Here is a 243793-nt window from a genome sequence, read left to right as displayed (position 1 = left end):
TTCCATATGCCTTCTTAACTACCTTATCAGCCTGTCCTGCTACCTTCAGGGATCTGTGGACATTCACTCCAAGGTCCCTTACTTCCTCTACACTTCTCAGTATTTTCCCATTTATCATGTATTCCTTTGCCTTGTTTGACCTCCCCAAATGCATCGCCTCACATTTCTCCGAGTTGAATTCCATTTGCCACTTTTCTGCCCATCTGACCAGACCATCAATATCTTTCTGCAGCCTACAGCTATCCTCCTCGCTATCTACCACACGGACAATCTTTGTGTCAGCTGCAAATTTCTTGACTACATTTACGTCCAAATCGTTAATATATACCACAAAAAGCATGGGACCCAGTACTGAGCCCTACGGAATGCCACTGGAAACAACCCTCCAATTGCAAAAACACCCGTGAACAATTACCCTTTGCTTCCTGCCACTGAGCCACTTTTGTATCCACCTTGCTGCATTTCCCAGGATCCCATGGGATTTTATTTCTTTAACCAGTCTGCCATGTGGGACTTTGTCAAAAGCCTTGCTAAAATTATACCATTTCATTTCTATTGCCTCTCTTCACTTTTCTTCTGAATATATCACTTCACACTTCTCTGCATTAAATTTCATGTCTTTTATCTTCACATTTCACCAGTCTGCTACTGGCCTCCTCACTGTTTACTACATTTCTAAGCTATGTATCATCTACAAACTTTGAAATTATGTCCCCTATACCTATTCCCATATCATTTATATATGTAAAAAAATAGCAGTAGTCCAATACTGTCTCTGGGGGACATGACTCTATACATCCCTCCAGTCTGAGAAACAACCGTTTACTGCTACTCTATTTTCTGTCAACCAATTTCGTATCCACACTGCCACTGCCCCTTTCATGCCATCCACTTCAGTTTTGCTAACAGATTCGAACATGGCTACCCGACCAGAACCCGACAGTACCCGATGTGTTGGGTCCGGGTCAGGTCACACTTCTGGGTCTGACATTCGGGCTCTGATCTGGTCAGACACCTCCAGTACGTGGCTCCAATGTTAATGTACTTTTTGGACTTGAAAGGTAGTTTATTTACAGTTTTTTTTTAAGTTTGTACAGATAAGCAACAAAGTGAAAAACGGAAGCTAGGTTAACTGATGGTTGGGTTGGGTTGGGTTGGGTGCAGGAAAAAAATCAAAGGACTTTGGCCAAGTCGGGCTCAGATCAGATGTGGTTCTGTCGGGCTTGGGTGGGGTTTCATTTGCTGACCTGAGATGGCCTTTATAACAGGTGCAGTGAAATGATTTCCTATGATCAGGGAATCAAAAACAAGGAGATATAATCACGAAATTAGAACTTGGCCATTTAGGAGAGAGGATAGGAAACACTTTTTCCACAGTAGTAGAAACCTGGAATTTTCTGCCCCAAATGCTGTCGATGCTGGGACTTTCATGACTGACAAGAGTTAGATTTTTGTTAAGATAGCGGTATCAAGGCATATGAATCAAAGGTGGGTGAATGGAATTGAGGTACAGATCTAATTTAATGGTTGTGCAGACTCTGGGGATGAATAGCCTACTCCTGTTCCTATGAATAACATGACTACAGCATTGCTATTCATTGCCAACACATGTTCTTGACACACATGACTGTAACTATGAAATCATTCAAATTCGGTGAAACATTGGAATATCAAAGGAAATTTGGTGCCTTAGGTGGTTAAAAGTGCAATCATTAATTTCCCAAATTAACTCAGTTTTAAAAAAAATGAATTTATGTGCCTGCATCACACATTCCTACCGGAATAAATCAAATCTCCAGAAATGGCTGCAACCCTAAATCGCGCAGCATCAATACGCACTTATTCAATGAAACGAAATTTTACAACAGCCTTGCACACTCAGCCCTCAGCGGAGCGCCCAGTCCTCCCAAACACAGGAGGCGCCACTAACACCGCTCCAGACGGGTGCGCGTGCGCTGAAGGACGGCTGATTTCGCCTTGCAATCACTCCATTCCATTTTGGTACAAAATGGGGGGGGGGGGGAACAGGTAATACCCAAATCACTTAAAACACATAAGTAAATTCTTTAAAGACTCCTTATCGAAGAACACCTCAGAAAATTGAATAATTATTAAATTTCACTCCTAACTAATGCTTTAACTTTGCTTTACTGACATTCCCGCCTCTCCTGGGTTTTCAGCGCCCCCTCCCTCGCTTCATGGTCCGGTCCGGATTGCGCCGACCGTTTGTTTTTTCCGCGGGAGAGGACGTGGCTGTATTCGGGTTGAGAGGTGGCTGAAGCTCATAGTGGATGGTAATATGGTGCAACTTTATGTAGTAACCTGCCAGAGAGCGAGGTTAGGTGCTGATGGGTAGCGTGGGGTGATAACTGGGACATACAGGTCTCCCAGAACAGCCTTTCTGTGGCTAGAAACTGCCTCGGTTTTGCTGTATTGAATGTGTTTGCTGTCTGTTTACGCGCATGCATGGATTTTTACATTTGTATTAGGAAAAGGAGGGTGTTAAGGATTTGTGGGCCCCTTAAAATGATATTGTCACTGAAAATAAGGAATTGGATTTGATGAATAATTGCTCAGAATGGTCGTGTCCGTGTTGACTCGGGGAAGAGGAACTCACCTACACCCCATCCCCTCACACACACAATCGTTACAGTGCAGGAATAATGGGCCTTTATGTCTGCTGGCTCTCTGAAAGAGCAATTCACCTAGTGCCATTCCCCCTTCTCTCTGTAACCCTGCACATTCTTCCTTTTCATATAACTATCTAGTTCCCTTTTGAATGTTTCAATTGAACCTGCCTCCACCACACTCCCAGACAGTGCATTAAGCACTCGCTGTGTGAAGAAGTTTTTCTGCATGTCACTTTTTGTTTCTCTTACTTTAAATCTGTGCCCTCCTGTTCTCGATCCTTTCATTCCAGGTATCTAGTAAACATCCTCTGAACTGCCTCCAATTCATTTACATCCTTCCTTAAATAAGGAGACCAAAACTGCACACACTATTCAAGATGTGTTCTCACCAATGCCCTGTATAACTGAAGCATAACATCCTTACTTTTATTTTCAATTCCCCTCGTAATAAAGGATAGCATTCCATTAGCTGCCTTTAATACTTGCTGTACCTGCACACTAATTTTTTGTGACTCATGCACTAGAGCACTTCGATTCCTTTGCACCGCAGAGTTCTGCACTTGTTCTCTGTTTAAGTAATACTCTGCTTTTTTATTCTTCCTGCCAAGGTGATCAACTTCACATTTTCTCACATTATACTCCATTTGTCAGATTTTTACCCACTCGCTCAACTTCTCTATATTGGACTGCTACCTCCTTATGTGCTCTTCACAACATACTTTCCTACTTATCTTTGTGTCACCTGCAAATTTAGCTACCATGCCATCGCTCCCCTCATCTAAATCATTGATATAAATTGTAAAAAGTTGAGGCCCCAGCACAGACCCCTGTGGGACTCCACTCATCACATCCTGCCAAACAGAAAAGGACCTATTTTTGTATACTCTGTTTTCTGCCAGCCAGTCAATTTTCCATCCATGCTAATATGTTACCCCTATACCATGAGCACCTATTTTATGCAGTAATTTTTACGTGGCACCTTGTCGAATGCCTACTGGAAATCCAGTACTGGATAAGCAGAAATTTCCTCCAATTAAATATTGGGAAGAGTCAAGCCATTGTTTTTGGTTCCTAGCTACTGACTCCATTCCTCTCCCTGACAACAATCTGAGACTAAATAGGTCAGTTTGCCATCTTGGTGTCATATTTGACCCGGAGATGAGCTTCCGACCACTTATTTGTGCCATCACTAAGACCGCCTATTTCCACCTCCATAACATTGCCCGACTTCACTGCTGTCCCAGCTCATCTGCTGCTGAAACACTTATTTGTGCCTTTGTTACCTCTAGGCTTGACTATTCCAATGCACTCCTGACTGGTGTCTCATATTCTACCATCCGTAAACTTAAGGTCATCCAAAACGCTGCACCAGGGCTCGGGGCAAGTCCTGTTCACCTATCATCCCTGTGCTCGCACTGGCTGCTGGTCAAGCAATGTCTTGATTTTAAAATTCTCATTTTTGTTTTCAAATTCCTTCAAGGCTTCTCCGCTCCTTATCTCTGTAATCTCCACCAGCCCCACAACCCTCAGACATCTGAGTTCATCTAATTCTGGCCTCTTGAGCATCCATGATTTTTAATCCCTCCACCATATGTGCCTTCAGTTGCCTAGGTGCTAAGCTTTGGAATATTCTCCCTACACCTCTCTGTCTCTCCACCTTGCTCTCCTCCTTCAAGATGCTCCTTAAAACCTAGCTCTTTGACCCAGCTTTTGGTCATCAGACCCAATATCTCCTTATGTGGCTCGATGTCATATTTTGATTTATAATGCTCCTATGAAGTGCCTTTAAAGGAGCTATATAAATATAAGTTGTTAAATTTTGACATTGATAGACATTTATTTGTTGACCAAAGCTATTAATGGACATGCTGGGGGTAAATAGAATTGGGTTGTAATCAGCCATAATCTTATTGAATGGCGGAACAGGCTCAAGGAGTTAAATGACTTCTGCTCCAGTGTACCTGTGAATGTCTGTGTGAATGAATGCTTTTTTTTTCTAGAGTAATTTGATTTAGGATATTAATTCTCATTTCTTATCAGACCTCATGTGACGTGCACTGTTTTAATTTTGGTGATCAGCCAAGCTGCATCAAGGATGTTATAGAATGACTTCACTTTACCTCATCTTTGCTGTTTATTTTTTTTATTTATAGATTTTGACCTGATGCAAAATATCATCTGGGAAAAGCAATAATGACAAAAAGAAAACATGCTTCCACTTTAAAAGGATCTAATTTGCCGGTACAGAAAAATAAAAGACTTGAGGTGCTTTAGACTTGCAGTTTACTTATTTTTTGTAATTTCTTAAATTTTATATACTATAATGTGATATCAGATCCCTGACTTATTTTCTGGTGCCATTTAGAGCAGTGCAAATCCATCAACTATAAATTAGTCCATTTTAATCATTTTAAATATGAATAAGACTATGGCTATGGTAACTGACTGTGTGTATGCTCACCTAACTATTCATTGCTACTTACATACATGATTGACTCTGTACATTATCTGTTCTGACGAAAGGTCACAGACCTGAAACATTAACTCTGCCTCTCTCTCCACAGATGCTGCCTGACCTGAGTATTTCCAGCACTTTCTGTTTTTATTTCAGATTTCCAGCATCTGCATTATTTTGTTCTTATTAGCCATACAGTTATCATTCTGTTAAGCCTCAGGAAATCAAGGGTCTGGTGAATAGATAATTTCAGGCTGAAAGTTTTTTTTTATACCAAAATTGGAATTTGTTTGGGAAATGATAGATTTCTGTACATCTTGAAGTGGGAAAGATCTGTGCCTGGAGTGAAACCAAGCATTCTCTGTGGTTAGTGGTGAATTGACCTTTCTTAAACCCATCCTTGTGGATGGTTGGGCGGGAAATGTGGCTGCGCTCTGTTAATACACTCCCTTAATAACTGAGATTGAGATCTTATGCAATAATAATCTGAGTCCAAGGCATAGTATGCTGGACCTCCTGTTATCAATTGCATGTGTAACTAGCAATGAATATTTTGAATAAGCTGAGCGTACAGTCAGATACTGTATTTTCCTGCATTACAACAGTGACTACACTTCAAAAAGTACTTAATTGGCTGTAAAGCGCTTTGAGATGTCTGGTGGATGTGAAAGATGCTATATAATTGCAAGACTTTATTTATTTTCTTTCATTCTTAGTTCTAGTATTTTCATTTTTAAGTTTCATATGTGTTTGAAAGCTAATTCAACCCAGCATTGTTACAGTCGAGGTTTCCCTCTCTCGCCAGTGGTTTCAGTAAAAGAACCTTTTTGCTATATGAACTGGAAACCATTCCCTTCCCATGTTCTGTCCTTGCATCGATGTATTCCTGAGAGGTGGTAACCACCCCACATTTGGTAATCTGCTTCCTGGATTTAACAGTCTTACTTTAAGCTACCCATTTCTCTTCAAAAATGCAGCCGATTTCTTGCCTGAACGTTGGGCGACTGACAGTGAAAAATGTGGTGAGGACCTTGTGCACCCATTTGCCTCTCTAAATCAATTTTCTGATTGGCCTTTAAATGGATACTTCACCTAAAACAGGAGAGAGGTTGTTCAAGCAAATCAGGGGTCAACTCAGATTGCAGTTTTCATGGAGAAATGGGCAGAGTATGCACAGTGCATATTTTATCCAGGCCTATTTAGCAGCTCTTTAAAAGTGTTACGACCAGGTGTGAAAGGTGTTTAGAGGTTCCCTTTCAACCTTTACCTGGTCCTACTGTAACAGGGTTTAATTTTAAACACACCATGTTTAAAGCTCCCCCTTCGGGATTCCTTGTTCACCGCTTTCCAATTATAAGGCAAAGAAATGAGGACAAACAGGCTTTCTTAGGTTTAAAGAAGAAAGGTGAAATGTTATTAAACTTAAACTCTAATTCGATTGACACCTACGGATACATGACACACCCACACTAGCATGTATACGCGATACACAAGCAAATAGAGACAGGAGAGAGCAGAAGAAAAGTAAAAGTAAAGTGGAAAGGTTTGAGGCAATATCTGAAGAGATTTTATTACAGTTTTTTGAGCACACTGTAGAGTCCTTGTTTGCAGGTGGATCTTGCTTTTCATTGGGGCTCAGTATTCTTCTTCAACCTTGTTACTGTAGGAGACTTTTCTCTCTTGGGGTTCATGTGTTTTCAGTGGGTTTCAGTTCTGTGAGAAAGAGATGGAAGCAGGCAGGAAGTCTTCAGACCAAGAGCAAACAGCTTTCTGCCAGTTCAAACCCTGTCTCTCCAATTTAAAACTCTTAGTTCAAACTCTATAACAGTCAGTTAGCCATATGACTAACTGGTCTGACCACATCTGTTTTTGGATTGAATTGGAGCAGGGAGTAGCTCCTTAATGTCCAAGCACTGTTGGTTAATATGCAAAAATGTCTTTCCAGCCAGGGGACTGGCAACCCCTTGTAACAGGCCTTCTCTTCTTCCCAGCAACAATTGAAATTTAATGTCCATGTGGCGAAATTAATGTGCCTCATTCTTGCCAGGTGGGGGCCTGCATGATAAAAGGGACTGAACACGTGAACACAAGCAATAGGAGCAGAAGTAGACCATATCGAGCTTGCTCTGCCATTCAACACGATCATGGCTGATCTTGGGCTTCAATTCCACTTTCCTGCCCACTCCCCATATTCCTTGTTTCCCTGTGAGACCAAAAATCTGTTTATCCCAGCCTTTAATGTATTCAATGATAGAGCATCCACAACCCTCTGGGGTAGAGAATTCCAAAGATTCACAACTCTTTGAGTGAAGTAATTTCTCCTCATTTCAGTTCTGAATAATTGACCCCTTATCCTGAGACTGTGTCCCCGTGTTCTAGATTCCCCGACCAGTGGGAACAATCTCTCAGCTTCTACCCTATCAAGCCCTTTCAGAATCTTGTGTCTCAATTAGATCGCCTCTCATTCTTCTAAACTCCAGAGAATATAGGCCCAGTTTAGTTTTAGTTTTAGTTTTTAGAGATACAGCACTGAAACAGGCCCTTTGGCCCACCGAGTCTGTGCCGACCATCAACCACCCATTTATACTAATCTTACACTAATTCCATATTCCTACCACATCCCCACCTGTCCCTATATTTCCCTACCACGTACCTATACTAGGGGCAATTGCTAATGGCCAATTTACCTATCAACCTGCAAGTCTTTGGCATGTGGGAGGAAACCGGAGCACCCGGAGGAAACCCACGCAGACACAGGGAGAACTTGCAAACTCCACACAGGCAGTACCCAGAATTGAACCCGGGTCACTGGAGCTGTGAGGCTGCATTGCTAACCACTGTGCCACTGTGCCGCCCACTGTGCCACTCAGCCTCTCATCAAAGGACAACCCCCTCATCCCAGGGACCAATTTAGTAAATCTTCGCTGCACTGCCTTCAGTGAAAGTACATCCTTTCTAAAATGTGGAGACCAAAACTGCACACAGTATTCCAGATGCGGTCTGACCAAAGCCCTGTATAATTTTAGTAAGACGACTTTATTCCTGTACTCCAATCCCCTTGCAATAAAGGTTAACGTGCCATTTGCCTTCCCAATAGCCTGCTACACTTGCATGCTAACTTTGTGCGTTCCTTGTATGAGTCGCTCCCAAGTGTCTCTGAACATCAACACTAAGCAGTTTCACACCTTTTAACAAATATTCTGCTTTTCTATCTTTACGACCAAAGTGAACAACTTCGCACTTCCCTACATTGTACTCCATTTTCCATCTTGTTACCCACTCACTTAATCTGTCTACATCTCTTTGCAGCCTCTCTACATCCTCCCGCAGCTTACCTTTCCACTGAGCTTTGTATCATCAAACTTAGATACATTACTCTCTGTCTCTTCATCCAAGTCATTAATATAGTGTGTAAATAGCTGAGGCCCCAGCATTGATCCTTGCGGCACCCTACTAATCAATGCCCGCCAACTTGAAAATGCCCCATTTATGCTCACTCTCTGCTTCCTGTCTGTTAACCAATCCTCTAACCGTGCTAATATATTACCCCTAGCCCCATGAGCCCTTACCTTGCCTATTAACCTTTTATGTGGCACATTATCGAATGCCTGTTGGAAATCCAGGTATACTACATCTACTGGTTCCCCTGTATCTACCCTACTAGTCACATCCTCAAAAAAACTCTAATAACTTTGTCAAACAGGATCTCCCTTTAGTAAAACCATGCTTACTTGTTCTAATCATCCTATGCTTTTCCAAGTTCTTTGTTAGGACTTCTTTAATAATAGTTTCCAGCATCTTCCCAACGACTGATGTTCGGCTAACTGGCCTGTAGTTCCCTGTTTTCTCTCTACCTCCTTTCTTGAAAAGCAGTTTTACATTTGCCAACTTCCAATCTGACGGGACCATTCCTGAATCTAAGGAATTCTGGAAAATCATAGCCAACGAATCCTCTATCTCTGCAGCTATCTCTTTTAGAACCCTAGGATGTAGGCCATCTGGTCCTGGGGTCTTGTCAGATTTTAGTCCCTCAAGTTTCTCAAATACTTTTTCTCGATTGATATCAATATTCTTAATTTCCTCACTCTTTTTAGCCCTTCGGTTACTGTCTATTTCTGCTATGGAACTTGTGTCTTCTAATGTGAAAACAGACACAAAATATTTGTTCGATGCCTCTGTCGTTTCCTCATTCCCCATGATGATTTCTCCTATCTCTGCCTCTAAGGGACCAACGTCTACTTTAGCTACTCTCTTCCTTTTTATGTTCTTATAAAAGCTCTTACAATCTGTTTTTATATTGCTGGCTAATTTACTCTCATGTTCTATTTTTTCCCTTTTTATCAACTTTTGGTCCTTTGGTGATTTCTAAAACATTCCCAATCCTCAGATTTACTACTATTTTTTGCAACATTGTAAGCCTCTTTTAGTCTCATATTCTCATTAACTTCCTAAATGAGCCACGGATGGATCTTTCTGGACGAGTTTTTGTTGGTTTTGTTTTTGTTGACTGCTGGAGGACTCCACAAAAATAAATCAAAACAAGTTTTTTTTAAAAGAGTTTTGCAGGGCCAGGAGTAGCAGGACATCCACACAGAATTTCTCTGTCCTGCTTTACTTGACTCCTTCCCTTCCACAGGCTTTGCATGCCTTCTTGCTGTGACTGGCCAATTTTTTTCTCTCTGCCACAGGAAACCAGAGAGCAGCGTGGCACTAGTTCGGCGTCTAGCTGGCAAGAGAGATGTTAATGAGGCCTGAACCTGAAAACTGTTTTGACCTTTGACTGGCGTATTGGGTTGATACATTCCCAAAAGATTTGCTGCCTAAGTATAAAATCCCCTACTTTGCTTTCATCCTGGCTGTTCTCTTTTCCCATTTACTTTCTTGCTTTTTGGTTCCCTGTGTGCAAATTGGATACCACGTTTCCTACATTGCAACCGTGACTATGTTTCAAAAGTACTTCATTGGCTGTAAAGCAGTTTGGGGCATACTGAGGTCATGCAAGTCACTAAATAAATCCTTTTGTTTCCTCCTCACTTCCAGCTTGTGTCTCAGGATCTTTGTTAGCCCTTCTCTCTTACTCCCTGTCCTCCCCTACCTCTCCCCACTTGAGAGCTCACCCATCATAGTGGTCTATGTAAATACAAACTGAAACTGCCCTTCTTCAGTCATCTCGGCCTCCTCCTGAGATCCCGGCATCTCAGCTGCCAGTCTTCAGACAATTCGATTCACTTCATGTGGTATCAAGGAATGGCTGAAGGCACTGGATCAGCAAAAGCTATGGGCCTTGATAACATTCCAAAAGTAGTACTGAAGACTTGTGCTCCAGAACTAGCTGCCCCCCTAGCCAAGCTGTTCCTGTACAGCTACAACACTGGCATCTACCTGACGATGTGGAAAATTACTCAGGTGTGTCCTGTCCACAAAAAGGACAAATCCAATCTGGCCAGTTACCGCTCCATCAGTCTACTCTTGATCAGCAGCAAAGAGAGAATCATTGACAGCGCTATCAAGCGGTACTTGCGCAATAACCTTCTCACCAGTGCTCATTTTGGGTTCTGCCAGGGCCACTCGGCTCCAGAACTCATTGTAGCCTTAGTCCAAACTTTTGGACGAAAGAGCTGAGTTCAAGAGGTAAGTTGAGAGTGACTGTCCTTAACATCAAAGCAGCATTTAACTGAGTATGGGATCAAGGAGCCCTAGCAAAACTGGAGTCAATGGGAATCAGGGGTAAACTCTCCATTGGCTGGAGTCATACCTAGTACAAAGGAGGCCAAACGTTCATGCCTCAGGACAATGCTGCAGGAGTTCCTCAGGGTAGTGTCCAAGGCCCAACCATCTTCAGCTGCTTCATCAGTGACCTTCCCTCCATCATGATGTTCACTGATGCTTGTAGTGTTCAGTACTATTAGTGACTCGTCAGATACTGATGCAATCCATGTCCACATGCAGTAAGACTCAAACAACATTCAGGCTTCGGATGATAAGTGGCAGGTAACATTGATGCCAAGCAATAACCATCTCCAGCAAGAAAGAATCCAACCATCTCCCCTTGACATTCAATGGCATTACCATTGCTGAATCCCCCACCATCAACATTGTGGGCTTTACCATTGACCAGAAACTTAACTGGATCAGCAATATAAATACTGTGGCTACAATAGCAGGTCAGAGGCTGTGAATTCTGTGGCGATTAACTCCCCTCCTGACTCACAAAAGCCTGTCCACCATCTACAAAGGTCAAGTCGGGAGTGTGATGGAATACCCTCCACTTGCCTGGATGTGTGCAGGTCCAACGACACTCAGGAAGCTCGACGTCATCTAGGAAGAAGCAGCCCGCTTGATTGGCACCCCATCTACTACCTTCAACATTCAATCTCTCCAACGCTGGCGCACAGTGGTAGCGCTGTGTACTATATACAAGATGCACTGCAATAACTCGCCAAGGTTCCTTTTACAGCACCTTCCAAACCCGCGACCTCTCCCACCTAGAAGAACAAGGGCAGCAGACGCATGAGGACGCCCCCACCTGCAACTTCCCCTCTAAGCTACACACTATCCTGACTTGGAAATATATTGCTGTTCCTTCACTGTCACTAGGTCAAAAATCTGGAACTCCCTAACAGCACTGTGTGTCGCTGCACCAGATGGACTGCAGTGGTTCAAGAAGGCAGCTCAAGGGCAGATAGGGATGGCTTAACCAGCGATGCTCACATCCCATGAAAGAATTCAGAAAAAAATCTTTGAACGACCCCATTATACAGATAAGCTGTTGTCTATTCTACATGCATGTGCAACAAAATTGAAAATGCATTTTTAAGCTGCAATTCCAAAAAGAGGCACTGATGATGAATAAACCGAGAGCAAAGTGATTCATACTCATTGTTTGAAAGCTGGGATGAAATCGCTACTTGCCAATATCTTCACACCGAAGGATTAACAATTATGAGAATATCACTGCAGGTGTATTGAGGGGCACTCTCGGTTGGTTTTGTATTTCCTGTGATCAATGTGCAAGAAAACCGAGATAAATCATAAAATATCCGGTGTGATGCCACTACGAAATGCATCTTCCCCTCCCTTCCCCATCAGCATTCGGAAGGGATCGTTCCTTCCACGACACCCTCGTCCACTCCTCCATTACCCCCACCACCTTGTATCCTTGCCACGGCACCTTCCCCTGCAATCGCAGGAGCTGTAATACCTGCTCATTTACCTCCTCTCCTCACTATCCAAGGCCCCAAACACTCCTTTCAGGTGAAGCAGCGATTTATTTTTATGCAGTATTCGCTGCGCACAATTCTCTACATTGGGGAGACCAAACGCAGATTGGGTGACCGCTTTGTGGAACACCTCCGTTCAGTCTGTAAGCATGACCCTGAACTTCTGGTTGCTGGCCATTTCAAACCACTCACTCCCGCCCCCCCCCCCCCCCCACCCCATGCTCCCATCTCTGCGGTGTTCCAGTGAACATCAACGCAAGCTCGAGGAACAGCATCTCATTTACCAATTAGGCACACTACAGCTTGCCAGACTGAATATTGAGTTCAGTCATTTCAGAGCATGACTGGCCCCCCTTTTTAGTTTAGTTTTTTTTCTTTTTTATTTGGTTATTTTATTTTAGCTTTTTTTTTTAGTTTGTTTCTACTGTGCCTACCCACTGTTTCTGTTTTTTTTTTAAATGTTTTTGCTTGGAGTGCCTTGTGCTTTACAGTCTATTCACACCATCTCTCTACTAACGCTTTGTCTTTCAACACACCATTAACATACTGTTTGCCTTTATTCCATGACCACCTGGTCAGGTATTCTCTGTGACCCTCTGTCCTATCAACGCCTTCTCTTTTGTTATCTCTTGCCCTCCCCCCCCCCGTTTTACTTGCTTAAAACCTTTTACATTTATAATATCTGCCAGTTCTGATGAAGGATCACTGGCCTGAAACATTAACTCTGCTTCTCTCTCCACAGATGCTGCCAAACCTGCTGAGTATTTCCAGCATTTCTTGTCTTTAAATCGTAAAGCATGCTCTGCTTGTGGTGATTTAGTTTCAATAATTGATTCCCTCTTGCCATTTTAACAGTGAGAACTGTGGGAATTTATTTGACTTTTCTTTTATTCAGGTTCCTAAAGGCGTGAGATCTAAAAAAGGTAATGGAAATCCAACAAAGAAAAGACAGACTCCTGCCCTGAGAAATAGAGCCAAATTGCCAGGTCAAAAGCATCCAGAGCCTTCTCCAAACCTCTCTTGCATTTTAAGAAATCCAGACAGTCAAGGAGATGATGAATATTATGGTAAGGCTGTAATGTTTGGGAGTTGGGCAGTCTTCAAGCGTGTCTTGTGTAAAATCATATTCTCTTCACAGGGTGCGTACTCTTAGATTTTGTGTTCTCACCTGCAAGACCGTTTGGTGTCCCAGAAATATGTATATGGTGCTATGCATGGAGTACAACTGACTCCATAAACTTTGATTAAAAAAGGAAATTCTAATCCAGTTGTTGGGTTTTGTCAAATGATTTGATTTGACTCTACGGTGTAAGCTTTAACTTTTGGATGGCTGCTCAATAGTATTAGTAAGGTTCAGTCCATTTTGAATGCTAGGCCTTATTACTATTGTTACGACCAGGTGAGAAGCGTGTCTAGAGGTCCTTTCAGCCTTCACCTGGTCTGATTGTTACAGGGTTTAATTTTAAACACACTGTGTTTTGAGCTGCCCCTTGGTGAATCCTTGCCCACAGCTTTCCACTTAAAAGAGAAAGAAAAGAGCGCACCAGGTGTTCTTCAGTTTAAAGGAGAAAGAGTGAAATTTATTAAACCTTAAACTTAAGCTGTAATACGATTAATGTTTACGGATATACGATGCGCCCACGCTAGCATGCACACGCGATGCACATATGCAAATGAGAAAAGAAAAGAGCAAGAAAAATAAAATGGAGAGGTTTGAGGCAGTCTAAAGGGGGTTTCTTGTTACTGTTCCTGTGTTTTCAGCTCGCCGTAGAGTCCTTGATTGTAGACAGCTCTTGCTTCTCATTGGGGCCCAGTATTCTTAAACCTTGTTCACTGTAGGAGACTTTTCTCTCTTGGGGTTCATATGTCTTCTGCGGTTTCCAAAGCTTGAGAGCGAGATGAGAGCAGCCAGGAGAGATGTCTTTTCAGTCCAGGAGAAAAGTGCTTTCTGATTTCTTTCCCTGTTGGAAGTTCAAATTAAAAAAAACTCCATCAGTCATGTGACTAAAACTGGTTTGACCACTTCTGTGTATTGGGGAAGCAATGACTGGGTCCCCTTGTTCCAACACTGTCTGTTACTATGCAAATGTCTTTCCTGTCGGGCTTGCAATTTTAAGTTTTATTCATGTGGCGAAATAATGTGTGCCTCGGTCTTGGCAGTTGGGGGGTTTGCCTGACACTATTATTATGGCATGACCACTCAAGACAAAGCCCCCAATCAAAATATATTATTCTGATTGCGGTGGGAGCAATGCACTGCCAGTTCAGTCCCGTTGCTGCACAAGTCGCCTCATGCATATCTTTAAGGTTTCCCAAATCAAAGAAAGCAGCAGCTGAATTGAACAATCTAGTAACCCCCGAATGAGGTGAACCAAACCAGGTATCTTTATTAAAAAAGACTAAAATCTTAAACACTACTAACATAAACCAATATCTAAAGACCTTATTATGATCCTGTAGTTTTTTTTTTGGGAAGAATGCGGTGTGCCTTTAAGGCTGGGAAAAGGAGCCATACTGCTTTAAGGCAGCAGGCTGCAGAAGCTGAGTCAAAGAATGTCATTCGGAGACTTCGATTCAAAGGGTGCATTCTCGTTGCCTTGGATACAGCCACTCGGACTGAGTATTGAGAGCTACATTTGTTACCATTTAATTTTGAACTGGCTTATTGTGGAACAACAAGCTGTTCTAACTGAGGAAACAGACAGACAGCTGTGTGTTAGCACCTGAAAGGAGAGCTGTCAGACCATTTAAACTGAAGGAAGAGAATTTTGTCTATTTATTATTCTCTCTCAAAATTCTAAAAAGTCAAGCCAAAACAGAGATCTCTGATAATTTAAACTGAAGGAAGGGAAGTTCGAGTGTGACGATCTTTTATCCCTCAAAAATTCTAAAGCCAAATTGATTAATTAAAAATTGTTTGCAAGTTGTTAATTGTTGAAATTCATCGCTGGAGAAGGAAAGCAATAGATTCGACTATGGACTGTTCTACTGTTGAAGAACCTTTTTTTCCCCCATCAGATGGCTGTGAGGGCTTCAAGCAACCTTGGACTGTTACACATCCGGCAGGAGCGTAAATCTGCAAGGACTCTAATTTTTCTATTTTAAATTTTAATCTTAGTCGTATTTAAGAATTTAGTTTTTCTAATTAAACAGTTGTTTTGTTGATTTAAAGACACCTGGTTTGGTTAGCCTCATTCAGGGGTTAATGGATGGTACAATTTGGCTGGGTCTTTCTTTAATTTGGAAAGCTTAAAATGATATGTTAGGCGATCTGTGGAGGGATGGAATTGAATTAACAGTGCCTTTCTCCCACCACAGTCAGAATTGTATATTTTGATTGGGGGCTTTGACTGGGCCGGTCGGTTGTAAAATATTATAACTTATTTAAAGAATCTAACTCCTGCATTCACATACATATACCCAAACTATTGGTAGTCTGGTGTTTAATTAGCTGCCTAAAACATAGAAATAACAAAGTCTTTGCTGATTTATGCTCCTGACGAAGTGGAATCTTCGAATGTGGAACTGTCCAAGGTTACTTGAAGTCTTCCAAGGCCTGATGAATCCGACAATAGGAGTTCAGTAATTACAGTTCAGTAGTTGAAGCATCAAACTCTTCTTTCCAACAATGAACACAATAGATCGAAAAATAGCTTTTTTTAAAAAAAAAAGAATTAATCTGGCTTAACTTTTCAGAATTCTGAGAGAGAATAATAAATAGGGTTTAAATAGACTGAGGGAGAGCTCTCCCCTTTCCTTCACGTGCCAGAACAGTCTCTGTCAACTGTCGCTGCAAAGCCAGTTTTTCAAAGTTAAACAGCAACATTGTATGTCCTGTTCTTCCTCTCTGGCTGTATCCAGGGCATCCAAGATGCACTTTGGGGTAACTTCTGAAGCTGGCTGCCTTAAAGAAGTACTGCTGTCTTACAGCCTTAAAGGCACACTGCATATTTGCTGGAAAAAAAGGATCATGACACTGTCACCAGTGGGTGGCTAGGTCACCTTACTGCAGCTTGCCAGCTCTGGCATAATGCAGGCTTCGCCCAGTTGTTTCCTAAAATGTAAGCCATAGGATCTGCTTTGCATAGTAAAAAGGCATACTGCCAGATTCAGGTGTGTGTTCCAGCTACACTGCTGTGGGCCCCTTTTCAGAATGGTGTCATCTAGAATGAGTATGGGCAGGTAAGTTTTTATCTCATGATTTACAGGCACTGTAACCCCGTCTCTGCCCAGTGAAGCCAGTGAAAATCTTGTCTTATTAATTTGAAGTTCAGACCAGAAGAAATTCCTAGTATTTGACATTGGCAATCTAAAACTGAAGTCCTGATGCCTCCCATGACGATGATAGGTTTTTCTGATAGGTTCGTTTTGTTAGACAGAAAGTGATCTCTGTTAGGTTTGCGTGCACGATTATGGTTCCATAATTAGTTTAACTTTGTCGATTTCCCAAAGAAAAAATGTGGACGTTCTTGACTTCCTACAAGTGGCAATTAATTTGCAAGTGCTGCAACTCCGCCTTTAGTGCTGTTGTAAAGTAAGCATTTTATTGCATTTGCTGAATGCTTTCTATGGAGTTTGGTTGCCATTTTAGACACCCTTTTTAACCCTTTCAGTCCCTTTGCCTCCAATGCTAACTTCCTTACAAGAAGGTGGGATAGTTTGGACCGTAAACTTCCTCTGGGCCATCATCAGCACTTGTTGATATTGATAGGTTTACAGTTTGTGAAATATGATTGGGTTCTTTTGGTTGTCTTTCCTAACTAGAGGTAAAATTGATCCATTGAAGCAGCCCAACCCAGTGCCAGGAAAACCTATTTGTAGAGGGTTGTTTAGTCATTGCTGGTATTTGAACTCTGAATGGAATCTAGTACTGTACTAGCAATGAATTGATTTATTTGAAGCAACTAGAACAAAATATTGGACATCTTTAAATCGTGCCCAGTAGTGACTTTTTTAAAAAGTGAGATTGGAGTGCTTGAATCCAGAACTGAATCCAAAACAGTCTCTCTCAACCTAATGACGATTACCCGGTGTGGTAAACTTCTGACAAGATGTCATCAGAGGTTCTTTTTATCTGCGGGGCCAATAACATTCCCATTGCTGGGTTTTTGTTTTTAAAAATCTCAATATGACTGTATAGAAGCAACTGAGGCTTTTTAGAACTTATGCCAGGAGAGTTTCCCTTGATTGGCATAAAAACCATGAGTGCTTGAAATTCTATTCAGTTATATGTTTTTACGCCTTTTAAGTGCTTCTGTTTTAGGCTGGAGCTTCTCAACTGTACACACAGAAGTAAAGCTTCGTGATTTAACACCAACAAATTAGTCCAAAAGCTCAGACCAAGTGCCAACTGGGTGGAAATTGGATGATGATGCACTGTTGGAGAGTTTCTATTGGCAGGATACTATTGAATGTTAAGGAAGTCTGCATAATGCCTCCGAAATAACTATATAACCTCCATGGAAAGTGTGGATAATTAACCTGCAGAATATTTATGGATTTCTACAAGTGTAAGTTTTGAAGCAGTACTCTGTTTTTGAAATATGGAAACTTGGATCCAATTCTGACATGCTGTTCAAACCTTTAGCAATAATATAGTGTATATTTTTCAGGTAAGCCCTGCTTCTAGGTATTATCCTAGTGTATAATATTTCTAGATTATGGGATGTTATAAGGAGTACTATCAGTGTAAAGAATGACAGGTTTGGGACATTTTCTTATAAGGCCCTTTTGATATTGAAAGAGTGCCACCAACAGCAGAGCTGTCAGGTTTCCCAAGATTCCCAAGTCAAATATAAAAGTGCCTACAGTCAAGGCCACTGGTAATGGTCGTCACAGGGAAAAGGGCAGAATTCCTGTAGAATGCTATTCAATAAAAACAAAATGTAACTTATTCAGTCGCGAAACAATAGCCCCAATTGTAACTCGACAGAATTGTACAATATGAACCTCAAAACATCAGCAACGTTCCTGACTTATTCTGTATAACCATGTCCATATAAATGCAATGTAAATTAATACAACAGAGGCAGTGTTCATTTTAATATTTACAGTAGCAATTGTTACTGGAATTTATAGGGCTGTTTTTCAGTCTGCATCAGGCTTTTTGAGGGGATTGGGCAGGAAATTTCTGTTTGTTAGTCCAAAGACAAAACAGAGCCTGATAATTTGATTGATTCACCGTTTTTTCAGTCTGACCAATTGAATGGAGAGAGAAGAGAAGAAAGGAGAGTTCATAATCAGGAATTAAACTACAATTTAGAAATTACTTCTCACGCTTTATAGTGGCTACAGCTGTGCAACACAAACTCTGCTCTGTGACAGAGCTCATTACTAATGAGGCAGAAAATGAGTGATCATAGCATAATTAGTGGAAGTTAATTGAGAAATCATCTACAATTGATTAAAATTCCCTCTTGCATGCAACATATTGGGTTGGCAGGGGTGGCTTATGAGATGGTGATCAGAGTATGTCATATGATAAAAATTGAGGCTGGACCTTGAGCAGTTCATAAATAGTCTTATTTCACTGTTGAAATGATAGTTATTTAACACTGATGTACATTGTGGAATTGATGGAAGTAGCTCTGTTCCCAATTTCCAACACACTGCGATTTATGCTTGATGTCTATTTTGAGGAATTTAAACTGATAGAATCATTACAGTTTTTTCAAATGATTATTAAGCCTATTACAGTTAACTACAGCTGATGTATCTTTAATGAGCCATATTTTAATATGAAGCTTGAAGCCCTCCATTCTGATGTTTGCATAAAGACTGCTTTAATTAAAGTCAACAATGAGATTGTGTGACTGTGATTGTGGAATGTTATCGCTTGGCTCTCCCCTAATTCTCCCCTTTCTTGATACCATTGATCACTCAACTCCATTTTCCTCAGCCATCTCTTCTCTTTGGTCCACTTCAGACAACTGTTCGTGCTTGGCTTCACTCCTACTTGTCCCACATATTCAGCTTGCCAGCACATTTTCAGCAATAATTTCTCCTCTTGTGCACAGTCACTTCCTGAATACCCTAAGATTGCACCTTGGGCATCCTCTTTCATACTTGTTTATGTGCTACCCTTTGGATACATTATCTGCAGATATGGGATTAGTTTCCAACTATATATTGACAGCACCTAGCTCGACCTCTGCGGCACAGCCCTTGATTTCAGAGCTACCTCTGTTGTCAGCCTGTTAATCTGACATCAAGTCTTGGGTAAGACAGAGCTTCATGCTGAATTCTGGGAAAACTCATGCTATTGTATTTGGATCCTGCTTTAAAAAAATGTTGATCCTTTGCTGCAGTTCCATTCTCCCTGGGTGCTTGCTCAAGTTGAACCAGACAGGAGGACAAAGGGTGAAGGGGGGATAACTTTCCAAGAGCGAGACTGTGCTGGATTCCGGATTTTCCCAGATTTTGGACAATAAAATCAGTAGCCTATCCTAGGCCAAAATCAGTAAGCGATACCTGTACATGAAATAAAGTATGAAACGAATAAATAATGTATTGATGAATGAATTAATGCGAAAAATAGTATTCTTGACCCAAGGGATTTCAAAGGTTCAGAATTTTTATTCAGAAACCTTAAACTGTTGTTAAAAAACTCTGTCTTGCTGCAACTGTATCGAAAAACATCATCTGCAAGTAGTTAAAACATTTAAGTAACGTTCTTAGGGTAAGTTCAGTGAATCCGGTTCACTGATGAACTGGCTTGATCAGCTTAGTTGTTATTTCGTCTTGCCTCTAGAGGGCCCTGTTCTACAAGATTTTCAAAAATGTCCAGCTTTTGGATATTGGACCTGTAGTCTAAAAGTCTAGATTTAGAATGTGAGAATGAGCCTAATCTCTAGTTTTTCTTTATTGATAATCCCATAGAAGATTAATCTTGCTATATGTTTCTGTGCCCATTTCTAGTGCACTGATGACCATTTTTGATTCACAGGCACAATGGGCCAAGGGCTGTCTTCTGTGATGTATCATGCTATGATATTTGTGAAAATGGAACGTATATTGTCAGTGTGGGTGCTCGAGTGCATCATGACTGAGCAGAACTTTTGTACATTATCTGGACATTATAAATGCGTGGCTACCATTAGTCCCATGCACTTGTCTAAGTCTCTTAATTAAGTTCCATTGATTTTCTAGTTATGCTCATTTTTAAACTATAATGCATATCACTGATGCATTTTGTCTGCCATGTGCTGTCAAATACATAATTGATCTAAATCCTTAAGTTTTTACTGCTTCCTATGCCCCTATTGCTGTCTCTTGTGTCATCAGTATATTTGACCATCTTTCACTTAGATTCCCCGTGCAGGTTATTTATATATGTTGATTTGTAAGCAGGGTTCAACTGGGCACTGATATTCATTGTACCCACCCCAGTACCATTGACATTACACCTTCTATGGAGACACACATCATTTTTTAAAACCAGTTTCTTATTTGCTCTATGAAGAGAGACTGAAAAGGCTAGTGTTGTTTTCCTTAGAGCAGAGAAGGCTGAGGGGGGACCTGATTGAGGTATACAAAATTATGAGGGACATTGATAGGTTAGATAGGAAGAAACTTTTTCCCTTAGCGGAGGGGTCAATAACCAGGGGGCATAGATTTAAGGTAAGGGGCAGGAGGTTTAGAGGGGATTTGAGGAAAAAAAATTTCACCCAGTGGATGGTTGGAATCTGGAACGCACTGCCTGAAGACGTGGTAGAGACAGGAAGCCTCGCAACATTTAAGGAAGTATTTAGATGAGCACTTGAAACGCCATAGCATACAAGGCTACGGGCCATGTGCTGGAAGATGGGATTAGAATAGCTAGGTGTTTGATGGCCGGCACAGACACGATGGGCCGAAGGGCCTGTTTCTGTGCTGTATAACTGTTCTACCTAGGATTCATGTAGCTTTTAATCTAGCTTTCTCAAAAGCTTCTTAAAGTTTGAACTATATTGTGGGAAGTATCACTTATCTGTAAAATGATTGAGCAAAATCTTTCCCTTGTAAATTCTTGCTATGTTATTATTATACAAGTACTCCCACAACTTGCATTTCAGAACAGATTCCATTATTTGCCTATCAGAGTCCCCACCACGTAAACTATCCATGTTTAAATTGGGTAATCATTTAAATTGGCTTAAAACCCCATTGTCAGTTACAAAGTTGTTACTGAAAGCATGTCAAGTGCGCTGGGTATTCTCTGTAGAAACAGGTGTTCACTTTATGATTTACATCTTATTAAGGTGCAAATGTTCGTGTATACTTTTATCACTGATAACTGGTACCAGGTTACACCTTGCACTGCTCAGCACTGAGTGCAATAGCATTAAATTGTACCTTAAGGTCCAAAAGTACAAAGTAGCTGGCAGATAATCTTGCACCTCTGCTGTAGCACAGCTGTCATTGCCTGTCCTTACAACGGTACTTGACTTATCACTTTTTCAGCTTTCTGACCGCACCTATTCAAGGAATATTCTAAAATATTCAATGATTGTGTACTTCTACAGAGGAATAGCTGAATCTTGATAACTTTTTTATATGCAAAGCTTTCGATATTTTTGTATTAAATATATCTTAAACTCCTCTCTCCTCACTATCCCAGGCCCCAAAACACTCCTTTCAGGTGAAGCAGCGATTTACTTGTACTTCTTTCAATGTAGTATACTGTATTAGCTGCTCACGATGTGGTCTCCTCTACACTGGGGAGACCAAACGCCGACTGGGTGACCGCTTTGCAGAACACCTCCGCTCAGTCTGCAAGTAGGACCCTGAGCTTCCAGTGGCTTGCCATTTCAACACTCCCCCCTGCTCTCATGCTTTCAACTCTATCCTGGGCTTGCTGCAGTGTTCCACTGAACATCAACGCAAGCTCGAGGAACAGCATCTCATTTTCCGATTAGGCACACTGCGGCCTGCCGGACTGAACATTGAGTTCAATAATTTCAGAGCATGACAGGGCCCCCCATTTTACTTTTATTTTTAGTTATTTTTTCTTTTTCCTTTTTACATTTTTTGCAATTTTTTTTCTTTTGTTTATTTCATTTCATTGTAGTTTGTTCAGTTTGCTTACCCACTGTTTTTTTTCATGTTTGTACTTGCTGCTTAATCTTCAGTTCGTTAACACCCTATCTGTACTAATACTTTGTCTTTCAACACACCATTAACATATTGTTTGCCTTTGCTCCATGACCTCTTGGTCAGCTATGTGGCCTTGTCCAATCTACACCTTCTCCTTTGTTATCTCTTGCCCCACCCCCGGCTCACTTGCTTATAACCTTTGACATTTCTAATATTTGCCAGTTCTGAAGAAGGGTCACTGACCCGAAACATTAACTCTGCTTCTCTTTCCACAGATGCTGCCAGACCTGCTGAGTGCTTCCAGCATTTCTTGTTTTTATTTCAGATTTCCAGCATCCGCAGTATTTTGCTTCTATATCTTAAATAGTCATTTGGTAGTACGGAACTTAAGTATTTCTGAAAATAGAGAAATTTTGTTGAAGCTTTTCATCTTGCACTCATCAGGACAATTCACAAGAATGCCAATGTAAGGGAAAGTAACAGATTTGTACTGTATGAGAAGAGAGTGCTGATTGGTTGGTAAGTGGACTCTGGTAGTCGTTGCTGTGGAGGATGCACTAGTTTATGGTGACTGACTGTTAACTGCCAAGCTTTGTTTGAAATTTAAACCAGGCAGCTTGATTCTGATTGGTCAAGGCATTGCCCTGAGGAATGAACCAGTGAATGGCTGTCATTTATTTTGTTTAGCTGAAAACAGGTGCAATTGTGTACATGTTCTTTCTGTTTGCAAAGAACAGGGCCCTGTGTATTAATATATGTAGCTTCCAGTACGCGCAAATGTGCCACACTGCGAGCCCTACTGACAATCTTAAATTGGTTGTCAGTGTAATTCTTAGCACACTGAGGATTATTTAGCAAATGTTGGTATTCTTGCAAATTGTCCTTATGAGTGCAATACGAAAAGCTTTTACAAAATATCTCTATTTTCAGCAATAAATATTTTATTGATATTTTAGCACAGCATTTTGAACAGCGTGAATGTTGCAGGAGGGGGGAAATTGTCCAACGTCTATAGTAGGCAAATAATGTTGGCACCAATGTGCCTGCCATAAGCAGTGGGGACTGTATTGATGTTGAGCTAATCTTAGTTGACTAAGATTTGTATTTCTTTTTTAACTATAGATATTGCATTTGCTGCTTCCTGCAAATGTCTATGTTCGACGATTACTCTATGCCAATAGCTGCTGCTTGACAAATTTCCTTTTTGATCTTGTTTAGCGTTCAAGCAGATTGCAGTAGTAAACTGTACTGTTATAGCTATGTTTTCTTTTTATGAGATCACCTACCTTTTTAGAGTATTTCATCTTGTCTTGGCTTGAAAGTTAGATCAGGGCTAATTTTCAGTTGTGATACTTGAAAACTGTTTCATTACTCACAGCAGCCATTAAACTGGCTTTCCCACAAATACGTTTCCAAATGTTTCTCCTTTGCTTATTTGATTTAACTTTTTTTTTATAGATAATCCATTGCATAGCACGCCAATGTTTGATGGTGAATCGGAGTTGAATGATGAAGGAAATGATGTACAGGCAGAATGTCCTGCACAGAGTAGTAAAGAAGGGAAGCCTACTCAGCAGTCTGTGCCTCTGGTTGAAAAAATTAGGACTGAAAAATGGTAAAAAGAAAACTGGATTAATATTTTTATTTATTATTACAGCTACAGAAGAGAAGACTTTCTTAAGTGTAAATATTTTGAATGTTTCAATGATAAAATAGCTAAACTGGCTGCTTTGTATCATAGATTAAAAAGTTCAAAACTTAAAAGTAAAGACCATCCATCAATATTTCAGTTGCTCACTTAACTTCCCTGTCAGGAACTGAGCTCTTCAGCCCAGGCTTGATCTCAGGTCTTTGTTGAGCAGAGGTCAGAGCAGTGAAAGCTTGCTTGCTGGTACAGCAAGCAATTAAGAAGGCAAATGGTATGTTGGCCTTCATTACAAGAGGATTTGAGTATAAGAGTAAAGATGTCTTACTGCAATTAGATAGAGCCTTGGTGAGACCGCACCTAGAGTATTGTGCGCAGTTCTAGTCTCCTTACCCAAGGAAGGATATACTTGTCATAGAGAGAGTGCAACAAAGGTTCATCAAACTAATTCCTTGGATGGAGGGATTGTCCCATGAGGAAAGATTAAATAGACTGGGCCTTTATTCTCTGGAGTTTAGAAGAATGAGAGGTGATCTCATTCAAGCATACAAAATTCTTATAGGGCTCTACAGGGTTGATGCAGGAAGGATGTTTCCCCTGGCTGGGGAGTCCAGAACCAGTGGACACAGTCACAGAATAAGGGGCAGGCCAGTTAGGACTGAGATGAGAAGGAAATTCTTCACTGAGGGTGGTGAATCTTTGGAATTCTCTGCCCCAGAGGGCTTTGGAGGCTCAGTCGTTGAGTATGTTCAAGACTAAGATCGATAGATTTCTACATATTAAAAACAGCAAGGTTTACGGGGATAGTGCAGAAAAACGTTGCTGAAGTGGAAGATCAGCCATGATCTCATTGAATGGCGGAGCAAGCTCGAAGGGCTGAATGGCCTACTCCGACTCCTATTTCTTATGTTCTTATCATCTTAGTGCACTGGGCTAAGGATAACAAATCAACAGTGCTCCTGCGTGCTATTCAGTCACCCTCGCTGAAAGATTTGCTTGTATGGATGTTGAATGAGGGCAAGATTTGCGCAGCTAAATAGCCCCCACCGTCTAAAAAACCTGCCAATACTTGCTGTCTACACAAGAAGAATGACATCTTGGGCAAGTTAATCGAAATAGGTTTCTTGACTCCCTAACTTCAACAACAACAACTTGTATTTATAAAATCTTCAGTTTGTCAGACTCCTTGTCTGCCAGCAAGTCCTAGCTGATTCATGATTTCTTGCAAGACTGAAGCCATTGATTTTTGTACTGGCTACAAGCTCCATTCCATAGCCACTGTCAGCCTGAAGCAGACTGCTTACAACATCTGCACCCTGTTTGATTTTGAGGATCATTTCCATCATCTATGCAATGTTGTCAGCCTCCACATCTACTTCAGACCTTCTGCTGCTAAAACACACATACCCGCCTTCGTCACCTCCAGATTCATCTAATCCATTGCTCTCCTTCCTGCTGTAAGATTAGATAAGATAGTTAATGCCCCCTTCTAAGGCAGGAACAGACTTGGCAGCAAAAGCTTTTTTGTGAATTTCCTTTGTTGAGACAAAGTTAAGAACAAGTTTATTAAGTTTTCAGATAAATGGTAGTCATGAACTCAGGCAGTGATTAGCAGTCTAACACATACTACTGTATTGGAGACTGGATGGCAGAGTGCACAACTTTTTTTTCTCTTGCGGCTTCTGGTCTTCAAGTTTTTTTTGGTGTCTCTTTTTTCTCGCTTGAAAATTCTCTGCCATACAGGGACAAAGTCGACGCTTCTTTTATCTTTGCTGCTTTCCAATTAACTTTCCCTTCCCCCAATCATCTTTAGCTTTGTATTTAAAGGATGCCTTTCTTAACCAATCAAGGTTCATTCTTTGGCTGTTGCTAGCCTTTTGGTAGGTACTTGCTTCCCATACCTTTTGACACTTCACCTTTAACACAACCCCTTTGTGTTGACTATTGTATTCCATGCTTTTACATTCCGAACTTCCTTATCTCATTGAGATAAATCTACATTTTGTTCTCATTGAAGCTGTTTTTACTGTCCTCTCTCGGGTCTATTTTTGCTGCCAGTAAGCATTTTAAAACTTGACAATCTCCCAGAATCCCTCCACCTTGACATCTTACATAGAAACATAGAAAATAGATGCAGGAGTAGACCATTCGGCCCTTCAAGCCTGCTCCGCCATTTATTATGATCATGGCTGATCATCCAACTCAGTAACCTGTTCGTGCTTTCCCCCCATATCCTTTGATCCCTTCCATCCCAAGAGCTATATCTAACTCCTTCTTGAAAACATACAATGTTTTGGCCTCAACTGCTTTCCGTGGTAGCGGATTCCACAGGCTCACCACTCTCTGGGTGAAGTAATTTCTCCTCATCTCAGTCCTGAAAGGTTTACCCCGTATCCTTAGACTATGACCCCTGGTTCTGGACTCCCCCACCATCTAACTAACTTGATCGAGTATTTTGAGGAAGTGACGAAGATGATTGATGAAGAAAGGGCAATGGATGTTGTCGATATGGACTTCAGTAAAACCTTTGACAAGGTCCCTCATGGCAGACTGGTACAAAAGGTGAAGGCACACGGGATCACAGGTGAGCTGGCAAGATGGATACAGAACTGGCTTGGTCATAGAAGACAGAGGGTAGCAATGGAAGGGTGCTTTTCTGAATGGAGGGCTGTGACTAGTGGTGTTCTGCAGGGATCGGTGCTGGGACCTTTGCTGTTTGTATTATATATAAATGATTTGGAGGAAAATGTAGCTGGTCTGATTAGTAAGTTTGCGGACGACAAAGGTTGGTGGAGTTGCGGATAGTGATGAGGATTGTCAGAGGATACAGCAGGATATAGATCGGTTGGAGGCTTGGGCGGAGAAATGCCAGACGGAGCTTAATCCGGACAAATGTGAGGTAATGCATTTTGGAAGATCTAATGCAGGTGGGAAGTATACAGTAAATGGCAGAACCCTTAGGAGTATTGACAGGCAGAGAGATCTGGGCGTACAGGTCCACAGGTCACTGAAAGTGGCAACGCAGGTGGATAAGGTCATCAAGAAGGTATATGGCATGCTTGCCTTCATCGGTCGGGGCATAGAGTATAAAAATTGGTAAGTCATGCTGCAGCTGTACAGAACCTTAGTTAGGCCACACTTAGAATATTGTGTACAATTCTGGTTGCCCCACTACAGAAGGATGTGGAGGCTTTGGAGAGGGTACAGAAGAGGTTTACCAGGATGTTGCCTGGTCTGGAGGGCATTAGCTATGAGGAGAGGTTGGATAAACTCGGATTGTTTTCACTGGAACGATGGAGGTGGAGGGCCGACATGATAGAGGTTTACAAAGTTATGAGTGGCATGGACAGAGTGGATAGTCAGAAGCTTTTTCCCAGGGTGGAAGAGTCAGTTACTAGGGTACATAGGTTTAAGGTGTGAGGTGCAAAGTTTAGAGGGGATGTGCGAGGCAAGTTCTTTACACAGAGGGTGGAGTGCCTGGAACTTGCTGCCGGGGGAGGTGGAAGCAGGTACGATAGCGACGTTTAAGAGGCATCTTGACAAATTCATGAATAGGATGGGAATAGAGGGATACGGTCCCCGGAAGTGCTGAAGGTTTTAGTTTAGACAGGCATCAAGATCAGCGCAGGCTTGGAGGGCTGAATGGCCTGTTCCTGTGCTGTACTGTTCTTTGCTCTTTGTATCAGGACCATCCTTCCTGCATCTATCCTGCATCTACCCTGTCAAGTCCTGTTAGAATTTTATAGGTTTCTATGAGATCCACCCCCCCCCACTCTTCTGATCGCCAGCGAATATAATTCTAACCGACTCAATCTCTCATGCATCAGTCCCGCCATCCCAGGAATCAGTCTGGTGAACCTTCGCTGCACTCCCTCTATAGCAAGAACATCCTTCCTCACATAAGGAGAGCAAAACTGCACACAATATTCCAGGTGTGGTCTCATAAAGGCCCTGTATAATTGCAACAAGACATCCCTGCGCCTGTACTCGAATCCTCTTGTCTATACTGTGCCCTATTTCCTAAGTTTTCGTACTTTGCCATACTACAAAGAAAGGTTCTAATAAAGCTAATTGTTAGTTTATGATAAGTCAGTTGTTAATTTCTAGTAGTTAGATTTTAACAATTAGTATTCTGGTTAGTAACTTTTTAGTAACCTAATCTTACGCTGGCCTCTCATCTTCCATTCTCCAGAAGCTCTACTTGTCCAAAATTCTGTCACAGGTATCCTGTCCCTTGCAAAGCTTTGGTTGCCTAATACCCCTCGTCATGTTGGTCTGCTGTAGTCCCATGTGCCTCATTATATCTCCGTTTACAATTCTTGTCTCCAATAATCAATCCATCAATAGTCTTTCCTTATTTTACCTCTACAGTCTTTTCCACCTCAGTGTTCCCTCTTAAATGTTCCATTTCTGACTTCCTTTTGTGTATCTTCCATTGCCTCACCTTTGGTGGCATAGCCTTCAGTCGCCTCAGTGACAAACTTGCTTCGCATACCTTTTGACACTTCACCTTTAAAATACTTTCTCAAAACCTTTCTCTTCAATCAAACTTTTGATGTTCTGGACCTAATCTCCCTTCTTGCTTGATCGTTTTCCATAGACTTATTTATAAAGCATGTTGGGACTTTTTGGGCAAGATGTTAATACAAATTATTTGCTATTTACTTTTCCTTATTGCTGTTTCCCTTTTTTGATCTTTCTGCAGTTGTCTGGTAAAAAGAACTAGCTGGCAATACATTTAACACAACCAGCATGAAGCAGAGGAAGAGAGAATCTTTTATTTAAGAAATAATGCTTGCCTTCCAGTTTTCTTTCATCTTGGATCAATTGCCAATTACCTCACCCCAATAATGTGCTTGAGATTGGGAACTGTAATATTAGGAGTATGAATCCGATTAGTGCAGTGTACTAATGGATGAGTTTGCAACAAATCTTGCTGCCACGAGATTGCTATTTTGAAAATCTGTTGTCCCTCGCCATATTTGATTCTCTTTTCTTGTATATGTATATTCCAGTGCGCTGACTCGCATATCCGAAGGTGTGGAAGCAGAAGAAAGTGAAGTGAATACAGAAAGTGCTAATGATGAGGTATCAAGTGAGAATGCAATGGAGCCTGTTCAAAAGATGCTTTCTAGTATTACTTTAGGTCTGGTGGAACTTTTCACATTTAATTTAACCAGTTTGCTACCACAAGCCATCTTATGGTGTCACAGCAAAACATTTTTTTTTAGTAAAGAAAGGTTTTTACCTGCACCTTTCCACTCCACTGGTGAGAAACACAAAGAAGGCTATGTTTGGGTTGCTAACTGACTGATATCGGCTGGACAATACTTGGAAAAATACAGATAAAAATGTCTTTATTGCAAAGTTTGATCAGATAATTTACAAGGTGACTTTCATTGGCACTTTGATTTTCTTAGACCACAAGAAATAGGATCTGGAGTAGACCATTTGCCCCTTTAGGCCTGCACTGCCATTCAACAAGACAATGGCTGATCATCTACCTCAGCTCCGTCCTGCCATACTGTCCCCATATCCATTAATTCCCTTAGTACCCAAAAATCTATCAACCTCTGTCTTGAATTTACTCAACAACAGAGCATCCACAGCTCTCTTGGGTAGAAAATTCCAAAGATTCACAATCCATTGAGTAAAGAAATTTCTCATTTCAGCCTTAAATGGCTGACACCTTATTCTGAAACTGACTCCATGTTCTGGATTAAAAGCAAAATACTGCGGATGCTGGAAATCTGAAACACAAACAAGAAATGCTGGAAATACTCAGGTCTGGCAGCATCTGTGGAGAGAGAAGCAGAGTTAACATTTCAGGTCAGTGACCCTTCATCAGAACTGGCAGATATTAGAAATGTAAAAGGTTTGAAGCAAGTAAAGTGGGGGTGGGGCGAGAGATAACAAAAGAGAAGGTGTTGATAGGAAAAGGTCAAAGAGAATAACTGACTAGAAGGTCATGGAGCAAAGGCAAACAGTATGTTAATGAGGTGGTGAAAGACAAAGCATTAGTACAGAGAGGGTGTTAATGGACAGCAAACTGAGCAGCCTGGCCCCAAGCACAAACATGAAAAAAACAATGGGTAGGCACAGTTGAAACACACTAAAATAAAATAAACACAAAAAAGAAAAAAAAAATAACTAAAATAAAAAGGGCCAGTCATGCTCTGAAATTATTGAACTCCATGTTCAGTACGGCAGGCTGTGGCGTGTCTAATTGGTAAATGAGATGCTGTTCCTCGAGCATGTGTTGATGCTCACTGGAACACTGCAGCAATCCCAGGACAGAGTTGTGAGCAGGGGGGGTGTGTTGAAATGGTCAGCAACCGGAAGCTCGGGGTCATGCTTTCGGACTGAGTAGAGGTGTTCAGCAAAGTGGTTACCCAGTCTGCGTTTGATCTCCCCAATGTAGAGGAGACCACATTGTGAGCAGCGAATACAGTATACTACATTGAAAGAAGTACAGGTAAATTGCTGCTTCACCTGAAAGGGCCTTGGATAGTGAGGAGAGAGGAGGTAAATGGGCAGGTATTACACCACCTGCGATTGCAGGGGAAGGTGCTGTGGGAAGGGGCAAGGTGATGGGGGTAATGGAGGAGTGGACCAGGGTATCGTGGAGGGAATGATCCCTTCAGAATGCTGAAGGGGGAAGGGAGGGGAAGATGCATTTGGTAGTGGCATCATGCTGGAGGTAGCGGAAATGGCGGAGGATGATCCTTTGGATGTGGAGGCTGACGGTGAGGACAAGGGGAACCCTGTTGGGGTCCTGGGAGGGAGGGGAAGGGGTGAGGGTAGAAGTGTGGAAAATGGGCCGGACACGGTTGAGGGCCCTGTCAACAACAGTGGTGTGGGGGGGAAATCCTCGGTTGAGGAAAATGGAAGACATATCAGAAGCGCTGTCATGGAAGGTAGCATCATCAGAGCAGATACGTTGGAGACGGAGAAACTGGGAGAATGGAATGGAGTCCCTACAGGAGGCAGGGTGTGAAGAAGTGTAGTCGGGGTAGGTGTGGGCTTATAGTGAATATTTGTAGACAGCCTATGCCCAGAGATGGAGACACAGAAGTCGAGGAAGGGAAGTATCAGAGATAGACCATGTAAAGGTGAGAGTAGGGTGGAAATTAGAAGCAAAGTTGATAAAGTTTTCCAGTTCAGGGCGCGAGCAGGAAACGGCACCGAAACAGTCATCAGTGTACTGGAAAAAGAGTTGGAGGAGTGGGGCTGAGTCGGGCTGGAACAAGGAATGTTCGACATATCCCACAAAAAGGCAGGCATAACTGGGACCCATGCGGGTACCCATAGCAACATTTTTTACTTGAAGGAAGTGAGTGGAGGAGTTGTTCAATGTGAGAGCAAATTCAGCCAGGCACAGGAGGGTGGTGGTGGATGGGGACTCGTTGGGCCCCTGTTCAAGGAAGAAGCGGAGAGCCCTCAAACCGTCCTGGTGGGGGATGGAGGTGTAGAGAGATTGGACGTCCATAGTGAAGAGGAGGCGGTTGGGGCCAGGAAACTGGAAATTGTCAAAATGACGTAGGGCATCAGAAGAGTCACGATGTAGGTGAGAAGAGACTGGACCGGGGAAAAAAGATAGTTAAGACAGGAAGAAATAAGTTCAGTGGGGCAGATACAGGCTGAAACAATGGGTCTGCTGGGACAGTCTTGTTTGTGGATTTTGGGAAAGGGGTAGAAGCGGGCTGTCTAGGGCTACGGGACTATGAGGTTGGAAGCTGTAGAAGGAAGATCTCCTGAGGAGATGTAGAACACTCTCCATGTTCTAGATTCCCTAGCCGGGGGAAACATTTTCTCAACATCAGCCCTGTCAAACCCTGTAAGAATTTTGTTTCAATTAGATTGTCTCTCATTCTTCTAAAGTCCAGGGAACGTCAGTCTAGCCTACTCAGGGACAATTCCCTCATCCCAGGAACCAGTCTAGCAAACCTTTTGTTGCACTCACTCTAGAGCAAGTATGTCCCTCCTTAGGTAAGGAGACCAAAACTTTATACACTACTCCCGGTGTGGCCTCACCAAAGCCCTGTGCCAATGTTAACTCTGGAAAATGTCCATTTGTTGTGTAACCACTTGGAACACAGCAACTACATGGACTGGGTGGAAGAAAAAGCAACTAAATCTGGCATCAGGATTATAGAGCAGCCCAGCACCAAGGGAATCTCCTTTGTTCATATTGCCTGAGTTAACACTTTAGTGTTTGCATTATTAAGATTGGTGTTAGATTAGATTAGAGATACAGCACTGAAACAGGCCCTTCGGCCCACCGAATCTGTGCCGACCATCAACCACCCATTTATACTAATCCTACACTAATCCCATATTCCTACCAAACATCCCCACCTGTCCCTATATTTCCCTACCACCTACCTATACTAGTGACAATTTATAATGGTCAATTTATCTACCAACCTGCAAGTCTTTTGGCTTGTGGGAGGAAACCGGAGCACCCGGAGAAAACCCACGCAGACACAGGGAGAACTTGCAAACTCCACACAGGCAGTACCCAGAATCGAACCCGGGTCCCTGGAGCTGTGAGGCTGCAGTGCTAACCACTGTGCCGTCTGTGGTGTACAGAGGTGCTGGCTATAACAGTTGTTTGACATAAACTGGAGTAGTTATTCATAGTATCTAATTTTAAAAAACCATGTTGCTATGGTAGGAACAATATTTCTGAAAGCAATACCTGGCTGAATCCATTTTGCCACACTTTTAAACAATTATAGATGATTGTGTGTGGAGGAAAAGAGCAAGTGTGCACATTAATTTTCTTCTCTCTTTCAGTAAAGAAAATTAAATGTTGGAAATTTGCACATAGGCAGTTGTGGGCCAAAACCATTAAAAAAAATACATTTGAATAAAGGGCAGCAAGGTGGGCAAGATACATATTTTAACCATTGACATTTTTATATACACAAACATTTTGCCTCTGTGTGTGTCTCATCAATTTAGTTGTCAGGAGAAATGTAACTGCAGGAATGGAGAGAAAATGTTGGATCAAGTAATTCAGAGCCATTGCTGCCTAAAGTGTCAATTTAATTTTGATTGCTTTGCCTAACTTAAAAAATGTTCCACAGGCAGAAAACAAGAGAGTGAAGTTGAAAACAGTATCCAGTTCTCAGTCAAGTAAAGTCACCAAGCAATCGAAGGACACTCGGTCAAAGACAGGTGCAGTAAAGAATCCTAGTGATGGGAATTCTGGAATTAAGCAGAGAGCCGTTTTGGCTGGTGCCACAAAGAAGTCGTTGGGTGAAACTCAGCCATCCATTTCAAAACAGAAAAAGCAAAGTAGCAAGAGAGCAGGTGCATCAGCAGCTCACAGCAGAGACTCCTCCTTTCATGCAGAGCCTTGCACGGTAAGGAACATGTTATTTGATTCACTTATGATTCCTTTTGTTTGGCCAGACCACAGAAAATGGAGGCGGAGCAAACACACCTAATGGCATGTAAAGTTCAAAAGCATTTTACACTTAACCTGAAGTTTAATCTGTGTGCTTTGAGATAATACAATAAAAGTGGTTTTCAAGACATTTATAAATGCAGGTCTCCCTTAATTATAGAAACATTCAGATTTTGGTTTCATTGTTATGAGTTCTCTGTTTAACCTACACTACTAGTCTGGCCTAATATTACATGTTAATAGTTCACATTTCTGAAATTAGGCAATGTTGAATAGCACTCAATTTTGCTCAAGTTCAAAGCTACTAGCATTTACTAAGCGATTTATTTTAAAAGGCTTATCCACAGCTATAACAGGAAAGCTAAAATATTTGACAATAGTTTGCTTTTCGTGTGATTTTTATATTTCAGCATGGCTTTTCATATACAATTGACATAGCAAGTGCTGTTCCATCTATTTGCAAACATTTCTCTGTTTATATAAAATTCTATTTATAACTACATTTGGAGGAAAAAAACAGAAAATCAGCAGGTCAGGCAGCATCTGTGGAAAGAGAAGTAGAGTTGACGTTTCAGGTCGATGACCTTTTTTCAGAACTTGAAAGGTCATCGACTTGAAACATTAACTCTGTTTTTCTCTCCACAGATGATGCCTGACCTGAACATTTCCAGCACTTTGTTTTTATTTTGGATTTCCAACATTCACAGTATTTTGCTTTTGGAACCAAACACCAAATATATTCCTTTATAAAATTGGCTTTTTCCTGCTGCCTTTTGAAGTCTCTGTTTATGCAGTATTGTATAAAGAGGTGTGAGTAGATGACTCATTTTTAAGGCCACTGACAGTGTTGTTTCTTTGTTTGTCAGGTGATGCCTACATGTGGCTGCTCTGAAAAAACAGCTACAATTAGGAAATCAGTGTGTACTCCTGTGCCCCTATTTGTAAAAACGCTTTCGATGGCTTTAATTACCTGCACTTGGACCTTCAGGAACTTGTGTATGTGAACTCCTAGGTTTTTCTGTTCATCCACACTTGTGAGTCTCTTTCCATTAAGTGCATTCTCTCATTCCTTGTTTTTCCAACTAAAATGTATTGACTCACACCTGTGTTAAATTGCACCTGTCTGTCATTCCAGCTCACTGGATTGTGTCTTCCTGAAGTCATTTACAGTCCTCCTACTTTTGTCAGCACACTTTGACATTATGTTCCTCATACTCCAGTCCAAATCTATATATTGTATGCTGCTACATTTCTTCTCATACCATATGTGGATTCTCTCTTGTTGGAGATGGTCGTTGCCTGGCACTTGTGTGGCGCGAATGTTGCTTGCCACTTCTCGGCCCGCTTTTGGCTGCATTTCTGCACGGACTGCTTCAGTGTCTGGGGAGTCGCGGGTGGTGCTGGGCATTGTGTGGTCATCGGCGAGCATCCCCACTTCTGGCCTTGTGATTGAGGGAGGGTCATTGATGAAGCAGCTGAAGATGGTTGGGCCTAGGACACTACCCTGAGGAACTCCTGCAGTGATGTCCTGGAGCTCAGACAAGGCTACGGGCCAAGTGCGGGGAAATGGGATTAGTTAGGACGGATGCTTGATGGTCGCGCAGGCGCGTTGGGCCGAAGGGCCTGTTTCTGTGCTGTAAACTCTCTATGTGTCTACATTTTTTTAACAGATCTTTTTGAGATACTTTTGCGAATGCCTTCTGAAATTCTATATGCAATAGATCTTCTGCATTATCTTATTTCCATACAGTCACTACTTCAATAAACTTCATTCAGTTTATCAAATGGCATTTGATTCAGACTGGCTGTCCTCTGTTAACCCTTGAATTTATAAATACTCACTAATAGGTGGTAGGGAAATATAGGAACAGGTGGGGATGTGGTGGGAATATAGGATTAGTGTAGGATTAGTATAAATGGGTGGTTGATGGTCGGCACAGACTCGGTGGGCCGAAGGGCCTGTTTCATTGCTGTATCTCTAAAAAAAAAATTATATCTTGTATTATAGATTCTAAGGGGGGAATGTTTTTACTTGTCAATGCGCTGAGAGTAGGGGGGTTCCAGTAGCATGTGGGAACCCCAGAAGTCTGTGTTTTCCCGCATGAAGCACCACAGTGTACGACTTTTGGCCTTTCGTAGGTTTTCAGCTGGAAGTCAGCCTGATTGACAGGCTTGGCTTCCAGTTGGGCAGGGAACACTCTGGAGGAGGCCATGGAACCAGATAGGTCCAATTCCTTGATCTCGGGGGCAGGGAGCCTGATAGCTGATGGAGGGGGAGCTTGGGGGCTGTGAGGAAGCACTTCTGGCCCACAAGGAATATTGTTGAAGGCACTTGCCTTCTCCTTGAGGCTGTCCTTGGTTTGCTGTAGCTGCCGGGTTTCCCCAGGCGACCATGGTTAAAGCTGCAAAGCAGGTTAAATCTGAGGCTTCCAGCCTTGTTAACATTTAAAATGCCAGCTCGCCTCCTATGAGTGGGTTGTCTGCCTGCCTCACTAAAACCCAGAAGTCAGCAGGTTGGAGCTGGCTTCCCAACATTTGGAATTTTTGCCCATTTAAGCCCCCTTCCCACAACCCATACATAACCCTACCTGTTTACCCATGTTAAAACATCCCCCCCCCCACCAGAGTTTGCTCTCAATCGAGTGCGATTAATTGATCAAAGGTTACCAGTTTATCATGAGTTCCGATGAAGGGTCACTGACCCGAAACGTTAACTCTGCTTCTCTTTTCACAGATACTGCCAGACCTGCTGAGTGGTTCCAGCATTTCTTGTTTTTATTTCAGATTTCCAGCATCCGCAGTATTTTGCTTTTATTATTATACCAGTTTATCTTTCTCTCCCTTCTGAAACAGAGGTGTTGGCGTTGGCTACTCTCCTGTCCCACACCATAATTTGCATATTGTAAGGAGGTCTGGCGATGTATTTAATCATAATTGGTTTAGTGGTGCATTAGAATAAAAAGGAAGCTTTACAAAGCTGCTGAATTAAAAGTATTGCTACTTTTTTTTTTAGATTAGATTAGAGATACAGCACTGAAACAGGCCCTTCGGCCCACCGAGTCTGTGCCGAACATCAACCACCCATTTATACTAATCCTACACTAATCCCATATTCCTACCAAACATCCCCACCTGTCCCTATATTTCCCTACCACCTACCTACACTAGTGACAATTTATAATGGCCAATTTACCTATCAACCTGCAAGTCTTTTGGCTTGTGGGAGGAAACCGGAGCACCCGGAGAAAACCCACGCAGACACAGGGAGAACTTGCAAACTCCACACAGGCAGTACCCAGAATTGAACCCGGGTCCCTGGAGCTGTGAGGCTGCGGTGCTAACCACTGCGCCACTGTGCCGCCCAAGCTTGAAATCCTACATGTGTCAACAAAGTTAAGTATTTTACAACAAGGTGACCAGAAACAATCATGAACGTGGATTAGATCTAACCATGTAAATTTTTCCACAAAATTATTGTAACATTTGGAAATCCCTTCTAAAATTGTTTTTCAAAGAGACCTCAGACTCTTTAGTGCAGAGCCTATCACTAATATTTAATCACTTTGTTTTACAGTAAAACAAAACTAAAAGTGAATGATTTCCATTTACTGGGTATCAATTATTAACCAATTTGGCAAAATTCCAGGCAACCTTTAGCCCCCCCAGTGCTTATTACTGGTTGACGTACCAAATGTGCGGTAATCAAAGCCACAAAGTTCCAATCTGCTATCCCGAAGATGCTGACTCATGCTTGGGTGCGGTTTCATAGTTGCCAGCTTCCCTCCTGTCCAACTGGTGGTTTTCACATGCGAGCTTAATTATTGAGGGCAGACTGTCTAACTGTGAAAGGGTATCAAGGCTGAGTTCACTAGGTTTTCCTGTGTGCCATGTTCATTGGGGGTTACTGGATAGGGAGTAGACCTTGGCTGTATTTGTTCACTCTCCTTTTCCTTCTGTAGCACAAAGATGGAGGTCAGTTCAACCTGGAGCCTGCATTTTGTGGGACTTAATAATCCTGCATTGTGCTAAAAGAACAGATAGGAAATAAGCATAAATTTAAAACAAACTGCAAACGTGCATTTCCAAATATTTCAGCCAGGAATAAGTGTGTGAAAATATATGGGGGAAGGTAGCATAGTGGTAATATTACTATATTAGTAATCCAGAGGCCTGAACTAATGCTCCGGAGGCATGAGTTCAAATCTCACCATGATATCTGGGGAAATTTAAATTCAATTAATAAATCTGGAATAAAAATGCTAGTCTCAATCATGAAACTACCAGATTGTCATAAAACCCATCTGGTTCACTGATATCCTTTAGGGAAGGAAATCTGCCATCCATACCTGATCTGGCCTTCACGTGACTCCAGACCCACAGTAATGTGGTTGACTCATAACTATCCTTTAAAATGGCATAGCAAGCTACTCAGTTGTGCCAGACTGCTACTGCAAAGAGCACTGTGGGTGTACCTACAACCACATGTTCTGCAGAGTTCAAGGCGGCGGCTCATCATCACCTTCTCAAAGGCAGTTAGGGATAAAAAAAAATGTATTTGTTCGTGGGATGTGGGCTTCGCTGGGCAGGCCAACATTTATTGCCCATCCCTAATTGCCTTTGAGAAGGTGGTGGTGAGCTGCCTTCTTGAACCGCTGCAGTCCTTGGGGTGTAGGTACACCCACAGTGCTGTTAGGAAGGGAGATCCAGGATTTTGACCCAGCAACAGTGAAGGAACAGCGATTATAGTTCCAGGTCAGGATGGTGTGTGGCTTGCAGGTAGTGGTGTTCCCATGCATCTGCTGCCCTTGTTCTTCTAGGTGGTAGAGGTTGTGGATTTGGATGGTGCTGTTGAATAAATGCTGGCCTTGCTACCAACACCTATATCCCAAGAACAATAATAAATTGGTTGGTTAAACTAGTGCAGACAATCTCTCCAAACCATTTAACACTGACCTGTCCCTTAACTTGTGGAATGTCAACTTGACGATTGAATTCAAAAACAGAATTGTATTGAATATAAGCTAGAGCTTCTTTTCATTGGCTACCATAGTCCTTTCATTTAACAAACTGTACCCACCGTATTGTCATTGAGAACAGTTCACACTGATGTATACCTGTGTAGCAAATGTATGGTAAAGCTCAGTTTGAATGACTTTATGCATCAAGAAGGTTGAAGAAGTTTGATAGTGGTGCTATGTCGGCAGGGAAATGGATGCATTTGGAAAGATTATTTGCTGTAGTTTTGGGTGCAGTGCTGCTGTCTGGTCTAGTTGTGCCCTCTGGAGATTTTTCTTCAGGCTTGTCCATAAAATGGAACTCCAGTGCAGCTGAGTTTTCAATGATTTTAAATAAGATTGCAATTTAGTTTTACTTGTATTTGTAAGTGACAGTGTAGTTGGAAAACTTGTTCAAAATACTTAAAATATACTTGGTGCTCTCCTGACTGTCCAATGAGTTTAGACAGTGAGCAGCTGAACCACATAGATCAAGATCCCCAGAGAGCTATTAGTTGAGTTGATCTGAGTTGGGAGCTGACCTGAGCTGGGAATTGGTAGAAACAATATTCTGCTTTTCCATGGGTTACGAAGTGACAAAGTCAGCCACTGTTGATTACTGTTCAGCGACACCTGCCAGCAGCGTGCACTAGTGGGTATTGGCTCCCAAGTTAAGTAGCATCAACAGTAAGTGTCTGTAGGTAACGTGATAGATGATTGGATGTTTGGGTGTATTAAAGTGCCTGTGACGTTGTACCCCATCAAGAAATCAACATCTTCAAGGCAGATCAGAAGAAATTTTGGAAGGAAAAGAAGAACGTTAAAAAAAAAAAATTGGCAATGGTTTAAGTTCAATTTTAACTTTCATGCACACTATCAAGGAGTGCAGTCATGAGGAATAGGAGTTTTGGAAAAGTTACTGAAAAATCTAATTTTTTACGTAACAGGAAACTTCTCTACAAAATAGTGTTCAATCCTGTGGACGGAAAAGAAAGAAAAGTTTGGGCAGGCGAACAACTGGATCTAATGCCTCTCCCAATTCATCTGCATCAAGACTTCCTACTCCAGGTTAGGATATGAATAATGCTAAATGGAATGCTCAGTTAAAGAGAACAATGATTGTATAAAATTCTTTCCTGTTGTAATGGGGTTTTGGGGGTGTGAAAGAGAGGGGGAGACAATAAATGTTCCTCTGTAAGAATAGGTTTTGTTTATGGGCACGATTTGGAAGTATTGCTTCAAATGTGAGAACTTCAGGAATATTTTTAAAATGCTATCCAAGAGATTAAGCAACCTGGCTGGTGCTAGATAGATCCTATAACTACCACAAATTGTATTTATATAGCACCTTTAACATAATAAAATGTCCAATAAAAGGCACTTCACAGAAACATTGTTTTATAATGTATGACACTGAACCACAAAAGGAGGTATTAGATCAGGCCACCTAAAGCTTGGTCAAAGAGGTAGGTTTTAAGGAGTGTCTAAAGAAGGAAAGCGAGATGTAGATGCATAGGGAGGGCATTCCAGAGTTTGGGGCCTAGGCAGCTGACCACCACATTGATTAAAAATCAAGGATGCACAAGAGGCCAGAATAAGATGAGTGCAGATATCTTGTAGTTGGAGGAGATTACAGGGATGGATGGGGCAGAGGGATTTAAAAATGAGGCTGATAACTTTAAAATAAAGTTGTTGATTCTCTGGAAGCCAATATAGGTCAGCAAGCACAGCAGTGATAGGCAAACAAGACTTGGTGCAAGTTAAGACACAGGCAGCAAAGTTTTGGATGATCTCAGGTTTACAGAGAGTCAAATATGGGAAACCAGCCAGAGGTGCATTGGAATAGTCAAGTCTAGAGGTAACAAAGGTATAAATGAGGGTGAAAGCAGCAGATGAGCTAAGACAGGGGTGACGTTATGGAGGTGGAAATAGGCAGTCTTAGTGATGGCATGAACGGCTTATCTCGAGGTCAAATGTGACAATAATGTCGCAATCAGACCAGCTTCATCTCAGACTGTTGCCAGGGTGAGGGATGGAGTCAGAAGCTAGAGAACGGAGTTTGGAGCGGGGTCCAGAAACACTGGCTTCAGTCTTCCCAATATTTCAGTGGAGGAAATTTCTGCTCCTCCAGTACTGGATGTCGGATAAGTAGTCTGATAACCTAGCAACGGTGGAAGAGCCTAGAGAGGCGGTGGTGAAGTAGAGCTGTGTCATCAGCATGCATGTGAGGGCAGCATGTAGATGAGGAATAGGAAGGGGCCCCCAAGGATAGATCCTTGGGGGACATCAGAGGTAATGGTGTGCGAGCAGAAAGAGGGGCTATTGCAAGTGATTTTCTGGCTGCGACTGGATAGATAAGAATGGAACCAGGTGAGAGCAGTGTTATGAAAATGCTTCTATATTTTTTAAGTATATGTTTTTGAGGACTTGTATTTAAATTGTGGAGATGGATTCATTGGAAAGCTGAAGATTTCATAGAAGCTGGACTTTGCTTTGTTGTTAGTTCATTGAACAGACACTGAGATGTTTAAAAACAGCCTTGCTAGAAGTCATGTGCTTTAAGCAATGAACAACAGGTGACCTGGGGAAGATGTTAACAGAGAAGTGACAGGTCAAGATTTATAGGGGTCAGGAGGCTTGACTCTTGAGATACTGTTTTTGGTTTCACTTTGGACAGTGTGTTGAGGTGTGAACTGTTTTAAAGAGAGTTGAAGAAAACCAGCCAAGAGAGCAGCCACCTTCACCCTCTTCCATCTGAGAACTTGCTGAGAATCAAGTGTATAAAATAGAGAAACTGATGCTGCATTTCACCTGAAAAGCCTGCCAGAAACCCCTGATGCCGCATTTCTCCCAGAAAGCCTGTCAAACTGACCCTCAATGTTGCCTGAAAAGAACTGCTCTAGAAAGATCCCACTGACAGCCGTCTACACGTATTTGGAACGCCAGATCAAAATGGGACAACTGATGTCTGTCCATATCTTTTTTTCTTCAAGAATTAGTAATTATTTGGCCAAAGTATTCTTTTGTCTTTTTTTTATATAGTAGACCTCTACAGAGAGAATTTCTGTATTTTTTCCAGTGTGTGTGTGAATTTGTGTATGGGGAATTTAAAAAGGGGAACTTTCATTTTTCAATCTGTGTATTAATGCTTTGCTTGTTACTGGTTAAGCCTTGTTTTATAATCAGCTGATAATTTTGTTCTTTATGAAAGAAACCTGGTTGGTGTATTTTATTCTGGGATAAAGAGTAGAGTATACGACTGCATCAGTAACTGGGTAAACATTTAAAAAAAAATGTGTTGTGACCTGTGGAGAATTGGAACTAGAAAAGATAGTGCACTCCTCCTGCCTTGCACGTTAACAGCAGTCCCACCCAGCTGGACGACAGTTGTTACGAAAGTGCCTCTGTTTTGTTAAATATATTTTTTGAAGATTTATTTTTGAAAGATTGAAGAAATGTTAAACATTGGGGTTTTCAAAGGGCGTCATATGGTCTATGCCCATGTTTATGCTCCATGCGCGCCTCGTTCCATCTTTCTTCATCTCACCCTATCAACTTCTATATCCTTCTATCGCACTCCTGACAATCAGTCCTCCTTATTGTAGCTCTAGTTAGAACCATAGAAAAATTTGGGACGACAAAGGGTAGGAAGTTATGCTACAGTTGTATAAAGTTCTGGTTATAATGCACTTGTCCAACAGTTTGTGAGGATGAGCAAACTGATCACGACACTCTAGTGCAGGGAGATGTTGAAGAGGGCGGAGTAAAAAGGAATATAGTAGTCGGGGACACCATAGGAGGATAGATTCTCTTGTTTGCAGCTGAGAGTGAGTCCCGAAGGCTGTGTTGCCTTCCTGGTGCCAGAGTTAAGGACATCTCTTTGGGGTTGGAGAGGGACTTGGAAAGGGAGGGGAAGGATCCAATTGTCGTCCACGTGGATACTAATGACATAGGTAGGACAAAGAAAGAGGCTCTGCTGAGGAAATATAAGCAGCTAGGGGCTAAATTAAAAAGCAGAACCACAAAGGTCTTAATCTCTGGGTTACTACCTGAGCCACGAGAAAATTGGCATAGGGTCAATAAGATCAAAGAATTTAATGTGTGGCACACAGATTAGTGTTGGATTCATTGGGCACTGGCACCAGTACTGGGGAAAGAGGGAGCTGCACAGTTGGGTCAACCTTTAACTGAACTGCGCTTGGACCAGTGTCTTGGCAAATTGAATAACTAGGGCTGTAGAGAGGACTTTAAATATCTGGGGTTGGGGACAGTGTTCAGGTGAAGGGAAGGTTAATGAAAAAGGACAAAGCAATGGTGCAGGGTAGCAATATGGGTAATGATAGCCAGAGTGTGACAGGAAGGAACAAAGCATACTAACAACAAATAAGGTTAGAGTAGGGAAAAATGGTAAAAAGACATAATTAAAGACACTTTATCTGAATGCACACACCATTCATAACCAGATGGATGAATTGATAGCACAAATAGAAATAAATGGGTATGATACAGCCATTACAGAAACATGGTTGCAAGCTGGCCAAGACTGGGAGCTAAATATTCAAGAGTATTTGACACTTTGGAAGGTTAGGAAGAAAGGAGAAGGTGGTGGTGTAGCTCCTTTAATAAAGGATGAGATCAGTACAGTCGTAAGAAATGATCTTGGCTCGGATTATCAAGATGCAGAACCAGTTTGGGTGGAGATAAGAAATAGCAAAGGAAAGTCACTGGTAGGAATAGCTTTTAGGCTCCCTAGTAGTAGCTACACTGTAGGACAGAATATAAATAAAGAAATAATGGGGATTTGTAGGGAAGGTACTGCAATAATGGTGGACGATTTTAATCATCTTACAGATTGGACAAAGTTTCTTGTATTCCCTCAGTAGAGCCTCTTTCTTAGTCCTACCTATGTCAGACTTGGCAAAGGAAACCTTGAGGATGAGCTCATAGAGTCTATTAGAGACAATTTCTGAGGACAATACATTCTGGAACTAACCCGGGAGTAGGCTTATTTTAAATGTGGTAGTGCGTAATAAGACAGGATTAATAAATGACATCATAGTAAAGGATCCTGTAAGCAAGAGTGATCATAACCATAGAACCATAAAGTTATGGCACAGAAAGAGGCCATCCAGGCCATCGTGTCTGCGCTGGCTGAAAAAACTAGCCGCCCAATCTAATCCCACCTTCTAGCACCTGGTTCGTAGCCTTGCAGGTTATAGCACATCAGGTGCAGGTCCAGGTACCTTTTAAATGAGTTGAGGGTTTCTGCCTCCACCACTGATCTGGTGTACAGTGCTGCAGAATTCCAGACACCCACCACCCTCTGGGTGAAAAGGATTTTCCTCCTGTTCCCTCTAATCCTTCTACCAATCACCTTAAGTCTGTACCCCCTGGTAATTGACCTCTCCACTAGAGGAAACTGGTCCTTCCTGTCTACTCTATCTAGGCCCCTCATAATTTTGTACATGTCAATTAAGTCACTCCTCAGCCTCCTCTGTTCTAAGGAAAACAACACTACTCTATCCAATCTTTCCTTTATAGCTGCAACTTTCAAACCCTGGCAACATTCTTGTAAATCTCCTCTGTACTTTCTCTAGAACAATAATTATGTCCTTCCTGTAATGTGATGAGCAGAACTGTACGCAGTACACCAGCTGTGGCCTAACCAGCATTTTATACAGTTCCAGCATTACGTCCCTGCTTTTGTATTCTATACCTGGGCCAATAAAGGCTTCTTCACTTTATCTACCTGTCCTACCATCTTCAGGGACCTGTGGACATGTACTGTTAGGTGTCTCACTTCTTCTACCCCTCTCAAAATCCTCCCATTTATTGTGGATTCGATACCATGATAGAATTCCACATTCAGTTTGAAGGTGAGAAGTTTTGGTCTGAAATTAGTGTCTTAAACTTAAACGCAATTACAAGGGTATGAAGGCAGTTGGCTAAATTGGGAAAATAAGTTTAAAGGTAATACAGAAGCAATGGCAGACATTCAAGGAGATATTTCCTAACTCAACAAAGATATCACACTGAGAAAGGAGGACTCAATGAGAAGGATGCACCATCCATGGCTAACGAAGTTAAGGATGGTATGAAATTGAAAGAAAAGGTGTACAATGCTGCAGAGATTAGTGGTAGGCTTGAAGATTGTGAAAATTTTAGAAACCAGCAGAGGATGACTAAAACATAATAGAGGGAAAGTAAACTAGCAGGAAATGTAAAAGCTTTTACAAATATGAGAGCTAAAGTAAGCATTGGTCCCTTTGAGGATGAGACTGGAGAATTAATAATAGGAAACAAGGAAATGGCAGAGACTTGAACAAGTATTTTGTATCTGTCTTCACAGGAGAAGACCTAAAAAGCATCCCAAGAATAGCAGAAAATCAAGAAGCAAAAGGGAGGGAGGAATTTAAAACCATCACTATCACTAGGGTAGAAGTACTAGGAAAACTAATGGGACTAAAGACTGAAGTCCCCTGGACCGAATGGCGTGCATCCTAGGGTGTTGAAAGTGGCTGCAGAGATGGTGGATGTATTGATTGTAATCTTCCAAAGTTCCCTAGTTTCTGAAAGGACCCAGAGATTGTAAAACTACAAATGTCACAGGGGAACCAGTAGATATCGTGTATTTGAATCATTGCTTCTCCATGTTGAACACCAATTGGAAGAAGCACTGAGTAGCTGAGTATCGGTGGGAGTGACCACCGCATAGTCCTTGTGGAGACAAGGTCCCATCTTCACACTGAGGATACCCCCCACTGTCAACATCCTGGGGGTCATCATTGACCAGGAACTGAACTGGACCAGCCACATAAATGCTGTGGCTACAGGAGCAGGTCAGAGGCTGGGTATTTTGTGGCGAGTAACTCACCACCTGACTCCCCAAAGCTTGTCCACCATCTACAAGTCAGGAGTGTGATGGATTTCTCTCCACTTGCCTGTGATGGGTGGAGCTCCAACAAGACTCCAGAAGCTCGACACCATCCAGGACAAAGCAGCCCGCTTGATTGGCACCCCATCCATCACTGGCGCACAGGAGCAGCAGTATCATCTACAAGATGCATTGCAGCAACTCACCAAGGCTCCTTTGACAGCACCTTCCAAACCCGCGACCTCTACCACCTAGAAGGACAGTGGCAGCAGATGCATGGGAAAACCACCACCCGCAAGTGTTACAACTCAGTAACAGCATTGTGGGTATATATAAACCCCAAGGACTGCTGTGGTACAAGAAGGCAGCTCACCACCATCTTCTCAAGGGCAATTAGGGATGGGCAATAAATGCTGGCATAGCCATGGATGCCACATTCCCCTGAACAAATTGGATTTCCAAAAGTCATTCGAGTAGGTGCCACATAAAAGGTTACAGCAGAAGACAAGAGCTCATGGTGTTGTGGGTGATATATTAGCATGGATAGAGGATTGACGAACTAAAAGGAAACTGAGTCAGGATAAATGGGGCATTTTCAGGTTGGCAAAGTAAGTAGTGGGGTGCCACAGGGATCAGTGCTGGGGCCTCAACTACTTACGATCTGTATTAATGACTTGGATGAAGGGAACCGAGTGTATTGCAGCCAAATTTACAGGTGATAGGAAAGCAAGTTGTGAGGAGGACATAAAGTTTGCAAAGGAATATAGTTAAGTGAGTGGGCTAAAATTTGGCAGGTGGAATATAATGTGGGAAAATGTGAAGTTGTCCACATTGGCGGGAAGAATAGAAAAGCAGAACATTATTTACATGGAAAGACACTGCAGAATGCTGCAGTACAGAGGGATCAGGGTGTCCTTGTACATGAATCATAACAAGTTAGCATGCAGGTACAAGCAAGTAGGAAGGCACATGGAATGTTGGCATTTATTGCAAGGGGGATAAAAGGGAAGTCTTACTACAACTGTGTACAGTTTTGGTTTCCTTACCTGAGAGATATACTTGCATTAGAAGCAGTTCAGAGAAGGTTCACTAGGCTGATTGCTGGGATTATGGGGTTGTCTTATTTGGAAAGGTTGAGCAGGTTGGGCCTATACTCATTGGAGTGTAGAAGAATGAGAGGTGATCTGAGGGGGCTTGACAGCATTGATACCGAGAGGATGTTTCCACTTATGAGGGAATCTAGAACTACGGGACACAGTTTTAAAATAAAAGGTCTCCCTTTTAAGATGGTGATGAGGGGGAGTTTCTTCTCCGAGGGTCGTTAACCTTGGAATTCTCTTCCCTAGAGAGCAGTGGAGGCTGGGTCATTGAATATATTCAAGGTTGAGTTCGACAGATTTTTGATCTACAAGGGAGTTGAGTTATGGGGGGCAGGCAGGAAAGTGGAGTTAAGGCCACAGTCAGATCAGTCATGATCTTATTGATTGGTGGAGCAGGCTTGAGAGGCCAAATGGCCTACTCCTGTTCCTATTATGTTATGCAACTGGAGTACTGCATTCAGTTTTGGGTACCATACTTCAGGAAGGATATACTGCCTTGGAATATGTACAGTGCAGATTCACCAGAATGATGCTGGGGCTAAAAAGGCTAAATTATGAGAAAAGGTTGCATAGACTAGGCATGTATTCCCTTGTGTATAAAAGATTAAGGGGTTAAATCATTGAGGTGTTTAAGATAATAAAAGGATTTGATAGAGTAAATAAACAATTTCTTCTGATGGGGCATCACTAGGCTGTTTTGGGGTAATGCCAGGAAACAATTCTTCACACAAAGGGTAGTGAAAACCTGGAACACTCCCAATAGGCTATTGAGGCTAGATTAATTGAAGGTTACAAAACTGAGATTTGATAGATTTTTGTTAGGCAAGAGTATTAATGAATATGGAACCAAGGTGTGTGAATGGAGTTGACATACAGGTCAGCCATGATCTAAATGAATGTCAGAACAGACTTGAGGGGGCTGAATGACCGCTTCCAGTTTCTATTCCTTTCTTACTCATGTACATATCTCGCTTCCCTTTAAATGCATTTATGCTGATAGCCTCACCACTCCATGCTGTAGTGAGTTCCATATTCTCTGCACTCTGAGCGAAGAAAATTAGATGTCCCGCAATCTTTTTACTTCCATTATCCTGTCTATTATTTCAATATAGAAGTTCCTTCTGATATCCATTTTAAACTTCTTTCCTTAATTTCCATTTATGTAATTATACTCTCTTGGCTTATTTTGATGAAATAATTTGGGTTTACCTTTGTTTGTGAAATCTTTCACTGCACTGTCTCCTCTGAGTTCAACGCCTTGTCTCTACCATTTCCAATCCATGTATATCCAAGCGTTATCTTAATGTGTTGTAATGCCGTTGCATAACTTTAGTCGGTTTGTATTCACTACTGTTCTGCCTATATATCTTGCAATCTACTTATTTTTAAAAATTTCTTTGCTACTTTGTCTAGAAATTGAAAATTATATATCTATTACTACCCTCAGTTCCCTTTCTCACTTGTATGCTTATGATATTTTTCAGATCGCTATAGGGAGAAAGTATAACAATTTTCAGATCCTAGGAAAGAATGTGGTACACAGGGGCATTTAGAGAAACTGTGATTTCAAAACAATAGAACAGAAAAACAAATTTATAACAGTGGATAGCGTACTTTTGTCTTTCAGAGCCTGGTCCTTCATCTGTGAAAATCTGGTGTCCTGAGGGTATGAAGAGGTTAACAAAAAATGTCACTGAATTGGATGTAGTTCTCAGTGATTTTGAGGAGATTGTTGCAGAATACAAGTAAGTTCAAGACTGGTGAAATAGTCAATATCCTAGGAATATAAATCATTGTAGAACAAGTGGGGGCGGTGCAGTGGTTAGCACTGCAGCCTCACAGCTCCACGGACCCGAGTTTGATTCTGGGTGCTGCCTGTGCAGAGTTTGCAAGTTCTCCCTGTGACTGCGTGGGTTTTTGCCGGGTGCTCCGGTTTCCTCCCACAGCCAAAGACCTGCAGTGATAGGTAAATTGGCCGTTGTAAATTGCCCCTAGTGTAGGTAGATGGTAGGGAATATGGGATTACTGTCGGGTTAATATAAATGGGTGGCTGTTGGGCGGCACAGACTTGGTGGGCCGAAGGGCCTGTTTCAGTGCTGTATCTCTAAATAAATAAAGAACAACTTGTGTATGAGGGCTTATTGCACCCTGTAATGCCCACCTGCCTATTCATTTGGAGATTAATGGTCCCATTGCATTATCAAAGAATAGCAGGGGTTTCTAGTGTCATCGTCAACATTTCTCCCTCAATGAACAACACCAAAACCAGATTTTAAGATCATTCATTTAACTTGTTTGTAGGATCTTACTGTGTGCCGAATTGGCTGTTGCATTTGCCTACATAACAGCAGTGACTACACTTCAAAAGTAATTAATTTATAGTACTCTGTTTTTGTCTGTCTGGACTGTTTTGCCAGTTTAAGGGTGCATCCGTCGGTGGGCATTGCCTGGTCCTGCAGAGCCACATGAGGTGCAAGGAGGACCGGAGCACATGCGGCTGCCAACGGTTGGTGGCGGTGGGGTTGGGGTAGAACAAAAAAACATCAGAAGGTAACAGGAACCCAACAGCAAAGTTACCCTGGCTGGAGAGAGTGTTTCTGTGAGGGATGGAATAGGATTAATGGGAGGGATGGGGGTGGGAGGGGTGGATAATATGATGGAATTGGTTAAGTGTGGCAAAATGGCAGGGACAATTATTTGACACAACTTATTATACGAAAGCCATTCTTGGTGCTAAAAATGATTCAGTAGATTTGAATGAGGAAGTTTTAGAAAAGCAGTCTGATGAATTAAAAGATTACATCAGCATTGATTCTGTAAATGAAGATTATGATAACAGTCTATACCCTCCATAGTTTCTACAGTGTAACTCCAATGGATATGCCAGCACACAAACAGAGTCAAGGAAGGAACAGTTATAATGCTGCCACAAAACTTGAATCCTAAACAAGGACTTTGTTATGGATCTAGATTGGTAGTTAGGAAATTGTTTTCTTCAATGATAGATGCTGAAATGATAACAGGTAGATTTCAAGGAAGAGTGTTTATTCCTCAAATAATATTGAATCCATCAGATGTAAACCTGCCTCCTCAACTCAGGAGAAAACAATTCCCAATTAGACTTTCACATTCTATGGTTATAAACAAGTCACAAGGCCAGACTCTTGACAAAAATTTGCATTTATATTCTTAGGCGTGTTTTTTTACACCTGGACAGCTTTATGTAGCTTTTTCCAGAGTGAGAAATTTTGATTTTGTTAAAGTCTGATTAACTGGAAATCCTGTATATATTTAAAGAAGTACTGTTGCAATAAACATACTAATTTGATCGCAAATGTTTTGCGGGTCTCTGCTAGTTGGATTTTAAGAGTTTTGGGGAGTCCTGAGAATATGACAAGGAGCCATATATATAAATGAGAAAAGAAAACTGGGGCTTTGCATCTGGGAGCTGATTTATATGGGTCTGCAGGATGGTCAGTGGCACGAAAAAGGTAAATCTGGAAAATTGCTTGAAACTATATTAAGACGACAAAGGGATTCTGGTTAATGCAAATTTAGCAGTGAGATCAGGAAGTTCTTCGAGTATTCAATATGTGGCATTAACTCACTAATAAAATAAGTGGAGGTGAAAACCTTGGAAATTTTTTTTAAAAAAGCATGCAATTGGATGCTGCATTGAAGGGAATTTAGAATCATTTTGGATAGATGAACAAGGATAGGTTGAATGCCCTGTATGTAATTAGCCTGTGCCATAAAACTCCCAATTTTCACCCATCAAGAATAGAAATTTCAGCCGTACTTTGACATATGTACAATGTTACCCCAAAATAGCACAGAAGCAGGCTCTCATGCACTCTAAATAGGCCGGTGAGCTTTACGTCAGTGGTAGGGAAATTTTTTTAGAGAGGATTCTTCGGGACAGGATTTACTCCCATTTGGAAACCAACAAACTTATTAGCGAGAGGCAGCATGGTTTTGTGAAGGGGAGGTCGTGTCTCACTAATTTGATTGAGTTTTTTGAGGAAGTGACAAAGATGATTGATGAAGGAAGGGCAGTGGATGTTATCTATATGCACTTCAGTAAAGCCTTTGACAAGGTCCCTCATGGCAGACTGGTACAAAAGGTGAAGTCACACGGGATCAGAGGTGAGCTGGCAAGATGGATACAGAACTGGCTCTGTCATAGAAGACAGAGGGTAGCAGTGGAAGGGTGCTTTTCTGAATGGAGGGCTGTGACTAGTGGTGTTCCGCAGGAATCAGTGCTGGGACCGTTGCTGTTTGTAGTATATATAAATGATTTGGAGGAAAATGTAGCTGGTCTGATTAGTAAGTTCGCGGACGACACAAAGGTTGGTGGAGTTGCGGATAGTGATGAGGATTGTCAGAGGATACAGCAGGATATAGATCGGTTGGAGACTTGGGCGGAGAAATGGCAGACGGAATTTAATCCAGACAAATGTGAGGTAATGCATTTTGGAAGGTCTAATGCAGGTGGGAAGTATACAGTAAATGGCAGAACCCTTAGGAGTATTGACAGGCAGAGAGATCTGGGCGTACAGGTCCACAGGTCACTGAAAGTGGTAACGCAGGTAGATAAGGTAGTCAAGAAGGCATACGGCATGCTTGCCTTCATCGGTCGGGGCATAGAGTATAAAAATAGGCAAGTCCTGCTGCAGCTGTACAGAACTTTAGTTAGGCCACACTTAGAATATTGCGTGCAATTCTGGTCGCCACACTACCAGAAGGACGTGGAGGCTTTGGAGAGGGTACAGAAGAGGTTTACCAGGATGTTGCCTGGTCTGGAGGGCATTAGCTATGAGGAGAGGTTGGATAAACTTGGATTATTTTCACTGGAACGACGGAGGTGGAGGGGTGACATGATAGAGTTTTACAAAGTTATGAGCGGCATGGACAGAGTGGATAGTCAGAAGCTTTTTCCCAGGGTGTAAGAGTCAGTTACTAGGGGACGTAAGTTTAAGGTGCGAGGGGCAAAGTTTAGAGGGGATGTGCGAGGCAAGTTCTTTACACAGAGGGTGGTGAGTGCCTGGAACTTACTGCTGGGGGAGGTGGTGGAAGCAGGTACAATAGCGACGTCTAAGAGGCATCTTGACAAATACATGAATAGGATGGGAATAGAGGGATACGGTCCCCGGAAGTGCAGAAGGTTTTAGTTTAGGCAGGCATCAAGATCGGCGCAGGCTGGAGGGCCGAATGGCCTGTTAGTGTAATGTACTGTTCTTTGTTCACCCATACCAAACACAGCTATACCAGAACACACCCCATATTATGCAGTCTTTCTGTTGACTACTTGCTCAGTGATCAGGTGTGAGTACAACATCATATTTTGTGAATTCAGTATTGCCACACAGCTTGAGAAGTCTCTCATGACAGCATTTGTTCTCTCTCCCTCTGCTCTTTATTTGCCTCATGGACCAGTAATTACTTGCCTTACAGTCCAGCATGTTCCGCCTATAACATTTGATGGGTCTGAAATCACATCTTCGATCTGCTGGGTTGTATAATCTGTCACCTGGTTCAGTGAGTAGCCTGCTGCTGACTGGTGGAAGACCCTTATTTTTCCATCTGATGTCACTGATGCTGTCCCCATGACAATTAGAATACATATCGTTGTTTGAAGGAGGGAAGAGAATGATTCCTGTATTGATATAAATACTGAGAATGCAAACAAACCATATTGTAGACCATAAAGATTACTTCTGTTTGAACCAGTAGCTTGGATAACAAACATTTGTATCTGCCACTATTGTGATTTTTTTTAAAAATTGAGTTCTACAGTAACTTTGATTTACATATTTTTATTTAAGTATTAAACCATAAATCTGTAGTTTTTGTTCAATTTGATAGGCAGTCTGTGGAACCTGATGTTTGCAGAAAAGTAATTGACCGATTCTTTACTGATTTAAAGGAGGAAGTTACTGAAACTGTAAGTACCACAGGGATACAGCTTTGGACAGCCATTGCAAACCCTTATTTTTTTGGTATGTCTTGGATCGGGGTGTCAAACACAATTTACAAAACACAAACACAAGTCTTATTTTGTGGCCATACGCCCTTCAGAGCATTGACTTTAATTCCTACTGTGGGAAAACATAAGAGGTAAGTATTTGACTGGGAGGATCAAGAAAGTAGGCTCCTACAGCTACATCTTTTAACAGAAGGTTGTGAAGCAGAGATGGAACTTTTCCAGGAAATTAAATCAATAATTAAGTTAAAAACTGATTGTTTGAGTATTAGAGATATGGATCATTATAAGGCTGCATTTAAATAATGTTCAAATAACAATCAAGAATTGTTAGTCAGTGAGATCAGGTCACACAGCAGAATCCAGGAACTGAACCTGGAAATTTCTAATCTCAGTACCTTGCTACTTGATGCGTTTAAGTGTATAAGGCAATAAATATTGCAAAGTATTGTGGCTAATTTTGAGAAATTGAATGCAGAAGCAGCCAGATAATTTATATGGTACCTTGCTTAGACCAAACTTGGAATACTGAGTGTGAAGTTCTGATTGACATACCATAAAAATATTTTCTACTGCAGAAAATATTTGCAAGGATTTTAACCAGAACTGAAATGATTAAGCATCTGGAAAGATAGAGCAGGTTTGGGGTTCTTTAATCTGAAAAAGACTAAAAGGAGACCTGGCAGAGGCCTTTTAAAATTATGAAAGGGTTCAATAGGGTGCATATTGAGTAAATAGAGTAGGAGGAAGCTCATGTAGAGTATAAACACTGGCATAGACCAGTTCAACCAAATGGCATATTTTTGAGGTGTAGAGTCATAGATGGTTATGGCACTGGAGGCATCGTGTCCATAGCAGCTCTCTGCAAGAGCAACTCAGCTAGTCCCGCTCCCCCTTTACCCATAGCCCTGCAAATTTTCTCGCTTTGGTGCTTATCCAATTCCCTTTTGAATGCTATGATTGAATTTGCCTCCACCAAGCTCAGGCAGTGCATTCCAAATCCTAACCACTCCCTGCATAAAAGCGTTTTCCCTTATGGTCGCCATTGGTTCTTTTGCCATTCACCTTAAATCGGTGTCCTCTGGTTCTCGACCTTTCTGCCAATGGGAAAAATTTCTCTTTACTCTGTCCAGACCCCTCTCAAATTATTTTTCTCTAAAGAGAACAACCCCAGCTTCTCCAATCTATCCACATAACTGAAGTCCCTCATCTCTGGAACCATTCTTGTAAATCTTTTCTGCACCCTCTCTAAAGCCTTCACACCCTTCCTAAAGTGCAATGCCCAGAACTGGACACAATACTTCAGTTGAGGCCAAACCCATGTTTTATATCAAGGATCCTGAATGGTGTGAAATAGGGCTGTGTTTTCACACCCACACTGTTTGAGATCTTCTCACTGCTGCTCTCTAATGTGTTCAAGTCTTCAGAAGAAGGAATTTTCCTCCACATAAGATCAGATGGCAGGTTGTTCAACCTTGCCCGTCTTAGAGTGAAGACCAAAGTACGGAAAGTCCTCATCAGGTATTTCCTCTTTGCTGACGATGCTGCATTAACATCCCACATGGAAAAGTGCCTGCAGAGACTCATCGACAGGCTTGTGGCTATTGGCAACATCATGGGACAGGACGTCAGAAATGCTCCATCCATCAATATCGGCAACCACACTCTGGAAGTGGTTCAAGAGTTCACCTACCTGGGCTCAACCATTACCAGCAACCTGTCTCTCCATGCAGAAATCAACAAGCATGGGAAAGGCTCTGCTGCTAGGTCCAGACTGGCCAAGAGGGTGTGGGAAAATGGCGCACTGACATGGAACACAAAAGTCTGAGTGTTTCAAGCCTGTGTCCTCGGTACCTTGCTCTACGGCAGCGAGGCCTGGACGACGTATGTCAGCCAAGAGTGACGTCTCAACCCATTCCATCTTTGCTGCCTCCGGAGAATCCTTGGCATCAGGCGGCAGGACCGTATCTCCAACGCAGAAGTCCTCGAGGCAGCCAACATCCCCAGCACTACGTCCTACTGAGCCAGTGGCGCTTGAGATGGCTTGGCCACGTGAGCCGCATGGAAGATGGCAGGACCACCAAGGACGTTTTGTACAACAAGCTCGTCGCTGGTGTCAGACCCACCAGCTGTCCATGTCTCTGCTTTAAAGACGTTTGCAAATGCGACATGAAGTCTTGTGACATTGACCAACTCGTGGGAGCCTGTTGCCAGTGATCGCCAGAGCTGGCAAACAGCTATAAAGGCAGGGCTAAAGACAGGCGAGTCGAAGAGACTCAGCAGTTGGCAGGAAAAGAGACAGCAGTGTAAGGAGAGAGACAACTGTGCAACAGCCCTGACGACCAACTTTACCTGCAGCACCTGTGGAAGAGTCTGTCACTCTAGAATTGGCCTTTATAGTCACTCCAGGCTCCACAAACCACTGACCACCTCTCGGCGCTTACCCATTGTGTCGCGAGACAAGGAGGTCAAAGAAGTCAACATAACTTCCTTGCTGTTGTACTCTGTCTCAATTTGTAAAGCCCAGGATCCTGTACACCTAACCTGCCATCTTGAATAATTTGGGCACATATACCTCAGGTCTCTGTTCCTGCGCACCCTTTAGTTTATATTCCCACTCCTCGTTATTCTACAAAAATGCATCACTTCACTCTTCCCTGCATTAAATTTCATCTGCCACTTGTCCACCCATTCCACCAGCCTATGTCTCCTTGAAGTCCATCACTATCAAAGAATCATTAGAAAGTTTAAGGTACAGAAAGGGGCCACTTGGCCCATCGTGTCTGTATCCTCCCCACAGTTCACAATAGTTCTATGTTTTGTTTCATCTGCAAATTTTGTAATTGTGCCCAGTACACCCAAGTCTAGGTCATTAATATAGATCAAGAAAAGCTGTGGTTCTAGTACTGACCCTTGGGGAACCCCACTATACCTTCCTCCAGTTTGAAAAGCAACCATTCACCACTGTTCTCTGCTTCCTGTCACTCAGCCAACTACATATTCATGCTGCTGCTGCTGCCACTGCCCTGTTATTCCATGGCCTTCAACTTTGCTGGCAAGCCTATTATGTGGCACTTTATCAAATGCCTTTTGGAAATCTGTCTGCACCACATCAACCATATTACCCTAATCAACCTTCTGTTACCTCAAAGAATTACATGGATTTGTAATTATGTATACATTCAGCTGTCAAGGGAGTTTACCAGTACTTTTAATACAGTATCACACTCAGACTGCTGGTTTGGGAGGTGGGCTCCAATTGAGACTTTATATTCAGCATTGTTTTCCTGTACAATTTCCCATATATCCTAATATTTCCAATAGCACTTTGAGATGACCAAAACAATTTCTCCAAATTGCTGTGAAAATTACTGCTCCAGATCTTGACCAGGGTCAGTTTTTCATATCAAACTATTGCCCATCCAGACTGACAACTTCCTTTCCTTTTTAAAGATCAGTCAAGTGCAAGATCTGAAGAATTTGGAAAGAAAAAATACGAGGGTAAATTTTTATCAATATCAAATGCTTTTGCTTTTCTATAAAATTATCATTGAAAATGTGATAAATTAAGTCGAAATTAACCAATATTCAATGTTTACAGGTGATAACCACCATCAACAAAACCAGAAAGCACTTCCTAGTAGCTCAGAAGGAATTAAATGAGTATTGCTATGTTTAATTCATTTTTATCTTAAATTAGTATCATTGATCCCGTTTGTGTGTCAGACTTAAGTAAATGGCAAAATATATCCTTGTTTCAAGTCTAATGCATGTTACTTTTTCTTTGTAAGCAGTGTACCCATATTGATGATTCTAGGTAACAATTCAAGTATTACTGAGATGAAATATAACTATTTAAATAGTGGAAATATTAAAAATAATTTAAATTATAATCAAGTTACCTCAGACCAGTTGAACTTATTTGTTTCTAATTCTAAATTGGAAAGTAAAATTATGATTATTTACAGACAGGAATTACAACTCAGAAGCCTGCGGAAGGAATATTCTGAACTGAGTCAAAAGAAATCGTATTTGCTGCTAGCGACCCAATTCATGTCTGGTTTTAGACAACTGCAAACACGTCATATTGAACATAGGAATAAAAACCCTCATGAGAAAGAAATGGTAAGACTTCTGTTTGTTGTATCCATTGGTGCTGGTCATCTGTATAATGCTGTTTAATGACTTGGTATTCACAGACAAGTTCACGTTCCCTATAACCTTGCCCACAATCAGGATCAACTATCTATCATTCTATGATGGTTTGGATACACATCAGCAATAACAGCAGCTTACACTTTTATAGTGCCTTTCATGTAGAAAAAAATCCACAGGTGCTCCATGGAGGAAGGAAGGGATGGTTGCCACGGTGATGCACATAAAAAGGCACCAATTGGAGTATTCAGGTTGAGCAGTAAGTTTGGCTGATTTGAGAGTGGGAGAATAATTAAACAATGTTGAAAAAGAAGGCAAATAGAGGCAGAGGTTTGGGAAAAAATGAAGGGGAGAGGGGTGCATGGATGAACTCTGGGGAAGAAGGAAGGCAGTACCAAAGAACGCTTTCGGGTGAGAGGGTTGGCAGCACAGGCTAGTGATCACTCTTACTGGCAGATATATGTGAACACTTACAATCTCAATGGAAAATTAATTTTTTTCTCACAGCAGTTTGGTACATTTTAAAATGGAATGTTGAAACTTATCCAGAAATGTTAATGTACCTATTTGAACCTATTACCTCTTCACATTTCTCTGCGATGACCTGCATTTCTTACATGTTTGCTCAATCTACTAACCTATTAGTTGCCCTAATTTGAAATAATTAATGATGGTTTTGGATAATGAAGTCACGTCTGCAAACACATTTCATTTGGAAGACAACAAGAAGTATTTATAAATTGCACCTTTTAATGTAGTAAAATGTCCCGAGACACTTTCTAACCAAGTTTCACACTGAGCCACAGGAGGAGATGTTGGGGACAAATGACCAAAAGCTTGGTCAAAGTAGTAGATTTTAAGGAGCATCTTAAAAGTATGAGTGAGGTGGAGCGGTTTAGGGAGGGAGTTCCAGAGCATGGGCCTTGGCAGCAGTAGACATCAATGATGGAGTGATTAAAATTGGGAATGCTCGAAAGGCCAGAATTGGAGGAGCACAGGTATCTCGGAAAGTTGCATGTAGGGCTGGAGGAGATTAGAGAAAGGTGAGGCCATGGAGGGACTCGAAAACAAGGATGAGAATTTTTGAATTGAGGCACTGCAGGTTAGCAAGCACAGTGATGGATGAATGGGACTTGGTGTGGGTTAGGGCACAGACAGTAAAGGTTTGGATGAGCTCAAGTTTACGGAGGGTAGAATGTGGGAGGCTGGCCAGGAGTGTGTTGGAATAGTCAAGTCTAGAGGTAACAAAGCATGGATGAGGATTTCACCAGCAGATGAGCTATGTTATGGATGTGTGGCTGGAAGCTCATCTCGAGGTCAAACATGACACCAAGGTTGCAGACCATTTGGTTCAGCCTCAGACAATTGCCAGGGAGAGGGATGGAGTTGTTGCCTAAGGAACGGGGCTTGTGGCAGCCCAGTATTTAGTTGGAGGAAATAACTGCTCACCCAGTACTGGATGTCGAACAAACAGTTTGGCAATTTAGGACAATGGAGGGGTCAAGAGAGGTGGTGAGGAGAAAGAAAGAACTTAATTTGGCCCCATTTCGAGTCAGAGTCTCAGATATGGACAGAAACTAACATTGTATTATACAGTGCCCCTAATGTTTTTTTTTAATAAAAACATGTTATAGACAGAAATTTCTCAGGTGTTCACTTTTTTCAGCATTCTGTAAGTCAAAAGGTAAGAACATCAATTGTTTGTATAACATTATTCTGGTGTTAATGGTTTTAACTTTTTTCTCATCTACAGTATAATATTTCCAGCATTCCTGCTCTGTTGATAGAGGCACGTGGAATTCTGGGAGCAGAAAAACAGCTGCAGATAATAAATACAAAGTTACAGCAATCACTGGACAAGTAAAGCAGATTTACAATGCGAGCAGCCAAGGGGCCTAGGAATTGCTTTGTGGAAGATGAGCAATGTTAACTGGACATTCTAGGGCAGATGTTTTGGGGGCTATTGGATTGACTGGTCACAACAGATAGAGGAAAAACAGGCAGAGAGGAGCCCATGCCTGTAAGAAAGCCATTCCAATTGCTATTAATTTTAATGGAAAATTGTATAGACGCTGAGGTATGTGCTCCTCCCTTCCTGATTTCTATCTGCTACCTATCCAGAAATACCAAAGTTTACCCCATGTTGTTTGTGGGCATGTATCCTTTTTACTGATGTGGTTTGTATTGATTAAACAAACTTTGTAGTTTATCTTCAATGCATTTCAATACAGATGATAGTGGAAGAATATATAGCTGAAAACTTTCCTATTGTTGTGTACTACAGAAAGATACTTTTATTAAACTTTTATGTATCAACAAATAGTGCATCAAAATAAAGGTTCTATACAGGTTTTTATAGCAAAAGAATGTAGTAGTTAATATACATCTTAAGTGGATTTTAACAATTATGTATATAGTTCATAAAATGTCAAACATTCGTTTATCATATACAGCCTCGTGGACAGAAAAATAAAAATCCTGAATGCTGTGTAGATGAGGAGCAAAAGAGCTTTAATGTTCCATTTGAACTAAACACACAAAATCCTGAAAATAGATGCTGGCTAAGCTTCTATGTAAAACACAAAGACGGTAATGTTTCAGGTGAGACAGTTTGAATCAAGAGTCTTACCAAAAACTCAGACTTTGTGTACCTCTATGTATTTACAGCAGTTTCTATTTCATACCTAGATTTGCAGATGCCTCTAGTTCCTTCACAGCTGCAAGTAAGTCACTGTCAGACAGTTCTTCGGGTTCCTCACAGCTCAATTCTGACTGTATATCAGAAGCAACATTAAAGTCAGTGTCTTCAACAGCTTCTAATAACATTGCATCATCAATGTTGTCAATAAATGCTGTATCCAGATTCTTGGGAAAGGTAGAATTTTGTGTTCCAGACTGCAGCCAAATGTCACCAAGCTGCAAGTTAGTCCATGTTTGACATACATTATTTTGACTTGCCACAATGTTCCCTTCGTCATCCATAGTATAAACAAATTCGTTATCCTGAAAGAGTTTCAAAAAAATCTGATGTTACAGTCAGTGTAAGCTCATTTTCATAGGTTATTATAGGGAAATATCTACATAGTGATAAGTTGGTATCCCTTTAACTGCCAGCGAGAGAGCGTGCATTTTGTTTCAGCTATTTGAAATAGAATAGGCATCAGCAATGAAAACATCTTGTCGGTATGAGCTTAATCTGTAAAATACCAGAAGATAACAAACAGCTACTTTTTAAAAAAATGTGTTCGAGGGATGTGAGCGTCACTGGCTCAGCCAAAATTTATTGCCCACCCCTAATTGCCCTTGAGAAGGTGGTGGTGAGACTGCCATCTTGAACCACTGCAGTCCTTGGGGTGTCGGCACACCCACAGTGCTATTAGGAAGGGAGTTCCAGGATTGTGACCCAGCGACAGTGAAGGAACAGCAATATAGTTCCAAATTAGGATGGTCATTGCCTGGCACTTGTGTAGCGCAAATGTTACTTGCCACTTATCAGTGCAAGCCTGGATGTTGTCTAGGTCTTGCTGCATAAAGACTTGGGCTGCTTCAGTATCTGAGGAATCGCGAATGGTGCTGAACATTGTGCAATCAGCAAACATCCCCACTTCTGACCTTATGATGGAGGGAAGGTCATTGAAGCAGCTGAAGATGGTTGGGCCTTGGACACACTACCCTGACACTGAGATGATTGACCTCCAACAACCACAACCATCTTCCTTTGTGCTAGATATAACTCCAACCAGTGGGGCTTTTTCCCCTGATTCCCACTGACTCCAGTTTTGCTCGGGTATGATGCCAAACTATGTCAAATGCTGCCTTGATGTCAAGTGCAGTCACTCTCACCTCACTTCTGAGTTCAGCTCATGTCCATGTTTGGACAGAGGCTGTAATGAGGTCAGGAGCCGAGTGGCCCTGCAGAACCCAAACTGAGCGTCAGTGAGCAGGTTATTGCTGAGCAAGTGCCGCTTGACAGCACTGTCGATGACACCTTCGATCACTTTACTGATGATTGAGAGTAGACTGATGGGACGGGAATTAGTCGAATTGGATTTGTCCTGCTTTTTGTGTACAGGACATACCTGGGCAATTTTCCACATTGCTGGGTAGATGCCAGCGTTGTAGCTGGACTGGAACAGCTTGGCTTGGGGTACGGCTAGTTCTGGAGCACAAGTCTTCAGTACTATTGCTGAAATGTTGTCAGGGCCCGTAGCCTTTGCAGTATCCAGTGCTTTCAGCTGTTTCTTGATATCACGTGGAGTCAATCGGATTGGTTAAAGACTGGCATCTGTGATGCTGTTGACTTCAGAAGGAGGCCGAGATGGATCATCCACTCGCCACGTCTGGATGAAGATGGATATAAATGCTTCATTAGTTGTTTAATTGTCCACCACCATTCACGACTGATGTGGCAGCAAAGGCCTGCTACCCGACCCGAACCCAAGGGGACCCGACAACATGTGTTGGATTTGAGTTGGGTTGGGTCCCTCTTCTGGATCCGGCATTCGCGGTCAGGCCGGACACACACGATAAGTGCTCTGCTATTAAGTATTGAAATTAAAAAACTTACCTGAGCTGGGAGTCCAGGACGAAACTGAGTCTGCGCAGTGAGCGAGTAACGTCACTATGACGTCATCACGCATGCACTGCAGCTTCCTGGTGGTTCCGAGTCTGAAGGTAAGTAAAGGGATGGTCTGTCTTGGGTCTGCTGCAGTTTGGTTGGGTTCTTTTTCCCTGACCTGAGCAGGCCTTTACGTGGCAGGACTGCAGAGCTTAGATCTAATCCGTTGGTTGTGGGATTGCTTAGCCCTGTCTGTTGTGTGCTGCTTATGCAGTTTGGCATGCAAATAGTCCTGTGTTGTAGCTTCACCAGGCTGACACCTCATTTTTAGGTATGCCTGGTGCTGCTCCTGGCATGCCCTCCTGCACTCTTCATTGAACCAGGGTTGGTCCCCCGGGTTGATGGTAATGGTAGAGTGGGGGATATGCTGGGCCATGGGGTGAGATTGTGGTTGAATACAATTCTGCTGCTGCTGATGGCCCACAGCGCCTCATGAATGCCCAGTTTTGAGTTGCTCGATCTGTGAAATCTATCCCATTTAGCACGGTGGTAGTGGCCACACAATACAATGATGGGTATCCTCACTGTGAAGATGGGAGTTTGTCTCCACAAGAACAGAGTAGTTGTCACTCCTACCAATACAGTCACGGACAGATGCATCTGCAACAGGTAGTTTGGTGAGGACAGGGTCAAGTAGGTTTTTCCCTATTGTTGGTTCCCTCACCACTTGCCGCAGACCCAAAGAACAAAGAAAATTACAGCACAGGAACAGGCCCTTCGGCCCTCCAAGCCTGCGCCGATCCAGATCCTCTACCTAAACATGTCGCCTATTTTCTAAGGGTCTGTATCTCTTTGCTTCCTGCCCATTCATGTATCTCTGTCTAGATACATCTTAAAAGATGCTATCGTGTTCGCATCTACCACCTCCGCTGGCAACGCGTTCCAGGCACCCACCACCCTCTGCGTAAAGAACTTTCCACGCATATCCCCCCTAAACTTTTCCTCTCACTTTGAACTCGTGACCCCTAGTATTTGAATCCCCCACTCTGGGAACCAGACCCAGTCTAGCAGCTGTGTCTTTCAGGACTCGGCCAGTAGTGGTGCTACTGAGCCACTCTTGCACATTGAAGTCCCCCACCCAGAGTACATTTTATGCCCTTGCTACCCTTAATGCTTCTTCCAATTGGCATTCAACGTGGAGAAACACTGATTCGGCAGCTGATGGGGAGTGGCAGTAGGTGGTAATCAGACAGTTTCCTTGCCCAAGTTTGACCTGCTGCCATGAAACTTCATGGGATCTGGCATCAATGTTGAGGATTCCCAGGGCAACCGCCTCCTGCCTGTATACCACTATGCCGCCACCTCTGGTGGATCTGTCCTGCTGGTGGGACAGGACATACCCAGGGATCGTGATGGTGGTGTCTGGAACATTGTCTGCAAGGTAGGATTCCGTCAGTATCGCTACGTCAGGCTATTGCTTGACTAGTCTGTGGGACAGCTCTCCTAATTTTGGTACAATCCCCCAGATGTTAGTAAGGTGGACTTTGCAGAGCTGATAAAGCTGGGTTTGCCGTTGTCGTTTCCAGTGCTTAGGTGGATGCCAGGTGGTCCGTCCAGTTTCATTCCTCCTCTTAGACTTTGTAGTGGTATGATACAACTGAGTGGCTTGCTAGGTCATTTCAGAGGATATTTAAGAGTAAACCACATTGCTGTGGGTCTGGAGTCTTATGTAGGCCAGACCAGGTAAGGATGGTATTAGTGAAACAGATGGGTTTTTACAACAGATGACAATGTTTTCATGGTCACCACTAGACTAGCTTTTTAAAAAAAATTCCAGATTAATTAATTAAATTCAAACCCATGTCCCCACAGCGTTAGCCTGGGGCACTGGGTTGCTAGTCTAGTGACATTACCATTGTGCCACTGCCTCCCTCTAGTCAACATATACAGAGCCTAAAGTGATTAAAAAGCAGTTGGTCCATTGACTTCATTACTCCACTGAATTAACTGTCCCATCATGGACTTCAATTGCATTTGGAACAACTCCATTGTTTTGCCTCAAAGTAAATTATTCTAAACATTTATCACTGAAGCTTTTCTAGGTTCACTTTAAATATAGTTTTTATTTATTTCCATTTGTCTTAACCTTGTTGCATTTCACAATGGGTTTCTTATACTATTTAATGTTTTGTATATTTCTTTACCTTTTTAAAGTATTGCATTGAAATAGAAGTAAGCAATTCAGCCTGTTCAGCCATACAATGAAATATTTACCTGCTTTTGTTCTGATTTGCTTGATAGTCTTCTTCAACAAAAATGTCAACCCTAGTCTCAAGTTACAACTGACTCAGTATCTAGTGTCTTTTGGGCAAGAGTTCCAGATTTCTATTGCCCATTACGTGAAATAATAATTTCTGATTTCACTAATTTGAAGGGTATGCCCTCTAGGATTCCCTCATCAGTGGGTAGATGCAGAGTAATTACTTTCTATTAAAATCTGCTATTTTAAATGTCTCAATTGGATCATCCTTAAACTATGAAGTTTGTATAACCTATCTTCACAGTTTAACCCTTTAAGCCCTGGTATAATTTTGGTAAATCTGCACTGTATCTCTTCCATGGCTAATATATCCTTCCTGAGGTTCAGTGTCCAAAACTGAACACAGTACTCCAAATGGGATTTAACCAAAGCTTTATATAACTGGCGCATCACTTTTGAATTCTAATCCCTTTGAAATAAAGACCAACACTCCGTTCACCTTTGATTACCAATGTACCTTTGCACTAACTTTTAATGATTTCATTACATGTACACCGAAATCCCTTAGCTCCACCACAGCTCATATTCTCATCATTCAGAAAAATTGCACTTTATATTTCTCCAATCCAAAGTGGATAACCTCACTTCCACACATTGAATTACATCTTCTATAGTTTTGCCCACCCACTCAGTCTTTGTCCTTTTGAAACTTCCTGCTCCTATCCATACAATATACTATGTCTCTTAACTGAATGTCATCTGCAAATTTGGATATACAACTCTATTCCCTCATCCAAGTCATTAACACATATGGTGAAAAGCTGAGCAACATCACTTGTCAATCAAAAATAAACTTGCATTTATACAACATCTTTCATGACCTCAGGACATCCCATAGCACTTCACAACCAATGAAGAAGTAATTCTGAAGTGTATCACTGTTATGTAGGAAACATGACAGCCAATTTTCATTTAGCAAGCTCCTACAAACAACAATGTGATAGTGATTTGATTGAGGGATAATTATTGGTCTGGACATCATGGGCAACTTTCCTCCTCATCTTCAAAATACTGCCATGGGATCTTTCTATTTCCACCTGAGGGGGCAGTCGGAACCTCAGTTTAACATCTCATTCGAAAGACGGTACTGTCAACAGTGCAGCGTTCCCTCTACTGCTCTTAAGTCTTTGGAATGGGACAGGAACCCAAAAACCTTCTGACTCAAGAGGTGAGTGTTCCTTTTATTCCCACTCTTCTAAACTGCCTACCAAAAAATTGGCAGGTCTACAGTTAGCTTGGTTCTCCTTCTGTCCTTGAATAATGGAGTTACATTTCCAATTTTCGATTCCAAAGAGACAAATCCTAAATCTGCAGAGCTGTGGAAACTTTTGACTTGTGTATTAGTAGCTTCACCTATTTTAATATGCTGAGGTGGAAACTAACAAGTCCTGGAGATTTGTCTATCTTTCTCCAGTAACTGGAGAAACTTCACTTTTTTGCTCATTACAGCACCCTTTCGAAGTCAAGTACTGAGCTCAGTAGTCCAGGTGTGATCTGACAGGAACATCACAAAACTTTTTAGTCCTTTACAGTGTAATGGTCTTTTAAATGGAAATCAATTTTTACAGTTGCATTCCATTTCTCACTGCCACAAAATTCCCAAGATTGTTAACTATAAGCCAGGACTGTTTAAGTTGTGTTAAGAAGAGAGGGGCATTGTAGATTCTTTGGTAAATTTCTCTTGACAAATACATTTTAAATGGGGAATGCCTACTAATCCAGCAACTGTATCCGAAGATGCCTGGAAAAATGGGTCAGCCTGCAGATAAGTGAACACGAATTTACAATATATTCTAAAATAGCAGGAAAACTGGTCCATTTTACATAATTTAAATTTTTATAAGTAGCATGTTAAAGGTAGTAGAAGTGATTATACCTTCAACAATAGCAATGAAATAAGGTGCTTCATTTGTGTTAAATTGCAACTTGATAGGAAATGCATGCGCATTGCACTGGGGACAATGATTATTACCAACTCAAATTATTTGTTTTCACTTTATACAAAGCTACAATAATGATCTTATGCATTGGTTTCATTACATACCATATCAATAAGGAAATCCAAACAGTATTCACGGGGTAATGGGTGACCTTGAATCCAAAAGGAATTCAGAATAAGTTAGTATACAGTAGGACTACCGGCTTAAATAATGAAATGGTAACATTTCAATGGAATAAGATGCATTCTTACTTTCAGACCTGAAATTCTGAGCTCGGCACACAGGATCATAGCATTTCTGGTACCAGATTTCCCTCTTCAAGTCAACCACAATCCTACAAAATAAGAAAATGCTACAGAATACATGATTCCCTACCTGGCATCCCACAAGTAGGTACTGCGATTTTGCTGCTAGCCATTAAAGCAGCAGCAGAACTCAAACTGTATTCCATACCACCACGACCCCCCCCCAAAAGAAATAAATGAAAACTTTTTAAAAAAAAAGTTTTTCATCACAAAATTTCACAAATACTAGGACTGAATGTTAGAGGGAAACCTAACTGGATGTAGGGCTTTAAGTTAAGCCTTTCATATAGTGCAGGAGGTAGAGGTTATCTTATTTAATGACAAAAAAAAGTATTAAAACGAAAGGCTGCTGTGGACTCATTTAAGTAGTTTGTAGAGATTGTGTCCTGTAGGAGAATACAGTCGCTCATACCTTCTCATCCTGGTGTCATCCTACTGAAGGTATGCTGCAACTTTTCCGTGGCTCTTTTAAAACTTCAAAAGGTTGCATACATTTGGAAATGGGTACTTTCTTTCTTTCTTCTTTCTTTTGGGCCTCCTTATCTCGAGAGACAATGGATACGCGCCTGGAGGTGGTCAGTGGAGTGACCTCTCCATGGCGCATGTGAAATCAATGCACTTTAGGAAATATGGAGATTCCAGTTTTTGCTTGGAAACAGTAGTGATCACCAAAATACAGTAGCATTTTGCTACTAGGTGATTAAGAAACTTAGGAGGGGATAGTGTTGGACAAGCACAGGGATTTTTCTTTGCACAAGCCAAACAGGATAGCTTCAGTTTTAGCAATATTAAGTTAAATAGTTGTTTGGTAGTACAGAACTTGAGTATTGCTGAAAATAGAGACATGTTGTCAAAACTTTTTATCTTGCACTCATCAGGACAATATGCAAGAATATCAATGTAAGGGAAAACAACTTTATACTGTATGAGAAGAGAGTGCTGATTGATGGGCAAGTGAATTCTGATTGGTCGACGTGTTGCCATGGAGAATGCACCAGTTTACAGTGGCTGACAGTTAACTGCCAAGCTTTGTTTGAAATTTAAACCAGGCAGCTTGACTGGGCAAGGCATTGCCCTGAGGAATGAACCAGCGAATGGCTGTCACTTATTTTGTTAAGCTGAAATAGCTGCAATGTTTGTCCATGTTTACTGTCATGCAGGCCCCCACCTGCCAAGAATGAGGCACACATTATTTCGCCACATGAACATTATAACTTAAAACTGTTGCGGGGAAGAAAAGGGGGCCTATCGCAAGGAATTGCCAGGCCCCTCGGCGAAAAGACCTTTTTTTGCATACTAGCAGACACTGTTGGAACAAAGGAACCAGTCCCTGCTTTCCCAATACACAGAAGTCCGAGTCAGACTACTTTAGTCACATGACTAACTGGCTGTTGGAATTTTTTGAATTTGAACTTGCCGCAGAGTTTTAAAACTCAGAAAGCTCTTTGCTCCTGGACTGAGAACATCTTTCTCTCTTTCTCATGGAACTGAAGACCCATTGAAGACACGTGAACCCTAAGAGAGAAAGGTCTTCTACAGTGAACAAGGATTAAGAAGAATACTGGGCCCCAACGAAAAGCAAGACGACTACAGTGAGCACGAAGCACAGTAACAAGAAACTTCTGATATTGCCTCAAACCTCTTATTTTTCTTCTCTTTTCTGTCTTTATTTGCATGTGCATATTGCATATGCATGCTAGCGTGGGGCGCGGTGAATATTCGTAGGCGTTAACCGAATTAAAGTTTAAGTTTTGATAAATTATACTTTTCTTTTTTAAACCTAAGAAGGCCTGTTTGTGATCATTTCTTTGCCTTATAATTGGAAAGCAGTGAAAAGGATTCACCAAGGGGCAGCGCAAAACACAGTGTGCTTAAAAACATAAACCCTGTTACAATAAGACCAGGTGAAGGCTAAAAGGGACCCCCTAGACACCTTTCTCACCTGGTCGTAACAGTAGTGACAGCCATTCTGCATTCCCCATGGCAACGCCTCTAAATCAGAGTTCACTTGCCAACCAATCAGCACTCTCTTATACAGTATAAAGTTGTTGTTTCCCCTTATATTGGTAGTCTTGCGGATTGTCCTGATGAGTGCAAGATGAAAAGCTTCAACAACATGTCTCTATTTTCAGCAATACTCAAATATTAAGTTTCTGGAGGTTCTGGCTATCCATATAATGGCAGGATTTGAGGGTGGGAGCAATAAATGTGATAGTATAGCAAATGCAGTTTTACAGTAAATGTATAATTGTTAAATTATGCTAATTTTATTTCATGATAACCTCAGGTTAACTAGTTGTAATTTGATTTTTTTTTTCTTCCCTTCCCTCCTTTCTTGAAAGTGTGAACTCCTTGCTGGAGTGTACTTCCACAAGCAGTGATCATCCTCCTATACCTCATTCATGTGCTACTATTCACGTGAGCATTGCCAATGAGACCGACCCTCATGGTTATCTACGCTGTTACGGCCAGGTAAGAAATGCGTCTAGGGGTCTGTTACTATCTTCACCTGGTCTTATTGAAACAGGGTTTAATTTTAAATGCACTGTGTTTTGAGCTCCCCCTTTGTGAATCCTTTTTCACAACTTTCCAATTATAAGGCAAAGAAATGAGCACAAACAGGCTTTCTGTGGTTTAAAGATTAATTTATTAAAGCTTAAACTTAAACTCTAATATGGTGAACACCTACTGATATACGACGTGCCCACGCTAGCATGCACACACGATACACATGCAAGTAGGGACAAAAAAAGAGCAGAAGAAAAGATAAGTAGAAGAGTTTGAGGCAGTATCTTGTTACTGGTTTCTCAAGCTCACAGTAGTCCTTGACTGAAGGTATGGTCTTGCATCTCGTCGAGGCCCAGTATTCTTCGTAAACCTTGTTCACGTAGGAGATTTTTCTGTCTGAATTTACTTGTCTTCACAAGATTCAGTTCTGTGGGAGGGAGATGGAGGCAGGCACAGGAGAGGAGATGTTCTCAGTCCCTGAGCACACGGCTTTGAGTTCAAATCCTGTTTTCTCCAATTTTAAAACTCTCAGTTCAAACCTCTGCAACAGTCAGTTAGTCATCTAACCACTTCTGTGTAATGGGGAAGCAACTACTGGGTCCCCATTGTTTCAACATTGTCTGGTACTATGCAAATATTTTCCCAGTCAGGGGGCTTGCAGTTTTAAGTTTTAATGTTCATGTGGTGAAATCATATGTTCCTCAGTCTTGGCAGTTGGGGGGTTTGCCTGACAACACATGCAAACCTTTCAGCAGATGTCACTGGACAGTGACCTCGAGTGAGAAGCCCAGCCACTTATACCCCCTCTAAATCCAAAGCTGCTGAGGCAACTTTAAATTCCATACTGCTATCCTGTCAGGATAATTTTGACTAACATAGGACTGTGAATCTAATCCTGAAGCTCTCATGGTCATATGGTTCAACCACTCACTGCATAGTCTATGGAGCTGGGGAGGAATCTGACTTGTTGGATATTGAGTGAAGGTACCTCCAGTGATTGCAGAAAGTGCTGCTTAGATCATGTAACAATTGTGTGAATTGCACTTACATAATATTGTTGCTTTTATGAGATCTACCAATGTTCTCGCACCAGTGGTTTTTGCTAATGTCATAAACAATCAGTTCTTCAGAGGAGAAATAATTCCATCGACGCAAGACTGAGGAAATTAAATTATTTTAAAGCTATTATTAAAGCACAGTATAAGATCAAACTAACGTTCTGCTTTGCGGTAAGGTTTAATAATGCAGTAATATTGATGGTTAATGCGATTAAAAATAACTTACCACCTTGTATTCCTCCTTTGTTTACTTGACCAGTGATAAAACTATCAATCTCTGGGTACGGTGAACAATGGTAACCGACCATTGTATCTGTAAAACAGAATTCAGCTACAGTTCTCTGAAATACACACGCTACAGCAGGAAAGGGTGAACATTTATTACATTTATTTCTAAATAACTCTGTGAAATTTGGTGTGTAAAAAGCCATGTTTATTACTCAAGAGATAACATTAATGAATGGCACCTAAAATCAGACCCGTTAGGAACGTTTTTAATATTCAGGTTGAAATAGGCATGACTATCTTAATCATCGGGTTATTGCTAGATGATGTATTTCTGGATGTTCTTAGCTCAACTATTGTGTTGACACAATTAATCTCCTTAATAACAAAGCCACTCCGATATTATTATAATAATTCTAAAAAACTAAAACACTTGAAGCAGTCAAACTATCTAGTTTTGTGTCCAAGATTGTAGATAAATAGAATTATAGGGTACTTACAATGCATGTTGCCAATTGTTCTGGGTTAACCATGTCGTACCTTAGTCAGGTTCATGGTATGGAGCAACCACAGCCAGAGAATCAATTCCAGGTAGATGCATAATGCAACTATCTTGTCCTTATGTGTCCTATTTTCTTCATAGAATTCCTCTCCTCCATCAGCTCCTCTCTTAGCTTTACCCCTCTCTAATGGGCTTTGAACATTTCCGGTTGCTTGCTCCTCAATTTATTTCTAACCCACCTTCCTGCTTATTCCTAGGTCTCCACTTTTTAGAATGCAGGATATTTTACTTTTAGTTTAAAATATTTTTTTGTCATTTTTGTTCCCCATTTTCTAATTCTATCGATCCTATTTTAATTCTTTCTAGACTTCTTACTAATTTAACCTATCCTATATTTTAACATGTTTTCACTAAATTAGCAGAGACATGTTTCAATCCTCCAGACTTCACTTTGGGGGTGGGACCAAGATTTTTAACCAAAGGCTCAGACTGCAAAGATTAACATGATCATCGTGCTGGTTTACACATTAAAAACTTGGAAGTGATGAATGCACTGGTCAGTGGTTCAGATAACAGCAGTTAGATGGGTATGAGGATATAACTGCTACTGAATGCTTTCTACTTAATTCTGAGAAGTCAAGACCAAAACATAGAGAAAATCCCCACTTGGCTCTTTATTATAGTAAAATATGTATACTACTGGTGTTGAGCAGAAATAACTAATGTCATAATCCTTGTAAGTATACACAGCCAAAAGAAACAGCATATTAAAGGACTACTTTGATGATCCATCTAAGTAATATGCAAACAGATTATTAGCAAACTGAATACCTGATGCAGAGAGATATGGGATATCTTGAGCAAGCCATCCTTTGGATTTCTTTGTATCTGAGCTATCACAAGTCAGAATTGTCAAGCCATCAGAAAATCTGAAATTTTAACAGTATTTTGATCATACAAATTTACAAACCGTACCTAAATTTAATTATATCAGTACCTGACATTTTGTGATAACTATGATCTAGCATTCATCACTTGATTGAACTTGGAATTTCTATAGGCCAATTTAAAATCTTCAACCACTTCATTGACGAGTCAGGATCACAAAAACGTCCAAATCAATAAATGCTAGTTACTGTGCTCTTTGAATATTATTGTTCCCCTCTATTACGACATACAATACAATTATTTGAAGAAATTAAGAAAACAGTAAATTTGTCATCAGGAAAATAGTTTGTTCAAACACAAAAATAGGCATGGTGTGTGTGAAAATATCAATATAATTACTTTTACTTGATTGATCCAATAGAATTTTTTTTTAAAATTTAATCCAAAAGTAGGATTAATTTATGTGCAACAATACAAATTTAAGGAAAACAATGAAAACTAGCTGTCTTGTGAAACTAGGAAAGCAAGTCTGAAGCTAGAATCTTATTACAGCCTTGGTTCAAACATGGACAAAAGAGCTGAACTCAAGAGGTGAGGTGAGAGTGACTGTCCTTGACATCAAGGCAGCATTTAACCGAGTATGGCATCAAGGAGCCCCAGCAAAACTGAAGTCAATGGGAATCGGGGAAAACTCTCTGCTGGTTGGAGTCATACCTAGTGCGAAGGAAGATGGTTGTGGTTGTTGGAGGTCAATCATCTGAACTCCAGGACATCACTGCAGGAGTTCCTCAGGGAAGTGTCCTAGGCCCAACCATCTTCAGCTGCTTCATCAATGACCTTCTTTCAATCATTAGGGTCAGAAGTGGGGATGTTCGCTGATGATTGCACAATGTTCAACACCATTCGCAACTCCTCAGATACTGAAGCAGTCCATGTAGAAATGCAGCAAGACTGGCATCCGTGCCCAATATTAACTGGGATAGTTTTAGTGTGAAAGGAATTAGTGGAGCCGAATTCTTGAGGTGCATTCAGGAGAACCTTTTTGGCCAGTATGTAGCAAGTCCAACAAGAGAGGGGGCAGTTTTCGACTTAGATTTAGGAAATGAAGATAGGCAGGTGGAAGGAGTGGCAGTGGGAGAGCATTTTGGTGGTAGTGATCATTATTCAGTCAGTTTTAACATAATTATGGAAAAGGACAGAGATCGAACAGGAATTAGAGTTCTCAACTGGGGAAAGGCCAATTTTACTAAACGGAGCAGAGAGTTAGCAAAAGTGGACTGGAAACAGCTACTTGCAAGTAAATCAGTGTCAGAGCAGTGGGAGGCATTCTAAGGAGAGATTCAAGGCGTTAGGAGTAAACATGTTCCCACAAAGAAAAAGGGTGACACAGCCAAATATAGAGCCCGCATGGATGTCGAGGAGCTTACTGGGTAAGACAAGGCAGAAAAGGCAAGCTTATGTTCGACATTGAGAACTCAATACTACAAAAAGCCGAAAGGAGTATAGAAAGTGGAGGGGTAAAATCAAAGAGAGGGCATGAAAGAATATTGGCAAGCAAAATCAAGGTGAACCCAAAGATGTTTTATCAATACATTAAGAGTAAGAGGATAACTAAGGAGAGAGTAGGGCCCATAAAAGACCAAAAAGGTAACCTATGTGAAGGGACGGTAGATGTTGGATTGGTTCTTAATGAATACTTTGCGTCTGTCTTCACAAAAGAGGGGGACGATGCAGATATTGTAGTTAAGGAGGAGGAGTGTGAAGTATTGGATGTGATAAAGATAGGGAGAGAGAAAATTTACAGCACAGAAAGAGGCCACCTGTCCCATCGTGTCTGTGCCGGCCGCAAAACGATCCACCCAGTCTGATCCCACCTTTCAGCATTTGGCCCGTAGCCCTGCAGATTACGGCAGTGAGGCGCATATCCAGCCACCTTTTAAATGAGTTGAGGGTTTCTGCCTCTACTACCCTTTCAGGCAGAGTTCCAGACCCTCACCACCCTCCGAGTGAAAAACATTTTCCTCGTCTCCCCTCTAATCTTTGTACTAATCACTTTAAATCTATGGCCCTTAGTCACATCTCTCTGCTGAGATAAATAGGCTCTTCACCTCCACTCTATCCAGGCCCCTCACAATTTTGTACATTTCAATCAGATCTCCCCTCAGCCTTCTCTGTTCCAAGGACAACAACCCCAGCCTATCCAATCTTTCCTCATAGCTGCAATTTTCCAGTCTTGGCAACATCCTTGTAAATCTCCTCTCTAGTGCAATCACATCCTTTCTGTAATGAGGTGACCAGAATTGCACACAGTACTCAAGTTGTGGCCTAACCAATGATTTATACAGTTCCAGCATAATCTCCCCGCTCTTTTATTCTATACCTCGGCTAATAAAGGAAAGGATTCCAAAAAGCCTTCTTAACCACCTTATCAACCTGTCCTGCTACCTTCAGGGATCTGTGGACATTCACTCCAAGATCCCTTACTTCCTCTACACTTCAGTATTTTCCCATTTATCGTGTATTTCTTTGCCTTGTTTTACCTCCCCAAATGCATCACCTCACACTTCTCCAGGATGAATTCCATTTGCCACTTTTCTGCCCATCTGACCAGACCACCAATATCTTCCTGCAGCCTACAGCTATCCTCACTATCTACTACATGGCCAATCTTTGTGTCGTCTGCAAACTTCTTGATCATGTCCCCTAAATTTACATCCAAATTGTTAATATATACCACAAAAAGCAGGGGACCCAGTACTGAGCTCTGCAAAATGCCACTGGAAACAGCCCTCAAGTCACGAAAACACCTGTCAACAACTACCCTTTGTTTCCTGCCACTGAGCCAATTTTGTATTCCAGACCCACAAATGCCCTCTGAAATGGCCTAGCAAGTCACTCAGTTCACAGGAAACTTGTGATAGGCAACAAATGCTAGCCTGCCAGCGATGCCCACATCCCATGAAAGAATGAAAAAACCCATTTATATTGTAAACAATGTCTCCTCCCCCTTCCCCCTACTCTTTCTTAAATCAGTGTTAAACTTCATCAATGCCATACCTGACGTTACTGACCAGAGAGTTTAGAAAAAAGAGCTCCTCCCTAGAAACATTCCTTTTAGGCTTGGGAACAAACTGGTTGTCTTCAGCAACTTCAAAAGAAGTACTCTTTCCCAGTTTGGATGACTTATACAGTCGGAAGTTTCTGTTCTTTGTATACACACCTTCAAAAAAAAATCAAAGCAAAGCACAAATCTGTCACGTTACACTTTACAGCAAGAAAATGGAACAGTTGAGGTAGAATCTTAATTTGGGGAATTGCCTCAAGCGTACAAACTGCAGCTATGCTTAATCAGAGGAAAACAGTCAAATACATCAATGGTCTTTCTCCCAAACTTCTTGTAACAGATGTTTGAGTTATAAACAAAAAATGCTGGAAACTGTCAGCAGACCCGCATTTTCTATTTATATTTCAGGTTTCCAGCATCTGCAGTATTTTGCCTTTTGTATTTCTGTTTCTGAATGTCTATTGTTTTGTGGATTTCACCAATGGGTTAAGATGAATTTGTGAATCCTGAAGCATTATGTATGAAGTCCTATAGATCCGGCCAGACTATATGTACCTGCTGATTTGCCACCCTTCTGTTTCCTTACTTGTAACTTTAATAATGTTTTTAAAAGCTAAATATTGAATTGAGAAACTACATCTTTTTTGTAACAGCTTTCCATGTAATTAAAATGTATTTTCCCATAGTTTCTCTGTGCCACACAATCTGCTCTCAACTTCCACATCACCTGTACTGTATTGGCAAACTGAGGCTAGCTAACTAATTGAGCATCTCCTCCTTCAGTTACTATCTTCAATTCTCAGGCACCTATAGCAGGAATCAGTTATTGCTTGATTATTAACTGCACATAAAGTTGAAATGAAAAAGTAAGCATTTACCTAGATCCACAAAGAGTTGGTTACTTCCATATTTATCTTTAACAATCAGAAATGACAAATCTGTATCTAAATTGCTTTTCTCAGATTTTTCCCACGATGTACATTTAATCCTTTTTGAGGAGGAGTTTTCAGAACCATCCATATTAAAATGCTTCCTCTTGTCCGGAGTGACTGGAATAAATGTATTGGTTGACTGGAAGGCACTGTCACTAGGATCTTGGTCAATTCTCCCAGATCTGTTTTCCAATAATCTAATCACGGGCTGCAAAGTAGTTCTTATAAAATTTCCTTAAACAAAAAACAAATTCCATAGTCACAGTATGGTTATCGAATCACATGTACAATAATTTGTTAGATGCAATTATTTCAATTTCTTTTATAATAAGGCATTTGGAACATTTTGTTTTGAACAGCCAGGTCTCTTTCACATGTGGAAACCCATCACCATTCTTACAAGTCTCTGTATCAAACTACTGAACATTCCATACAAGTAATGGTCTGGATTTTGCCTTAATAACAGTGGGGCTGTTGGCACTCACTGTTATTATGCAGTAAAGTGAACTGCAACCTCTGGAGTCTGCACATGCACAGTTAAACACGGAGATTCACAAGTCGCTGTCCAATTTGCCCTGTCACTCCACAAGCTGCGCTACAACAGTACCTCACCAATTGATTCAGCATTGAGATCAATGTAAGGACATGAAGTTGCCATACTTAACCCACAAAACACACCAGAAAAAGTTAGGGCTGGTGCATTCAGATGCAAGATGAACTTTTGTGTGTGATAAGCCTTAACTACTGTAAAGCAACCTCTCTGGTACTGAAAATTTAATTTTATAAATGTGGAGTCTCATTCCTCAGAATTTATTTATTGTTGGAAATATATATTTTAAAATTTTTTTGTCTCTTATCTCTCTATTCCAATCCCATCTTTCTTCCCCTCTCTATTTTGCTTTCTGTACATAATTTACAATTAAATATTCTAACTTATACTTCCTGGTATAGACTCCGTGTGGCTCAGTGACGATTCTTCAATTTGATTGGTTGAAGACACACACTGCTCCTTGTCCTGCTTACACAGGATCCCCTGTGGAGGGTGCCACACTGGAAATGATCTCTAGGAATCAAAAATTGCCACTCAAACGTTGCGAAAAGTCAGTAGGCAGCTGTAAGTATGGCGAACAGCAAGCGCAATTTCTTCCCCGTTGACTACAAAATCCAGGCCAATGTTTTAATATTCCTGCTACCAAAGGCACAATTTCTCCATAACCCATTTAGGAACAGCTTGGTAATAGCCATGGTTTAGAGACCCTCAAAAGTACAAGGGGAATACTGGAGTTCAACTAGCCAAACTCCTCAGCTGCTTGTTCAGTTAGGTCCTCACTACCCAAAAGGTCACAGATTTGCAGGGTTAGCTGGTGCCAAGTGGGAAAAAGGTCAGGCCCCGGCTGATTTTATGAGCTGGAGTTCGGAAGTGAGAAACTAGTGAGGAAGGGGGAGGAGTAATATTTTCAGGGCGGGAGAGCGTGGAAAACAATTATTGGCTGTGGGGATGGTGGGAAAGGGTTGAAGGGAAAATGTTGGAAGGTTGGAGGTGGTGGGGTGGGGGGGGTGAAGTTCGGGTATGGAATAAAGTAAGTTTAGTTAATATTGTGCAATGAAAAGACCATTGGGGGGGGTTATTGGGGAAGGGCCTCCATCTCCTAAATATTTATTAAAATAAAGCACATCTACTGTACCCTTAAAAATCTACATTTTTGCTAAGGGCTTAAAGGCCTTTAAAATAGCATCCGATGCCTTTGCGGCGTCCGCCCCCTCTTTGTCACTGGGGGCGGCCGCTCCATCCCCTCTATTTAAATCAGCCCCCACTCATAATATCGCAGGGGCTGTGCTGCGGCATTTCCATTTTGGAAGGCTGCCACTCTCACAGTGCGCTGCCGCGGAGTGCGGTGCGCTGATAAAATTCAGCCCGATATTTCAGTGTCCAAATATGGTTGGTGGCATAATGGCTGTTTAGTTCTGTAGTCTGCTGATCTCCCTTGCACATTTTCCTCATTATGTACCTGCTCAATCAAGAAAACCACTAGGAAGTTGGTTAAATTTAACTTGATTTGCCAACTGTTGCAGATCTCTAACTTGAACTCAGATGCTTTGCTGCTTTCATAGCCCTCCTGAAAGCTTGTAACTTTAAAAAAAATAAAAGTCTCCTTTTTCAGCTCATCCTTCTCAACTGAAGTCTTAAAAATGCCTCAATTACAGTCTGTTTTCCAATAAATTAGCAGCCAATATTTGGCAATATCAAGATTACATACTGTTCTAACATAAAAATCCTCCAAAAATCTTTTCAAATATGTGACTTTTCATAATCTAAATATTAATAAAAAAGTACTGAAATGAGCTGTGATGCTGCATATTAAAAATAGGTGGGTAAAATGCCTCCGGCCCTTTAAGGGCTCTCTGGAGCTTTCCTTTGGTCAACCCCAGATAGACAAAGGGAAAGTGCTGTTGCATCCAGTTCTAAACAGATGAAAATTGTCCTGTACTTAATTTAATAAGATATAATATTTAAATAAAACTTTTATAATTTGACTAGGGGACATGGACTGAAAGTTTTGGGCAAGCGATGCAGGGGGAATGTGAGGAAGAAAATTTTTACACAGCAAGTGGTAATGATCTGAAACTCGCTGCCCACGAGGGTGGTGGAAGTGGAGACAATCAATGATTTCAAAAAGAAATTGGATGGGCACTTGAAGGAAATAAACTTACAGAACTACAGGGATTGAGTGGGGGAGTGGGACTGACTGGATTGCTCCATGGAGAGCTGGCATGAACTCGATGGGCTGAATAGCCTCCTTCGCTGTAAATGACTCTGACATTGCCTCTTTTTAATATGGGCTGAATTTTACAGACACCCCGGCATTGGGGGTCATCCGAAAATGCCTATGGGAGAGGCCCACTACGGACCTCGACGCTGGGAAGGCCTGGCCCCATATTGCCAGCGGCGGTGGCGAGGCCCCATAGTGGCCCCCCCCCCCCCCCCCCCCCGGCTGCTTGGTGACGGGAGCCCAATTTAAATATGTTAATAAATGTAAATAAATGGATTGATTAGTGTTGCGCTCTCACCATCCATCCCGGAGCAATATTGCCGGTGGCCGGCACTCCTGTGTCTTCAGATCCCGATCCAAGGCAGAACACTGTTGGGGAGGGGGGAGCAGGTAAGTTTTTCAGTGTGGGGGTGGGTGGTGGAGCGGCATCAGTCATTTCATTGGTGTAGGGAATGGTGGGAAGGGGTAAAGTTTATGAACTTTGAGGGAGGTGGGGAAGATCAGGTGCACAAGATAAGTATTTTGGGCAGGGAAAGGGCAAGGAATTAAATTTATGGTTGTTGGCGGGGTGGTGGGAGAAAAGCAAGATCAATTCATTTAATTTTTTAAAAATCCATTCTCCTTTAAATATTTAAATGCAATGATAGGGCTCAAAACCCTTTAAAAATGGCAGCAATGCCTGCGCAAAGGCAGCTGACGCCATTGCTGGGACAGACAGCCTGCCCTCTCCACTTCATTGGGGGCGGCTTGGGGGGTCCGCCCCGGCCATTTAAATGAGCCACTGCGTTTAATATCGTGGCGGGGCTCCACGGTGTGCAGCCCACAGGGGCAGACCACCATTGTTTATGTCCACTACCGATTACAGCAGTGGAAGTATAAATTTCAGCCTTATGACTCTGACCAAAAACACTTTAAGGCTGACAAAATATTAGAACATAGAACATTACAGCGCAGTACAGGCCCTTCGGCCCTCGATGTTGCGCCGACCTGTGAAACCATCTGACCTACACTATTCCATTTTCATCCATATGTCTATCCAATGACCACTTAAATGCCCTTAAAGTTGGCGAGTCTACTACTGTTGCAGGCAGGGCGTTCCACGCCCCTACTACTCTCTGAGTAAAGAAACTACCTCTAACATCTGTCCTATATCTATCACCCCTCAACTTAAAGCTATGTCCCCTCGTGTTTGCCATCACCATCTGAGGAAAAAGACTCTCACTATCCACCCTATCTAACCCTCTGATTATCTTGTATGTCTCTATTAAGTCACCTCTCCTCCTCCTTCTCTCTAACGAAAACAACCTCAAGTCCCTCAGCCTTTCCTCGTAAGACCTTCCCTCCATACCAGGCAACATCCTAGTAAATCTCCTCTGCACCCTTTCCAAAGCTTCCACATCCTTCCTATAATGCGGTGACCAGAACTGCACGCAATACTCCAGGTGCGGCCGCACCAGAGTTTTGTACAGCTGCAGCATGACCTCGTGGCTCCGAAACTCGATCCCCCTACTAATAAAAGCTAACACACCATATGCCTTCTTAACAGCTCTATTAACCTGAGTTCACTAAGTGGTGTAGATTTGGCTATATGGATCTGTATAGGATTTTCCAATCTCACTATTGCTCATTCTGGCCCTTCCCCATCAGCCACAGTAGCTGGAAAATACTCAATCACATCCCAGTATGCTGGAGGTAAAGTAACATTAGTCAGAGTCTGGATATAGCATGGGTATCACTGTCTACCCCCATTGACAGTGGCCCATTTTGCTTTTGTTGTGACGTGATGACATCAAACCTTGTTAAGAGAAACAGGATCATAGAAGACTTACCAACATGCACATTGTTCTTAAAGACTGCATTAGGAAGATGAAATACTAGATGGCGGCTAAATTTTTGATGAGTACTGGAGTCCAAGTTCAAAATATCTTTCACTGAACAGTTAATGTTGTACATTTCTCCCAATTTTCGACAAACATACTGAATAAAAAGTAAAATTTTACTGTTACTGTTTGATCACAATCACACAAGTCCTTCTAAAGACATAAACTCTATACTTAAAAGTGATTGCAGCCTCACAGCTCCAGCGACCCGGGTTCAATTCTGGGTACTGCCTGTGTGGAGTTTGCAAGTTCTCTCTGTGTCTGCGTGGGTTTCCTCCAGGTGCTCCGGTTTCCTCCCACAAGCCAAAAAGACTTGCAGGTTTGGTCGGTAAATTGGCCATTATAAATTGCCCCTAGTATAGGTAGGTGGTAGGGAAATATAGGGACAGGTAGGGATGTGGTAGGAATATGGGATTAGTATAAATGGGTGGTTGATGGTCGGCACAGACTCGGTGGGCCGAAGGGCCTGTTTCAGTGCTGTATGGTCTCTAAACTAAACTCTCACTGTACTGCATAATTTTAACTGTACCATCTATTTGATTTAAATATGACAGAACTTGTCATGTACCCATAAATCTTTGTTTACAATGTTCTAGCAAAATTAATACAATCGTATTTACTAAAGAATGTGTATAATATTGAAGTGTTCGCGTCTGTAGATCTCATTTATCAGGAAGCTGCCCTTTTCACATTTATCTACAAGCTGGTTGTCACTCAAGGCAGCTGTCGTCGGACATTGCACAATTGGTAATCCATCAACTACAATACAAATTCTACGTAGGGGAATACTTTATTTCAAATGTAAAACTAAATGTGATTCAGGAATATGAGAATAGTGCCTTAGTTGGGGTTACAGTTCCACAGTAACCAGCAGTCCTCTATTACCCAAGACAACTGCTCTTTTTTTACATGTTGGCAAGTCACTAAACTATGAGAGCATCACTGTTCCTCATCCAATATCCATATGTTCCCATTTTCCAGCATTGGTCAACAGACAGTAATCAAACGTACGAAACCTAGCTAACCTTCATTCCACTAGGCCAGGGACACTAAGACCGACTGCAGTTCCATTTCCCCTGCTGAGTGAGATCTGTTAATTCAGGGATTTATGTTGAAACTTTTGTGGTATATGTGGCTAGGAAACATGCAAAACCCACCAAGTTATTATATAATTGTTAAAGTTATATACTTAAAAATGTGTATGAGACGTTAGATTATCTCTCCACATTTTGCAGGAGCGAACATTGAATTTTCGCATAGGAACAGAAATGGGAGGGGTGGGGTGTTGAAAATGAGCCAACAATGTGGAATGGACTGGAAAACTGCACAGTGGAGGCTAAAACCCTGGAATCATTAAACAAACAAGAAATTGTTGCAAAGAGGAAAATGTAGAGTTGTTCTGAACAGATGAACTAAGATGGGCCAAATGCCCTTACTCATTACAAGTACATTGTGATAATCATAGACATTTACGCCACAGAAGGAGGCCATATGGCCCATTGAGTCCATGCTGGCTCTCTGCAGAGCTTATCAAGTCAGTCCCACTCCCCTGCTCGTCCCTGTAGCCCTGCAAGTCTATTTCTCTAGTTAGTAAGTTAGCCCAAAGGACGCATTTTTCTGCAGTGCAAAAAAGGAGAAACAGACTTAAAAAACATCTTCACACTATAGCCGTCCAGGAAGCTTTCCCCAGTGGTAATCTTCGGTATGTGGAGGATACTGGTGATCTTGTAGTTTCTGCTCTGTTTCACATAACCTTATACCCAAGAGAACTTTGAGACAGAATGAAAGGATTACAAGGACCATTTAAAACTTAATTCTTCTCAAAAAATAGTATTTATATTTGTCAAAAATTGATTACTAAATGTTATCAATTTAATTGTATTTATAATCAAAATCAAAATGACATCCTCTGTCACCATCACCCTGGTGCACTATCCTGCCTCATCATTCTCAACTTTTCTGCACCATTTGACATAGTCGGCTACACAACCTTGTCCCAGAACCTCTGCTCCATTGTCAAACTCAATGGGACTGCATTTGTTGAGTTCTATTCTTACCTATCCAATCATACCAGAACATCTCCAGCAATAGCTTCTCTTCCCAACTCCATGCTGTAACAACAACAACTCATATTTATAGAAACATAGGAGCAGTAGGCCGTTCAGCCCATCGAGCCTGCCCTGCCATTCAATATAATCTTGGCTGATCTTCCACTTCAATGCCTTTTTCCCACACTAACCCATATCCCCTTCTGTCATTTGTATTCAGAGATCTGTAAATCTCTGCTTTAAACATACTCAATGACTGAGCTTCCACAGCCTTCTGGGGTAGAAAATTCCAAAGATTCACAACCCTCTGAGTAAAAACATTTCTCCTCATCTCAGTCCTAAGTGGCTTTCCCCTTATTTTGAATTTGTGTCCCCTGGTTCTAGACTCCCCAACCAGGGGAAATGTCTTAGCTGCATCTATCCTGTCTATCCCTTTATAAGTATTTTGCAGGTTTCAAGGAGATCACCTCTCATTCTTCGGAATGCTAGAGAATACAGGCCCAGTTTCCCCAATCTCTCTTCATAGGTCAGTCCCGCCATCCTGGGAATAAGTCTGGTGAACCTTCGTTGCACTCCCTCTGTGGCAATAATATCCTACCTAAGGTAAGGGGACCAAAACTGCACCCACTATTCCAGGTGCGGTTTAACCAAGGTTCTATACAATTGAAGCAAGACTTCACTACTCCTGTACTCAAATCCTCTTGCGATAAAGGCTAAAACATCATTAGCTTCCTAATTGCTTGCTGCACCTGCACATTAGCTTTCAGTGAGTTATTGACAAGGACAGCCAGGTGTCTTTGTACATCTACACTTTCTAATCGCTAACCATTTAAAAAATACTCTGCACATCTGTTCCTCCTACCGAAGTGGATAACCTCACATTTTTCCACATTATATTCCATCTGCCACGTTCTTGCCCACTCACTAAATCTGTCCAAATCCCCTTGAAGCTGCTTTGCATCTTCCTCACAACACACATTCCCACCTATTTTTGTGTCATCTGCGAACTTGGAAATACTACATTTGGTCCCCACATCCAAATCATTGATATATATTGTGAACAGCTGGGCCCCAAGCACTGATCCCTGTGGTATCCCACTAGTCACAGCGGCCAACATGAGAATGACCCGTTTATTCCTAACTGTCTGCTTTCTGCATGTTAACCAATCTTTAATCCGTGTTGTGCCTTTAACATAATAAAACATCTCAAAGAGCTTCACAGGAGCATTATATAAAAAGAAACGCCGAGACATGTAAGGAGATATTAGGTCAGATGACCAAAAGCTTGGCCAAAGAGGTAGGTTTTAAGGAGTGTCTTAAAGGAGGAAAGTGAGTTAGAGAGGTATAGGGAGCATATTCCAGAATTTAGGGTCTTGGCAACTGAAGTCACGGCCACCAATGGTGGAGAAATTAAAATTGGGGATGTTCAAGAGGCCAGAAATGAAGAAGCGCAGATATCGTAGAATTGTTACAGTATAAAAGGAGGTCATTCAGCCCATAGTGTCTGTGCAGGCTCTCCAAATGAGCAATTTATCTAGTGCCACTCCCCCACCTTCTCCCCGTAGCCTTGCCCATTCTACCTTTTCAGATATCAATTCAATTCCCTCTTGAATGCCTCGATTGAGCCTGCCTTCACCACAATCTGAGGTTGTGCACTCCAGATCCTAACCATTTGCTCTGTGAAAAAGTTTTTCCTCATGTCGCCATTGCTTCTTTTGCTATTTACCTTAAATCTGTGCCCTCCTGTTATCGATCCTTCTACCAATGGGGAATAGCTTTTCCCTATTTACACTGTCCAGACCCCTTATGATTTTGAACACCTCTATGAAATCTCCTCTCAACTTTCTCTTCTCCAAAGGATGATTACTTTTCATCTGTGTTCACTGTGGAGAGGGACAATATAGGTGTCGTGATGTACTTGATCAAATCAGCATTGAAAAGGAGGAAATATTAGGTGTATTAGCAGGCTTAAAGGTGAATAAATCCCTAGGCTCAGATGGGATGTATCCCAGGCTGCTATGTGAGGCAAGGGAGGAGATAGCAGGGGCTCTGACACAAACTTTCAAATCCTCTCTGGCCACAGGAGAGCGACCAGAGGACTGGAGGACAGCGAATGTGGTACCATTATTCAAGAAGAGTAGCAGGGATAAACCAGGTAATTATAGGCCTGTGCGTCTAATGTCAGTGGTAGGGAAATTATTGGAAAAAATTCTGAGAGACAGGATTAATCTCCACTTGGAGAGGCAGGGATTAATCAGGGATAGTCAGTATGGCTTTGTCAGGGGGAAGATGGTGTCTAACAAATTTGATTGAATTTTTCAAGGTGGTGACAAGATGTGTGGATGAGCGTAAAGCAGTTGATGTAGTCTACATGGACTTCAGTAAGGCTTTTGATAAGGTCCCGCATGGGAGATTGGTTAAGAAGGTAAGAGCTCATGGGATCCAGTGTAATTTGGCAAATTGGATCCAAAATTGGTTCAGTGGAAGGTCGCAGAGGGTGATGGTCGAGGGTTGTTTTTGCGTGTGGAGGCCTGTGACCAGTGGGGTATACAGGGATCGGTGGTGGAACCCTTACTGTTGTAGTGTACATTAATGATTTAGATGTGAATATAGGATGTATGATCAGTAAGTTCGAAGACGACATGAAAATTGGTGGTGTCGTAGATAGTGAGGAGGAAAGCCTTAGATTACAGGACGATATAGTTGGGCTGCTAAGATAGGCGGAGCAGTGGCAGATGGCATTTAATCCAGAGAAATGTGAGGTGATGCACTTTGGGAGAACTAACAAGGCAAGGGAATATACAATGGATGGTCGGACCCTAGGGAGTACAGAGGGTCAGAGGGACCTTGGGGTGCTTGTCCATAGATCACTGAAGGCAGCAGCACAGTTAGATGAGGTGGTTAGCAAGGCATACGGGATACTTGCCTTTATTAACCAAGGCATACAGTATAACAGCAGGGAGATTATGTTAGTGCTGTATAAAACGCTGGTTAGGCCACAGCTGGAATACTGTGTACAGTTATGGTCACCACACTATAGGAAGGATGTGATTGCACTAGAGAAGGTGCATAGGAGATTCACCAGGATGTTGCCTGGGCTGGAGTATTTCAGTTATGAAGAGAGACGAGATAAGCTGGGGTTGTTTCCTTGGAGCGGAGTAGGCTGAGGGGGGACCTGATTGAGGTATACAACATTATGAGGGGCATTGATAGATTAGATAGGAAGAAACTTTTTCCCTTAGCGGAGGGGTCAACAACCAGGGGGAATAGATTTAAGGTAAGGGGCAGGAGGTTTAGAGGGGATTTGAGGAAAATAAATTTCACTCAAAAGGTGGTTGGAATCTGGAACACACTGCCTGAAGGGGTGGTAGAGGCAGGAACCCTCACAACATTTAAGAAGTATTTAGATGAGCACTTGAAACGCCATAGCATAAGGGCCAGGTGCGGGAAAATGGGATTAGATTGGATGGGTGCTTGACAGTCGGCGCAGGCACTTTGGGCCAAAGGACCTGTTTCTGTTCTGTAAACCTGTATGACTTTAAAACAGTCCCAACTTCTCCAATCTATCCACGTAACTGAAGTTCCTGATCCCTGGAACCATTCTCATGAATCTTTTCTGCACTCTTTCTAATACCTTCACATCTTTCCTGAAGTGCAGCGCCCAAAACTGGACACAGTACTCCAATTGAAGCCAAACCAGTGTTCTGTACAAATTTAACATAACTTCCTTGCTTTAATACTCTATGCCCCTATTAATGAAGCCTAGGATGCTGTTTGCACTATTAACTACTCTCTCAACCTGTCCTGTCACCTTCAATGATTTATGTACATAAACACTCAGGTCTCTCTGCTCCTGCACCTGCTTTAGAATTGTATCCTTTATTTGCTACCAAAATGAATCATTTCATGCTTCTCTGCATTAAATTTCATCTGCCACATGTTTGCCCATTCCACCAACCTGTCTGTGTCCTTTTGAAGTTCTACACTGTCCTCCTCACAGTTCACAATCTTTCCAAGTTTCGTATCATCTGCAAATTTTGAAACTGCACCCTGTACACCAAGGTCCAGGTTATTAAAATAAATCAGGAACAGCAAGGGTACTAACACTGACTCCTGGGGAACTCCACGACAAACCTTCCTCCAGTCCGTAAAACGTCCATCAACCACTACCCTATTTCCTGTCACTAGGCCAATTTCATATACATGTTGTTACTGCCCTTTTATTCCATGAGCTATAACTTTGCACACAAGTCTCGGATGATTGTGGAGCTGGAGGAGATTGCAGAGGTAGGGAGGGGTGGGAGCCAATGAAGCACATCAAGCACAGGAGTGATAGGACAGGGGTGATTATCTCTGAAGTCCCTCAAGGATCTATTCTTAGACCATTCCTCTTTCTCAACTACATGCTGCCCCTAGGCGACATCATCTGAAGATATGTCACCAGCTTCCACATGAACACTCAGGTTGCGCAATTCTACATCCCCCAGCTTCTGTGCTGTCAGATTACTTGTCTGACATCGAGTCCTGGATAAATTAAACACTGGAAATATTTGGCTCTCGCCACAAACTCTATACCCTTGCCATCAATTATCTTTCTGGTTCCCTCTCAGGTTCATCTAAACTGATTAAAACCACGGCATCCTATTTAACCTTGAGCTGAACTACTGACCCCGTTTTCTCTCCGTCTCAAAGACCACTTTCACTCAGTATCATTCACTTCTGACTGCATCAGACCATCTGTTGCCAAAATCCTTATCCATTTGTCAGCCCTTGTTAGTTCCAGACTCAACTACTGCAATGTTCTCCTAGTATGCCTCTCATCTTCCAGCTTCCACAAACTTCAGCTCATCTAAAGTTTTTCTACCCATATGGTAACCTACACCAAGTCCCATTTGCCTATTACACCTGTACTCAGCAACTTACCTTCATGGCCTCACACGTCTTTATTTCCGTAACCTGCTCCAGTCCTATAACCCTCCAAGAACTCTGTGTTGCGTGCAATCCTGGTCGCCACACTACCAGAAGGACGTGGAGGCTTTGGAGAGCGTACAGAGGAGGTTTACCAGGATGTTGCCTGGTCTGGGGGGCATTAGCTATGAGGAGAGGTTGGAAAAACTCGGATTGTTTTCACTCGAACGACGCAGGTGGAGGGGCGACATGATAGAGGTTTACAAAGTTATGAGTGGCATGGACAGAGTGGATAGTCAGAAGCTTTTTCCCAGGGTGGAAGAGTCAGTTACTAGGGGACATAGGTTTAAGGTGCGAGGGGCAAAGTTTAGAGGGGATGTGCGAGGCAGGTTTTTTACACAGAGGGTGGTGAGTGCCTGGAACTTGCTGCCAGGGGAGGTGGTGGAAGCAGATACGATAGCGACGTTTAAGAGACATCTTGATAAATATATGAATAGGAAGGGAATAGAGGGATATGGGCCCCGGAAGTGCAGAAGGTGTTAGTTTAGGCAGGCATCAAGATCGGCGCAGGCTTAGAGGGCCGAATGGCCTGTTCCTGTGCTGTACTGTTCTTTGTTCTCCATCTCATTCACCTTATTTAAGACCCTCTTGAAAAGTTATTGACTCTGTGCTGATTTTCATGTGATTACACTTCTGTGAAGTATCTTGGGATGTTTTTCTGCATTAAAGTCACCATATAAATGCAAAGTTTTTAAATCTACTGAAATTGCTCTAAACTAAATGAAGTATTTCAGGGAGAAAACCAAGATCGAACACAAAAATATACAAATATATCAGCACCTGAATTAACTTTGCTACCATCTGTTTCCCATCACATTCTGGATTTGTTTGTTTAATGAATTCCAAGTCAAAATACAAATGGCAGACAGACCCTTCGGGAATTACTTCATAGCAATGCATTAATGAATTTCGGTATTTCCTGAAAAACAACCATGAAATATTGGAAACTAGGAGTATTATACATATGCACTGAACTATATAACTGGCATGGAGTATCTACAGTAGGTTGGCTTGCATCTACGAGTCTTAATAATTAAGTACGACTTGTTAGACCATTTGAATTAGGTTATAACCTTATTAAAAACAATTTAGTACAAAATTTAGATTTCAGACCGTACAATAAGCCATTCCAATACTAAAAGCCTCTTCGTAAAGCTTTAGTCAAGCGACCTAAACAGATCATATATAAGCGACCTAAACGTATATAACTGACATAAACAGATTATATATAATCGATCTGGGTCATATAAGTAATTTCCCTAGTCTGGGCAATTCTATCTTGCATGCTCAAGAAGCAGCTTAAAGTTTACCCTTTTAAATCTTAAAGGTTGTAAGTTTTCCTGACTACTGGCACAGCTATTCACGACATGATCATACCTAAAGAATTATAAACAATTCCACACAAGGAGAAATTAATAATCAAACGCAAATTTTAGGGTAGAGTTTCCGCTTGGGTGTAACTGGCGCCAAAAAGTGCGACTGCTTTTGAAAGGTTCCCCCCCCCACCCCCAGTGCCCTGAGTTTCTGCTCAAACCCATTTGCATATTGCTGAACACAAAATTTGCCATGAACCAATGCAATTGTGTGGCGTTTTGAAATGTAATTGTTTTTCATTTTGTTTTGCAAATTATTCCTTGATATATTGAAGAGTGAAATTGGTAGTTTCATTAATACAGCTGAAAATGAGTTTATCATTAAAAAATAAGTATATTTAATCACAATGCCAGTTCACCACCCATGAGTAACAAATTTTAAATTACCGAAAATGACATTTTAAAAATATACAAAACTATTTTCCAGTTAGATTGGGGTACAATAATCAGTTTCATAGTAAATTTTTAAAAAATAATTATGTTCAAAACCTTTCCAGACGCACCCATTTATGCTTTTGCACCTAAAAGTTTAATTTTCAGAACCTTCTTGAAGGCCTGCAGACGAGCACAGTCAGCAGAAATTTCCAAAGTTGATTAATTCACCTTGGGGCCATGGACAGTTTTGCGGATGGTGCCAGATTCTATATTCAACGTTTTTAAAATTACAACAAACGTTTGCGGAAACTCAAGTTGCTCTGAACAAAAAGTGTGCTTAAAATTCCACAATCTTTTACACTGATTTCTCGTGAATTGTGCTGAAACAACCAGTGCAATTGAACAGAAACTCCAGGCCCTTAAGTTATTACGCTGAATTCCTAAAATATAAACATAAATATTTCCACAGTTCAGCTAACATGATCAGTACAATGCCTTACTCTTGTTATCTTATCATACAATACCTTCTTCTTGCAGTTGGTAGCTATTCAGTCATGCAAATCTGTTAAGTCTGTTTTTAACTTTTTTTTTTGTACATTAGTCCAGGCAACAATTTACAGACACAAGTCAATTAAAAACCGTGGTATCTATACCACAATGGCACATCCTCAATTGAGTGGTTAGTTCATACAAGAATAACACAATTCAATTGGCCGATGCTGTATAGCTCAGTTTTCATAATACTTTGAAACAGTATTGACAAAGAGAACATTATACTTGTTCAGTTACTAAAATTCACCTCTGCTTACATACTGATATCATCCAATGTTTAAGTAACATTTTTGTAAAATTTACCACGTCCAAGACAGATTGTTAAGGATTGCAAAGCAGCCAAGTTAATTCCATTATTTAAAAAAGGTGAAACCACAGACTGGTAGGTTTAGCATCTGTTGTAGTGAGCACCTTTGAAACTACTGACAAAGCACCTAGAGAAACATACAGGGGGAATTTTATGCTCTGTGCCACAGTGGATTTGGTGGCTTGCGGGGTGATATAATTAGATGGGAAGTGTTTTTTTCAGATTCCTGACAGCGGGAAATGTTAGAAGAATTAAGTCGGTGGTGGGTTTACGGGCATTCCGGGTTCCCCCAGCGCAGTGGCGGATTGCGGCTTTGCATTCAGCCTTGTGGCTCCTGCCTCACCATCTCCACTTGCCCACCCTCCCTTCTCTCTCGCGATTTCTGACGCCTCCTCCTCAACTGTGGTGAGCAGCCTTATGTCAGGACTCCCCCTTCCGTTCTAACACGGTCACACTGGTTGTGGCTTCGTTTATCCTGCAGCAGACAGTGCAGATTTAATGACATGGTAAAAGATGCATCACAACTGATGCATACATGTATCACCATCACTCATTCTGCAGTGGCGTTTGCACGACACAGCCAAGCACATAAACAATGTCAATCTTCATTTTCATGCGAAATCATTTAATGAATGGCACCAAGGCTGCTCACGCATTCTACTGCATTCCTTGTGTACCCTCTGCCTTAAAGACACGGAGCAAGGAAGGAAAACAATGTAGCTGCTTCACCAAGACCACTTACCCTCGCTGATCTGAGCAAGTCATTGATTCACTTGTGGCACTGCACCTATGTTCTATGAGTGACCCCCCCCCACCCCACCCCACCAAAGTTCAAGACCTCCTCTGCTACCTCCATCCAGGCTGCCTTGGTGAGGCTGGAGGGGCTTTTCCCTCTATCTGCAGGGAAGCATCACTGAACCATGGGATGGGAAGCTGCCTGCTGGCTAACCTGTGATTTACTTTGGCTGCAGGGAAAATAAATGATGTGAAGTTGGTGGTGACTTTCACAAAATAAGGGAGGCAACAACATTTTGATTTAAGTAAAAGCTTCAATTTAAGGTAGTCTGAAGATACTTACATGAAAGGAAGACTGCTGATCTTTGAGGCTGCAAGCACAGAATTTATTTAATCTGTGGTGATCATGGTGCTTGGGGCAGCGATGGCAGGTTCCACCAATGAAAGGCTGCCCCCGCCACATGATCCCATGTGTCCCCTGTGCCCGTTGCCGCATGGCTCATTTATATACAAAATCGCATGCAAAATGGGAATTGCGGCAGAAGCAGACATTATGACAACTTCTTGCTGCCGGGAATGCCGGACAAACATAAAACATAAAACCGTTGTGTTAAAAGGTAAGTCAGTATGAAATTAGGAAATAGTGGTCAGGCTAAAATTAACTTGCTAGAGTTTTTTGCAGAAGTTGCAAGCATGATGAGCAGTGAAATATAGTTGATATGGTACACTTGGATTTTCAGAAAGCTTTTGTCAAAGTCTAGAATAGTGACTAATGCTTATGGTAAAGAGTCATGGAATAGAAGATAAAATATAATACTGGAGAGAAAATTAGTTCATTGACAGAAAACGAGAGCAGCCATAAATTGAGACTTTTCATGCTGGAAGTAGGCTATAAGCAGGATACTAGAGGGAGTCTTGAAACATTTGCTATTTATAATGCATTACATCATTGCCTTGGAATGAAATATTGTAAGTGAAATCTCAAAATTTGCAGTACACATCAAAATAGGAGAAAGGACCAATAAGACACAATGCAATCAGGCTGAAAGAACTCAGTTTTTCTTTCCATCAAGGCTGGTGGAGCAGCAGTGCTTCAAAGCCTCACAAGGAAAGCTTAAGCTTCCCCTACCCTTGAAATTCACTTAAAACAACCTCTATTATGCCTTATTAGCATGATATAGTCACTTACTGATAGTAAAACCACAGCTCCGTATATGTTGTGACAAGGTAAATTCGCTGTCCATGCACAGTATCCTTCTTCACATTCTCGTTCTCCAAAGCAAATACGTGAACATCCTTTAATGAAAATGTTGAAAATAAAAAGGATACAATTCAGGCACTAATTCCTTCTTTAGCCCGTGTTGTTTGCTGAAGGTTTTCAACTCTATTATGATTTGGCTCTTGGAAAGTTCTGTTTAATATCAGGACAATTTTTATGGAGATGTATACCCATTTAAGCATTTCCCATTTTCTCCCCTTTCTCAATTCATCCCTTTCCCAGGTACCTAGTTTCTATGTCTAAGAATATGGGATATACAGAATGCTGTCAACTCACAAGAGCAGAAGACTGCCCAAATGATTTTACATCCCCATCTTCAGACAGGAACTTTGACTCCTCTGCTCTACATGCTACTGTTCTTAAGGGTGAAAGTGTGATGTTGGGAGGATGATTTGGGGAAAGAGGGCATTTGAACCTGTGCTCTTCAACTATGTGGTACCATCCACTGACAATTTAAATGCCCCATATAAATTATTCAAAGCAAGACTTAGTTTAAAATAATTTTTGTTGACCTTTTTTATTTCCTGATAGCATTGTACTCTCACTTTAACTCTCTAAAAAGAAAAATGATTATTCCCTGACAAAGATGTTCTCTGATATGAACAATTTTGGTTTTAATCTGTCCTTGAACAGCTGGAGAAGAGCATCACTTCAACTTCTGAAATAAACTACTGACTGTCCTACTGTTGAAGAACCTTTATTTCCCCATTGGACGGCTGTGAAGACTTCAAATAACCTCGTCCTGTTCCACATTGGAAGATTCCACTTCGGCAGGAGGGTAAATCTGCAAGCAGTTTATTTTTTGTTTTAAATGTTGTTTATATCTTTAAGAATTGTTTAAGAATTTAATTTTTCTAGTTAAACAGTTAATTTGTTGATCTAAAGACACCTGGTTTGGTTCGCCTCACTCGGGTTAATAGATGGTTCAATTCGGCTGTGGTTTTCTCTAATTTGGAAAGTTTAAAGTGATATGTTAGGCGATCAGTGGAGTGGTGAGACTGATTTGACAGTGCGTTGTTCCCACCTCAATCAGAATTATATATTTTGACTGGGGGCTTTTTCTTGAGTGGTCAGTCGTAGCAATATTCACTGTGCAACAAATCTCGATTCACATTTCTGAAACATAGCAATATATTTTACTTTACCTCCTTACAGCTCTTGGAAAAATTAAAAGCTTGATGCTGACGATGAAACAACTTCCAAATCGATGGTGGTTGCCAAGGTTTCGAAAGTTTAGGCTTGTAAGTCGGGCTGATGGGGTGTTTTTGATAGCTGCTGGCTAAAGTTTCAATGTCCTTTACCCTCTTCTGCCAGTTCTTCTTCATTCTCCAGAGAAAAGTGAAGACATTAGCTGAAGTTTTCTAAAAATCACAAGAAAATTTAGGAACTGGAAAATCCAACAAACATCCCTTCTTGATCTCATAGCCCAACTATTTACTTTCTCAAGGAACATATCTAATTACCTTTTAAACCCATTTCCCTTTATTAAGTATTCCATAAGTGTTACACTGGTTCCAAAATTTGCCCTCCTTCCCTTCTTATTCCTAATATACTAATTTCTAATCTGTAATTCCTAATATTTACAACATGCATCATAGTGAACAATTTGTGTGGATTATTCTTTAGTGAGAAGCAAAGGAAACTACACATCCCAGAGACGCATGCTGGAATGAGTGAAGTTTAAAAGAAAAGCGGGAGGAAAATAAAAGGAAAAAGGAAGAGTAAAAGGAGGGAAACAAAACAAAATTAGCATGAGAATTGAAAGAAAGCAGAAAAAATAGTTCAATGCACCAAAAGATCACCTGTTAGATATGTGACAAAAGCCATTCAGCATATTTTATTCTATTCATCCAGAAAGATCCTGCAGTCCTTCTCATCACAGAATCCAACAGCTTCTTAAATGATTCCAAAATTTTCACCTCCACTATCCTATACAGAAGTCTTTCCCACATGTTGATCACTGTCTGAAGCAAAATCTTTTCACATTGTTCATTAGTTTGATCCCAAGCCCCATCCTAACTCTGATGTCTAAGTTGCAATATTGTTCTGAATTTACCTTTTCTATACAGTATTTTATCGTATATAGTTCTTTAAGGTGTCCTATCAATCCTCTCCTTCAATTAGTCTTCTGATGCTAGGGATTAAATTTATGAATGTTCTGGACACTGTCGCCAGGGCCTGAAAGTCTCCTTTGTCTCAGTAACCAAAACTGGATACAGTCTGACCAAAGCACTGTACAGTTTAAGCATGATTTCCCCCACTTTGTATACTACTGATTTAGCAAGATAGTTCAGCATTTTATTTGCTTTATTGATTGCTGTTATGGGCAATTGGACATGTTGGACATTGACCCCAAATCTCTTTCAACTTGACCCTTAGTTATTTTACCATTAAAAAAAAACTTGAATTTATACAGAGCCTTTCACAACCACAGAACGCTCAAAGCGCTTCATAGCCAATGAAGTATTTTGAAGCGTGGTCACTGTAGGAAACGTGGCACAATAAGCTGCCACAAGCAGCAATGTGATAATGACCTGGTAATCTGTTTTTGTAATGTTGATTGAGGGATAAATATTGGCCAGGACACCTGGCATAACTCCCCTGATCTACCGCAAAATAGAGTCATGGGATCTCTTAGGTCCACTCAAAAGGATAGACAGGGCTTCAGTTTAATGCCTCACAGAAAGACAGCACCTCTAACAGTGTAGCACTCCCTCAGTGCCGCACTGGTGTGACAGCCTTCATTTTTGTGCTTTGTGATTTTTGTCATTAGTTAGGTCACCCAGTTTTCGTTCTGACATACATTACTTTACTCTTTTTAAGTTTAAGTTTAAGGGATATGAGCATCGCTGGCAAGGCCAGCATTTAATGACCATCACTTGGTCAAGTTCCACCCACTTACATGTTTTGTAGTGGAGAGGAAAGGGTTCAAGGGAGGAACTATATGCTATTATCTCAGGTCTCTCAGAAGCATCCCAGAGCATTGTACAAATAATGAATTCCGAGTTTGGCTATCATGTACAGATTTAACCGGTTTGCATTCAACTCCTGAAACCAAGAAGGAATTTGCATTGATAAAGAACCTTCCATATCTTCAGGAATTCCCGGATCATTTCACAGCCAATGAATTACTTTTGAAGAGTAGTCACTATTATTATTATGTAGACAAACACAGCAAGATCCACAAACTGAAATAAGCAGCCAGTTAATTGGTTCTGGTTGATAAATGTTGGAGGTGCGGCAGTGAGGATGATATGAACCTAGATAGGACATAGATAGGCAAGCACCGTGGGCAGACAGGTGGCAGATGAAATTTAATACTGACAAGTGTGAGGTGATGCATTTGGCTGAAGAAATAGGGAGAGGCAATATATACTTAATGGCACAGCTTTTAAAGAGTGTTCAGGAACAGAGGGACCTGGGGATGCATGTGCATCAATCTTTGAAGGCAGCAGTACATATCGAGAGTGGTTAGTAAAGCGTATGGGAACTTGGACTTCATAAACAGAGGCATTGAGTTAGGCCCCAACTGGAGTATTGTGTCCATTTCTGGTCACCACACTTCAGGAAGGATGTGAGGGTCCTTGAGAAGGTGCAGGGGAGATTTACCAGGATGAGTTCCAGGGATGGAGGATTTTAGTTACAAGGTTAGTTTGGAAAAGCTCGGTTTGTTCTCCTTACAGCAAAGGAGATTGCGGGGAGATTTAATAGAAGTGTACAAGATTATGACAGTTAAACAAGGAAAAACTGTTCCCATTAATAAATAGTACAAGGACTAGGGGACACAGATTGAAAGTTTCGGGCAGGAGGTGCAGGGAAGCACTTTTTTTTTTAAATGCAGCAAGTAGAAATGACCTGGAACACGCTGCCCACAAGGGCAGTGGAAGCAGAGTCAATCAATGACTTCAAGAGGAATTTGGATGACCACTTGAGCGAAATAGACTTGCATGGCTACAGGGATCGGGTGGGAGACTGGGACTGACTACATAGTTCCATGGAGAGCTGGCATGGATTTGATGCCTCTAATACACAAGGTCATGAATGTGATTTAGAAACAGTGGAAAACCACTTGTTGGGTGTCTCCAATAGGGTCCCCTTGTTCTGAACGGAGTTCAGCAGTTCTGATGAAGGGTCACTGACCTGAAACGTTAACTCTGCTTCTCTCTCCACAGATGCTGCCAGACCTGCTGAGTATTTTCCAGCGCTTTTTGTTTTTATTTTGTTCCAATTCAAACTGAAACTTGGCGATGGGAAGAATCACAGGAATGTTGATTCTGTACTCTTCGCTAAATTATAAACGACATACATTTCAGTCAGTAGGGTGTGAGATACTCACTTAGATACTCCCGTTAAAATTAAAAACAATCTCAATTGCGTTTCCAGCCCGCTCACAAATAAAACTTTCAACTGAGCGCGAAAGCGGGGCATGAACACGGTGCCTGTTGGGAGTTGTAGTTCGAGGAGGATGCCTTCCCGCCATGGGCGGCGCCTGGGCCCGGGGGAGAGGAAGGAGGGGGGGCGGAGTAGAGGGGTGTGGGGAGACCGCCGCGCCTGCGCGGGCAGTTGGTGCCGTCACAAAGGAATGATGTCACTGACGAATCTGCTCGAGCAAGAATAGAGACGGAGCGGGTGAAGGCGAGTGTGTCTCAGGTGGTTGTTTCTTTTTAGAAAAGCGGGCTGGGGATGGATGGATGAATGAATGATTGATTGATTTATCTTCTCCCATCAATAAACATTAATTGCTAATTGGTTAGTGCGAACGGACGCAGTCGAGATGTGCGGTGTTTGCCCTGGAGTTTTTAACCCCCCCTCTCTCCTTAGAAATGGGTGTTGGACATTGGCTTTGTAGGAGTCAGGAGCGGCTGATTCCCCACAAACCCGTACCCGATCGGCAGCAGCCTCCTGTCTTCCCAATCCGTTGTTGCCCTATGCGGTTGTCAGTGTGGGTTTAAAAACCCGGGCTGGTTCACCACCTCCGCTGTGAGGTGTTGTATTTGCCAAACTGTATTGCAACAGTGATGTACTTCATTGGCTGTAAAGTACTTTGAGAAGTCCGGTGGCCTTGGAAGGCATTGTATAATGTAAGGCTTTTTCAGTTTCCCAGTGAAAGTTGTTGGGATAGTTACTAAAGTGAGAGGGGAGGATCATCAGTTGCTAGTTAGCGAAAGCAGTATTCATGTTTTACGCTTATTTGTATTTTTTTCAAGTTTCCCAAAATTAAAAGCGGCCCTCGGGGTCGGGGAGCCGGAAGGTTTATGATTGGTTTAACTTTGCAAAATTTGCACCAGAAGTATTGATAAAGGGAAAGGTTCTCAGAGCGAGTTCCGGTCAGGTATTTATTTACCTGTCTGTTCACGCCATCCCTTGTCGAATGCGAAACTAAAACCCTGTACATTCGCCTCGATTATGCTTACAGAGGAAAATGTAATGAAGGGAATCTAACCTATTGGGACTTTGAAATGTGTTTTAAAATATTATAGTTTCAGGACTTTATTGTCGAGTTGTTTTGATTGGTCATACCCACGATTAAAACAAGTGTACCATGCAATCGCTTTGTATTGAGAAGTTGGTAGAATTAGTGAGCATTTTGTGCTTGTCCTGTCTTGGTACTGTTTTGGCTGGGTAAGCATAAGTGACCTCTTCTCTCCCAAAAAGAAGGCACCCCTAATAATGCCAATTGTGTGGCCTGGGCAATCTAGAAGGTGTCTTGTGCCTTGGGGTGTTTGATTCCAGGTGTTGTATAAATATAAATTGTTCTTGCAGACATAATGCATGCAGAGTTCTAAAAATGGTTTTCTGGTACTTAAAGTATTTGTTTCCTACTGCAGGTGAAGGACGTTGTGGAAGTGCCAGTTGATTCAAATATTTGCTAGGAGTAGAAGAGGGTTAGCCTTGTCACAAAAAAAAATCATTAAAGGTTACGCAAGAGAGAAGGAAAGGAGGACAAGTCGTTAAACGGAACTAGCGTATAGGTAAGACAAAACATTGATTTGAAAGGCTTACTATGAGACAGGAGGGATATTGAGAGTATTAGAGCTCATGATGCAACCAGTGCAGCTCTCATAGGTTCATATGCATTCATTAACATCGATACTGATGAAGTCATTTCCCATGTGGCCCTGGAGAAGTGAGGTTACCTCATCTTTATTGATGGATGAGGTAAAGCATAGCTGAATAATGTGAACTAAACAATCCTTAGATGCAAAATTTGATGCAGTCTTTTATTAATCTGGAGAATAAGTTCAATTATTTCATTACATATTATGGAATTTAGGTGCTGAGCGTTCCAGATTACAGTATGTGTTCATGTATGTGTGTGTCTTAAAGAAGGACAGGGAGTTGGAAAAGTTTAGGGAGGGAATTTGAGTATAAGGCCTGTGTTACTAAATGATGCAGCTGTACAAAACTCTGGTGAGGCCGCACCTTGAGTATTGCGTGCAATTCTGGTCACCGCATTATAGGAAGGATGTGGAAGCTTTGGAAAGGGTGCAGAGGAGATTTACTAGGATGTTGCCTGGTATGGAGGGAAGGTCTTACGAGGAAAGGCTGAGGGACTTGGGGTTGTTTTCGTTAGAGAGAAGGAGGAGGAGAGGTGACTTAATAGAGACATACAAGATAATCAGAGGGTTAGATAGGGTGGATAGTGAGAGTCTTTTTCCTCGGATGATGATGGCAAACACGAGGGGACATAGCTTTAAGTTGAGGGGTGAAAGATATAGGACAGATGTCAGAGGTAGTTTCTTTACTTAGAGAGTAGTAGGGGCGTGGAACGCCCTGCCTGCAACAGTAGTAGACTCGCCAACTTTAAGGGCATTTAAGTGGTCATTGGATAGACATATGGATGAAAATGGAATAGTGTAGGTCAGATGGTTTCACAGGTCGGTGCAACATCGAGGGCCGAAGGGCCTGTATTGCGCTGTAATGTTGTAATTCTAAAAAAAAAATTCATGCTGGAGCAAAGTGAGGGGGCATAAGAATATGACCTACGTTCTGATTTATTGATACATGTGTGTGGATAAATCAAGTGTATTTTGAAATTTTGTTACCATATTTTTTATTCACCATATTTTATACATTTTATACACTTCAGTTATATATTTATATACATTATGAATCCTAGTGATCACATGGACGAGGTTTTAGTTTTGAGATTATGTAATGTAACCTCTTACCTTTTGTTATGGCTGAAAACAATATTCACCCTTAATAATTTCACTTATAAGACAATGAAAGATGCAGACCCTTTCCCAGAAACCAAATGATCCCCAGAGTTCAGATTCCTGGAAATCATGTCTCCTCTGTCTGCAGTGATAAAGCAGGATTCCTGGAAATCACGCAACCGTAATTCCTGTAAAACATGTGACCCCTTATCTCTAGAGAACAAAGGGACCGTTTAGTAGATGGTGCTGCCTTAGGTGTCTGTCACTTTAAGAAACCAATAACAGAGTGATCACATGCACCTGAGACCAATCAAAAGAAGTAGGGAGGGTCATTCAGTAAGGGGTGTAAACTTCCAAGAAAGAGTTAAGATACTATGTCGCGTAGCATTTGGCACACAGCTTTACTGAAGAAAGAAAAGTAAGAAGAGACCAGAACTAGTGTTAATCTGTGTCCAAGTGCTACGAGGAGTAAAGGCCGTGTGCGACTCGTAAACTATCGCTTGGTTAAGTATAATTTTGTAACTTCATAAATCATCTTAATTTGTTGCACTGGAATAAATGATGTCTTCAAATAAGGTTCAGAACCTTTACGGGGGGAATGCACAAGAGTTGGAGGAATGGAGAGAGTGTCATTTATTTCTAACATAGAAGGAGGCCATTCGGCCCATTGAGTCCATGCCGGCTCTCCACAGCAATATAGTCAGTCCGGAAATACAACAATACAGTCAGATCGGAACACCTCTGTTCTGTCCGAAAGCATAACCCTGAGCTTCTGGTTGCTTGCCATTTCAACAGTCGCTTCCCCACCCGCACACCCGTCCCCCCGCTCTCATGCTCACATCTCTGTCCTGGGATTGCCGCAGTGTTCCAGTGAACATCGACGCAAGCTCGAGGAACAGCATCTCAGTTACCGATTAGGCACGCTACAGCCTGCCAGACTGAACATTGAGTTCAGTCATTTCAGAGCATGACGGGCCACCCATTTTACTTTTATGTTTAGTTATTTTTTTCCTTTTTTTTGTGTTTATTTTATTTTATCTTAGTTTGTTCAGTTTGCCTACCTGTTTTTTTCATGTTTGTGCTTGTGGCTATTCAGTTTTCAGTCCATTAACACCCTATCTGTACTAATGCTTTGTCTTTCAACATGCCATTAACATATTGTTTGCCTTTTCTCTGTGACCTTCTGGTCGGTTATTCTCTGTGACTTTGTCCTATCTACACCTTCTCCTTTGTTATCTCTTGCCCCATCCCTGCTTTGTTTGCTTAAAACCTTTCACATTTCTAATATCTGCTAGTTCTGAAGAAGGGTCACTGACCTGAAACGTTAACTCTGCTTCTCTCTCCACAGATGCTGCCAGATCTGTTGAGTATTTCCAGCATTTCTTATTTTTGTTAATATAGTCAGTCCCACTCCACTGCTCGATCCCCATGGCCCTGCAAGTCTATTTCCTTCAAGTGCCCATCCAGTTTCCTTTTGAAATCATTGCCTCCGTTTCTACCAGCCTTGTGGGCAGAGTTTCAGGTCATTACAGTTTGCTGTGTAAACCAAAAAATTCTATCCCTCATTCCTCCTGAATCTCTTGCCCAAAACCTTCAATCTGTGTCCTCCGGTCCTTGTACCAATGGTCAATGGGAACAGTTCGTCCTTGTCTGACTTATTTTCGTCTGTCATAATCTTGTACACCTCTATCAAATCTCTCCTCAATCTCCTTTGCTCCAGGGAGAACAATCTGCTTTTCCAACCTAACCTTGTAATTAACTCCCCATTGCTGGAACCATTCTGGTAAATCTCCTCTGCACCCTTTCAAGGACTTTCTCATCCTTCCTGGCGTGTGGTGACTAGAACTCAATCCAATACTCCAGTTGGGGCCAAACCAGAGCTTTGTAAGGATTCAGCACAACTTCCCTGCTTGATTTCTTTGATTAATGAAGGAAGGGCAGTGGATGTTGTCTATATGGACTTCAGTAAAGCCTTTGACAAGGTCCCTCATGGCAGACTGGTACAAAAGGTGAAGTCACACGGGATCAGAGGTGACCTGGCAAGATGGATACAGAACCTGCTCGGTCATAGAAGGCAGAGGGTAGCAGTGGAAGGGTGCTTTTCTGAATGGAGGGCTGTGACTAGTGGTGTTCTGCAGGGATCAATGCTGGAACCTTTGCTGTTTGTAGTATATATAAATGATTTGGAGGAAAATGTAGCTGGTCTGATTAGTAAGTTTGTGGACGACACAAAGGTTGGTGGAGTTGCAGATAATGAGGATTGTCAGAGGATACAGCAGGATATAGATCGGTTGGAGACTTGGGCGGAGAAATGGCAGATGGAGTGTAATCCGGACAATTGTGAGGTAACGCATTTTGGAAGATCAAATACAGGTGGGAAGTATACAGTAAATGGCAGAACCCTTAGGAGTATTGACAGAGAGATCTGGGTGTACAGGCCTGTTCCTGTGCTGTACTGTTCTTTGTTCTTTGTACTCTATGCTTCTATTTATGAAACCCAAGATCCCATATGCTTTGCTAACCACACTCCCAATATGTCCTGCCACCTTCAAAGATGGATGCACATGCACCTCCGGTCCCTCTGTTCCTGCACACTATTTAGAACTGTACTATTAAGTATATATGGTCTATCCTTATTCCTCCAGCCAAAATGCGTCACCTCACACTTGTCAGTATTGAATTCTATCTGCCACCTCTCTTGCCCATTCTGCAAGCCTATCTATATATCCTATTGCAGGAGGTTCGTATCATCCTCACTGTTTCACTCCTTCAAGTTTGACATCATTGACTAATTTTGAAATTCTACTCTGTTCCAAGATCTTGGTCATTTATACATAGGGGGAAAAAAAGGCTGTGGTCCTAGTACTGACCCTTGGGGAACACCATTGTCTGCCCTCTTCCAGTCTGAACAACCATTTACTATGACTTGCTGTTTTCTGTCCTTAAGCCATTTTTTTAACCAATTGAACACTGACTCCTATTCCACGAGCCTCAATTTTGTTAACCAGCCTTTTATGTGGTACTTTATCAAATGCTTTCTTAAAATTCATATAGATAACATTCACTGAATTCCCTTCATCAAACTTCTCTGTGACCTTGAAAAATTCAATTAGATTAGTCCAAGCATGATCTGCCCCTCAAATCCGTGCTGGCTATTATTAGTTAACTCAAACCTCTTTAAGTGCCTGTTGATTTTTTTTCCCCTGATTGTTCTTACAACTTTACCCACCACTGATGTTAAACTAACTAGCCAGTAGTTGCTAGGACTGCCCTTACACCCTTTCTTGAATAAGGGTGTCACATTTGCCACTCTCCAATCCTCTGGCACCTCCCCATATCTAGAGAAAATTGAAAGATTATGGCAAGCTTTTCCACTATCTCTGCCTCCACTTCCTTTAACAACCTAAAATGCAAGCTGTCTGGACAAAGCGATTTATCTGCCCAAAGCATCGACAGCATTTTGGATGGAGAACATACTGATCAAAGAGGTTCTCCTGAATATAATCCTCCTCCTTCAATTTTTACCCTATCCTTTGTTACTCTCCTACTTATGTTTTGTCAGATATCTCTTCCTTAGTAAACACCAACACAAAATACTCATTATGTATTCTAGCCTTGCCCTGTGCCTCTAAGCATATATTACCCTCTTTGTCCCTAATAGACCCCACTCCGTCTCTTACTACCCACTTACTATTTACATGCCAGTAGAATATTTTTGGGTTATGTATGTTGACTGATATTCTATTCACATAATTCTCTCTTCGCCAGTTTTATTTTCCTCTTCACGTTCCCTCTCCACTTGTATTTGGCCTGGTTCGCACTTGGAAGAATTCACCTGACATGCAACATACGCTCTTTTTTTATTTCATCATAAGTTCTATCTCCCTCATCATCCAAGGAGCCCTGTTGTTGGTTTACCTATGGTTAGCCCTTGTTAGACTATACTGAGCCTGAATCTGAAGCATCTCTTCCATTGTTCCGTTACTGTTTTTTCTGTCTGTCTTTGGTTCTATTTTATCCTAGATCCCTTCTCAACGCATTGAAATTGGCCCTCTTCCAATCTAGACATTCTAACTTGTATCGTTCCTTGCTTTTCTGCATTATGCTGTGATCACTGTTACCCAAATGTTCCTCCAGAGTCACTTGGTCCACTTGGCCCATCTCACTTCCCAGCACTAGATCCAGAAATGCCCCCTTTCAAGTTGGGCTGAAAAGATACTGATCAAGGAGGTCTCCTGAACACAATCCAGAAATACCTCAGCCTTCTTTCTCTTTAACATTATCCCAATCGATATTTGGGTAATTAAAGTCTCCCAATTGACCTCCAACAACCTGACAACATTCCAGCAATAGTACTGAAGACCTGTGCTCCAGAACTTGCTTTGCCCCTTGCCAAGCTATTCCAGTACAGCTACAACATTGCCATCTACCTGGCATTATGGAAAATTGCCTAGATATGTCCTGTACATAAAAAGCAGGACAAATCCAACCTGGACAATTACCGCCCCATCAGGCTACTCTTGATCATCAGTAAAATGATGGAAGGTGTCGTAGACAGTGCAATCAAGCAGCACTTGTTTAGCAATAACCTGCTTAGTGATGCTCAATTTGGGTTCCGCCAGGGACACTCAGCTCCTGACATCATTACAGCCTTGGTTCAAACGTACACAAAAGAGCTGAACTCGAGATGAGGTGAGAGTGACTGCCCTTGACATCAAGGCAGCATTTCAGTATGGCATCAAGGAGCCCTAGCAAAACTGAGGTCAATGGGAATCGGGGAAAACACTTCGCTGGTTGGAGTCATACCTAGAGCAAAGGAAGGTGGTTGTTGGAGGTCAATCATCTGAGCTCCAGGACATCCCTGCAAGAGTTCCTCAGGGTTGTATCCTAGGCCCAACCATCTTCAGCTGCTTCATCAATGAGCTTCCTTCAATCATAAGGTCAGAAGTGAGGATAGTCGCTGATGATTGCACAATGTTCAGCACCATTCGCGACTCCTCAGATATTGAAGCAGTCCGTGTAGAAATGCAGCAAGACTTGGACAATATCCAGGCTTGGGCTGATAAATGGCAAGTAGCATTCACGCCACACAAGTGCCAGGCAATGAGTATCTCAAACAAGAGAGAATATAACTGTTGGATCCCATTAGTTACACAAAGAGAGACGAAGTCCGACTGTAGCTTTCAGAAACTTTATTGCAGTACTTCTTGGTTACATTATCAGCAAAGCAAACAACAACAACACCTGGGCTCGTCTCTCCTCTCCCTTCCCCTGCCTGAGCAGGGAAATCAAGCCTTTTCTTATAGTTCTTCATACACATCAATGACACCCCCTTTATGTTCCCAATTGTTTAACAAACTTTGCAGTTTCTTAGTGTCATGGCCTGATTGGGGTACTGCCTTGTCACCTTCCCCTCTAGCAGTTTCTCATCCCCCCCCCCTATCTCCTTGGACCGTTGGGCTGATTGCTATACAATGGGCTACTATTATACAGCCTACAGCTGTCTTGTTAGTTTTTGCTTGTTGGTCTACTTCTACTGATAAGCTGTCTGTGCAGCCCTGAAACTATGAAGTCATTTCTGATAAGCTGTCTCTGCGGCTCTGAGGTTAGTTTGTTAGTAGTACATGATTGATTAATTATTTCACCTTAAATGTCCCCATATAGTACTGAAGACCTGTGCTCCAGAACTTTCCGCGCCCCTAGCCAAGCTGTTCCAGTACAGCTACAACACTGGCATCTACCCTGCAATGTGGAAAATTGCCCAGGTATGTCCTGTACACAAAAAGCAGGACAAATCCAACCCGGCCAACTACCGCCCCATTAGCCTACTCTCAATCATCAGTAAAGTGATGGAAGGTGTCATCAACAGTGCCATCAAGCGGCACTTGCTTAGCAACAACCTGCTCACTAATGCTCAGTTTGGGTTCCGCCAGGGCCACTCAGCTCCTGACCTCATTACAGCCTTGGTTCAAACATGGACAAAAAAGCTGAACTCGAGGTGAGGTGAGAGTGACTGCCTTTGACATCAAGGCAGCATTTGACCGAGTATGGCATCAAGGAGCCCTAGCAAAACTGAGGTCAATGGGAATCAAGGGGAAAACCCTCCGCTGGCTGGAGTCATACCTAGCGCAAAGGAAGATGGTTGTGGTTGGAGGTCAATCCAGGACATCACTGCAGGAGTTCCTCAGGGTAGTGTCCTAGGCCCAACCATTTTCAGCTGCTTCATCAATGACCTTCCTTCAATCATAAGTTCAGAAGTGGGAATGTTTGCTGATGATTGCACAATGTTCATCACCATTCGCAACTCCTCAGATACTGAAGCAGTCCGTGTAGAAATGCAGCAAGACCTGGACAATATCCAGGCTTGGGCTGATAAGTGGCAAGTAACATTCGCGCCACACAAGTGCCAGGCAATGACCATCTCCAACAAAAGAGAATCTAACCATCTCCCCTTGACATTCAATGGCATTACCATCGCTGAATCCCCCATTATCAACATCCTAGGGGCCGCCATTGACCGAAAATTGAACTGGAGTAGCCATATAAATACCGTGGCTACAAGAGCAGGTCAGAGGCTAGGAATCTTGAAGCGAGTAACTCACCTCCTAACTCCCCAAAGCCTGTCCACAATCTGTAAGGCACAAGTCAGGAGTATGATGGAATACTCTCCACTTGCCTGGATGGGTGCAGCTCCAACAACTCTCAACAAGCTCGACACCATCCAGGACAAAGCAGCCCGCTTGAAAGGCACCCCATCTACAAACATTCACTCCCTCCACCACCGACGCACAGTGGCAGCAGTGTGTACCATCTACAAGATACACTGCAGCAATGCACCAAGGCTCCTTTGACAGCACCTTCCAAACTCGCGACCTCTACTAACTAGAAGGACAAGGGCAGCAAATACATGGGAACACCACCACCTGCAAGTTCCCCTCCAAGTCTCACACCATCCTGACTTGGAACTATATCGCCGTTCCTTCACTGTCGCTGGGTCAAACTCCTGGAACTCCCTTCCTAACAGCACAGTGGGTGTACCTACCCCACATGGACTGCAGCGGTTCAAGTAGGCAGCTCACCACCACCTTCTCAAGGGCAATTAGGGATGGGCAATAAATGCTGGCCTGGCCAGCGACGCCCACATCCCGTGAATGAATATTTAAAAAAATTATTCTGTCCCCACAGTCCCCCCTTTGATTCTTCAAACACTTTTAAGAATCATTTAGATTTTAGATTTAGAGATACAGCACTGAAACAGGCCCTTCGGCCCACCGATTCTGTGCCGACCATTAACCACCCATTTATACTAATCCCATATTCCTACCACATCCCCACCTGTCCCTATATTCCCCTACCACCTACCTATACTAGGGGCAATTTATAATGGCCAATTTACCTATCAACCTGCAAGTCTTTTGGCTGTGGGAGGAAACCGGAGCACCCGGAGGAAACCCACGCAGACACAGGGAGAACTTGCAAACTCCACACAGGCAGTACCCAGAATTGAACCCGGGTCGCTGGAGCTGTGAGGCTGCGGTGCTAACCACTGCACCACTGTGCCGCCCCACTGTGATCCCACCAAGGTGCCTTTACTGGTGTCTACTTGTCTAGAAACAGCCTTCAACACCTGGAGGGGGTCACACTCAATACATTGCCTGCTTGTGCCACAGAAGGGGCCCGCGGGACCTCTGTAAAGGCATAAGCATTGCAGGGGCTTCAGTTACTTGTTTACAACAGCACTTAATAAGCAAAAACGTAAAATATAGAATTACAAGTCAAAAGTGAGCAACTACTCAAAATACATGCAAAGAAGATAATACAAATTCTAAACATATCAGCAATTAATAATTCAGCGTTCAATCACGGGTTACTCGTTTTAAATGAGAGGCGTGTATCCAGGCTTTCTTTCCTTCAACTTTAACTGCTGACTGGGTGGTCAGTAGTACTTGGAAAGGTCCCTTCCACTTGGCGCTCAAAGGTTCTTTGTGTATTTTCTTCACGTAGACCCGGACTCCCGGGATGATGTCGTGGCCTCCATCTGGTGGGTCACCCCAAGCTGCCGATACCTGTGGTGCGACGGGTTTCTCGGTGTCCCTTTGCCTCCATATGCCGTCGTCACATATCTTCATTCCTGCTTCTATCCAGGTCAATTTTTTCTCTTTGGAACATTCACTCTGCATCACTTGTAGGTCTTGTGTCAGATGGGACGCATTCAGTTTACATATTTGCGTCCGGGGGATCACCTTGTGAGACGGCTTCCTTGGCTGCCTTGTCGGCTAGGGCATTCCTCTTTGCCTGTATGGTGTTGTCTTTCGTATGGGCTTTACATTTCAATATGGATACCTTTTGTGGCAATTGCATCGCCTCCAGTAAGTCTCGGACCTCTTTCCCATTTCGAATAGGTGTACCAGCAGCAGTGAGAAATCCTCTTTTGCGCCACAACTGACCAAAGTCGTGAGCGACTCCAAAAGCAGACCGTGAGTCTGTGTAAATATTAGCTGTCTTCCCCTCTGCTATTCGACATGCTTCCGACAGGGCTCGCAGTTCGGCTTGTTGGGCCGATGTCCCTGAAGGATGGCATCTCGCTTCCACAACTTCATGTAAGGTTGTAACTGCCCATCCTGCTTTCCGTGTACCGTTGTCAACAAAGGATGAACCGTCTGTGAAAAGGATTAAATCTGGGTTGAGCAATGTTTCCTCTGCCGCTAGGGTTACCTCCTCTGTTTCTTCCATAATCTCCACACAATCATGTTCTTCTTCCTCCCTCTCTTCAGGCCACAGGAGCATAGTCGCCGGATTTACCGGGCTGGCCCGGACGATGTGGAGATTGGGAGCCTCTAGGACTGTTGTCCATCGGGTCCATCTGGCTGCTGTCACTTGGGATACTCTGTTCATAGATAGCAAAGTGTGGACTGTGTGCGGACACTTAATGGTTAACTTTTGATCTAACACCAGACCTGCAGTAGCCATCACCGCTTGGCATGTAGCTTCCATAGCTCTTAAACAACTGCCCCATCCTAGGGCGACGGTATCCAGTCTTTTCGAATAGTATCGGGGATTCCCAGGGCTGGCTCTGAGCACAAAGCCCTCTTTAAGTTTTCAAAAGCTTCTTGTTGTTCTTTGGTTAGGGTAACTGATTCTTTAGAGGCCTGCTTTCCCTTCAAGAGATCGGTTAATGGTTGAGCCAGCTGTGTGTAGGAGTCAATCCAGTTTCTGTTGAAGTTACACAAACCCAAAAAGGACCTAAGCTCCTGGATAGTGGTGGGCAGTTTGGCAGCTCGAATGGCAGCGGTCCTGTCCTGGGTGAGTTCTCTCTTTCCTTTTGAAATCTTTTGTCCCAGATACATGACCTCTCTTTCTGCTATCTGCGCTTTGTCGATACTGGCTTTGTGTCCTCTCTGATGAAGGTGGTCAAGCAGGGTACGCAGATCTTGTTCATGCTGTTCTTCTGTCTCAGAGGCTAACAGGATGTCGTCCACGTACTGGATGACCGTGGAGTACATGGAAGGTAACTCCCTCAAATGGTTTTGTAGGGCCATATGAAATACCGTGGGGCTGTTGTCGAAACCCTGCGGCAGGCGGGTCCAGGTGTACTGTTGTTGTTGTACAGTAAAGGCGAACCACGGTTGGACTTCGGGTGCCAGTGGCACCGACCAAAATCTGTTGGCCATATCGATAACAGAGAACCATTCGTGTTCTGGCTTCAGGGCATTAAATACCGTAGAGGGGTCAGCTACCAGAGGGGCCTTTTGATCAATACACTGGTTAGCATTTCTATAGTCGACAGTAAGCCGCCAGGTCCCGTTTGGCTTCCGTACTGGCCACACAGGGCTGTTTGAGGTACTGTGTGTTTTAACCAGCACGCCTCGCTCCTCTAGCTATCTAATTACAGGTAGGATCCCTGCAAAAGATGTTTGACTGATGGGGTATTGCTTAGTGCAGGGCGGAGCAGATCCCATAAACGTTGCCGGTTCCATCTGAAGTAGCCCACAATCGTTCTTATCCTGGGCCCATATTGGGTGCTCCCTCAGCTGCTCTTTCTTCAAACTTCTGATAGACCAAGTTACCTGACTGCCTTCGAAATGCAATGAGGAGTTCAGCTGAGTGAGCACGTCCATACCGAGGAGTGCTTGGTCCACCGGACCTACCCAGACTGGTGTTATCATTTCGTGCGGACCAAGACCAATGTGTACGGGCTGGGTCCTCTTAATTACCAACCCATGGCCCCCAGCTGCGTGAGCTCTTTTAGTCTTACCGTCCATCAGTAGGGCGTTTCCGTATTGTTGAGGTAGACACGTTAATTTGGCTCCGGTATCCAATAAGAAGTCAATGTCTTGATTGCCCACCCTCGCAGTTACGTACAATCCATCTTTTCTATTTTCTACTAGAGCTAGGAGAGGCGCCGAAAGGGCGAGGGAGGGCTCCTCTAGTTTTTTGTCGCATCGATTAAGGAGGACATCTCCTTCTGTTGCTGGGGCATCAACCGTTTGAACTTCTCAAAGAGGTCGTTGGCATCAGTGGAGGGAGCTGGTTTGGGTGCCGGGTTGCGTCCTTGGAGTCCTCTGCCTCGTCCTCTCGCTCTACACGCCTTAGCCCAATGGCCTTCCTTTCTGCAGTAATAACAGGGGCCGGGTCGCCTAACTTGTTCTTTGTGAGGCTCTTTCGGTACTAGATCGGAGCTTGACTCCCATATCCCTGTCCAGCTGAGCGCATCTGTCTATTAACTCTGAGTATTTCACTCTTACTGCATCCCACTCCGGTAGGGTGGCCTTCAGTACTTTGGATAGTTCTGGCTTTAGTCCATCAACAAAAGCGGTTTTTAAGGGTCCAAAACTGATGTCGTCCAGATCCTCTGGAGTAGGGTTTACTATCCCTGAGTATTCCACCCAGGTGGACCTAAACCTCTCTTCATACTCCTGCACTTCCTCCGAGTTCTTCTGCTGACAGGCTGCAACTTTGCCCTAGTCCGTTTTTGCAGGACAAAACTCTCGCAACCACTTGTTAATTGCAGTCCATCCGGCGTCAAGTAGTTGACCATCTTCACCCAAAGCAATTTGGACCTCTCCTTAGCTTTCGGCTCACCCGCCTGGGCACCATTACGGTCAGAACCTGTACCCCGTCCCATGGATGGAGATCGTAAATTCCCTTCAATCGTTCCAGCTGCTCCCACATTTTCAGACCCCCTTTCTTCGGGTTGGGCAATCTTGTGGACCACTTGTCGATTTTCTCAGGGGAAGCCGGGACGTGTGTCCAGTACGTGATGCACTGCAGCAACGCACCAAGGCTCCTTAGACAGCACCTTCCAAACCCATGACCTCTACCACTTAGAAGGACAAGGGCAGCAAATGCATGGGAACACCACCATCTGCAAGTTGCCCTCCAAGCCACACACCATCCTGACTTGGAACTATATCTCCGCTTCTTCACTGTCGCTGGATCAAAATCCTGGAACTCCCGCACTAACAGTACTGTGGGTGTATCTACCGCACATGGACTGCAGTGGTTCAAGAAGGCGGTTCACCCCCAATTTCTCGAAGGCAGTTAGGGATGGGCAATAACTGCTGACTTAGCCAGCAATGCCCACATCCCAAGAATGAATAAAAAAACCCGCAACCATCTTCCTTTGTGCTAGATTTATGACCAGATGTGAACGGTGTTTAGGGGTCTTTTACTGTCTTCCCCTGGTCTTATTGTAACAGGTTTAATTTTTAAACACTGTGTTTTGAGCTCCCCCTTGGTGAATCCTTGTTCGCCGCCTTCCAATTATATGGCAAAGAAATTAACACAACTAGGTTTTTTCTTAGGTTTAAAGAAGAGATGTTAAATTTATTAAAATATAAACTCAAACTCTGATTCGGTTAACGCCTACGGATACATGCTGCGTCCCATGTTAGCATGCATACGCAATATGCATATGCAAATGGAGACAGACAAAAGCAAAAGAAAAATAAAGTAAAAATGTTTGAGGCAATCTCTGAAGAGGGGTTTTTACTGTGATTCGAGTTCGCTGTAATCTTGCTTTTCGTTGAAGCCCAGTATTCTTCTTAAACCCTGTTCGCTGAAGGAGACTTTTCATGTGTCTTCAGTGGGTCTTAAGTTCCGTGAGGAAGAGATGAGAGCAGACAGAGAGAGGTCTTTTCAGTCCAGAAGCAAAGAACTTTGAGTTCTTTCAGCAAGTTCAAATTCAAAAAACTCCAACAGTCAGTTAGTCATGTGACTAAACTGGTCTGACCCGTTCTTCTGCATATTGGGAAAGCAAGGACTGAGTCCCTTATTCTGCAAGTATGCAAATGCCTTTCCAGTCAGGGGCTTGACAATTCCTTGTGGTAGACCCTTTTTTCTTCCCAGCCACAATTTTAAGTTTTAATAGTCATGTGGCGAAATAATGTGTGCCGCAGGTGGCGGGCCTACATGACAGCTAGGTATGACTCCAACCAGTGAAGATTTTTCCCCCTGATTCCCATTAACTCCAGTTTTGCTAAGGCTCCTTGATGCCATACTCTGTCAAATGCTGCCTTGATGTTAAGGGCAGTCACTCTCACCTCACCTCTTGAATTCAGCTCTTTTGTCCCTTTTATAACCAAGGCTGTAATGAGGTCAGGAGCTGAGTGTCCTGGTGGACCCCAAATTGAGAGTCACTCAATAATTGAGGTTATTGCTAAGCAAGTGCCGCTTGATAGTACCGTTGACGACACCTTCCATCACTTTACTAATGATCGAGCATAGACTGATGGGGTGGTAATTGGCGGGTTGGATTTGTCCTGCATTTTGTGTACAGGACATACTTGGGCAATTTTTCATAGCTGTATTGGAACAGCTTGGCTAGGGGCGCAGCAAGCTCTGGAGCACAGATTTTCAGTACTATTGCCAGAATGTTGTCAGGGCCCATAGCCTTTGCAGTATCCAGTGCCTTCAGTCATTTCTTGATATCACATGGAGTGAATCGAATTGGCTGAAGACTGTCATCTGTGATGTTGGGGACTTCAGGAGGAGGCCAAGTTAGATCATCAACTCTGCACGTCTGGTTGAAGATTGTTGCAAATGCTTCAGCCTTATCTTTCTCACTGATGTGCTAGGCTCTCCCATCATTGAGGATGGGGATATTTGTGGAGACACCTCCTCCAGTTAGTTGTTTAATTGTCCACCACCATTCATCACTGGATGTGGCAGGACTGCAGAGCTTAGATCTGATCCGTTGGTTGTGGGATCACTTAGCTTTGTCTATTGCATGCTGCTTGTGCTGTTTGGCACGCAAGTAGTCCTGGGTTGCAGCTTCTCCAGGTTGACCCCTCATTTTGAGGTATGCCTGGTGGTGCTCCTGGCATGTGCTTCTGCACTCTTCATTGAACCAGGGATGATCCCCTGGCATGATCGCAATGGTAGAGTGGGATGTATGCTGGGGCATGAGGTTGCAGATTGTGGTTGAGTACAGTTCTGCCACTTCTGATGGGCCAGAGTGCCTCACGGATGCCCAGTTTTGCGCTGCAAGATCTGTTCGAAATCTATCCCATTTTAGCACAGTGATAGTGCCACACAACATGATGGAGGGTATCCTCTGTGAGGGCGAGACATTATCTCCACAAGGACTGTGCGGTGGTCACTCCTACCAATTCTGTCATGGACAGATGCATCTGCAGCAGACAGATTGATAAGGACGAGGTCAAGTCGGATTTTCCCTCTTGGTTTCCTCACCACCTGCCACAGACCCAGTCTAGCAGCTATATCCTTTAGGACTCGACCAGCTTGGTCAGTAGTGATGCTACCGTGCCACTCTTGGTGATGAACTTTGAAGTCTGCCACCCTCACTACATGGAGGAGTACTGATTCATCAGCAGAGGGAACAGGGCAGTATGTGGTAATCAGCAGGTCCTTTAACCTGATGCCATGAGACGTTGCGGGGTCCAGAGTCGATGTTGAGGTCTCCCTGGGCAACTCCCTGTCGACTGTGTGCCACTGTTCCACCACCTGTGGTGGGTCTGTCCTGCCAGTGGGACAGGACATACCAGGGGATAGGGATGGTGCTGTCTGGGATATTGTCTGTAAGGTATGCTTCTGTGCGTATGACTGTCAGGCTGTTGCTTGAGTAGTCTGTCGGACAGCTCTCCCAACTTTGGCACAAGCTCCCAGATGTTAGTAAGGATGACTTTGTAGGGTCGACAGGGCTGGGTTTGCCATTGTTGTTTCCGATGCCTAGGTCAATGCCGGGCAGTCCGTCCGGTTCTGCTCACCCTGATTGAGGTTATTAATTTCCTGGCTCCATAGTTGAATGAATGTCCTATTCAAGAGAGAAAAAGAGAAATACTCACCAACCATTCACTTACCTGCTTTCCTGTGATGTCACACTTTGATTTCCCCCCCCCCCCCCAAATGGTTTCCTCACACCGTGCTCTCTCTCTCTCTCTCTCTCTTCCCCCCCGCCCCTGCTGCTTTATCTCTGCTGTGCCTTTGGACCTTCTGCTGTTCTTGCAGTACCCTCTCTCTGTCCGCCACTGCTTTATCCCCGCTGTGGTCTCAGACCTTTTACTCTACTCAGGAAAGGTTAAAAGCTACAGAAAGGGAGGGGGAGAGGCCATGGTGGAATTAAAATGCAAGTGTTAGAAGTTTAAAATTGAGGTGTTAAGAGACTAGGATAAGTAAGGAAGGACAAGGATAGGATGCAGGCAGCAGAGTTTGAATGTTTTGAAGTTGACTGAGGATGGGAGATGTCAAAAGCCAGCAAGAAGAGCATTAGAAAAGTGAAGTCTGAAGCTGGCAGCAGTATGGATGACTGTTTAAACAATAGCAGTTTGTATTTATATAGCGCCTTTAACATTGCAGACATCCTCAGGCGCTTCACAGGAGCACTATCAAACAAAATTTGACATGAGCCGTGTAAGATATGGCAAGTGACCCAAAGCTTGGCCAAAGGGATAAGTTTTAAGGATTTTCATTAGAAAGATGGAGGTTGAGGGGGGACCTGATTGAGGTGTACAAAATCATGAGAGGTATATACAGGTTGGATAGCAAGAAGCTTTTTCCCAGAGTGGGGGATTCAATTACTAGGGGTCACGAGTTCAAAATGAGAGGGGAAAAGTTATGGGGGGATATGCGTGGAAAGTTCTTTACGCAGAGGGTGGTGGGTGCCTGGAACGCGTTGCCAGCGGAGGTGGTAGACGCGGGCACGATAGTGTCTTTTAAGATGTATCTAGACAGATACATGAATGGGCAGGAAGCAAAGAGATACAGACCCTTAGAAAATAGGCGTCATGTTTAGATAGAGGATCTGGATCAGCGCAGTCTTGGAGGGCCGAAGGGCCTGTTCCTGTGCTGTAATTTTCTTTGTTCTTTGTTTGTTCTTTGATTGTCTTAAAGGAGGAAAGAGAGGTTGAGGGAAGGAATTTAGGGCCTTGGCTGCTGAAGGCATAGTCACCAGTGGTGGAATGAATATAATCGGTGGTGCTCGAGGCCAGAAATGAAGGAGCAAAGATATCTGACAGTTTGTAGGGCTGGAGGAAATTAAAGATAGAGAGGGGTAAGGCCATGGAGAGATTTGAAAACAAGGATGAGAATTTAAAATCCAGGTGTTGCTTAACAGAGCCAATGCGGGTCACTGAGTGCAGGGATGATGAGTGAATGGGAGTTAGTGCAAGTTAGGTTATGGGCAGCAGAGGTTTGGATGATTTCATGTTTACAGAGGGTTGAAAATCAGAGGCTGGCTAGGAGTGCTTTGGAATTGTCAAGTCCAGAGATAATAGGCATGGACGAGGGTTTCGGTAGAAGATGAGCTGAGGCCGGGGCTGAGTTGGGTGATGTTACAGAGGTGCAAATAGGCAGCCATAGTGATGTCACGGATATATTGTTGGAAGCTCATCTTGGCCAGATATGACACCATGGTTGTGAACAGTCTTGTTCAGCTTCAGATAGTTGCCAGCAAGGGGGATGGAGTTGCTAGCTAAGGGACAGAGTTTGTAGCAGGGGCTCAAGATAATTGCTTCAGTCTTCCTGATATTTAGTTGGAGGAAATTTCTGCTCTTCCAGTACTGGATGTTGGGCAAGCAGTGTGTTAATTTAAAGTCAGTGGAGGATTCAAGAGAGGAGGTGGCAGGCTAGAGCTGGGTATCTTTGGTATATTTGTGGGACAAAGACACTTGTTAGAAGATCAGCGACAGCCTGTAGATGAGTGTTAGGAGGGGGCAAAAGGTAGCTCCTTGTGACACCAGAGGTGATGGTGCAGGCGCAGGAAGATAAGCCATTGCAGGTGATTCTCTGGCTGCAACTAGATGGATAAGATTGGAACCAGGCGCGTGCAGTCTCGCCCAGCTGGACGACAATGGGGAGGAGTTGGAGCAAGATGGTGTGGTCAATCATGTCAAAAGCTGTAAACGAGTCGAGAAGGACGAGGAGGCGTAGATTGTCACTGTCGCAGTCACATAGGATGTCATATTTGACTTCAGTAAGAGCTGTTTTGGTACTGTGGCAGAGCACAAACCAGATTGGAGGGATTTAAATGTGAAGCTCCAGGAAAGTTGTACACTGATTTAGGAGACAAGTGGCCTCTTGCTATGCTGTAGACGTTCTATGATTCTGTGATTCTAACAGCACAATCAAGCACTTTGAAAAGGAAGGCGAGGGTGTCGCTGACAATATTGGAATTTATTGCCAATTTTTGATTGCCCTGAGAATTGAGTAGCTTGCAATGCCACATCAGAGGGAAATTAAGGGTTGGCCACATTGGTGGATGACTGGAGTCATGCAAAGGCCAGTCTGGGTAAGGTCAGCAAGTTTGTAGTCACTTACTGATACACCAGCTTTATTTTTTATTTCCAGATTTTTATTTTAAACTGAATTCGTATTCTCAAACTGCCATGATGGGTTTACTAGTTCAGTAACATGACCACTGTACTGTACCCTTCTGGAACTTCCTTCAGCCTTGTACATCAGGCTGCACACTCCACTCTTCCAAATATTGCATGCTGATATAGGTAGGGGAATTGAGGGAGGATGTGGTAGGGATATGGGATTAATGTAGGATTAGTATAAATGGGTGGTTGGTGGTCGGCACAGACTTGGTGGGCCGAAGGGCCTGTTTCAGTGCTGTATCTAAATAAATAAATATGTTATGTGTCTCTGCCTCGCCAGTTCCAATGTTTTCAAAGCCTTAAAGCTATCATGATCATGACTTTGGTTACATCCCCTACCTCTGTTCGAGGTCTATTTTTTCAACTCGTGCAATATTTTCTACATACAAGTGCATGCTATTGATGGTTTATTTTATTTTCAAGGAACGCTACTCGTGAGTATGAAATAACAAGTATATTTTTATTTGCTTGCAGTAACAATGGCTGATAAGGGAGCAATGTCTGGAGGTGATACTGTTGATGCAATGTCCAGCACAATCTATGAAGGGTGAGATTTCCTCTTTTCAAAAACAAATCCTTATTCACATTATTAAGAGTATTATAGCATAGGGCTGACAAGATTAGCAGTCCACTTTCACTGTCTACCTGTAATTATAGATGAGTTCAATATACACCATGTTCATTTAGTTTTATGAATGTGTTTTTGTTAACATGTGATGCATTTGAATCTTTCTTATTGCAACAAAATAAAGATCAAGATCTTGACAAAATCTGAATGTGTTCCTCAGTAATTTAAACACTGATTTATTGATAAAGCTATTTTAGATCTCATATTGTGCAATGCGGCAAGGATAATTAATCTCATAGTGATAGAGAAATAGTAATCTGGGAAAAAGTGATTATAATACAGTTGAATTTCATATTAAGTTTGAAAATGACATATATTCCAGTCCCAAGCAAAAATCTTAAAGTTTACGGAGACATGGCTGCAGGGTGACCAAGGATTGGAACTGAACATCCAGGGGTATTCAATATTTAGGAAGGAAAGGCAAAAAGGAAAAGGAGGTGGTGTAACGTTGTTAGTAAAGGAGGAAATCAATGCAATAGTAAGGAAGGATATTGGCTTGGAAAATCACAATGTGGAATCTGTATGGATGGAGCTAAGCAACAGTAAGGGGCAGAAACCGTTGGTGGGGGTTGTCTATAGGCCCCCAAACAGTAGTGTAGATGTAAGGGATGGCATTAAACAATAAATTAGAGATGCATGCAATAAGGGTACATCTGTAATCATGGGTGACTTTAATCTATGTATAGATAGGTCAGACCAAATTAGCAATAATACTGTAGAGGAGGATTTCCTGGAGTGTGTACGTGATGGTTTTTTTTTTAGATCAATACATTGAGGAACCAACTTGAGAACAGGCTATCCTAGACTGGGTATTGTGCAATGAGAAAGGATTAATTAACAATCTTGTTGTGCGGGATCCCTTGGGGAGGAGCGACCATAACATGATAGAATTCTTTATTAAGATGGAGAGTGGAGTAGTTGAAACCGAAACTAGGGTCCTGAATCTAAATAAAGGAAACTGCGCAGGTCTGAGGCATGGGTTGGCTATGGTGGATTGGGGAACTTTACTAAAAGGGTTGACGGTGGATAGGCAATGGATAATATTTAAAGAATGTGTGCTTAAACTAAAGCAATTATTCATTCCTGTCTGGCTCAAAAATAAAACCGGAAAGGTGACTCAGCCATGGCTTACAAAAGAAATTAGGGATAGTATTAGATCCAAAGAGGAGGCATATAAAATTGCTTGAAAAAAGCAGCAATTCTGAGGATTGGGAGCAGTTTAGAATTCAGCAAAGGAGGACATAGAGGTTGATTAAGCGGGGAAAATAGAGTATGAGGGTAAACTTGCGGGGAACATAAAAACTGACTGTAAAAGCTTCGATAAATATGTGAAGAGAAAAAGGTTACTGAAGACAGATGTAGATCACTTACAGTCAGAAACGGGGGAAATTATAATGGGGAACAAAGAAATGACAGAAAAATTAAACACATACTTTGGTTCTGTCTTCACAAAGGAGGACACAAATGACTTCCCAGAAATATTAGCGAACCAAGGGTCTAATGAGAGGAAGGAACTGAAGGAAATCAGTATTAGTAAAAAAAAAATAGTACTAGGGAAATTAATCGGGTTAAAGGTTGACAAATACCCAGGGCCTGATAATCTACATCCCAGAGTACTAAAGGAAGTGGCCCTGAAAATAGTGGATGCATTGGTGGTCATCTTCCAAAATTCTATAGACTCTGGAGCAGTTCCTACAGATTGGAGGATGGCAAATGTAACCCCACTATTTAAAAAAAGGAGGGAGAGAAAAAACGGGGAATTACAGACCAGCTAGCCTTACATCAGTAGTGGGTAAAATGCGAGAGTCATAGAGTCGTACAGCATAGAAACAGGCCCTTCGGCCCACTACGTCCATGCCAACCATAATGCCTATCTATACTAATCCCACCTGCCTGCATTAATTCCATATCCCTCTATGACTTGCTCATTCAAGTACCTGTCCAGATGCCTCTTAAATGTTGACACTGTTCCTGCCTCCACCACCTCCTCAGGAAGCTCATTCCAGATACCCATGATTCTTTGTGTGAAACATTTACCCCTTTGATCCCCTTTAAACCTCCTCCCTCTCACCCTAAATCTATGCCCCCTAGTTTTAGTCACCCCTACCATGGGAAACAGACTCTGGCTATCTACCCTATTGATGCCTCTCATAATTTTATATACCTCTATCATGTCCCCTCTCAGCCTCCTTCGCTTCAGGGAAAACAGACCCAGCCTATCCAATCTCTCTTTATAACTCAAGCCCTCCAAACCAGACAACATCCTTGTGAATCTTTTCTGCACCCTCTCTAGCTTAATCGCATCTTTCCTGTAGTGCGGCGACCAGAACTGCACAAAGTACTCCAAATGCGGCCGAACCAACGTTATGTACAAGTGTAACATGACGTCCCAACTCTTGTACTCAATGCCTCGGCCGATGAAGGCAAACATGCCATACGCCTTCTTGACCACCCTGTCTACATGTGTTGCCACTTTCAGGGAACTATGTACTTGCACCCCAAGGTCTCTCTGCTCAACAGCACTCCCCAGAGCCCTGCCATTCACTGTATATGTCCTGCCCTGGTTTAACTTCCCAAAATGCATCACTTCGCACCTGTCTGCGTTAAATTCCATTTACCAATCCCTTGCCCACTTTCCCAGTTTATCTATATCCTGTTGTAATCTTAGACAACCAATTTTGGTGTTATCTGCAAACTTACTAATCATGCCCCCTACATTCACATCCGTCATTAATATATATGACAAACAACAGAGGGCCCAGCACCGATCCCTGCGGCACACCACTGGTCACCGGCCTCCAATCTGAAAAACAACCCTCCACTACCACCCTCTGCCTCCTATCACCAAGCCAATTTTGTATCCAGTTGGCTAGCTCACCCTGGATCCCATGTGTTCAAACCTTCCGGACCAGCCTACCATGCGGGGCCTTGTTAAAGGCCTTGCTAAAGTCCATGTAGACAACGTCCACTGCTCTGCCCTCGTCAATCCTCTTGGTCACCTCCTCAAAAAACTCAATCAAATTCGTGAGACATGATTTCCCACGCACAAAGCCATGCTGACTATCCCTAATCAGACCTTGCCTTTCCAAATGCATATAAATCCTGTCTCTCAGGATCACTTCCAATAATTTCCCACCACTGATGTAAGGCTCACTGGCCTGTAATTTCCTGGCTTATCCCTGCTGCCCTTCTTAAATAAAGGCACAACATTAGCTATCCTCCAGTCTTCCGGTACCTCACCCGTGGCTAACAATGATACAAAAATCTCTGCCAGGGCCCCAGCAATCTCCTCCCTTGCTTCCCATAGCATCCTAGGATACACCTGATCAGGTCCTGGGGATTTATCCATCTTAATGCACTTCAAAGCCTCCAACACCACCTCCTTTGTAATGTTGATATGCTCTTGGATATCGCTGTTCCCTCCCTTGAACTCACTAGCTTCCATGGCCGCCTCCACGGTAAATACAGACGCGAAGTATTCATTTAAGACCTCGCCCATTTCCCGTGGCTCCACACATAGATTACCACACTGATCTTTAAGGGGACCTACTTTCTCCCTAGATACCCTTTTACTCTTAATATACTTATAGAATCTTTTAGGATTCTCCTTTATCTTATCTGCAGGGAAATCTCATGGCCCCTTTTCGCCCTCCTAATTTCCTTCTTAAGTGTAGTCCTACATCCCCTATACTCCTCAAGGGACTCACTTGATCCCAGCTACCTACACCTGACATATGCCTCCTTCTTTGTCCTGACCAGACCCTCAATATCCCTCGTCAACCAAGGTTCCCTGAACTTGCCAGCCTTGCCCTTCAATCTAACAGGAACATGTCGGCCCTGAACTCTTCCTATCTCATTTTTAAAAGCCTCCCACTTGCCAGACATCCCTTTACCTGTAAGCAGCCTCTCCCGTTCAACTTTTGAGAGTTCCTGTCTGATGCCATCGAAATTAGCCTTCCCCCAATTTAGGACTTCAACTTGAGGACCAGTCCTATCCTTTTCCATAATTATCTTGAAGCTAATGGCGTTATGGTCACTGGTCCCAAAATGCTCCCCCACTGACACATCAACCACCTGCCCAGCCTCATATCCAAACAGGAGGTCGAGTGTAGCCCCTTCTCTAGTAGGGCCAACCACATACTGCTTCAGAAAACTATCCTGGACACACTTAACAATTTCTTCCCCGTCTGATCCCTTAGCGCTAAGGCAGTCCCAGTCAATATTAGGGAAGTTAAAATCACTATTATTACTATCCTATAATTCCGACACTTATCTGTGATTTCCCTACATATATGCTCCTCCAATTCCCTCTGACTATTGGGGGACCTATAGTATAATCCCATCAAAGTGATTACCCCTTTCTTATTTCTAAGTTCTACCCATATGGCCTCGCTGGACATTCCTCCCGGGATATCCTCTCTAAGTACTGCCGTAATGTCCTCCCTAATCAGTAGTGCAACTCCCCCTCCTCTCTTACCTCCACATCTGTCATGCCAGAAGCATCAGTACCCCGGAACATTGAGCTGCCAGTCCTGCCCATCCCTCAACTACGTTTCTGTAATAGCTATAATATCATAATCCCATCTATTATATATCGATTATAAAGGATGTGATAGCAGAACATCTGGAAAGCATAAACGGGATTGAACAAAGTCAGCATGGTTTTACGAAAGGGAAATCATGCTTAACAAATCTACTGGAGTTTTTGAAGGGTCACTGATCTGAAACATTAACTCTGCTTATCTCTACACAGATGCTGCCAGACCTGCTGAGTATTTCCAGCATTTATTGTTTTTATATATAATGGAGAGTAGCTAATGGAGACATTGGTCCGTTAGAGGCAGAGACAGAAGAAATTATTGTGTGGAATGAGGAAATGGCAGACAATTGAAGAAAAAGAGGTAGCTGCAGAGACAGTGGATGCACTGGTTATGATTTTCCAAAATTCCCTGGATTCTAGAACAGTCCCAGCAGACCGGAAGTTAAAATTTAGCTCTGCTACTCAAGAAAGGAGGCAGAGAGAAAATGGAACTGGAGGCCAGTTAGCCTGACAACAGTCATTGGGAACATGCTGAAATCTATTATTAAGTAAGTCTTAACAACACACTTAGAAAATTGTAGTCTGATCAAATTTATTAGTTTTTTTTGAGGATGTGACTCGTAAGGTAAATCATACAGCTCCATCATAACCTCCCTGCTCTTATATTCTATGCCTCGGCTAATAAAGACAAGTCTCCCATATGCTTTCCTAACCACCTTATCTACCTGTGCTGCTGCCTTCAGTGATCTATGGACAAGTACGCCAAGGTCCCTCTGACACTCTGTACTTCCTAGGGTCCTACCATCCACTGTATATTCCCTTGCCTTGTTAGTCCTCCCAAAATGCATCACCTCACACTTCTCAGGATTAAATTCCATTTGCCACAGCTCCACCCATCTTACCAGCCCATCTATATCTCCCTGTAATCTAAGGCTTTCCTCCTCACTATTTACGACACCAACAATTTACACGTCATCTGTGAACTTACTGATCATATCTTCTATATTCACGTCTAAATCATTAATGTACACTACAAACAGCAAGGGTCCCAGCACCGATCCCTGCGGTACACCACTGGTCACAGGCTTCCACTCGCAAAAACAACCTTCGACCATTACCCTCTGCCTCCTGCCACTGAGCCAATTTTGGATCCGATTTGCCAAATTGCCCTGGATCCCTGGGCAATCCCTTCTTAACCAATCTCCCACGCGGGATCTTATCAAAAGCCTTACTGAAGTCCATATCGACTACATCAACTGCTTTACCCTCACCTACACATCTAGTCACCTCCTCAAAAAATTCAATCAAGTTAGTCAGACACTATTTATTTCCCCCTGACAAAGCCATGCTAACTATCCCTAATTAATCCCTGCCTCTCCGAGTGGAGATTAATCCTGTTCCTCAGAATTTTTTCCAATATTTTCCCTACCACTGATGTTAGGCCTGTAATTACCTGGTTTATCTCTGCTACCCTTTTAGAATTAGAATTAGAACATTACAGCGCAGTACAGGCCCTTCGGCCCTCGATGTTGTGCCGACCTGTGAAACCATCTGACCTACACTATTCCATTTTCATCCATATGTCTATCCAATGACCACTTAAATGCCCTTAAAGTTGGCGAGTCTACTACTGCTGTAGGCAGGGCGTTCCACGCCCCTACTACTCTCTGAGTAAAGAAACTACCTCTGACATCTGTCCTATATCTATCACCCCTCAACTTAAAGCTATGTCCCCTCGTGTTTGCCATCACCATCCGAGGAAAAAGACTCTCACTATCCACCCTATCTAACCCTCTGATTATCTTATATGTCTATATTAAGTCACCTCTCCTCCTCCTTCTCTCCAACGAAAACAACCTCAAGTCCCTCAGCCTTTCCTCGTAAGACCTTCCCTCCATACCAGGCAACATCCTAGTAAAGCTTCCACATCTTTCCTATAATGCGGTGACCAGAACTGCACGCAATACTCCAGGTGCGGTCTCACCAGAGTTTTGTACAGCTGCAGCATGACCTCGTGGCTCCGAAACTCGATCCCCCTACTAATAAAAGCTAACACACCATATGCCTTCTTAACAGCCCTATTAACCTGGGTAGCAACCTTCAGGGATTTATGTACCTTGACACCAAGATCTTAGATTAAAGATACAGCACTGAAACAGGCCCTTCGGCCCACCGAGTCTGTGCCGACCATCAACCACCCATTTATACTAATCCTACACTAATCCCATATTCCTACCAAACATCCCCACCTGTCCCTATATTTCCCTACCACCTACCTATACTAGTGACAATTTATAATGGCCAATTTACCTATCAACCTGCAAGTCTTTTGGCTTGTGGGAGGAAACCGGAGCACCCGGAGAAAACCCACGCAGACACAGGGAGAACTTGCAAACTCCACACAGGCAGTACCCAGAATCGAACCAGGGTCCCTGGAGCTGTGAGGCTGCAGTGCTAACCACTGCGCCACTGTTCATCTACACTACCAAGAATCTTCCCATTAGCCCAGTACTCTGCATTCCTGTTACTCCTTCCAAAGTGAATCACCTCACACTTTTCCGCATTAAACTCCATTTGCCATCTCTCAGCCCAGCTCTGCAGCCTATCTATGTCCCTCTGTACCCTACAACATCCTTCGGCACTATCCACAACTCCACCGACCTTAGTGTCATCCGCAAATTTACTAACCCACCCTTCTACACCCTCTTCCAGGTTATTTATAAAAATGACAAACAGCAGTGGCCTCAAAACAGATCCTTGCGGTACACCACTAGTAACTAAACTCCAGGATGAACATTTTCCATCAACCACCACCCTCTGTCTTCTTTCAGCTAGCCAATTTCTGATCCAAAGCTCTAAATCACCTTCAACCCCATACTTCCGTATTTTCTGCAATAGCCTACCGTGGGGAACCTTATCAAATGCCTTACTGAAATCCACATACACCACATCCACTGCTTTACCCTCATCCACCTGTTTGGTCACCTTCTCGAAAAACTCAATAAGGTTTGTGAGGCACGACCTACCCTTCACAAAACCGTGCTGACTATCGCTAATGAACTTATTCTTTTCTAGATGATTATAAATCCTGTCTCTTATAACCTTTTCCAACATTTTACCCACAACCGAAGTACGGCTCACAGGTCTATAATTACCAGGGCTGTCTCTACTCCCCTTCTTAAATAATGGTACCACATTCGCTGTGCTCCATTCCTCTGGTACCTCTCCTGTGGCCAGAGAGGATTTGAAAATTTGTGTCAGAACCCCTGCAATCTCCTCCCTTGCCTCACATAACAGCCTGGGATACATCCCATCTGGGCCTGGGGATTTATCCACTTTTAAGCCTTTCAATGCTAATATGTTCAAGTATATCACAATCCCCCTCCCTGATCTCTATACCTACGTCGTCCTTCTCCATAGTGAACACAGATGAAAGTAATCATTTAAAACCTCACCTACGTCCGCCACACACACATTGCCGTTTTGGTCCCTAATGGGCCCTACTCTTTCCCTGTTTATCCTCTTGCCCTTAATATACTTATAAAACGCCTTAGGATTTTTCTTTATTATTTATTTAGAGATACAGCACTGAAACAGGCCCTTCGGCCCACTGAGTCTGTGCCGACCAACAACCACCCATTTATACTAATCCTACATTAACCCCATATTCCCTACCACATCCCCACCATTCTCCTGCCACCTACCGACACTAAGGTAAATTGGCCATTGTAAATTGCCCCATCAACCTGCAAGTCTTTTGGCTGTGGGAGGAAACCGGAGCACCCGGCAGAAACTCACGCAGTCACATGGAGAGCTTGCAAACTCCACACAGGCAGTACCCAGAACTGAACCCAGGTAGGTCTCTGGAGCTGTGAGGCTGCGGTGCTAACCACTGTGCTGCCAGTGTTTCCTGCCAGTGCTTTTTCATGTCCCCTCTTCACTCTACTAATTACTTTTTTAAGTACCCCCCCCTACACTTTCTATACTCCTTTAGTGCCTCCACTGTTTTCAGCAGTCCAAATCCGCCATATGCCGCCTCTTTTTTTTTTTTACTGATCCATTCCTCTATATCCCTTGACATCCAGGGTTCCCTGGACTTGTTGGTCCTACCCTTCACCTTAATGGGTACATGTTGGCTCCGAACTCTCACTATTTCCTCTTTGAATGACTCCCACTGATCTGATGTCGACTTTCCTACGAGTAGCTGCTCCCAGTTCACTTTGGCCAGATCCTGTTTTATCATAAGATCGGCCTTCCCCCAATTCATTACCTTTATTTTTGGTCCATCTTTGTCCTTTTCCATAACTACCTTAAATCTTAGAGTTATGGTTACTATCCCCGAAATGTTACCCCACTGACACATCTACCACTTGTCCGGCTTCATTCCCTAGGATTAAACATAGAAACATAGAAAATAGGAGCAGCAGTAGGCCATTCGACCCTTTGAGCCTGCACCACCATTCATTATGATCATGGCTGATCATCCAACTCAGTAGCCTGTTCCCGTTTTGCCCCTTTGATCCCTTTAGACCCAGAGCTATAGCTAACTCCTCCTTGAAAACATACAATGTTTTGGCCTCAACTGCTTTCTGTGGTAGTGAATTCCACAAGCTCACCACACTCTGGGTGAAGAAATTTCTCCTCATCTCAGTCCTGAAAGGTTTACCCCGTATCCTTAGACTATGACCCCTGGTTCTGGATTTTTTTTTTGGCCCCCACCTTTTATTTCCCCTCTGAGTCCCCCAGTTAGGTCCAGTACTGCCCCTTCTCTTGCAGGACTGTCTACATACTGGCTCAAAAAGCTCTCCTGTATGCATTTTAAGAATTCTTTTAAGCCTTTTGCACTAAGGCTATCCCAGCTGATATTGGGGAAGTTGAAATTCCCTACTATTATTACCCTATTATTTTTACACTTCTCTTGAGATTTGCCTACATATCTGCTCCTCTATCTCTCCCTGACTGTTTGGCGGCCTGTAGTACACTCCCAGCCAAGTGATTGCCCCCTTTTTGTTTTTAAGTTCTACCCATATGGCCTCATTTGAGGAGCCTTCTAAGATATCATCCTTCCTTACTGCAGTAATTGACTCCTTGATCAACAGTGCAATGCCACCTCTTTTACCCCCTCCCCTGTCACGCTTGAAGATTCTATACCCTGGAATATTGAGCTCCCAGTCCTGCCCCTCCCCCCCCCCCCGCCTGCCAACAGCACTAGCAAACCTCCCAACAAGGATGTTGGTCCCGTTCCGGTTCAGGTGCAACCCGTCCAACTTGTACAGGTCCTACCTTGACCAGAAACAGACCCAGTGATCCAGGAAACTAAAGCCTTCCCTCTTGCACCACCTCCTCAGCCACGCATTCATCTGCTCTATCCTCCTAGTACTATACTCACTAGCACGTGACACTGGGAGTAATCCAGAGATTACAACCCTTTGAGGTCCTGCTTTTTCATCTGCTACCGATCTCCTTAAATGCTTGTTGAAGGACCTCATCCCTCTTTCTACCTATGTCGTTGGTACCAATGTGTAGCACGACCTCTGACTGTTCATCCTCTCCCTTCAGAATGTCCCGCAGCCACTCCGAGACACCCTTGACCAGAGAACCAAGGAGGCAACGTACCATCCTGGAGTCTCATTTGAGGCCACAGAAACGCCTGTCTGTTCCCCTTACGATTGCATTTTTCACTTGTGCCTTATCAATATGGCTGTCCCACTCTTTTTCATCCCCTCTTGGGCAGCAGAGCCATCCGTGGTGCCACGAACTTGTCTGTTGCTGCTTTCCCCTGGGAGGCCATCTCCCCCAACAATATCCAAAGCGGTATATCTGTTTGAGAGAGGGATGGCCACAGGGGACCCTTACACAACCTGCCTGTGCCTACTTCTCCTCCTGGTGCTCCCCCATCCCTTTTCTGCCTCTGAAGCCATTACCTGCGGTGTGATCACCTTGCTAAAAGTGCTATCCACGACGTCCTCAGCATCGTGGATGCTCCACAGTGAGTCCATCCGCAGCTTTAGCTGCGCAATGTGGTCAGCTAGTAGTTGCAGCTGGACACACTTCCTGCACACATGGTCGCCAGTGACACTGGAAGTGTCCCTGATTTCCCACATAGCGCAGGAGGAGCATGCCACGGGGCTGAGCTCTCCTGCCATGACTTAGACTTAGATTAAGCTCCTTGGTTCTCCCTTTAATTTTGAGTACTAATTACGATAGGGATCTTATTCTACTCCAAACACTACCTGCTACACTCTAAATTCCCTACCTTTACTTTTACTTCGGCTTTTGAAAGTAGTAAAAAAGGGGAGAAATACTCACCTATTCCTACTTACCAATCGACTGCCTCCCCTTGCAATGCGTCACTTTCTGAGCTGTGACGTCAGTCCTGAAACACACTCACTGTCCCTGTGAGAGCATGTGAGGCGCTGGAACTTCCGCTAGGTGCCTGTCTGCTCGCAGTTCCGCTCGGTTTCACACAGAAACTGAGAGTAATGTATCTTAAGTTTGCTGATAATGCACAGTTAGGTGGGAATGTGAGGAGGACACAAAGAGGTTGCAAAGATATAAAAAGGTTAATTGAGTCGGCAGCAAAGAGATGGAGTATAATGTTGGGAAGTGTGAGGTTATTCACTTTGTTAGTAAGAATAGAAAAGCAAAATATTTCTTAAAAGGCATGTGCTGATGTCCAGGGAGACTTGGGTGTACTCATAAAAGGAACACCGTTATCATGCAAGTAAGCAAGCAATTAGAAGGCAAATGGCATGTTGGCCTTTACTGCAAGGGGATTGGAGTACAATTGACCTAACAACCACAGTATTTTGTCGGGGGGGGGGTGGAAACTGTTTTCTGATTTCACTCCCATATGACCTGGCTCTTTTTTTTTTTTATTCATTCGTGGGATGTGGGCATTGCTGGCTCGGCCAGCATTTATTGCCCATCCCTAACTGCCGTTGAGAAGGTGGTGAGCTGCCTTCTTGAACCGCTGCAGTCCATGTGAGGTAGGTACACCCACAGTGCTGTTAGGAAGGAAGTTCCAGGGTTTTGCCCCAGCAACAATTTAGGAACGGCGATATAGTTCCAAGTCACGATGGTGTGTGACTTGGAGGGGAACTTGCAGGTGGTGGTGATCCCATGCGTTTGATGCCCTTCTCTTTCTAGTTGGTAGAGATCGCGGATTTGGAAGGTGCTGTCTAAGGAGCCTTGGTGCATTGCTGCAGTGCATCTTGTAGATGGTGCACACTGCTGCCACTGTGCGTCGGTGGTGGAGGGTGTGAATGTTTGAGGATGGGGTGCCAGTCAAGCGGGTTGCTTAGTCCTGGATGGTGTCAAGCTTCTTGAGTGTTGTTGGAGCTGCACCCATCCAGGCAAATGGAGAGTATTTCATCACATTTTTGACTTGTGCCTTGTAGAAGGTGGACAATCTTTGGGGAGTCAGGAGGTGAGTTACTCGCTGCAGGATTCCTAGTCTTCAACCTGCTCTTCTAGCCACAGCATTTATATAGCTACTGCAGTTCACTTTCTGATCCATGGTAACCCCCAGGATGTTGATAGTGGGGGATTCAGCGATGGTAATGCCATTGAATGTCAAGGGGAGAGGGTTAGATTCTCTCTTGTTGGAGATGGTCATTGCCCGCCACGTGTGGCGCGAATGTTACTTGCCACTTATCAGCCCAAGCCTGGATATTGTCTAAGTCTTGCTGCATTTCTAGACGGACTGCTTCAGTTCTGAGGAGTCGCGAATGGTGCTGAACATTGTGTAATCATCAGTGAACCTCCCCCCTTCTGACCTTATGATTGAAGGATGGTCATTGATGAAGCAGCTGAAGATGGTTGGGCCTAGGGCACTACCATGAAGAACTCCTGCAGTGATGTCCTGGAGCTGCGATGATTGACCTCCAACAACTGCAACCATCTTTCTTAGCACTAGGTATGGCTCCCACCAGCAGAGAGTTTTCCCCCTGATTCCCATTGACTTCAGTTTTGCTAGGGCTCCTTGATGCCAAACTCGGTCAAATGCTGCCTTGATGTCAAGGGCAGTCACTCTCACCTCATCATGATTATGATTATGCTATCTTGCTCTGGCTTCCTCCACCAGAGGAAGTAGTTCCTTTGTATTTACCCTTGGAATCATGGGCCTCCCCCTTCTGATCTCTGCATCTCAAACTGCTCATCCAACAGACATCTCTGACAGTGCAGCACTCCATCAGTATTGCATTGGAGTGTTCGTGTAGATTTTTGTCCTCGAGTCTGGAAATTGAACCATAACCTTCTGACAGAGGTGAGAGGGCTACCAGCTGAGCCACGACTGACAAAAAGAATGGAATCTGCTCAGCTTATTCCCTGCGAGAGCGGCGGAACCATTTCAGTTCCGGAACGTGACACTCTGAACAGTGTGCTTGGCAGTGGCTCTTTACCAGAGCAAACCAATTGTCATCCTGACTCTGGACTCCCTGACCAATTAGGGAGGGTAGGTGGGTGGAATGATGTGTATATTCTGTCAAAAGGATTTCTAATTAAAGGGACCAACGTATCTGTCATGAAAGCTCACCAGCACTTGGATTTTCCAGGCTGCAACAACCGCAGGAGTGGAGAGGAAGCCTGGGACGTCTGTCCACCCTCCAAAGCACCTCACTCCCACACCCCATCCCCAAATCCACATCTCTCTTAACTGGAGGTTCTTCTGAGAGGCTGCAATGAGATGAGCTCCCCCAAGGAGGGGAGGAAGAGGGCAACCCCCCCAAACCAAGCAGGCGTGGATAGAAGGAGCCAAGGATGTCAGCAGCAGGGGTGTGCTCCCTTCAACCTGGAGCCTGTGCACCAAGGGGGTTAAGGATCTCAGGCATGACAGGTGCATGGCATTTCACTTGCAGGGCCAAGCCCCACACTCTGACTTGCTCAGCCTTCTGCACAGCAATCTTCAGGTCAACACACCTTGCAGTTCCACTCATTCCTCTCTCTGCAGGCACATCTCATCCCCATCTGAGCAGCTCACACTGCCCCGCCCCCCCCACCCCCCTCCCCAGCCTATTGGCACCTCATACCTATGCTTCTCAGTTGCTCTCCACAAATAGTGTCCTTTGCTCCTCTGCACACATGCCATAATGAGCACTCACACCTCTCTACTTTCCCTTCTTGCAGGAGAAGAAAACACACCACTTGGTGAGAAGCAGAGACTGGAGGTTTTGGGTGGGGCGGGGGTTGCACCTCTGCATGCCCACCTGTTGCACTGGGAAAGAGGTCTTGTTCCAGGAGACTGCAGATGCTAGCACCATCTTGACGTGAAAGCCTAAAGCACTGGTGCTCTTTTTTTAATTCGTTCATGGGATGTGATGTCGCTGGCCAGCGTTTATTGCCCATCCCTAATTTCCCTGGAACTGTGTGGCTTACTAGGCCATTTCAGAGGGCATTTAAGAGTCAGCCACATTGCTGTGGGTCTGGAGTCACATGTAGGCCAGATCAGATAAGGACGGCAGATTTCCTTTCCTAAAGGACATTAGTGAGCCAGATGGGTTTTTACAACAACCAGCAATGGTTTCATGATCACCATTAGACAAGCTTTTTAATGTCGGGAGGTCAGATCCTCTGCCTATAGACCCTGCGTTGGGAGTCTTCCTCCTTCCAGGTGGATCTCTGTATCCATCCCATTTGCCCTCTGAAGGGGCATGTGGCTGAGGCAGCTGGTGCTGCTTCTGGTGTTGCTCCTGCTGCTGCTGGAGCAGTTGGTGGTGGTGTGTCCTCTCTTGACTCTCAGCAGAGGTGGAAGGTGGAGCTGCATAAGCTTCTCCCATACTTTGTTGAAGACAGGCACCAGGGAAGTGCAGCTGAAGGTGAATTCAGTGCTAGACAAGTTAAGTGCCAACGTCTTGGAAGGTAATCACCTGTCCAGCTGTGAAAGCACTCTGAGAAGTGCTTTGAACAGCGTCTCTCAGTGGCCCTGGCTGGAGCTTTTCAGTATAACGAATCAAAGCCTTCCCACCTTGTCATTTTCACTGAAAGCTCTTCCCGCTGTACACCCACCTCAGTGACCTTGGCAAGTTGCTGAGAGGTCGGCAAACAGTTTCCATGGCTGTGAAATCCTGGATTCTGGGCTAAAGCAGCTCATAATTGGCTCTTAACAACCTCAGCAACTTCTCACATTGAATAGAATCTCCTTTTAGTTTAGTTTAGAGATACAGCACTGAAACAGGCCCTTCGGCCCACCGAGTCTGTGCCGACCATCAACCACCCCTTTTATACTAATCCTACACTAATCCCATATTCCTACCACATCCACACCTGTCCCTACCACCTACCTATACTAGGGGCAATTTATAATGGCCAATTTACCTACCAACCTGCAAGTCTTTTGGCTTGTGGGACGAAACCGGAGTACCCAGAGAAAACCCACGCAGACACAGGGAGAACTTGCAAACTCCACACAGACAGTACCCAGAATTGAACCCGGGTCGCTGGAGCTGTGAGGCTGCGGTGCTAACCACTGCGCCACTGTGCCGCCCACAGCGGCACCTGCTCTGGTACCCAAATGGGTCCTAACTATATCTGCCTTTTTGTGGGATACGTGGAACATTCCTTGTTCCTGCCCTCTTGGGGGTGGGGAGGGGGCCTCCCTCAACTCTCCTTTTTGGTACATTGATAACTACATTGGTGTCGTTTCCTATTGTCGCCCTGAACTGAAAAACCTTTTCAACTTTGCTTCCAATTTCCATCTTCTCTCACCTTCATATTTTCCATCTCTAACTCTTCCCTTCCCATCCTTGACTTCTCTGTCTCCATTTCTGGTAATAGGCTATCAACAAATATTCATTATAAGCCCACTCACTCCCACAGCTAGCGTGACTATACTTCCTCAGACCCTGTTTCCTGTAAGGACTCCATTCCTTTCTCTGCCTCCATCGCATCTGTTCTGATGATGCAACCTTCCACACCAGCGCTTCTGAGATATGTCTTTCTTTTTCCTCAACCAAAGATGTCACTGCCCTGTGGTTGTCCGGGCCCTCGACTGCGTCCCATTTCCCTCGCTTCTGCTCTCGCCCATTTCCCTCCTTTCTCTCGGGATAATAGGGTTCCCCTGTCCTAAACTTTGACCCCACCAGCCTCCATATTCAACAGATCATCTTCTGCCACCTCCAGCATGATGCCACCACCAAACACATCTTCCCCTCTCTTTCAGCATTCTGAAGTTACAGTTCATTCCGTGGTATCCTGAGTCACTCCTCTATCATTCCTTCTCCCCCCCCCACCCCCCACCCCCCCAACACCCTGTCTCCTTCCCACAGCACCTTTCCATGCAAGCGCAGGAGCTACAACACCTGCCCTTTTACCTCCTTTCCTCACTGTTCAAAGCCGCAAATATTCCTTCCAGGTGAAACAGCGATTTACATTGTCATGCCCAGTAGAGACCTATCATATTCCTAACTTTTAAGATATGACTTTATTCAAAGTGGACTCCTTGAAAATGGCTTTTCCTTTTTTTTTTAAGAAAAGTGGACAGTGGGCTGCAAAGATGGCTGCCAATGGTCAGATGACCTGGCCTATGTATTCAAAAATTGCCTCACTGTCTTGAAAGGACAAAAGGGTAAATTCCAGTCTAAGAGATATTACCTGCACCCATCCTGAAACTATCAAGAGACATTTCTGAATTGAATGGGTTCTTTGAGACAAAGGAGGAGTGAAGCAGCCACATCATAACAATGGTACCCATCCAGACATCAGTAGATAACCATGGGTTCCACATCCTGGTCCATTGTGTGGTCACACCATGGAAGAAGGCCATGTGTCAACTAACAGAAATGCTAATGTGATGGACTTTGACCTTAAAAGGTAGCCCTCAGGATGAGAGGCGGAAGATCGCAGCAACAACACAGAAAGCGGTCCAGCCAGCAACTGTGGAAAGAAGTCCAACCAGGCAAGGAATACATTCCAATGAGAGAGAAAAATTCCAAGAGGAGGACCCAACATCCATGATTAACTAACAAAGTTAAAGATAGTATCAAACTTAAAGAAATAGCATATAATTGTACAAAGATGGGTGGCAGGTCAGAAGATTGGACAGACTAGCAGCAAAGAACAACTGAGATTAATAAGGGGGTAAACATTGGAGTAAGAGAACGCTGGCGAGAAATATACAGACAGATAATAAGCGTTTCCGTAGATTTTTTAAAAAGAAGAGTTAACAAAGTGAGTGTTGGTCCTATATATGGCCCTCACCCCTTTCTCTCCCTCCCAGAGCTGCGACAGGATTCCCCTTATCTTCACTTTCCACCTCGCCAGCCTCCACATCCAAAGGATCATCCTCTGCGATTTCTGCCACCTCCAGTGTGATGCCACCACCAAACACATCTTCCCCTGTCAGCATTCCGAAGGGACCGTTCCCTCTGCGGTAACCTGGTCGACTTCTCCATCACTCCTGCCGCCTCTTCCCTTTTCCACAGCACCTTCTCATGCAATCACAGGAGGTGTAATACCTGCCCTTTTACCTCCTTCCTCCTCACTCTCCAAGACCCCAAACACTCTTTCCAGGTAAAGCAGAGATTTATTTGTACTACTTTCAATTTAGTTTACTGTATTCGTTGCTCACAGTGCGGTCTCCTCTACACTGGGGAGACCAAATGCAGATTGGGTGACAGCTTTGTAGAACACATCCGTTCATACCCCCACAAGCATGATCTTGAGCCTCTGGTGGCCTGCTATTTTAATTCTCCACCTTGCTGTCACACTGGATACCTCTGTCCTGCCTACTGCTGTGTTCTAATGAAGCTGAATGCAAGCTCAAGGAACAGCACCTCATCTTTCAATTAGGCACTTTATAGCTTTCTGGGCTCAACATCGAGTTCAACAATTTCAGACTGTAATCTCTGCCTCCATTTTGTTTCCTTATGATAACTGTTCATTATTTTGCCGTTCACACTTCCTCTGGACACTTCTTTTGTTTCTTTACTTGTCCCATTACTGCTCCCCACTGGTTCCTTTATCATTTAATGTCTCCCATCTTCCACCCTAGCAGACCTTCCCTTTTGTTCTTTTTCCACCTTCCCCCATTTGACCTACTTTTAAAACCTATTCCATTTCTAACTTTTCCCAGTTCTGATGAAAGGTTGTCCGCCTGAAACATTCACTGTTTCTCTCTCCACACATGCTGCTGAGTATTTCCAGCTTTTCTGTTTTTATTTCAGGTTTTCAGCAGATGCAGTATTTTGTTTTTGTTTCAACAACTTCTTAATTACTTACCCAAAAGCTTGCCTTTAATGCTGCACCAAGGAAAGCTGGAAGAGGGATGCCGACCCGCATCAGTTTCATGGACTTTCCCACTTTGTTCACCCCTGTACCTACCTACAATGGGCTGGAAAACTTATGCCCAAAGTCTTTACAATTGATCAGAAAGTAGCCCCAAAATTTAAAAGCTTTTCCATAGTGAGAAATAGAAGGGTAATCGTTCTAAGATGAACAATTTCCATTGCTGTAGTAGCACAGCTAATATTAGATTGAACATTTACATTGTTAAATTAAAGCCTTTGAATTTGTTCTAAATCGTCCTAGTGATGTTTCCAAATGGCATCTCTAAACTTGTAGTGTTGTATCTAGGTGGTTGAGATCCCCTTTTATTTTGGTTCTCCACACAAAAGGCTATTAGTTAAACCCAGGGTTAGGAATTCAAGGTGAACTGAGAATAGATCAAACATTGGCTGAAGGTTAGAAAGCAATGCATGCTCTTCACAAGAGGAAAGTCTGGGGTTGGGGTGAGGGGTAAGGGTGCCACAAAGCTCTGTATTAGAGCCACTACTGCTGCTCTTCATAAATGGCCTAGATTTAGAAACTTGTAAACTGGTAAATTTGCATATGATACTAAACCTGGTAGGACAGAGGATTCAGAGAGGCAGTTTGAGTTGAACAAAATATCCAACTTGATCAAAAATGATAGGTGAAATGCCAACAAATGTGAAGTATTGCACATGGGGACAGAAATAAGGGTAGAATTTTCTACTTTGGATGCAATCAGTGAAACCTGCATAAATTGCGCCCAAATTTAGCAGGCTACGAGTGTAATTAGACTTTTATTAGTTAATAACCTGGTCTTGTATATAAGGCATAATTTCAAAGTTTGCAGATAACACAAAACTCAAGTGAAGTATACAGTGAGGAGGATAGTAAACTTCAGGAGGACATAGACTGGTGCAATGGTGAGACATATAGCAAATGAAATTTACATTTTGGAAGGAAAAGTGAGGATAGGCAATATAAATGAAATGGTATAATTTTAAAGGAGGTGCAGCATCAGAGACCCGAGGGTTTACACACAGAAATCTTTGAAGATAGCAGGACAGGTTGATACAGCTGTTTTTTTTTTAAAGAAGCACATGGGAATCCTGGTGTTATAAAGAGAGACACAAAAGGAAGGATGTCGTGAAAAACCTTTATAAATCACTGGTTAGCTCTTGGGTGTTGTGTCCAATTCTGGGCACCACACTTTAGGAAGGATGTCAAGGCCTTGGAGAGCTTGCAGAAGAGATTTACGAGAACGGTACCAGGGATGAGGGACTTCAGTTATATGGAGAGGTTAGAGAAGCTGGGATAGTTCCCTGAGAGCAGAGAAGTTTATGGGGAGATTTAACAGAGGTGCTCAAAATTTTGAAGGGTTTTGATCAAGTAAATCGAGCAAAACTGTTTCCACCGGCAGGAGGGTTAGTAACCAGAAGATCAGATTTAAGGTGATGAGCAAAAGAATCAGAGGGGAGATGAGAATTTTCTTGACTCAGCAAGTTATGATCTGGAATGCACTGCCTGAAACGGTGGTGAGAGCAGGTTTAATAATAACTTTCAAAAAAGACAATTGGATAAATACTTGAAAGGGAAACATTTGCAGGGTTATAGAGAAAGAGCAGTAGTGTGGGACTAATTGGATAGCTCTTTCAAAGAGCCAGCAAAGACACAATGGGCTGGTAGGCCTCCTGTGCTTTGTTTCCATGTGCAGCAAATGCAGAGCTGTACTGAGCAAAGCTGATAGAATATTGAACTACACAGCCAAAACAGTTAGAGGAAGTCATGATCAACTGTGTATGCTCTGGTCAGACAGCACCTTGAATTCTACAAACTGCATGCTGACTGAAATGGGGACTTTAGTGCCTTTGAGTGGGTAAACAAATATGGGCTGAATTCCTGTCTTCATCTGTAACAATCTTGTGAAGTGAAAATTTGATTATTTCCTATGATTAATCACTGTATTCCCCAAGCTTTTCTAAGATTGTTAATCTTGTTTTCTTTAAAAATTTCAGCAGTAGTTGTCAGCATAAATATATGTATTCTATGAAATATAGTGCAATAGCTAAGGGTGAAGCTGAAAGATACCCAAGTCTTGGTAAACTTGCTATTAAATCAATGCAGAACAGCAAAGCCAATGAAAGGTTGAACGACCTTTGTGATGTTATGAAAATGCTTCTATTAAAATATTTTTTGAGGATTAGTGTGTTAGAATTATGGACGTTGGTTTATTTGGGAAAACTGAAAAGACTCCATGGATTTTTTTTTACAAGGGTCACCAAGAGGTCTTGTTTGAAAGCCTTTACTGGAAATCACATGCCTTAAGCTCAATAAACAACAGAAACTTTGGTGACTTGGGGAAGATGTTTATGAGAGAGGTGACATGTCAAGATTTATGAAGGTCAGGAGGTTCTGACTTGCTGTTTGGGGGTTTCACTCTTGACATATTGTTTTGGTTCAGTTGGAGTGTGGACTGTGTTGAAAAGCAGTTGGAGATCAACCTGCCAAGGGAGAAACACCCAGTTCATCTTTCCTGCACCTCTGAGACCTGGAGAGATCCAGTGTGTCAGCCCCTCTCTCTACCTCTTTGAAAAACCTGTGAATCTAGAGTGGGATAACTGAAACCCCTGATACCACATTTCTACTGGAAAGTCTACCAGACTAGTTCTCAACATCTCCAGAACGAACTGCTCCAGAAAATATTCCAGTGATCTGTCTCCGTATACCCAGATGCCAGACCAAAAGGGGCAACTGACATCCTTCCATTTTTTTTTCTTCAAGTATTTGGCCAAAGTATTTTTTTTTTGTAAAAGAGCTCCACGGAGAAAATCTCTATTTTTCAGTTAATCTGTGTGTGTGTGAGGTATTTAAAAAGGAAATTTTCATACTTCAATTTGTGTGTTGATGCTTTGCCTCGTTACTGGACAAGTCTGGTTTTATAATAAATTGTTAGTTTTGTTGTTTATTGAAGAAAGCTGGTTGGAATATTTTATTTGAGGATAAAGAGTCGAAGATATGATTGACTGTGTCGATAATTGGGTAAACATTTAAATATATGTTGTGTCCTGTGGAGAAGTGGAACTTGAAAAGAGAGTGCATTCCTCCGACCTGAGTTTTAACAGTCATCAAAATTTATAATGCTCTGGTCAGACAACATCTTAAATATTTTGTCCAGTTTTGGTTGCCAAGATCCAATGTTAACATTTTAGTGTTGGAGGCTCATTCCTAGGCTGAAATTCTACTGGCACATTAAGGAGCATGGGCCATTGAGCATCCACAAAGGAAGGCCCCCTCCCTGGAGGCCGCCTCAATGTACATGGTGCTCTCCCCATGCAGCAGTGACCCATTCTGACGCTGATTAAAATGTCAGTGTGGGCGTAAAATAGCTGCCAATAGGCCTATTAATTGGCCATCTACCACCAGTTGGTGAATGTCTGAGCTACTGTCGTTCCCACTCTTTGACTGCGGTGAGAGGAAGGCATTGGGTTTCCCTTCCAATGCCATTTTAACAACTCTGCTGCTTCCCAGCCCTCATGTCAAAGCTTTGGATTATGGAGAAAATTGGGGGTTTACTGCCTGCAAAGAAAGCGATGGAGGTGTGTTCTTGAAACTTTACAGGGTGGTTCAAAGAATGGAAAAATTAGATCAGCAATATTTTTAATTGCAAGGGTAGGACAAAGGGTCACAGGTTCAAACATGAAATGTAAATCTAGGACTGTGTTATGACCGAGATGGGAGGAGTGCACTGTTAATTCAGTCCCACTTCTCCACAGGTCACAATATAAATTTACATTTTCCCACTTACTGAAACTGTCAATCAGGTACTCTATTTTCCCCAGAATAAAGCACACCAACCAGATTTCTTTAATAAACAGCAAATCTATCTGTTTATTATTGAAGACTTGGTTTATAATGAAGTAAAAACATACATACAAATTGAAATATTAAAGCTGCTTTTTTATCCTAGACCGCGCGCACATACACGTATGAACAACCAATTAACTGAGAGAAAGAAAAGGGATTTTTGTTTACAGCTGTAGCAAAGAAATAGAAGGAATAAAAAGAAACACTTAGGCTGAAAAGAAGGTATGGAAGTCCTTTGTTTTGGGAAGGTATCCCAAAGGCGAATAGGCGGCTGTCAATGGGATCTTCCCAGAACAGTTCTTTCCAGGCGATGTTGATGATCAGTCTGGGTAGGCTTCCAAAAGATGTAGCAGAGAAAACTGCAGTTAGGCTTTACAGCAGAAAGCAGCAACAAGGATTTTTGGTCTTTAGCAGCAATGTAGCAGTAAAGGTTTCTTCAAATACAGAAGGAAATAGTAAAACTTGATGCAGGTTGTCTTTAAAGGTTCAGGGCTTCAAAGCGAGAAAAATATCAGCTGTCGTCTCCTGGTAGGCATGCAGCAACTCCTGATTTTAGGCCAAAAATCAACCGGCTTTTTTTAACGGTTCAAAATGAAACTCAAACTTTTTCCAGACACAAGTCCTGTGACAACCATAAATCTTGACCAGTCACTCCCCTGCAGAAGTGCCATGTGGATGATCCATCTCTGCCTCCTCCTGAAGTCCCCAGCATCACAAATGCCAGTCTTCAGCCAATCCGATTCACTCCGCGTGATAGCTAGAAATGACTGAACGCACTGGACACTGCTCTGACAATAGTGCTGAAGACCTGTGCTCCAGAACTTGCCGCGCCCCTATCCAAGCTGTTCTAGTACAGCTACAACACTGGCATCTACCCTACAATGTGGAAAATTGCCCAGATATGTCCTGTACACAGAAGGCAGAACAAGTCCAACCTGGCCAATTACTGTCTACTCTCGTTCGTCAGTAAAGTGATGGAAGGTGTCGTCAACAGTGCGATCAAGCAGCACTTGCTCAGCAATAACCTGCTCAGTGATGCTCAGTTTGGGTTCCATCAGGGCCACTGAGCTCCTGACCTCATTACGGCCTGGGTTCAAACATGGACAAAAGAGTTGAACTTGAGGTGAGAATGACTGCCCTTGTCATCAAGGCAGCATTTGATCAAGTATGGCATCAAGGAGCCCTAGCAAAACTGGAGTCAATGGGAATTGGGGAAAACTCTGTTGTTCGGAGTCGTACCTAGCGCAAAGGAAGATGGTTGTGGTTGTTGCAGTTTAATCATCTCAGCTCCAGGACATCACTGCAGGAGTTCCTCAGGGTAGTGTCCCAGGCCCAACCATCTTCAGCTGCTTTATCAATGACATTCCTTCAGTCATAAGGTCAGAAGTTGAGATGTTCGCTGATGATTGCACAATGTTCAGCACCATTCATGACTCCTCAGATACTGAAGCAATCTGTGTAGAAATGCAGCAAGACCTGGACAATATCCAGGCTTGGGCTGATAATTGACGAGTAACATTCGTGCACACAAGTGCCAGGCAATGATCACCTCCAACAAGTGAGAATGTAATCATCTCCCCTTGACATTCAGTGGCATTACGATTGCTGAATCCCCCACTATTAACATCCTGGGGGTTACCATTGACCAGAAACTGAATTGGCGTAGCCATATAATTACCACGGCTACAAGAGCAGGTCAGAGGCTAGGAATCCTGCGGCAAGTAACTCACCACCTGACTCCCCAAAGCCTGTCCACCATCTACAAGGCATAAGTCGGGAGTGTGATGGAATACTCTCCACTTGCCTGGATGGGTACAGCTCCAACAACACTCAAGAAGCTTGACATCATGCAGGACAAAGAAGCCTGTTTGATTAGTACTCCCTTCGCCACCAACGCACAGTGGCAGCAGTCTGTATCGTCTACAAGATGCGCTGCGGCAATGCACCAAGGCTCCTTAGACAGCACCTTTCAAACCTGCAGCGTCTACCACCTAGAAGGACAAGGACTGCGAATGCATGGGAACACCACCACCTGCAAGGTCCCCTCCAAGCCACACAGCATCCTGACTTGGAACTATATCGCCCTTCCTTCACTGTTGCTGGGTCAAAATCCTGGAACTCCCTTCCTAACAGTGTGAGTGTACCTACCCCACATGGACTGCAGCGGTTCAAGAAGGCACCTCATAACCAACTTTTCGAGAGAAAATAGCGATGGGCAATAAATGTTGGCCTAGCCAGTGACGCCCACATCCCATGAATTAACTTTCTGTTGACCTTCCTTTTATTTAAAACAAAGTTCAGCAATCTGCAGATGACTCAATGTCTATAATTCAATAATAGGTTCTTTAAAACATATTGTCCAAAAGAAACAGAAGCAATCTCAACAACTGTTAACAGAAAACATTTCTTGGCAGATTAGCCAATCAATAGAATGAATTTCCAAATAAAGTAATGGATACTGGTATCTTAAACGGTTGGTTAGATGGAGCATCTTTCTTGCTGGATGAATTAAGATGTGCCAAATGGCCTTTCTCAACCATATCGCTCTTGTGATTAATGCACAACTACAATGCGTTAACTGGAGTAACTTTCCTTTGCTCCCTTTTTAATTACGTATTGAATACCAACATCAGGCGAGCAACCTGTACAGCACTAGAGAACCTTTTTCTCTTTCTATGCTAGCCATCGTTGTGGCTAACAGAGTGCTACTGCCTAACTTCAGTTGAATTTGAGATGCAGGACTGCATCCAACTGGATTCAAACCTAGATTCCAGAGATGATAGGTATTTTAAACACACAATATGATGAATCTTTTCATTTGTTAATCTGTCTTCCTACCTTTTGTGACCTCATATATTCAGCAGCATCAGGCAAAATTGGAAACATTGTCTTCTATAGCATCTGCATACAGAAGAGGAACAGGGATGCAAGAAGTTATGAGCCAGAAAAAGGGCAGATGAAGGAGAATGTTGAGAGGAAAAATAGATTAAATTAGGATATAAAACTTCAGTTGTAAATGTTGGCAATTTAAAAAAAAAAGTTTTTTTTTGGGAGAAGTGATCACCTATGTTAAATGCAGACATTTCACACCACCCCTTATTGTACCATTAAAGTTTTCTTTTCTCTCACGCCTTGTTCTGGTCTTTGTACAAAGACCATCCATAAAGGGAATTTTGCTCTGCCTCACTTCAAATTGAAATTAGGCACCCTTTTATGTTTTTTTTTTCTCTGTTTTGAAAATGAAAAGTTGTATTTTGGTTAAATGCTTGACTATCAAATCTTATACACTAAAACTGATTTGTGTTTCTGTTGATCAGAAGAAGCCAAAAACAGATTCCTGACAACGCCCTCCAAGTGGATGCAGTACCTGAACAGTATATGAAATATAACATGAACTACAAATATACTGGCATGTGTGTTATCTTCAACAATAAGAATTTCCATCCAAACACAGGTAGTTTACACATTTCTTTACATGTGCTTGTGTGGAGAATAAACACTAACATTAGTTGAGAAAGAAGATTTCTATGCAGTTGTGTGTTCTGTGTAAAATAGAATTTGAATTGTGTTTGAATCCAGCTTTTTCACTATCATCCAGCTGGTTGGGACTGCTCTCACCTGGTTCCATTCTTATCTTTCTAATTGTAGCCAGAGAATCACCTGCAATGGCTTCACCTGCTCCACACAGTTACCTGTGGTGTCCCCCAAGGATCTATCCTTGGACCCCTCCTATTTCTTGTGTACATGCTGTCCTCAGCGACATCATCCGAAAGCACAGCGTTACTTTTCACATGTATGCTGCTGACACTCAGCTCTACCTCACCACCACTTCTCTCGACTCCTCTGCTGTTGCTAAATTATTAGCCTGCTTATTCAACATCCAGCACTAGGTGAGCAGAAATTTCCTCCACTTAAATATTGGGAAGACTGAGCCATTGTTTTTGGTCCCCGCTCCAATCTCCGTTCCCTAGCTACTGACTCCATCCCTCTCCCTGGTGACAGTCTGAAATTAAGACAGTCTGTTCGCAACTTTGGTGGCACATTTGACCCCGAGATGAGCTTCCAACCTCATATTCGTGCCAGCACTAAGACCACCTATTTCCACCTCCGTAACATTGTCTGACTTCATCCCGACTAAGCTCATCTGCTGAAACCCTCATTCATGCCTTCATTACCTCTAGACTTGACTATTCCAATGGCTGGTTTCCCACATTCTACTCTCTGTAAACTTGAGGTCATGCAAAACTCTGCTGCCCATGTCTTGACTCACACCAAGTCCTGTTTCCCCTATCACCCCTGTGCTCGCTGACCTACATTGGCTCCCGGTTAAGCAATGACTTGATTTTAAAATTCTCATCCTTGTTTTCAAATGCCTCCACGGCCTTGCCTGTTCCTATCTTTGTAATCTCTTACCGCCCCACAAGCCTCCAAGATATGTGTTCCTCTAATTCTGGCCTCTTGTGCATCCCTGATTTGAATTGCTTCACCGGTAGCGGTTACGTCTTTAGTTGCCTAGGCCCCAAGCTCTGAATTACACTCACTACACCTCCCTGCCCCTTCATCCTGCTTTCCTCCTTGAAGACACTCTTTAAAACCTACCTCTTTGACCATGCTTTTGGTCATCTGACCTAATATTTCCTTATGTGACTGTCATATTTTGTTTTATAATGCTCCTGTGAAGTGCCTTGGGATGCTTTATTACGTTCAAGATGCTATATAAATAAACGTTGTTAGTAAAAGTGTGGAAAATTAGGCAGAATTGCTGTTCTTAATCCCTATTCAGTGAGCTCTGCAAGTGTTGTGCAATAGGATCAGCCTTGGCTATGTTGTTTCTTGATGGATAAATACCCTGTCTGTAGTGACCTTGACACTTGCTACCAAGGCTAACACCTATAAACTATCCAAAGACCCATTCTTTGAGGGCGTCCGATGCCAGATGTAAAACTGATCCCCATTATGGAATCAACAGAAGGTTGGTGAGAGGGTAAAATTAAAATTATTTTTTTTCCCCTTAACGTTGTTAATAATCTTCTGTTCTTTTGTAGCAATGTCTAGCCGTAGTGGTACAGATGTAGATGCCGGTAATTTGGTAAAGACATTCCAAAAACTGGGTTTTCAAACTATGGTTCATAATGATCAAACATGTGATGGAATGCTCGCAAAACTGCAAGAAGGTAAACTAGAGAGATTTAGTATGGTTATAATACAGTTTAGAATTTTGCAGCATAAAAATCTGTGAATAAATTAAACTTGATATAATGTAATCGTGCACGTCATCATTTTCAGTTCCTCAAGTTACGGTATGAGTAATCACTTTTAGTATTGCTGAAAAAAAGACATGCTGTCAAAGCTTTTCGTCTTGCACTTATCAGGGCAGATGCAAGAATGCCAAATTTCAAAGGGAGCAGCAATTTATACTGCAGAAGAAAAGGGTGCTGAGTGGTTGGCAAGTCAACTCTGACCAAGCTGTTGCCATGGACAATGCACCTGGGGGCTATTGTCCCTGACATTTTTAATTCAAAAAAGCACAATGCCTGGACATGTTCCTTTTACCCGTAGAGGACAGGACCCCGCGCATGAATATACGTAGCTCTTAACAGGTGTAAGTGAGCCACATTGCGATCCCGACTGATGATCTTAATTTGGTTGTTCATGTAGTTCTTAGTACACCCGGAATTGTTCAGTAAGTGCTGTCCAATCGCAGATTCACATCTAATGTTAAACGTTGTGTTCTGATTTTTGTAAGCACGGCCTGGTTGAGTATGGTCAGTACTCTGCCTATTGTGAATAGCCGAAGGGATGTGCAGTTTGGTATGATTCGCCAGTCGTTGGGTGCATGTTGCCTCTGTACCTGGCATCTCACTGGCAATGGAATTCATATACCACATTACTCATTTGTGTGGCAGGCAGAATGTCTTTTTGGCTTAACGGCAGCATCCTGTTGGTGGAAAATACCACTTGTATTGCTGACTGCATAGTAACTGTGTGAAAAGGCTAGCTTCACCCATTGCTCAAAGTTTTGAGATATCTTGCCCCTCCATGGTAATTTGAGGCAGACTGGGCACTTTTCTGGTCTGAAAATTGTGTCATTAGGCCCATTCGTGTGTATGCGCTATACACAACAAGCAATGATCTGATCGGAGTAGCCATTACCCTGCTAAGCATTACACTAACAACCAATTTAAGATCATCAGTTGTGCTGGCAATGTGACTCAATTATGCTTGCTAGAAACTACATATGTTCATATGCATGGAACTGTCCTCTGCAGGCAAAAGGGAACATGCCCAGGCATTGCACCTTTTTTGAATTAAAAATAGTTCCCAGGTGCATTCTCTGGCAATGCCTCGACCAATCATGCGATATAAATTGTTGCTGCCTTTAAAATGTGGCATTCTTGCATCTGTCCTGATGAGTGCAAGACAAAAAGCCTCAACAATACGTCTCTATTTTTCAGCAGTACTCAAGTTCTGTACTACCAAGCCACTATTTGTCTTGAGATACTGAGATATTCCCACTTTAGGGAACAGCTAAGAATTTTGAATGAAAGTTTTCAAAATTGTGAAGGGTTTTGATGGAGTGAATGGGCGTAAACAATGTTTGGTTGGGGAGTCAGTGAAAAGGGGTCATCGACTTAAAATAGTCACAAAACAAGAAAAGTATTGAGGAAAATGGGCCATTGTGCCATGCAATGTTTTGCATTTAGATACAGAACATCTTTAACAGAAAAGCATTTTTTTCTTTTAATGTAAGTGACCAAAGAAAACATCCATCATTTAAAAAAAGACATGCATTTATATAATAGCTTTCATGACCACAGGACGCCCCAAAGTGCTTTACAGCCATGAAGTACTCTGGAAGTGGAGTCACTATAGTCATAAAACATTTTAAATAGTAAGCTACCCGACCCCAATCCCATACAGTTCTTCTCTGGTCCTTCATTTATTCCTCTGCCATCCAGCCGCATTCCCAGGCTTATATGTTGATATAAGATGGAATTTTAGTTGCAAGCTTTACTCCTGAGTGCTGTTTTAATTTCTCTGACCCGCAAGTAGTGGAGGGCCACTTTTCGTTTACCATTTTATTGCTAAGCATATAGCGCACAGAAGTTTTGCTAATTTTAGTTTAATGGTTAACCTTACAGTTGGTGCAGCTTTGTAGTTTGCTGTATATTGCTTTTGCTTCTCCTGTTGAAGCAATATTCTTTGGGATAACTTTCGATCTGTTTCATTAGCTGAATTATTCATCTGTGTATATGTGAGTTGCCTCATGGTTATTACACTGGTAAATTTAAGACCAATGAATAATGTTTGAAGTTTGTAGATTGTATCCCCAACTTGACCCTTTTTTTTGTTCAGGAAGATGAGGCAATTTTCCATAAATTGCACATTTTTCCAAATGCACAGAACAATTTATTATAGTAATGATTTTTTAAAATTGTTTCATTTTGTATTATATGATTTTTGTGGTCTACCACTCTTTTTAAGATGTTCCTTAAAACCTATCTTCTTTGTCCAAGCTTTTGGCCACCTGTCCTAATTGCTCCTTATATGACATGGCATCAAATTTTGATGATGCTCCTGTAAAGTGCCGTAGGATGTTTTATTGTGTTAAAGATGTCGTTGTCATCATAGATTAAAAGTATTTCCCCCCTAGTATAGTGATCCTGCTCAACGAAGTGAAAATTCTAAGTCTTTTTCTTGCCTGCTCCCTCCCACTCACGGCAAAAAGGGTGACGTTATCCATTCCTGTGTTGAGATGTAAACCAGTTGAAGTATTGCTAAGCTTTATACTTGTATTTGAACAGCAGGATTGACAATAAAACCTGAGAAATGATGGGTGTTTGCTGGTGATGACCTTTTGGGCATGTTGAGCCATTCATGATCCATGAGGCCTAATGTGAATGATTTCCATGAGGCTGTGTCTCTTTGGATATATGTGTGTGTGTGTATATATGTAATGATACAGAGGGATGTAGTGTGCGAACATATGAGATATCCTGCATTTTTTTAAAAATACTTTCTGCTCAAAGCAGCATTGGATGATGGAACTAATTGAACTATAAAAATGGAAATTCAAATTACAACTAGAATTTTTTTTTTGTATTTGACTAATGCATTATCCCAATTATTTCAATCGAGTTGCATTATTTATTGTGAACTTCCAGTAGTGAAGGTGTTTTCACTCTAATTTGTGCTGGCTATTCCATGGACTGCATATTACGCACGTACAGTGGGTGAGCAGAGAGAGTGTTCAAAATAGGCAAGAAAGCTGTACATATCTAGAAACACATGATTGAGCTTCCCTTAGGGAGAGCTATAGTATCATCCACTGCAATAACCTGTGTATAAGACTTCTGCTTCTTTTTGACTCCACCTTTTGATCACAAAACAATTTGGCTATTGTAGACAACTTTGTTTGTTTCCATAAACTTGGAAACTGTTATCTTGATGATTGAATCCAGATTTGAAGTTAGTGGCATCACATTATTTTTGCATTTTAATTCATCTCTTTTTTTGTTGATAGCTGCCAAGACGGACCTCAGCCAGATGGCTTCTTTCGTCTGTATTTTTCTTAGCCATGGAGATGAAGGGATGCTTTATGGAATAGATGGTGCTAAAGAAATTAAAGAATTCACCAGTATCTTTAGAGGAGATCGATGCAAAGCTCTGGTTGGCAAGCCAAAACTGTTCTTTATACAGGTAGGAATGGAAGTGTGTAACATGGTTGCGTTCTTAGCCACTAAAACTAGAATGCAGTAGTGTACAAGTACTTGTTTTTTTTAGTATTCAGTATTTTCAATGGCAGGTAGTAGGAGATACACACAAATGGCCCCAGAGCAGGTACGCTTCCAATTTCCTCCTCTTTGGGGAAGTGCTACAGCAGCTGGTAGTTTCGTTGAGATTCTGAACTTGCTAAGTGGAGGAATGTGGACTTTAATACAAGTTGTCAATGACATAATGTGTTTGTACACCAATATGCAACTTCATTTTGTGTCATTTGTGAACTAAGGTTTTAAAACAGTACAGAATTGCTGAACTGAGTTTAAATCATGAGTTTATTTAGTCCAACCTATTTGCATAATTTAGTTTAGTTTAATTTAGAGATACAGCACTGAAACAGGCCCTTCAGCCCACCGAGTCTGTGCCGACCATCAACCACCCATTTTTATACTAATCCTACACTAATTCCATATTCCTGCCACATCCCCACCTGTCCCTATATTTCCCTACCACCTACCTATACTAGAGGCAATTTATAATGGCCAATTAACCTATCAAACAGCAAGTCTTTGTGGGAGGAAACCCACGCAGACACAGGGAGAACTTGCAAACTCCACACAGGCAGTACCCAGAATTGAACCCGGGTTGCTGGAGCTGTGAGGCTGCGGTGCTAACCACTGCGCCGCCCAAAGATTCACATATATGCTGCTCCTTTGTGTGTTTGGTCTAATTTCTTCAACATTATTTTGTGATGGTCTTTATGCTAATGGATCATTCAGCATCCTCCACCAAGCACTGGAGTAGAGCCAGGCATGGATCACATTCTGGAATCACCATGTACTGCCCTTAATTGCACTGGCTGATTTGCCTTTTTTGTTCCCCCAAAAATTAACTTATTGCTTTGCGTTGATATCTTGCCACTTCTGAACTCTTCCAACATTGAGCCATCTTAAAGGGTTCAAATACTGCTTTAAGTGCAGCTGTGGATACATTCAACAGATGAGTGTGATAAATTCATGAGCTGTCCAGCAAGCCTGGTACCTTTGTCAAATTTTCCTCAGCCTGCATCCACTAGGATTAACTCAACTGCCCAGGGTTATTCAAGAAAAGATGTATTGTAAACACTAACACAAGGAAAGGAATATAACCAGGTGTGCCCCACTGAAGGCACCACTGATTTGCTGAGGTTACTGCCCAAGGATCAACACTTAGCCACCCAACAATCTGAACAGTTAAATTCATGGTTCTTCTAGCATGGATCAACATAGACCTAAATTGCCTTTCATTAGATCCACTGGCCTGGGGTTTACTTCGTAGCAGGTATCAGCTGTCTTTTGATCTTCCAGGGAGCAATTATCTGTGAGTAAGTGCTTGAGATGGTTCCATTGCTGCTTTCAACTGTATGTTCTAGATTTAGGTTCAAGGTATATAGTTCAGGGGATCTTGTGCCACCCCCTTGCTTGCCTGGGGATGGTGAGTGATTGTTTCCCTTCAGAACTGTGACAGCTCCACATCTCAAAATGCAGAAGTTGGCAGGAATGAGAACCATTCTAGCTGTCATAAACCTTGTGCTGAATTCCTGGTTGGTACCTGACTTCACTTTGCAGCTAACTGGGGTGGTCATCAATAATGATTAGATCTGGGAGTGTCCTATTTATTATTATGTTGAAATTCTGCAATGAATTCTCTGTTGGGTTATTGGTTCGTGGCTGAGATAGATGGCCTGCATTAATATAATAAAAGCAAAATACTATGGATGCTGGAAATCTGAAAAAACAAAGTGCTGGAAATACTCAGCAGGTCTGGCAACTCTATTTCTCTTTCCACAGATGGTAATGTTTCAATGGTCCTGTTGAAATGTCAGACTTGAAACGTTAACTCTGTTTCTCTCTCCACAGGTGCTGCCTGACTTGAGTATTTCCAGCACTTTGTTTTTATTATAGACAGCCTGCAGTTGCCTGTGGCTATTGAAAGGCTTCTCATGCCAAGAGCAAAATTGCAAGTTGTACTCAGCATGTATTGAACTGACTAAAGCCTTCAACACAGTTAGTTGTGAGGGCCTGTGGAAGATCTTGGCAAAATTTGGCTGTCTAGAACAATTCATCATTATGGCATGGAAATTCCACGACTATATGCTTGCTCGTGTCCTGGACTTGAATCTCATAGAGTCATAGAGAGAGATATAGCACTGAAACAGGCCCTTCGGCCCACCGAGTCTGTGCCAACCATCAACCACCCATTTATACTAATCCTACATTAATTCCATGTCCCCTACCACATCCCCACCGTCCCTCAATTCTCCTACCACCTACCTACATTCGGAGCAATTTACAATGGTCAATTTACCTATCAACCTGCAAGTCTTTGGCTGTGGGATGGAACTGGAGCACCCGGCGGAAACCCACACGGTCACAGGGAGAGCTTGCAAACTCCGCACGGGCAGTACCCAGAACCGAACCCAGGTCGCAGGAGCTGTGAGGCAGGAGTGCTAACCACTGCATCACCAATCTTTTGATGCCTTCCCAGTCACAAATAAAGTGAAGCAGGGCTGTGTGTTGGTTCCTGCCTGTTCAGCATGATGTTCTCTGCTATGCTTTCTGAAGGATTTTGTGTTACTGAAAGTAACATCCACATTAGATATCGCACAAACGGCAAAGTCTTCAATTTGAGGAGACCACAAGCCAAAACCAAAGCTGTGGTTTGTGACTTGTCTCTGACTGTGGCCTAAATACCTGTTCAGAACAAGAAATGCAACATAGCAGGACCACTTCTCATCTGCATATGGTAACTTCAGTCTCACCATCAGCGCCAAAAGGACTGAAATGTACCAACCAGCTCCACAAGAGCAGTATGTGAAGCCAGTTAATACAGTCAATGGTCAAAGGCTTGAAGCAATCGACAAATTTACCTACCTCGGCAGCACCCCCTCCAGAGCAGTTCACAGTGACAATGAAGTCGAAGAATAGCTAAGTTCAGTGTCGCTTTTGGCAAGCTACGAAAAACTGGGGGTGAAGAGGCAGAAGTGAAGGTATACAGAGTGGTTGTCCTTCCCACTCTCTTGTATGCTTGTGAGACATGGACAGTTTACTTCAAGTACACAAACAAGCTACACACTTTAACATGACCTGCTTGCAGAGACTACTCAAGATCAGATGGCAAGACAAGATTCCTAATACTGAGATTCTCACCCTGACTGACATGCCTAGCACTCCACACTCAGCTGGAGAGCCCAAATAAGATGGGCAGGACATGTTGCCAGATGATGAATGCCTGATGAGCACTTGCCAAAAATGCTTTTCTATGATGCGCTAATTGATGTGAACGTTTCACATAGTGGCCAGAAAAAACTCAAGGCCACTCTGAAGGTCTCACTGAAGCGCTTCAGCATCGCCCCTGAGACCTGGGAGAACTTCGCACAGGATCGCTCTATATGGCACCGTTTCATCAGCAAAGGTGCCACCTGCAAGAACAGAACAGTCACACTAGCCAACAGGAAATATGAGCTTCGTGAGTCCAGAGCCGCATGCACCTATTCCGCGCTAACCATATGTATGTGACCGGCATGCAACAGATCTTTTCATGCTCAAATTGGACTGTTTTTAGTCATATTTGAACACATTGCACCTGAAACTTAAGTCACTGAATTCTAGTTGACCTTTATCATCATCTTTGGCCTCCTTGTCTCGAGAGCCAATGGATAAGCGCCTAGGGGTGGTCAGTGGTTTGTGAAGCAGCACCTGGAGTGGCTATAAAGACCTTTATAAAGCTCTGGTTAGGCCCCAACTAGAGTATTGCATCCAGTTCTGGTCACCACACTTTAGGAAGAATGTGTGGGTCCTTGAGAGGGTACAGAGGAGATTTATCAGAATGGTTCCAGGGTTGGGGATCTTGGTTACAAGGTTAGGTTGGAAAAGCTGGAGTCGTTCTCCCTGGAGCAAAGGCGATTGATGGGACATTTGATAGAGGTGTGCAAGATTATGACAGGCTTAGATAAGTTAGACAAGGAAAAGCTATTTCCATTAACTGATGGTACAAGGACTAGGGGACACAGATTGAAGGCTTTGGGCAAGAGATGTGATGAACCAGTGAGTGGTAAGGATACCTTTTATTTCAAGGGATGTCGGCGTCGCTGACAAGGCTAGCATTTGTTGCCCATCCCTAATTGCCCTTGACAACTGAGTTGTTTGCTAGGTCATTTCAGAGGGAAACCAAAAGTCAACCACATTGCTGTGGGTCTGGTGTCACAGGTAGGACAGCAGATTTCCTTACCTAAAGGACATTAGTGAACCAGATGGGTTTTACAACAATCGATAATTTCATGGCACCATTACTGAGACTGCTTTCAATTCCAGATATTTTTATTAATGCAGTAAATTTATTAATTGAATTTAAATTCCACCAGCTACTGTGGTGGGATTTAAACCTGTCGCCAGGGTATTAGCCTGAGACTCTGGATTGCTAGTCTAGTGCCATTACCACAGTGCCACCATCTCCCCTGGAACACTCTGCACCCAAGGGTGGTGGAAGCGGAGACTATGATTTCGACAAGAAATTGGATGGGCCCTTGAAGAAACATACTTGCAGGGCTACAGGGACCATACGGGGCAGTGGAATTAAGTGGATCTTGAGGAGAGGGGTGTGGAGTGGAGAATATAGTAATTGTTTGGCAATTTTGACCATGGCTAATAACTATTCAGCCCTTTTTATATTTAATACATGTTTGCAGGAAATTGATAATGTTGTGCATGAGTAGTCAAGGCTGAGTCCTTTCTTCAGATCAAGTAGGCTTAGAGGGCAGGGATAATTGGATCATGGAGGGAGTGAAGATTTGGGTTAGAAGGGGAAAAGGAGGAGTTTGGGGTTAGGGGAAACTGCCCTAAGTGAGGAGGGGGGAGTCCAGAGTAATTCTTTAGCCTGGGGATGGAGGTAGTGGTGGCTGGTCTCGGGCTGCCAAGTGCCTTTTTTGTGTGAGTTGGCGAAGTACCTTAGTGTGCCATGATTTGCTGATTTTTCAACAAATGAGGCTTCAATTTTCCTAACATTGAAAAGGTTCTGATATATTAAATGCACAGGAGTTAATTCTTTGAGTAGGCCTTGATATTTTGTTGGTGAATCCCTGGAGAGGTTTTGGTATTTCAAGTTTAAAGACGCTCCAATTTTATTCCCAAAGAAAATGCCTTTCTGTGCTAGTGATTTCCTTCTGGACAGGCACCAATTTCTCTAGGTTTGTTACTGAGAATAAGGCATTGTGGTGTTTTTTTTTTTTGTTTTTTTAGTTTTAGTGATACAGCACTGAAACAGGCCCACCGAGTCTGTGCCGACCATCAACCACCCATTTATACTAATCCTACACTAATTCCATATTCCTACCACATCCCCACTTGTCCCTATATTTCCCTACCACCTACCTATACTAAGGGCAATTTATAATGGCCAATTAACCTATCAACCTGCAAGTCTTTTGGCATGTGGGAGGAAACCAGAGCACCCGGAGGAAACCCACGCAGACACAGGGATAACTTGCAAACTCCACACAGGCAGTACCCAGAATTGAACCCGGGTTGCTGGAGCTGTGAGGCTGTGGTGCAAGCCACTGTGCCGCCCAATGTTATCAACATTAACAAAGTTTAACATCGAAAACTCCTATAGCAGTGCTGTCTATTGGCTTAACAAATATTGCTGGTAAATGTGGGCACTTTTATAGGATTTTCCATAGGACATTTTCTTTATCCTTTGAGATGGTCGGTAAAAAAGCAATTCTGGTCAGTTTTATCTTTGACTTCTTTCTTAATCCAGTTAAGTTTAGTATGGGTACAAATCTGTATTCTGGTACCAACAGTATATTTCAATGGTGATAACATTTGGAAGTCTTAATGTAACTGATGTGGGATGCCATTTGATAGCTGCAGTTAATAATGCATGGCAAGTCTACTTGGTGGAATAAATTTATTATGTCCAGAAAATGGTCATTTTTAATTACCGTAAGTTGAGAGAAACAGCGTGTATTTATATATTGCTATGTGATTCTCGGGATATTCTCATGCATTTCATAGAATTATAGAATCGAAGAAATTTTCACGATGGAAGGAAGCCATTTGGCCTGATGTGTCCACACTGGCCGACAAGTAGCTATCTAGCCTAATCCCACTTTCCAGCTCTTAGTCAGTAGCCTTGTAGTTTATGGCACTTCACGTGTATATATCCAAGTACTTTTTAAATGGTACAAAGGTTTCTGCCCCTGCCATCCTTTCAGGCAGTAAGTTCTAGACTCTCGCCACCCTCTGGATGAAAAAAATTCCTGTCAAATCTCCTCTAAACCACCTAACTCTTACCCTAAATCTATACCCCTGGTTATGGACCCCTTAACCAAGGGGAATAGGTCCTTTCTATCCACTCTACCTGGACCCCTCATAACTTTAAACACTTCAATTAAGTTTCGCCTCAGCCACCTCCGTTCCAAAGAAAACAATCCTAGCCTGTCCGGTCTTACCTCATAACTAAAATTCTCCAGTCCAGGCAACATCCTCGTAAATGTCCACTGTACCCCCTCTAGTGCAGTTACGTGCGGTGACCAGAACTGCAGGCAGTACTCCTGCTGTGGCCTAACTAGTGTTTTATGCAGTTCCAGCATAATGTCCCAGCTCTTAGATTCTGTGCATCGGCTAACAATGGCAAGTATCCCATATTCCTTTTTGACTACTTTATCTACCTGTCCAGCTACTTCAGGGATCTGTGGGCATGCACTTCCAAGATTCCTCTATATTTCTCTATCCTACCATTTATTGTGTATCCCCTTGCCTTCTTAGCCTTCCCCAAATGCATTACCTCACACTTCTCTGTTTGCCACTGTTCTGTCCATCTGATTAGTCCATTGATACCTTCCTGCAGTCAACAGCTTTCTTCCTTATCAGCCAAACAGCCAGTTTTTGTATCAGCTGCAACCACCTTAATCATACCCCCTACATGCAAGTCCAAATCATTGCTATATACCACAAAAAGCAAGGGACCTAGTATGGAGCCCTGCTGAGCCCCACTAGAAACAGCCAGTCATAAAAATACCCATTGACCATAATGCTTTGCTTGCTGGCTCTGAGTCAATTTTGGATCTAACTAGCCATGGGCTTTTACTTTCGTGACCTGTCTGCCATATGGGACCTTATCAAAAATCTTGTTAAAATCTATATAGACAACATCAAATGCAATACCCTCATGGACATTCCTTGTTACCCCCTCAAAAAATCATTTTAGTCAGACGCGACCTTCCCTTACTAAATCCATGCTAATTGTCTTTGATTAATCCATGTCTTTTTAAATGAAGATTTATCATGTCCCTCAGAAATTTTTCCAATAATTTTCCCACCATTGAGGTTAGCCTGACTGGCCTGTAATTACTCGGTCTGTCCCTTTCTCCCTTTTTAAACAATGGCACAATGTTAGCTGTCCTCTGGCATCACGCCTTTAGCCAGAGAGGATTGAAAGATGATGGCCAGAACCTCTGCTATTTCTTCTCTTGCTTCCCTTAACGGCCTAGGATATTTCATCTGGGCCTGGGGATTTATCCACTTTCAAGGATGTTAAACTCTTTAATACTTCCTCTCTCTGTTAATTTCATCACATATTTTGCACTGCTCCTCCCTGACTGCAATGTCTGTATCGTCCCTCTTTTGTGAAAACAGATGCAAAGTATTAGTTAAGAACTGCACTACATCCTTTGCCTCCACACACAGATTACCCTTATGGACCCGAATAGGCCCTCCTCTTTCTTCGGTTATCCTCTTGCTCTTTGTGTATTTATAAAAAAAACTTTGGGTTTTCCTTGATTTTACTTGCCAATATTTTTTCATGCCTTTTCTTTGCTTTCCTAATTTCCTTTTTAATTTCATGCCTTTTTATACTGTAGATTTTCTGCAGTATTGAGCCCTCAGTACCTGTTATAAGCTTCCCTTTTGTACTTTATCCTCTCCTTTAAGCCTTGACATCCAGGGGGCTCTGGATTTGCTGGTCCTGCCCTTTTTCTTTAAGGGAACATACTTGCTCTGAATCCTCACTATCTCTTCCTTGCATGCCTTCCACTGAAGTGCTCTGCAACTGATACCCCTTCCACCTGTCCAGCTTCATTCTCTAAAACTAAGTCCAGAACCACACTCTTGCTTGTTGGACTTGCTACATACTGGCTTAAAAAAAGTTCTCGTGAATGCATTTTAAGAAGTTTTCTGCCTCTGTGCCTTCCGTACTAATTCCAGCCCACGTAATAGGGTAGTTGAAATCCCCTGCTTTTACTGCCCTATTGCTTTTGCACCGCTCAGAAATTTGCCTGCATATTTGCTCTTCTGTCTCCCTCTGACTTTTTGGGGGTTTATAGTACACTCCCAGTAGTGTGATTGCCTGTTTTATTTGTTCTTCAGTTTAATCCATATGACCTCATTTGCTGATCCTTCTACGATATCATCCCTCCTCATGGAGAACTACAGACCTGTAGTAGGGAAAATGTTAGAATCTGTTATAAAGATGAGATAATTGGACACTTGGAAAATAATACAATTGGGCAGTGTCAACATGGATTTGTGAAAGGAAATCATGTTTGACAAACCTGTTGGGAGTTTTTTTGAGGATGTTACTTGTAGCATGGATAAAGGAGAACCAGTGGATGTGGTGTATTTGGATTTTCAGAAGGTTTTTTGATAAGGTCCCACACAGGAAGTTAATGAACAAAATTAGAGCACGTGGAATTGCGGGTAATATACTGCAATGGACTGAGAATTGGTTAACAGACAAAGCAGAGAGTAGGAATAAATGGGTCATTCCTAGGATGGCAGGCTGTTACTCGTGGGGTACTGCAAGGATCAGTGCTTGGGCCACAACATGTTCACAATCTATATAAATGATTTGGATATGGGGACCAATTGTAATATTTCCATATTTGCTGATGAGACAAAACTAGGAGGGAATATAAGTTGAGGAGGATACAAGGAGGCTTCAAGGGGATTTGGGATTTGAAAAAACGGAAAGGCAGAGTATTTCTTAAATGGTGAGAGGTTGGGAAGTGTTGATGTCCAAAGAGACCTGGGAGTCCTTGTTCATGAGTCACTAAAAGCTAGTATGCAGGATCTGGAAGCAATTAAGAAGGCAAGGGGATTTGAGTACAGGAATAAAGATGTATTGCTGCAATTGTATGAAGTCTTGGTGAGACCACACCTGGAGGATTGTGTACAGTTTTGGTCTCCTTATTTAAGGGAGGATATACTTGCCATTGAGGGAGTACAACCAGACTAATCCCTGGGATGGTGGGCTTGTCTTATTAGGTGAGATTGCTGAAACTGGGCCTGTATTCTCGAGAGTTTCGAAGAATAAGAGGTGATCTTATTGAAACTTACAAAATTCTTATAGGGCATGACAGGGTAGATGTGGATCATATGTTTCCTCTGGCTGGTGAGTCTAGAACAAGGGGACACAATCTCAGTATAAGGGGCAGGCCCATTTAAGTCAGAGATGAGGAGGAATTTCTTTACTCAGAGGGTGGTGAATCTGTGGAATTCTCTACCCCAGAGGGCTGTGGAAGCTCAATCATTGAGCATGTTCAAGACAGAAATCGATAGATTTCTGGATACTAATGACATCAAGGGATATGGGGATAGTGGGGAAAATGGCTTAGAGTTGATGATCAGCCATGATCTGTTTGAATGTTTGGAGCAGGCTCGACAGGCCGAGTGGTCTACTCCTCCTATTTCCTATGATCCTATAATTGTTTATTTAATCAATAGTGTGACACCGCCGCCACTTTCTTATCCTCCCTCGTCTGAAAACCCTCTAACCATGATTGTTGAGCTGCCATTCCTGCCCTTCTTTCAGTCATGTCTCAGTAATAGCAATAATAAAAACTCCCCCGTCAGTCTGTGTCTCAGCTCTTCTGCCTTGTTCCCTAAGCTTCTTGCATTGAAATATATACCATTTAGCACTGCCAAATGTTGTTGTTGTCTATTTTCTAGACTTTGTTTCCTCTGTCTTCCAAACATGCTTATTAATTTTTCTGTATTCCATTTCCAACTTTTCTTCTCTACCTTCTGAAGCTACTCGGGTTCCCATCCACCTGCCAAGCTAGTTTAGACCCTTCCCAACATCACTAGCAAACACCCCAGGAGGATATTGGTCCTTACCCTGTTGAGGCACAACCTGTCCTGTTTGTACAGGGTCCCATCTTCCCCAGAAGCGGCCCCAATGCCTCAGGAATCTAAAGCCCTTCCTCCTGCACCATCTCTCCAGCCATGTATTCATCAGCTCTGTCTTCCTATTTTTGGATAGGAATGTGGCACTGGGGGTAATCTGGAGATTACGATCTTTTTAAGGTCCTGCTTTTCAATCGCCTACATCCCTAAATTCTGCCTTCAGCACCTCATCCCTCTTTCTGCTTATGTCGTTGGTATCAATAAGGACCATGACCTCTGGCTGTTCATCCTCCACCCTCAATGTCTTGTAGTCGCTCAGTGACATCCTAGACTCTGGCACCAGGGAGGCAACATGCCATCCTGGAGTCACATCTGTGGCCACAGAAGAGACTGTCTGTCCCCTGACTATTGAATCCCCTACCAGTATTGTGGTCCCACTTTTCTTCCTCCCTCCAGTGTAGCTGAGCTACCCATGGTGCCGTTAACTTGGCTGTGCCTGCCCCAGAGGAACTATCGCTCTCATCAGTATTCAGAACGAGATGCACTCATGGCGTCACTGCCCTATCTGCTTGGTCCTCCTTGTCCTTCTGACCCATTCCCCCTCTGTCTACACATTTTTAAGCTGTGGGACGACCACTTCCAGAAACATATGATCCTCAAAGCTCTCAGCCTCACGGATGCTCCCGTAGTGACTCCAGCTGCTACTCAAGCTTCAAAGCCCAGAGCTTGAGCTACTCTAGCTGGCAACACTTCCTGCCATGTATTTACTTTCTAGACTAATATCTAAAAACGCTTACTAGCTACTCACCAGTTAGCTCCTTTCCTGGGACGCCACTATAGTTATTTTGCAGATGTTGCTTTTGTTGTCAGAGATTTCGCTGGAGGCTCTCCCACCCATTTTACCTCATCGGTCCCTGGGCTCAATCTCCAGCCAGGCCTACAGCTGTTGCCGCTGAGTCTCTCCATAACATAGATGACTGTGTCCCTGCTCACCTAATTAATGTCATGGACTTCAGGTCTCACTGTATCCCACTCCCTCACTCAGACCGCTCCGTTTGTGAAAAACCAGGGCAGCACCTCTTCCTCACTGCGCTGAATTCCCTCAGTCAGCAGATTCCCTGAGTTAAGTACTTTATTGAAGCAATACTCTGTCGAGCTGGACTTCATGCATAAGCAAAGGCCTCCTGTATTTATGGACCAAAACTTTACAGCCAACTGTTCACCTTTGAGGTGTGGTTACAGTTATGTAGGCAAATTCAGCACCTAATGTGTGCACAACAAGATCCCACAAAGGACAAATAAATGAATGGCATTGTGATTTCATTTGGTCATATCTTTTTGGACAAATATTGGCTAAGACACTGGTGAAACTCCCTGATGCTGCTTCTGATCAGACAGATGATGCTTTGGTGTCATTGGAAAACTTGCTGATCTGCCAAAGCAGCACCCTTTCAATTAAGGGGCTGAACCCAGAGTTTTCTGACTCCGTGATGAGAGTACTATCAGCTGAGCCAAGCTGATACTAACTGAAATACAATAAAGTGAAAAATGTAAGAGAACATCCTGAGAAGACGACACAGCAGTAGAACTGCAAGTTCTGCTCTTGATCAATGCTGACACCTGCTGGGTGTTGGGTGAGGACAGAATGAGGTACAACAATAATTGTCTTCACTGTTAAATAATCTGCCTGGACGCCTGTGTGAGGAACAGCCAATTTGTGTCTGTAAACCCCTCTGAGCAGAAATCAACACCTTCAGCGTAAGCAAAAGTAGGACAAAAATTGAAAAACACTAAAATACTTTTTGCTGCAATGGAACTGTGGAAAGGTGACTTGCTGTTGGCAAAATGCCAAAATCAAATTGTGTTTGACCAACATATGTACTCTGTTTCTGAACTGATTTGTTAAGTTTTATTTTAATCTCATGTTTAAGTTCTGTTTGTTTTTCTTGCTACCCTATCCCTTGTTCTTTAGGCCTGTCGAGGAAACGAATTTGATGCAGGTGTTGAGACGGACAGTGTTGCAGAGGAAAAAAGTACTCCCCTGAAAAAGATACCTATAGAGGCTGATTTCCTGTATGCTTATTCTACAGCACCTGGTGAGTGAAAAAGCATAATGTTCTGGTATTGCAGCTACTGTTCATGCTTCAGTTGCAAAATTGTCAGGAAAGTATAGAATGGAGCCTAGGTGTATTGACCAAGAATCATTTAGCGCTCTTCATTGACTGAGAGCAATCCACTTTCACTGGAGACCATTCCTATGTGGGCTTTTTGCTTGTTGGAGGAAGATTTGAAAGGTGAGTGCCAAAACAATAGTGTGAATACCCTGCAGCTGTAGACCTGTGTGCATGCAGTCCAGGACTCTGATCATTTGGAATACAAACAGACAGACAGTGCTGTAAATACTCAGCAGGTTAGGCAGCATCTGTGGAGAGAGAAGCAGAGTTAACGTTTCAGGTCTGTGACATTTCATTAGAACACATTACTCTGATCATTTGATATTGGATATTTGAGCTCAGTACTATTTGGATTTCACACAGCTTGAGCCAGTTGGGCCATAGGTTGCACAAATGACCTAGCCAATAATGGCTGGTAGGCCAACCGTTACACTGCAGTAATAAAATACACAGTAAAGAAACAGAAGCAAAATATTGCAGATGCTGGAAATCTGAAATAAAACAAGAACTGCTGGAAATACTCAGCAGGTCTGGCAGCATCTGTGGAGAGAGAAGCAGAGTTAACGTTTCAGTTCAGTGACCCTTCATCAGCCTTGGGGATAAAGAGGGTGTTCTGATGATGAAGGGTCATTGACCTGAAATGTTAACTCTGCTTCTCTCTCCACAGATGCTGCCAGACCTGCTGAGTATTTCCAGCACTTTTTTTCTTTTTATTTTAGGAAAGGAACAGAACCTGATATTAGCCTCGTGGAGCATGGTCTCCTTAATGACGAGCCTGAAATCAATGACCAGAATAGAGAACTGCTCTGGTAGAATTGGCTTGTTATGACATGCATATTGACAAAACCAGGCTTCCTGGCTGGCTGAAGAGATGTTGGTGTAAGATGACCTGGGCTACACCACCTTCTGGTATTCTAAGCAGAAGAGTGGCATATTCTGTTGGTGTAGGAGTTGCAATACTGTGCAGTCGAGTCATCTGCCAAAAGGCATCAGAAAATCAGAGACTTATGGCCTTTTGTACCTTTGCTGACTCTTGGAACAAACAGCAATGCTCAGTCCCACACCCCTACTTTTTGTCCGTAACCCTGCAAGTTCCTTATCCTCAATTGTCCGTCCAACTCTCTTTAAATTATTTGTAGAATCGGCTTCAGGCAGAGATTTCCAGTTCCCTACAACTGTGAAAAATTAATTCACATGGGGGATCTTTAAGGAGGAAATGTTTCCATTACAGGCTAGGTACATTACAACAAGGGCGAAAGGTAGGGGAACCAAAGCTAGGGCTAATTGGATGACAAGGGAGGTGGAGAATATGATGAAACAAAAAAGAGGGTGTATGGTGCAAGTTGGGTGAATTCTTCAAGCGAGAACCAGGCCAAATTCAGTGAGTTGAGAGGGGAACTGAAGTGGAAAATAAGACTGGCAACGAGAGAATATGAGAATAGAATGGCAGTTAACATAAAAGGGAACCCAAAAATCTTTGGCAGCGGGTAGTAAGAGGCAGGGTGTGTCCTATTGGGGACAAAGAGGGTGATTTATGCTTAGAAGCATAGGGTAAGGCTTGAATACTTAATGAGTACTTTGTATTGGTGTTTACTAAGGAAGTGGATGCTGACAAAATATTGGTAGAGGTAATGAATGAAGTCAAAATTGATAGGCAGGATGTATTAGAAAGACTGGCTATGCTTAGAGTGGATAAATCGTCTGGTCCGATTGCTTGTGTCACAGGTTGCTAAAGGAAGTCGGCGTGGAGATAGCGGAAGGTCTTGCTATAATTTTCCAGTCTTCTTGAGATATGGGGGAGGTGCAGAGGTTTGGAGAGTGGCAAATGTGACACCCTTATTTAAGAAAGGGTGTAAGGACAGTCCTTGTAACTACAGGCCTGTCAGTTTAAAATCAGTGGTGGATGGGGTTTTAGAAACAATAATTGGGGGAAAAAATCAACAGGCACTTAGAGAGGTTTGTATTAGTTAGGGAGAGGCAGCATGGATTTGTAAAAGGAAGAATGTGCTTGAGTAATCTAATTGAATTTTTTGATGCACTAACAAAGAGGGTTGATGAAGGGAATGCAATAGATGTTGTCTATATGGATTTTAAGAAAGCATTTGATGGAGTACCACATAAAAGGTTGGTTAACAAAATTGAGGCTCATGGAATAGGAGAGTTAGTGTCAGCTTGGATGAAAAGTTGGCTTAAGGACAGAAAACAGTGAGTCATGGAAAATAGTTGTTTTTCAAACTGGAGGATGGTGGACAGTGGTGTCCCCTAAGGGTCAATGCTGGGACCACTGCTTTTTTGACACATATAAATGACTTAGATATTGGAATACAGTAGAATTTTGAAATTTGCCAATGATACTAAACTTGGAGATGTGGCAAAGATCATACCAATCGACAGCAACAGGGCATAGGCTAACAGAACGGGCTGACAAGTGGCAGATGGAATTTAATACAGAGAAGGGTGAGATGATGCATTTTGGCAGAAGGGATAGGGAGAGGCAATAAAGACTTAATGTCACAGTACTAAAGAATGTACAGAGACAGAGGAACCTGGGGTTCATGTGCATTGATCTTTGAAGGTGGCAGGACATATTGCGAGGGTAATCAAAGCATCTCTTGGGCTTCATTAAATTGAGGTATTGAGTACAAAAGCAGGGAAGTTATGCTGAATCTTTTATTATAAAGATTTGGTTTGGCCCCAACTGGACTATTGCATCCAGTTCTGGTCACCGCACTTTAGGAAGGATGTGAGGATCTTTGAGAGGGTGCAGAGGAGATTTACCAGACTTATTCCAGGTATGAGGGATTTTAGCTACAAGGTTGGGTTGAAGAAGCTGGAGTGGTTGTTCTTGGAGCAAAGGAGAACGGGTGATTCGATAGAGGTGTACAAAATTATGACTAGCTTAGATGAGGTAGATAAAGAAAAGCTGTTCCCATTAGTTGATGGTACAAGCACTAGGGGACACAGATTGAAGGTTTTGGCCTCCCGTGCTGTAATGTCTCGTCTCCCCTCTGATCTATTTCCAGTGGTTTTGAGACTGACCAAGTTATTGACTCTCACGTCACAGGAAATTAATTTGCCCTATTTACTCTATCAAAACTTATCTTGAAAACCTCTATTAGGTCACCTCTTAACCTTCTGTGCTCCAAGTAGAAGATCTAACTTTTCCAACCCACGCTTGTAATCGAAGTGCCTCATCCCTGGTAATACCTTGGTAAACCTCTGCACCCTTTCTAATGCTTTTACATGTTTCCTGAAGTGCAGTGCCCAGAATTATCCAGAATACGGCAGAAGGGGCCTAACCAGGGTTTTATAAAGCTCTAACATGATGTATTTGCCTTTTATAATCTATTCTTTTATATATAAACCAAAGTAGCCCATACACTTTAACAACCCCGTCCTGCCACCTTTAAGGATTTGTGCATTTGGACACCACCCCTTCTTGTCACTGAGCCATTTTTGTAGTCATGCCATCACTTTCCCCTCAATGCTATGGGTTTTCATCTTCTTAAGCCTCCTGTTGGCATTTTGTTGAATGCCTTCTGAAAGTCCATATATACATCTACAGTACTACTTTGATTAACCTTCTGTGTTCCCTCATCAAGTAATTCAAACAGGTTAGCCAGGCATGAAATAAAAACAGAAAATGCTGGAAATATTCAGTGGGTCTGGCAGCATCTGTGGAGAGAGAAAGAGCTAACGTTTCAGATCTGTGAGCTTTCATCAGACGTGATTTTCTTTCAGGATGGTATGGTCAAGAATATCACTGAGCGGCTGTAGAACACTATGAGGGGGAGGGTGAACAGCGGCGATTGTGGTCCATATCAGTACCAACAACATGGGTAGAAAGAGGATGAGGCCCTGCAAGCGGATTTTAGGGAGCTAAGAAGGAAACTAGTAAGCTGGACCTCAAGGGTGGCCCTGTCCGGATTAATCTTGGTGCCATGCACTAGTGAATAAAGAAATAAGAGGATAGAGCAGATGAATGCATGACCGGAGAGATGGTGCAGGAGGGAGGGCTTCATATTTCTGGGACATTGGGACTGGTTCTGGGGGAGATAGGATCTGTACAGGCTGGGTGAGTTGCACCTGAACAGAGCAGGGACCAATGTCCTTGCAGTCAGTTTATTGGGAGGGTTTAAACTAACTCGGCAGATGGATGGGAACCAGAAGGTAACATTAGAGAGGAAAACCAAGGTGCACAAAGAACTGGGAGAGGCAGATAGCACAAGCATAAGAAATAGTAAGATATTAGTTGGAGTCAAAGTAAAAGGAAATGCAGTAAGTTCTAAATTGAGTTTACAGTGCATGCATGTGAATGCACGGAGTGTGGTAAATATTGTTGGTGAGCTGCAGGTACAGATAGCCACGTGAGAATATGACATTGTGGCGATTAGGGAGATCTGGCTCAAAAAAGAGCAGAGACGGGTGCTAAATATTCCTGGGTAGAAGGTGTTCAGAAAAAATAGAGAAGGAAAGAAAGGGGAAGGGATAGCGATATTGATTAAGGAGAATATTATAGGACTGGAGAGAGAGGATGTCCTAGAGGGGTCAAGGGGTAAATCTATTTTTTAGAGCTAAGAAACAAATAGAGCTACCATTACATTATTGGATGCATTCTATTAGCCAGTAACTAGTGGGAAAAATAGAGGAACAAATTTGCAAGGAAATTAAATAGTTGCAAAAACTATAGAGTGGTTATAATTGAGGACTTTATCCTAACAAAGATTAGAATAGTAATAGTGTACAGGGCACAGAGGGGAAAGGGTTTTTGAAGTATATTCAGGAGAATTTTGGAGATCAGTATATTTACAGTCCAATGAGGAAGGAGGCATTGCTGGATCTGGTTTTGGGGAATGAGGTGGATCAAGTGTCACTGGGGAAGCATTTAGGGGACAATGTTCCAGGTTAGCTATGGAAAAGTGTAACAAGTGGTGTGCCACAGGGGTCTGTGCTGGGGCCTCAACTTTTTACAATTTATATAAATGACTTGGATGAAGGTACTGAAGGTATGGTTGCTAAATTTGCTGATGACACAAAGATAGGTAGTAAAGTAAATTGTGAAGAGGACATAAGGGGGCTACAAAGGTTAGATAGGTTAAGTGAGTGGCAAATGGAGTATAATGTGGGAAAGTGTGAAATTGTCCACTTTGGCAAGAAGAATAAAAAAGAAGCATATTATCTAAATGGTGAGAGATTGCAGAGCTCTGAGATGCAGAGGGTTCTGGGTGTCTTAGTGCATGAATCGCAATAGGTTAGTATGCAGGTACAGCACGTAATTAGGAAAGCTAATAGAATGTTATCGTTCATCGCGAGGGGAATTGAATGCCAAAGTAAGGAGGTTATGCTTCAGCTATACAGGGCATTGGTGAGACCACACCTGGAGTACTGTGTACAGTATTGGTCTCCTTATTTAAGGAAGGATGTAAATGCGTTGGAGGCAGTGCAGAGAATGTTTATTGGACTAATAACCTGGAATGGGCGGACTGTCTTGTAAGGAATCTGTCCCAGGTAAATTGTAATCAAAAATTGGCAAGCAAAACTGTATTGGATCGATAGCCAACCTTTAAAGAGGAGATAATTCAGGTGCAGTTGAGGTACATTCCCTTGAGGCGGGAAGGTAGGTCAAACAAAGCCAGAGCTCCCTGGAAGACGGAAGAGATAGAGAGTAAGATGAAGTAGAAAAAGAGTGAGTATGACTGATATAAAAACAAAAAATGCTGGAAATACTCAGCAGGTCTGGCAGCATCTGTGGAGAGAGAAGCAGAGTTAACATATGTGAATGAGTTCCCTGCAATTGCCAATGTTGGAAAGCCACCAAGGCAATGAAGAACCAGTAAAGCTCCAGGATTGGATTGAATTCCTGCAGAGGTTAGTCATTTACAGCTGTGGGGATTTTACTGAGCAGCTACATAAACTCGTCAAAACCATTTGGAGAGATTTAAACAATCTCACCATTATCATCTGCAAGCAGAAAGGGAAGAGTAACTAGCAATTATTCAAGAATTTTGCTGCTTTTGGTAGTGGGAAAATACTCAGTGCATAAAAATGTCATTGACTGGATTTTTCCAGTCACTACTGGTATGATTTTCATCACTGCACAGATTTAGGAGAAATGTGTGAAATAGCAATGGGACTTTTATGCAGTCTTCATTGACTAAGGCTTTTGATGTGATCAATCAACAGGATATATATTAACTGATGCAGAGATGGTTTTGTCCAGATTCTACATTCCTTCTATGATGGAATGTTTAGCAGAATGAGTGCTAATTGAGTGCAGTCTAATCATTAATGGAGTCCAGCAAAAGTGTTTTCTTGTCCATAGCCTCTAGCCTTAATCAATGAAGACTGCATAAAAGTCCCATTGCCATTTCACACTTTTCTCCTAAATCTGTGGAGTGATGAAAATCATACCAGTAGTGACTGGAAGAATCCAGTCAATTACATTTTTATGCACTTGAGTATTTTCCCATACCCTGTGGAAGGGACTTGGAGTAGGTGACATAAGCTGTCACTCATGAGAGGTTAGGAACATAGGAACAGGAGTAGGCCGTTCAGCCTGTCGAGCCTGCTCCACCATTCAATTAGATCATGGCTGATCATCTACCTCAATGCCAGTTGCCCGCACTTACCCCATATACCTTGATGTCATTAGTATTCAGGTTCTTTTATCCAGCATTGAGTGGATGGTTGGCAAGGACCCACTTAGAGCTCTGGCTAATGCATAGATTTTATTTCTATCTCTTTAGGGAGTTTAATCTGTTTTCTGTAGCTCACCTGATATTTCTTTCACACCTCTGTCCCCCTCCTATATTGTTCAAATATATTTTAGGGGCAAGATAGTTAAGGTATATTGAACACCACGCATTTCGGGTACTAGAGTGATCACGTGAAGCTAATCTCCAGGTGTATTTATTGTATGGATGTTGCATTTAGATTTTGATTTGGAAAGTTTTCTAATGAAAATCTCAGAAGTATTTCAGTTGCGTACCATTTATTTTATGTTTTCCAGGCTATTACTCTTGGCGAAATACAGGCAATGGTTCGTGGTTTATTCAGTCATTATGTCATGTACTGGATAGGTATGGCAAGGAACTTGAGGTCATGCAGTTGCTTACCAGAGTCAACCACAAAGTGGCACTAGAATTTGAATCCAGCACAAATCAAGTGAGCATCAATGAAAAGAAGCAAATACCTTGCATTATTTCCATGCTAACAAAAGAACTTTACTTTAATTGTTAAGACCCCTTTGGAAGTGTGTGAAAATTGCTCAAATTGTATACAGATCCATTCCAAAATAAATGCTTTCTACAACTTGCAATAATTTGCCTGCCAGCAGAGAAATAGCCGTTTAACCAAAATACCCAATCTTATAGGGATTTTTAGTTCTGGTTATTTTGATTAGCTGAATACATTTTCTCAAATATGTTCAGTTAAATTGTTGAATATAACATCTTCCCAATAATTTTGAAAATCTGCCGTTTATTTTTGAGTTTCATTGTAGAGAGCAACTTGCTAGGTTTTAATAACTCCATTCTGTAAGGGTACTTTTTAATGTAAAGTTACTTTTGATAAAATCGTGCTTTGAGGATCTCAAGGTACCGTGTATGTTGAACTATACATCAATTTTTCACAATTGCAAGGAATCCCAGTGGGGAGCAACTAAGTGCACATGGTGGAGGACTATTAGCTTTGCTGTCTTTCAAATGTGTTAACATTTCACACTAACATGTTAACAAAACAATGGCCATTGCAGTCTGTTCTTTCAGTCTTGGCTCAACAGTAACACTTTCACCTCTGAATCAGAAGATTGAGAGTTCAAGGTCGTCTCCAGAATCTTGAGCAACTAAACAAGGATGATATTTCAGTGTACTATTGAAAAGATTGCTGCACTGTCAGTTGCTATCTTCCAGGTGAGACTTTAAACAGAGGCTCAGCCTTGCTCCCCCACCACCTCCCCTCAGATGGATCTAAAAGATCCCATGGAACTATTCGAAGAGCAGGGAGTTCTCCCGTTGTTTTGGCCAACATTTGTTCCTCAAGCAACAGCATTAAAATAGATTAACTGGTCATTAACGTGCTTTGTGGAAATTTGCTGCCATGTTTATCTACATTACAAAAGTGACTAAATTTCAAAAATATTTTGTCTGAAGGATTAGAACATCCACAGATAGTGAAAGGCCCGATATAAATAAAACTTGAATGTTTGAGTGGAGGTGGTTTCACTAATTGCTCAATTGTTGGATGTCAGAATTGTCAAGCAAAATTGCTGCCAACTACAAAGTTCAGGAGGGTTTCTGACCAATCTTTTTCCCTGCATTAAGTTTTACATAGCAAAGTCACAGTAAAGGTAAGCTCATATAGTATGAAAAATTCTTAAACCAATGAAATGAACATGAAACCATGGATTGGTAGTATTGTCATTTGGAATTTGAAGCTGTTTTATTAAATCAGTCTGGACATTCCTTGTATGTAATTAGTAAGACTGAAATCTTGATGAAACACAAATTCTTGATGGATTGTATTTCAAACTCTTTCCTCAGTTTGTCACCATCTCAAATTCCCCCACATATTTCCTACTAAAAGATGAGCATAACTTGCTCCCTGGCCTCTACAGAGGATTCTCAAGCCTCTCTGGTAATTTATTATGGTTGAAGATGATTTGTGCCTTTTTCTCTATTCTCTGCCCCTGTGGAGTGGATGGGGAGCTCAACCACTGGTTCTGCTCAGTGCCTTTATCTCATGACAATTGACGTCATGAACTTGCATCTAGGCTACAAACCTCTTCAGATGTTGGCACAGCAGATTTGTACATCAATGCATTGCTGCGTCAAAAAATAGATGTTTTTATTTAAAAAATGAAAGCTTTGTCTTTTTGCAATGTTTGAAAATTTTAGAGCTTGATTCTGTGTACTTTCAGCTAACAATAATGAAAACTGTTTAATTTAGCACTGCATAATTAAACTTCAAAATGTTCCAACTGCCAGTACTTGACGTTTACTTTTTTTAAAAATTTATGCTGAATATTGGAAGCTGTCAATATTTTTCCTGTTTACAGACACACATCAATTTGTTCATTTCAGTCATGCAATGTTACTGCTGTGCAATAAGTCCAATCATTTTTAATCCTACTAGGTGCTAATCGCTGTATTATGAACTTTGTAATGTAAATTATAATCCAGCATGCTTTCCCACATGGTGCTTAGTAGGTACAGGTTTCCATCTAACTTGCAACAACTTGGGTTTATATAGCATCTGTATTGTAAAAAAAAAAAGTCCCAATGTAATTCTTTTATACATGAATAGGTGGTTTTTAATCAGTTGAAATGCATTTTGATAAAATATTTTCATGTTTGTATGATTTTGGTATTTGTTACAGAGGAGTTGTACAGATCTACTCTTTCTCGGGGAGAAAAGCAAATTACAGTTGAGTCCTATAAATGGCTGACCAGTCAATTTGGATATGGAAAATAAATTTTTGTTCTGGGGTTTATACAAAGAATTTATAATTTGTACAAAGGAGTTATAATTTGAATCGTATTACAAAAAAAAGTTCCTCTGAAGCGGTCAGAAGGCTTCATGATAACTGATAGCCATGTAAGAAATAAGCAACCATATTTCAAGAGGTAATTTTACATCGACAGCAAGAGCCATTTAAAAAAAAATTGTTCTGGGATGTGGGTGACAGCGGCAAGGCAGTCTGCTCCAGATGCATTGTTAACCATGTAGTGCGGGACTTGGAATCATGTATAGACCAGACAAGTTAGGGTGACAGGTTCCCTTCCCTGAAAGACATTAGTGAACCAGGTGGATTTTTATGACCTTTTGACAGCTTTCACAATCATTCTATTCTGGTGTCAACCCCAAAGCATCAATTTCACAACTTGTTCTGGTGGGATTTGAACACACAACCTCAAGGTTGCTACTCCAATAACGATGACAATGGTGTAGTGGTAATGTCACTCAACTAGTAATCTAGAGGCCCAGGCTAATGCCCTGGGGAGACAGGTTCAAATCTCACCTCTGCAGCTGGTAGAATTCAAACTCAGTTAATAAAAATCTGAAATTGAAAGCTAGTCTCAGTAATGGTGCCATCAAGCTATCATCGACTGTTGTTTAAAAAAAAAAATCTGGTTCACCAATGTCCTTTAGGGAAGAAAATCTGCTGTCCTTACCTGGTCTCGTCTACATGTCTCTCCAGACCCACAGTAATGTGGTTGACTCTAAACCGCCCTCTGAAGTACCTAGCAAGTTGAGGGCAGTTGGGGATGGGCAACAAATGCTGGCCTTGCCAGCGACACCCACATCCCATGAAAGAATAAACAAAAACTAGGTTACTGCACCCATGCCTTTCTAAATAGCAAGAACCATATTTACTGTAAGTTGATGCTATTTAGTTTTCACGTTAAACCTGTATTGGTTTGTATATTTTTTCCAACTAACAAAGATGAAATTGGATATTCCAATAAGCTAGTGTTCTCTTTAACCCTGAGGTCTATATTTACTTTATGAAACAGCTAAAAGCATGCTGCTTCATAGAAGAAGTGTGGTCTGCTTACTGGTGTGCCCAGTGACCTTGATTGCAAGAAAATACCTAGCATAAATTCCGAAAATAGAGTCTAAAATTTAATTTTTTGGGAAGTCTGAATCCAATACCTAGACCCACGGTGTAAAACTTCATCTAAATTGACAATCTTGCTCAAACTCCAGATGACTGGTGTATGAAATAAAAATTTACTGGTGGAGTAGGGGTGTGCTTGAGGGTCGGGACGCAAGTACATTGGACAGAGTAGAACATCTAACCATACTATTTCTATGACTTCTCTCATTAACAATTCCAAAATTCATATTTTTTAAACAAGTACACTGACCTGAAAACCATTGCCATGATCTCTAGTGTACGTTCAAGAATGATATGAACTTGGCTGAAATATCCCTAACTTCTCAAGTATGCGTGAGTAACTTACTGTCTTCACTTCGCACACACAGCTATTTGGAGTCCACATCAGTGAAATTGACGTTGATTGCAGATTTAGTAAAAGTCAGCACTGGTGTTTGTTAAATCATTAGATTTAAAACTTATCAGGAGGCAATATTTCAATGATTCACTTACATTGAGCTTCACTCCACTTAATATTTTGTAACCAAGTTCTGAAACATTCAAGATTCTCCAATCAGTGCTCCAAAAATGCAGGAGTTAGTCATAGAGTCATAGAGTTTTACAGCACATAAACAGGCCCTTCGGCCCAACACACCTGCACCGGCCATCAAGCACCCGTCATAACTAATCCCATTTCCCCACACTTGGCCCATAGCCTTGCATGTTATGGTGTTTCAAGTTTTTTTTTTTAATTCATTCATGGGATGTGGACGACGCTGGCCAGGCCAGCATTTATTGCCCATCCCTAATTGCCCTTGAGAAGGTGGTGGTGAGCTGCCTTCTTGAACCGCTGCAGTCCATTTGGGATAGGTATACCCACAGTGCTGTTAGGAAGGGAGTTCCAGGATTTTGACCCAGCGACAGTGAAGGAACGGCGATATGATTCCAAGTCAGGATGGTGTGTGACTTGGAGGGGAACTTGCAGGTGGTGGTGTTCCCATGTATTTGCTGCCCTTGTCCTTCTAGTTGGTAGAGGTCGCGGCTTTGGAAGGGGCTGTCAGAAGAGCCTTGGTGCATTGCTGCAGTGCATCTTGTAGATGGTACAACTGCTGCCACTGTGAGTCGGTGGTGGAGGGAGTGAATGTTTGTAGATGGGGTGCCAATCAAGCGGGCTGCTTTGTCCTGGATGGTGTCGAGCTTCCTGAGTGTTGGAGCTGCACCCATCCAGGCAAATGGAGAGTATTCCATCACACTCCTGACTTGTGACTTGTAGATGGTGGACAGGCTTTGGGGAGTCAGCAGGTGAGTTACTCGCCACAGGATTCCTAGCCTCTGACCTGCTCTTGTAGCCATGGTACTTATATGGCTACTCCAGTTCAGTTTCTGGTCAATGGTAGCCCCTGGAATGTTGATAGTGGGGGATTCAGCGATGGTAATGCTGTTGAATGTCAAGGGGAGATGGTTAGATTCTCTCTCTTGTTGAAGATGGTCATTGCCTGGCACTTGTGTGGCGCGAATGTTATTTGCCACTTATCAGCCCAAGCCTGGATATTGTCCAGGTCTTGCTGCATTTCTACACGGACTGCTTCAGTATCTGAGGAGTCACGAATGGTGCTGAACATTGTGTAATCATCAGCAAACATCCCCACTTCTGACCTTATGATTGAAGGAAGGTCATTGATGAAGCAGCTGAAGATGGTTGGGCCTAGGACACAACCCTGAGGAACTCCTGCAGTGATGTCCTGGAGCTCAGATGATTGACCTCCAACAACCACAACCATCTTCCTTTGCGCTAGGTATGACTCCAGCCAGCGGAGGGTTTTCCCCCTGATTCCCATTGACCTCAGTTTTGCTAGGGCTCCTTGATGCCATACTCAGTCAAATGCTGCCTTGATGTCAAGGGCAGTCACTCTCATCTCACCTACTGAGTTCAGCTCTTTTGTCCATGTTTGAACCAAGGCTGTAATGAGGTCAGGAGCTGAGTGGCCCTGGCGGAACCCAAACTGAGCATCAGTGAGCAGGTTATTGCTAAGCAAGTGCCGCTTCATGGCACTGTTGACGACACCTTCCATCACTTTACTGATGATTGAGAGTAGGCTGATGGGGCGGTAATTGGCTGGGTTGGACTTGTCCTGCTTTTTGTGTACAGGACATACCTGGGCAATTTTCCACATTGCAGGGTAGATGCCAGTGTTGTAGCTGTACTGGAACAGCTTGGCTAGGGGCGCGGCAAGTTCTGGAGCAGACGTCTTCAGTACTATTGCCGGACTATTGTCAGGGCCCATAGCTTTTGCAGTATCCAGTGCCTTCAGTCGTTTCTTCATATCACGCGGAGTGAATTGAATTGGCTGAAGTCTGGCATCTGTGATGCTGGGGACTTCAGGAGGAGGCCGAGATGGATCATCAACTTGGTACTTCTGGCTGAAGATTGTTGCAAATGCTTCAGCCTTATCGTTCGCACTGATGTGCTGGGCTCCCCCATCATTGAGGATGGGGATATTTGTGGAGCCACCTCCTCCAGTTAGTTGTTTAATTGTCCACCACTATTCACGGCTGTATGTGGCAGGACTGCAGAGCTTCGATCTGATCCATTGGTTATGGGATCGCTTAGCTCTGTCTATCGCATGCTGCTTACGCACTTTGGCACGCAGATAGTCCTGTGTTGTAGCTTCACCAGGTTGACACCTCATTTTGAGGTATGCCTGGTGCTGCTCCTGGCATGTCCTCCTGCACTCTTCATTGAACCAGGGTTGGTCTCCTGGCTTGATGGTAATGGTAGAGTGGGGGATATGCCGGGCCATGAGGTTACAGATTGTGGTTGAGTACAATTCTGCTGCTGCTGATGGCCCACAGCGCCTCGGATGCCCAGTTTTGCGTTGCTAGATCTGTTCGAAATCTATCCCATTTAGCACGGTGATAGTGCCACACGACACAATGAAGGGTATCCTCAATGTGAAGACGGGACTTCATCTCCACCAGGACTGTGCGGTGGTCACTCCTACCAATACAGTCATGGACAGAAGCATCTGCAGCAGGCAGTTTGGTGAGGATGAGGTCAAGTATGTTTTTCCCTCGTGTTGGTTTCCCCCACCATCTGCCGCAGACCCAGTCTAGCAGCTATGTCCTTTAGGGCTCGGTCAGTAGTGGTGCTACCAAGCCACTCTTGGTGATGGACATTGAAGTCCCCCACCCAGAGTACATTTTGTTCCCTTGCCACCCTCAGTGCTTCCTCCAAGTGGTGTTCAACATGGTGGAGTACTGAGGGAGGGCGGTAGGAGGTTACCTTGCCCATGTTTGACCTGATGCCATGAGACTTCATGGGGTCCGGAATGGATGTTGAGGACTCCCAGGACAACTCCCTCCCTACTGTATACCACTGTCCCGTCACCTCTGTCCTGCCGGTGGGACAGGACATACCCGGGGATGGTGATGGCAGTGTCTGGGACATTGTAAGGTATGATTCCATGAGTATGACTGTGTCAGGCTGTTGCTTGACTAGTCTGTGGGACAGCTCTCCCAACTTTGGCACAAGCCCCCAGATGTTAGTAAGGAGGACTTTGCAGGGTCGACTGGGCTGGGGTTGCCGTTGTCGTTTCCAGTGCCGAGGTCGATGCCGGGTGGTCATTCCTTTTTATTGACTTCGTAGCGGTTAAGTACAACTGAATGGCTTGCTAGGCCATTTCACAGGGCATATACGGGTTTCCCACATTGCTGTGGGGCTGGAGTCACATGTAGGCCAGACCAGGTAAGGACAGCAGATTTTCTTCCCTAAAGGACATTAGTGAACCAGATGGGTTTTTACAACAATCGACAATGGTTTCATGGCCATCATTAAACTAGCTTTTAATTCCAGATTAATTGAATTCAAATTCCACCTTCTGCTGTGGTGGGATTCGAACCCATGTCCCCAGAGAAATACCCTGGGTCTCCGGGTTACTCGTCCAGTGATAATACCACTACGCCACCGCCTACCCTTAGTGTTCATCTAAATACTTCTTGAATGTCGTGAGTGTTCCTGCCTTTACCACCTCTTCAGGTAGTGTTCCAGATTCCAACCACCCTCTGGGTGAAAAATCTTTTCCTCAACTCCCCTCTAAACCTTCTGCCCCTTACCTTAAATTTATGCCCCCTAGTTATTGACCTCTCCGCTAAGGGAAAAGTTTCTTCCTTTCTATCCTATCAATGCCCCTCATAATTTTGTATACCTCAATCAGGTCCCCCCTCAGCCTTCTCCACACCAAGGAAAACAAACCCAGCCTATCCAGTCTGTCTTCATAACTGAAATGCTGCAGCCGAGGCAACATCTTGGTGAATCTCCTCTGCACCCTCTCCAGTGCAATCACTTCCCATAGTGTGGTGACCAGAACTGTACACAGTACTCCAGCTGTTGGCCTAACAAACGTTTTATGCAGCTCCATCATAACCTCCCTGCTCTTATATTCTGTGCCTCAGCTAATAAAGGCAAATATCCCATATGCCTTCCTAACCACCTTATCTACCTGTGCTGCTGCCTTCAGTGATCTATGGACAAGCACCCCAAGGTCCTTCTGTACTCCCTAGGTTCCTACCATCCATTGTATAATCCCTTGCCTTGTTGGTCCTCTCAAAGTGCATCACCTCACAATTCACAGGGTTAAATTCCATTTGCCACTGCTCTGTCCATCTTACCAGCCCATCTATATCGTCCTGTAGTCTAAGGCTTTCCTCCTCACTCTTTACGACACCACCAATTTTTGTGTCATCTGCGAACTTACTGATCATACCTCCTATATTCACATCTAAATCATTAATGTACACTACAAACAGTAAGGGTCCTAGCATCGATCCCTGCAGTACCCCACTGGTCACAGGCTTCCATTCACAAGAACAACCCTCTACCATCACCCTCTGCCGCCTTCCACTAAGCCAATTTTGAATCCAATTTGCCAAATTGCCCTGGATCCCATGGGCTTTTACTTTCTTAACCAATCTCCCATGCAGGACCTTATCAAAAGCCTTCCTGAAGTCCATGTAGACTACATCAACTGTTTTACCCTCATCTACACATCTAGTTAGCGCCTCAAAAAATTCAGTCAAATTTGTTAGACACGATCTCCCCCTGACAAAGCCATGCTGACTATCCCTGATTAATCCCTGCCTCTTCAAGTGGAGATTAATCCTGTCTCTCAGAATTTTTTCCAATTATTTCCCTACCACTGATGTTAGACTCACTGGCCTTTAATTACCTGATTTATCCCTGCTACCCTTCTTGAATAATGGTACCACATTCGCTGTCCTCCAATCGTCTGGTACCTCTCCTGTGGCCAGAGAGGATTTGAAAATTTGTGTCGGAGCCCCTGCTATCTTCTCCCTTGCCTCTCATAACAGCCTGGGATACATCTCATCTGGGCCTGGGGATTTATCAACCTTTAAGCCTGCTAATGCACCCAATACTTCCTCCTTAACAATGCTAATTTGATCAAGTATATCACAATCCCCCTCCCTGATCACTACGCCTACATCGTCCCTCTCCATTGTGAACACAGATGAAAAGTAATCGTTCAAAACCTCCCCTATGTCCTCTGGCTCCACACACAGATTGCCTCTATGATCCCTAATGGGCCCCACTTTTTCCCTGGTTATCCTCTTGCCCCTAACATACTTATAAAATGCCTTGGGATTTTCCTTTTATCTTGTCTGCCAGTGATTTTTCATGCCCCCTCTTCACTCTCCTAATTACTTTTTTAAGTACCCCACTATACTTTCTATACTCCTCTAGGGCCTCCGCTGTTTTCAACACTCTGAATTTGCCATACGCCTCCTTTTATTTCCTTATCCAATCCTCTATATCCCTTGACATCCAGGGTTCCCTTGACCTGTTGGTCCTACATTTTACCTTTCCAGGAACATGCTGCACCTGAACCCTCACAATTTCCCTTCTAAATGACTCCCACTGGTATGATGTAGACTTTCCTATAAGAAGCTGCTCCCAGTTCACTTTGGCCACATCCTGTTTTATCATATTGAAATCTGCCTTCCCCCAATTCAGTACTTTTATTTCCAGTCCCTCTATGTCCTTTTCCATAACAACCTTAAATCTTAGAGTTGTGGTCACTATCCCTGAAATGCTCCCCCACTGCCACTTCTACCACTTGTCCAGCTTCATTCCCCAGGATTAGATGCAGTACTGCCTCTCCTCTTGTAGAACTCTCTACGTGCTGGCTCAAAAAGCTCTCCTGAATGCACTTGAAGAATTCTGACCCTTTAAGCTTTTTGCACTAAGACTATCCCCTCTAATATAAGAGAAGTTGAAATCCTCTACTATTATTACACTATCATTTTTGCACCTCTCTCAGATTTGCCTACATATCTGCTCCTCTTTCTCTCCCTGACTGTTTGGAGGACTGTAGTACACTCCCAGCCAAGTGATTGCCCCCTTTTTGCTTTTAAGTTCTACCCATATGGCCTCATTCGAGGAACCTTCTAGGATATCATCCCTCCTTACTGCAGTAATTGACTCCTTAATTAACAGCACAATGCCACCTCTTTTACCCCCTCCCCTATCACGTCTGAAGATTCTATACCCTGGGATATTAAGTTGCCAGTCCTGTCCTTCCCTCAACCATGTATCAGTGATAGCAATAATATCATGTTCCCATGTGTTCATCAACGCCCTCAATTCATCTGCCTTACTAGAAAGACTCCTTACATTAAAATAGATACAATCCAGCCTTGCATTATTTGCCTGAGCCTTAACAGGTCTACATTTACTCTGTCCTCTGGACTGACTTAACTTCATATTTATATTTGATTGTACAACATCCCCTACTGTGCTTCCACTCTGTATCCCATCCCCCTGCCAAATTAGTTTAAACCCGCCCCCCCCCCCCCCCCCAAACAGCACTAGCAAACCTCCCAGCAAGGATGCTGGTCCCGTTCTGGTTCAGGTGCAACCCGTCCATCTCATACAGATCCCACCTTTGCCAGAAACAGGCCCAGTGATCCAAGAATCTAAAGCCCTCCCTCCTGCACCATCTCCCCAATCATGCATTCATCTGCTCTAACCTCCTATTCATATACTCACTAGCCCGTGGCACTGGAAGAAACCCAGAGATTACAACCTTTGAGGTCCTACTTTTTAATCTGCTGCCTAGCACGTAAATTCTTTTTGCAGGATCTCATCCCTCTTTCTACCTATGTCATTGGTACCAACGTGGACCACGACCTCTGGCTGTGCACCCTCACCCTCCAGAATACTTTGTAGCTGCTCAGTGATATCCAAGATCCTTGTACCAGGGAGGCAACATACTATCCTGGAATCATGTCTGCGATCACAGAAATGCCTATCTGTTCCTCTTACCATGGAATCCCCTACCACTATTGCCGTCTTGTCCCTTTTTCTCCATCCCAGTACAGCCAAGACAGCCATGACATTCCGGTCATGACTCTTGGTGCATTCTCCAGAGGAACTCTCTCTCATCGGTACTTGGAACTGAATACCGGTTAGGATGCCCTCTGGGGACTCCTGCACTACCTGCCCTGACTTCTTTGTCTGTCCGACAGCCACCCAGTCACCCCCCAACTGTGCTTGCCTAGGCACTGGCTTGATTACCTCCTGAAACGTGCCATCCACGTAGTCCTCCACCTCACGGATGCGCCACAGTGACTCCAGTCGCCGCTCGAGCTCCGAAGCTCAAGCTTCTGCTGCCGGAGACACTTCCTGCAGACATGTTCACCAAGGTCCCATGGCACGTCCACGACGTCCCACATTGCACAGGAGGTACATTCCGCTTGGCCAAGCTGCCCTGCCGTTACTTACTTTTACAATGAGGAAAAAAAACTTACTCGTGTATGATGTTGTTGCCATTACAGAGACTTGGTTGAGGGAAGGACAAGATTGGCAGCTAAATATTCCAGGATTTAGAAGCTTCAGACAGGATAGAGAGGGATGTAAAATGGGTGGGGGAGTTGCATTACTGGTTAAGGAGAATATCACAGCTGTACTACGGGAGGACACCTCGGAGGGTTCATGCAGCAAGGCAATATGTGTGGAGCTCAGGAATAGGAAGGGTGCAGTCATGATATTGGGAGTTTACTACAGGCCTCCCAACAGCCAGCGGGAGGTAGAGGAGCAGATATGTAGACAGATTTTGGAAAGATGTAAAGGTAACAGGGTTGTAGTGGTGGGTGATTTTAACTTCCCCTATATTGACTGGGACTCACTTAGTGCTGGGAGCTTGGATGGGGCAGAATGTGTAAGGAGCATCCAGGAGGGCTTCTTGAAACAATATGTAGATAGTCCAACTAGGGATGGGGCCGTACTGTACCTGGTATTGGGGAATGAGCCTGGCCAGGTGATCAAAGTTTCAGTTGGGGAGCATTTCGGGAACAGTGACCATAATTCCATAAGTTTTAAGGTACTTGTGGATAAGGATAAGAGTAGTCCTCGGGTGAAGGTGCTAAATTGGGGGAAGGCTAATTATAACAATATTAGGCAGGAACTGAAGAATTTAGATTGGGGGCGGCTGTTTGAGGGTAAATCAACATCTGACATGTGGGAGTCTTTCAAACATCAGTTGATTAGAATCCAGGACCAGCATGTTCCTGTGAGGAAGAAGGATAAGTTTGGCAAGTTTTAGGAACCTTGGATAACGAGGGATATTGTGAGCCTAGTCAAAAAGAAAAAGGAAGCATTCGTAAGGGCTAGAAGTCTGGGAACAGATAAAGCCCTTGAGGAATAGAAAGACAGTAGGAAGGAACTTAAGCAAGGAGTCAGGAGGGCTAAAAGGGGTCATGAAAAGTCATTGGCAAACAGGATTAAGGAAAATCCCAAGGCTTTTTATACGTATATAAAGAGCAAGAGGGTAACCAGGGAAAGGGTTGGCCCACTCAAGGACAGAGGAGGGAATCTATGTGTGGAGCCAGAAGAAATGGGCGAGGTACTAAATGAGTACTTTGCATCAGTATTCACCAAAGAGAAGGACTTGGTGGATGATGAGTCCAGGGAAGGGGGTGTAGATAGTCTGGGTCATGTCATTATCAAAAAGGAGGAGGTGTTGGGTGTCTTGCAAAGCATTAAGGTAGATAAGTCCCCAGGGCCTGATGGGATCTACCCCAGAATACTGAGGGAGGCAAGGGAAGAAATTGCTGGGACCTTGACAGAAATCTTTGTATCCTCATTGGCTATAGGTGAGGTCCCAGAGGACTGGAGAATAGCCAATGTTGTTCCTTTGTTTGAGAAGGGTAGCAAGGATAATCCAGGAAATTATAGGCCAGTGAGCCTTACGTCAGTGGTAGGAAAATTATTAGAGAGGATTCTTCAGGGCAGGATTTACTCCCATTTGGAAACAAACGAACTTATTAGCGATTGGCAGCATGGTTTTGTGAAGGGGAGGTCGTGTCTCACTAACTTGATTGAGTTTTTTGAGGAAGTGGCGAAGATGATTGATGAAGGAAGGGCAGTGGATGTTGTCTATATGGACTTCAGTAAAGCCTTTGACAAAATCCCTCATGGCAGACTGGTACAAAAGGTGAAGTCACACAGGATCAGAGGTGAGCTGGCAAGATGGATACAGAACTGGCTCGATCATAGAAGACAGAGGGTAGCAGTGAAAGGGTGCTTTTCTGAATGGAGGGCTTTGACTAGTGGTGTTCCGCAGCGATCAGTGCTGGGACCTTTGCTGTTTGTAGTATATATAAATGATTTGGAGGAAAATGTAGCTGGTCTGATTAGTAAGTTTGTGGACGACACAAAAGTTGGTGGTGTTGCGGATAGTGGTGAGGATTGTCAGAGCATACAGCAGGATATAGATCGGTTGGAGACTTGGGCGGAGAAATGGCAGATGGAGTTTAATCCGGACAAATGTGAGGTAATGCATTTTGGAAGATCAAATACAGGTGGGAAGTCTACAATAAATGGCAGAACCCTTAGGAGTATTGACAGGCAGAGAGATTTGGGCGTACAGGTTCACAGGTCACAGAAAGCGGCAACGCACGTGGATAAGGTAGTCAAGAAGGCATTCGGCATGCTTGCCTTCATCTGTCAGGGCATAGAGTATAAAAACTGGCAAGTCATGCTGCAGCTGTACAGAACCTTAGTTAGGCCACACTTAGAATATTGCGTGCAATTCTGTTCGCCACACTACCAGAAGGACGTGGAGGCTTTGGAGAGGGTACAGAAGAGATTTACCAGATGTTGCCTGGCCGGGAGAGCATTAGCTATGAGGAGAGGTTGGTTAAACTCGGATTGTTTTCACTGGAACGACGGAGGTGGAGGGGCGACATGATAGAGGTTTACAAAGTTATGAGCGGCATGGACAGAGTGGATAGTCAGAAGCTTTTTCCCAGGGTGGAAGAGTCAGTTACAAGGGGACATAGGTTTAAGGTGCGAGGGGCAAAGTTTAGAAGGGATGTGCGAGGCAAGTTCTTTACACAGAGGGTAGTGAGTGCATGGAACTTGCTGCCGGGGGAGGTGGTGGAAGCAGGTGCAATAGCGACATCTAAGAGGCATCTTGACAAATACATGAATAGGATGGGAATAGAGGGATACGGTCCCCGGAAGTGCAGAAGGTTTTCGTTTCGGCAGGCATCAGATCGGTGCAGGCTTGGAGGGCCGAATGGCCTGTTCCTGTGCTGTACTGTTCTTTGTGTAATCTCTTATCAGCTATTTATAAAGAACAATCAACTTTTATCCCTTGTACCTTTGAAGCTGAGAAAGAAAAAGACCAAAGAGGACCTTCCACCGCCTCCAGCCAACGAAAATACCCACACTTAACTTACAGCCTCACTCTATGCAAACAGCACTAGTATAGCAAGTAAATACTAAAAATTTACAGATAGCTATCCTCGGGCTTTAATTTAAAAGGAACCTTTTTTTTTAACTCCAATCAATCACAGTTATCCCCAGACAATAACAGCTGTTGCCCCCCGCCCAATCAGTGCACAGAATTTCGGTGATGTCACTGATTTTTTTTACACTAAATCCAAATAGAGTGCGCGCAGAAACAGTCAGAGAGTCCGCTGCCGCCGTCCCCGACTTCAAGTTAATGAAGGGCCTCGAGCCCCGCTCTTTCTTTTATAGGTCTGATTCCACTCCCGACTCCTTCCAGGTCTGCTGCCGCCGTCCCCGACTTCAGGTTAGTTCTTGGGTGTTTATATCTGGCTCCATCAACATTGATCTTGTTTTCAGGATAGTCACACTGATTTGCACATCCATTTAATTTTGTACAAGAGCATAAGAAATAGGAGCGGGGTGGACCTTTTTTTTTCAGTCATGGGATGTGGGTGTCACTGGCTAGGACAGCATTTATTGCCCATCCCTAATTGCCTTTGAGAAGGTGGTGGTGGTGAGCTGACGTCTTGAACTGCTGCAGTCTCTGTGGGGTAGGTACACCCACACTGCTGTTAGGAAGGGAGTTCCAGGATTTTGACCCAGCGACAGTGAAGGAACGGCGATATAGTTCCAAGTCAGGATGGTGTGTGACTTGGAGGTGAACCTGCAGGTGGTGGTGTTCCCATGCATTGCTGCCCTCGTCCTTCTAGGTGGTAGCGGTTGTGGGTTTGGATGATGCTGTCGAAGGAGCCTTGGTGCATTGCTGCAGTGCATCTTGTAGATGGTACACATTGTTGCCAATGTGCATCGGTGGTGGAGCGAGTGAATGTTGAAGGTGGTGCATGGGGTTCCATTCAAGCAGGCCCATTGAGTCTGCTCTGCCATTCAATACGATCATGGCTGATCGCCAGCTTTAACTCCACTTTCCCGCCCACTCCCCACGTCCCTTGATTCCCTGAGAGACCAAAATCTGTCTATTAGAGCCTTAAATATATTCAATGATGGGTCGGGCCCTATCCAATTCCGTCAAATTTTCAAAGTTTATGGTCATAGCATTTTAAGAATCGTGAATTTCACTTTCACATTTATTTTTTATTCATTCATGGGATGTGGGTGTTGCTGGCTCGGCTAGCGTTTATTGCCCATCCCTAATTGCCCTTGAGACGATGGTGGTGAGCTGCCTTCTTGAACTGCTGCAGTCCATGTGGGGTAGGGACACCCACTGTGTTAGGAAGGGCGTTTCAGGATTTTAACCCAGCGACAGTGAAGGAACGGCGATATAGTTCCAAGTCAGGATGGTGTGTGACTTGGAGGTGAACCTGCAGGTGGTGGTGTTCCCATGCATTTGCTGCACTTGTCCTTCTAGTTGATGGAGGTCGCGGGTTTGGAGGGTGCTCTCTAAGGAGCCTTGGTGCATTGCTGCAGCGCATCTTGTAGATGGTACACTCAGTTGTCACTGTGTGTCATTGGTGGAGGGAGTGAATGTCTGTGCATGGGGTGCCAATCAAGCAGGCTGCTTTGTCCTGGATGGTGCTGAGCTTCTTGAGTGTTGTTGGAGCTACACCCATCCAGGCAAGTGGAGAGTATTCCTTCACACTCCTGATTTGTGCCTTGTAGATGGTGAGCAGGCTTTGGGGAGTCAGGAGGTGAGTTACTCGCTGCAGGATTCCTAGCCTCTGGCCTGCCCTTGTAGCCACGGTATTTTTATAGCTACTCCAGTTCAATTTCTGGTCAATGGTAACCCCTAGGATGTTGATAGTGAGGGATTCAGCGATGGTTATGCCATTGAATGTCAAGGGGAGATGGTAATTGCTTGGCACTTGTGTGGCGCGAATGTTATTTACCACCTATCAGCCCAAGCCTGGATATTGTTCAGGTCTTGCTGCATTTCTACACGGACTGCTTCAGTATCTGAGGAGTTGCGAATGATGCTGAACATTGTGTAATCATCAGTGAACATCTCCACTTCTGATGTTATGATTGAAGGAAGGTCATTGATGAAGCCGTTGAAGATGGTTGGGCCTAGGACACTATCCTGAGGAACTCCTGAAGTGATGTCCTGGAGCTCTGATGATTTACTTCCAACAACCACAACCATCTTCCTTTGTGCTAGCTATGACTCCAACCAGCGGAGAGTTTTCCCCCTGATTCCCATTTACTTCATTTTTGCGAGGGCTCCTTGATGCCATACTCAGTCAAATGCTGCCTTGATATCAAGAGCAGTAACTCTCCTCACCTCTTAAGTTCAGCTCTTTTGTCCATGTTTAAACCAAGGCTGTAATGAGGTCAGGAGCTGAGTGGTCCTGGCAGAACCCAAACTGAGCGTCTCTGAGCAGGTTATTGCTAAGCAAGTGCCGCTTAATAGCACTGTAAAGCATAAATTTCACGTTGTCTTAAGAAACATTGAAAATGATCTATTTAAAACAAAAAAAAAGACAAGGGAGCTTTCTGATTTCAAATGGCATCTATTGCATACTCAAACTACTTTTAAAAAGCTGACTATGAGCAGGTCACATTCTTTACTCTGAAGTCAGTGGTTGAATATGAGCCTGCCTTAATCTGAGACTTCATCTCGCAATGTGTAGGAAAAAACCTTCGGTAGGTAATCCTGTTGCACTTGGCAAGCAACCACTGTATTGCACGTAATGTTGAATGAAAACCCGGAGCTTTGGGTGATCAAAGTTTATCTAATGGTATGTTGGTGCTTGCAAAAGCATCCACAAGTTCCATTATAACCAACAAACAATTTTCTCGCTCTCTGATGACTTCTTAAAAAGAGATGAAATTGTTGCTTGTTCTTTTTTGTGTCTAGCAATACTGTGTCGGATGCTCTCTTTCTGCTGCAATGAATTTTGGACTCTAAGTAGTGCTAAATTATTGCCTGTGTGTGTGATCCAACCAAACATTGCAGCTTGTCCAAAACAGCATTGCACCATCAGCATGCAGAATTTGGCTTCCAAATTCTTTCACTCGGTGTGTAATGGTTGTGGCTGTTTTTGGTTTACTCATTCTGGCATTCTCACTTCTCTGCTAACACTTGCGACTACTTCTCTCAAAACTGCACAGGATGCGCTCCCTCATTTACCAATTAGCAAGTTGCGGCTTGTGCCAATCACTAAAATGCGAGATATATCGCAACATGCCTAGCAATCAACAAGATCTGCCATATGCCAATGAATAAATTGCACGAAGTTTGCAAAATGGCCAATTTCACAGAGGATGCAAGGTTCCACAGTCCATGACACATTTTTCACTGCCGTGAATTTTGTAGGGCCCTAATGATTAAGCATCAACAACCCTCTGGGATAGAGATTTCCAAAGATTCAAATCCTTTGAAGAAATTTCTCCTCATCTCAGTCCTAAATGATCATCCCTTTATCCTGAGACTGTGTCCCTGTGTTCTAGATTCCCCAACCGGGCAAACAACCTCTCAGTGTCTATCCTGTCAAGTCCCTTCAAAATCTTGCATGTTTCAATGAGATCACCCCTCATTCTTCCAATCTCCAGAGAATATAGACACAATTTACTTGCCCTCTCATCCCAGGGACCGATCTAGTGAACCTTTGTGCCGCCTCCAAAGCAAGTATATCCTTCCTTAAATATGGAGACCAAAACTGCTCACACTATTCCTGGCGTGGTCTCACCAAAGGCCTGTACAATTGTAAGAGGACTTCTTTATTCTTGTACTCCAATCCCCTTGCAATAAAGGCCATCAAGCCAACTGCCTTCCTTATTGCTTGCCGTACCTGCATGCTAGCTTCCTCTGTTCCTTGTACGAGGCCACCCACATCCCTCTGAACATCAACATTTACAAGTTTCACACCTTTAAAACATATTCTGCTTTTCTATTCTTACTAACATAGTGAATAACCTAACACTTCCCCACATTATACTCCACCTGGTACCTTGTTGCCTACTCACTTAACCAGTCTATATCTCTGCAGCCTCTTTGATGTCCCCCTCACAGCTTGCATTCCTACCTAGCTTTGTATCATCAGCAAACTCTCTGTCTTTTCGTCTAAGTCATTAATATAGATTGTAAATAGCTGAGACCCCAGCACTGATCCTTGTGGCACTCCACTAGTCACAGCCTGCCAACTTGAAAATGCCAATATATCCCTATTTTTTGTTACCTGTCTGTTGACCACTGTTTATTTACTGCCATATCCATGCTAATGTATTGCCCCCAACTCTAGGTAGGAATGCAACCCTTATCTTGCATAGTAACCTTTTCTGTGGCACCTTATTGAATGCCTTTTGGAAATCCAAGTATACTACACCTACTGGTTTCTTTTTATCTATCCTGCTAGTTACATCCTCAAAAAACTCTAATGAATTTGTCAAACACAATTTCCCTTTTGTAAAACTATGTTGACTTTGATCATACTATGATTTTCTAAGTGCATTGTTAAGACTTAATAGATTCCAGCGCTTTCCCGATGACTGTCAGGCTAACTTTCTTAAATAGCAGAGTTACATTTGCTAACCTCTAATCTGGGAATTTTGGAAAGTCATAACTAGCACATTCACTATCTCTGCAGCTATCTCTTTTAGAACCCTAGGATGTAGGCCATCAGGTCCTGGGGATTTGTTGGATTTTAGACCCTTAAGCTTCTCCAATACTTTTTCACTGCTAATATTAATTACCTTAATTTCCTCACTCAAATAAGCCCCTAGGTACCCTCTATTTCTGGAATGTAACTTGTGTTTTCTACTGTGAAGACAGACACAAAATATTTGTTCAATGTCTCTGCCATTTCCTCATTCCCAATGATAATTTCTCCTGTCTCTGCTTCTAAGGGACCAACATTTACTTTAGCTACTGTCTCCCTTTTTTTATATAGTTGTAAAAGTTTTTACAATCTGTTTTATATTCCTGGCTAGTTTACTCTCATATTCAATGTTATTCCCTTTTTTATGAACTTTTTGGTGGCCCTTTGCTTATATTTAAAACAGTCCCAATCCTCAGACTTATGACTGTTCTTTGCAAGATTATGAATCTCTTCTTTTAATCGAATACTATCCTTAACCTCCTTAGTAAGCCATGGATGGATCTTTTGTGCTGAGTTTTTGCTTTTCAGTGGTATATATTTTTGATGAACATTTTTAATTGTTTCTTTAAATGTTTCCCACTGTTGATTTACTGCCATACCTTTTAGTCTATTTGCCCAATCAACTTTAGCCAGCTGTTCCCTCATACCTATGTAATTGGCTTTAAGTTTAAGATTCTTGTTTGTGATTGGACTATGTCGTTTTCAAACTTAATATGGAATTCAATTGCATTATAATTGCTATTTCCCAACACACCTTTTACTATGAGACTACTAATTAACCCTGCCTCATTACACAATACTAAATCTAAAATAGCCTTATCCCTAATTGGTTCCTGAATGTATTGCTCTGGGAAACTGTAATGAAAGCGTTCTGCAAATTTATCTTCCAGAGCACCCTTGCCAATTTGATTGATTCAGTCTGTATGAATAGTAAAGTCACCCACAATTATTACATTGCCTTTGTTACACGCACCAATAGTTTCTTGTTTAATGCTCTGTCCAATGGTATAGCTACTGTTAGGGGTCTATAAACTACTTCCACCAGTATTTTCTGATTCTTGCTATTCCTAATCTCCACCCATATTGATTCTGCTTAATGATCTTCTGAGCCAAGATTCTGTATCACTAATGTCCTTATGTCATCCTGTACAATCAGAGCTACCCCTCCTACATTTCCATTCTGCCTGTCTTTATGAAATATTGTGTAACCTGGAATATTTCCCAAACTTGGTCACCTTGTAACCATGTCGCCGTAATAGTGATTGGATCTAAACCATTTTTTATCTCTATTTGTTGCACTCGTTCATCTATCTTATGGTGGATGCTTTGCACATTCAGATAAAGAGCCGTTAATTTTGTTTTACTACTATTCCCTCTACCTCTTTAGTAAGCCACGGATGGATCTTTTGTGCTGAGGTTTTGTTTTTCAGTGGTATTTATTTTTGTGGTGCAAGGGTGGTCTGGAAGATGAGTTTGCAGAATGCCTTCGTAACAGTTTTCCAGAGCAATACATTGGGGAACCAATTAGGGATAAGACTATTTTAGATTTAGTATTGTGCAATGAGGCAGGGTTAATTAGTTGTCTCATAGTGAAAGATATGCTGGGAAATAGTGATCATAATACAATTGAATTCTATATTAAGGAGGTAGAATAAATGGAGCGGAAGCAGCGGTCGGGAGGATAAGAGTGGGAGCAGCGGCAAAATGCAGACTATCGGGGCAGGTGAGTGGGTTCAGATTCCACTGACAATGTTTGAAAAAAAACAAAATAAATTCTTAGCGTGACGTCAGAGAAAGATGGATGAGTGGCATGGACCTGGCTGGAGAAACCAGCAGCAGCAAAGTGTAAGAGCTAGTGGCAAAGGGAGTAAACCTGATAAAATCTGGAGTGGAGTCCCATTAAGGGGGTTGGTGTTTCCCTCAAGTGAGCACATCCTGGCACCTCTGCAAACGAAAGGGTCCCAGACGTAAAAGCTTTCGTCTCCCTCTGGACACCAGCCTACGAGGTCCAGAGGGGGGTGCAGATGATAGGCAACTCTGCATCTCCTAAAACCATGCATTAGGCTACACAGCAAACAAGGAAAGGTAACCTTTCACAGAACAGTACAGCACAGGAACAGGCCATTCGGCCCTCCAAGCCTGCGCCGATCTTGATGCCTGTCTAAACTAAAACCTTCTGCACTTCCGGGGACCATATCCCTCTATTCCCATCCTATTCATGTATTTGTCAAGATGCCTCTTAAACGTCGCTATCGTACCTGCTTCCACCACCTCCCCCGGCAGCAAGTTCCAGGCACTCACCACCCTCTGTGGAAAGAACTTGCCTCGCACATCCCCTCTAAACTTTGCCCCTCGCACCTTAAACCTATGTCCCCTAGTAACTGACTCTTACACCCTGGGAAAAAGCTTCTGACTATCCATTCTGTCCATGCCGCTCATAACTTTGTAAACCTCTATCATGTCACCCCTCCACCTCCGTCGTTCCAATGAAAACAATCCGAGTTTATCCAACCTCTCCTCATAGCTAATGCCCTCCAGACCAGGCTACATCCTGGTAAACCTCTTCTGTACCCTCTCCAAAGCCTCTACGTCCTTCTGGTAGTGTGGCGACCAGAATTGCACGCAATATTCTAAGTGTGGCCTAACTAAGGTTCTGTACAGCTGCAACATAACTTGCCAGTTTTTATACTCTATGCCCCAACCGATGAAGGCAAGCATGCTGTATGCCTACTTGACTACCTTATCTACCTGCGTTGCCACTTTCAGTGACCTGTGGACCAGTACGCCCAGATCTCACTGCCTGTCAATACTCCTAAGGGTTCTGCCATTTACTGTATACTTCCCACCTGTATTAGATCTTCCAGAATGCATTACCTCACATTTGTCCAGATTAAACTCCATCTGCCATTTCTCCGCCCAAGTCTCCAACCGATCTATATCCTGCTGTATGCTCTGACAATCCTCATCACTATCCGCAACTCCACCAACCTTTGTGTCATCCGCAAACTTAATTAGACCAGCTACATTTTCCTCCAAATCATTTATATATACTACAAACAGCAAAGGTCCCAGCACTGATCTTTGCGGAACACCACTAGTCACAGCCCTCCATTCAGAAAAGCACCCTTCCACTGCTACCCTCTGTCTTCGATGACTGAGCCAGTTCTGTATCCATCTTGCCAACTCACCTCTGATCCTGTGTGACTTCACCTTTTGTACCAGTCTGCCATGAGGGACCTTGTCAAAGGCTTTACTGAAGTCCATATAGACAACATCCACTGCCCTTCCTTCATCAATCATCTTCACCACTTCCTCAAAAAACTCAATCAAGTTAGTGAGACACGACCTCCTCCCCTTCACAAAACCATGCTGCCTCTCGCTAATAAGTTCATTTGTTTCCAAATGGGAGTAAATCCTGCCCTGAAGAATCCTCTCTAATAATTTCCCTACCACTGACGTAAGGCTCACCGGCCTATAATTTCCTGGATTATCCTTGCTGCCCTTCTTAAACAAAGGAACAACATTGGCTATTCTCCAGTCCTCTGAGACCTCACCTATAGCCAATGAGGATACAAAGATTTCTGTCAAGGTCCCAGCAATTTCTTCCCTTGCCTCCCTCAGTATTCTGGGGTAGATCCCATCAGGCCCTGGGGACTTATCTACCTTAATGCTTTGCAAGACGCCCAACACCACCTCCTTTTTGATAACGACATAACCCAGACTATCTACACTCCCTTCCCTAGACTCATCATCCACCAAGTCCTTCTCTTTGGTGAATACTGATGCAAAGTACTCATTTAGTACCTCGCCCATTTCTTCTGGCTCCACACATAGATTCCCTCCTCTGTCCTTGAGTGGGCCAACCTTTTCCCTGGTTACCCTCTTGCTCTTTATATACGTATAAAAAGCCTTGGGATTTTCCTTAATCCTGTTTGCCAATGACTTTTCATGACCCCTTTTAGCCCTCCTGACTCCTTGCTTAAGTTTCTTCCTCCTGTCTTTATATTCCTCAGCCTTCTAGCCCTTACAAATGCTTCCTTTTTCTTTTTGACTAGGCTCACAATATCCCTCGTTATCCAAGGTTCCCGAAACTTGCCAAGCTTATCCTTCTTCCTCACAGGAACATGCCAGTCCTGGATTCTAATCAACTGACGTTTGAAAGACTCCCACATGTCAGATGTTGATTTGCGCTCAAACAGCCGCCCCCAATCTAAATTCTTCAGTTCCTGCCTAATATTGTTATAATTAGCCTTCCCCCAATTTCGCACCTTCACCCAAGGACTACTCTTATCCTTATCCACAAGTACCTTAAAACTTATGGAATTATGGTCACTGTTCCTGAAATGCTCCCCTACTGAAACTTTGACCACCTGGCCAGGCTCATTCCCCAATACCAGGTACAGTACGGCCCCATCCCTAGTTGGACTATCTACATATTGTTTCAAGAAGCCCTCCTGGGTGCTCCTTACAAATTCTGCCCCACCAAGCCCCTAGCACTAAGTGAGTCCCAGTCAATATAGGGGAAGTTAAAATCACCCACCACTACAACCCTGTTACCTTGACATCTTTCAACTTGGAAATTGGAATGTGAGGACTGTGTCCTGGAATAAACAGCGACCCACACTTCACAGCTGATGTACGCAAGGCAGCCCTGATTGACCGTGAGCTACGCAAGCTTGGTGTCGCATTGCCGCTCTACAAGAAACCAGATAGCAGAGACAGGCTCTATTTGAGAGGCTAATTACACCTTCTACTAGCATGGAAAGAGTGCTGAAGATCGCCGTGAGCATGGAGAAAGCTTTACTGACCAACTGATTGCCATGGGCAACTGAGCCACCAATAGCAACCTCGGAGCGCCTCATCTCCCTGTGATTATCATCTGATGGAGGCACAGTCGACATCATATGCATCTATGCTCCAACTCCGAATGCCAGCATCTCAGATAAAGAACATTTCTATGACTCCCTAAGTGATGTTCTGAGGAACATCCCAAATGGTGAGCGGCTATTCTTCCTGGGTTCCTTCAATGCACATGTTGAGGCCGACAGTGATTCATGCGCAACGTGTCGCGTTTGTCATGGGGTGAGCAAGATGATCGATAACAAACAACACCTTTAGCTTTGTGTCTGAATTAACTCTGCATCACTAACACCTTCTTCCAAGGCAGACATTGCCACAAGGTATCATGGCATCACCCAAGGTCTGGACATTGGCACTAACTAGACCTAGTCATCATGAGGAGGTGCGATTTGCCCAGTGTTCATCACAGCCGCACCTACGGAGTATAGATTGCAACACCAACCACTCTCTTATCAGACCCGGAAGTTCCACAGCTCCAAGTGTGATGGCCCACCACGTATCGTCATCCCTTGCACAAATACCAGCACTCTGCGCTGTCACTTAATGTTTGCTACCCACCAAAGCCTTAACGGGAAGCACTAATGCTGGCATCAATGAAGCTTGGAAGTCACTGAACTCAATCATTTTTGAAGCAGCAGAATCATCATTTGGAAAAGGCGGAACCCACAACAAGGACTGGTTTGAGACGTTCTCAGCTGAGATGATATCTGTCATTGATGCGACAACCAAAGCCTACATGATGCACAATATAAACCCATCAGCTAAGACATTGCATGACCTGAAAGTAGCCAAGACAGCCGTGCAAAGGAAAGGGAGATACTGCACAAACAAACACTGGATCGGCTTATTTCAAGAAATCCAAACTGCATGTGACAAAGGAAATCTTCAAGTTTTGTACAAAGGGATCAAGAGGGCGCTTGACCCTGCCATCCCCAGAGTTGCTCCCCTGAAGTCGGCAGATGGTGAAGTACTCACTGACAGAAGTAAATAGATGTCACGCTGGGCTGAACACTACTGTGAGCTGTACTCCTGAGAGTCGGACATCTCCCAGTCTGCGCGTGAAGCTCTCCCGCAGCTTCCTGTCATGGATAAGTTAGATGAAAAATTCTCATCACTGGAGCTTGAGAAGGCCATCGACCACCTAGAGAACAGAAGGGCACCCAACCAGGATGGAATCCCAGCTGAACTGCTCAATCACGGAAAGTCTCATCTATTGCCACACCTTTATGACCTTCTCCTTCTCTGCTGGAAAGTAGGCTATGTTCCACAGGAGATGCATGATGGCAAAATCATCACACTATATAAAAACAAAGATGATAAGAGGAGATTGCCACAACTACAGGGCATCTCATTCCTTCACTCCTTAGTGTCGGAGGGAAGGCCTTTGCTAGGGTCATACTTCAAAGACTCCATTTACTTGCAGACCGAGTGTACCCGGAAGCACAGTGCGGTTTCCTTGCTGGCAGATCTATTGTAGACATGATCTTCTCCATACACCAGCTACAGAAGAAGTGTAGGGACAGAGTATACCCCGTAGCCTTTCTTACATAGGTCTCACTAAGGCATTTGATGCCGTCAGCAGAGCAAGGCTCTACAAGATTTTGGGAAACATTGGCTGTCCACTAAAGCTCTTCACTCTTATCTGCTCCTTCCATGACAACTTGCACTTCACTGTACAGTTTGGCTCCACTTACAACAATTTCGGAGTGAAAAATGGAGTGAAACAGGGTTGTGTCCTAGTCCCGACTCTGTGTAGCATCTTCTCCCTGCTCCTGCCGTTCGCCTTCCCTGCAGATATGGAAGGAGTCTACTTGCACACAAGGTCAGATGGCAAGCTCAACAATCTATCAAGCTGAAAGCGAAGACAAAAACACATCGCGTCCTGATCAGAGAACTCCTGATAATCCTATGCTAGTCACTCGCACGGAAACTCAGCTACAAAGACTCATGGGCTGTCTCTCCTATGTAACTTGTTCTCTTTGACTATAAGCGTCATGAAAACCGTGGTCATGGGACAGGATGGTGCATCTCTGGCCTTGATCACACTAAACACCCCACTGGAAGTGGTTAGCGCATTCTTTTATCTTGGGTCCACAGTGACAGACAATCTGTCTCTTGATGCAGAGCTCGATGCACGCATAGGGAAAGCAGCTACCACCTTTTGCCAGCTCTCAAAACGCACATAGAATAACACCAAGTTGACCCTGAGGATCAAGCTGATGGTTTATAAGGCCTGTATTCTCAGCACCTTGCTGTATGACTGTGAAACATGGGCGACTTACAGCTACCAGGAAAAGAAGCTCAATAATTTCCATCTTCATTGTCTGTGGCGCATTGTGGGTATATCCTGGCAGGACAAAATTGCAAATGCGATAGTCATCTCAAAGGTAGAGCTCTGAAGTGTGTTGGCACTAATCAAACAGAAGTGGCTTTGGTGGATTGGACACATCCACAGGATGGAATATGGTTGCATAACCAATGACCTTCTGTATGGTGAGGTAGCCAGGGCCAGATGATCAGTGGGGTGCCCAAAGTTCTGCTTCAAGGATGCTTGCAAGCGTGACATGAAGGCCCTAAACACCGACTATCACAACTGGCAGTCACTAGCTGGCGAAAGAGGGAAAAGATGGCACATCCTGTGGATTGGCAAGTACTACCACGATGACCAGTGGCTGCAGCAACTTGGCAACAGGCGCCAACACGGAAAACAATGACTTACAGCGTCACTTGGCATCTTCACATGTGGCACTTGTGGCAGAACCTGCCTCTCAAAGAGTGGCCTTCACCTACTGTTTGCTGCATGTCCATCATCTTTCGTAGATGGAGGGATGCCAACATATTCTCTGCGTGGCCCTTACTCATAGCACCATTATTAGACTCCCTGTCCCACATCACTACATTGTCCTATTGCCTCGACTTTTCTCTTTTTAGATTTCTAATTCTTCCTTCACCGGAACCACCACCCCTGCCACCCACCCCGCACATGCCCCATTAGTTTAAAGCCCTATCCACTGTCCTAGTTATACAATTTACCAGGATACTGATCCCAGTCCAGTTTAAGTGGAGTCCATCCCAATGGAAAAGCTCCCTCTTTCTCCAGTACTGGTGCCAGTGCCCCATGAATCAAAACCCCTTCTTCCCATACTGCTCTTTGAGCCACACATTTAATTCTCGAATCTGCTCGACCCTAGACCAATCGGCCCTGTGGCTCAGGTAACAATCCAGAGATTATTACCTTTGAGGTTCTGCGTTTTAATTTGGACCCTAACTCCTGAAACACTCCCAGCAGGACATCAGTGATAGTTCTACCTATGTTGTTGATTCCTAAGTGGACCATGACAACTGGATCTCCCCCACCCACGCCAAGTTTGACTCCAGCCATGAGGAGATGTCCTTAACCCTGGCACCGGGCAGGCTATGCAACCTTTGGAGCTCCCGGTCATGGTTGCAGAGAACCATATCTATCCCCCTGACTATACTGTATCCTATCAGTACCACATTCCTTTTCATTCTCCCCCCATTTGAGTGGCTTTCTGCATCATGGTGCCATGGTCAGTTTGCTCATCCACCCTGCAGTCCTTGCTCTCATTCACACAGGTAGCGAACACCTCGTACCTGTTGGCCAAAGTCAAGGGCTGAGGCTCCTCCATCATTACATGCTGGATCCTCATACCTGCCTGACTCACAACCACAGCCTCCGTTGTTCAACTCTAAAGTTCTACCTAACCTAAGGGGTGTGATTGCCTCCAGAATAAAGTGTTCCAACTCTTCCTCCTCTCTGATGCCCACAATGTCTACAACACAGATTCCAACTCAAGCTGCAGACACTTACCACAGATGTGGTTATCCGGGACTGCAGTACATTCGACAGATTCCCACATGTTGCTGTCACAGCACACCACCATCCCTGCTATATCTGTCTAAACCTTATTTATTTAATTAGTCAATTAGTTATGAATTTAGTTGTCTAAAGTAATAGTAAGATACAGTCTCCTAGCTTGCAGACAAAAGAAGGACATGCATCAGCTACTGAAGGTTGAAAAAAAGATATAAAAAGCAGAGCCTCCTTCCCCTGTTACACTGAATTCCCACCTGTACTAAATTCCCGACTTAGCACTCGTTTCACAAAGCACTCTGTCCTTGATCACTGTATTTCCTCACAAGGTGAGTTATCTAAGCTGCATTGATCTTGGCAAATCTCCTTCCATTAACTCTTTCCTTCCCCCATGTCAGATAAGTTTATCCTAATCTTCAACAGGATTTTTTTCTCCAGTCTTCCAAAGTGGTGGAGCATTATATCAGACCTTGTACTATAATGTAGCAATGAGATATTACAACACATTAATCTCATGATGAAACGTTCACAGACCTGAAACATTAACTCTGCTTCTCTCTCCACAGATACTGCCTGACGTATTGAGTATTTTCAGCACTTCCTGTTTTTATTTCAGATTTCCAGCATCTGCAGTATTTTGCTTTTACATTAATCTCATTGCTGATTGTGGGACGTTGCTGCCATTCGTTCATGGGATTTGGGCATTGCTGGCAAGGCCAACATTTATTGCCCATCTCTAATTGCCATTGAGAAGGTGATGGTGAGCTGCCATCGTTGACTGCTGCAGTTAATGTGGTGTAGTTACAGTGCTATTATGGAGGGAGTTCCAGGATTTTGACCCAGTGACAGTGAAAGAATGGCAATATAGTTTCAAATGAGGATGGTGTGTGACTTGGAGGGGAACTTGCAGGTGCTGGTGTTCCCATGCGCCTGCTGCCCTGTTCTTCTAGGTGGTAGAGATTGCGGGTTTGGAGGGTGCTGTCAAAGAAGGCTTGACAAGTTACTGCAGTACATCGTATAGATGGTACACATTACAGTCATCTTGCGCCAATGGTGTAGGAAATGAATGTTTAAGGTGGTGGATATGGTACTGATCAGTGGGCTGCTTTGTCCTCGATGGTGTTGAGTTTCTTGAGTGTTGTTAGAGATGCACCCATCCAGGCAAATGAAGAGTATTCCATTACAGTCCTGACCTCTGCCTTGTAGATGGTGGAAATGCTTTGGGGAGTCAGGAGGTGAGTTACTTGCAGGCACAATATTTATCTGACTGGTCCAAAAACATTTCTGATCAATATTGACCCCTCTGAGTTACTGGTGGGGTCAGGGCCTGGAAATGGTGCCGATGCCTGAAAAGTTTCAAAGAGCATAGGATTCCACACACAGAATCTACGATAAACCACCTATTATGAACAAAGGAAGGTTAGAGCTAGAGATGAATCAGTCAATGGAGGGAGAGAGATAATTACATAAAATTACAATATTGCAACAAGCCATTTGGCCCGCCAGTTAGTGTTGGTTTTTATCTTCCATGCCAGAAGTGGCCCTAATCCCATAAACTGGAGATGAATCACCTTTAATAGAGAGAGAAAGAAAGAGGAGCTTAAGATGAATAAACTTACAATAGGATAAAAAAGACCCTGTAATGGGAGGACAGTGGTGGTGTGGGGGGATGGGGAGGGTGTGGTGGGGAAAGAGGTTAGAGGCTAGAGATGAATCGCCTTTAATGGAAAGTGAAAATGGTCAGAGCCTGGAGATGAATCATTCAAAATGAATTTAGAAAGAGATGAATCACCTGTGGGAGGGGAGAGAGAGAGAGACAAAGGTTACCTAGCAATGAGCCACTTGTAATGGATCGACCTACCAGTGTAATCATTAGATAAAAGGTCAATTTGCAAACCATTGTACTATAATTTATTTAATTATAAGTCAGTTTTAAAGAAATAATTGAAAACTCTTCAAAAGAATACATAATTTGCATAGAAACATAGCAGGAGTAGGTCATTCAGTCCATCGAGCCTGCTCTGCCCTTCAATTAGATTCTGGCTGATCATCTACCTCAACGCCACTTTCCCGCTTTATCCCCATATCCCTTGATGTCATTAGATATTTATTCATTTCTGTCTTGAACACCGCCCTCTGGGCAAGAGAATTCCAAAGATTCACCACCCTCTGAGTGAAGAAATTCCAGCTCATCTCAGTCTTAAATAGCCTGTCCCTTATTCTGAGAATATGTCCCCTGGTTCAAGACTCACCAGCCAGGGGAAACATCCTATTTACATCCACCCTGCCACGCCCTGTAAGAATTTAGATAGTTTAGTTTAGAGATACAGCACTGAAACAGGCCCTTCGTTCCACCGAGTCTGTGCCGACCATCAACCACCCATTTATACTAATCCTACACTAATCCCATACTCCTACCACATCCCCACCTGTCCCTATATTCCCCTACCACCTACCTATACTAGGGGCAATTTATAATGGCCAATTTACCTACCAACCTGCAAGTCTTTTGGCTGTGGGAGGAAACCGGAGCACCCGGAGAAAACCCACGCAGACACAGGGAGAACTTGCAAACTCCACACAGGCAGTACCCAGAATTGAACCCGGGTCGCTGGAGCTGTGAAGCTGCGGTGCTAACCACTGTGCCGCCCCTAAATGAGATCACCTCTCATTCTTCGAAACTCTAGAGAATACAGGCTCAGTTCACTCAACCTCTCCTTCAGAAGGCAAATCCACAATCCCAGGAATTAGTCTGGTGAACCTCCATTGCACGCCCTCAATGGCAAGTATATCCTTCCTTAGATGAGGAGACCAAAACTGTACACTTTTGATTTAATTAGAATTGTAAGCAATACTGTTCTTTAAGAGAGACACTTGATGCTTTGTTTTGTCTATGAATATAAAATATCCTCTAATTATACTATTTAATGTTAGATTAGGATTTTTTATTTTTATCTTTTCCGAGGATGAAGAACTTTATATAGGAGAGTGGATGGTATGATGCATTGGAATTCTTGTTATCCGATTTTGTTTGTAAATCCCTTCAGGCATCGCTTAATGGTAGAAGTTCAGTTTTTCACTGGTAGATGTCCAGGGACCTATATGAAGGATTAGGTAGTTTGAAAAAAACATTTGTATCTCAATTCATGTGAGCATAAATTGAATAGTTGTACTTTTAATGGTTACAGTACTTGTAAAGCTGGCGATCATCTGCATGCAATTTAAAAAATAACCCACTTCAGCAAATTATTGCCACATGAATTCCATGTTTATTATATCCTCTCGGACTGAAATATGTGTATACGTCCCAGGCAAATGAAGGATACGAACATACAAACATATGAATTAGGAGCAGGAGTAGGCTACTCAGCCCTTCAAGCCTGCTCCGCCATTCAATAAACTCATGGATGAACTGATTGCTCACATTTCCACCTACCCCCTATAATCTTCCACCCCCATATGCCATTCTAATTCACCTGCTTCAACTGTTTTGTATAATGCAGTTTTGCTTATTTTTATTAGTTCATAAGCATCTGTTTTTGTGTAGCTAAGTGAGCATAAGTACAGAATGACTAAAAACCAGCAAGCTCACATCTTCCACAGACGTATATATCATGGAATGTATCTTACCCTTAATCTCTCCTTTTGAATGAAGTAACTGACTGATCCTCAAATGTAATAAAGCAAAAATCCAGTTTATTTAAGCCATCCTCACATCTCTACTGTTCAACCTTGCACTACTGCCCTCCACAGATAATATTTCGCCATCCCACCTTGAAAATACCTGCTATCTTGTTCCTAGCTAGCTATTTATCCATTTTAATTCAAAGAAGCTAATTGACTCAATCTTAGATAGTTTTGTTGGGAATTTGTTCAAGAAAATTATCTGTTGTGGGAGGAATTTTTATTTTCACTTCAAACACAGCCAGATTGTAATGATTTTGGAAATGTGACATTTATAGCTTCCCTGACCATTTTTGTGTACAATCGCTGTCTGATGAAGAACTTGAGCCATACAAAGCAGTAGGCCCCAGGTTTGGGTTCCAGTAGGTGCTGATATAAACCAAGGCAGCAATTAAAGTGACATCATGAATCTTGGGCTTGTGGGGGTGGAGCGGGTGAGGAGTTGTAAGGCTGGAAACCAACCAGAGGTCCTCCTTCTGATTACTATCTAGTGGCTCTTGTTGGAAACTGTGCTTGTTTGCGGGTGTTGAGTGAGTAAGTTTTGAGCTCAGCAGCAATGCTGAATAACTTGCCAGTATTTATTATGTAAGTTCATGAAGAATGTTCCCTTTGTTAATGGACAGGTGAGCTAGTCAGTATCTTCAGCGGAAAAGGGAAGAAAATTGCCAAACAGAAATAGATCATTCCAATGCAAATTGTAGAAGTAACTGTAATCAAGTTATTTTGCCAATATATACATTATGTGTATAATTTTATCCAATAATTTGCATTTCCTTAAATGACACTGCTGATTACAAGGATATCTATGCCAAAGGTGGACCTACTGCACAAGTGTAGTTTAGAGATTTGTAATATGCTAGGCCATAGTAAATATAAAGAGAAAAAATCAATTTGTAGAAAACTGACTTGTGCTGTTGAAAATAATGCATGGTAAATCTCATAAAAATTTAACAATGTTTAGAACATCTTGAAGTTCTGTAAAAATCTGAAGGAAAATGCACCAGGTAAACTATTCCACTTATTCTGTTGTATGTTTTACTCGTTTTCTCATGCTTATTATTCTTTACAGGAGAAATGCCGCGAACAACAGATGCCCCTCTACATTGCTTTCATTGATCTCACCAAAGCCTTTGACCTCATCAGCAGACGTGGTCTCTTCAAACTACTAGAAAAGATTGGATGCCCACCAAAGCTACTAAGTATCATCACCTCATTCCATGACAATATAAAAGGCACAATTCAACATGGTGGCTCCTCATCAGACCCTTTCCTATCTTGAGTGGCGTGAAACAAGGCTGTGTTCTCGCACCCACACTTTTTGGGATTTTCTTCTCCCTGCTGCTTTCACATGCATTCAAGTCCTCTGAAGAAGGAATTTTCCTCCACACAAGATCAGGGGGCAGGTTGTTCAACCTTGCCCGTCTAAGAGCGAAGTCCAAAGTACGGAAAGTCCTCATCAGGGAACTCCTCTTTGCTGACAATGCTGCTTTAACATCTCACACTGAAGAGTGCCTGCAGAGTCTCATCGACAGGTTTGCGGCTGCCTGCAATGAATTTGGCCTAACCATCAGCCTCAAGAAAACGAACATCATGGGGCAGGACGTCAGAAATGCTCCATCCATCAATATTGGCAACCACGCTCTGGAAGTGGTTCAAGAGTTCACCTACCTAGGCTCAACTATCACCAGTAACCTGTCTCTAGATGCAGAAATCAACAAGCGCATGGGAAAGGCTTCCACTGCTATGTCCAGCCTGGCCAAGAGAGTGTGGGAAAATGGCGCACTGACACGGAACACAAAAGTCCGAGTGTATCAAGCCTGTGTCCTCAGTACCTTGCTCTATGGCAGCGAGGCCTGGACAACGTATGTCCGCCAAGAGCGACGTCTCAATTCATTCCATCTTCGCTGCCTCCGGTGAATACTTGGCATCAGGTGGCAGGACCGTATCTCCAACACAGAAGTCCTCGATGCGGCCAACATCCCCAGCTTATACACACTACTGAGTCAGCGGTACTTGAGATGGCTTGGCCATGTGAGCCGCATGGAAGATGGCAGGATCCCCAAAGACACATTGTACAGCGAGCTCGCCACTGGTATCAGACCCACCGGCCGTCCATGTCTCCGCTTTAAAGACGTCTGCAAACGCGACATGAAATCCTGTGACATTGACCACAAGTCGTGGGAGTCAGTTGCCAGCGTTCGCCAGAGCTGGCCAACAGCCATAAAGGCGGGGCTAAAGTGTGGCGAGTCGAAGAGACTTAGCAGTTGGCAGGAAAAAAGACAGAGGCGCAAGGGAAGAGCCAACTGTGTAACAGCCCCGACAATCAAATTTTTCTGCAGCACCTGTGGAAGAGCCTGTCACTCTAGAATTGGCCTTTATAGCCACTCCAGGCGATGCTCCACACACCACTGACCACCTCCAGGCACTTACCCATTGTATCTCGAGATAAGAAGGCCAAAGAAGATTATTCTTTACAAGCTATAAAGTGACACTTGATTTAATGTGTCAGTTCTGGCTCAATGATAGCACTATCATCTCTGAGGCAGGCAGTTGTGAGTTCGAGCTGAGTACATACTTCAGGTTGATACTTCAATTCAGTACTTGGGGAGTGCTGCACTTGGGATGTGACGTTGTTTGGCTAAAACATTTAACCGAGGCCCAGTCTGCTCTCCTGCTGTGAAAGTAAAAGATCCCATGGCACTATTTGATGAAGAGCATGGGTTTTATCCCAATGTCCTGGCCAACATTTATCCCTCAAATCCTAGATCTTGAGCATTCCTAACCTTAATTATGCTACTATTGGTGGCCATGCCTTCAGTTGCCTAGGTCCTAAGCTCTGGAATTCCCTCCCTAAACCTCTCTACCACTCTTTCCTTCTTTATGGCACTCCTTAAAACCTCTTTGGCCAAGCTCTTGGCCATGTGCCCTAATCTCACTTTGTATGGGTTAGTGTCAAATTTCGCTTCATAATGCTACTGTGAAGTACCTTGGGATGTTTTATTATGTTAAAGGCACTATATAGATACAAGTTCAACCAATAGCACTAAAACAAATTTATCTAATTGCTGTTGTGGGATCTTGGTGTGTATAAATTTTCTGCTGTATTTCCCAACTTTACAACAGTGACTACATTTCGAAAGTACTTCATTGTGAAGTGTTGGGACATCCTCAGGTAATGAAAGGCGCTATGGCGGCACAGTGGCGCAGTGATTAGCACCGCAGCCTCACAGCTCCAGGGACCCGGGTTCGATTCCGGGTACTGCCTGTGTGGAGTTTGCAAGTTCTCCCTGTGTCTGTGTGGGTTTTCTCCGGGTGCTCCGTTTCCTCCCACAAGCCAAAAGACTTGCAGGTTGATAGGTAAATTGGCCATTATAAATTGTCACTAGTATAGGTAGGTGGTAGGGAAATATAGGGACAGGTGGGGATGTTTGGTAGGAATATGGGATTATTGTAGGATTAGTATAAATGGGTGGTTGATGTTCGGCACAGACTCGGTGGCCGAAGGGCCTGTTTCAGTGCTGTATCTCTAATCTAATAAGTAGAAGCTTGAATGCTAATAATGCTTGTGAGTGGAGGCTGTTTGATTAATTGTTCAGTGACTTCAAAAAAAGTGTTATTGGCTGTGAAGTGCTTTGGACAGTCCTGATCATTGGAGGTGTTATATGTGTACAAGTTCTTATTTTTGTGCTGTATGCAGGTTGAATATTACAACTGGAAAGCCCAGTGTTTCTTTAATCAATTCAACCACAAGGTGGCGCCAGAATTTTGAATCTAGCTCAAACTATAAGGTAGCAAAGGAAATTCCATAAATAATTGTCGTGTTGACAAAAGAACTTCATTAGTTGTGTGGTTTTATTTAGCTGTACTAATCTGCACACAGGTCAAAAGAATTTGAGACATTATCAAACTCAAAATTTGTTAGTTTTGCTTTCCAGTTGATTGATTCTATCATCAGTAATGTTGGCATTTGGGAAAACATGTTGTTACTACACATCCCCCCCAGATGTGGAGCATGCAGATTGCACTGTATGATGAGGCAATTGCTACATACTCCTCTTGGAAGCTTTACCCTTCTCCTTCTTCTTCTTCTTGGGCAGTCGCTCGGGTTTGAGGATGACTAGTTTCCACTCCAGTTCGATGGGGTCTGAGGTGGCTGATAAGTTCAATGCATGATCTGCAGACTCTGCCACATGAGGGGCAGGTGATGCTTGAAGGTTCAGGGAGATGAGTAGTTTGGCGGTTTGTGCGCTCCCTCCGATGCCTCGACTTCACCTCCGCATGTTGCTGGCGAAGTCCCTTGAGTTGTACGATACCTTCTTGAACGAGCTTTCTCCATCTAGGATGGTCACAAACCACAGACTCTCTTGAGTCAACAGGGCAGTTTGATCTCTTCAGGGATGCTTTGAGGATATCTCTAAAGCTTTTCCACCGTTCTTCTGGGAGTCTCCTGCTGCAACCAAGTTCACTAAAAACTTGACTCACCCACTATGGATACAAATAATATGTTAAAATTTGGGGTTATATGGATTAAAGAGCCCTACAAAACATTTGCTCTTAAAATAGTATCTTTATTGGAACAGTAGTTCTTTAAATCCCCATCCCATGTGATCCCTCTAATGCCATCCCCATCCTAGTACTTCCATCCCTCTCATATCATCCCTATCCCACTCCTTCTTCCTATGCCATCCCCATCCTCCATTCAATCCCTCCCATGTCATCCCATCCCCCATTCCACACCTCCCATGCTGACACAACATTCCCCCTCCCCATCCCATGCTGTCCCATCTCCTGCACTCCCTCCCACGCCGTCTTCCATACCCCTCCTTCCTTCCCATGCTGTCAGCCCCCATGCCATTTCCCTGCCACCCAATCGCCCCTCCCATGCTGTTCCCCCACCCTCCATGTTGTTCCCCAACCCCCACCACCATCATCATCAAGAGCCTGGTAACCGAAACCGATGAGCGGTGAGAGCCAGGGACTGGGGTCCACTCAGCAAGACCGGGGAGTGGTGGGGGCAGGGGGTCAGTAAGCATGGCGGGGAGCAGTCAGAGCCAGAAGCTAGTAACCAAGGCTGGGGAGCACGGAGAGCCAGTGATCAGTAACCACGGTGCATGTGACAGGCTCTACCCACCAAATCAAACCACCAACCAATCAGAAACTGCAGACAGACAAAAAATGTATTATAGGATATTTCTAATTGTGCATTTGAAAAAATATTAAAGTTCAAGTTCAACTAGAACTAATGAAATAGTGAGAAAATGTCACTCTGCATGGTGCTGGTATACAGTCGATCCCAGGATCACAACTTGCTGCTGTCTTCACTTTTACTTGTATATTGAACAGGACACTCAATTAATTCTCCTATATTTGCTGAGAATCATGATGTCGGGGAATATTGTCATGGGAAAAAAAAAGGTTTTACTATAAAGGGGTTTCACTATACCTGGTTTGCAAAACATCAGCAAAATCTTGATTGGGTTGGGTTGGGAGAGAAAGACGAATTGTGTGCAATGACATTGTAAATTCATTCAAAAAGATTAATGTAATTCCACTGTTGCCACCATTAGCACCACACTGACTTCATGGCTATAATGGCTTTGTGTTCAGGAAATGTGTTGAGGCAGACAGCAAGTCCTGGCAACTGATTAAAGCACAAAAGACAATTGTGTCATAAATCTCTCAGTCCAGGTTTTTTTTTAGCCTCATTTATCTAACACTTCCACTGAAACTGATATTGTTCATATCTAATAATGCATGCCACACAGTTAACATTGTAGGTGTTAAAATGACAATAGTCATTTATGGTAATCCATGTTACTAGATGTGCAGTTACAAGAATACTTGTAAATGTAATCATGGGGGAATTTTCAACTGACTTACTTTGATCACCAAAAACATTGCACTGAGAATGTTCTATGTATGACATAGTTTTGAAGAAATATTTAATATACAAACTGAGAAATGTAAAGGGCCAGTTCAGTGATGGCTTACTCTCTGAGGGCACCCACACATGCCAGGAGTCTGTTTTCATGAATCAGGCATGTCGTCAAATCATAAAACATGGAAGAAGGCCATGTTGTCCATTGTGCTTGTACCAGCTCTTTGAAAGAGCTATCCAATTAGTCCCACTCTCCTGGTTCTTTTGCCAATTGCCTTAAATCAGAGTTCTCTGGCTACCAACCCTTGAGCCACTGGAAATGGTTTTTCCCTATTTACTAGGTATGGTAGCATAGTCATGTTAAAGGGCTAGTACTATCAAGGCCTGGATAAATGATCTAGAGACATGAGTTCAAATCCCACTATGGCAACTGGGGAATTTAAAATCAATTAATTAAATAAATCTGGAATAAAAAGCTAATATAAGTAATCTTCTTCTTTGGCCTCCTTGTCTTGGAGACAATGGGTAAGCGTCCGGAGGTGGTCAGTGGTTTGTGGAGCAACGCCTGGAGTGGCTATAAAGGCCAATACTTGAGTGACAGACTCTTCCACAGGTGCTGCAGAAAAAATTGGTTGTCGGGGCTGTTACACGGTTGGCTCTCCCCTTGCATTTCTTTTTTCCTGCCAACTGCTAAGTCTCTTCGACTCGCCACACTTTAGCCCCGCCTTTATGGCTGCCCGCCAGCTCTGGCGATCACTGGCAACTGACTCCCACGACTTGTGATCAATGTCACAGGACTTCATGTCACGTTTGCAGGCGTCTTTAAAGCGGAGACATGGACGGCTGGTGGGTCTGATACCAGTGGCGAGCTCGCTGTACAATGTATCTTTGGGGATCCTGCCATCTTCCATGTGGCTCACATGGCCAAGCCATCTCAAGCGCCGCTGACTCAGTAGTGTATATAAGCTGGGGATGTTGGCCACTTCGAGGACTTCTGTGTTGGAGATACGGTCCTGCCACCTGATGTCAAGGATTCTCCGGAGGCAGTGAAGATGGAATGAATTGAGACGTCGCTCTTGGCTGACATACGTTGTCCAGGCCTCGCTGCCATAGAGCAAGGTACTGAGGACACAGGCTTGATACACTCGGACTTTTGTGTTCCGTGTCAGTGCGCCATTTTCCCACACTCTCTTGGCCAGTCTGGACATAGCAGTGGAAGCCTTTCCCATGCACTTGTTGATTTCTGCATCGAGAGACAGGTCACTGGTGATAGTTGAGCCTAGGTAGGTGAACCCTTGAACCACTTCCAGAGCGTGGTCGCCAATATTGATGGATGGAGCATTTCTGACGTCCTGTCCCATGATGTTCATTTTCTTGAGGCTGATGGTTAGGCCAGATCCGGTGCAGGCAGCTGCAATCCTGTCGATGAGTCTCTGCAGACACTCTTCATTGCTGACGATGCTGCATTAACATCTCACAAAGAGGAGTTCCTTGATGAGGACTTTCCGTACTTTGGTCTTCGCTCTTAGGCGGGCAAGGTTGAACAACATGCCACCTGATCTTGTGTGGAGGAAAATTCCTTCTTCTGAAGACTTGAACGCATGTGAGAGCAGCAGGGAGAAGAAAATCCCAAACCGTGTGGGTGCGAGAACACAGCCCTGTTTCACGCCACTCAGAATAGGTAAGGGGTCTGATGAGGCGCTGCTATGCTGAATTGTGCCTTTCATATTATCATGGAATGAGGTGATGATACTTAGTAGCTTTGGTGGACATCCGATCTTTTCTAGTAGTCTGAAGTGACCACGTCTGCTGACGAGGTCAAAGGCTTTGGTGAGATCAATGAAAGCAATGTAGAGGGGCATCCCTGGTCCACTCCTCCATTACCCCCACCACCTCGTCCCCGTCCCATGGCACCTTCCCCTGCAATCGCAGGAGGTGTAATACCTGCCCATTTACCTCCTCTCTCCTCACTATCCCTGGCCCCAAACACTCCTTTCAGGTGAAGCAGCGATTTACTTGTACTTCTTTCAATGTAGTATACTGTATTCGCTGCTCACAGTGTGGTCTCCTCTACATTGGGGAGACCAAGCGCAGACTGGGTGACCGCTTTCCGCAAGCAGGACCCTGAGCTTCCGGTTGCTTGCCATTTCAACACTTCCCCCCCCTGCTCTCATGCTCACATCTCTGTCCTGGGATTGCTGCAGTGTTCCAGTGAACATCAACACAAGCTCGAGGAACAGCATCTCATCTACCGATTAGGCACACTACAGCCTGCCGGACTGAACAGTGAGTTCAATAATTTCACAGCATGACAGCCCCCCATTTTACTTTCATTTTTAGTTATTTTTTCTTTTTTTTACATTCTTTTTTACATTTTTTTACCACCTTTTTTTGCATTTATTTCATTTCATCTTAGTTTGTTCAGTTTGCTTACCCACTGTTTTTTTTCAGGTTTGCACTTGCTGCTGTTCAATATTCAGTGCATTAACACCTAATCTGTACTACTGCTTTGTCTTTCAACACACCATTAACATATTGTTTGCCTTTGCTGCATGACCTTTTGCTCAGCTATGTGACCTGGTCCAATCTACACCTTCTCCTTTGTTATCTCTTGCCCCACCCCCACCTCACTTGCTTATAACCTGTGACTTTTCTAATATTTGTGAGTTCCGAAGAAGGGTCACTGACCTGAAACGTTAACTCTGCTTCTCTTTTCGCAGATGCTGCCAGACCTGCTGAGTGGTTCCAGCATTTCTTGTTTTTATTATAGTAGAGGGGCATCTGTTGTTCGCGGCATTTCTCCTGTAGCTGGCGAAGGGAAAACAGCATTGTAATGGTGGATCTCTCTACTCGAAAGCCACACTGTGCTTCAGGGTAGACATGCTCGGCCAGCTTCTGGAGCCTGTTTAAAGCGACTCGAGTGAAGACTTTCCCCACTATGCTGAGCAGGGAGATTCCACGGTAGTTGTTGCAGTCACCGCGGTCACCTTTGTTTTTATAGAGGGTGATGATATTGGCATCGCGCATGTCCTGTGGTACTGCTCCCTCGTCCCAGCACAGGCAAAGCAATTCGTAGAGTGCTGAGAGTATAGCAGGCTTAGCACTCTTAATTATTTCAGGGGTAATGCCGTCCTTCCCAGGGGCTTTTCCGCTGGCTAGAGAATCAATGGCATCACTGAGTTCCGATTTTGTTGGCTGTACGGGCAGCTCATCCCTGACTGGCAGAGGCTGGGCTGGATTGAGGGCAGTCTCAGTGACAACATTCTCCTTGGAGTACAGTTCTAGGTCATGCTTAACCCAGCAGTCCATTTGCTTGCGTTGGTCAGTGATTGTGTCCCCTGATTTAGATTTGATGGGGGGGGGGGGGTGATATTCTTGATGGTTGGCCCTAAAGCTCTCTTAATGCCATCATACATTCCTCTAATGTTTCCGGTGTCTGAGGCCAGCTGAATATGACTGCACAGGTGTTACCAGTAGTCATTTGCGCAGTGCCTGGCTGTTCTTTGTGCAGCGCTTCTGGCTGCTTTAAGTGCTACGGATGTTAACCCGCTGGGGGCTTTCTTGTAGTTCAACAGTGCAATGCGCTTAGCGGCTATGACAGGTTCCAGCTCTTCAAAATGAGATTGAAACTAGTCTGCATTCCGCTTCACACGTTTGCCATAGGTGGTCAAAGCTGACTCATAGATGGCGTCTCTGATGTGGCTCATTTGGTCTCTGCATCCCCTGTGGGAGTGTTACCATGAAACTAATGGGGGTTGTCGTAAAGTTCAGTAATGTTTTTTTAGGGAAGGAAACCTGCCATCCTTACACAGTCCAGCCAATATGTATCTCCCAATCCACAACAATGGGGCTAATTCTTAACTTCCCTCTAAAATAGCCTAATAAGCCACTCAGTTGTGTCAAGCCACTATAATAAAGTCTAATAAGAATAAAACTGAATGGACCACTCAGCATTAACTTAGGATTCGGATTCAGACACGACAAAGGCACAGTCAACCCTGCAAAGTCCTCCTCAGTAACATGTTGGAGAGCAACTGCCTGACATAGTTATAATCACAGAATCATTCTTTTCAGCTAAAATACCAGACTGTTCAATCACCATCCCTGGGTATGTCCTGTTCTCCCCCCCGCCCCCCACCCTCCCCGCTGGCAGGACAGACCCACCAGAGGTGGTAGTACAATGATATACAATTAGGAGAGTGTGACTCTGGGAGTCCTCAACATTTACTCCAGACCCCATGTAGTCTCATGGCATCAGGTCAAATACCCTTCGGCCCAAATCATTTGGCAGGAAAAATAAAAAAGCTGACTATTATTTAAATAGGCAATGACTGCAAAAAGTCACAAAAACTTAGTATGCAGGTACAGCAAGTAATACAGAAGGCTAATGGAATGCTATCCTTTTATTACGAGAGGAATCCATCAGGGCCTCCCCCGGACGTCCCCAGCAGCACAGATGCCAATCTTCAGCCAATTCAATTTACTCCATGTGATAAACTGGAGCATACTGAATATAAAAAAAGGCTTTGTGCTCTGACAATATCCCAGCTGCAGACTTGTGGTCCATTACTAACCATGCCCCTAGCCAAGCTTTTCCAGTGCAACTACAACATTGGCATCTACCCAACAAAATGGAAAATTGCCCAGGCATATCCTGTCCACAAAAAGCAGGACCTATCCAATCTGGCCAATTACCTTCCCATCAGCTTACTCTCAAGCATCAGCAAAGTGAAAATAGTGTTGTCAACAGAGCTATCAAGTGGCATTTACTCAGCAATAACCTGCTAACCAATGCTCAGTTTGGGTTCCACCAGGATCACTCGCTTCAAGCATAGACAAAACAGCTGAATGCGAGAGAGGTGAGGTGACAGTGATTGCCCTTAATATCAAGATAGTATTTGATCGAGTAAGGCATCAAGGAGCCCTAATAATATTGAAGTGCATGTGGATTGGGGGAAAGCTTTCCACTGGCTGCAGTTATATTTAGCACAAAGGACTATATGTTTTTGTGTGTTTGTTGGAGGTCCATCATCTCAGCCCCAGGACTTAACTGCAGGAGTTCCTCAGGGTAGTGTCATAGGCCCAGTCATCTTCAGCTGCTTCATCAATGACCTTCCCTCCATCATAAGGTCAGAAGTGGGGATGTTCATTGATGATTACAGTGTTTAGTTCCATTTGTAATTCCTCAGACACTGAAGCAGTCTGAGCCTACATGCAGCATGACCTGGACAACATTCAGGCTTGGGCTGCTGTGTGACATTTACACCACACAAGTGACAGGCAATGACATCTCCAACAACACTCCAAACATCTACTGTTGGCATTCAACGACATTACCACCATTGAATTTCCCATCATCAGCATCCCCAGGGGTGGTCATCACTGCCAAGAAATTTAACTGGACCAGCTGCATATATACTGTGGCTACAAGAGCAGGTCAGAGGCTAAGTACTCTGTTGTGAGTGACTCACCTCCTGACCAATGTTCCCTCTAATTTGTGTTTGCTCTGCACAGCCTCCTGTTGCACTACATGGCCTCTCTAAGATTGCTGTGTGGCCATGCATGCATGTTAGAGAGAATGTTGGTTGTGTGCAGCTTTCTGGTTCCCTGCATTGTATGTTCCAGGTTACTGAATGGCCAGACACCCATGCAACTTTGAGGGAACATTACTCCTGATTCCCAAAGCATTTCCACCATCTACAAAGCACAAGTCAGAAGTGAGAAGGAATACTTCCCAACTGCCTGGATGAATGCATCTCTAACAACACTCAAGAAGCTCAACACCATCCTGGACAAAGCAGCCCATTCGATTTGCACCCCATCCACCACCTTAAATATTTATTCCCCCCACCAGTGAGTAAAGAATGTGACCTGCTTAGAGTTAACTTTTAACAATAGTTTTGAGTATACAGTAAATGACATTTGAAACCTCCCTTGTCTTTTTTATTTTAAATAGATCATTTTCATGGTTCCTTGTGACAGTGAAATTTATATTTTAATATGTGAAATCGTAAAATTCATGATTCTTAAAATGCCATGATCGTAAAATTTGACCGTGAATTTGGTAGGGCCCTAATCATAGCAAATCAATAGATTTTTGGATATTAAGGGAATTAAAGGATATGGGAGTGGGTGGGAAAGTGGAGTCGAGGTAGATCAGCCATGATCATATTGAATGGCAGAGCAGACTCAAAGGCCTTATGGCCTACACCTGCTTCTATTTCTTAAGTTCTTATCAAATAGACAGTTTTCCATTTTGTTTGCCAAAGTGAATGTCGAATGTCTTCTGGTGATTCTTGCGTTACTCCATAGTGAAGTTGTTTAGGAGTAACTCAGTCATTAATGCCACGATGTCATCAGATGAAATCTCCTGAAATTTGTTCAATCAGACTATACTAAGATGCGCCAACATCCAATTCATGAGATGCTGGAATTCAACAAGAGAAATTTTTTCCAAGTTTTTGAAAGCTTTGTAATAAGCATACAAGTTCAACCCACTACAAAGTTTCCAAAAGCTTTCTCCTCTCTCCTTCAGAGCTTCTCACTTATATAAGCTGGACACTCTGCAGATTTGCTGCTTTGCTCTTTGGGAGTTTCCTTCTTAATGAGATAGTTGACTATTGTTATGATTCCCACGGAGATCAAGAAACAAAAAGAACCAAATTTACTGAATGGCCCCAATGAAAAAGCAAATGGACACCATTTCACTTTTATAAATCTTACTTTAACGATCAAACCAAAATCAATATGTCAGTTCTGAAGAAGGGTCTCTGACCTGAAATGTTAACTCTCTCTGCACAGATGCTGCCAGACCTGCTGAGTATTTCCAGCATTTCTTGTTTTTAGTTCAGATTTCCAGCATCTGCAGTATTTTGCTTTTATATCAATGTAAATATATAGAGTACAAATTACACATTAACCATCAGACGCAGCAAAGATAGATCCCATGGATTTACCGGACAGTCCACTCAGCAAATATGGCACCAAACAGCCCTACAATGTTCTGCAAAACTCTGAACTTCTTCAGTTAGATTTCCAGCTCCAGTTTTCCAAGATGCAGCGACTGATTCAATGCCTTCTTGTCGATAGTGAGCATTGCAGTCTTCCCTTCAGCATTTTGGTCTTGTCGCCTCTCAAACATCCTCAATCTTGCTCACGACAATCTTGATAGCGTGGTTCCACCAGTATTTCTTTAGGCTGCATTTGCTGATGGTACTGCTCAATTTATCACAGGAAATACTTATGGCTAGATTGTTCTAGCAAACTAACCTTATATTAAGTTGGGTGGAAGCCCAGTAATATGCTACTATGTAGTTCTTGGATACTAACTGTACATAGAGATACATTTAATATTCCAGTAAACTTATTAAATACAAAAAGAATTTCATGATTGAATTTCCATTGGAAGATAATGAATTGGCACCCCGATCGACGGAAAAGAAAATCGGACAGAGTATAAGATGTGCTGCCAATTCGTTACTGTGATTTATTTCTGTGACCGACCAGGATTGATTTCACCCAAATGCAGCTGCTAGCTCCTAGCTGCTTTCCCCACACCCTCTTCCCCCCCACCCCCCCCCCCCCCCCCCCCCCCAGGCAACTCGCTCCAGACCTCACTGCTCCCCCCCACTTCCCTCCTTGATTGTTCCCCGCTCGTGCCACCCCGCTCTCTGGCTGCTGGCTCCTCCCCCCACCCCCCCAACTCTCCAGCCACTCACTTTCCACCCCCCCCCCCAACTCTCCAGCCACTCACTCCCCTCCCCTACCACTCTGCAGCCGCTAGCCCGAGGCTGCGCCGCTTCCCTCCTCTCTGTCACTCGCTCCCATTTTTCATCAGTCTCTATGCGCTGCTTAAAGAAGCAAGGGGTGACAGGGCGACGTAGGAGCGAGTGGCCAAGAGAAGGGAAGTGGTGCGGCCTCGAGATAGTGGCTGGAGGCGGGGCAGGGGGAAGTGAGCGGCTGGACAGTGAGGTGGCAAGGAGTGAGGAACAATCGGCTGGGGGTGTAGCAAGGTCTGGAGCGAATGGCTCAGTGGAGGAAGCATCGAGGTCTGGAGGAGAACTTCAGCCTGAAAGTCTCCCATTCAGCCCCTTCCTCCAGCCGAGTGGGGGGCTGGGTACCCGCTGACGCTTTCGCATGAATGCATGTCAATGAACCAGAAACGGATGCGCGATGATGTTGCGCTGCCTGATGGCGTCATCATACACATTCGCCACTTAGTCCTGGCAAGATGTATCTGTGCATGTGCACAGCTTGGCGTACTCTGACGTCAGCGGGCCGCTGTGTTGTCAGGAATCACTTTGATTTTTTTAAGTCACCAAAAGCAGCTGCTGCAACTTGTATTTGCCAATGGCCAGCTCCCATGATCAGCTTCCTCCCTCTACAGCCTGCTTGAATTGTGCAATCTTGAAATCTGAGCTTGGAGTGCTGTCAAAGGAGCCTTGGTGAGTTGCTGCAGTGTATCTTGCAGATGGTACCCGCTGCTGCCACTGTGTGTCGCTGGTGGACGGAATGAATGTTGAAGGTGGTGAATGGCATGCCAATCAAGTGGACTGCTTTGTCCTGGATGGTGTCGAGCTTCTTGAGTGTTGTTGGAGTTGCACTCATCCAGGCAGGTGGAGAGTATTCCATCACACTCCTGACTTGTGCCTTGTAGATGTTAGACAGGCACTGGGAAGACAGGAGGTGAGTTACTGACCACAGAATTCCCAGCCTCTGACCTGCTCTTGTAGCCACAGCATTTATGTGTGGCTGGTCCAGTTCAGTTTCTGGTCAATGGTAACCCCCAGGATGTTGATATGGAGGATTCAGCGATGGTAATGCCATTGAATGTCATGGGGAGATAGTTAGATTCTCGCTTGTTTAAGATGGTCATTGCCTGGCACTGTGTGGCACAAATGTTATTTGCCACTTATCAGCCCAAGCCTGGATGTTGTCCAGGTCTTGCTGCATATGGGCATAGCAAAATAGGAGCAGGAGTAGGCCATTCGGCCCTTCGAGCCTGCAGCGCCGTTCAATATGATCATGGCTGATCATCCAAACTCAAGACCCTGTTCCCGCTTTCTCCCCATATCCCTTGATCCCTTTAGCCCTAAGAACTATATCTAACTCTTTCTTGAATATATTTAATGATTTTGCCTCAACTGCTTTCTGTGGTAGAGAATTCCACAGGTTCAGTATTCTCTGGGTGAAGAAATCCCTCCTCATCGCAGTCCTAAATGACTTAGCCCTTATCCTTAGACTGTGACCTCTGGTCCTGGACTCCCCCGCCATCGGGAACATCCTTCCTGCATCTAGTCTGTCCAGTCCTGTTAGAATTTTGTAGGTTTCTATGAGATCCCCTCTCATTCTTCTAAACTCTACTGAATACAAGCCTAATCGACCCAATCTCTCTTCATACATCAGTCCTGCCATCCCATAGGCTGCTTCAGTATCTGAGGAGCCGCAAATGGTGTTGAAGATTGTGCAATCATCAGCGAACATCCCCACTTCTAACCTTATGATGGAGGGAAGGTCGTTGATGAAGCAGCTGAAGATGGTTGGGCCTAGGACACTGCCCTGAGGAACTCCTGCAGTGATGTCGTGGGATTGTGATGATTATCCTCCAACAACCACTACCATCTTCCTTTGCGCTAGGTATGACTGCAACCAGTGGAGAGTTTTCTCTCTGATTCTCATTGAATCCCGTTTTGCTAGGGCTCCTTGATGCAATACTAGGTCAAAGGCTGCCTTGATCTCAAAGGCAGTCACTCTCACCTCACCTCTTGAGTTCAGCTCTTTTGTCCATGTTTGAACCAAGGTTGTAATGAGGTCAGGAGCTGAGTGGCCCTGGCGGAACCCAAACTCAGTGTCACTGAGCAGATTATTGCTGAGAAAGTTATGCTTGATAGCTCTGTCAATGACCCCTTCCGTCACTTTTGCAGATGTTGATAGGGCGGTAATTGGCCGGGTTGGATTTATCCTGCTTTTTGTGGACAGGACATACCTGAGCTATTTTCTACATTGCCAGGTAGGTGCCAGTGTTGTAGCTGTACTGGAACAGCTTGGCTAGGGTGCAGCTAGTTCTGGAGCATGTCTTCAGTACTATTGCTGGAATGTTGTCAGAGCCCATAGCCTTTGTAGGATCCAGTAACTTCAGCCTAATGTAATGCTTCTTCTAGATAGGGTTGCAAATCTTTTCAGATTGTCCAGGGGTCTCCCGAAATGGGCTGTTTGTCTCCCAGGCCCTGCTTCTGGTGACCCGTGGTTCACAGATGCACATTTCTCTAGCTGTCATGGCTTGTGGTCGATCAGCATACCCTACCCTCTACAGGCTGCACTTATAGAGTCATTTATGGCACAAAAGGAGGCCATTCGGCCCATCAAGTCCATGCCAGCTCTCCACGGAGCTATGAAGTTACATTGGTAGTGGAGTGCATTGTGCAAGAGAAACGTTATAGTGGTGAGGGTTGGATCTATAAATTAGTTTAATGTGTAAAGGTTCAATGTAAAGACTTACCTTCCGGCAGCGGAGTGGAGAGGAGCGGACCTGTGTGAGAGCAGTCCAGGCGCGCTGGAGTTTGAAAAAAAAGTCCAGTGACATCACAGGAAAGCTGCAAGGTGATTGGTTGGTGAGTAACTGCTGTTAGGGAATAACTCGAAATAGCTGGGTTAGTAACTAACAGTAAACGGAAAGTTCTACAGTTTTTTTTAATATAGTAGATAGTGTTTTATTTTTAGGGAATCAAGGTTCCAAGTGTATCTAATTTGATTTTTGTGTAATTTAAGCGGATAAATTAAGGGTAAGTCATGGCAGGGCAGCTCGGCAGCGTGGAGTGCTCCTCCTGTACAATGTGGGAAGTCAGGGACACTGACATCCAGGGAGAGCACGTGTGCAGTAAGTGTCTCCAGCTGCAGCTACTCAAAATCCGCGTTTCGGATCTGGAACGGCGGCTGGAGACACTGTGGAGCATCCGTGAGGGGTGGGTGGGGGATGGGATACAGAGTGGATGTACAGTAAGGGATGATGCACAGTCAATTATAGAAGAGAAACTGAGTCAGTCTGGGAAGGCAGAGCAAATATAGACCTGTTAAGGCACAAGTGAAAAATGCAAGGCTGGATTGCATCCGGATTGCAAGGAGTCTTACTAGTAAAGCAGATGAATTGAGGGCATTGATTAGCACATGGGGATATGATATTATTGCTATCTCAGAGACATGTTTGAGGGAGGGGCAGGACTGGTAGCTCAATATTCCAGGGTATAGAATCTTTAGACCTGACAGGAGAGGGAGTAAAAGAGGCGGTGACATTGCACTGTTGATCAATTGGACAATTACTGCAGTAAGGAGGGATGATATCTTAGAAGGTTCCTCAAATGAGGCCATATGGGTAGAACTTAAAAACAAAAAGGGAGCAATCAAGCAATCGCTTGGCTGGGAGTGTACTACAGGCCTCCAAACAGTCAGGGAGAGAAAGAAGAGCAGATATGTAGGCAAATCTCAGAGAAGTGTAAAAATAATAGGGTAATAATAGTAGGGGATTTCAACTTCCCCTATATTAGAGGGAATAGTCTTAGTGCAAAAGGCTTAAAGGGGGCGGATTTCTTAAAATGCATGCAGGAGAGCTTTTTAAGCCAACACGTAGAAAGTCCTACAACAGTAGGGGTGATACTGGACCTAATCCTAGGGAATGAAGCCGGACAAGTGGTAAAAGTGTCAGTGAGGGAGCATTTCGGGAATAGTGACCATAACTCTGAGGTAGTTATGGAAAAGGACAAAGATGGACTGGAAATAAAGATACTGAATTGGGGGATTTCAATATAATAAAAAAGGATCTGGCCAAAGTGGACTGGGAGCAGCTACTTGTAGGAAAGTCTACATCAGACCAGTGGGAGTCATTCAAAGAGGAAATAGTGAGAGTTCAGAGCCAACATATTCCCGTAAAGGTGAAGGGTAGGTCCAACAAGTCCAAGGAACCCTGGATGTCAAGGGATATAGAGGTTGGATAAGGGAAAAAAAAGGAGGCTTATGGCAGATTTAGAGCGCTGAAAACAGCGGAAGCACTAAACGAGTATAGAAAGTGTAATGGGGTACTTAAAAAAGTAATTAGGAGAGCGAAGAGGGGACATGAAAAAACACTGGCGGACAAGATAAAAGAAAATCCTAAGCATTTTATACATATGTTAAGGGCAAGGATAACCAGGGAAAGAGTAGGGCCCATTAGGGACCAAAGTGGCAATCTGTGTGTGGAGCTGGAGGACATGGGTGAGGTTTTAAATGATTACTTTTCATCTGTGTTTACTATGGAGATGCATTTTGGGAGGACTAACAAGGCAAGGGAATATACAATGGATGGTAGGACCCTAGGAAGTACAGAGGGTCAGAGGGATCTTGGTGTACTTGTCCATAGATCACTGAAGGCAGCAGCTCAGGTAGATAAGGTGGTTAGGAAAGCATATGGGATGCTTGCCTTTATGAGCCGAGGCACAGAATATAACGGGGAGGTTATGATACAGCTGTATAAAATGTTAGTTAGGCCACAGCTGGAGTACTATGTACAGTTCTGGGCACCACACTATAGGAAGGAAGTGATTGCACTGGAGAGGGTGCAGAGGAGATTTACCAGGATGTTGCCTGGGCTGGATCATTTCAGCCTAGAAGAGAGACTGAAAAGGCTAGGGTTGTTTTCTTTAGAGCAGAGAAGGCTGAGGGTTTACCTGATTGAGGTATACAACATTATGAGGAGCAATGATAGGTTAGATAGGAAGAAACTTTTTCTCTTAGCGGAGGGGTCAATAACCAGAGGACATAGATTTAAGGTAAGGAGCAAGAGGTTTAGAGGGGATTTGAGAAAAATGTTTTCACTCAGGGGGTGGTTGGAATCGGGAATGCAGTGCCTGAAGAGGTGGTAGAGGCAGGAACCCTCACAACATTTAAGAAGTATTTATATGAGCACTTGAAACGCCATAGCATACAAGGCTATGGGCCAAGTGCTAGAAAATGGGATTAGAATGCTTGATGGCCAGCACAGACACGATGGGCTGAAGGGCCTGTTTCTGTGCTGTAGAACTCTATGACTCTATGAATTGAGTATTGCACAAAGACAAAGCAGGACCCTTATTAGCACAGAAAATAAAATTGATCACTGGAGAAATTCTTGAAAATTTAACAAGAAAAGAAACTTTATGGAGAAATGTAATTTTGTCTGTGAGTAGAGTTCAAGTTCGGGAAATGTACTTTTGTGGGGTAGGATTTAAACTCAAAGCCATGATTAGGCCACATGACATAAACTGGGATTAAATGTTGGAGTTGGGACCAGGAGCACCAGTGGTTAAAGGTGAGTACTAAACATTTTCTAATTCCATATTGTTTAGCATCGGTTTTCCAGGAGGTAATCGACACTGGTGCTGGCTGTCTCAGGCACAAGCCAAAGTTGCACAAGGGCGCAGATGCAGGTGTCAGGCCCCTAATTTGCATATGTTAATGACCGAGCACCTGCTTCTGATGTGGGTAATAGATGCCTCTTATTTGGTCCTTACTAAATTGGTACTTGGTGCGGCCCGCAACATAATTGTGCGCGTATGGCTTGGATACCATTTTGGACACATAGCACTGAAAACCTGGACACGGCAGAGCTGAATTTCCAGTTTATTTACTCTGTTTATTGTGCACAATCTGCCAGGTTCTGAGTGTGTGAGTGACAGAGTGAGGAATAAGTTTGAAGAAGAACCAGCAAGATTAACTGAAAGAGGACATTTACCTCTTGAACTGATATCCAGCTAACAAAGTCTTCCTGGCCCACACCTCAATGACCCACACTCCAGGTATGTGCTGGGCTGCCTGAGGACAATGATTGAATCTTTTCAGATTGACAGAGCTGCTGCCAGTCCTTATTGTTTCCCTCCAGTTATAGGCAGCCTTCTCCTTTAATGGTGGACAATACATATAACTGTTAGCTTCTGGAGGAGCAGAGAGTGCTGTGCCAGCTCCCAGCCTACTTCCACGCTGGTGTGATCTCATGATCAAACAGGCAAATTGTTTCAGCTGCTGGTTAGATTTGATACTGTAACAATCATTAGAAACATTTTGGAGTGTCAGTCACAAAGTTTAACAATTTGTTGCATGGAGATGCAGAATGTTGTATCAACAGTTCCCATGCTGGGATCACAGAACATAGAACAGTACAGCACAGTACAGGCCCTTCGGCCCATGATGTTGTGCCGAACCTTTAACCTACTCTAAGATCAAACTAACTACCTACCCTTCATTCTACTATCATCCATGTACCTATCCAAGAGTCGCTTAAATGTCCCTAATGTATCTGCTTCTACTACCACCGCTGGCAGCGCATTCCACGCACCCACCACTCTCTGTGTAAAGAACCTACCTCTGACATCTCCCCGAAACCTTCCTCCAATCACCTTAAAATTATGCCCCCTGGTGATAGCCCTTTCCACCCTGGGAAAAGTCTCTGACTATCCACTCTATCTATGCCTCTCATCATCTTGTACACCTCTATCAAGTCACCTCTCGCCCTTCTTCACTCCAATGAGAAAAGCCCTAGCTCCCTCAATCTTTCTTCGTAGGACATGCCCTCCAGTCCAGGCAGCATCCTGGTAAATCTCCTCTGCACCCTCTCCAAAGCTTCCACATCCTTCCTATAATGAGGCGACCATAACTGAACACAATATTCCAAGTGTGGTCGAACCAGGGCCTTATAGAGCTGCAGCATAACCTCGCGGCTCTTAAACTCAATCCCCCTGCTAATGAAAGCCAACACACCATACGCCTTCTTAACAACCCTATCAACTTGGGTGGCAACTTTGAGCGATCTATGGACATGGACCCCAAGATCCTTCTGTTCCTCCACACTACCAAGAATCCTGTCTTTAAGCCTGTATTCCGCATTCAAATTCAACCTTCCAAAATGAATCACTTCACACTTTTCCAGGTAGAACTCCATCTGCCACTTCTCAGCCCAGCTCTGCATCCTGTCAATGTCCCGTTGCAACCTACAACATCCTTCCACACTATCCACAACTCCAGCAACTTTCGTGTCATCGGCAAACTTGCTAACCCAGCCTTCCACTTCCTCATCCAAGTCATTTATAAAAATCACAAAGAGCAGAGGTCCCAGAACAGATCCCTGCGGAACACCACTGGTCACCGAGATCCATGCTGAATACTTTCCATCTACTATCACCCTCTGTCTTCTATGGGCCAGCCAATTTTGTATCCAGACAGCCAACTTTCCCTGAATCCCATGCCTCCTTACTTTCTGAATGAGCCTACCATGGGGAACCTTATCAAATGCCCTGCGAAAATCCATATACACCACATCCACTGCTCTTCCTTCATCAATGTGTTTTGTCACATCTTCAAAGAATTCAATAAGGCTTGTGAGGCATGACCTGCCCCTCACAAAGCCATGCTGACTGTCTCTAATCAAACCATGCTTTTCCAAATAATCATAAATCCTGTCTCTCAGAATCCTCTCCAATAATTTGCCCACTACCGACGTAAGACTGACTGGTCTATAATTCCCAGGGTTATCCCTATTCCCTTTCTTGAACAAGGGAACAACATTTGCCACCCTCCAATCATCCGGTACTACTCCAGTGGACAGTGAAGACGCAAAGATCATCGCCAAAGGCGCAGCAATCTCTTCCCTCGCTTCCCATAATATCCTTGGGTTTCCTCCGGGTGCTCCGGTTTCCTCCCACATGCCAAAGACTTGCAGGTTGATAGGTAAATTGGCCATTAGCAATTGCCCCTAGTGTAGGTAGGTGGTAGGGAAATATAGGGACAGGTGGGGTGTGGTAGGAATATGGGATTAGTGTAGCATTAGTATAAATGGGTGGTTGATGGTCGGCACAGACTCGGTGGGCCGAAGGGCCTGTTTCAGTGCTGTATCTCTAAACTAAACTAAACTAAATATCCTGTCTGGCCCCGGGGACTTATCTGTCCTCATATCATTCAAAATTTGCAGCACATCCTCCCTCTTAACCTCAACCTGTTCGAGCATATCAGTCTGTTCCACGCTGTCCTCACAAACGACCAGGTCTCCCTCACTAGTGAAAACTGAAGCAAAGTATTCATTTAGGACCTCCCCTACCTCCTCCGACTCCAGGCACAAGTTCCCTCCACTATCCTTGATCGGCCCTACCCTCACTCTGGCCATCTTGTTCCTCACATAAGTGCAGAACGCCTTGGGATTTTCCTTAATCCTACCCGCCAAGACTTTTTCATGTCCCCTTCTAGCTCTCCTTAGTCCATTCTTCAGTTCCTTCCTGGCTACCTTGTAACCCTCTAGAGCCCTGTCTGATCCTTGCTTCCTCAACCTTAAGTAAGCTTCCTTCTTCCTCTTGACTAGCTGTTCCACATCTCTTGTCATCCAAGGTTCCTTCACCCTACCATCCCTTCCCTGCCTCATCGGGACAAACCTATCCAGCAGTCGCAGCAAGTGCTCCCTAAACAACCTCCTCATTTCTGTCGTGCATTTCCCCAAGAACATCTGTTCCCAATTTATGCTCCCCAGTTCCTGCCTAATAGCATTGTAATTCCCCCTCCCCCAATTAAATATTTTCCCATCCCGTCTGCTCCTGTCCCTCTCCATGACTATAGTAAAGTTCAGGGAGTTGTGATCACTATCACCGAAATGCTCTCCCACCCAGAGATCTGCCACCTGGCCTGGTTCGTTGCCAAGCACCAAGTCCAACATAGTCTCACCTCTAGTCGGCCTATCTACATATTGAGTCAGGAAACCTTCCTGGACACACCTGACAAAAACTGCTCCATCCAAACTATTTGCACTAAGAAGGTTCCAATCAATATTAGGGAAGTTGAAGTCACCCATGACAACAACCCTGTTACTAAAGCACCTTTCCAAAATCTGTCTCCCAATCTGTTCCTCCATGTCTCCGTTGCTATTGGGGGGTCTATAGAAAACTCCCAACAAAGTGACTGCTCCTTTCCTGTTTCTGGCTTCCACCCATAATGACTCAGTAGACAAACCCTCCTCAACGACCTCCCTTTCTGCAGCTGTGATACTGTCCCTGATTAGCAATGCCACTCCCCCACCTCTTTTACCTCCCTCCCTATTCCTTTTGAAACATCTAAACCCCGGAACATCCAACATCCATTCCTGCCCCTGTGATATCCACGTCTCGGTAATGGCCACAACATCGTAGCTCCAAGTACTGATCCATGCTCTAAGTTCATCACCCTTATTCCTGACACTTCTTGCGTTAAAATAGACACACTTCAACCCATTATACTGGCTGCAACATATTGCTTGATCATATTGCTTCTGTAATGCATGCCTTAGTTTTATACTGAATTCGAGCTGGAAAACTAATCAGGCTTATGTTGGCTCTCTTCATCAGGCCACAGAACTATTTATCTTCTCCCATGAATATGGGAGACAGCATTGGCTTGATCTGCCATCTCCTGTCATCTTGTAGTGCAGAGAGGGTTGCGTTTGGCCCCAAATTTGACTATTCTGCTGTACCTTTTCTTACTATGTTTGACAAAGTGTACCGTTCTCACCATATTCCCTTGCACAATCTTCATTGCTGACCAGGGAGATTTGCTGCAGCCAAATAAACAGGCTTGCTTTAAGAGGAAGCAGCAGCATTTTGACAGCTTGCCACCCCAACCAACCATAGCACTTCTCTCTGTGAAAAGAGAACAAATTCTAATTAAGTTCAATAGCTGACCTTGTTGAATTCAGTGAGTTAAGCTGACCACTTAAGTAGTGTGAAATCTTGAAAGAGCTCAGTGAACCCAGTGGCAATTTTTAAAATTTATTTCTTGGCCTATTGACATCATTGGAAAAGCCAGCACCTATTGCCCATCCCTAGTTGCCCTTGAGAAGGTGGTGATCCATCTTCTTAAACCACAGCAGTCCATGTGGTGAAGGTACTCCCATAATGCTGTTCGGTAGCGAGTTCCAGGATTTTAACCCAGTGACAATGAAGGAGCAGTGATATATTTTCAAGTCATCATGGTGTGCCATTTGGAAGGGAACTTGGATGTGATGTTCGAGTCACAGAGTCATAGAGTCGTACAGCATAGAAACAGGCCTTTCGGCCCACCGCGTCCATGCTGACCATAATGCCTATCTATACTAATCCCACCTGCCTGCATTAATTCCATATCCCTCTATGCCCTGTCCAGATGCCTCTTAAATGTTGCTACTGTTCCTGCCTCCACCACCTCCTCAGGAAGCTCATTCCAGATACCCACTATTCTTTGTGTGAAAAATTTACCCCTTTGATCCCCTTTAAACCTCCTCCCTCTCACCTTAAATCTATGCCCTCTAGTTTTAGTCACCCCTACCATGGGGAACAGACTCTGGCTATTTACCCTATCTATGCCTCATAATTTTATATACCACTATCATGTCCCCTCTCAGCCTCCTTCGCTCCAGGGAAAACAGACCCAGCCTATCCAATCTCTCTTTATAACTCAAGCCTTCCAAACCAGGCAACATCCTTGTGAATCTTTTCTGCACCCTCTCTAGCTTAATCACATCTTTCCTGTAGTGTGGCAACCAGAACTGCACACAGTACTCCAAATGCGGCCTAACCAACATAATGTACAACTGTAACATGACGTCCCAACTCTTGTACTCAATGCCTCGGCCGATGAAGGCAAGCATGCCATATGCCTTCTTCACCACCCTGTCTACCTGTGTTGCCACTTTCAGGGAACTATGTACTTGCACCCCAAGGTCTCTCCGCTCAACAACACTCCCCAGGACCCTGCCATTCACTGTATATGTCCTGCCCTGGTTGAACTTCCCAAAATGCATCACTTCATACTTGTCTGCGTTAAATTCCATTTGCCAATTGCTTGCCCACTTTCCCAGTTGATCTATATCCTGTTGTAATTTTAGACAACCTTCTTCACTGTCCACTATACCACCAATTTTGGTGTCATCTGCAAACCTACTAATCATGCCCCCTACATTCACATCCAAGTCATTAATATATATGACAAACAACAGAGGGCACGCCACTGGTCACCGGCCTCCAATCTGAAAAACAACCCTCCACTACCACCCTCTGCCTCCTATCACCAAGCCAATTTTGTATCCAGTTGGCTAGCTCACCCTGGATCCCATGTGTTCAAACCTTCTGGACCAGCCTACCATGTGGGACCTTGTCAAAGGCTTTGCTAAAGTCCATGTAGACAACGTCCATCGCCCTGCCCTCATTAATCCTCTTGGTCACCTCCTCGAAAAACTCAGTCAAATTCGTGAGACATGATTTCCCGCGCACGAAGCCATGCTGACTATCCCTAATCAGACCATGCCTTTCCAAATGCATATAAATCCTGTCTCTCAGAATCCCTTCCAATAACTTTCCCACCACTGATGTAAGGCTCACCGGCCTGTAGTTCCCTGGCTTATCCCTGCTGACCTTCTTAAATAAAGGCACAACATTAGCTACCCTCCAGTCTTCTGGTACCTCACCCGTGGCTAACGATGATACAAAATTCTCTGCCAGGGCCCCAGCAATCTCCTCCCTTGCTTCCCATAGCATCCTAGGATATATCTGGTCAGGCCCTGGGGATTTATCCACCTTAATGCGCTTGGAAACTTCCAACACCTCCTCCTTTGTTATTCTTATGCACCAGCTGTCCTCATCCTTTTAGGTGGTGAGGTCATGGGATATGCTGCCGAAGAACCTTGGCAAGTTGGCATCCTGTAGATAGTACACACTGCAGCCACGGTAAACTGGTGTTGGAAAGACTGAGTGTTTAAGCTGGTGGATAGGGTTCTGATCGAGATTTGTCCTGGATGGTGTTGAGCTTCTTAAGTTTTGTTGCAACTACAATCATCCAAGAAACTGGAGAGTATTCCATCACACTCTTGACTTATGCCTTGTTTTTTTAAAATTCATTCATGGGATGTGGGCGTCGCTGACCAGTCCAGCATTTATTGCCCATCCCTAATTGCCCTTGAGAAGGTGGTGGTGAGCTGCCTTCTTGAACTGCCGCTGCAGTCCATGTGGGGTAAGTACACCACAATGCTGTTAGGAAGGGAGTTCCAGGATTTTGACCCAGCGACAGTGAAGGAACGGCGATATGATTCCAAGTCAGGATGGTGTGTGACTTGGAGGGGAACTTGCAGGTGTTGGTCCCATGTATGTGCTGCCCTTGTCCTTCTAGTTGGTAGAGGTCGCGGGTTTGGAAGGTGCTGTCTAAGGAGCCTTGGTGCATTGCTGCAGTGTATCTTGTAGATGGTACACACTGCTGCCACTGTGCATCGGTGGTGGAGGGAGTGAATGTTTGTAGATGGGGTGCCAATCAAGCGGGCTACTTTGTCCTGGAGCTTCTTGAGTGTTGTTGGAGCTGCACCCATCTAGGCAAGTGGAGAGTATTCCATCACACTCCTGACTTGTGCCTTGTAGATGGTGGACAGGCTTTGGGGAGTCAGGAGGTGAGTTACTCGTCTCAGGATTACTAGCCTCTGACCTGCTCTTGTAGCCATGGTATTTATATGGCTACTCCAGTTCCATTTCTGGTCAATGGTAGCCCCTAGGATGTTGATAGTGGGGGATTCAGCCGTTGAATGTCAAGGGGAGATGGTTAGATTCTCTCTTGTTGGAGATGGTCATTGCCTGGCACTTGTGTGGCGCAAATGTTACTTGCCACTTATCAGCCCAAGCCTGGATATTGTCCAGGTCTTGCTGCATTTCTACACGGACTGCTTCAGTATCTGAGGAGTCACGAATGGTGCTGAACATTGTGCAATCATCAGTGAACATCCCCACTTCTGACCTTATGAATGAAGGAAGGTCATTGATGAAGCAGCTGAAGATGGTTGGGCCTAGGACACTACCCTGAGGAACTTCTGCAGTGATGTCCTGGACCTCAGATGATTGACCTCCAACAAGCAGAACCATCTTCCTTTGTGCTAGGTATGACTCCAGCCAGCGGAGGGTTTTCCCCTTGATTCCCATTGACCTCAGTTTTGCTAGGGCTCCTTGATGCCATACTCAGTCAAATGCTGCCTTGATGCCAAGGGCAGTCACTCTCACCTCACCTCTTGAGTTCGGCTCTTTTGTCCATGTTTGAACCAAGGCTGTAATGAGGTCAGGAGCTGAGTGGCCCTGGCGGAACCCAAACTGAGCGTCATTGCGCAGGTTGTTGCTAAGCAAGTGCCGCTTGATGGCACTGTTGATGACACCTTCCATCACTTTACTAATGATTGAGAGTAAGCTAATAGGGCGGTAGTTGGCCGGGTTGGATTTGTCCTGCTTTTTGTGTACAGGACATACCTGGGCAATTTTCCACATTGCAGGGTAGATGCCAGTGTTGTAGCTGTACTGGAACAGCTTGGCTAGGGGCGCGGCAAGTTCTGGAGCAGAGGTCTTCAGTACTATTGCCGGAATATTGTCAGGGCCCATACCTTTTGCAGTATCCAGTGCCTTCAGTCGATTCTTGATATCACATGGAGTGAATCGAATTGGCTGAAGTCTGGCATCTGTGATGCTGGGGACTTCAGGAGGAGGCCGAGATGGATCATCAACTCGGCACCTCTGGCTGAAGATTGTTGCAAATGCTTCAGCCTTATCTTGTACGTGTTGGAGAGCCTTAGGGAAGTCAGGAGTGAGCCACTCGTCACAGAATGCCCAGTCTCTGACCAGCTCTAGTAGGCACAGCATTTACATGCTGGTCTGGTTGAGTTTCTGATCAATGTTGACCCCCAGGATGCTGATGGTGGGTGATTTGTCAATGGTAATGCCATTGAATATCATGGGGAGGTGGTTAGACTCTGTCCAGTTGGAGATCATTGTCTGACACTTGTATCTCGTGAATGTTACTTGCCACTGATCGGCCCAAGCCTGAATGTTGTCCAGATCCTGTTGCAAGCAGGCATGGACTGCTTCATTATTTGAGGAATTCTGAATGGAGTTGAATACATCAGTGAACAGCCTCACTTCTGACCTTGTATTAGAAGGAAGCTCATTGATAAGCAGCTGAAGGTAGCTGGGCCTAGAACACTGCCCTGAGGAACTCCTGCAGTGATTTCCTGGGACAGAGAAGAATAGACTCCAATAACTACAATCATTTTCCTTTGTACGAGGCACAGGAGAGTTGAATCCCCATTAACTTCAGCTTGACTAGTGCTGTTTGGTGCCACACTTGATCAAGTGCCAAAGGCAGTCACTCTCACATCATTTCTGGAAGAGAAGTTGTTCCATTTAAATAGATAATAAAAGTAGTCCCTGCTGTGCTTCAATGTCCAATTTCATCATTTAATAGTTTAATACTTTGAAAAGTACAGTGACCTCTTTTCTACTTTTAATAAAGCCTGAAAGAGATCAGTACTTTGACAACATTTTAGTTCAGATACGAACATACGAATTAGGAGCAGGAGTAGGCCACTCGGCCCTTCAAGCCAGCTCCGCCATTCAATAAGTTCATGGCTGAACTGATTAATCCACATTTCTACCTACCCCCGATAAGCTTCCACCCCTTTGCTTATCAAGAATCTACCTACCTCTGCCTTAAAAATATTCAAAGACTCTGCTTCCACTGCCTTTTGAGGAAGAGAGTTCCAAAGACTCACGACCCTCTGAGAGAAAAAATGTCTCCTCGTCTTTGTCTTAAATGGGTGACCCCTTATTTTTAAACACTAACCCCTAGTTCCAGATTCTCCCACAAGGGGAAACATCCTTTCCACATCTACCCAGTCAAGACCCCCCCAGGATCTTATATGTTTCAATCAAGTCGTCTCTTACTCTTCTAAATTCCAGTGGTTGCATGCCCAGCCTGTCCAATCTTTCCTTGTAAGATAGCCCGCCCATTCCAGGTATTAGTCTAGTAAACTTTCTCTGTACTGCCTCCAATGCATTTACATCCTTCCTTAAATAAGGAGACCACTACTGTACACAGTACTCCAGATGTGATCTCACCAATGCCCTGTATAGCTGTAGCATAACCTCCCTACTTTTGTATTCAATTTCCCTCACAATAAATGATAACATTCTATTAGCTTTCCTAATTATGTGCTGTACCTGCATACTAACCTTTTGTGATTCATGCACTAAGACACCCAGATCCCTCTGCATCTCAGAGCTCCGCAATCTCTCACCATTTAGATAATATGCTTCTTTGTTATTTTTCCTGCCAAAATGGACAGCTTTGCAGTTTCCCACATTATACTCCATCTGCCTGATTTTTGCACACCCACTGAACCTATCTATATTCCTTTGTAGCCTCCTTATGTCCGCTTCACAAGTTACTTTCCTACCTATCTTTATGTCATCAGCAAATTTAGCAACCATACCTTCGGTCCCTTCAACTAAGTCATTTATATAAATTGTAAAAAGTTGAGGCCCCAGCACGGATCCCGGCACACCACTTGTTACATCTTGCCAACCAGAAAATTACCCATTTATGCCTACTCTTTGTTTCCTGTTAGCTAGTCAATCTTCTATCCATGCCAGTATGTTACCCCCTACACCATGAGCTTTTATTTTTTGCAATAACCTTTGATGCGGCACCTTATCAACTGCCTTCTGGAAATCTAAGTACAATACATCCACCAGTTCCCCTTTATCCACAGCACATGTAACTCCCTCAAAGAACTCCAATAAATTGGTTAAACATGATTTCCCTTTCACAAAACCATGCCTTATTACCTTGAATTTTTCTAAATGCCCTGCTATAACATCTTTAATAATAGCTTCTAACATTTTCCCTAAGACAGATGTTAAGCTAACTGGCCTATAGTTTCCTGCTTTCTGTCTCCCTCCCTTTTTGAATAAAGGAGTTACATTCGCTATTTTCCAATCTAATGGAATCTTCCCTGAATCTAGGGAATTTTGGAAAATTAAAACTAATGCATCAACTATCTCACTAGCCACTTCTTTTAACACCCTAGGATGAAGTCCATCAGGACCTGGGGACTTGTCAGTCCGCAGCTCCAACAATTTATTCAGTATCACTTCCCTGGTGATTGTAATTTTCTTGAGTTCCTCCCTCCCTTCCATTTCCTGACTTACAGCTAATACTGGGATGTTACTTGTATCCTCAATAGTGAAGACGGATGGGAAAGATCTGTTCAATTCATCTTCCATCTCCTTATTATCCATTATTAATTCCCCAGACTCACTTTCTATAGGACCAGCAGTCACTTTGTTAACTTTTTTCTTTTTTAAATATCTCTAGAAACTCTTACTATCTGTCTTTCTATTTCTAGCTAGCTTCTGACCTGCCTCCCATCTTTGCGCAATTATAGGCTTTTTCTTTTAAGTTTGGTACTATCTTTAACTGTTTTAGTTAACCACGGATGGCGGGTCCCACTCTTGGAATTTTTCTTTCTCGTTGAAATGTATCTATTCTGTGTATTCTGAAATATCCCCTTAAATGTCTGCCACTGCATCTCCATTGACCTATCCCTTAACCTGATTTGCCAGTTTACTTTAGCTAGCTCTGCTTTCATGCCCTCATAATTGCCCATATTTAAGTTTAAAATACTCGTATTGGACCCACTCTTCTCTCCCTCAAACTGAATGTAAAATTCAATCATATTATGATTGCTGCTATCTAGGGGTGCCTTAACTATGAGGTCATTAATTAATCCTATCTCGTTGCCTTCTCTCTGGTTGGCTCCAGAACGTATTGCTCCAAGAGATTATCTCAAAAACATTCTATGTACTCCTCATCTAGGCTACCTCTACCCATCTGATTTTTCCAGTCTATATGTAGGTTAAAATGCTCCATAAGTTAGATTAGGGCCAATCAAGGATAGTAGTGGGAAGTTGTGTGTGGAATCAGAGGAGATAGGGGAAGCGTTAAATGAATATTTTTCATCAGTATTTACAGTAGAGAAAGAAAATGTTGTCGAGGAGAATACTGAGATACAGACTACTAGGCTAGATGGGATTGAGGTTCACAAGGAGGAGGTGTTAGCAATTTTGGAAAGTGTGAAAATAGATAAGTCCCCTGGGCCAGATGGGATTTATCCTAGGATCCTCTGGGAAGCCAGGGAGGAGATTGCAGAGCCTTTGTCCTTGATCTTTATGTCGTCATTGTCGACAGGAATAGTGCCGGAAGACTGGAGGATAGCAAATGTTGTCCCCTTGTTCAAGAAGGGGAGTAGAGACAGCCCTGGTAATTATAGACCTGTGAGCCTTACTTCGGTTGTGGGTAAAATGTTGGAAAAGGTTATAAGAGATAGGATTTATAATCATCTTGAAAAGAATAAGTTCATTAGCGATAGTCAGCATGGTTTTGTGAAGGGTAGGTCGTGCCTCACAAACCTTATTGAGTTTTTTGAGAAGGTACACAAACAGGTGGATGAGGGTAAAGCCGTGGATGTGGTGTATATGGATTTCAGTAAGGCATTTGATAAGGTTCCCCACGGTAGGCTATTGCAGAAAATACGGAAGTATGGGATTGAAGGTGATTTAGTGCTTTGGATCAGAAATTGGCTAGCTGAAAGAAGGCAGACGGTGGTGGTTGATGGCAAATGTTCATCCTGGCGTTTAGTTACTAGTGGTGTACCGCAAGGATCTGTTTTGGGGCCACTGCTGTTTGTCATTTTTATAAATGACCTGGATGAGGGTGTAGAAGGGTGGGTTAGTAAATTTGCGGATGACACGAAGGTCGGTGGAGTTGTGGATAGTGCCGAAGGATGTTGTAGGTTACAGAGGGACATAGATAGGCTGCAGAGCTGGGCTGAGAGATGGCAAATGGAGTTTAATGCGGAAAAGTGTGAGGTGATTCGCTTTGGAAGGAGTAACAGGAATGCAGAGTACTGGGCTAATGGGAAGATTCTTGGTAGTGGAGATGAGCAGAGAGATCTTGGTGTCCAGGGACATAAATCCCTGAAAGTTGCCACCCAGGTTAATAGGGCTGTTAAGAAGGCATATGGTGTGTTAGCTTTTATTAGTAGGGGGATCGAGTTTCGGAGCCACGAGGTCATGCTGCAGCTGTACAAAACTCTGGTGCGGCCGCACCTGCAGTATTGCGTGCAGTTCTGGTCACCGCATTATAGGAAGGATGTGGAAGCTTTGGAAAGGGTGCAGAGGAGATTTACTAGGATGTTGCCTGGTATGGAGGGAAGGTCTTACGAGGAAAGGCTGAGGGACTTGAGGTTGTTTTCATTGGAGAGAAGGAGGAGGAGAGGTGACTCAATAGAGACATATAATATAATCAGAGGGTTAGATAGGGTGGATAGTGAGAGTCTTTTTCCTCGGATGGTGATGGCAAACACGAGGGGACATAGCTTTAAGTTGAGGGGTGAAAGATATAGGACAGATGTCAGAGGTAGTTTCTTTACTTAGAGAGTAGTAGGGGCGTGGAATGCCCTGCCTGCAACAGTAGTAGACTCGCCAACTTTAAGGGCATTTAAGTGGTCATTGGATAGACATATGGATGAAAATGGAATAGTGTAGGTCAGATGGTTTCACAGGTCGGCGCAACATCGAGGGCCGAAGGGCCTGTACTGCGCTGTAATGTTCTATGTTCTAAGTATGCATTGCTATTTCAAATGTACTGTGGGACTACAAGACTGGTCTATGATGGGATTTTCTGACCATATAAGACTAAGTTAATGTTGCAAACTGCAAAAACCTATCTGCAATAAAAAATAGACATCTAGTTGAAATAGCAGTTCACTATTAAATTACTTCATCTAAAAGTCTGCCTCAATATTTGTCTTGCAGCACATGCAGATGTTAAAGCACAAATGACTAAAATAATTTAAGAAAGGTAGACATATGCAAATTTATTTTTTGCTCTTTTGAACTCGAGGCAAATTTGGAGATTGAAAGTATGTGCAGTGAACCAACGTTCTGCTCTGAAGCTTGCAGATGTTCATTATTTCCTCGCTGGACAAGTATATGCAAAATATGATTCACCGGCCTGTTGAATGTCATAAGGGCTGATTTCAGGATCTTGTATTTTAATTTTTTTTATTCGTTCATGGGATGTGGGCATCGCGGGCTAGGCCAGCATTTATTGCCCATCCCTAATTGCCCTTGAGAAGGTGGTGGTGAGCTGCCGCTGCAGTCCATGAGGGTAGGTAGGTTGACAGTACTGTGGGGGAGTTCCAGGATTTTGACCCAGCGACAGTGAAGGAACGGCAATATAGTTCCAAGTCAGGATGGTGTGTGACTTGGAGGGGAACTTGCAGGTAGTGGTGTTCCCATGTAACTACTGCCCTTGTCCTTCTCGTTGGTAGAGGTCGCAGGTTTGGAAGGTGCTGTCTAAGGAGCCTTGGTGCATTGCTGCAGTGCATCTTGTAGATGGTACACACTGCTGCCACTGTGCGCGGTGATGGAAGGAGTGAATGTTTGTTGATGGGGTGCCAATCAAGCGGGCTGCTTTGTCCTGGATGGTGTCGTGCTTCTTGAGTGTTGTTGGTGCTGTACCCATCCAGCCAAGTGGAGAGTATTCCATCACACTCCTGACTTGTGCCTTGTAGATGGTGGACAGGCTTTGGGGAGTCAGGAGGTGAGTTACTCGCCGCAGGAGTCCTAGCCTCTGACCTGCTCTTGTCACCACGGTATTTATATGGCTACTCCAGTTCAATTTCTGGTCAATGGTAACCCCCAGGATGTTGATAGTGGGGGAATTCAGTGATCATAATGCCATTGAATGTCAAGGGGATATGGTTAGATTCTCTCTTGTTGGAGATGGTCATTGCCTGGCACTTGTGTGACGCCAGTGTTGCTTGCCACATCAGCCCAAGCTTGGATATTGTTCAGGTCTTGCTGCATTTCTACACGGACTGCTTCAGCATGTGAGGAGTCGCGAATGGTGCTGAACATTGTGCAAGCATCAGCAAACATCCCCACTTCTGACCTTATGATTGAAGGAAAGTCATTGATGAAGCAGTTGAAAATGGTTGGGCCTAGGACACTACCCTGAGGAACTCCCGCAGTGATGTTCTGGAGAGGAGATGATTGACCTCCAACAACCACAACCATTTTCCTTTGCGCTAGATATGACTCCAACGAGCAGAGAGCTTTCCCCCTGATTCCCATTGATTCCACTTTTTCTAGGGTTCCTTGATGCCATACTCGGTCAAATGCTGCCTTGATGTCAAAGGCAGTCACTCTCACCTCACCTCTTGAGTTCAGCTCTTTTGTCCATGTTTGAACCAAGGCTGTAATGAGGTCAGGAGCTGAGTGGCCCTGGCGGAACCCAAACTGAGTGTCATTGAGCAGGTTATTGCTAAGCAAGTGCCGCTTGATAGCACTGTCGATGACTCCTTCCATCACTTTACTGATGATTGAAAGTAGACTGATGGCACGGTAATTGGCCGGGTTGGACATATCCTGCTTTTTGTGTACAGGACATACCTGGGCAATTTTCCACCTTTCTGGGTAGATGCCAGTTGTACTGGGACAGCTTGGCTAGGGGTGTGTCAAGTTCTGGAGCACAGGTCTTCAGTACTATTGCTGGAATGTTGTCAGGACCCATAGCCTTTGCTGTATCCAGTGCCTTCAGTCGTTTCTTGATATCACGCGGAGTGAATTGAATTGGCTGAAAACTAGCATCTGTGATGTTGGGGACTTCAGGAGGAGGCCGAGATGTATCATCCATTTGGCACTTCTGGCTGAAGATTGTTGCAAATGCTTCAGCCTTATCTTTTGCACCGATTGATGGGGGAGCCCAGCACTTGAGGTTGGGGATATTTTTGGAGCTACTTCCTCCAGTTAGTTGTTTAATTGTCCACCACCATTCATGACTGGATGTGGCAGGACTGCAGAGCTTAGATTGATCCGTTGATTATGGGATCACTTAGCTCTGTCTATCACATGTTGCTTTTATGTTCAGTGGGGAAGACCTGCTCAAAGGGAATGTGAGTAGGATATAAAAGCCCAGATTTTCTACTCCGACAAAACCCTGAATGAAAATATAGCAAGGCACAGTTGTATCTAATTGGATGTTGTCTGCTTCCATTTTTTTGTTACATTTTGAAGATTTGTGTTTTAAAACTGAAAAGGAATTCCTGGATTTTTTTTTTTTACAAGGGTCACTGAGAGTTCTGGATTGTAAGCAGTTACTGGAAGGCAACTGTTTTCAGATTAATTACCCGGCAGGGGTTGTTTTTGACTTGGGAAAAGATGTTTAGAAAGAAGTGACAGGTCAAGATTTATAGGGGTCAGGAGGATTGAGTCTGGTGACATTGTTTATGGTTTCACTTTGGACAGTGAGCTGGGATATCGACAATGGCTTGAAAAGACAGTTGGAGCAAACTTACTAAGGTAAAAAAGGAACTTGTATATTTTGATCTGTGTGTGTATGCTTTGCTTCATTACTGGTTAAGACTTTTTTGAATAATAAACTTATAATTTTGTTTATTAAAGAAACCTGGTTGGTGTGTTTTATTCTGGGATAAAAATATGATTGACTGTATCTGTAAGTGGGAAAAAAATTAAATATATGTAGTGATCTGTGGAGAAGTGGAACTAGAATAAACAGGGCACTCCTCCCACCTCAGTCGTAACACTACCTCCATTGTAGCTTCCAGAGTCAGTCTAATTTAAACAATGATGGTGAGCTCATGGAATATGGGCACCAATGATTAGGAGCTGGTCATTGGGATCTAGCATGCTGATGCTGGAATTAAAATGGCAATGTCGGCAAAAGTGATTTTGGAAGTAAACCTAACATTTATTTATCTCCACTGATGTCTTTCAGCTCTGCAGAAGGGCCCAAAGGATATAGGTTCACTGGATATATAGAAACCCTTCTCCATGAAGCCAGGTGGAAGAGAGAAGCACTATTTGGCAAAGAATGTGATGAGCAGCATAACAGTAGATCAAGAGGTGGCTTGGGCATTTGTTGAAATCCACCACCTCAAGCATGGCAACTCGGTGTTGGATAAGGTTTACTGACCGTATCAGTGCAAACCAAGTGAAAGGAGTCTGCCACACCTTCAAAGTCTGCACTGTATTACATCGAATTTTACAGCAAAGAGACAGGCCATTGGGCCCAACTGTTCTGTGCCGAACCTGTTTATGCTCTGCGTGAGCCTCCGCCTTTTTCACTCTGTCAACATATCTTTCTATTATTAAGCATGTTACTTACTGTGGCCTCCCTTTTGCACCGTATTAATGCACTTGAATTGCTTACCATTAATGTCCAGGGAGCTGCACAGTGCACCTTCCACCCCACCCTGAACTTGGAAGTGTTCCTTCACTCACAGCGCTGCATATATTTATGCCATTCACTCACATGGTTTGAATTTGCTTGCTGCATGAAATGGCCATCACTCCTATATGATCTGCATGCTGACTCCTGGGCTCTATTGCATCTCTTTGGTATCTTTCGGTCTGCTGTCACACAGTTCAATGACCACGTGGAGGCTGTGCCAAGATGGTGTTGCTCATTGGAAAGCCAAGAGATGTGACTACAATGACACTATTTTAACAACATGCACTAATTTTAGTGGAAAACGCTGTATAGACAATAAAGGTGAAAATGCTTCACTCATATATTTGCCTAATAAGCATCAACCCCCATTCAGTTTGAAATTCTTTCTCTTTCACCAAAGTTTGGAATTCTGCCATGAATTTATCCACAGCCCATCTTAATGCAGCTTCTGGACTTTTGTCCAGCAGTCACAATATAGGGATAGGGCAGGAAAGTGAAGTTGATGTAGAATATCAGCCATGATCTTATTGAATGGTGGAGCAAGCTCGAGGGGACCCTATGGCCGACTCCTGCTCCTATTATGTTCTTATCTTACTTTTTATATGTGAAGGCAACTGAAGACCAAACACAATTTTGAATAAGCTTTAAAAACATGAGTAGGGCAAGCAAATCCAGAACTGAACTGGTTAAATGTGACACTGTCGCTCAGTTTATCATTTTGTGAGCATATGGTAACATTTAAACTGCTTTTGTTTTTCATTTCTTTTTTAGGTTTCGTTTTCTGTCATTCTGCCATTCTCTGTACATTTTGACCCCACATTTTCAGAAGCTACATGTATTTATTTATTGACATCTGATTATATGATAATGTGCTTCAATTAGGTATAGAGCTTCCTGTGGTTGTGTGTGGCAGGAAGTGTACACATTGAGACTGTGCAGGCAAGAAGCATATCTACTCACACTGAAAGATTTTCACTTATCAAATGACTAACCATATGGTACAGCATCTGTCACAGGGTTTCTGGTCAACAAGGAGCTGAAATTCTGCTACGGGTGCATTAGTAGCCCTAGCAAATCTTGCCTGGCGCATTTTGGGCTCGCAACATGTAGGGGGACTTTCCCTGGGTTTTCCGCCGACACTTCATTTAAATGCAGCTGGTGCAGTCCGAGTGCATATTGTGCTACGCGCTGGGAGTACGATTTCCTGTGCAGCAACAGAAATGTGCTCGAGCAGCTCCTCAAAATGGCACCTGCACATACCGTTGTCGGCAAAGATCAAAACCAAGCATTATCTGCCTTGTTTTGTGTTGAGATGAGGCAACAGACTGCTGATGCCTGGGTTGTGGGGCGGGGGAGGGTGTGGCTAGGCAGGGCAACCAATGCCAAGGTCCAGTGGTAAAGCTTAAATTAAAAACAAAAGAGAACAAACATCCAACCAAAAGAAACAATAGCAAGGTATCAAAAGCAGCAAAATAAGGTCTAATCTGATCACAAGATCACTTGAGGTAGGTTTAAACTTACTTCCAGTTAGGATAGTTTTAAATGTACTTCCAGTTGTTATATGTCTACAGAAGTGATTGTTCAAAATTCTGAAGATGCAAAATTCTGGCTCGGTGCCAAGAGTGGAAATCATCGGGCAGCAAGGACAGACCCTAATTCAATGCTGTAATGAGGCTTATGCAGGATAAACTGCAAGCCTCCTGGGTTTCCATCAAAGCCACATCAGGAAACATGGAACAAATGTGAATGAAATGAAGGAGACGGTGACGTAGTGGGAATGGGCACTGAACTAGTAATCTAGAGGCCCAGGCTAGTGCTCCGGAGATATGGTTCAAATCTCACCACAGCAGCTGATGGAATTTAAAATTCAGTTAATTAATAAATTCATCAATTTTTGTTAAAACCCACCTGGTTCACTAATGTCCTTCAGGGAAGGAAATCTGCAGTCCTTACCTGGTCTGGCCTACATATGACTCCAGACCCACAGCAATGTAGTGGAATCTTAATTGCCCTCTGAAATGGCGTAGCAAGTCACTCAGTTGTTAAGGGTCATTAGGGATGGACAACAAATGCTGGCCTTGCCAGTGACACCCACATACCATGATAGAATAAAGAAAAAAATACATTGCTTCTGTTTTCGACAATGGCTGCACACTGGTGCAGAATTTCAGCTTGCAAGAGACAATAGCTGCATCTTCAAGGTAGTGGCAGCTACTGATTTACTAAACCACACCCTCGCCTCTACCTTTAATATTCCAGTCACCAGTATAAACCATTGCTCTCTTTCGCCCAGCCGTTCCCCTGGTACACCGCCCATTTCTGCTCCTTTGAGTCCAAGGGACACAGACTTGAAAGGATATGGCAGACAACTGGTTTAGCCGTCCACCGCCAGATCTGGCTGGACCACTTAAAACATTATCACATCCTGCTATCATCTGCTAAAACTGCTCACTATTCCAGGATCATCCTGGAATGCATAATAACCTCCAGATTCTTTTCTCTAGTGTAAACTGTCTTCTTAAATCCCTCTCCCTGTCCCCCCCATCCTCACTTCTCACAAAACGTGCGAGTAGCTCATGAACTTATTTGTCACTAAGATTGAGACCATCTGATCAGCTGCCTCGGCTGTATCCCTCCCTTCCACTAGCCCACCTGGCCAAATTTCCTCTCATTCTCCCTGCTGCCCTCGTCCTGAACTTGCATTTTTCTCTAGATTCTCCCCTCATTCCCTCTCCAAGCTTAGCTTGACCATGAGACCTGCCTCCTGTTCCCTCGATCCTATTCCCACTAAACTCATCCTACTTCCCCTCTTGGTCCCCATGTTAGCCGATATTGTAAAAGGTTCTCTCTCTTCAGACGTTGTTCCCTCTCTCCTTTAAATCTGTCATCATCACCCCTCTGCTCAAAAAACAACCCTTGACCCCAATGTCCTTGTAAGCTATCATCCCAGCTCCTCCTTCCCTTTCCTCTCCAAAGTCCTTAAATGTGTTGTTGCCTCCGAAATCTGTTCCCATCTTTCCCAGAACTCTATGTTTGAATCCCTCTAATCAGCTTTTCGCCCTGCCACAGTACCAAAACAGCCCTCATCAAAGTCACAAATGACATCTTATGTGACTATGACAAAGGTAAACCTTCCCTCCTCATCCTTTTCAACCTGTCTGCAGCCTTTGACATGGTTAACCACACCATCCTCTTACAATGCCTCTCCACTGTTGTCTAGCTGGGTGGGACTGTTCTCACCTGGTTCCATTCTTATCAATCTAAACATAGCCAGAAAATCACTTGCAATGGCTTCTCTACTTGTTCCTGCACTGTGACCTCTGGTGTCCCCCAAGAATCTATCTTTTCCCCCTTCCTATATCTCTCAGCGATATTATCTGAAAGTCTGGAATTAGTTTTCACATGTACATTGATGACACCCAGCTTTACCTCACCACCACCTCTCTTGACTCTTCCACTGTTGCTAAGTTATCAGACTGCTTATCCGACATCCAGTACTGGATGAGCAGAAATTTCCTCCAATTAAATATTGGGAAGACTGAAGTAATTGTTTTCGGTCCCCCCTCCAAACTCCGTTCTCTAGCTACGAACAGCATCCCTCTCCCTGGCAACAGTCTGAGATTAAGCCAGTCTGTTTGCAACCTTGGTTCCACATTTGACCCCGAGATGAGCTTCCGACCTCATATTCATGCCATCGCTAAGACCACCTATTTCTACCTCTGTAACATTGCCCGACTTCGCCCCTGTCTTAGCTCCTTTGCTGCTGAAACCCTCATTCAGGCCTTTGTTACCTCTAGACTTGACTATTCCAATGCACTCCCGCTGTAAATTTGAGGTCATCCAAAACTCTGCTGCCCGTGCCTTAACTTGCACTAAGTCCCATTAACCTATCACCCTTGTGTTCACTGACCTTTATTGTTTCCTGGTTAAGCAACAACTTGATTTTAAAATTCTCATCCTTGTTTTCAAATCCCTCCATGGCCTCGCTCCTCCCTATCTCCGTAATCTCCTCCAGCCCCACAATCCTCTAAGAAATCTGCGCTCCTCTAATTTTGGCCTATTATACATCCCCAGTTTTAATCACTCCACCATTGGTGGCTGTGGGTCTAGGTCCCAAGCTCTAGAATTCCCTCCCTAAACCTTTCTGTCTCTCCTCATTTTTCTCCTTTAAGACACTCCTTAAAACCTAATTCTTTGACCAAGCCTTTGGTCATCTGACCTAATGGACTGAATTTTCTGGTCACGTTGTCGGGAGCGATGGTGGGTGGGCAAAATGGCGGTGCTGCTGCTTGTCCCTTGATCGGCTGCACCTCCGCGATTACGCAGCGAGCTGCCATTTTGCATGATGGAGGAGGCTGACCCCCAATCACATGGCAGGGGCAGAAATGGAGACAGCATTCATAGCATCACCTGATGTAGGACAAAGTGTTGGCACCATTTTCAGAAGCCTGCCAGCCCTGCATTCACTTCTTATGGGCTGGGGGATGGACCTCCTGATTGTGCATCCTGTGCCCCACAGAGGGCTTCCCCTGAAGCCCCAACTGCCCCCAATGCACAACACTACCACCCCCAACCGACCCCCCCTTGAGGTTGTAAAAACTTACCTGACTTCCTGGGCCAAACTTCCTGTTGACGCCAATGGCTGGGTGTAGTCTCCCGGTGGCTATGGTGGGACTAAGAACTGCCTGCCCGATGATTGGCTAGCAGCTCCATCCGGCAGGGCTTCCTGCCACATGGAGGTGGAAGTCCTGCCCAATTAAGGGCTTGGGGAGCGAAAATCCCAGCCTGGCTCCCCAGGTCTGGTGGAGGTGGGCAGAGCCACCCACCTTTCGGCTGGTGGACAGAGCCTCCCACCCAATCTAAAATTCCAGCCATTAGGCTGAATTTTGTGCTTCTCTGTAAGATGGGTTTTTAGGTGAAGGGGAAGCAGAGAATTTGCGTGGATTTGCCTGCCATGGATCTCGACGCTGTAATGCTGCATTCCAATTCTGTCGGAGGTGGTGAAGTGCCGTGGTGACACCTCTGTGCCGCCGCGACAGCATTAGCATTTACACATGTTAAACCCTCTTTAGCATATATCTGAATGTAATTAATAGTGAGCTTACCAGGCGTCCGCAATCTTGTGTTAGGCCTGTGGCACTCACGTGCCTTCAGATTCGTGTCTTTAAAAAGCTGGCGGCACTGAGGCAAGAGTCTTTGGTGACTCAAAAGGATCATTTCTTTTACCGCTGTTACCTAGGGGAAGTGGTTGTTGGAAGAACTCGGCAACTGGACACAGTGGCGCAGTGGTTAGCACCGCAGCCTCACAGCTCCAGTGACCCGGGTTCAGTTCTGGGTACTGCCTGTGCGGAGTTTGCAAGTTCTGTGACCACGTGGGTTTCCGCCGGGTGCTCCGGTTTCCTCCCACAGCCAAAGACTTGCAGGTTGATAGGTAAATTGGCCATTGTAAATTGCCCCTACTGTAGGTAGGTGGTAGGAGAATGGTGGGGGTGGTAGGGAATATGGGATTGATGTAGGATTAGTATAAATGGGTGGTTGTTGGTCGGCACAGACTCGGTGGGCCGAAGTGCCTGTTTCAGTGCTGTATCTCTCCATGACTCTAACTGCATTGTATGTGGAGGGGGAAGTTGGAAGAACTCGGCAAGTGGTTTGTTTGTGTTGATGATGGTAGCGTTGTGCATTGGGGATGGTAAGAAGGCCACTTGCTTTTACCAGGTGGGGTTCTTGGGGCCTTTGCCATCTGGCCGCCAAGGGAAAAATACCCGCAGCGGCGGGAGGAGGCCCTTAACTATCAGTTAATTGGCTACTTAAGGGCCTTGATTGGCCGGTGGGGTGGGCCATTTCTTTCCGCTGCCGCCCTGCGTAAAATTGCAAGGGGGCAGGAGGGGGTCGGGAATGGCCTCCACCCCCACCTCCCACTGAATTTTATGCTCCCCTGCCACCAGCCCACTCATTGTAAAATTCAGGCCAATATCTTCTTATGTGGCTTGGTATCATACTTAGTTTTATAATGCACTTGTGAAGTGCGTGGGTATTTTATTATATAAGTTTATTGATATAAGTTGTTGTTGTTGAAGTGAGGAACCTGGAGGCTTACCTGTAATATTGTGCTAGAGAGGGCACAGAGGAGATTTATGAGGATGTTGCCAGGACTGGAAAAATGCAGCTATGAGGAAAGATTGGATAGGCTGGGGTTGTTCTCCTTGGAACAGAGGAGGCTGAGGGAAGATTTGATTGAAATGTACAAAATTGTGAAGGGCCTGGATAGGGTAGAGTTGAAGGGCCTATTTACCTTAGCAGAGAGGTCAGTGACTCAGGGCTATAGATTTAAAGTGATTGATAGAAGGTTTAGAGGGGGGCGGGTGGTGAGGAAAGGTTTTTCCAGACCGGGGATCTGGAACTCACTACCTGAAAGAGTAGTAGAGGCAGAAATCTTCAACTCATTTAAAAGGTGCCTGGATGTGCATCTGAAGTGCCCTAACCTGCAGGGCTACGGACCAAATGCTGGAAAGTGGGATTAGGCTGGGTGGCTCAACTTTGAGCCGGCGCAGACATGATGGGCCAAGTGGCCTCTTTCTGTGTCACAAACATTTTATGATTCTATGACTGAGTAATAACAAAAGGTTAGAAAAGCATGACAATGGATTTTCCTGAACTTGCCCTGGGGCATGCCACTCGTTTGAGTACAAAAGGTCAGGAGAAATGGGCGAAAGACCCTTCTATGTTGTCCTGGGATTTATGGAGCTTGGTCTGTGCTGAAGGCATGCTAATGAAGTAGGAGGTGGGTGGGGTGGGAGTGGGGTGCGTTCCTGTCTCCTGTCTTAGTTTCTGGATCACTTGTTGGCTGGCTACTCCAAAGATGAGCTGTGTATGAAACAGACACAGTAGCCTCCCGTGGACCCTTGCCAACTGCCCTTCCTGACACTATGTTCCACTGGGGGTAGGGAGGCAGGGTACCCGCAGGCGACTTATGTGGCTCAACATTGGAAATTTCAGCTACCCTAGGAGTGGAAAGGTGCACCAGGACCGGAGAGGAGATATAAAATCTGCTCTATGGACTCTCCAGTCTTGAAGGAAGACAAATGTAGCAGGACCTGAGATAAGATACCAAGTAGAACAAAAAAAGGTTAATCTGTGGCACTATTTCAAATCAAACCACTGATGCAGGACAAGGAAACATAGGTAGTTTCAGGATTGATATCAGGAAGCACTTGTTCACCGAGAAGTGGTTTCCTGAGTAAGCCAGCAAAGAAAACTGCCTGGAATATTTGAAGGCAGTTAGATGCTGTGATGCAGGGAAACATAGGAAACATTCTTCTACAGAAGAATGAGCTAAATAACTAAATGCACTCACTTCCCTGAATCTACTTTTGTCATATTTGTGGGTGAGGCCTTTTGAAACTTTGAAGCTTTAAGGCCTCCTAGTTTACAAAACACATAGGAAATGTTGTGATAAAAGTTTGTGCCAAATGGCATAAAATCTTGAGCAGAATTACATCAGGATGTCTTACTTTTTAGGTGTTTCACATCTTCAGGAATACACTTTTGAAAGTGCTCATTGCAGTCTGAAGCCCTGCAGTTTTATGAAGATTAAATGATTTATGAATGTTCGAAATTAAAGTGCAAAACTCCATAAAATTAGAAAAATGCAAGCAGCTCAGCAAAGGAACAGAGGTGCAATTTAAAAAAATATATTACTGTGATTCTTGATCAGAGAGATGGAGGAAATCTGGTTGCAGGCTCGTGTTTCAGATCTATGAAGAGATATGCTACTCAGAAACATGCCTTGACCAATTATCTGCAGGTCTGAAATGTTGAAGCATACTTTCACTATGAGGTCTTGTATGCCAAAGGTGCTGTCGAAGGAGCTTTGGCAAGTTGCTGCAGCGCATCTTGCAGGTGGTACACATTGTGTGCCTGTGGTGGAGGGCGTGAATGTTTAAGGTGTTGAATGAGGTGCCAATCAAGTGAATCAATCATTAGGGTGTTATAATGATGCAATTTTCAACTGATTTCAATGGGGAATTGAATTTTAAGCCTCCAGCACTGGTTTCCTGAGGCTCAGAAAACACACCAGTGAAATGGAGATGATATTCAGCAACATTTTATGGTGGGTGGGGAGGGCGGTCATTAAAGTTCTGATTGTCTGATATCAATAAAGGCTCTGGGCTAATAAAAACTGAAAGTGCTGGAAATACTCAGCAGGTCTGGCAGCATCTGTGGAGAGAGAAACAGAGTTAATGTTTCAGGTCCGTGACCTTTCATCAGAACTGGCAAAGGTTAGAAATGTAATAGGCTATGAACAAGTGAAAAGGGGGAGGTGGGGAAAAGGAACAAAAGGGAAGGTGTGTGATAGGGCAAAAGGCAGGAGTGATTAAATGACAAAGATGTCATGGAACAAAGGCAAAGGGAGTGGTAATAGTTGTATTAAAAGACAAAGCATTAGTCCAAAGAGAGTGTTGATGGCAGAGCAACGAACAGCTCTGTCCAAAAGCAAAAAGCTGAAAAGCAAGTTTAAGACAGGCCCATGGTTAAAAAATAAAATAAAATAAAATCAAAAAGTCATGCTCTGAAATTGTTGAACTGAATGTTGAGTCCGGAAGGCTGTAGAACGCCTAATAGGAAGGTGAGGTGCTGTTCCTCGAGCTTGGGTTTAGGTTCACTGGAACACTGAAGCTGGTCAAGGACAGAAATGTTGGCATGGGAACAAGGTGGTAAATTAAAATTTCAAGCAACTGGCATCTCGGGGTCATGCTTGCGGACTGAGAGGAGGCCGCATTGTGAGCAGCGAATACAGTATATTAAATTGAAGCAAGTACAAGTAAATCGCTGCTTCACCTGGAAGGAATCTTTGGGGCCTTGGATGGTGAGGAGAGAGGAGGTAAAAGGGCAGGTATTACACCTCCTGCGATTGCATCGGAAGGTGCCATAGGAAGGGGACGAGGTGTCGCGGGTGATGGAGGAGTGGACCAGGTGTCGTGGAGGGAACGATCCCTTCGGAATGCTGACAGGGGAAGATGTATTTGGTGGTGGCATCACACTGGAGGTAGAGGAAATGGCGGTGGATGATACTTTGAACTATTGCAGTTCTGGGAGGGAGGGGAAGGGGTGAGGGCAGAAGTGCGGGAAATGGGTCAGACACAGTTGAGGGCCCTGTCAACCACAGTGGGGGGGGAATCCTTGGTTGAGGAAAAAGGAAGGCATATCAGAAGCTCTGTTGTGGAAGGTAGCACCATCAGAACAGATGCTTCAGAGACGGAGAAACTGGGAGAATGGAATTGAGTTCTTATGGGGTCTGTGCTTCTTACAAGGCTTTGTGCTTGCAGCTGCTTTGTCAGTTCCCTCTGACAAATGTTCTGCAGAGAATTCTTGTGAATATCGAAGTTTTTGAGAAGTTTGGAGGCTTTCAAATGGGCAACATCAAATTTGGGGGGGCGCACTATGAATATTCTTGATAGGATGTTGTACAAGGAAGACATTACCATCCATGGCAACAACAATGTGCTGTGGTGGGATCTTACAGTGCAAAACAGGTACATGAGAGAGGTACACAAGAGAGAAAATACAGTACATGATCGACCGTATCGGTAAGAGGGTAAATTTAAAATATGTTGTGACCTGTGGAGGAGTGGGACTAGAATAAACAGTGCACTCCTCCTGCCTCGGTCATAACACTTTAATAATGCTTACTACCGCTTCTGCTGAGATCCTTTGTGACTTCAGCAGAAGTACAGGTAGGCTGCTCATATCCATGCCCTGACTGCGAAGATGTTTTTGGGTTAGGACCTTTGGGTTTTGGACCGTCCAAGGGCCCTGCCAAAGACTACTCCAGCTGCACCTGGACAGGGGCAGACTTGGCCATTGGGAGACAAGGCAGCATGTCAAGTGCTGGCTAGGGGGATTGCAGGGGGTAATGGGTGAGAAATGTCTCCATTCTTCAGCATCCCTCTTGTGGGCCAGAATCACATCACTCTTACCACTTTGCTGCAGACCAGCTTGGTGAAGATCTGTGATTCATTGTAAGGCCAAGGATAAGGTATCTGTCATCCTGTTTATGATGGCAGACACCTCCTGAGCGGCCGTGGTCAAGGCCTGCATAAATGCCTGTGACAAGCATGCTTGATGCCCTACGAAGGTGGCCAGTCTCTCCATGGCAGACATTTATGCTGTGACGTCAATCCACTACAAGTGGACCAACAAGTCCAGGGAACCCTGGTTGTCAAGGGATATAGAGGATTGGATCAAGAAAAAAAAGGAGGCTTATGGCAGATTCGGAGCGCTGAAAACAGTGGAGGCACTAGAGGAGTATAGAAAGTGTAGGGAGGGTACTTAAAAAAGTAATTAGTAGAGCTAAGAGGGGACATGAAAAAAATACTGGCGGGCAAGATAAAGGAAAATCCTAAGGCGTTTTATAAGTATATTAAGGACAAGAGGATAACCAGGGAAAGAGTAGGGCCCATTAGGGATCAAAGTGGTAATCTGTGTGTGGAGCTGGAGGACATAGGTGAGGTTTTAAATGATTACTTTTCATCTGTGTTCACTATGGAGAAGGACAATGTAGGTGTAGAGATCAGGGAGGGGGATTGTGATATACTTGAACATATTAGCATTGAAAGGGAGGAAGTATTAGCTGTTTTAGCGGGCTTAAAAGTGGATAAATCCCTAGGCCAGATGTATCCCAGGCTGTTATGTGAGGCAAGGGAGGAGATAGCAGGGGCTTTGACACAAATTTTCAAATCCTCTCTGGCCACAGGAGAGGTACCAGAGGACTGGAGGACAGCGAATGTGGTACCATTATTCAAGAAGGGTAGCAGGGATAAACCAGGAAATCACAGGCCGGTGAGTCTAACATCAGTGGTTGGGAAAATATTGGAAAAAATTCTGAGGGACAGGATTAATCTCCACTTGGAGAGGCAGGGATTAATCAGATTAATTAACCTGGTTTTGTCAGGTGAAGATCATGTCTAACTAAATTGATTGAATTTTTCGAGGCGGTGACTAG

General features: G+C 43.4%; 3 protein-coding genes and 2 long non-coding RNA genes across 12 annotated transcripts; 4 read left to right on the top strand and 1 right to left on the bottom strand.

The window, feature by feature from the left end:
- The first annotated feature begins 2206 nt into the window (after window positions 1–2206).
- Window positions 2207–59025, top strand: cenpu (centromere protein U). Its single transcript, XM_068029397.1, has 13 exons — window positions 2207–2294; window positions 4784–4895; window positions 13201–13372; window positions 23838–23994; window positions 29040–29112; window positions 33117–33395; window positions 39381–39501; window positions 48035–48152; window positions 52273–52351; window positions 55844–55891; window positions 55992–56053; window positions 56359–56515; window positions 58299–59025. The coding sequence occupies exons 2-13, from the start codon at window positions 4824–4826 to the stop codon at window positions 58407–58409; spliced, it is 1449 nt and encodes a 482-aa protein (XP_067885498.1). The 5' UTR covers window positions 2207–2294; window positions 4784–4823; the 3' UTR covers window positions 58410–59025.
- On the bottom strand, window positions 58850–95619 carry primpol (primase and polymerase (DNA-directed)). 5 transcript variants are annotated; one of them, XM_068029391.1, is made up of 13 exons: window positions 95470–95619; window positions 92279–92459; window positions 91044–91150; window positions 87293–87431; window positions 79446–79593; window positions 74792–75079; window positions 73907–74069; window positions 70793–70890; window positions 69461–69547; window positions 69225–69333; window positions 65615–65697; window positions 65468–65514; window positions 58850–59548 (listed from the first exon to the last, which is right to left on the bottom strand). In XM_068029391.1, exons 1-13 carry the CDS (start codon window positions 95559–95561, stop codon window positions 59219–59221), a joined length of 1872 nt encoding a protein of 623 aa, XP_067885492.1. In that variant the 5' UTR covers window positions 95562–95619; the 3' UTR covers window positions 58850–59218. The 5 variants fall into 5 exon arrangements, with proteins under 5 accessions (XP_067885492.1, XP_067885493.1, XP_067885495.1 ...); XM_068029392.1 differs by having other exon boundaries at window positions 92279–92494; window positions 95274–95559; XM_068029394.1 differs by having other exon boundaries at window positions 95274–95559.
- Window positions 65521–91892, top strand: LOC137368978 (uncharacterized). Its single transcript, XR_010974847.1, has 3 exons — window positions 65521–65752; window positions 68011–68140; window positions 91767–91892. It is a non-coding gene; the product is annotated as an uncharacterized lncRNA (long non-coding RNA).
- Window positions 95620–95675: 56 nt separating the features above from the next.
- On the top strand, window positions 95676–167870 carry casp3b (caspase 3, apoptosis-related cysteine peptidase b). 4 transcript variants are annotated; one of them, XM_068029387.1, is made up of 8 exons: window positions 95676–95783; window positions 96962–97105; window positions 115606–115678; window positions 140726–140862; window positions 142454–142582; window positions 145933–146108; window positions 158265–158388; window positions 165476–167869. In XM_068029387.1, the coding sequence occupies exons 3-8, from the start codon at window positions 115611–115613 to the stop codon at window positions 165703–165705; spliced, it is 864 nt and encodes a 287-aa protein (XP_067885488.1). In that variant the 5' UTR covers window positions 95676–95783; window positions 96962–97105; window positions 115606–115610; the 3' UTR covers window positions 165706–167869. The 4 variants fall into 4 exon arrangements, with proteins under 4 accessions (XP_067885488.1, XP_067885491.1, XP_067885489.1 ...); XM_068029388.1 differs by having other exon boundaries at window positions 95689–95768; XM_068029389.1 differs by lacking the exon at window positions 95676–95783 and adding an exon at window positions 96122–96214.
- A 61754-nt stretch (window positions 167871–229624) lies between these two features.
- Window positions 229625–233091, top strand: LOC137368645 (uncharacterized). The gene is made up of 3 exons (XR_010974798.1): window positions 229625–229704; window positions 231846–231899; window positions 232336–233091. It is a non-coding gene; the product is annotated as an uncharacterized lncRNA (long non-coding RNA).
- Window positions 233092–243793: the final 10702 nt, after the last annotated feature.

The sequence above is a fragment of the Heterodontus francisci genome, chromosome 4, assembly GCF_036365525.1.
Source record: "Heterodontus francisci isolate sHetFra1 chromosome 4, sHetFra1.hap1, whole genome shotgun sequence".
In the NCBI taxonomy this organism is placed as follows: Eukaryota; Metazoa; Chordata; class Chondrichthyes; order Heterodontiformes; family Heterodontidae; genus Heterodontus; species Heterodontus francisci.
Note: the sequence above shows the minus strand (reverse complement) of the source record. Positions and strands in the feature narration are given on the sequence as shown.

Coding starts and splice junctions, on each gene's coding strand:
- cenpu (XM_068029397.1), top strand. CDS start 4,824: ATGACAAAAAGAAAACATGCTTCCACTTTAAAAGGATCTAATTTGCCG. Junction 33,396..39,380: donor TTCATGCAGAGCCTTGCACG/GTAAGGAACATG, acceptor TTTACGTAACAG/GAAACTTCTCTACAAAATAG. Junction 56,054..56,358: donor GCTCAGAAGGAATTAAATGA/GTATTGCTATGT, acceptor GATTATTTACAG/ACAGGAATTACAACTCAGAA.
- primpol (XM_068029391.1), bottom strand. CDS start 95,561: ATGCCCCGCTTTCGCGCTCAGTTGAAAGTTTTATTTGTGAGCGGGCTG. Junction 91,151..92,278: donor TTTCCAAGAGCTGTAAGGAG/GTAAAGTAAAAT, acceptor TTTTCATTAAAG/GATGTTCACGTATTTGCTTT. Junction 69,334..69,460: donor CAAAGGAGGAATACAAGGTG/GTAAGTTATTTT, acceptor TAATTTCCTCAG/TCTTGCGTCGATGGAATTAT.
- casp3b (XM_068029390.1), top strand. CDS start 115,611: ATGGCTGATAAGGGAGCAATGTCTGGAGGTGATACTGTTGATGCAATG. Junction 142,583..145,932: donor GCTCGCAAAACTGCAAGAAG/GTAAACTAGAGA, acceptor TTTTGTTGATAG/CTGCCAAGACGGACCTCAGC. Junction 146,109..158,264: donor CAAAACTGTTCTTTATACAG/GTAGGAATGGAA, acceptor CTTGTTCTTTAG/GCCTGTCGAGGAAACGAATT.